This window comes from Lepidochelys olivacea (assembly GCF_965140295.1).
Source record: "Lepidochelys olivacea isolate rLepOli2 genome assembly, chromosome: 1".
Classification (NCBI taxonomy): domain Eukaryota; kingdom Metazoa; phylum Chordata; order Testudines; family Cheloniidae; genus Lepidochelys; species Lepidochelys olivacea.
Window position 1 is genome coordinate 134,484,041 of NC_140411.1, and position 278,708 is coordinate 134,762,748.

Genomic DNA, 278,708 nt, shown 5'->3' on the forward strand with positions numbered 1-278,708 from the left:
CCGGGAGGGGCCGGCCCTGGCGCAGGGAGGGAGGGAAGATGGCCGGGGCAGGCGCCGGGCTGGAGCGGGGGGAGCCGGCGGGGCTGTGAGCGGGGCGGGCGCTGGGCGACGCGGGCTCTCGGGGCCGCTGCCGGGCGGGGTTAGCGGCGGGGCTGGTCCCGGCTCGGAGCGGGGGAGGATGAGCCCGGCGCGGCGCTGCCGGAGCCGCCCGAGTCCCGCTCCCCGCGGGGCCGCTTGGTAGCGCTGGAGGCGGCGACGGCGGCGGGCGGCCGGGGCCCGGCAGCGGGGCCGGACGGGGAGCGGGCGGCGGCCGGGGCCGGGTGGCGGCGGCCGGGGAGCGGCGGGGCCATGCCGTGGGTGAGCGGCCGGCGGCGGCGGCAGCCGCCGCAGCAGGGAGCCGGGCAGCCGGCGGCGGGGGGCGGCCCGCGGGGCCGGGAGAGCTCGGAGCTGCCGCTGCCCGCGGGCTGGGAGGAGGCGAGAGACTTCGATGGGCGCGTCTTCTACATCGACCACAACACCCGGCAGACCTCGTGGATCGACCCCCGGGACAGGTAAGGGGCACCCACGCCGCCTGCACGGAGCCGGGGGGGGGGGGAGCACATGGGGTTGGAGCCTGGCGAGCCCCTGGTCACATCTGGCTGATGCCCCCTTGTTCCCACCTCCTCTTGGGGGGGGGGTCTCCATTGCCCCTTTGTGCTCCCTCCCAGCAGCCCGGGCTAGGGTGGATCGGCTGCCTCGCCTCAGCTTTGCTTTTGGAGGCTAGCGGGCCCGGGTTTCGAATCCAGCCCCTGCCCGCTCGCCCTCTCCGCGCTCACGCAGCCGAGCGGTCGGGAGGTGTGTGCGCGCTGGCTGGGGCCGTCACGCCTTCGCCGGGCTGCCCGCTCTGCTGGAGCCAGGTTCAGCCCGCACGGCACGGACAGAAAGAGACCTTCCAAGTTGCAAAACTGTCGCAGCGTTTCAGCTTGCAATAATGGGCTGAAGCCACCTGAAAGAGCAGCCGGTCGGCGGCACTCGATTTTATTGATCTGGCGATGGTGGTGGTTTGTCCGTTCCATGGTGTAAGTTTACAAGCCAAGGAAATCCAGAAAGGACACTTCCCGCAACAGATTTAAAAGGCTTGATTGGGTTTTTTAAGTCACGGGTTGCTCTAGTAATTTTTAACTCAATTCCCAATATGAAGTCAAAGGAACTCTTCTTGCTCTCATCGAAACTTCTGCAAACTGTTGTTTGTATTTCAGCATAAGCCTTTTAAAGAATTTGTAGTCGGGTGAAATATCACTTTGCTCTGAAGTGTGAAAGTGGAGATATTATTTGGTGCAGGGTGGTGTAGTTTAGAAGTACGGAGTTGTCACTTGTTGAAATCTAATACATTCCTTCTCAGAAGAACAGAAAAATGTTTAGGCCTCCTCCGATTTAAATATTCTTAAAGGGGCCCTGTGTGGAATCTTTGCTTCTCTGCTCTAGAAACCCCAAACAACTCCCACACCCGTTAAACTGCACTATTTTAGATGTAGCTGTGTTTTTAAAAGAAATGGAGCATAAAGTCTCTTACAGTGGATAGACTGACTGAGCTGCATAGCTTTATTCTGATACAGTACTCAGTCCCTGTAAACGCTTGCACATGCTTAACTTTACTTGCATGAATAATCACACTGACTTCTGAAGTGGACCAACTCACTTAAGTTAGGTGTGTGTGTTTGCAGGATCAGGTCCTCAGTCATTTCTGTATAGTATTAAGGTATCTTTTTACTTCCAATTTGTAAATATTATTTGAGCGGTAAAAACTTATTTTAGGAGACAAAGCAGCACTGTCTGTGGTTAGTGCCCATACATAGTTTTGTGAGTGGTGTATAACTAGAAGCCTGGAGTGTTTTCATTTTTCAAGTGCTATTATAGAATCCACTATAACTTTGCAGCATGACCATGCTGATTTATTAGCTGGTTTGAACAAATTGGAAACACAGGCGCTTGAGACATAATTATATAATATGATAGTTTACCTTATCAGAAGATAACATTTAGGGAGAAATTTGGTAAATTAGTGTTTTTCTAATCAATTTGAGGACTATGTGGGCTACTACAGATTTCTTTGGACTACATTGTCACAGAATGACTTCACATCTTTTGGGCTTGGTGGCATGTAATAAATAAGATTAAATGAACTCAATGAGTGAAAAAACATCAATTTTAAAAAATAGGTTTTTAGTATTTTTCATAAACTTGCATCAGCTAAATGAAGAATTTATTACAGTTTAAAGATTATGGAAGTATGTAACATTTATAGATGGTGTGGTCTGGTAAACACAATCTCACTTTGAAGAGTTGCTCTAAAAGTTTCCATGTAGAGTTACCGAACACAAGTGTCAGTATTTTAGATGTTGGTAAAATAAGAACATTTGCTGTATACTTTTCTATATTAAACAATTTTTTATAGTAAGTGAAAGTTAGAAAAGGACAGTTTGAACTTCAGCCAGAGCTACCTTGCCAGAAATATGCATGGAATGTTAAGCAGGCCACAGAAACATTTAAATGGAGTCTGGTTTAAAGACTGTAATAATAATTTGTTCAATTCCTGTTTTCTTGCACAATGGTACACTGCTGTTTTTGTAGGTAAATATTTATACAGTTTATACAGTTAGCTGTTTTATTTGAAAACAAAAGTTTGGCTTTTTCCGTATTCTATTGACTGTGTATATGTGTATCCTTTGTGTTCATGTACTGCAGTTTTGTGTATTCAGTTGGCATATAATTTTCTGCATTGATTGTATACTCTAATGCTGTTCATTTATTCTGAATATGCAGTGGTGTTACAGCCATCTAGGTCCCAGGATATTAGAGAGACAAGGTGGGTGAGGTTTAATGGCCCAATTTTTGGTTTTGAATATGCTACCTTCGGGGTGTTTGAAGGCAAGTATGTTTGTCTCAGTAGTCTGTCTCTCTCTTTGCTTTCACCTGAAATGTAATGGAAGGAGGAAGCCTTTCAATATGGTTCTTCGGAATATATGGAGCAAATATATAGAGTGCAGAGGAAAGAATTAAACAAGTCTTAGCATAACACCATTGAATTTTTTTCAGAGTAACAGCCGTGTTAGTCTGTATTCGCAAAAAGAAAAGGAGTACTTGTGGCACCTTAGAGACTAACCAATTTATTTGAGCATAAGCTTTCGTGAGCTACAGCTCACTGGCATCCGATGAAGTGAGCTGTAGCTCACGAAAGCTTATGCTCAAATAAATTGGTTAGTCTCTAAGGTGCCACAAGTACTCCTTTTCTTTTTACCATTGAATTTATGACTACATTTACTTCACTATGCTTCAAATTATCATATGCCTTAATTCTTTAAAATAATCTGGATGTTGTCTGATACGTGTATAGCTTTGTCCAAATACTAATTTAGATTAATGCTTAATCTTCCCTTGGTTCACCAAGAATGCATGAATATGTGGTACAGTTTATTCAGTGGAGATTGACACATTTAACTTGAAGCAAATACAAAGGTGATTTATATCAGGCCGGTGCCATCAACTGCTGCAGAATTTAAGCTTTCATTCTAGCCCTGTGGTTGCAAAGGTAACCTTTCAAATGCAAACTCAGGATAAACTGCTGCTATGTTATTTTACAGATAGACATCTTCAGAGTATGTTGCTGATTAGATGTTTCTTTGGAAATACTATTGAGTGAAAGCTGACCAGGCTTGTCAGTTTTCATTGCTGCTATTCAAAGTCTTCTGGGTGGCAGTGGAACAAATAAGAACTCAATTTTGCCAATGCTTGGGAAAGCCCTAAGCAGCTAGGAGACATATGTACTGTAGCTATTCATTTTTTGGGGAAAAGGACTTAACACCAAGTTGAGGGAGGGATAGGGTGAAAGTCTCCACAGTATGCATCTGATGAAGTGAGCTGTAGCTCACGAAAGCTTATGCTCAAATAAATTGGTTAGTCTCTAAGGTGCCACAAGTACTCTGAAACCTGTCAGGGTAGCAATAGTACATCTCTCCCCCCCACACCCGATCACATCAACCAGGAGATTGGGGGAGGAGTAAAGTAGCAGAAATTACTCCCCATTCCTGAAGCAGCCAAAAGGTGGTGGTGGGTTGGTTGTTTGTTTTTTTTTTTTTGGGGGGGGGGGTGGAGGAGGACAAACCCAGTATGTTTTTACTATCTAGCAGCCAAAAGGTATTAGGAAAAATTTGAAGCTTGGCCCACAGGCACCTCAAATTATCAGCCATCTACTAACTAGAGAATGATAGGAAAGATGGAGCCCAATTCCCAAGCACACATCAGGGACAGCATTATGTTAGGCATTCCAGCATGCTCCCCATTCCCAGCAGCTTGGGGCGTGGCTCTTCTTTTGGGCATTGCCTCCAGACAGTGTGGCGTGGGGTGTGTGTCTCAATCTTTTGTTTGAGTACAAACTTAAACCTACCACCAGTTGTTTGGTTAACAAATTGATCCCTGTGTCAGGGTGGGCAGGAGGGAGAGGGGCAAAGGTTAATGGGATAAGTTAGGAAAGCAGTATGTATACAGATTTTTTTGGAGGCAGAGGTGAGGACGAGATGCAAGAGAGAGGAGGAGGAGAACACAGTGAAAAGAGAGACGAGATGATGGTAGATGGAAAGAGAAAGAAGAGAACTGGAAACTGAATACAACTCAGGAAAAATACATTAGATCACTTATAGGAAAGAAAGTGGAGTAAAGTTAGGAAGGAAAACAAGGAATAATATGAGAGATGAAGTAAGGAAGGTCAGTGTCACAGGATGGTCTGCTTGCCACTGGGTGGTGCCTCGTGATGATTAGTTCTGCCTAGATTAGCAACCCCTTTCTGGTCTTCCCCCGTACAGTTCTTCTCCTGCTCACCAAGTCACCGTATGTCTACTGCATGACGCGGCCCTCCAGCGAGATCACACTATAATTTCCTCTTCATGGGGAGTCTTTCAAAGTCCTTCTGCACCCACAGCATCAGGCAGTCCTCAGATGACTGCCCTGACTATGTCACTCCTGCAGTGTCTCCAGCAGTCTTCGTATCAACTGCCCTTAACAAAACCACTCTGCAGTGGATGATTGGGAAACCAAGGCATACCTTCTACTCTGGGTTCCTGTTCAGGGCTCTGTGGTAAGCAGTTGGTCTGGGACTTCACCAATCTTATTGCCCTCTTCTTTTTCATCAGCCTTCTTAGTCAGACCCCTTTCTCTTAGCCCCATTAAGTAAACCCTTCCTCATGAGTAGTCCTATCTCCCATTCCTGCTCCCTTCCTGCAGGGAGAGAAGCTGAAGGCTTCATCCCTGTTGCCTCCCACCCTGTTGCAACTGCCAGCCTCCTACCTTTATAGAAGCCCTGCCTGCGCCCTCATAGGAGAGCTTCCCTATAATTAGGCCCTCCACACAGCCTAAATCTCCCCCATTTTGCAGTTTAATTGGTTGATGGGGCCCACCTAGCCTAATCAATTCTTTCAGAGCTGCTGTGGAGAGCACGTCCCAACACAGTCAGCCAAGCAGTTTTAGAGAGTATTTTATCTTTGAGATGGATCACTGCCTTGGTTGACAAAGATAATTGTGTTGTATTTAGACTTCTTAGCACTATATAAAATCAATGTGCTATGTATTAAATGGATTATAAATGATTAGATCTCAAAAATTATTAATGGATAATCATCAATGAATCTGAACTCCCCCATCTGTCTGTCTGTCTCTCCCTCTGTATTTATTATACCTGGGCTCTGTAGCATAGACATGGGCTATGTTGGCCAAAGGTAGATGCAGTGTATCTTGACAGAAGTTCTTCTGCCAGCATAGGAATACCACCTCCCTGAATGACATTAGTTAAGATGACAAAGAAGCATCTGCACTGGTGGTTTTGTCAGCCTAATTATCTTCAGGGTGTGTGTTTTTTTGTTCCACATTCCTAGCCAGCATAGCTCTTCTGACATACCTTTGTGGTGTAGACCAAGGCCATAGATTATAAACTCTTCACTGTGGGTCTTGATCAGTGGCTAGGGCGCTTAGATACTGTGGTAATACAAACGTTTCTTGTGACCGTTTTTTTCTGAGTTTGGCAAGGGGGTGGACTTTGTGTCAGGGATGTGCCTTTTTCTGTCCCTGTGAAAACTGTTGAAATTTGAAAAAGCCTTTGAAAAATTGCAGTTTGCACGTGCTCAGTAGAGATTTTGATTTTAGAAGCTAAATTATCTGAAGATTCTGTCTGCACTGAATGTGCTGCGACTTGGAGCTGAGCTGGACGTGCTCTGCAGTTGCAGATCTGGGCTGCTGCAGGCTGTGTTGGGCATGGGCACCTAAAGTTAAACTGAGAGATGGAGGTTTACCTTTCCTGTGCTCTTAGTGATGCCCTGTTGGCACCCATTCAGGCAGCATGGAGGCGAAGGTTACCTGATTTGAATGCAGAGGGGACAAAAGCTAGATTTGGAGGGGGAATAGTCTGAAGGAAATGGGGAGTGAATCCCAAGACTGAGAATGGAAGCTGGGTAAAGGGGGGTTGGGAAGGGGAAGAGGTGGACGTGAAGGAGACTGGGACCGGGAACCAGAGGGGAGGGGGAAAGAAATGAGGGGGTGGGGAGACATCTGCAGAAGAGCTAGGGTGTGGGGGAGAAATGGGACTAGTTGGACAAGGAGCTGGGATGGGGAAGAAGGGACACTGAGATTGGATTAGGAGCCTATGTGGAGGGAGACTGTGAGCCACTGACAGGGAACATGGATAGGGGAGCAGTGAGTGGAGTCAGGGTGGTGGGGGGGGAGGGGAGAGAAGAGAGAGATTGGGTAAAGAGTGGAGAGATTGGGCCAGGAGACTGGGTAGGAGTGGCAGAGTGAGACTGGGATGAGCAGTTTGGTGGGGTGAGACTAGGGCTTGGTGATCCTGGGATGAAAAGCCTGAGGTGTAGAGACCAGCTAAATAAGGAGAACGGGACTGGGAAGAGACAGGACCAGGACATGTTGGGAGGGATAGAGCAGAAAAGAACGGGATCACACTTGGATGGATGGGCACCAGCCACTCTTTCCACCAGACTCTCGGCCACTGAACCAAAGTGTAGTACAGACTGGCCCACTGAGGTTCCTCCCCCTCCTCAGCAGGCGTGCTAGAACTGTTTTTATAGTGGGGGTGCTGAGAGCCATTGAACCAAACTGTAAACCCTGTGTATAATGGAAACCACTTCAAGCCAGGGGGTGTGGCAGCACCACCTGAACCTCTGGTTCCAACACCTACGCTCCTCAGGTGGCAGCAGATCCCACCACTTGGTGTAGGGGTGGGATGTGAGGGCTAGGGAAGTGTATGGTGTGAAGCATGAGCATGTACAGATGTTCTGCAGAAGTGGTTTGGAGGTTGGAAGGTTTGCAGAGCCTGGGGATTGAAGGAAGAGAAAGGAGGTTCTCATGGTTTTAGGCAGTTGAATGTTGCTCTGGAGAATTGGATTCTATTCTCCCTCTGCCCCAGGTTCTGTCGCTTAAACCAGGCTTTTCACATGTGATCACTGATTGTGTAGTCCTCATTTTTTGGCTGCCTGACTTGAGACTCTGGAGTTTGATTTGCAGAAGTGCTGAGTACTCACAGCTGCAACTGAAGCCAGTGAGAGTTGCTCTTCGAACATTCTAGAGAACAGGTGATTTGCCTGGTGATTTCGACAGTATGGCCTGGGTTTCCTTCCTCCCCCGTCCCTCGTTTTTGCTCTGAATGCAGGAATTATACTTTTTATGACCTGTGTTATGCAAGTGGTCAGTCTAGATAATCACAGCTGTCCCATCTAGCTTTTAAAATATATTAATCTATTTCTTTAAATTGCTGGAGATGTATAGGTGCAAATATTTTTTACTCCAACTTGTTGGCCTGGGCCCTGATTCTCCCAACACACGCATGCTTAACTTGATACTTGTGAGTGACTTAAGTGTTTGAAGGATTGGGGCCAGAGATGTCAGGCTAGTCAGTGTTGGGTACTTTTTTAAACTTGATGTTTACTTAAAAATTGTAGCTTCTTTGTTACTCTTATTTGATAACTGAAATCTAGTTCATGGGTAATAATTTGAACATGATCTTTTTAACCCTCAGTGCATTGTCGTTTAGATACTTTGAAACAAGTGAGATGATTACAGTATTATTTTTGCCCAAATTATATGCCTGTTTTGAGGAAAAGTAGTTACGTGTTAATTCCATGTCCATTTGTTTCCTAATTAATAGCTTTGAAATCCTATGGTTTATCCAGCCTTGTTGAACACTGATGCTGTACCTCTTGTGGCAGAAGATTCTAACTATTACTGGCCTAAAATGTGTTGAGAGTAGTATTCTGGAATCGTAGAAGGTAGAGATGGAAGCTTCTCTCTAGATTATGCAGACCATTTCTCTCCAAAAAGTGAAGGATTGTTCCCTACAGTACAGTACAAATGATAGATTTGTATATTAAAAAGAACATTAGATTTTTAAGTTTAGATTGAGTGACACTAAACTTTGTGGTCAGGTTAGCCAATTTTTGCAGTAGCTTAAGAAGGAAAAAAAAAAATTAGAGTGCTGTGAAACCTTAACAAGCAGAAAGATGATAGGCTGCTAAATGTTTTGTCAGAGTTCACAGAAATGAGATTTTATTTTGTGCGCTTGATAAACTCATGCAGTTGTGCACTTCCAGATGATCTGCTGCTCAAATATATTTATCAGGAAAAATGTTCGTAGAATTCAGGGCTTTGCAGTGTTACGGCAATGATACAGGAATGTATGATAAGTGCTTACTCTTAGAAGGTCCTGGCTGTCTGTGGGGAGGTGGTGAGCACCCTTGAGTTGGACTTGAGGGCATTAGGCAGCTCTCAATATCTAGCCCTGAGCAGCCAAGTTTTGAACAGAAGGAATTTTTGGAAAATATTTGTTCTTGAGAATTTGAGACCTATCGCTGCTGAGTACTGATGGATGAAAGGTAATGCAGTTTAATCTTGGACAAAATGAGGATGCTTTCTTTAATAGCAAATGTGTGTAAGAGTTTTAAGGTAAGGCAAATTCAGAGAAATGTTAAACATGTCCTCAGATGATGGGACTTCAGATGCTGTTAAAAGTGTGAGCTGCAAGGGGTAGGGACTTTGGGCTAGTCTACACTGGCAATGCTGAAGTGCTGCCGCAGCAGCACTTTAACATGCCTTTTGTGGTCACAGTGGCTCTAAAAAAACCCCCACCTCAAGGAGGGGCTTAGCTCCCAGCACAGGGCACTGTTTACACTAGTGCTTTAGAGCGTTGCAACTTGCTGCTCTCAGGGGCGTGTTTTTTCACACCCCTGAGTGAGAAAGTTGCAGCGCTGTTAATTGCCAGTGTAGACAAGCCCTAAGTCTCTTTAATTGCATGTAAAATGCAATGTGCTCCAGAAGCACTTAGAAATAACACGCATGTAGGTGTTACTGAACAGGAACTTAAATATTAGCTTTTTAAAAAACGGTAGCTAGAATGCATATGTCATATAAAAGAACATTTTTACTCTGCTTCTCAGGTTCTATGATTAGCTGATTTAAGAATGAGTGACTTGAGATTTCAGTCCTGAGTATAAAATGTGGATTTAGGTTTCTGTCGTCTTGAGCAAACTTTAGTGTAGATTTAGAGACCATAGATATCAATTTAGTTTGTGTTAGAGCCAAAAATGTAGTTTGTTTAGAGTATGAAGTATAACAGTGTACAAACAGAAGAACAAATCCTTTACAGGCAAGAAAAAAAGTGTAGGAATTTGTCTATAGTGGATAAAACCCCACTATATTTACCCTGTCCTTCATAAACTATTAAATATAATGCTTGATTCATGGGGCTTCTAATATTGTGGTGGGAGTGTATGGGGGAGTACTTTTATAAAGGTATGTATGGGTCTCTACAGAAATACATTTAATTGCTTTTTTGGCAGAACAAAATAAAACTACTATTTTTGCCTACAGTTTAAAAATAGAACTTCCTGAATATCATGTCTGCTAAGATGTGACAACTTGCATTCTTCAGCAGAGCAAGCAAGTGCCACAGATTCTTAACATTGGGTCTTTAGTTTGACTGCAGCATTGACCAATGAAAATAGAAATGTAGGTGTTTTCTCATCTCTCTCAATCTTCCCAATCGAATATAGACTAGGGTAGCATCTGTACTAGTCGAAGCAAGATAAAAAGAGAAACAAAAGTTACAAAAAGGCTGGATTAGGGCTAGCCTACAGGGAATAATGTTTCTCATGTTTCTGCAGTAGGATTCTTGTTTGTTTTTGTTTGCAGTAGCACCTAGGGGCCCCAAACAAAACTGGTGGCCTATTTTGCTAGGTGCAGTGCAAACATCAAAGACATTTCCCGTCTGAGTGCGCTTAAAGTCTAAATGTGGACAAGATGCCACAGAGGTGTGGGGAAACAAAATGAGGTAGAGGGGCAGGGGAAGAGGTTGAAATATTAGGAACGCTAGATATCCTATTTAAGGTCTTTCTACACATGGACTTGCATTGGTTTAACTAAAGGTGTGTTTTAAAAGTGACTTAAAAAACCTGGTGTGAATCCATTTTAAAATGGCTTATATCGATTGAGCTTAAGTTGGTAAGGAATTGACTTCGTTTTAAATTGACTCATCAATTTATCTTAATTTAAGATATCCCTATGTGGATACCAGTCTAACTAAACTGATCTTAAAAAAAAGACAAGTCTTATATTACGTATAATATGGAGGCTTAAGTTTTTGAATAAAAATAAGATGGGTGTATGAGGGATAATAATGAATCACTAAATAGGTCATGTGCTTAGTAATTATCATTAGATAGTTGTATCATGGTAAAGGTGGATCTTTGGAAGGGGTTTTAAGGGCAGGGTACTGCGTGTGTGAATCATTTGGGGGAGGGCATTCCAGTCACTGAGGTTAGCAAGGAAGGAGGCATGAAGGTGTGTGTGGTAAAAGTGGACAAGTGAAGGATGGAGGCGGACATCCTTGGCAGAGTAAAGGGTGTGTGTGATACAGTGAGATAGAAGAAGGGCCTTGATGGTAGGGACCAAAAGTTTGTAAGGGAGAGCCAATGGAAGTAGTTAAAGTTCATGTGAGGAGAGGGAGGTACTGTGATCAAAGTGGTAGGCTAAGGTGATTATTCTGGCAGTAGTAATTTGAATTAGATGCTTGAAATTTTTCAAAATTTTTCGGTGTGGGCTTGTATGGAGCAAGATTGGAATACTCAAGGTCAGAGAGGATGCGATTACAATAATTGAGGCACGAGATGATAGATGAAAGCTTTGATGCACTGAATAGAGAAAAGTGCTGGATGTCTTTGTTTGCTTCATTGCTAGTAATAGGAGTATTTCATGCCAAGGAGAGTACTTCTGATTCTGGAACAATGGGCCATGGATCAGTGAGGAAACTTGAACATGAAAGTAGATCTTGGTTAGCCATGTCTGGAGATTCTGGATAGTTTTCTGACCTGATTTTTGTTGTGTCCTCACCCTTTCTAGGTAGATAATTTTAATCGGTTCTACCAACAAGTTGTAGTACATACCACTTTTAATAGTCCATTGAGTCATTTCTGTCATCCATTGTGTGCTCTTGTCCTGTACTCTTCATGTCACCATTGAGATAGTATATTAAGGTGTGTTTTTTTTTTAAACCTACAATAAAAGGGTGGTTTGTGCATGTAGCAAAGACTAGTGCAATATCTCATAGTTATTTATATAGCACCGACAATGTGTGTGGCACGTTATAGAAAAGGGATTATGGCAGCAGTGTTTTGAACTGGAATTCAATTTTGAAATTTAAGATGCTTATATGAAGGATTGTTTAGATTGTATTTTTTAAAAAAAGCTTTAAAATAAAAAATGAACTAAAAGTTTTATATGAAAGGGAAGATTGTGTAGAGATAAGTCATTTAGTTGATGTTGAGAAAACAATGTAGGCGTTTGTTTAATCAATAATCTCCAGTTGCTCAGCTTTTGTTTCCCCAATAACTAAAGGAATTATGCCTCCCTGACTGAAGGTGAAGTCATATAAACATCAAGATCTGTTCTTGTGGATGTTATATGTGGTTCAAAAAATAGTGAAATAGTAAAATTACTTCTATTAAAATTAGTTGGTTTTAAACATACTATTAAAAGCAATATAGCAATTTAAAATACGTTCAGAATGCAATAATTGTGGGTATTTAATGTTGTAGGGTACTCGGATTTTAAAATACAAAAGAAACCTTTAGTAGTTCAACAGGCTTCCATCACGTGCCGGAGAGAGCTGACATTGACAATTCACTGTTAATATTGTGATAGGTTTTGTAATCCCATAAAGTATCTTGGGGGGGGGGCATTGTAATAAATTTATGAATAATTTTTGTATGGTTGTGTTCTGCTACATGGGGGAGGATTACTACAGCTCATCGAGGAACTAAAACTGTGTGTGTAGGGGTGATTAAAGTGAGTTACTGAGACTAAATAACTTTAGAGAGGTATAGGGTAGCCAGGTGCCCAGTTTTTGACTGGAAAGTCTGATTGAAAAGTGGACCTGACAGTGTCCAGTCAGCTCTACTGACTGGACACCTCAAGTTCGGTTGCTACAAGCGGGGGAGGCAGGGATGCGCTTGGTCATCACCTGCTACAGCCCCTAGTCAGCTGGGGCTGCCTCCTACCTTCGTTGGGCAGCTGTTCCAGCCCAGCCCCTCAGGCAGCTCCGTCCTGGCCCGGAGGGTCAGAGGGGAAAAGCAGCGAGTGATTGGGAAGGGGGGAAGAGGAGTGGACAGGTGGTGGGGCCTCAGGGGAAGAGGCGGGTCAGGGGTGGGAGCTCGGGGGTAGGGGCAGGGCTTTGGGGGTAATAGTTGGGGCAGGGGTGGGGCCTCGGGGGAAGAGGCAGGGCTGGAGTGTCCAGTTTTTAAATATTACCAAGTTGGCAACCCTAGAGAGGTACCACCCCTTGGAATGGCTTGCATGTATTGGTTCAGGCTGGGTTTTCCAGAGACTCAAACAAAGAAAGGGCTTTTGATGTAAAAAAGCTGAGTTTAAAAGACCAAGGGCCTTCTTTCTGATTCCGCAAATGGACAGAATCTTCTATCCATGGGTGGCCCTAGCCCTTGTGGAATGGTTGGAGGACTTCATCTTACTAAGGCCCCGCAAAATTTTGGCCTATGCCCCATAAGACCTCTGGTAAGCTTTAAGCATGCAAATAGAATTTTTAGTGTTTTATATGTTTTTTTCTGTAGTGCTTTTACCTTAAGAATAAATGTCTTTGCTTAGAAAGAGTTGTGTAGTAACTGGGAACTGCTAGTAATACGCTGTTCATTGCTCTTGGAGACAAAACAATTCACGGGTGCTGGCTGTTAGCACCAGCAAGTCTGTCTGCCTGTCACAGTGTATGGGAGGGAGATGTGCAGCCTTAAAACCTGCTGGTCAGAAGGGAGTGGGAGAAAGGTCCTTACCCAGACATAGGTGATGGCAGCAGACCTGAAACCTGACTGGGTTTCCAGTTGAGTGGACCATGCGGGTCAGGGGATGCAGTTATAGTTACCCTGAAGCTTTGATGAATATTACTCAGAATGAATGTAAGGGTTTTACCAGAAGATAATTTGTCTAATTTCTAGCCAAACTTAAAGCCCTGATACTACTTACACATGTGCTTACCTTGAGTAAAGTTAAGTATATGCAGCAGTAGGCTTGGCAGAATTTAATTTTAATTTTTAAAATAATTTCAGTGGATAATATCAGTCTATTTTTAATCATTTTTTCCTTTTTTTATCAATTTAAATTTTCACAGTTGTGGAAAATATTCGAGGGAGTGTCAGACAATAATTATTTAATGACCATAGATGTTGAGATTCAAAAAGTTAAAGCTTTGTCACTGTTAAACATATTGTCAACATCACATGCAAAATATGCAGAGTAATATCCTTAAATCAAGCTATCATTCTCAAGCAACATAGGGTGAAAGGCTAAGCTTAAGTGTTGCCAGTTTTAAAAGTTATGTATTCTTTTTTGTGAAACAGGCATGTTGACAATCATTTTGAATTGCACTCCCTCGTTTTCGCCGTCAGTGCATAATTTATGTAAGAAAAAGTTTGAAAGGCTTATTGCGTGTTTACTGCAGAAGTACAAGTAGTGTCTCCAGGGTTGAGGTTGCCTTGAGATTGGTGCTTAAATAGCATTAAAATTCCTCTGTTTTACATTTAAGTGTTTGAATTTACTCTTTTCTTTTCCTTTTGTGGATACAGTCTGACGCGGCTGCTGCTCTGAAACCTGAATTTACTCTCTGTATTTTGTACAATAACTCCTCATTGGACAATTGAATCTTCAGTGTCATTAGTTTAGAAGGATATTTACCAACTTGCAGGAGAAATCTGGAAATATTCTCCTATGAAATGTTGCCCTGATTTCTTCTTATTTATTTGAGTTCTTCTAGCTAAATAACCAGTCTCCACAAACACCAAACTATCTCTACTTTCTCTCTCTGATGACATGTAGAAGCGATTATACTCGGAGTTTCTGTTTCATTGGCCTCTGTCCTTTGCATACTAGTTTAGACTTCCGTTTTATTTCACATAGGCTACCAAATAGCTCTTAGATTGTATCGACTTTTGGTTACCAGTGACCTGTTCTGGTTTTAGACTAATGACCTAAGTTTTAATCTCATTGCCAAAGCCCTCTCTTATGTATTGCTTCCCCCCATTAGATACTTGATTAGCTTGTCAGTATAAACTAAAGGAGAATACTATGTGTGGTTTTTTTCTAATGTGGCTTGATTTAAAATTTTGGCTAAGAAGTTTCAGCAGTCTGTATTCTGCTTTTATAAAATCTGTGAACCATTCTGTCATTACAACTTTGCCATAATAAATCACTGACATTTTTGCTACATGTATCATGTCTAATACACAAAAATGCCTGTATTTTTTTAGATTTTCCACATTTAACCATTTCCCAGATTTCTTTAAAACAAATACTTTGTTCAGATACTTGGTTTATACTTTCTGAAGTCAACTGGTAAATCTTAGGGAAGTACAGTGAGAGTGTGTGTCTGTCTGTCTATTTATCTAATCACCTTTTAGATGTATGAAAAGGGAATCCTGTGCCTCTGTTTAAGGGAAAGAAGTTATGGAACTTAAGAAACATTTTATTTTATTTAAAAATCTCTGGTGCCATGTAAAAGAACCATGGAAAATATGTCCTTGTCATGGAAAGGTCTCTCCTCTCCCCACCCCCTCCTTTCTGTAGATGGAGTCCTTCAGAATATGCGTTTGTAAATTTGTCAGTCATGTATTTAGCGGATGGTAAGATGATCATGTTTTATATCGGGGAAAAATAATTTCTCTTGTTAGCCTTGTATTTGATCTGTGGTACCTGTTTTGGTATTGTAGTTGGAAAACTCAGTAGCAATGGTAATATCTCAATTTCTATAGTAGGCTGTGTCTTCACTAGGATAAAGGTGTGTGCCTGCGTGAATATGTGCATCCCTCCCCCCTTTGATTGTACCTCAGGTTAGCTAGCTCAAGTTAAGAATATACCTTTTTTCTGTAATCTAAAAGTAGTAAATATGGCATGCATCATTTTTGTAAGACCAAGTTCTTGAAAAAAATTGAGTACCTCTCAGATGTGTGATTCTAACTGGGAAGATTTTGCTCAGATCCTTGACCCCATGTTTTGGTTAGGCTTTATATAAATGTCTATATATTAGCAAGCATGTTTTAAAAAATATATTTGAGTATAAAAATTAGCTCTCTTATTTGAAAAATAAGTCAGACCTGTGCCTCAAGGTCCAAGTGAAACTGCTGCTCAGATGAGACTCTAAGAAGGTATTTATATGGTGAAGAATGAATGGCATGCCTTCTCTAACTCCCACAGGCTGTTTATTTCCAAGGTATCAGACAGGGCTGTATATGTTGCATGCGCTCTCTCTCTCTCTCTCCAGATATGAATGTTTCTCTCTCAGCAAACCCATAAAAAGCCCTTACCCCAATGGGAAAAAAAAAATGACAGAGGTAATTACACATTTCTTTTGTTCTCATTTAATGTGATACATGTATGGGTTCTTTATGCTTTGTAAGTTAAGGGTATTTTAATCATTGTTTTTTGAGTAGCATAGTTTGGAATTTCCTGTTCACATTTTACTACAATGGTTTGTTTAAAATGATAGACCACAGTCTTTTTCCTGACCTAAAACTAGATTAGCCTTGAATATTGAAGAGAAGTATAACAAATAAGAATTGATTGTATTTGCTTATGTTGTGAAGAGAGGGATTTTACTACAATGGACTCAGTAATAGCAAATACCATAAGTTGTTTCTTAAATATTTATGAAAACAAATAAACACAATTACTGTATGAATGTTCAGGTCCCCAAATTTATATTTCTTTGATTCTCCATGGCAGGCCATTTTTAATCAGGACAGCTATTTTTAAAAAGTACTTTACCTGCCTACTGGGGCATGAAATTCAGTGTTACCAGCAATTGTTTTCTTGCCTTCCCTTGTAACTATGTTAAATGCAATAAAACGACTTTAACTTTGTATTAAAGTTGTAAACTGAAGCATTCAGATGTCAGGAAATACCAACATTGTGGATAGAAGGTGCTTTGCTCTCCTGCACCCCTGGTGATTGCCTTGAATAAACATTAGGATGGTCTTTAATTGTGTCAACCTGTTTTAAAATAACAAAGAAAAAAATCTATCTTAGATGTATACATAAGTGTAGCATCTTTTAATGTGTGTAATTCTGGTATGCTTAAATAGATTTCCTTATCGTAACATTACTAATATATGTACATGTGTTCTGGTCCCAAGATATGTGGAAAGTTATGTGATAAATTTATTTTCAGGTAACTTAGGCCTATAGGCACTTGGTATTACATGGGGAGGTAACAAATACAGTTTCAACTTGTTTTAAAATCTAAAAAAATCTTAAAGTAGTTTTTCTATACCATATATGGCATATCCAGAATAAATGATGGTGTATCATCAAGGTTTTTTCTGCATTTTTTTGGACTGACCTACCTAACTTGCTCATAGCTTTGCCATCCATAATGAATAATACGACTATTGCAAACTCATGGTGGCATAAACTTTCTAACACATAATCATGTATATTTGTGTGTGTGTAAATATGTATGTAACAATACCACATGCACTCTAAGTGAATTAAATTTTCAAGCCATGATATTTCAAATGTTTAAAGTTATGGATTCCATAGCTGATATGACACACACAGGTATGTCACTACAAGAGTGTTACCAGTTAAAATACTCAGCTGTTATGGTATTTCTAGCTCAGCATCTAGCTCCGTTCACATAAATAGGACCTGTTGTGGATTTATAAAGGAAATATTTAATGTATTTTTAAAGAAAATAGCTTTGGAAGGGAAAATATTTGGGTAACTTGCATGTGAATGTCTAGGACAGGGTGGGAGGTCCATTGCAGAGTACTGGGTTTGATGTTTGGTTCTATTCAGAGAATTCTGAAAGAATCATGTGGCAGGAGTTACGCAGAAAATGTTACTGTTTTTCACATGTATGTCTGTGTTCTGTACACTTTTTGCCTTTTGCCAGCTTTTAGTACTCAGTCCACTAAATGCAAATTTATCCTTAGTACACATGATTAAAATCTTAACCACTTCCTTGCCTAAAACTGCAATCATAAGAAATTGGCAGTATTATTGACTCTTCAAATTATGCTTCTGATTTAGAACTTTATGGTGGAGACTTTACTCTAAGCATACTGTTTTGCACTTACCAATATTGTCTCCAGAACTGAAAGGAAACATTTGACTTCCTATATAAGCTTCTTGACTGCTCTGTCTTGATTTGAACTTAATTTATGTAATGTTTTTATTTATTGGTAGTTCTATGTAAAATGAATTAGCCTTCTATTTAAATTGCACAACAACTCTCCTTTTTATTGGAGTTCCGGTGTTGCAGAGCAGTGTAAACAAACTTGTTTGTCTTAGCGATTGACTGAAAGAGAAGTGGGACTGAGTGGACTTGTAGGCTCTAATGTTTTACTTTGTTTTGAGTGCAGTTATGTAAACAAAATTCTACATTTGTGAGTTGCTCTTTCACTACAGAGATTGCACTACAGTACTTGTATGAGGTGAGCTGAAAAATACTATTTCTTTGTTTATCTTTTTTACAGTGCAAATATTTGTAATAAAAAAAATATAAAGTGAACACTGTACACTTTGTATTCTGTGTTGTAATTGAAATCTATATACTTGAAAATGTAGACAAACATCCAAAGATATTTATAATTTTCAGTTGGTATTCTATTACTGTTAACCAGTGCGATTAAAACTGGGATTAATCGCGATTAATTTTTTAAATCAAGTTAATTTGTTTTGAGTTAATCATTTGAGTTAACTGTGATTAATTGACAGCCCTACTTTTTTATTTTAATTTTTTAAAAGGTAGGAGATATGGTACTTTATCGTGTGTGTGTGTGTGTGTGTATTTGTACACATTCAGTTTCTACCAGCACTGGTTAAGTGGACGTATCAACAATCTCTAACACACATTCATGAATAAACACCACTACAATGCAAATTAATTCACTGTATAGTGGAGAACAGTCATTAAAGCCCTTGTGAACTAACTTTAAAGCCAGGGGCTTTGAATGTTGTAAGCATGTGAGTTGATGGAACTGATCACCCCAGTCTAATAGTGGGTTTCAAAGAGTTTGGAAAGCTGGAGTCATTTTTCTGATTGACAAACAAAAAACAAAAAAGAGACTGCACTGAAGAAAAGAGATAGAAGACCACATTGGTAAAATCGTATCCTGACAGTTAAAAAAAAAAAAAAATGGTTTGTTTCTAATACACAATCAAAATTTGTGTCAGTGTGAAATCATATGCATCAAAAGAGCAAAGGAATGTAGTTTCATTTGCCATTAATGTGAAAAGATGCAAGAGTATAAATGACCTTGAAGGTGAAGGTGTATGTGTTCGGGAATATTTTTTATGATCTTTTTGTTATGGACATTGAGGTTAGCGGAAATTAAAACAGTATATGTTCAAGATAAGGGAAGAATGTCGTGAGCTTGAGTAGAAAGTGCAACATGCCGTACAGTTTACTAAAGATAGAGTGAATGAGTTTTTATTGTTGAGCATTTTGAGGAGGCCCTGCCCCTCAAAAAACAAAAACAGAACAGAGAGAAAGAAAAGCAGCTGTAAAGGATGCCTGGAACTATTTTATTTTTTCTTCAGAATAAGATTCTGATAGATGCTAAATTCTGCTCGATAATCTTATTCCAGTTTACTATCCTTTTTAATACTTAGGGACCTGATAAACATGAAAGCAATTTCTGCTCAAGAATGGCATTTGTGTAACAATTGTCTCCTTCTAAAATTTAACTATGGGCAATAGCTTTTTGAAATATTTCATAACTGTATACTATTGCTCCTGATTTTGCATAAAATTGTTTTGGCACAGCAAACAACAAATTGTATTTTATCCTTTTTAAGAGTTCTAAATTAACCCTGCTTGGCAGATTTTTCACTGCAAACTCTTCCTAGCTCCTAATTCAGTTGTTGGCATTCCTTTAATTTTCGGAGCCAGAGTAAATGTTGAATAGTACTTCTTTTCTGAGTTGGCAGAGTTTTGAGACATGCAGACAATTTAGTCAATGGGAACTTGGCCTGTTTCATGATTCTTTACATTTCAAGACTGTGTGGCATCACTGTTGCCACCTCAAGAAGTGACATGTTGTGCAGACCGATAGTGACACAATTGCTTGCACATTAGTCTATATTCAAGTGTATTTCTTTGTATTTCTTGGCTGTATATGTGCCAGAAAGGAGTGAAGATCAGTATTACACTCAGGAGTGTGTTGACTGATAGCTATAAAATCAGTGTAATATAATTGCTCCTTACATGGGAGAAAACATTTAATAGCCTCCATAAAAATAATTTAATACAAGACTTGAGACATCTGCACTGCACTGGTGAGTAAGAGGCTTTGTCTGATGAGTGGGGATGGAGAGGAGGGGCTAAGCCATTGATTTCTGCAAATTTCATTTTCCATTAAAAAGTTTGTTACTTTTTCTATAACACTGAAAATGGATACCAGTGGTCACCAACTGGTAGATCATGATCAACTGGTTGATCCTCGAGCCTCTGCCAGTCGATCGCGATCTCCGGCCACTTAAAGTTCAGCAGCACAGCTGGTCTAAGGCAGACTCCCTGCCTGCCTCGGCCCCATGCTGCTCCCGGAAGTGGCTGGCATGTCTCTGCGGCCCCTGAGGGAGGACAGGTGGTGGGAGGCGGCTCTGCGTGCTGCCACTGCCTCCACCCCCCAGCGACGACTCCACAGCTCCCATTGGCCAGGAACTGTGGCCAATGGGAGCTGTGGGGGCATCTCTTGAGGCTGGCTGCGGGCAGCAGGTCTCCGTGTGCTGCCCACACCTGCAAGCACTGCCCTGTAGCTCCCATTGGCTGTAGTTCCCGGCCAATGGAAGCTGTGGAGTTGGCGCTGGGGTGGGGGCAGCGACAGCGTGTGGAGCCGCCTGCCTCCCCCCCCCTGGCCCCCGGGGGCCTAAGAGACATGCCAGCTGCTTCCAGGTATGGCGTGGGGCTAGGGCAGGCAGGGAGCCTACCTTAGCCCCGCTGCACCACTGACCAGCAGCCGCCTGTAGTAAGCACCTCCCAGCTGGAGCCTACACCTCACCCCCCACCCCAGCCCAGAGTGCCTTCCTGCACACAAACTCCCTCCCAGTCCCCACAACCCTCCCGGACCACAACCCCCTGCCCTGAGCCCACACTCTGCACCCCCTCCTGCACTCCAACCCTCTGCCCCAGCCCAGAGCCCCCTCCTGCACCCAAACTTCCTCCCAGACCCTGCACCTCCTCCTGCACCCCAACCCCCTGCTCTGAGTTTGCACCCAAACTCTCTCCCAGAGCTTGCACCCCTCACACCAACCTCCTGCCCCAGCCCGGAGCTGCCTCCTACACTCCAAACCCTTTGGCTCCAGCCCAGAGCCTGCAGCCCGTCCTGCACCCCAACTCACTGCCCCAGCCCAGTGATAGTGAGTGAGAGGGAGAGTGAGCGATGGAGGGGGGATGGAGTGAGCAGGGGCATGGTTAGATCCTGGGTTGGTCTTAAATTCAAAAGTGATCTTGAGTGTAAAAAGATTGGAGACCACTGGTGTATACGGACAGGTGTGAAGTCAAGCTCCTTGACTCAAGGGGTTTATAATCTGTACAGATAACGTATGGAGGAGGATTGGATGCAGTGAAATTCAGTTTTATTGAATGGTGATTAAGGATTGTTAGGTTTCAGAGTAACAGCCGTGTTAGTCTGTATCTGCAAAAAGAACAGGAGTACTTGTGGCACCTTAGAGACTAACCAATTTATTTGAGCATAAGCTTTTGTGGGCTAAAACCCACTTCATCGGATGCATGCAGTGGGAAATACAGTAGGAAGATATATACACAGAAAATATGAAACAATGGGTGTTATCATACACACTATAAGGAGAGTGATCAGTTAAGGTGAGCTATTACCAGCAGGAGAGAGGAAAAAAAGCTTTTGTAGTGATAATCCAGATGGGCCATTTCCAGCAGTTGACAAGAACGTGTGAGGAACAGTGTGTGTGTGTGGGGGGGAATAAACATGGGGAAATAGTTTTACTTTGTGTAATGACACATCCATTCCCAGTCTTTATTCAAACCTAATTTAATGGTGTCCAGTTTGCAAATTAATTCCAATTCAGCAGTCTCTCGTTGGAGTCTGTTTTTGAAGTTTTTTTGTTGAAGAATTGCAACTTTTAGGTGTGTAATCGAGTGACCAGGGAGATTGAAGTGTTCTCCGACTGGTTTTTGAAAGTTATAATTCCTGATGTCTGATTTGTGTATATTTATTCTTTTCTGAAGAGACTGTCCGGTTTGGCCAGTGAACATGACAGAGGGGCATTGCTGGCACATGATGGCATATATCACATTGGTAGATGTGCAGGTGAATGAGCCTCTGATAGTGTGGCTGATGTTGTTAGGTCCTGTGATGATATCCCCTGAACAGATATGTGGACACAGTTGGCAACGGGCTTTGTTTGCAAGGATAGGTTCCTGGGTTAGTGTTTTTGTTGTGTGGTGTGTGGTTGCTGGTGAATATTTGCTTCAGGTTGGGGGGCTGTCTGTAGGCAAGGACTGGCCTGTCTCCCAAGATCTCTGAGAGTGATGGGTCGTCTTTCTGGATAAGTTGTAGATCCTTGATGGTGCGCTGGAGAGGTTTTAGTTGGGGGCTGTAGGTGATGGCTAGTGGTGTTCGGTTATTTTCTTTGTTGGACCTGTCCTGTAGTAGGTAAATTCTGGGTACTCTTCTGGCTCTGTCAGTCTGTTTCTTCACTTCAGCAGGTGGGTACTGTAGTTATGAGAATGCTTGATAGAGATCTTGTAGGTGTTTGTCTCTGTCTGAGGGGTTGGAGCAAATGTGGTTGTATCGTAGAGCTTGGCTGTAAACAATGGATTGTGTGGTGTGGTCTGGATGAAAGCTGCAGGCATGTAGGTAAGTATAATAGGTTTCCGGTATAGGGTGGTGTTTATGTGACCATCGCTTATTAGCACTGTAGTGTCCAGAAAGTGGATCTCTTGTGTGGACTGGTCCAGGCTGAGGATCATGGTGGAATTCCTCAAGGGCGTCTTTTCCATAGGTCCAGGTGATGAAGATGTCATCAATATCACGCAAGTAGAGTAGGGGCGTTAGGGGACGAGAGCTGAGGAAGCGTTGTTCTAAGTCAGCCATAAAAATGTTGGCATACTGTGGGGCCATGCGGGTACCCATGGCAGTGCCACTGATTTGAAGGTATACATTGTCCCCAAATGGGAAATAGTTATGGGTGAGGACAAAGTCCAGCCACCAGGTTTGCCGTGACATTATTGGGGATACTGTTCCTGATGGCTTGTAGTCCATCTTTGTGTGGAATGTTGGTATAGAGGGCTTCTACATCCATAGTAGTTAAGATGGTGTTTTCAGGAATATCACTGATGGATTGTAGTTTCCTCAGGAAGTCAGTGGTGTCTCAAAGATAGCTAGGAGTGCTGGTAGTGTAGGGCGTGAGGAGGGAGTTTACAGAGCCAGACAATCTTGCTGTCAGGGTGCCAATGCCTGAGATGATGGGGTGGCTAGGATTTCCAGGTTTATCCATACATCCGATGAAGTGGGCTTTAGCCCATGAAAGCTTATGCTCTAATAAATTTGTTAGTCGCTAAGGTGCCACAAGTACTCCTGTTCTTTTTGCAGCTACAGACTAACACGACTGCTACTCTGAAACCTGTTTTTAAGGATTGTTTGTTACCCAGTTTCTAATCCTTATGGCTCCAAAGATAACCTTGAATGGGGGGCAGGGAAGGGCAGGGAACAGTCTTCTTGGGGAAGGAGGGAAGAAACTAAATCACACACAGGATTACAATATGATGATTTGTTTTGTCAGCAGTGGCCCTATTCAGCTCTCATTGAACTCAGTAGCAGTCTTTTGCAGAACTCTGATGGACACTAATGATGCAGGATCAGACTTTCAAATACCATCATGAGCTGGGTACACACACACGTACCAATGCACTGCTGTCTTCTTGAGTCTGCAGACACTACTCTAGTGCCTGTGTTACTACTTCAGCTATCTCAAGCAGTGCCAGAGGGAAATTAATAAAATGCTGGTGAGTTTCATTAATTCTATTTAAAACCCTGTGAACAAGAATCCTGTGGATCTAAATCTGCAGGTACCTGGGAAAGCTATAAGCAGCAGCATATGTGGGCAATTTGTGTTTATGGGAAAATAGGACCTGAAAAAGGAGGCAGGGGAAGGGGATAGTAGAGGAGAGCCATCTATTTGGCAGCTGCAAGGCGATGGGAAGCAGTCAGCATAACCGAGAAACCCTCTGCCCCTCAGACAATCATTAGGTTGTGGCGTAGCACAGGGGGAAGAGTGAGAGCTACCCTTTCAACTAGACTTCAAAATTTATTTAATAGGTATCTCAATGTTTGTAAAAATAACAGAACTTAGGCAGTGTATAGGGACAGTAGGTAGGCAAGAATCATAACCCCATTACACTTGGATCTTTCTGGTATGCCCTTTACACCCCCCCCCCCCCCGCTAATTCCACCGCAGTGGAGGAAGATTACTCTCCCCCGCACCCTTCATTTCTCCTTTGAGTTCAGACTCCTTTTGCTGGACTGCTGCAGCGTTGCACATTGACTCCAGTTTACTCTGTGTTCATCTGAGAGAACAACGCACTGCTCTGCATTACAGAGCTTTTAAGCCTGCAGATTTCTTCTCATGAACTGCTGCGAGTTTGACTTAACTGGATTTTAAGTAATCAGGAACTGTTGCCCTACAACTGCCTCTTGTCTCAAATTTTGCTGGACAGTCCCTGAAGACTGGCTCACCTATCTTGCTTAGATCTAAGATGGTCAAAATTCCAGTGAGAGACAGACAGAGAGAGAGGGCTTGTCTACATTGGGGGGTAGGGATGGATCGATCTAAGTTACGCAACTTCAGCTACGTGAATAAAGTAGCTGAAGTCGACTTACTTAGATCTACTTGGTGTCTTCACTGCAGTGTGTCATTGGGAGACGTTCTCCCATCGATTCCCCTTGCGCTTCTCGTTGCGGTGGAGTACCGGAGTCAACGCTAGAGCGATCGGCGGTCAATTTATCACATCTATAGTAGACACGATAAATTGACCCCCGTTGGATCGATCGCTGCCTATCGATCTGGCCGGTAGTGTAGACAAGCCCAGAGGGATAGGCCCACAGAAAATATTTTGTAGCCTAGTAGAAGGTGCATTGAGCTGGGAGCAAGGAGACGAGTTCAATGTTTGACTTCTCTATTGACTATTAAGGGTTGTGAAGTGCACAGAATAGTTATTGAGCAAGGCTTTGTGTCCCTCCCTATGAGTCAGGCAATCATATTATCTACATTGTACAACTGAAAAAAAATCAGGTCTCTTCTAGCAGAGCTGGGAATTGAACTGAGCTCTCTAATATGGCAGTCCCCAGTCTTTTGCACTTAGCCACTATGCCTTTCAGAATAAATCTGTCCAATATATGTGCTTGGCTGTTTTGTTTGTAAGTGCCAGCCTCCTTGAAAACAGAAGTCTGTTTCCTTCCTCCCCCTGCTTTCCCTATTAAGCCTACACACTAACTGTGGGTTATAATACTACTGACATATGCTAGATTGATGACTACCATTTTTTTTAAGTGGGCGTAAGAAAGTTAACCAAACAAAAACAACAACCCCTAAATATGGGCCTGACATCTTTGACTATAATTTTCTTATTTCTTATGCTATATTAAAATTTAGATCTTGTCCCGAATAAGGGGTAAAGTGGGAGATGTAGTCTTTAATTACATGATCATATGCACTTTTTCCACAGAACCCATGCCACAGCAGGATCTGGATCTTTAGACCTAGAATACAGACCTCTACTTCTTGTGTTAGTGGAATAACTAATGGTAGTAGTGAGCTGTTATTCTTTGTGTATCAGTCCCTTGAAAGGGGGAAGAGAGACATACATTTTCAGTGGGTTTCAGAATTATGTGCTGAGAGCTGAGGAATGTGGAGACTGAGGACTCGGGTTCAATTCCAGGTTTTGTAGGGCAGCGTTTTCTAATGCCTATCCCTCTCTCCTGTCCCTCTTCCCAAGGCTTTCTGTCCCTCTCTGTCCTATCCTCATGCTGTGTCCTCCCTTTGCTCTTATCTATCTCCTGCCACTCCTCCCTTTTTGTGCTGATATACCATTCCCCTCCCCCAACCCCTTGGCTCTAACTTACTCCAGGACTGCGTGGTTGAGAGTGGTTGGCTCTCCGCAGGGCCCCATTCTGCTCCGAGTGCTGCTTAGACATCACAGGGAATCAAAGTCTGTGTATCAGTAGTGGAAATGACCTTCACATCTGCTTCCCCTGACCACAAAGGAATGTTTAAATGTAGAAAAATAAGCCCGTGTTGAAGAACACCTAACAGATTTTTGGGGGGTGAGAGTGAAGAGGTGATTTCATAATTAAAATTGCCCCTATGCCAGACCTTCTAAGAGAGCTGCAGAACTTGGAGAGAAATGCTAATAAGATGCCATTTAGTAGTATTGATAATACAGTAATACAAAGCTTATAAAATCAGTTTCTAGAGTTGTTATAGATGGAAGTATGGCTTTAACACTCCTCCTTTTCAAACACAAACATGGGAAGTTGATAAACCAGATAAACTTTCTCAGAGCACTGGAATTAAAGGGAAATAATCTTAGGAAACGGAAATATCTATTTTTAACTTTCTTAATCGTATTTGTTTTTTGAGGGAAGGAGGAGGAGGAGGATCCTTATCTAGTGTTGAAGGATTTGAGTATGTTACCTGTGTACATTTCCTCTTCATTGATAGAAGTGGCAGGATTTGTCTCTTGTCCTGTGGTGAACTGGTTTTTTCACCAGCAGCAGTTGCCTTCTGATCTGTAGCTGCCAGGTGCTGGTTTCGGTACTTGTAGATGTGCAGTAGCATGTAATTTTGTAGTCAAGCTCACAGTGTGTGTCTTCACTGCTGTTTATACTGTAGCCCTTATGACAGGGTCGGGCCAGATGGCTACAGGAGAGTAATAGAAGGCAGATATATTAGCCCCAGGTTAAGTAGGTCTCTTTTCCCTGGGTAAGGTAACAGGGAAGGTTCCACAACAATCAGGAACCTTCTGGAGACAATTAAGACAGACAGGCTGATTGATTCTAGCAGCTTCTTGATTGGCTGCAGGTGTTCTAATGAAGGCAGGCTAATCGGGGCACCTGGGTTTAAAAAAGGAGCTCACTTCAGTTTGTGGAGTGCATGTGAGAAGCTGGGAGCAAGAGGCGCTAGGAGCTGAGAGTGAAAACGTGGACTGTTGAAGGACTGAGGAGTACAAGCATTATCAGACGCCAGGAGGAAGGTCCTATGGTGAGGATAAAGAAGGTGTTGGGAGGAGGCCATGGGGAAGTAGCACGGGGAGTTGTAGCTGTTGCACAGCTGTTCCAGGAGGCACTCTAGACAGCTGCATTCCACAGGGCCCTGGGCTGGAACCCAGAGTAGAGGGCGGGCCCGGGTTCCCCCCAAATCTCCCAACTCTTGGTCAGACACAGGAGGAGTCGACCTGGACTGTGGGTTCAGAAAAATGGCCAAGCTGAGGGCTGCCGTGAAGCTCCAAGACGAGCAAATCTACCAATAAGCACAAGACCCACCAAGGTAGAGGAGGAACTTTGTCACAACTGGTGTGAGAAGTGGGATCTGGTGTACACAGCACGGCGGAAGAAGGAGGGTGTTGGGTGGGAGGGGGAAGGGAGAGGGTCTATTTTCTTTTTTTTTCACCACAATGGAGGAGGTAGTGCAGGCACTGATACAAGCCATGGCTGCCCAGCAGGAAGCTACCCGTGTCCAGGCAGCCGCCCAACAGGAGGCAGCGCGGCTGCAGCAAGAGACTAATTGCCTGCTGATGGACCAGGCTGCTCAAGACCGGGCTATGCTGCAGGAACTGGTAAACCAGGTAAAGGCCCTTACAGAGCTGAACCGTGGCCATGATGGGACACAGATCATTCGGGCCAGCAATTGGCTGCAGAAAATGACGCGGGAGGATGATGTAGAGGCATACCTCCTGGCCTTTGAGAGGACAGCCCTGTGGGGGGCTTGGCCCCCAGAACAGTGGTCTGGCATCCTCGCTCCATTCCTGTGTGGGGAGGCCCAGAAGGCCTACTATGATTTGCCTGAAGACTACCCCCAGCTAAAAGCAGAGATCCTGATCAGATCTGGGGTAATGACAGCAGTGTGGGCCCAGCAATATCATGAGTGGAGGTACCAGGAAAACAAAACCCCACGGTCCCAATTATATGACTTCATCCATCTCGCACGAAAGTGGTTACGAACTGAGTCCCAGAGTCCGGAGGAAATAGAATCATAGAATATCAGGGTTGGAAGGGACCTCAGGAGGTCATCTAGTCCAACCCCCTGCTCAAAACAAGACCAATCCCCAACTAAATCATCCCAGCCAGGGCTTTGTCAAGCTTGACCTTAAAAACCTCAAAGGAAGGAGATTCTACCAGCTCCCTAGGTAACACATTCCAGTGTTTCACCACCGTCCTAGTAAAAAAGGGTTTTCCTAATATCCAACATAAAGCTCCCCCTACTGCAACTTGAGACCATTACTCCTCATTCTGTCATCTGCTACCACTGAGAACAGTCTAGATCCATCCTCTTTGGAACCCCCTTTCAGGTAGTTGAAAGCAGCTATCAAATCCCCCCTAAGTGTACGGGGATAATATGTGTCCATGGGACAGTTCGTTATTACCACACCATCCCAGGAAAAATCAAGATTCAGGGGAACACTACAGAGGTAGCAGAGGGTTAGTCCCTGAACTCCCATACCTGACGCTCATAGGGAGGGACTTCCCAGGGTTTGGAGATTTACTCCCGGTAGGGGAATTGGGGGAAAGGGGTAAGCCCTGAAGTTAGTGAGGCATCCACAGTAGACTGTTAACCCCCAATCTTCTCTGAAATATCCCCAGATTTTTTCTCCACTCCCAGACAGGATAGAAAGACGAAAAGGGAAAGAAGGGCAGCTAAGGCCTTGGGAACTCGAATATTGGCCCATCCGTTCTCCTAGGCAGGTGGACCCGAGCAGCTGAAAAGGAGGCCACCCAAGAGGGAGAAGCACCTGAGTCTGACCCACACCCTAACACCTCTGAACCAGTAGAGGCAACAGATACTGGCCCCCTAGATCTCGGGCAGATTAGCCCCAGGAGAGGAAATTTTGGACGGGACCAGGCTGAAGACCCAAGGTACGACAAAATTAGGAAAGAGGTGACCGAAATAGATGGGGTCCCCATGGAAGGGAAAACCCAGGGACTAGGACCCTACTTCATAATGAAGAAGAATCTCTTATACCGGGTTGCACCAGTACAGGGGCAGAAGGTACAGCAGATCCTAGTACCTCAAAAACACCAGAATGCTGTATTAAGTCTGGCCCATAGTCATCTTTTTGGGGGGCATTTGGGAGTAGAGAAGACCCTGGCATGGGTCCTGTGACTATTCTTCTGGCCCAGAATACATGAAGAAGTGCGTAGGTATTGTGCATCCTGCCCGGAGTGTCAGCTGCACAGTCCCCGTCCCCACTTGAGGGCACCTTTAGTACCCCTTCCCATCATAGAGGTCCCCTTCGAACGAATAGCCATGGATCTAGTGGGACCCCTGGAGAAGACAGCCCGGGGCCACCAATATATACTTGTCGTTCTGGATTATGCTAGTCGCTACCCAGAAGCCGTTGCCCTGTGGAACACGGCCTCTAAAACGATAGCTAAAGAGTTGGTGCGGATCTTTGCCCAAGTGGGGCTACCAAAGGAGATATTAACAATCCCAGTTACCCCATTTATGTCGAAGCTAATGAAGGACCTCTGTATGCTGCTCCATATGCATACCCTGAGAACTTCAGTCTATCATCCGCAGACCGACGGGCTGGTAGAAAGGTTTAACTGAACCCTCAAGGCAATGATAAGGAAAGTCGGGACGGGATGGACTGGGACACCCTACTACCCTACCTTATATTTGCAATGCGGGAGGTAGCTCAGGCCTCAACTGGGTTTTCCCCCTTTGAATTATATGAATGTCACCCCCGTGGCATACTAGATATTGCAAAAAAAATCTGGGAAGAGGAACCCAATGAGGGGAGAAATATAATTGACCATGTGTTGCAGACGCGAGAACGGATAGCCCAGGTCACCTCTGTTGTACGGGAACATTTGGAAAAGGCACAGGAGGCCCAACGAACCCATTACAATCTCCAGGCAAAAGTCCGACAGTTCCAACCAGGGGATTGGGTGATGGTGTTGGTACCCATGGCAGAAAGCAAGCTTTTGGCCCAATGGCAGGGGCCCTATGAGGTGGTTGAACCCGTGGGGGAAGTAACCTACAAGGTGCGGCAGCTAGGATGCCGGAAACAAGAACAAATTTATCACATTAACCTCTTAAAGCCTTGGCACCAATGAGAAGCATGTGTAGTGGGCCGAGAGACCCCGATCCAGGGAAATAACATGCAGGAGCAGATCAGGATATCCACTGATCTGACACCAAACCAGAAGAAGGAGGTAATTGAGATGATCAGCCGATACCAGGATGTGTTTTCAATCAAACCAGGTTGGACCACCTAAGCATATCACCACATTATTACAGACTCTGGGGCAAAGGTAACTTTAAGGCCCTATCTGGTCCCAGCGGCAAAAATGGAGGAGATCAAGGCAGAGGTAAAAAGGAGCTGGGAGTCATCAAAGAGTCCCACAGTTAGTGGTCAAGCCCGATTGTGTTGGTGCCCAAACCCGATGGCACAACTAGGTTTTGTAATGACTTTTGCCGGCTGAATGAGAAATATCCAAATTCGATGCATACCCCATATTGATGAGTTAGTTGACCTCCTGGGCAATGCCCGATTTTTGACCACCCTTGATGTAACAAAGGGATACTAGCAGATTCCCCTTGCCAAAGATGCGAAAGTAAAGACTGCATTCTCCATACCAGAGGGTCTGTTTCAATATACTGTTCTTCCTTTTGGACTGCTTGGGGCACCTACCACCTTCCAGTGTCTTTTGGACAAGCTCCTACAGCCCCATACCAGTTATGCAGCGGCATACCTGGATGATGTGATTATTCACACCCCCGACTGGGAAACCCACTTAGAAAAGGTGGAAGCGGTTCTGGACACACTAAGACGGGCTGGCCTCGCAGCCAATCCAGCCAAGTGTGCTATAGGGCTAGCCGAGGCTAAATACCTTAGCTACATTGTAGGAAGGTGCATGGTCACGCCCCAACTAAACAAACTAGAGGCTATCCAAAATTGGCCCCGGCCGAATTGGAAAAAACAAGTCCGGGTATTCCTGTGTGTGGCGGGGTACTACCGACGATTTATTCCCCATTTTGCTACCAAAACGAGTCCCCTGACAGACCTGATAAAAGCCCGGGGTCCAGACATGGTGAAATGGACAGATGCCGCAGAGAAAGCATTCATGGATCTACGGACAGCCCTCTGCAGTAACTCTGTGCTTATAGCCCCAGACTTCAACAAAGAATTCATTTTACAAACAGATGCATCTGAAGTAGGATTGGGAGCTGTCCTATCGCAGATGGTCGGAGATGAAGAACACCCAATCCTCTACCTGAGCAGGAAACTCCTCCTGAGAGAGCAGAAGTATGCCGTGGTTGAAAGAGAGTGCCTTGCTGTGAAATGGGCCATGGAAACGCTACGTTATTACTTCTGGGACGACGGTTTACCCTTGTGACCGACCATGCACCCCCTCCAGTGGATGCAGCAAAATAAAGAGAAGAATGCAAGGGTCACCAGATGGTTCCTGTCCCTACAACCTTTCCAATTCACCATACATCACCGGGCTGGAAGCCACCATGGTAATGCAGATGGCTTGTCACGAGTACACGGCCTGATGTCCCAAGTTGCCCAACCCCATAGTGTTGAGCAGAGGGGGGGATATGTGACAGGATTGGACCAGATGACTACAGGAGAGTACTAGAAGGCAGATATATTAGCCCCAGGTTAAGTAGGTCTCTTTCCCCTGGGTAAGGTAACAGGGAAGGTTCCACAACAATCAGGAACTTTCTGGAGACAATTAAGACAGACAGGCTGATTAGAACACCTGCAGCCAATCAAGAAGCTGCTAGAATCAATGAAGGCAGGCTAATCGGGGCACCTGGGTTTAAAAAGGAGCTCACTTCAGTTTGTGGTGTGCGTGTGAGGAGCTGGGAGCAAGAGGCGCTAGGAGCTGAGAGTGAAAACGTGGACTGTTGAAGGACTGAGGAGTACAAGCATTATCAGATGCCAGGAGGAAGGTCCTATGGTGAGAATAAAGAAGGTGTTGGGAGGAGGCCATGGGGAAGTAGCCCAGGGAGTTGTAGCGGTCACACAGCTGTTTCAGGAGACACTTTAGACAGCTGCATTCCACAGGGCCCTGGGCTGGAACCCAGAGTAGAGGGCTGGCTCGCGTCCCCTCAAACCTCCCAACTCCTGGTCAGACACAGGAGGAGTCGACCTGGACTGTGGGTTCAGAAAAATGGCCAAGCTGAGGGCTGCCGTGAAGCTCCAAGGTGAGCAAATCCTCCAATAAGCGCAAGACCCACCAAGGTAGAGGAGGAACTTTGTCACATCCTGTTGAATGTCTTGTCGCTCCAGGAATTTACTGTATTTAAAATTTGCACTGCTTTTTGTGGAAACGTATTAAATGATTATTTTTGCAAAATTACTTTATTATTTTTATGGGTCTAATCCTTTCACAATTATTTTAAGAGCACTCTGCTATTTTATCAGATAGAGTTGGCTGCGGTGCAAAGCAAATGTTAAACAGCTCTGTTGTTTTAGCTGATGGTTTTTCTTTTGCTTTTTGAGTGCGCTGGAATTTTATACTCTTAACAAATTTTATAACTTCTGTTAGTACTGTTTTACTCACGTTAAAGGGCTTCATCACTGTGTCACTATTTGTATTTATTTGGTACACAGAAAATGCAATTTTTTTTCTAATAGATCTATTTCTTTAATATACCATATTTATGCAGGTTCCACTTAAGCGTTTCTGTAACCTAAAGCAAGTTCCTATTTTCCCACTGGTCTGTGTTCATTAAAAATGTATTGTTTGGTCAGCATTCCTGAATGGAACATTTTCATAGAACATTGTTAATTCTGTGACTATACGCCACATAAGAGTGAGAGTGAAGTTATGAGCAACTGTTTTATTACTTTCTCTAAAGCACTAAATTGCACTAGCTTTCTTTAAATTTAAATATAAAGTATTGTGAAACTACTGGCTGCCTTTAAGATTATAAGGTTTGATATCATTATTGTTACCTCTGAAAAATATATGATGAATATTAAGCTTGATGACTAAACCTAAAGTAATAATCACTGTAAATTCAGCATAGTTATATGCATTTTTGGCATATAGGAGCATGTAGGAGCTTTATAGGCATATGTACGTAGGGACTACACACATTTATTGGGAGGTACTGAAGAACTGAAAAACAAGCACTATGTTTTCTGAGAACTAGGAGAATGAGTGGAAGAGAACTCTGGCTGATATGATGGGGAAAGCTCCTTTGGGTTTGGGAGAGTTTGGGAGAGGTCCTTGTATCTTTTAAGATTTGCTGGGTTAGCCCACATTTGGGAGACCTGTTTTATGAAGCTTTATAATAATATTTTGTATGTATTTTATAGTGTACCTGGAGATTTTAAATACATAAAATAAAACATAATTTGCAAGTAATATCAACTAATTGAAGTAAAAATTGACATGCCATAAAGAGATAAACACAAATTGGGCAGTTACATGCCCCTCTAACTTTGAGGTTAGGGGAAAGACTCTGGTGATCTGGAAAAGGAAATGTACCCATGCTGCAGAAAATATGTTGAAGTTTTTTTTCTTCTGTTTTTAAATATCTAGATGACTATTGAGTTCTAAAACAAATTATATATTGCTTTTTACATTATTTTTACTTATTGTAATTTCCATTAGAGACTATTACAGTTTTTAAGGTGTAATGGAATAAAACAACTTTTTCTAAGCTTTGCCGTCTTTTCTGAATTTGATTGCGAAGAAAAACAAGAAAATATAGTGTATAACTATCATTGCTCATAGGTTTACTTGATGATAGTAAAGAAAAAGTCAGAGGGTGGAGTCTTCCAATTTTTTTTTGTTTGTTCAACCATAATTTTAGGTATACAGGTTCTCAAGACTGAGACTATGAACTACTGTTAATTATTCTTATTTTGCTAATGTACAGGATTGTTTGTTATGGGTTTTACAGTTCAGCTCAAATTCAACATACAGCTGCTGTTCTGAAGAGATTCTACCCTCTTGGTGTATGCAGACATTGGGGCTATCCTATTCAGATTGGTTATTTGTGGCATGGAAGGAGCTGCATACTAGAGATTTCAGTATTTCATGGTTACCTGTACTCATCTCCTTCCTAAGCATTTGGCTTATGTGAGATATCAGAGGATACACTGAACGTGTTTAATGCATCTCTCAGATTCCAGTGCATGGGTGAGGTTCTTTCCTGTTTGGCTGGTTATCACTGACACTTAAGAAAATGTAAAGGGATTGTACGGCCTGAAAAATTGAAGTCGTCTTGTCTCCGTGATCTCTGAATTGATGCAGTATGCCATATAACACAAGGCTCAAGATCCTATAAAACTGTGTGAATCAAAATCATTCTAGTGAATTTTCAGAAGTCAGAACAGAATATTCCTGACCTATTAATTTAATATAATGACCATTTCAAGAAAAATGGGAATGTTTTTCTTCATTTGTATACCATTATAAGTGATGTTTATCAAATGACTTTCTACTTTTTATGACAGGTTTCAGAGTAACAGCCGTGTTAGTCTGTATTCGCAAAAAGAAAAGGAGTACTTGTGGCACCTTAGAGACTAACCAATTTATTTGAGCATGAGCTTTCGTGAGCTACAGCTCACTTCATCGGATGCATACCGTGGAAACTGCAGCAGACTTTATATACACACAGAGATCATGAAACAATACCTCCTCCCACCCCACTGTCCTGCTGGTAATAGCTTATCTAAAGTGATCATCAAGTTGGGCCATTTCCAGCACAAATCCAGGTTTTCTCACCCTCCACCCCCCCACACACAAATTCACTCTCCTATTACCAGCAGGAGAGTGAATTTGTGTGTGGGGGGGTGAAGGGTGAGAAAACCTGGATTTGTGCTGGAAATGGCCCAACTTGATGATCACTTTAGATAAGCTATTACCAGCAGGACAGTGGGGTGGGAGGAGGTATTGTTTCATATTCTCTGTGTGTATATAAAGTCTGCTGCAGTTTCCACGATATGCATCCGATGAAGTGAGCTGTAGCTCACGAAAGCTCATGCTCAAATAAATTGGTTAGTCTCTAAGGTGCCCCAAGTACTCCTTTTCTTTCTACTTTTTTATGTATTTTGTAACAGTTGCCAAATTAAATAATATGAAATGATTTGCTCATCCTGAGAATACTAGGCACTAAATTCCCAGTCCTGCAGTCTGATCTTTGCATTAATCCTATAATTTTTGTCCTAGGCAAGTGCAAGGGTTTATAAATACAGAACAACTTGCAGTTCATGCTGTTAGAGACCAATAAGAGACTTCGGCTAAAAAAATATTATATACCTGGTAGTCAGTGGAAAAAAGTTCTCTTCCATTGTTTTTTAAGCACAATGAGCCTGATTCATCACTGTGCTACTTCTATTTTATGCTACTGAAATACCTTTGGAATAATGCTACAATGTAACCTGCTTATGTTAAATTTTTTTACGTTTGGGAAAGTGCAGGAAGCACTCTAGAGGACCATAAAAATAACTGACCTTTGAATTGATGCTCTTTTTTTTTTTTTTCTCATTCTGAAGTAATGTTTTATTTCTGAGGGGGAAAAATCCATTGTGAGAGGCTGCTTTTAATGCAAGTTGTAATTTAAAATATGCAATAATTCAAAATATGATAATTCATATATTGATTATATAATTACTATAAGAGTTTATATATAAATAAAAGAACTAAGGCAACTGGCATTGAATGTTGTGTAGTTTGCTGAGCACAGTGCAGGTTCTTGTAGTATGACTCTTTCTGTATTTTCCTCCCAGTGACCTCAAGCTAGGATATATTGCATTCTGAAATTTTCTGTGCTAACACTGTCCTTCTGAGCACTGAGCTTTATTTGTGCCAATTTCTGTGTGGTCATTTATGTTGTGGATTTATGTCCGTGAGGGCCTGAGCTGATGTGTACCAAATTATTTTATTTCAGAAATTAAGGTTATATTTGAGCTGCCGTTCTCCAAGGGTGAAATCCAATTAGCCAGTCAGGCACTTGTACACAAATGTGCACTTTTATTTGAGGGAAGACTTTACCTTAAGGTTTTATCTTTTTTTAAAAAATGTGTATTTATAGCCTATATTACTCTGAGCTACCCATATTTCTAAGTAGTGAATGTGGGCTTTAAAAAAAAGGTTGGAATATTAAAATGCTAACCATCTTCTATGATTTGAACATTACTTTTAGGGAAACTCTGCACCAACAAATTAAAAATTCTGCACATAATATTTTAAAATTCTGCATATTATATTTGTCAAAGTAACACTACATAATCATGCCAGTTTCAGTTATTTTGGTAATTTATTTCAAAATACCTGTCAGCAAGTATATCTGTAAAAATACAGACTAAAAAGATTCACGAAATGTTTTTTTTGACCAATAGATTCCTTACTAGGTATATTAATACAGAACTTTGAGTAATAATTCATTTAAACAGCAATACAGAAACATATTTCCTGTATCCCTCAGAAGCAGTGCAAAGGCTTGGGGGAATCAAGGGTAACGGAGGAGGTGAGGGATAAGGAAGTATTGCTGGGAAGGTGCCTGGGAGAGAATCTTGGAGGGTTGCTGGGTGTGGTGGGAAAAGTATAGAACAGGTTTTTTGTGGGTGTGGGAGGGATTGTTAGGGAATTGGGGAGCCTCCTGCATGCAGACCCTGGCTGCCCCCAACCTCTCCCATTCAGTCAAGCACATTTGCCCCCACAGGTGCTGACTTCACATTTGCCCCCACAGGCTGTGCCCCATGCTGCCCCGCCCTATCCTGCCTCTTCTCCACCCTGCCCTACCTCTTCCTGACCTCTTCCGCTTCCCCTGTCCAGAGCCTGCTGCGTCTTTGCTCCTTCTTCCTTGCCGCCAGCCTCCTGCATGCTGTGAAACAGCTGTCTGCAGTGGGCGGGAGGAGGTGCATGGACGGAGGGGGAGGCACTGATTGGCAGGGCGTGTCGGTGGGAAGGAGGCCCTGGGGGGAGGAGGAGCTGCTGATTGGGGGGCTGCCGGTGGGTGCTCAGCACCCACCATTTTTTCCCTGTGGGTGCTCCAACCCTGGAGTCGGTGCCTATGTCTGTTGCTGTCCCTGTGTGCCCCACACCTCCATTCCTCCTTGTGTCCTTTCACCTTCACTCAGCTAGGCGTAGCTGCCTCTATCTCCACGTATCCTTGAGCCCCCACTCCCCATTCAGCCAGTCATAGCTGCCCCTGTCAATCCCTGCATCCCCCCCCCTCCGTCCTCATGTGGCCCTGCACCCCCACTCCCATTCAGCCCCTGGCTCAATGTTGTCACCTCACTAGCTCCTGTGCCCAACCCCAGTCTGTCCACTACCACTAGCCCTTCTGAACTCGTGTCTCTGTGACACCTCCCAGGAGCCCTGTGTGCCCTGTCTGTCTGTCCCCACATATCCAGTGCCTCCTCACCTAGTCCCGTGGGCAGGGCGTTGTGAGGAAGGCAGCCTCTGCCCCCTTCCTCTCTGTGACTGGCTGCTCCATCCCCTAAGCCACCTGCCTTCTCTTCCAGTGCCATATCAGCCCCTTGTGGGTGAAAGGTGTAATTGCAGCTTCCCTTTGCCTCTCCGTCAGAATCAATTATTGTATGCGGGGAGGGGAATCTGTGGGGGACATTAATTCTGTGCTTGCGCAGTGGCACAGAATTCCCCCAGGAGTAGAATATTTAGCATGTTCTGAATTTTGTTCGTAGAATGGGATGCTTTATGTAAGCTGGACAAATGTGATAATATCCAAAAGTACCATAATATAGGGTTCATTGCTTATGATGTAATTTGTTACAGATTTTCACATACAGAAATGAGTGTCATCTTGTTTGCTGCCACATTGCTAAAGGTGTCCTAGCTTTTTTAAAAAAAGACTATATATTTTTGACAAGAAATATTGCTGAAAAAGCGCATTCCTTCACGGCCAGGGTAGTGCATTCATTATTTGTTCAATACTGTACTGTCCTTCTGGGAGGGAGGTGGCATCTCTAAGGAGAGTGTGTTTGATCTCTTTGGATTAGTCTGTTTGGAGGAGCTGTGAGGGTTAGGGCTGCAGGAGGGATATAGCTGAACAGTTCATTGGTCACAGACTGGCTTTCTTCAAAGAAGTTCCTGCAGGCTTTGGAATGTACTCCTAGCCAGCCTGTAGCTACAAAGGTGAAGGAAGTCATTATAGCTTCTTCAAGATTGGAATGTGACTAAAAAAAGCTGTAAACAGCTTTTCCTGTGAATGGCTTTGTGAAACAACAAAAAAAGCCCTCTTCAGTGTTTCCCTTTCCTAACTGTATATTTTCTGTGAAAAAGAGTTGCTAAAATACCAGGCTAATGTACAAGCGTAAACTTATTAAAGTGGCTAGAAATTACATATAGTATGAAAGGCAAACAAACATTAGGAGAAAAGTCAGACATCTGACAAAAACAGTTTAGATATGTGCTTTCCTCCTCATTTCACCCTCTCCACTTCTCATCCCTTTTCTCCCTAGCAACTGCCAGTATGGTGTTTAAAACAGTGCCTTCAGTTTGTGAGTGGACCAGCATTAGCCCTATCAGAGTGAATAAGGATAAGATAATGAATAGCATTTTCTTGTGTAAAATTGCGCACTCTCGTTCAACATCCTGTGACCTTGTGAAAAATCTGCACCCCGATTGACGGTTATACTCACTTAATCCCCTATGTAGAAAGCACTATGTTGACAAGACATAGCTACTGGCTGTAAAGGGGCCATAGCAGGTATGAAAGTCTCACCCAACATGTTCCAGTCTCTTGTTCTCCCAGTGGTCTAACTCAAGGGTGGTCAAACTGTGGCTCCGGAGCCACATGCGGCTCTTCAGAAGTTAATATGCGTCTCCTTGTATAGGCATCAACTCCGAGACTGGAGCTGCAGGCGCCAACTTTCCAATGTGCTGGGGGGTTCTCACTGTTCAAACCCAGGGTTTGCCCCCACTCCACCCCGTCCCCTGAGTCTGCTATGCCCTCACTCCTCCCCTCGCTCTCCGAGTCTCCTGCACGCCATGAAACACTGATCAGCTGATCAGGAGGTGCAGGGAAGGATGGGGAGGCGCTGATCAGCGGGGCTGCCAGTGGGCAGGAGGCACTGGGAATATTGGGGAGCTAATGGGGGGCTGCTAACGTATTATTGTGGCTCTTTGGCAATGTACATTGGTAAATTCAGGCTCCTTCCTAGGCTTAGGTTGGCCACCCCTGGTCTAGCTCAATTTCTGAGTAGGGTGTTGGAAGTAACTAAAATTGGTTGTATCCAATGGTGAGCTGGAGCTGGTTTGCGCAAGCTGGTTGTTAAATTTTGAATCCGGTTTAGAACTGGTTGTTAAAGGGGTGGGCAAACTCCGGCCTGCGGACCACTTCTGGCCCACGGGACCATCCTGTCCGGCCTGCCTGAGCTCTCTGCTGGGGAGGCTCCCCTGAGAATCCTTTTTAATTTTTACTCACCCGGCGGTGCTCCGGGTCTTCAGCGGCACTTCTTCGGCGGTGGGTCCTTCAGTGCTGCCGAAGACCTGGAGCGACTGAAGGAACTGGTTCTTCAGCTGTTGGCAGCTCATCACTGGTTGTACCGGGTGTCTGTACTAACAACCAAACTGCTTTCAGCCCTCTTGAAAGGAGCAGGGGCAAGAGGGGCATGTAGTTGTCACTTGTTATGCACCCATAAAGGTTTTCTTATTATACAAAGGTCCTTTGAGTTTTTTGTGTTGTGTTGTTTTTATCCCAAGAGGGGATTTCCACCTTTTTAAAACGAAAAAACAGGATTCTATTATAAAGGGTGTTAAAGTTAGGGCTAAAATGTTGCGTATTCACCTAAAATACTGATTCCCCCCCCCCCCCCCCCAAGCTAATACTTTTTTGGGAACTACTTTTGCAAAGATGTTGGACTATATTTAGAAGCATTTACATTATCCAGGGGAGCGTCTCTTATGCATCTACAACAGATGATAATGTAAACTAAACAAATCGAGGATGGGAAGCAATCCATTCTGATTCAATCAGAATCTAATCAGGTGGCAACACTGTCTCATGTTCATGTCAAGCCTCAAATCTTGTAATTGGACTGTTCTTATAATTTGGCTTTTAAATTGGCAGAGTAAATATTTAGTAAAGCTAGGCATTATAGGAATATTTTTATCTGCTTTATTGCACGTGCATACAAGACTGTTTTTTAAAAAGAATGTTTTTACTCAAAACAATTTAGGTGGGGAAAAAATCCCCCAAAACAAAATATCATGGTTCTTAAAGATTTTTTTCTATTTTTAAACCAAGGGGATTCAGATTCCAGAAGCTTTCTAATGTGCTTCAAAATTTAAACCTTTGAAGAGTTACATAGCCAAAAATGGCTGTGATGTCAGAAGATTGGTATTACTTTTGGAAAAGGTAAAGTTAAATCAAAGAGCTGAGGAAACAGCTTAATCTTGATTTGAATCATGGTATGAATAATGGCAAAAATACTGGTAGACTACTGTTATGGCAGTTCATTGACTACTGTGAAGTATGGTCCCTAGATGAGAGACCAAAACCTTTTTATATAAAAATGTACCATTTTAAAATTTACACTTTTAGCTTGTACACCACAGATGATAAGAGAGACAGAAAAAGCCAGTGTGGAGTGATCTCACCGTATCACTGGTTTGAAACTTAATCTGGCGGTCTTTAATAAAAGTTTACATGGAACCTACCAAGTACTTTTTCGTGTGCTCATTGCAGAATGTTAGAGGACTTGAGTCAAGGGGCCACAGTGGAGTCTGTGTCTTTTAGTGAGCACTAAACAGGTCTCAGATTGTGCACAACAGGCGTTATTTAGTTGGCTTTTCCTTGCAACTGGAATGAATTTTGTTCTCATCAACATGAAGGATGAATACCATTGGTCTGATCCAAGTAGAGCAGTCAGGCACTGTACAAGTTCTTTAAACTAGTGGAAAAAAGGGATAACAAGAACCAGTGGCTGGAAGTTGAAGGCAGACAAATTCAAATTAGAAACAAGCCACACATTTTTAACAGTGAGGGTGATTAATCATTGCCAAAAAACTACTAAGGGAAGTGGTGGATTCTCCATCTCTAATCACTATTTAGATGCCTTTCTGGAAGATATGCTGTAGCCAAACAAATTATTTGGCTCAATACGAAGGAAATGGGTGAAATGTAATGGCCTGTGATAAACAGGAATAAATGATCCCTTCTGGCCTTCAACTCTCTGAATGTATGAAAGTTTCATCCAATAGTTCTTTCAGCACATCTCAGTATTTCAGTTACCCCTGTTCTTCAAGTACTAGTGTTTTCATATGCAGAGAGAGTGAATTGTGCTATATTATGTTTTGGTTTTATACTGTGAACAGATGAGGGAATAGAATAAGACCACCAAAGGTTGTTTTCACTTGTGACTTCAGACAAGAACCTATTGAATTCCTTTTTAAGGTAAAAAATGAGTGCTCTTGGTCTGTTGCTGCCTAGCTCCTAATTTTGATGATCTTAAAGTGTTTTTACAGATGTACACATTCCATGTACAATTCCTTATATAGAAACAGGAAAGGAGACCTCTACTATTTTTTTGTAGCCGTTGAATTAATCAGAGAAAGGGGTGTGATACTTCCAGAGGACGTTTAATTTCAGTAGTTTCCTGATATATTTTTTGGCTGACCTGCTGCAGCAGTGTCTGTTTGTATGTTACTGTTCTACAATTTTACATTTTATTATTATGGGGGCCTGTAGTTTGCCTAGCAGAAAAAACATTTTTCTAGACTTCGTCTATATTCAGAATTGTACTAGTTTAGCTAAAGGTGTAACTTTAAACCTGATTAGTTAGACCTGTGCGAACACAGTGTAAACACCTTAATCTGATTTAAACCTTGCTTATTTTGATTTAGCTTAATTAAATAAGGAATCAATAAGATACATTAATATAAATTTGATTTAAATCAAATGGAGAACACCCACTCTGTTTTGTACTGGCTTAAGGAAATCAGTTTTAAACTGAATTAAAATTAAATTTGTACAACTTTGAATAGAGACAATTCTTTAGTAAAAACTTTACTTAAATAACTGAGTTGTTGACTGGGATCATTGATTCTATTTCCATTTTTCTTTTTAGAATGCTGACATGAATTCTTAACAGATCTAAGGTTTCCTTTGGATACACTATCATTCCACAGTTTAAACAGGTTTTGGGAAAATGGTATAAAACCTGTTGCGTCTACTTACTTCCCTTTCTTTACTGTTCACTTTTGCTCTGTCTGTTCCCAGAAAGTTAATATTGTTTATGTTCTAGAAGTTTAAGTGAGAGAGGTGGGATCATTAAGGATGCTGGATTAAGGTTCTTATGGCATGCAAAGGGAGAATACTGCATATGTAGGTTTTGCTTACGAATAAGGGATGTGTATGTGTGATGGGCAAGCATGCCTCACTATCCATTCCAAAGAAAATCTTGTTGATAATGTGGCAGTTTAGGTAGGAACCAATGTCTCGACTATCTTGAGTAATTGCAAACACAGTGGTGTCTAGAACAAAATCATCAGAGGTAAATCAATTGCTATGCCTTCTCTTGTATTTTTAATATTGTAACAGAAGTCCAGAGAAATTAGAACTAATGTGGCAGTATTTTGCCTGCATAACTACTAGACAAAGTCCTGGAAGAACACTTATGCTGTTCTATAATAAAGCTTCTTCTCAATGACTGCAGCTTTTGGTTCAAATGGACAGTTCTATACGAAGTATCATACAAGTTGTCAGTAATGGAAAATTTTAAGGTAGGTGTACTGTATATGTAGTCCTAGAGAAAATTTTACTGTAACAATACTCTAATTGTTAGTGTAACTGTAACAATAGCTCTAATCTGTAAAATTCCTCCCTTATTTTACTAGATTTCAAATCTCAAATCATGTAGCATTAGTAAACTCTAATCACTTAGTCTAAATATATTTCTGTAGCTCCTAAAGTTCATAAACCTTCCTATTTTTATTCCCAATTGTTTGGGTTTCCTGTTGGGTAAGTATTGTGTACAATACCTCGTAATGCTATCATAACGTTCATTTTAGCAGACCGTTGAAAATATTCTTTAATCTGCAAAATTTTATCAAACCTAATTTAACATTTTTATCTTTAAAAACAAAAGGACATGATTGCACTGATCATACGGTTCACTAACTCTTGTACTAGGCACATTCAAAACCGCACGATTGTATGCGATTGTGACTATGAATTACTGTCTTGTACTTCCAAAGTAATTCACAGTTTTAAAGCGCTCTCCAGGCATTTAAAAATGCTTAAAATAATCGTGGGAGATAAGTAAATATCGTTGTTCTGTTTGCGTGCATGTGCCTATGTATGGAATTTTTGTGATCTATCTCAGTGTGGTTTCACCACTGATGCTGTGCCACCTGTGGCAGTGATGATGAAAGTGCTAGCGTGGAAATGGCAGTGGCTTTTCATGCTCTCTTCGCGAGCACTTCCACTAAGGTGAGCACTGACAACACAGATGCACTGCTTCAAGACCAGAGGTGAGAGAAGTGTTAGTATAGACCTTTTAACTTTCAGATGCGCTAATGAGAGTCTTATAAGTATGTAGATAGTTTTGAGGGGCACGCTTTCCATGCCTTCTGCATGTGACGTCGATGAACAAGTCTGAGCAACAGAAAGTGTTCCTCTTGCATCTGTAGTGAAGTTGGGTGTAATTTAAGAACATTCTACATGTGCTTGCTGTGCACCCCTTCTTGGTTAGAAAATGAATCCCCTTCTGAAATCTTTCTTTGCTACTTTATTTTGTGTTCAATAAATTTAAATATGCAGTGGTTTTTTAATTGGATCAGTCAGAATTTTCCTATCTCCTTCAAACCAAAACCTTGTTTGGTACTAAAACAAAACTTTTGGGTTTTTTTGTGTGTGCATATCTTCTACCTGTTGTGCAGAAGAAATAATCAGTGTCTCTGGGAAACATCTAGACCACAAGTAAGTAGGAGAACAAACTAGGATTTTGTTAATATTGTTTTGAATATTGCCCAACTTAGTTTGTTTCCCATCGTGTTTACAAACATGATAATGTATTATATTCCCTGCATTTTGAAAATGAGTGGAACACTTTCACATAGAAGTATTGTATAATGCAGAGTGCTGCTATAAAAGTGTGAAAAATACTTTTTTTTTTTAAGTTGAGAGAGGGTTTGAGGAGAGCAAGACCCAGACACTACTATAGAGTCATTATATTTTCCCATTTGTATTTGTAAAGTTGACATCGGGCCTAAAGGTTTGGGAAATTATGAAAGATTTCACTGTTTTTATGTAAAAAGATAAGCAATGTCTTGCAGGCCACCTTGGGGACAGTTAACAGTCAGTCTAGTTTCTTTATTCTGAAAAGAACATAGGCGGTCATGGTAGATAACGAAACAAACATGAGCTGCCAGTGTGATGTGATGGCTAAAAGGGATAAAGATCACTTTGGATGCTCAAAGGAACATTGAGTAGGAATACTGAATTGATATTACTTTTATATATGGCATTGGTGAAACCACTACTGGAATGCTCTGGCCAATTTTGGTATCAGTACTTCAGAGATGGTCCTGAAAAACTGAAGAGGGTACAAAAAAGAGCTAAGACTGGTTTGAGGTCTGGAGAATACACCTTCCAGTGAGAGACTTAATAAACTAAGTAGATTGTTTCATGAAGCAAAGGTTAAGAGACAAGTTGGTAAGTTTGTATTAACACTGAGAGACTATATCTGATACTTCAGGGCTTTTAAATCCAACGTACAAAGGCTTAAAAAGATTCAGTGTTGGACTTTTGAAAGTTGAAGCTAATTAAATTGAAACGATAACTAAGGCTTACATTTTTTTATCATTGAGGGTAATGAGCCATTGGAACAACTCACCAATGGATGTTTTAGATAATCTGTCAACTGAAGTCTTTAAACTGAGAAGGCTGTCTTTTTTAAAAAGATAGGAGTTTTTGCAGGAACTACTGGAGGAAGTTCAATGATCTGTGTTATATGGAAGGTCAGACTGATGACCATTAGGATTCCTGCTGGCCATAAAATGTATGCATTTATAAATGTTGTCCAAATTCTGATCTTTTATAGGAGACTGTACATCAGATATTGCACATCTGTGCACAAATTTGGAAGCTGATTTTAGGCTGTATGTAGTGATACGGATATCAGGGGAGGGATAGGTCAGTGGTTTGAGCATTGACCTCCTAAACCCAGGGTTGTGAGTTCAATCCTTGAGGGGGCCATTTAAGGATCTGGGGCAAAAAATTGGAGATTGGTCCTGCTTTGAGCAGGGGGTTGGACTAGATGATTTCTTAAGGTCCCTTCCAACCGTGATAGCCTATGATTCTATGGATCACTTATATTATATTGGAATTGTTTATATTTATATTGTTTATATTTAACTAATGTTTGTATTGTGAATATTTAGTTAATGTTTATCTTTATAAAATTAACTTTACTTTTGTGACTGAGTTGATTACATTACATTACATATAACATTGAGTTATATCTTTTTTATTTGAGCCATTTAGAAACTATTAGGGAATACATTGTGTGAGGGTTTCAACAACTGCTGGAATGATGCTGTGGGAAGTCAAACTGGATAAAAATCTACACCCTTGGTTCTGTCTGGGTTACTTTTGCCTTTGTATTGGTTTTCTTAAATTCTTGGTAGTTTTGATGTTCCAGAGCAATACAAATGTTGAATCCATGATGCAGTGGTACTCAACCAAGGGCCATGAAAAGGTTTCAGGGGGTCCACCAAGCATGGCTGGCATTAGAATTGCTAGGGTTACAGGGCAGAAAGCCAGAGCCCCGTCGCACAGGACTGCAGCCCCGAGCCCCACCACCCAGGGCTGAAGCCGGAGCAACTTAGCTTTGTGGTGCCCCCTTTGGCGTGGGGCCCCGGGCAATTGCCCTGCTTGCTGCCCCTTAATGCCATCCCTGGCTTTTATATGTAGAAAAACGGTTGTGGCACAACTGGGCTGTGGAGTTTTATAGCAAATTTTGGGGGTGGGGGTGTTAGAAAGAAAAAGGTCAAGAAGCTCTGGTGCAGTGAATAGTAGGAAGAATGACTATTTACCAGTACTCTATTGAATGTTATCACTTGCGTATTAGTTTGTCGAGCAGTTGCTGCAGAAGTAGTATGATATTCAAAATACTCAGTTAGTAATTTTGCCACTGCTACTTGTGTGTATCCTTCATTCTAGGAATATCAAAATGCTTCACAAACCTATTGTGATTGCCTGTTTCCGGGCAGAGCAGGGTAATTTATGTTGGCCTAAGATAATAGAATTTCGTGAACAGTTGTGCATTGGCAGTTGAAAAAGATACTTTTTCTTTTACATTTGAGCTGCTATGGATAGCAAATTATACTGCTTTGACATTCTAAAAACTTGGATGCTATAAAGTTTCCAATAAATGTGAACAGCAATGAATTCCAGCTCTGTTCTCACATTGTTACTGCAGTACGGGGGGGGGGGGGGGGGGGAAGGGGACTGGCAGGACTGCATGCCATCATAATTAAATAGTTAAACACAGAACTTCAAGGGAGAAGCTGTCTCACCTGTTTTGGGAGTAGCTGTCAGCATACTTTCTAAATTAAATGTTCATTTTCTTTGTACATTTTAGTTTTCATTTACTTAAAATTACTATTGCATACCCAAGTGTTACAACTATTTAATCTTGGTCAAATCAGAGGTTTGATATAGTCAAAGCACATACTAAATAGCATTAATTGCATTGTAAACTATGCATCTTTTGAGTTTATTTTCATTTTTTATATTTTTACAGGATTACAAAGCCATTAACATTTGCTGACTGTGTTGGCGATGAACTTCCTTTAGGATGGGAAACTGTTTATGATCAACAGATTGGAATTTATTACATGGACCATATAAATCGTGAGTAGAAGTGGAATTGGTTTTATGAACATTCACAAGCGGATATCTATAGTTGAACCAAGAGTGATTAAGATGACATTTATTGAACTTCCAGCTACTGTGAGAAGTCCTGGGCAAGTTACTTCTTGCAGTGTTTCATATGTCAAATGGCAATAATGCCCTCCTTTTGTAAGGTGCTTTTAAGATCTATGGATGAAAAATGGTTGTATGTAAAATCATTATTACTGTTGTGATGTAATGTAAAGGGTTATCTAAACAGCCCTTGTTGAAATAAGTCAAGTTTATAATTTCATTTTAATATTTATATTCAGCAAGAATTTCCAATATTCCTAATCAGTACTTCAGGTTCTCGTTTTGACAAAAGAGTATCGAAGGAGCATGTCAAAAAGTGATACAAATGCTAATGCTGGTGAAGTGTCAGCATTTTCAGACTGCATTTTGTGTGTGTTGTATACGTTTCCAGTAGTCCATAGTTTGCTCCCTTACAAAAGAACCCACAATGCCCAAAACAGGCTGAGAGTAAGTGTGTGGTGTTTTTCATCGTAGCAGCTATTTCGCATAATTTTAAGATTATTGATTGATATATTTATCATATCTTTTTTATTTAATTTGGCAATCTCATCCTGTCCTACGCATTGCATATTTTATGCTTCCACATAGTATATTATTGCCACTGGTACTATTGTGCTGCCATCATTAAGCTGCTTATCACTAATGAGCGAATGCTTTCAGAATTGTGCAAATTGGCAGCTAGCTGGTAAGAAAAGAAGAAAGGTACAGTAGCAGCAGTAACATCAGTGATAAATAGCACTCTCTGCAAAACCGATTTCAACCATCTCTTCGGAATCTAGTTAATTTAAACTAATAGTTTCAGGTGTTATACCAGCTTCTGAACTGCTCTGCATATTTTTGTGGTTTTCACAAAAACATTTTTCACCTGATTTTGGTGTGTGAAAGATCCATACACAGACACTTCTTCCCTCTAAGAACAAAAACCTTTAAAGAGATTTTAATGCAGTCACTGGAAGGATAAATAACGTAGTGAGTATTTCAAGATACATTGAAAAATCATAGTGCAGGTGCTTGTGTAATTCTTAAGGTACTTACTGTTAAGAATATTGCTCATATAATTTTTATTTGAGCTGTCAGGACAACTTTTATAGAAGATAGAGCTTTATCTCAGACCGTAATAGAACACCATAGAAACACACACACTGTACATATAAACACAGTGTCAATAATTCTGAATATTGTCACAGGTTTCTTTACTTTGTAAAGGACTTACCGGTATAGTAGATAATGAACTAAACACAACATCCCATTGGGATGCTGTGGCTAAAAAGGCTAATAAAGCATCCAATTAATAGGATTCCTTTGTTAAGAACTAAATTCTCCATGCTATGGTATAAGGATCTGTTATTTTTTTGTTTCAGTTTTTTAAGCTTGATCCTAATGCAGGGGTAGAATTTATGGGGGCATTATTCAGTAACCATTGGGGATGCAATGACAGGTGAATGCATTGATGGTATAAGAATCAAGGAGAGGTTCTAGTGGAAAGAATCTCTTACTCTGGGGGTTCTGAATCTACCTAAAATATTTGCCACAGTAGCTATCAGGTAACAGTATCCAGTAGGAGAACAGGATCACTCCTTGATTAGGCTTTTTTCCATTCTTCTTTCCTGATGGCCTGGTTATATGCCCTCTCCAGCCGCTAGAGCTTAGTGTATCAGTAGACACCGCGGCAGAAATTAATGTAATAGTTACAGAAATGTTGGGAGAAAATGCAAGAGAGGTTTCAAATCAGTGCTTTTTGAAGTCCACACATTGTAGAAACCTCCCAAGCTATGTACACCCAAATCCTTTCTTTCCTTCCACTCTTCAAAATAGAGCAGCTGTGCATATCACTCTTGTAAGCCTCCTTTCTTGATAGCTTTACCCAAGAAAGAGGAACACAAGCTGGGATTCTGGTCAATGACTTTCCATTTACATTAGGAAACCCAAGAGGAAAAGCAGTCCTCTGTAAATCACAGAGCGACCTTCAGAGCCAGCCCTGATCTCCATCTCGTCCTGTTAATTCTGGACGTGGTCGGCACCCTCGGTGGGCTAGTGTTGGAGTCTATCCAACCCTTTCTTAAGAAGCTTCAGTGGCTGCCAACCACAGAATTCCTTTCCCCTCCTCCTCTGAGTTTTCAGAGCCTTTGAAGTCTCCTTTAACCAGCTGCACATTTCCCAGTTTTGGGAATAACATATTCCATGTTCTTGGCCAGCCAGGGCTGTGCTTGAATGACTATAAAAATTTCAGTCAGCTCTAAAGAAACTAAATTAGTAGCTATCCAAATCTAAAACACCTTCAGTTTCAGTTTCTCTATGGTAACTGGTACAGTCGGTGCTCCGTGCACTTATTCCAGGCCAGAGTACAGAGCAGTGTTCCACAGAAGACTGTCAGTGTTGTACTTAATAGGAAGTGTTGCTCTTTCTGCATGGACTACAAGATGATGATGAAGATTTCTGGTCACTTAGCAGGTTTTGCAGTGCCTCAAAATGTACAGACTCCTATTCTCAAGGGTTATGTGTGATGCATTTTAACCTTTCCTGTTACCTGGGATTAGAATTGGAACATTGTGAAGAGCCATTTATTGGGGGATCATAGTTCTAAACCACTTTAAATATTTTCACTTTTTTAATTCCTGAAAATCTTTTTTGTTTAGGCGATTACTTTTCAAATGCTTTGCGAACAACAGAGCTGCTTGTATGCAGTTTTTATTTTTGGGGGCTCAATCACTGTAGTCTCTGATTTCACAGCACAAACAGAAGTATTTAAATAGCTTTAAGTCCTATTATTAGTACCAACAAAAGAGTTGTCTTTCCCCTTTCCTATCATAGCAACAGCAAAATCAGAGTTTTTAGGGGGGAAAATTAACTGAAAACATCTTCTTTGCTTGTACTGAGTATCTGTCTTATGGCTTATTCTACATTCCTCAAAATAGCCTGTGGTGTGATGTTTCAAAAATCACTTTATTAGTACATTTGGAACTCATAACAGAAATACTTCCTATGGTATAGTTAACCTGTGGAATACCCTACTGCGGGGTTTACTGTGGCTAAAGTTTTTTTAAAAAGGACTAAATGATTTTGACAACTATTTACTGCACTTGTGCACATTAAGATAATGATATAACTTGAACCACAGAGATTGATTTATGTGGTGGCAATGGAACAGCAATGCAGATAAGGTATAAGCATTTTTACTACCATACTGACTAACCCTGTTCTGAAGTATGATGGTAAGATGCATGCCCCCTGGCTGTAGTACAGGTTGCACAATTACTACCAACAGTGGAGCTGCAGTAATGGTGATTTATGCATCTGATTTTTGTAAACACAGCCATAGGAGGCTGGCATTCGCATATGCAGCGGACTCTGCACAGGCAGGATGATGTAAAACGTCTCTTCCCGCCCCGCCCCCCCCCCCCGACACCCCAGAAAAATCTGTTTTTTCAGGGTTTTTTGGTTCTATTTTTTGAATTTGTGGGCCACCGAAGTGTTTGCAGGAACATAACATATTGAAAACTTTTTTATACTATAAACATATATTTGAAAGAGTTTCTTGATACTAGAAACAAGCTTTACTTTTCAGTCTGTGACTGTAAACATTAGCTGTTCTCAAACGTTTAAAGGGTAGTGATGGGAACATCAAGGATCTTGTTATGACTGTTAGGATAGAAGAAAGTTAAAATTAAGCATGTGTTAAAGTGATTTCCTGAATCTGGGCCCAAAACACTAATCTTGGTAGCTAACTTCATTGTTCACTGTTTGACCGTGCAGGCATAAAGATAACATAAATAGCCTTTCAGGATGTTTTGTTTCTCTTGCACCTTTCTGGAGGCTAAATGTGAAATCTCTGAACTGTTCCTACCACCCACTGAGTTAAGGCTTGGGATATTGATTTGGCTCTCTTAGTTGGCTGTGGGTTGTATTGTGGTTAGGCCATCAGAATGGTCTAATTTGTCATCTTAAAACAAGTTGACTGAGTAAGATCATTTAGGGCTGAAAAATTAGTTTTCTTTTTAACCTCATCTCTAAGAATAAAAGACTCAAATATAAGTGACAGTGCAGTCACTCTTTTCTCTCTTTGCTGGAGTGATGTTGAACTTCGTGTTGAATTGAGTATACTAGATGGTTTAGAGACAGACTTCACCTGGATTCTTTGAGCACATTTCCTGTGGTTATGAACTATCAGTGTAGGTATTGAGATTTGACATTGAGAAAGTACTTGTAATTAGTGGAGTAACAGGACTTAAGTTTTTCTCCTCAGAGCTCACACAAATTGAGGACCCAAGAGAGCAGTGGCGAAGAGAACAGGAACGCATGTTAAAGGAATATTTAATTGTTGCCCAGGAGGCACTTAATGCCAAGAAAGAGATTTACCAAATTAAACAGCAGCGTTTTGAGCTAGCGCAAGAAGAATACCAGCAGCTGCATAAATTGTGTGAGGATGACAGCCGTTCCTATGCAAGTGGTGAGTTTACTTTCATTCTCTTGCTAATACATTTTTTCCACTATTCAGTTTTTACACACAATCTGAGAGCTTGCTTCCATCATGCTCTTTTTAGTGATGTAAAAGTTTTAACTACTCATGAAATTGCTGAGATTCTTGGAAGAAATTGCAATCTTAAAAGAAAATAACCCTCTCCAAAGACAGTTTCCTGCAATATAATTAGCAGTTTCATTTTAATGAACTTGTAGTTTTGAAAAGTAAGTTCTATCTTTACTTAGAGCAGAAGGCTAATCTTTTTATCCATCTGCAGAATATTGAAAGCATTATTGTAGCAATGAGAGTAGAAATAGGACAACCCTAGTTTCTCCTTCTCAGGCTCTATGAATGTGAAAGTCATGTGTTACATTAATGAAAAGCCCCTACTTCACTGGAATATTTTAAAGTATGTTTGGATTCTGCTTACGTGCATGCACTCCAGTTCTTCTTTGAGTGATTGCTCATGTGTATTCCACAATAGGTATGTGTGCTTGCCACGTGCGCTGGTGCCGGAAATTTTTCCCCTAGCAGTACCCGTAGGGGGAGTGCCCCCTTGCCACCCTGGAGCTGCCGCTGGGAACACTGCAGTCGCCACTGGCCTGGTACCGGTCTTGGTCGGGGGAGCGTTCCCAACACCGCTCACCGTCCAGGGCTCAGTCCATGCGGATCGCCCTTGATGCCAGCCAGACTGTCCGGATGGGTGCCGTCTGACTGGGACTCCTGGCACCGCTCGTCTTCGCGAAGCGAATACTGATGGGACTGTGGCAGACGTCGCCAACGATCCTCGTCTTGCAGGAGATAGCGAAGTCAGTCATGGCATGATTGTCGACGCCATTCCCGCTCGGACTTCCGTTCCAAGTTTCCACCAAGGCACTGTAGCCCAGGGTGTCGATTGCTGGCGTGTGGCCGACATGGGTCTGCCCTTTGAGGCCGTTTGCAGAGCAGCTACTACGGTTGGTGCCGCTCCTCTCTCGAGATCGCGGTCCCGTGGCCAACGTAGATCTTGGCACCACCGATAGTCCCAGTCCAGAGGCACCAGCGGATCATATGCCAGCCAGGCCTCTCCTCACAGCTGCCTGTCTACAGGCCAAGCTAGCCAGCCTGAACAGCCGGCCCCGACGGTTCCTCAGCAAGGCAATGGCACCAAGCATCGTGGCTGGCCCAGTGGTACCAGTGGGCACTGGCCTACGGTGCAGCCCCCAGGTGGAGGCTCGCTCGGTGGCCCGGGCCTTGGAAATACCGTCGGCGTCCACCTTTAGACCACCAGAAAAAAGGTTGGTGGGACCTGTGTCCTCGGTACCGTGCCCGGAGTCTGATCAGGTGGTGGATCCTCCAGTGCCGGACGACACCCAAAGCACTGCACCGGCCTTGCCCTGTCCGAAGGAGCTGATTGCAGCCCCCCCCCCCCCCCCCCACCGTCCCGCAGGAGGATTACTGGGCCCACCAAGACCTCCTACATAGGGTGGCAGCAAGTCTCCACCTCCAGGCTGAGGAGATGGAAGAGCCCTCAGACTCCCTGTTGAATATGCTGTCCCCTTCAGCACCAGGCATGAAGGGGTGGCAAGAATTTCAAATGCCCTGTGACAAACACCAGCCTTGTTGGCTCCCATTTCTAAAAAGGCAGAGCGCAAGTACTTTGTACCCACGAAGGGACATGAGTATCTGTATACCCACCCGGCGCCTAACTCCTTGGTGGTCGAGTCAGTCAACCACAGGAAGCGGCAGGGGCAACCAGCCCCAACCCCCAAGAACAAAGACTCTTGGAGGCTGGATACTTTTGGGGGAAAAGTTTATTCGTCGTCAAGCTTTCAGCTATGAGTAGCAAACCATCGGGCTCTCCTGGGTCGCTGCGAGTTTAACCTCTGGGAATCCCTTCCCAAGTTTGAGGACTCCTTCAGGAGCGCGATAAGAAAGAGTTTAAGACATGCTCCATTCAGGGACAGGGCCCCGTTGTTGGAGCTGGTGTCCGATGCGTCGGACCTGGGTTGGGTGCCGAACTTTCAGACCCAAGGCCTGTGGTCTCTACAAGACCTATCCCTTCATATAAACATCAAGGAACTCAGGGCGGTGTAACTGGCGTGTATGGCCTTCTACTCGCAGCTGGAGGGCTAGGTAGTCAGGGTCCTCATGGACAACATGGCCTCGATGTTCTATATCTACAGGCAAGGTGGGGCCTGATCCTCTGCCCTCTGCCACGAAGCACTCAGTCTGTGGGACTTCTGTATAACCCGTGACATCTACCTAAAAGCCTTCCAACTGCCGGGCGCCCAGAATGTCAGGGTGGATCACTTGAGCAGGAATTTTTCCTCTCAGCACGAGTGGTCTCTACACCTGGAAGTGGCTCACCAGCTTTTCCAAAGGTGGGGCACTCCCCAGGTGGACCTATTTGCGACCAGGCAGAACCGATGATGCCCCTGGTTCTGCCACGGGGGGGCCTAGGGAGGGGTGCTATCTCCAATGTCTTTACCCTGTCCTGGTCAGGTCAGCTCCTCTACGCCTTTCCCCTGTTTCCTCTGATCAGCAAGGCCCTGGAGAAAATAAAGACGGACAAAGCCAGGGTTCTCCTTGTTGCCCTGCTGTGGCCCAGGCAGCACTGGTATGGGACCCTCTTGGGGCTGGTGGTAGCTCCGCCATGGCAGTGCCACTCCACCCAGACCTGCTCTCTCAGGACCAGGGCCGCCTCCTCCATCCCAACCGAGCAATGCTTCACCTCATGGCACGGCTGCTCAGTGGCTAGGTGGCGAGGAAAGGACATGCTCAGAACAGGTTCAGCACGTCCTCCTCGAAAGTAGACGGCCCTCCACTTGCCGCTTCCTATGTGGTGAAGTGGTCTTGGTTTTCAAGGTGGGCAGCAGGCCAGGGTGTTTCCCCGATGGCTGCCCCGATCCAGCTTATCCTTGGTTACCTCCTCCACCTGAGGGCCCAGGGACTGGCTCCCTCGTCAGTCAGGGTACACTTGGCAGCCATATCGGCCTTTCATCCCCTGGTGCAAGGGCACACAGTGTTTTCCCATGCTATGGCCGCTTCCTTAAGGATTTGGACCATCTCTACCTATATTCCAAGCCCCTGGTTCCACAGTGGGACCGAAACCTGGTGCTGGCTCGTCTCACGGGGGGCCCCGTTTGTACCACTGGCCACGTGTTTCTGGTCTCACTTCTCGTGGAAGGTGGCCTTCCTGGTAGCTGTCACGTCGGCCAGGCGGTTCTTGGAGCTCAGGGACCTAACCTGTGAACCACCGTATATGGTTTTTCATAAGGACAAGGTCCAGCTCCGCCCACACCCTGCGTTCCTCCCGAAAGTGGTCTCCGCCTACCACATGGGTTAGGATGTTTTTCTGTCAGTCCTCTGCACCAAGCCTCATGTGACTAGTGAGGAATGCTGTCTCCACACGCTCGACATGAGGCAAGCTCTGGCTTTCTACCTCGAGTGGACCAAGCCATTCAGAAAATCTTCGCAACTGTTTGTCGCCTTGGCTGAGTGCGCAAAGGGTCAGCCGATTGCCGCTCAGCGGCTTTCTAAGTGGATCACTTCATGCATCCGTTCCTGTTATGAGCTGGCGGGGGTTCCCCCGTCGCCCATTGTGAGGGCACACTCAACTTGGGCGCAGGTCTCGTCGGCTGCCTTCGTGGCCCATGTCCCCCATCCAGGACATTTGTAGGGCTGCCACGTGGTCTTTGGTTCACACATTCACCTCGCACTATGCTATCGTCTCTCAGGCCAGGGATGATGCCAGGTTTGGCAGGGCAGTACACTGTCCCGAGAACTTGTGAACTCCTACCCACCTCCAACAGATATAGCTTGGAATCACCTATTGTGGAATACACATGAGCAATCACTCGAAGAAGAAAAGACCATTACCTTTTCCATAACTGGTGTTCTTCGAGATGTGTTGCTCATGTCTATTCCACATTCCGCCTTCCTTCCCCTCTGTCGGAGTTGTCTGGCAAGAAGGAACTGAGGGTGGGGGGAGCGCAGCCCCCCTTATACCGTGCCAGGCAGGCGCCGCTCCAGAGGTCGCGGGGGGGAGGCGCTCCCCCCTACGGGTACTGCTCGGGGAAAAACTTCCGGCACTGCTGCACGTGACGAGCACGCACACCTATTGTGGAATAGACATGAGCAACATCTCAGGATTGTCAGTCCAGAAGGCACTGTCCTTTGCACAATGGCAATCTATTGTGTTAATTTGCAACACTCTGTACCAGCAGGTGACAAATTTACTTGCCTTAAGCTAATTAGAAAATTGAAAAATTTCCTTAACTCCATACACAGTTCTTAATAAATGTATTACCTCAGCTAAGGATTTCTTTGGTCAGTGCTACTTGAAAAAATAGTATCACCTAATAAGAATTGGTTCACTCACTTCTCCCTACACTATAATTCAGTTGTCCTCTGCTGCTCCTTTACTGTCCCACAGGCCTCTAGTTATTTTTCCTCCCTAACTCTGGAGTCTCCAACAGACTCTAACTCCTCACCCCCCCTCAGATCTCTCCATTATGTTATTTAATACTGTTTAAGGTCTGTTGAAGAACCTAGCTGCCTCAACTTTAAAATCTCTTACGTTGTGTCTTACATAGTTCAGTTTGGGTTAAGTCACACCAAGATTTGCCAGACCTTGTGATAGTTAAAAGTACAAGTTCCTGGGGTCCAGCACAGAGGCAACTGTATCCCCGCAACAAATATCTAAAGGAGAGTGAGGGACAAATGGAGGAGTAGGTGGAGGTTCATTGTATGTCGTACATGGAAACAGGAGCATGTTGCAGGGGAAAAAAATGGTATTTAGTGTGGGTTGTGGAGGAATGGGGGCTACCAAAAGGGGAAAGGGCAAAGTGGCTATTAGGAAAGGATGAAATGAGTGAAAGTCCAAAAAAGTTTGGATCACAGTGGATGATTAACTGAACCCATTGAGGTTCATCCATCACTAGTTGAGAGTAGGTTTTGAAGTGGCTTTAGGAGCCAAGCTGGACATTTTATGAGAGATGACTTTATAATGTGAGTACCAGAGAAAGCTTCCTTTCATATGGCCAACCACTGGTTAGTGACTGTGGTGGAATAGACATAAAAGGTTTCTACAGATGACTGCCTTCACAGTCCAACTTACTGTCCAATCCCAGTACAATTTATTCTCTTTTATTAGTGCCTGCTTTTAAATGTAACATTTACTTTGATATTCAGAGCCAGGAACAGAGATGTTTGATGCATGACTTTGGCATTTTGAAGGGCTCGGTGCCAGAGTGTCCAAATAGTTAATATATTTATATAGTACACAACTAGATAATTTGTGTAAAAAAAATCCTTTTAATAATTGTATGTGCCTTTACTAAAAGGCTACTTTGTTTAGCCAGTTCTTAGATGTTGTTCTTGTTTCATGCATAATATCATAAAACTCAATGTCTTTTTACCTTGGAGATCCCTCCACCTCATAATCCTCATTGATTCTTTTTTACATGGTTTTCAAAATTAAACCCAAAAAACCCCAGGTATTTATTTTTAAAATGATCTTTTAAGATATTGTGGCAGAGCTACAGCCCTGCAATGGAAATATTGGGAGTGGGGAACTCTGCTGCCTTGAAAACTAGTGCATGCCTGGTGGACGAGGGGGGGAGAGTGGCTGCTGTGGCGCTCGGGATCGAGCAGGGAGCGGGACCTAGCAGGGCAGCAATGGGAGCAGGTAGGAACACCAGGAACTTTCCTTCTTCATCTGTTGCTGGCTGCACCCTCTCACCCCTGAGTATAGAATCACTCCCTCTCTGATTCTTCTGCCCCCTGTTCTCAGTGATTTTCCATCCCTCCCCCTCTCTCCACCCCCACTCTTGGTGGGCAAAAAATATTACGAAGGGTGTTGAGTATTAGCCATAAATGCTTTAGTTATTTCAGAATGGAACCACACTGTTAGGAAAAAGCAAAGATCTTCTGTCCAAATCACTGTGGTTCTTCTTCATGGCTGAACTTCTTTTGATAACTTTAAGTTGCAATTATAGGACAGAATTTTACATAAGTGCGGAGATGAAGGAACAAGGGGACTTGCATCAGGGCCCTAATTGTGCCCTGTGTGATTGCTGCTTCCCACCACCCGACACAGATGTAATGAGGTTGAGTAGAGCCCATATTTAATTGAGAAATTAAAACTACTAATTATTCCTCAAAAAAGGTTTTTAATGATTTCCGGCTATAAAAGCAACACAGACAAAACAAGAAAAGAAAGATTAAAGTCCAGCACTGAATAAGGATTAATATAAATGGCAAGTTATACTGAAGACAAGCACAAGTACATGTTAAGTTATTCATCAACTAGCTACTACTATTCTTAACAGTATAGTAGCGATAGAAACTTGAGATCAATTCAGCTCGAGCAACCAGGCTTCTTTACTATATAATCTTACCCTGCATTCGTCCGAAAATACGTTACCCTTCAGTCGGCCATTTTTCGCCCTGGCCAGGTACAGACAGTCAAGAAGTACACATCCCTTTGGTTCAGGGGGTATGAGTCAGTTTTCACTATCAGAGGGGTCCTCTTAATCAAACACACACACCTTAGTTTTGTGCCTTTGTACTTTTTATCTCATCTGTCGGCCTTGTTTAAAACAGACCTACCAATCAGGGTGGGCCAAATTCTTAGCGTGGTTACTTTGATGTTATAAACTATGGGCGGGTCCATAGTTTATCTTCATGTAGCCAATTATCTCAAATGTGGTTACTTTAATATTATAAGCTATGCTCGAGTGCATAGTTTATCTTCATACATATGAGCCAGCCTAAAGTGTCATCTGGTTGCAGCGCATCCTGACCTCAAGTTTCAATTTAACTTTGCCGATCTTGCTTTTTGAAGCTTCCAGAAGTTTGAGGCCCAACATTGACAATAACTTTGTTCATTTTTAGTTTACAATACTTTTGTTCATATTAATCACAATAAGGTGACAGATTTACTAACACAAATGTTAAACGTACATTCAATGTATTATATATTTGGTCTGTTGCATCAAAGTATAAATAAAACAGGATACTACAAAAATCTGTGGTACTTTCCTTCAAAGGCCTTCCATATTAGATTAGATTTATATTTCCATCCTTTCAATTTTTGATGAAATCTACTTATCAGAAGTTTAGAGCTTTTCTTTTAAGCCCTAGGGTTTTAGCCCTCCCTGATCTGTAATGGACTCATCCCCCAATTTGAGAGGTGGAGCTGATGACTTTTCTGTCGGGGGGCAGCCACTTGCCGATAACCTGCTCGGTGTATACATCCTCCTCAGTGAGGATGAGCAAGTCAAGGAATGTATGTCTGAAACTGCACTTAATCGCTGCCTCCCCATTTCCTTCCCTCCCACCCCTGACCCCACAGTACCAGCAAGCACCACAACCCAGGATTTGGTAATGAAAGGAAGGAAGTGAAGAAAACTGCACCATTGCATGCACATCGAGTACCCTGGTACTGGGATCATCTACACTAACCATAGCTACCTCAGGACTGAAATTGGGTACAAAATCAGCATGAATACCAACTGACCTCTGGACTAGCTCTTCTGGCATACACAACATCGTGTTTGGAGCCAGCACCCAACATAAGGATGGGAAGGGACAAACTGAGACCAGACATGGCCCCAGGTGTAGGGAGGCATCGCCCTATAGAAAGGAGAAGAGGCATCACTCCTCAAAGGATAAAGAGCCCAAATCTTCTACCATGGAGCGTGGCACTGACTAAGCTGACACCAGTGAAGGCATCAGCCATGCCACAGGACTGATGTATACCCTTGTGGAACTGCCAGGATTCCCTCCAGGGTCATTGTTAGTACTGAAGTGGCACTGAGCCCTGGAGCGAATTGTCCACCATTCGAGGACTACTTTTTCTCATCATTGTTGAGCTATGCCTCCTCCCCAGGATCAAGCAGGGATGCCTCCCTGTTACCATCTGCGAGTGGCCCTGAGGATGTCTTGGGGGGCGGTCCCTGTTGCAGTGCAGCCACAAAGACAACAGGAGTGGCACTGAGTCAACCAGTCGCTCCTGGGCTAGTAACCATATACCAGGCTACTCCGGCCATACTGGGGACCAATCATCTCTGGTATCCCATAGCAGATCCCTCTCCTGTAGGTAGAGGAAGATGAAGAGATCAGGCTCCCCAGCGGTATCGTGACCTGGACCACTGACACCAGAGCCACCCATTTATTTCCAAGAAGTAGGGACACCGGAGAAACAATGGCACCTTGGCCTCCATCTTCATTGTTTCCTGACTAGGTTGTCATACCATCTTTAGCCCTGGTGACCCAGGACTTTAAAGTACTCTAGGATCTTCCAACTCACATAGTGAAGACTCTGGACAGAAAAATGATGGTAATCCAAGAGAAATCACACAAAGTCTTTAATTTCTTGATCACACTGGCTCCATCCAGAATTGTGTTTCTTGTAACTGCAGGCATACTGGAATCAGGACAGGGGCTCTGCATACCCCAGCAACCATCCAGCCCACGCGCAGACTGGTGGAGAAGCATTATCAGGTGCCTCCAAAAACCACTGAGCACTTCTCTTCCCTTCTCCCCTCTCTTCCAGATTAATTGGTAGTTGCAGCAGTGCAGGAAAAATCAAAATTGACAAAAGGCACATCCAAGGACAAAGACCCTGAAAAGCTTTTTGGGTGCCTGTGTGAACCTGTTTGGGTGCAAAGTCTACTCATTTGCCTCACTGCAACTCCATGTGGCACACTATGAATCACTGTTAGCCAAATATAATTTTCTGATATGGGAAAGAGTGACTCTTTCTGACAAATGTGCTATAGGATATTTGGGAGGAATTAAAGGAGGTCATCAGAGAGGACCAGACAGTGGCCAGAACAGCCTCACAAGCTGACATGGGTGCCTCTGGCACAGCCAGAAGGTAGATGGCCATGACCATGAACATGAGATGGGCCTCTTGGCTCTGGCATCAGAAGAGCTACCTAGAGAAGTCCAGGATACCAAACAAGATTTGCTGTTTGTGGCATGGAGCGCTTCAAAAAGAGAATTGGCAAAATAATTCCTTAAAGGACACTGGGGCCACCCTGAGATCACTGGTGACTAGGCTTGCCAACTTTAAATTTCAAAAGTATGGGACAAACCTCAGATGTGCCTAGTCTTCACTTGCATCTCTGGGGGAAAGTCCCTTCTTGTCTCCCATTCTTCCCAGGGGTCCTTTCTCTAGCTCTGGGTGCTGCCACTGTGGCACCTGTTAAGGTTCCATGCAGGTGCTGGGAACAGTCGGAGCCTCTGGCATGACTCTGAGTGGCATTGAGACCCCATGTGCCAAGTTGAAATATGGGATAAAATGCATCCCATACTGACTTAGTATGGGACAGACAATTTTGCGTTTAAATTGGAGATGTCCCATGTAACCCTGCTGGGGATCTACACACCGACCCCCTACAGGAAGCTCTATAAGTACCAGCCCCAACGAAAACTGTGGGCTCATCCATACTCCCAGAGCAGACAGCTGGAGTACCATTCTGAAAATGATCATGATACTCAAAGATGCCACTCTTCTGGATCCTCTGGCATTCGTCCCACCCTGTCATCCAGCTAGCAGATTTGACTGGAGACTGAACAAATACATACACTGCCCCAGATTCAGGATGGTAACATGTGCATCCATCATTCCATCTCTTCAGACTCAAGATTAGTTTGTGGCTCTTGACTTGGGAGATGTGTACTTTCATATAGATATTCACTCAGCCCTCAGGAAGTACTTGAGTTTCACAGTGAAACTTAATCACTACCAATACAAGGTACTCCATTTGGACTCTCCAGGGCATGTAGGCTTTTTGTAAATACTCTAGCAGTGGTGGCTGCCCACCTGGGTAAGGCAAGGCAAGGCAATCACATTCCTCTAGCTCTAGCTCAGGTCAGGCTATTCTCTGCAACATTGACTAGACAGGAAAATCTCTGTGCCTCACATATCAGTCACTGCTGAGCTGGCTTAGTGGTTGGATTCCACAAATGCCCTGTTCAGTCCCTCATGAAGTTGCGCTGATCACGGATGTGTCAGGAGCAATCAGGGAAACTCATTTTGACCACTGCAGACTCAAGGGACCTGGTCCTCAGATGATATGGAGTTATATATGAAAGTCCTGAAGCTGAGAGCCGTTAGACTGGTCAGTGTGATGTTCCTACAGATCCTCCGGAATTGGAAGTGCAAATCTTCATGGACAAGACAGTGTGGCAGAGCTCTGACCTTGTCCCCATGGGTCCCGAGCTTCCAGGCGGTTTATGGTAGCATCAGAGGCTCACTGCGACCCTCAATGTAACCCTTCTCTCTCTAGGGTCAGGGTCACAGTCTACTGAGCCCTTTCCATCATAAGCCAGCAAGGAGGTTGGTGAGAGAACTCCCACGGTCTCTGTTGTCCCTATGGGCTTATTCCCAAACCGTTTAGCCTCCTGTCCTGACAGGGTCCTGTCTTTCTTTCCCAGGAGGTGTTTCTGTAGTGTTGGGTTGTGGGGAACCCGGGCCATCCTCTACTCTGGGTTCTGGCCCAGGGACCCTAATGGCAGCAACTGTTGGCAGCTGACCTTTCACTGCCAGAGTTGCTACATTTCCCTGGGCCACTTCCCCACAGCTCTCCTGTTTCTCTCTTTTAATGCCTTCTTCACCCTTACCTTAGGGCTCCCTTTCCAGTGGCTTGAGGATGTCTTCATTACCCAGCCCTTCAGCTGCACTTCCTCTCCTCTGGCTCCCTGGCTCTCCTTGGCCTGACCGGAGTGAGCCCTTTTATAGTATCAGAGGGGCCTTAATTAGAGTCAGGTGTTTGCATTAGCTTAATGGCCTCACCTGACTCTTTGCAGGCTAATTGGAGTCATGTGTCCACCCTAGCCTGGAGCAGCCCCTGCTCTGGTCAGTCAGGGAACAGAAAACTACTTATCCAGTGGCCAGTATATCTGCCTTCTTCTACTCTGCTGTACGCAACTGGCCTGGGTCTATCATAACAGCTATGCACTGCATAAACAAACAAGTGGACACCTGGTCCTTGTCCATCTTCCTGGAAACCATCAGATTCCGGACTTGATGCTGTCAGAATGGGGTGATTCTGATGACTCTTCACTTCCTAGGAGTCAGCAACAACCTGGCAGACTTCCTGAGCAGGCGATCTGTGACTAACCATAGATGGTCCTTGCATAGATTCATTGCAGAAGAGCTGTTCCATGTTCGGAAATCCCTAGTAGACTTGTCTCACACAAAGGACAACACCACATGTCACTGCTTTTGCTCCAGAGGAGGTCTGAGCCCAGGATCGTTACTGGATGCATTCTTCAATAGACTGTCCCACAGATTTCCCTGATGATCTCCAAGACTGGGAGCGACAAGACCATGGTCATTCTCATTGTTCCTGGATTGGGTGAGATGGTTTTGGCTGACAGGTCTCTTGCTAATGTTCATTCAGTCTTTGATCCAAATCGTGGACCATCCAGACCTGATCTCACAACACCATACTCAGATACTCCATCCAGACCCAGAGTTGCCACCCCTAACAGCGTGGCCATTGACTGGGTTAAGTACCATGGATAGGATCCAGGAAATTCTGGTTCAAAGTAGGAAAATATCTATCAGATGGACCTACTCATCCAAATGGTAGAGGTTCTCCAATATAGGCAGCCCATCATGGTCTGGACATGATCCAGACTTAAGTACTAAGGATCTTCTACTACGGGGTTACCATTGAAGCAGCAGGCTTCCATTTAGCTCTATAAAGGTCTACTTCATAGTGATTTCAGCTTGCCATCTGCCTGTACTGCAGTGCCTGATCTTTTATCATCCCATAGTATCAAAGATTTTCAAGAGACTCATACAAACTGGTCAGAAAACCTGCTCCTGCTTGGGACCTTAGTATGGTCCTCCTGAAACTTGTGAAACCTCCGTGTGAACCTCTCTCAGAATGTTTCCTGGACTAACTCACTTGGAAGATGGTGTCCCTCATGGCTATTTCAACCAAGAGAGTGAACTGGCTTTAGGCACTTATGGCTGTCCCCCATTATATGACCTTCCATAGTGACAAAATGGTGCTGAGACAACACCCAAAGTTTATTCTGAAGGTGGTCTCTGATTTTCATCTAAACCATCTGTTCATCCTACTTGCCCTCTCCCTGAAATCACACTCTGCTCAAGGAGGAAAGAAAATACATATAGTTCACATTTCCAGGACTTTGCTTTATCATACTGACAGGACCAAACTATTCAGACTGTAGCCCGATCATTTGAAAGGTCCATCCTCTTCTTCTCAAAGGATATAAAAATGGATAACACAAAGTACCTCACTTGCCTGTCAGCTTCTCCCACCAAACATCAAGATTCAAACTCTGCCAGAGTGCAAACAATATCCTCTCCCTGCTACAGGATTTTGCCAATATCAGAGATTGATAAGGCAGTGACTTGAAATAACCCTCTGACATTTGTCAAGCACTATTCCTTGAACTTATCTGCTAGGCCAAATACCAACTTTGGGAGAGCAATACTACAATCCCTATTCAACTCATGCAATTGGAACGCCTCATTCCTATCATCCTGAGGGGTTACTGCTTGCCAGCCACCTAAAGTGGGGTCCACACTGACACATGCTCTCCCTGGTCCTTCTTTCTTACCCTACAAATGGTTATGGCTCTTTTGAGATGATGATGTCAGTGTGGATCCCACAACCCGCCCTCAAGCTCTGCTTTTTGGTTTTTCAGCTACCCAAGCTTTCAATTACAAGGGAATTAAGGGAGAGTCATGGCACTCTTCCCTTTATGCCCTCACATGGGAGCATGAGGAAGCAGAGGGCATGTGTGTGGCTCTGACAGACTCTGCGGTTTACAAAACAAACAAACTGATCTTGTGTGTGAGAATCGCATGTGCGCACACAAGTCCACAGCGACTACAGCATCTTGAAGAATTGTAGTTACTGTAAGGTAAATAGTTGTTCTTTGGTTAAAATTTCTTTCTTTCAGCTATATTATATGGCAAGTGATTTATTTAAATAACAATTATTTAAGACAGAGTTCTCCTACGCATTTCCATCCAGGGATGGGGGTTCCACAACGACCGCTCCCAAGAGGAGGAGGTGGGTGGTGGTGGTCGGGGACTCTCTTCTTAGGGGGACTGAGTCATCTATCTGCCGCCCCGACCAGGAAAACCGAGAAGTCTGCTGCTTGCCAGGAGCTAGAATTCACGATGTGACGGAGAGACTGCCGAGACTCATCAAGCCCTCGGATCGCTACCCCTTCCTGCTTCTCCATGTGGGCACCAATGATACTGCCAAGAATGACCTTGAGCGGATCACTGCAGACTACGTGGCTCTGGGAAGAAGGATAAAAGAGTTTGAGGCGCAAGTGGTGGTCTCATCCATCCTCCCCGTGGAAGGAAAAGGCCGTCGAATCGTGGAAGTCAACGAATGGCTACGCAGTTGGTGTCGGAGAGAAGGCTTTGGATTCTTTGACATGGAATGGTGCTCCAAGAAGGAGGAGTGCTAAACAGAGACGGGCTCCACCTAACGAAGAGAGGGAAGAGCTTCTTCGCAAGCAGGCTGGCTAACCTAGTGAGGAGGGCTTTAAACTAGGTTCACTGGGGGAAGGAGACCAAAGCCCTGAGGTAAGTGGGGACATGGGATACCGGGAGGAAGCACGAGCAGGAGAGCACAAGAGGGGAGGGCTCCTGCTTTATACTAAGAAAGCAGGACAAACAACGAGTTATCTCAAGTGCCTATACACAAATGCAAGAAGCCTGGGAAACAATCAGGGAGAACTGGAAATCCTGGCACAGTCAAGGAATTATGATGTGATTGGGATAACAGAGACTTGGTGGGATAACTCACATGACTGGAGTACTGTCATGGATGGATATAAACTGTTCAGAAAGGAAAGGCAGGCCAGAAAAGGTGGGGGAGTTGCAAGAGAGCAGTATGATTGCTCGGAGCTCCAGTATGAAACTGCAGAAAAACCTGAGAGTCTCTGGATTAAGTTTAGAAGTGTGAGCAACCAGGGTGATGTCGTGGTGGGAGTCTGCTATAGACCACCGGACCAGGGGGATGAGGTGGACGAGGCTTTCCTCCAGCAACTAACGGAAGTTACTAGATCGCAAGCCCTGGTTCTCATGGGAGACTTCAATCACCCTGATATCTGCTGGGAGAGCAATACAGTGGTGCACAGACAATCCAGGAAGTTTTTGGAAAGTGTAGGGGACAATTTCCTGGTGCAGGTGCTGGAGGAAGCAACTAGGGCAGAGCTCTTCTTGACCTGCTGCTCACAAACCGGAAAGAATTAGTAGGGGAAGCTAAAGTGGATGGGAACCTGGGAGGCAGTGACCATGAGATGGTCGAGTTCAGGATCCTGACACAGGGAAGAAAGGAGAGCAGCAGAATACAGATCCTGGACTTCAGAAAAGCAGACTTTGACTCCCTCAGGGAACTGATGGGCAGGATCCCCTGGGAGAATAACATGAGGGGGAAAGGAGTCCAGGAGAGCTGGCTGCATTTTAAAGAATCCTTATTGAGGTTACAGGGACAAACCATCCCGATGTGTAGAAAGAATAGTAAATATGGCAGGCAACCAGTTTGGCTTAACAGTGAAATCCTTGCTGATCTTAAACACAAAAAAGAAGCTTACAAGAAGTGGAAGATTGGACAAATGACCAGGGAAGAGTATAAAAATATTGCTCAGGCATGCAGGAGTGAAATCAGGAAGGCCAAGTCACACCTGGAGTTGCAGCTGGCAAGAGATGTTAAGAGGAACAAGAAGGGTTTCTTCAGGTATGTTAGCAACAAGAAGAAAGTCATGGAAAGTGTGGGGCCCTTACTGAATGATGGAGGCAACCTAGTGACAGAGGATGCGGAAAAAGCTAATGTACTCAATGCTTTTTTTGCCTCTGTCTTCACGAACAAGTTCAGCTCCCAGACTAGTGCACTGGGCAGCACAACATGGGGAGGAGGTGACCAGCCCTCTGTGGAGAAAGAAGTGGTGGTTCAGGACTATTTAGAAAAGCTGAACGAGCACAAGTCAATGGGGCCGGATGCGCTGCATCCAAGAGTGCTAAAGGAGTTGGCGGATGTGATTGCAGAGCCACTGGCCATTATCTTTGAAAACTCATGGCGATCGGGGGAGGTCCCGGACGACTGGAAAAAGGCTGATGTAGTGCCCGTCTTTAAAAAAGGGAAGAAGGAGGATCCGGGAACTACAGGCCAGTCAGCCTCACCTTAGTCCCTGGAAAAATCATGGAGCAAGTCCTCAAGGAATCAATTCTGAAGCACTTAGAGGAGAGGAAAGTGATCAGAAACAGTCAGCATGGATTCACCAAGGGCAAGTCATGCCTGACTAATCTAATTGCCTTCTACAACGAGATAACTGACTCTGTGTATGAGGGGAAAGCAGTGGATGTGTTGTTCCTTGACTTTAACAAAGCTTTTGGCATGGTCTCCCACAGTATTCTTGCCAGCAAGTTAAAGTAGTATGGGCTGGATGAATGGACTATAAGGTGGATAGAAAGCTGGCTAGATTGTCGGGCTCAACGGGTAGTGATCAATGGCTCCATGTCTAGTTGGCAGCCGGTATCAAGTGGAGTGCTCCAAGGGTCGGTCCTGGGGCCGGTTTTGTTGACTATCTTCATAAATGATCTGGAGGATGATGTGGATTGCACCCTCAGCAAGTTTGCAGATGACACTAAACTGAGAGGAGAGCTAGATACGCTGGAGGGTAGGGATAGGATACAGAGGGACCTAGACAAATTCGAGGATTGGGCCAAAAGAAATCTTGTGAGGTTCAACAAGGACAAGTGCAGAGTCCTGCACCTAGGACGGAAGAATCCTATGCACTGCTACAGACTAGGGACCAAGCGGCTAAGCAGCAGTTCTGCAGAAAAGGATCTAGGGGTTACAGTGGACGAGAAGCTGGCTATGAGTCAACAGTGTGCCCTTGTTGCCAAGAAGGCCAATGGCATTTTGGGATGTATAAGTAGGGGCATTGCCAGCAGATTGAGGGATGTGATCGTTCCCCTCTATTGGGCATTGGTGAGGTCCCCTCTGGAGTACTGTGTCCAGTTTTGGGCCCCACACTACAAGAAGGATGTGAAAAAATTGGAAAATGTCCATCAGAGGGCAACAAAAATGATTAGGGGTCTGGAACACATGACTTATGAGGAGAGGCTGAGGGAACTGGGATTGTTTAGTCTGTGGAAGAGAAGAATGAGGGGGGATTTGATAGCTGCTTTCAACTACCTGAAAGGGGGTTCCAAAGAGGATGGATCTAGACTGTTCTCAGTGGTAGCAGATGACAGAAGGAGGAGTAATGGTCTCAAGTTGCAGTAGGGGGAGGTTTAGGTTGGATATTAGGAAAAACTTTTCTCTAGGAGGGTGGTGAAACACTGGAATGTGTTACCTAGGGAGGTGGTGGAATCCCCTTCCTTAGAAGTTTTTAAGGTCAGGCTTGACAAAGCCCTGGCTGGGATGATTTAGTTAGGGATTGGTCCTGCTTTGAGCAGGGGGTTGGACTAGATGATCTCCTGAGGTCCCTTCCAACCATGATATTCTATGATCTTCTCTTTCTTAAGTTTTAATTGTAACATTTTGTGACATCATAGTCATATGTTAACATGGTAATAAACATGATATTAACAATAGCAGCATTATAAATTTAAGTGCGGGATCAAGTAGTGAAAATAGACTCGAAACAAAAAATCCTGTTTAAAAAGTATTTATCTTTAATAATTATCTTTAATAATTATCGTGGCAGTAGCAGTTATGACAAATGCAAAGTAAATGAATTCATGTTTGACTGTTTTCTCAAGTGCATATGTCTCTTTTCCTCTAAAGTAAAAGCTATATTTGGCTGTCCTTCTTTCCAGCTTCACTATTTTAGTTCCCTCCTAACACCTATAATTTGTGAATAATTTTTACATGGTATGCCCTGTGGTTTCAGAATATTTTAAAAAATCTATCACTGTAGGATTAATGTTTGTTTAAAAATCAAAAATGTTTTTTCAGAGCTGTGCAAAAACCATCTTACATTTTTCTCTGCTGTTTCCTGCAACAACTACTTGAGAATTTGTTTTTGTTGAAATAATCAGTGAGCTGATAAATAAAACTAAGTTCCTTTAGATATTGGAGTTGTAAGGAACTTTTGAGTCTTTGTCCTTCTCTCCCTGTTGTCCCAGAATAATATTAATAGATTTCAATAACATCCTTATTAAATTTTTATCTATTCTTGGTGTGAATCCAACTCTCTGAAAATTACCCTGATCTAATAATATTTACTCCTGTAACAATGGCCAAAAAAACTTTGTTGGGCCAAGGGATCAGTGGCAAAGTCTATCAAACCACTAGTGGTATGTACTGTTGGAAAGCTGAGAAATAGCTTTTGTTTTTGGCCCTTTTGGTTTCTGAGGTACTGGATACCAAAGTCATACTACTTAGATTGCCATCTTGCTTTCTTCCCAATTATAGTCTAACATAGTTTTAGTTGCTGGTATTGCAAAAACTGTAACAGGCTGAAACTGGTGCTTTATGAAGCATTTATATCTCAGCTCTTTTGGCATGCAAGATTAGCTGCTAAAATAATGTCATAATTGGAATGGGGAAAAAAAGCAAATTAATATAATTTGATGTAATTTTAAAATAGGAAAGTCATCCAATTTATAAATATTTTTCTTTATTTTTCAAGACTTTTAGTAGTTCCACAAGACTTTAGTTCCACTAATTTTGATAACCTATTTCCTATCATTTTGCACAGGGCAGTTTTTATATAAGTGGAGAAAGTATTGGGGAAATAAGGTCTGATTTTTTTATTATTATTATTTTACTGTTTTATGTGATTGGACTGTTGTAGTTCTTCTTCTACCCAGAAAAGGTAAACTGCGTATAACAGCAGCAGAATTGGACACAAACAATTACTCAGACTTTGCTGGGAGAGTATCCATAGGAAAGGTACAAATACTAACTAATTTAAGTTTCTGGAACTACTGAGATGTGTTGCTGGCATTCCCCAGAATCAGAAGCCTAACAAAATACTGGAAAAATATTTGTAATAAACTGTTTCACTTGTGCTTTAAGATCTAGAAACATTTTAGACCAGTAAAAATGTTTTCAGTATCAGTAAACATTTCTAAGTATTGGTCTCTGACCAGTTAGAGCAGTTCTGGATCTGTGGAGAGCTGGTTTGTCGAACGATGATCATATAATCCTTCTTGTTTCCATCTGTCAAATCGGATTAAAAGACAGTTTAAAAATACATAGACCTTTCTATGTATACATATGCTGTAAATTCATCAAGGCTATGTGTTCATGAGCAGGGGAAGGTGAGATCTGTATGTTTGCAGGTGGAAGTGGAGGTGTCCATGAAACTCTTTCACTCTTAAATTGTGATCAACACTATGAAAAAGTTTATGAAATTCTGGATTAGAGAATTTCAGTTCATGTATTGATAGCAATTGCACGACGTCTTTTGGCAAGTTACTGCATGGTTTATTCGGTATTATAAAGTTCTTTCCACAATTGATCAAGACACACAGCAGAATGAAATGCTGAGCTGTCTTATAAAGTGTCAGGCCACAACTTCATTAACAATGGGTAGAGAGGGACTCTCCTGAAATACCAGGCATTTTATTGGGCCCAGTGCTGGGCTAAATGGCTTCACACAATAAAACCAGCAAATTAGATTTTGCAGTCTCCAACCTAACCTCTTGGACTTAGCCCACTTCAGAATCCTTTTACTACCTCAGTCTGCAAGGGCTTCAGGTCTCCCCTTTTCTGTACACTCTAACAGGTCCGCCAGCCATTTTCTGGGACTCTTAACCACATTTACTTCTGGGAGCTGGCCCTTTTAGCCTTTTTATCCACATTAGACACTGGCTGCTAATTGCTACGAATTAGATATTCCTGTATTACTTCTTAACATTAACTATTCCTTTTAACCAACAGGACTTCCATGGCAAAACCCAGACCTCCCTCCCCAGACACCTTGCTAATTTGGCCCCAAAGGAAAAAAAATCCTTTCTAATCTCAAAACAGGCATTCTGGTCAGATCCACATGACGGAATGAATGAGGGGGCATTAAAATTAAACATTTCTTGTTATAATTTAAGGCCATTATTACTCATTTATGCCTGAGATGGTGATGGAAAATAATTTTCCCAACTCTCAATTTTTTTTTAAACAGTTACTTGACATTATGTTCCCCTTCGGTATTGCATTAAACTGCACACATTAAGTTCTCTTTTTCCTAGAGTATGAAGAGACATTGTATGTCACATCCTTGTGTGGGGATAATACCAAAAAATCCCACTGCAGTAACATTTAACTTTAAAAAGGGGAACTACACAAGAATGAGGACGCTTGTTAGACAGAAATTAAAAGGAGCTGTCAGAAGGATTAAATGCCTGCAAGCAGCATAATAGAGGTTCAGATTAAATGTGTGCCCCAATTCAGAAAAGACAAGAAGACCACCAAAAGAATGCCACTATGGCTAAACAGCAGAGTAATGGAGGCTGTAACAGGCAAAAAGGCATCTTTAAAATTTGGAAGTCAAATCCTAATAAGGAAATGAGAAGGTGCATGATCTCTGGAAGGTTAAGTGTGAAAATATAATAAGGCAGGCCATGAAAGAATTTGGGAAGCAACTTGCTAAAGATGCAAAACTAACAGTAAGAATTTAAGTACATCAGAAGCCTGCAAAACCGGGATGGAGGCCAATAGTCCACCAAGGTGTTAAGGGAGCAGTCAAGAAAGACAAGGCTATTGCAAAGAAACTAAATTAATTCTTTGCATCTGTCTTCACTGGAGAGGATGTGGGGGAGATACCCACATCAGAGCAATCCTTTTTGGGCAACAAATCTGAGGAACTGTCCCAAATCTGAGGAACTGTCAATAAAGGGAGGTTTTGGAACAAATTGATACATTGAACAATAATAAACACTGAAACAAGCCCGTGTGGCAAATAACTGGAAGGTAGTTAATGCATTGACAATTTTTAAAAAAGGCTCCGGAGATGATCCTGACAGTTACACTGGAATGGAAGGTAGCAGCTTTTAATCAACAGACAGTGCTGTTATATAGCAATTCAGGATAGATAATGAATAACTTTAGGTACACACAAGATAACTTCCCAGTTAGAATTCAGCCCAGATTGACTTTTGAAATCTTGTACCGTTATAAAAGAAATAATATGTTCGTGTATGAAATGATGTTGCATCTTGGAAAACCTCAGTCTACCAAAAGAGAAAACACAAAGGTGTCTTTAAATAACTGTCTTAAGAGAAGTTGTGATGAGATTATTAAAACACTCACTGTTGAGGGGTTGTAACTCTGAGAGTGAGGACATTTTTGAACTGTAAACTTGATGTGGTTACTGAATGCACTTAGTTGCAAGCAGACAGAATTTCATCAGTCTGGGGTGGTTGAGCTGGAAACTGATGTGGAACAATGTCTCCTAGTTTTCTGTTCTTACAAAGGCTTTGTTAAATTGAAATTTGTGATGATGTGATTTTACTTCCTTTATATGTATTTGGTACCAGATTGATTCACATTCTATTAGATGGTTCAGTCCAAATTTTGTCCAGCTAAATAAATTCTTATATTTATTGCATATAAATACCATACACTTAACTAACAGCCAAAAATGACTTCTATCTGTAATCATGTTGAGGAGGTTGTAAATAAAAACTGTGTTACCATAGGAACATTAAATTTGTTAAATTTTTATTAAAGTTCCTTAACTGCAAGAAAAATAAATGGAAAAATCCATTAAACGTACTGTCAACTACTGTTTAGAAGAAATCATTTTGGCTACAAACATTTTATGTTTATACTCAAAAATAATTTTATGTGTTATACTCAAAAATAATTACACTGAGCAAGTCTTGCCACAAATGATTGTCATATCCTACAAAGACGTCTGGAAGTTGTAGACAAATAAGCTTGTTCCATCTTTGAAATAGAATGACTCAACTTTGGGAACCCTGAATGACGTGTAGCCACACTTTGACAAGTATGTACTTTTTGGCCCTGATCCCACAAAACAGTTAAGCACATGCTTAAGTGATTTGCTCAGTTGGGGATTTGAAGTTTTAGAAACATGTTTGGACTGGGTAGCCTCATGGTACAATTTACATGGCATACAACCCCCACACACGATCATTTAACACATTGGAAACGTGAAAAATTTATTATAAAATACCATTGTTTTCCATTTGTTTAGCATTCTCTGGATTTTCAACTAATACCAAGTATGACCCATATCAGATTAAAGCAGAAATAGCAAGCCGACGTGACAGAGTGAGTAATCTTTTTTTGATGTTATGTGATTAAAACAATGCTGTACCCACGCACCCACCATTAGACTTAGAAGTTGTGTATGTATACTTTTTAAAACTGCACATGTTTAAAGTGCCCTTCTACTCTTGAACAATTATTTAATAAAAATAGCAGTGCGGTTCCATATTTACTATGTCTCAGTGATTCCAAATATTTTTTTTTCTGTTTATAAGTGTAAAGAATTTTTTTTCTGAATGACAGACACACAAACTCAACTTGTATTTTAAAAATAATTTCCTTTCTGTCTCGAGCATTACCACTAGTAGCAAATATGCTGCAAGCCAAATTCTGTCCCCAGCAACACTTGTCAAAACCAATTGTCTTTAGATTTTGCTATTGTGTTCCATAGGGTTCTATAGATGTAACTGAGGTCAGGATGTGGCTCTGTGTTGAGAACTCAATGATCAGTTCAGTTGATGCACAATCCAGAATAGATCGTTTTCCCAGGGCTGCATCTATAAAAGAATAAAAAGTGACAAATAAACCCTCTCCCCCTACTGCCCACCACTCCATCACATACTATGGTAAGCATATATAACTCTGAACACATACGGACCACATCTGTTGTATAAGAAAGTACCATTTTTACTTAACCATTTTTAGGTTAGAACCATATTTTGAATATTGTCTTGTCTGAAGTAGTTACAGTGGTAGAGGGGAAAGTTATACTTTTGTTTCCAAATCTGTCAGTGTTCCTAACGAACAGTAAAATTCTACACATTTAATAGAAGCTAGTTAGAGGTCCACAATTAATAAAACAACTTAGAACTTAAGGCCCACCATATATCTAAATTGCATATTCCTTTTATTAATGGATAAAATGGGACTTAGCATGCCAGATGCTGGATTCATGAAATAAATAAAATACATATCCTTGAAGGGTGGTGGTCCTGTTTATGACTTCATGATTTAGTGACCACTTTTCACAGGAGTAGCTCTGGAAAATAAATTATGTTCACCACCCATCAAAGGCATGTATTCTGTCAGCATGCATTTACAACATAGTGTATGTGATAGACCTAATGTTTAGAAAATGCAGCAAACCAAACAAGAAAATATAGCAAGTTAAAATGTCACTCAATTTGTCTAAACAAGGTTTAAAGAAAATAAGTGACTTTTCTACTTGCATATGGATTACCATCTCTGTCCCCTCCCCCCCCCGTAGTCGAACAATAAAGTGACCATGAAATACACCTTTTTACTTCCCTGCATAGGGTGAACTTCTGTGTTATGCATGCTCATGTAGATGGAATTAATATAAAGAGTGCAATATACTATACACCATTGAATATGTAAACATGGAAGATATTAGTGATATATTTTCTTATTTTAGCTGAGTTTATTTTATAGGGTTGGACTAGATAATCCAAGAAGTCACTATATACTGCCTGTTTTGATATGATGATGATGTGATTTCTGTTTTTGCGGGGCATGAGGAAGACGTCATGTTAATCATTTTGTCACTTACTGATTTATATACATCTTATCAGTGTTTCGGATACATCGTAGAAAATCTGCTAAATCTCTGGGCGACTCAGTTTTTCTGTTTATGAAACTCACATTTTCCCTTTTTTCTGTGGCAGTAGGTTGACGGCATCATGTATTGAAATGCGTATATAAACAAAGGAGAGCCTGTCCCAAAACATATATGTACCTTTTTAACCAAAAATATAACACATTCATACACAGAATTATGTCTGGTTTCATATCTGTTACAATAAGCATCAATTAAGAAGCACCTTTATTAAAATCGTGAAACCTGGTCGTAAATGTCACTGCAGACATGCACCAAATTTTGGTGAGATTATAATGAACAGCTCCTTATTATTACATTACATAAATGATCCACCAGGCAACTTTCACTATTTACTGCTGCCGAAGGGTCACTTTGTACTTCTGTTTTAGAATACAGAAATAAAAGTGGGCAGATGAATCATCACAATCTCTAGTGACTTTAAATGAACATTCTTCCCATGGAAAAAGCCATAGTGCTGAACCTCTTCCCCTTCCCGGCTGCCTGACGTATAGTTTTCAGTATTGTTGGGCAGGTTTTTGGGTGGCTGTCTACTACAGGGTTAGATGGGAAATCACTGTTCCGGGGAAGATGGGAAATGACATGTAGACAGAGACTTGTTGGCTGTCAGAACAAGTGATAGCAGATAGCATAGTAGAAGATTATACAAAGAAGCAGCTGCCTTTTACATTTGGCAGTGTTGTTCCTTTGTGAGCATTGTTGGGTTGGTTTTTATTAATATTTCTATAAAGCATTTGTTGATTTTGTTTTTCTGTAGATTAAAAAAACAAACAGATTATCACTTTTCACTTTGAAAATACTAGTCTTTGAACAATGCACAGTAATTTTAAATTCTTGAAAGAACAATTATTTGAAGAAGAATTATTTGAAAGAATAATAATAGTTACTCAGTGATTTGCTGCCATAATGTATTTTTGCTTAAAAAATATTTTGTTTTAAGCTTTCTAGACTAAAACGAGAGTTGGCACATATGAAGGAAGAACTGCAGTATAAAGAAAAAGGAGTGGAAACACTACAAGAGTGAGTTGGGAGGTTGTGGGAGGGGGGAATTTTTCTTTTTCTTCCTGTTGCCATATTTTCTTGTTTCACCTAACTGGAAGTGTTGCAAAGCTTTATTTAATGCACAGACTCCTGCTGCAAGTTTTTATTTTTGTATAGGAATTGTCGTTTGTTTTTGTTTTGTTTTTTTCTTACTGTCCCTACTTAGACAACCGTGGATGGTGCTAACAATGTGCTCTCATTGATAAGGCAAACGGATGTAAGCAAGATTGGCTGGAATTATTTTGGATGATGAGTCCGTTGATTAATGTGCCAGCAAGTTTCTGAAAAATTGGCAAAATATGCAAAAATTGATCAATTTTTGTGTTTTAGACTATAGTAATTCCCTTTCAAGCTTGCTGTAGAAGTGGTGTTTGCTTACTATTACAAATGAGTGTTGTCCTTAATTTCTGACTTTCAGGCAGCAATCTAAAAACAGGTAGCTGCTTTCTTTTCCATTTTAATTTCCATTTGCTAAACATGGTACTTAGTAAGCAACAACAAAGTTCGTACTTAAAAGTTTGAGACGAAAACTCTCGTCAGGCCAAAGTACTTCACTGGCAAATATTAACTAGACATCCTCATGCACAAATGTCTTCTAAATTGACTACATCAAGTAACTGCGAGGCCTAAAAACAGTCAGAGGTATAAAATAGAAGACCAATTATGAATATACTAAAGTAATGGAAAATATATAGTAACACAAAAAGGAACTGTTTAATATAGTGAAAAGACCTTGGCTGTTTCAAGACAAACAATAATTCAGAATACTGTATTCACATGACAGGTAGCACATACACACATAAAAATTTATGCCTTACACAGTGACTTAATAATGTCTTAGTTTTAAAAGTTTCCCTTCTTTCCCATGACATGAGGTTAACTTAAAATGAAGATGATAGGGTTCCAATTTAACACTCTGTTCTGGTCTGTGAAGGATTAGTCACCTCTCTAGGAAGATCCAAGAACAAAGAAAGTGATTTGAAGGCAATTTCAAACCTTTCTCTTGTATGGTTTTGTGGGGGTGGGGGAAACAACCTGAGAAGTAGTTGTGAACCTAAATATTAATGTCTAAGATTTTAGTCTAAGTTAAATTGCCTACATTAGGGAGAAAAAACCAATAATTACTTTTAAAGTAGGATTTTGTGAATCTGATCAACTAATAGTTCTTTAGGTAACTCTGATGAGAGAGGTTTCAGAGTAGCAGCCATGTTAGTCTGTATCTGCAAAAAGAAAAGAAGTACTTGTGGCACCTTAGAGACTAACAAATTTATTTGAGCATAAGCTTTCGTGAGCTACAGCTCACTTCATTGGATTTAAAAGTTCAGACATAACTGTTCTGTGCTTCAGTGCTTTAATGCTTGTTTATCACTGACACTGAAGCCATGATATTGCTCCTGCTTTGTCTCATTTCTCATCCATTATTGTTTATTGAAGGCAGCCATATGTCTGTTAGTGTATTATCTGAAGCTGTGATGGAATTTTCTTCAAGAATTTCTCTAGAGCACTCTTGCTTTGCTGATCTCTGTATGTTCTCCACAGTGACTTCTTGACTTATGAGCCAGGAGATATGTGGTTTTTTTTTTTTTTTTTTTAAAAGGCTGCTCTGGGAAGGCTTGTTTTTTGGATATATGTTTTGAATCATGTGTGAATCTGACATTTTGTTGTATCAATCCATACAGAGAAACTGCATTGTCACAAAATAGACAGCCAAGTAGATCTTCTCCCCCATTCTTTTAAAATGGAAAACTTAAGTTTTTTGCAGGTGCTTTAAGCTCAGTCACCTTGTTAATTCCTCTTCTGCTGTAGAATTTCTTTAAAAACTTCAGTCTTCACCGCTGCTTTCTGCCTTCTCGCTAGGCTATGTCAAAACTATTTTATTAATTACATTTTCAAGTAATTACCAAGTATAAAATAGCAGGAGTGAAGTCTTAATTGTTTGGTTTGCAATCATGTGTTTCCTTTCATTTTTAAGTCTGATTTTAAGCAGTGGTAGGAATCATTGTGTTTTGAGCTTTGCGTCTGAGTGAATGTTAGGTCTTTAAAACCCTCGCACAGCTTCCAAACAGCAAAATATTATGTGCAGTTAGGGGCCTGAACCTAATACTACTGAAGTCAGTGTTAAAACTCCTGTTGACTTCAATGGTCCTGGACTGAGACCTAGAAGATCAGACAGATTTTATTATAGGTGGGGCAGGTAGTGCTGCCTGTTAAGATTGCCTGACACTTCCCATTATAAGACCCTGTTTTCAATTTATTATAACTTTGCCAGACTTATACTACTTGGGCTGAAATTTTCCATGCTAGATGTCTTTCTCAGTCTGAGCTATATATTTATTTATTTGTTGGTTTCAGCCAAAATGGTTCAGATGTTTTGGATAATGAGGCTAGGGGGACAATACATTATTTTGCCTATATTAAAAAAATTCTGTTGACCTTTTCTTTGAATAGCTCCACTGACCCCGTCCTTCAGAGCAGGGACTTGAAATTTGGCTGGGTGGGAGCAGGATGAAGCAGCGGGGATCCTTTGTGTGAGGGATATGCATTTTGCTATCCCTTTGAAAACCTGGCCAAGTTATAAGCCTTTGAAAAAACACACTTTTTGAATGCTCGGTAGAGATTTTGATTTTAGCAGGTAACTTCTCTGTAGATTCCATGTTTTGGTCCGTCACTGCTCCTTGTGCTGCCCAGATTGCGCATGGCCCATCTCCACAGCGTGACTGATCACACTGCAGCCCAGGGCTACAGTGACAAAGCTTGACTTTCCCTTTAATGGCTGCTCCCAGCTGCTCCAGGCAAGGGTGGGGCCAGATAATGGACCCGAGGGCAGTGAGGCTGTCTCTCCTGTGTGCTCAGTGACCCCCTTCTGGCACCCATGCAGTGTGGAGGAGTAAGCCATCTGATCTGAATGCAGAGGGGACAAAAGCCAGCCAGATCAGTTGGTTGGAGGGAACACTGAGATAGAACAAGGAGCTGGGGGAGCAGGGAGACTGATAATGGCTGGACAAGGAGGCTGAGACTAGAAACTAAGGTAGAAGGGGCAGAGGGAAGGGAGACAGATCTGACAAGGAGCTGAGGTGTGGGAAGAGAATTGGGACTGGTGGGGCAAAGAGATTAGGACCAGGAGCCAAGAAGCGGAGAAACTGGGCTTTGGAGCTAGGAAGGGGGTGAGGATGGACACTGACTATATGAGAACCCCAGGGGAGCCAGTGGTGAATGAGGGGATGGACAGATAGGAGGAAGAGCCAAGAGTGGGGAACTGGGACTGCCTAGGAAAGCAAAAAAAGAAGACTGGAATAGGGTGTGGGGACTGAGACTGGGATTGATCTGATAAGCCTGAGGAGTGGAGAGTGGGAGAATAGGGCAAGGAGCCAGGGGTGGGAAAGATACAGGAAAGAGGCAGGTTGGAGGTGACTGACCAAAAGGGGTCAGTCTTGGAGGGAATGGGACCACTGGCAAAGTGTGTGTGTGTGTATTTCATCCCTCTCTAATCCTGGTTTGCATAGTGGATGACATCCTATGCTTGCTATTATTTACTCCGTTGGCTCAAGTGGAGAGGTCTGTGTGGTAGATCTAAAGGTTCTAACTCTGCTGATGAATCTTGGGGGCATCAATATGTTGTCAATTTCTGTCTTTTCACTATACTTTTTTTTTTTTTCAAATCTGTGAAGTTACGTTCACACAAACTATGCTAAAAGAATATTGCTAAGGTTGTAAATATAAGCACTCAAAAGTTAGGAAATGCCAGAATTAAGGTTGCCTGTGTAACCATAATTCACCCCCCTTATGCATATGATATAGTCTTTAATTATTACTACTACTACTACTTTTCCTTTATGCTGTTTTTCCTTGTGTGGGTTGCGGCAGCAGCATGGAGAGTAGGGAGGACCAGACCCCCTTTTCCTCCACAACAGATTCTGGCTCCTCCTGGGGGATTTTCCAGCGTTCCCAGGCCAGCCAGGAGACAGAATCCTTCCAGCATGTTCTGGGTCAGCCTCGGGGCCTCTGCCCAGTGGGACGTGCTCAGTAGAGTTCCAACGGAAACTTCCCAGGGGGCATCCTTATCACATGCCTGAACCACCTCAACTGGCACCTCTCGATCCGGAGGAATGGTTGTTCTTCTCCCAGGCCCTCCCATATAGCCGAGCTCCTCACTCTGTCTTGGAGAGTAAGCCCAGCCACCCTGCGGAGAAACCTCATTTCCACCACTTGTACCTGTGATTTCGTCTTTTCGGTCACTACCCAAAGTTCATGACCATTGGTGAGGATGGTGATGTAGAGTGACCCGTAAACCAAGGGATTCATCCAAGAGCTCTGCTCCCACTTCACCACCACAGATCAGCACAGAGCCCGCATCACTGTCGCCACCTCACCAATCTGCCAGTCAATCTCCTGCTCCCACTGGCCATCACTCATGAACAAGACCCTTAGATACTTAAACTCTTCCACTAAGGGCAGCTACTCCCCCTTCACCTGGGATAGTGATTACATGATTACATAATACTTCTTCCTCAGGATCTCTGCCTCATTCCGTGCACAGGATGAACCTAGTCTAGGGATCCCTACTCAGGGATTTGTGGAAAAGGAGACTGTTGCATGTAGGACCACTGCCTGATTTTTTGCAGAAGTCAGGTGATGTGTAGTGAATGAGGTAGGAGATTGTGAGAAGACAAAGAATGATCTCATGGTTAAGGCAGTTGAATGCTGTCCTGTAGAATTGGATATTATCCCTGCCTTTGATACAGGGTTTCTTTAGCATGCAAGGCAAATCACATCAACTAAACTTTTCACAGGTGGTTGTTCATTTTCTGGTTGCCTGACTTGAGACCTTGGGGTCTGATTTACAGAAGTGCTGAGCTCTCAAAGCTGCAACTGAAGTCAATGAGAGTTGTGCTTTGAAGTTATAAAGAGCTAAGGACTCTGAAAAATTAGGTCCGAAGTGTTTAAAACTAAGCATTCAAATTTAATGGAAACTTAAGCTTCATTTTTCTATGACTCAGTTCCCCATATATTAAATGAAGATAATACCACCGTGTCACCTCAGAGCAGTGTTGTGAAGGTAAATTAATAAATGTTTGTGAAGTACACAAATCTTATAGTGATGAATGCTGGAGAAAGGCCCATGAGGAAATTAATAATTCAATTTTAAGAAGAGGGTTTGAATAGTATGCGGTAAATAAAGCATTGAACAATGAGGAGAAAACAAAGTAAGTGAGCATCATCCAACCTGCTCAGTAAGGAAAGTCCTGTTGACAAAATAGAGTCTGATTATGTAATTAAAGGCTGCATTGTAATCTGTAGGCACAAGGTGGCCAAATTAAGGTTGCATAGGTAAACGTAATTCCAGCACTTTTCAGTTTTTGAGTGTTTGACCTTGCAACGTCAATCATGTTCTTTTAACGTAGTTTTCTTGTATAATGTAGATATAAAATTACAGCAAATGTGGTCCCTGAGAAAACACCAGATATGACTAGCGCTCTAATAACAGGAAAAAAAAGATATAAAAATAGTGTGAAAATAAAAAAGGTATTGTTTCTGGTAATGGAATGGTTTCTGCAGAAAACCTGTCTTCTTTATCTGCTGTTGACCAAGGACTTGCAGAAAAGTTTCTGTGGTTAACTGAAGGCCTGCTGCCAGGATCAGTGATGTAAAATGCAGATGATGTAACACAACTTTCCATTCTTTTAGGATGTAATCTATTGTGTGATATGGGAAGTCAGCTGGTAGGGTTGGGCAGTGGTTTTTTCAGGGTATGTAGAGTAAAAAGGAGTAATATAGACAGTAAATTGTATTACTGCACATTCAATTTTATCCTATTGGTTGTTGTCTCTTGACAACTTAAAAATCATGTTGAAAGCAAAACATTTTTATAGGGGCCAATTTAATTTTGGAAAAAAAATTCATAAGTTTATTATTTTTAATAAAGATCACACATTTTCTTTCTCTTTTACCTCAGAAATATCATACAAGATAAATTTGCAGCAACAGTTTACTCAAGAGTTGAATTTGATAAGCCCTTTTGCTACCACTAACAATGAATCTCACCATTTACAGCAAATGGTTCTTTAACCTGTGAGGCAGCTCCTCACGTAGGTGAGCCCAAGACATCTCTAGAAGGATACAGCTCTTTCAGGTATATGTGGTCACTGAGGCCACTCAGCCTGCAGTACAGGTAGTAGAACAAAAAAATAAACATGGTGACTGTTAACTGTAACGTCTGTCTCTGCTCCTACCCAACTTTGATGGGCCCGTTTAACTGTGGAGATGGAAGTATGTAGCAGGTGAAAAGATACTGGAGTTGAGGAGCTGTGGTAACTGGGAAGCTCTCAGATTCTTGCGTGCACTGCAGACCTGCTCCCTAGCTTGAAAGTTGAAGCCAAAGAGCAGAAGAGTGGTGGCTGGCTCCTTTTAAGCTTCGTTGTTTAGAGCAGATGTCCATTCTGTTCTGTGCTCCCAAAGGAGAACACATGCATCAAAGGATCCTACCATTATTCCTCTGGTAAGTGGGAGCAAAGGACAGAGAAGGAAAGCCACTAGTGCATGCCTGTCAATAGTCCTGATTTGGTTGTAACATTCCCAGGTTTTGAAAACTTCTTCTGGGAAACTGCAATCCCGGACTGTGGCAAGCAGCTACGCAAAAGCCCATACCTTTTTCCTCGCCAGCTTGCTTCTCTTAGGTGCAGACAGCTAGATCCTAGCTCTGGCTTCCTGCAGCTGCCTGTAGAACTGTGCCCAGCTGAACAAGGAGCTGGAGGCCAGGTTTTTGCACTGAAGAGAGAGACATGCAGTAGGTAGTAGTCGACTGAGCAACAGGGAAAGAAGCCTGCACGCTTTTGGGGGAGCAAAAATAGTCAGCAGGGGATAGATGTCTCAAGTTATGGGGGGAGGTTATGGACAAGAGGAAAAAAATCAGAGCAGTGTTATTATCAGGGTATGCTATTTTAAATCAACTAGTGGTCTGGGAACTACTGGAGTATTCCATGTGCACTCTGGTGAATTTGAGAAGATTTCTCTTTCCTTTTTTTCTCATGTTTTATGAAGAAAATAACCTGCTCAGAGGTTACACAAATATGTCCTTCAGTTGGGGGTCTGGCAGCTCCTGGGTTCCTGCTGGTTTGGAGAATTGTTGCCAACTCCAGGAGAGTGGGGGAGAGAAGAGAAAAAAGTATAGCAACAGCAGGGGTTGTGGGGGAATGTGGAGATGAGAGGGAAGGAAGGAGAAAAGCAGTGGGGAAGGAAATGGGAAAGACTGAATGTGAAGGATCTGGGAGGGGAAAATGCAAGGGGAATAGCATAGAGAAAGGGAGATAAACTGCTAAAGAATGAAAATGTTGGAAAGAACACTGTGAAGCTAAGAGTGGGGGGCTTCACAGAGGGGCAGAGACTGGAAGAAAGAGGCAGAGGAAAATAGGACAGCACTCTGAGAAAGCTAGTGGGAAGAAAAAAATCACCAAAATGCATAAAAAGAAAAACTTGAGGACGGAAGAACAGACCGAAACAAGAGGGGAAAGGGAATGAGAATTTTTTTTGCAGAGTCTAACACAAAAGGACCTGATCTTGTTGTGGCCTCTAGGTGTTACTAAATTATAAATGGTACGTAATAAAGAATGGATAATTAATATATGAGATGTAGAAGTGAGAACAAGGATGGGGGGGTGTATGTGTGTGTGTCCAAGTACAGCTCAAGTTACAGATGAAGGAGGCTTCCATGCAGAATCCTGTCACTTTAAGTCAGTCACTAGCATAATTCTCTGTGCTGTGCATCAAAAGTCAAAATGAAAAGTCTTGCTGCAAAGAAAAGGCAGTTAGGGTGGGATTTTCAAAAGTGCTCAGCATTGGTCCAACTCTGCTTCTGTTGAAGTCAATCCCATTGGTTTAAACGGGAGCAGAATTAGGGAAGTGATGAGTGATTTTAAAAATCCTACCCTTAATTCCCAAATGAGGGCCCATACAATTGAATTCTCTTAGGGACAAATGATTCCCCAAATGCCCAAGGAGCTCTGTAGCTCCTTGGCCCAAAAGAAGGGACAAAGTTTTTATTTAAAGATGCAGTTAGCATTGTAATGTAAGGCCTTGTCTACACTGGCAAGCTTCTGCACAGTAAAGTAGCTTTCTGTGGTGTAGCTTCCGAGGTGAACACACTGCCAAGCCACTTAGTGTGCAGAAACTGCACAGTTGCAGCACTGTAAAAAAAAAAAAAAACCCACCCCGACGAGAGCTGTACAGCTTTCCATGCCAGGACTACCGTGCCGCAGTGCCAGTGTAGACACCCTGGCGATTACAGCACTGCCGTTGACCTCCAGGGAGTGTCCCACAATGCCTGTTCTCGCCTCTCTGGTCATCAGTGTGAACTCTGCTGCTCTGTCCTCAGCGGTTTCCCTTCAGCGCTCTCTGAGCAGTGCTGTAACTCTCGGTGATGTAATTCTGCCAGTGTAGATGTACCTTAAGAAACAGACAATCTATACCATCCCACTCTCTTAAAGAATCCAGGATGTAGACTTCCTGATTTCTTTGCTAAAAGGAATGAATTCACAATCACAGTAAAATAACTTTAAAAAAGTAATTCTGTTTTCAAACTGTATTTTCACTCTCATGTAGCTTTCTCAAAAATGGATCTGGTGGGCAAAAAACTGTCTTACTTGGGCTCACCCAAGTATTGAGGGATTTTTGTTTTATCAAAACTAATGAGTATTGTTGATTGAGGGCCTCATGAAAAATATATCTTTGGGAGGGAGGAAAAATGCCAAGCAAAGAATGGCAAAACATTTTTTATGCTCACATAATTAAATAGTTAAATTTAAAACTTAAAATATGCTATGGGCCTAATGCTCAATGGGGACAAACGTCTTTCAAGTATTTGAAGAAATATGAAGAAAAATTAAGTTAGGATCATAGAAATTGCTAAGAAGGATCAGAATTATGGTCCATCTAGTCCAAAATCTTGTCTCTGACAGTGGTCAATACCAGATATTTCAAAGAAAGACGGAACAATCTCCATAATGGACAATAATGTACTCAAAGGGGCAGTTTATTTCTGTCTCCTGTTATTTAGTGGTTTGATTATGCCTTGATGACAAACAGTTTGTGCCTTACCCATTTTTTATTGTATCTAAGGCAGGGGTGGGCAAACTTTTTGGGCCAAGGGCCACACATCTGGGTGGGGAAATTGTATGCAGGGTCGGGGCAGGGGGTTGGGGTGCCGGAGGGAGTGCAGGGTGTGGAAGGGGATGCGGGAATGGCTCAGGGCAAGGGATTGGGGAAGAGGAGCGTATGAGGGGGCTCAGAGAAGGGGGTTGGGGTGTAGGAGGTATGCAGAGTGCAGGAGGGGGCTCAGGGCAGGGGGACAGGAGGGGTGCGGACTGCGGAAGGGAGCTCAAGGCAGAGGGTTGGATGCAGGAGGGGTGCGGGGTGTGACGGGGCTCAGGGGAGGGAGTTGGGGTACACAGGGGTGCAGGGTGCAGCAGGGGGCTCAGGGCAGGAAGTTGGGGTGAAGGAAGTGTTCGGGTTCCGACCCGGTGGTTCCGGGGTGGCGGCGGCGCGCAGCGGGGCCAGGGCCGGCTCCCTGCATGCCTGTCCTGGCCCCACGCCAGACCGCTCTGGGGAGCAGCCAGCACCACGTCCCTGCGTGGCCGCTGGGGGGGGCCCACAGGGCTCCACATGCTGCCCTTGCCAGCCCTCCAGGTACCTCCCCCAAAGCTCCCATTGGCTGCAGTTCCCTGTTTCCGGCCAATGGGAGCTGCAGAGGGTGGTGCCTGGAGGCAAGGGCAGTGCACGAAGCCCTCTACCCCCCCCCCCCCCCCCCCCCCCCCCCCCGGGACCCCAGGGATGTGGTGCCGGCACGGGGCCTGTGGCACCATGGAGGGCAATCCTGTGGGCAGGAATGCTGCTACTTTTTTTTTAATATATGGATATGTCTTCTTAGTGTTGCCTTCAAAACTAGCAATTTATGAATGGGAATATAACTTGGAAGAATATTAATTAATAGTAACTGTCATAAATATAGAGGGAAGAGTAATCACCTTTAAAATCCCTCCTGGCCAGGGGAAAGCTCCTCTCACCTGTAAAGGGTTAAGAAGCTAAAGGTAACCTCGCTGGCACCTGACCAAAATGACCAATGAGGAGACAAGATACTTTCAAAAGCTGGGGGGGGGAGGGAGAAACAAAGCCTCTCTCTCTGTTTGGGTGATGCTTTTGCTGGGGACAGAACAGGAATGGAGTCTTAGAACTTCATAAGTAATCTAGCTAGATATGCGTTAGATTCTGATTTCTTTAAATGGCTGAGAAAATTAAGCTGAGCTGAATAGAATGAATATCCCTGTCTGTGTGTCTTTTTTGTAACTTAAGGTTTTGCCTAGAGGGATTCTCTGTGTTTTGAATCTAATTACCCTGTAAGGTATTTACCACCCTGATTTTACAGAGGTGATTCTTTTTACTGTTTCTTCTATTAAAATGTTTCTTTTCAAGAACTGAATGCTTTTTTCATTGTTCTAAGATCCAAGGATTTGGGTCTGTGGTCACCTATGCAAATTGGTGAGGATTTTTACCAAACCTTCCCCAGGAAGTGGGGTGCAAGGGTTGGGTGGATTTTGGTGGGAAAGACGTTTCCAAACGACGCTTTCCTAATAAAAATAAACCCAGATAAATGTTTGGTGGTGGCAGTGGAAGTCCAGGGGCAAAGGGTAAAATAGTTTGTACCTTGGGGAAGTTTTAACCTAAGCTGGTAAAAGTAAGCTTAGGAGGTTTTCATGCAGGTCCCCACATCTGTACCCTAGAGTTCAGAGTGGGGAAGGAACCTTGACAGTAACTTTGTGTATTCTTTTGAACAATGTTTCCCAAATAATTGGTAATAAACAAACTGATGTCTTCCAGGAAGGGTCTGGGTGTGTCACCTGTCACCCTTCCAGTCAGGTCCCGCCTCCATGTGTGCCCCGAAGCACTAATCCTGACTTCTCTCTTCTGCTGGGCTGGGGCAGGAGGCAGCGATGTGGGGAGCAAGGTCTGGGCAGTTGCAGCAGCAGCGTGGAGGAAGTGGCCGGAGCTAGTGAATGGACAGTTAGCAGCCTGTTAGTGGTCGCAGCCCAGCCATGGGGGAAGAGGGGCCAGCTGAGGGGTAAGGGGGAGAGCAGGCCTGGGAGACCAAGGGCAAGGGGGCTGGGGAGAGCCAAGCGTTGGCTTGGGGGCGAGGATGGACTGGGGAGGGAGGAGCAGGGAGCTGTAGGACTGAGTGTAGGGGAAGCAGAGGAGCTGAGTAGCTGCAAACAAAATAAAAATGTCTGTTGCACAATTACATGATTTAAAAAAAATAGTATTTTTATTTTTTTACACACACACACCAGGATTGAGGGGGTGATGGATGATTGGCAGATCCCTGGTGGGTCGCCTTAGTAAAAAGTTTGAGACCCACAGCCTTAGAATATTAGGTCAGCTTGGATTGACTGTATGGCTGTCAATCATACTGTTTACAGTATAATTGGCTGTGACCTTTTGTCTGAGAAAATAAAAACTCACTAGTCAGCCTCCAACTCTCCCCCAGAACATGAATTAGCAGATACTTACCTGTAGAATATTCCACTTGAAGTTAAATATCTTTCTTTTCTCTAGATGTCTTCTTGTAGATGTCAAGAAACAGGAGGGTAGAAGGGGGCTTTCTGGCCTAATACTTGAATTGAATCCAAGTTCTTGATATTAACGTGACCTTGGGTTAAAGCCAAATACTTTCTGTATCATATGCAATTCTTAGTGAGTTTAAGTCACTTTTTCTACTGTGGTTTGGTCTAGTCTGGTCAGAATCTTACCTGTGCTGCCAGCTCATATCATTCAAAAATCACGAGTCAGGCCCAAAAAAATAATGAGATTGTTAAAAGTAACACCGTTACGTCCTCTCTGGTGTTTGAAATTTCAGGGTTCATGTTTCCCACCTTTTCTTTGCAACCAGGAGGTTAGTGACATGACTCCAGGAGCTAGGTCTTTCAGTAGATCAAAATATCACAAGACTCTGAATAGAATCACCAGAATTAGCATAATTGCTAAACTCACTGATGGCTTATTTACCTGGTAATAGGTTTCCTTTCCTTTTTTTTTTTCAATTTATTTTTATTTATGTCGATAAGACTCCATTGAAAATGGAGTTTCATCAGATTAGTTAATGGAAAGTGGGTGGTGGTAGGCACATGCTGTATGACGGGGCAAGAGACGTGTCTCTTCAGGCTATCTATAAAGTTATTCTTATACAGTAGTGTATTCAGTGTCATAATTTAGTATTTTCAGTGTATTTGGCAAATTATCATTTTTATTATCATTTTCCTCCTTCCATATTGCAACTCAACAGCCTCTCTCCTTCAATAAAGTTTGAGTTTCTGCTAGTCAGCACTGAGTAGCTCAAGATTGTGTCAGGATTCTGCTAGCTTGGAGTAGCTTAATGACATCTTGCTAGATAGGACATCAAAAGTAAATCTTTGTTAATCGACTCCAGGAACCTAGTTGTCCTCCTTTTGTGGTGGCTGTCACGCTGTCTGGAGTGGCTCATGACCGTGAGTGCCTACCTTAGGGCAGACATCGCAAACTGGCGGTATGTTCTATAATTCGATTTCACCAACGTAGTAACAAATGTGAACTCCCAAAGTACTGTAATAGTCTTATATGGAGTCACAGCCAGGCCTCTTAGACACTCCAGTCTATTTTGCCAGCCAGGCAAACTGGACTATGTGATAAGTGGTCACTTACAACAAAAAAATCATAAAATATTCTGGTTGCACCCAGTCCAAAGAAAGCAGTCACTCACCCAGGTCAATTTGCACCCCAGATCTCACATTAAATACAACGCTGGCAGCCAAGGTGTATTAGTTGAGAGAAAAAAGGAGTTGTTCAGAGGTTAAAGCAGATGAAAATATATGTACGGATGAGTCACAGTCTATAACTTTGAAAGGTAGCAAAGATGTAGTAATCTGCCAGTTCACAAAAATTTTTTAGGGCTACGCAGAGTAACTCTGGGGACCTTAGTCTTTTCTTTCAGTTAGAATCCAAACAGTCCAGAGATGAAGAATTCTTTCTTGTAAACATATTTATAGCCTCTTCTCACACAAACCAAGCTGACAGCAGCAGTTCCCACACAGGCCCCTTCTTCCGGAGGGTGGGGAGGTATGCACTTTACAAAGTCTTTGATCCTTGATCTCACACAATGGCTCATTTTTGTTTAATGAACAGGATTTAAAACATCTTGTAAGAAACCAGCATTTGCATTCTTTCTTGTTCGATGGGTTACTTAGTTATAAGGCTATATACAATACAGATGTTTGCTGTTATGTTCTGACTTGGGGTACAGCTGAGTGAGAACAATATATGCAGCATCCTACAAACATTTTATAAACCACTAACCACATTCTTACAATCTTAACATATACTATTTATTTTGATAATGCTAACACAGATAAGCAAGGCTGGTTCCTAACTATGCACTTGTAAGTGTTCAGTGAGGCCTGGGGCTTTGTCATAAGCTGGCACCTGGTCTGCCAGCCTCACGGTGGCTATAAATCTTCTCTCTCTGTTTATCTTGTATCATTCTGCTAGAATATGAAAGATAATTTCCTGTGGTATGCTTGTTCCCTATCATAAATACTTGTTCGCACTTTGATATTTTTGTCATAATTTTCATTCTATCTAAGCCACAAATCCTTGTTCTTTTTTTTTTTAAAATTTATAATACTTTTGCGGCTTTGACAATACTCTTGTCAGCTTACCAGAAAGAATATTTTTGAGCTCTTAGTATCCATAGTATTGTCAAGTAAATACAGTTTGTGAGTATTCTCACTTTGTATTACTCAATCTTTGTATTGAATTATGAGAGTTCTGCTGACAGATTTCCTTTATTAGCTGTGGCATATAGCCCATAACAGTATTCTTACTAGCTCTCCCCCTATGCGTGCTTTCTCCCCCTATACACACTTTCTTTTACACTACTGTAGGCATAGAAGTTGAGGTTAACATTAACTTTAGTGAGTGGCTGGCTAAATCCCCCTGTCAGCTTTGAAATCTCAATCGGAGTGTTTATTCTAGAAAGATCTGTAGGGACTCTGGTCTTATTTTTAATTGGTATCTCTACGTGAGTTGTGAGGATGAGGTAATGGGAGAGAGTATGTAGGTGTTGGTCTGTCAATGATTACTGATAACAAGTTACCATAATCAGCTAAACTGTTGACAGAATGATTTAATGGTTGAGCAGCAGAACCCACCAGAGGTATCTGGACCTGCACTAGGTCCATCAGCGCCCTAACAGATCTTCCCCCTGAAAGAAGCTGACCTTAACCTTGAGCAAGAAGTGGTCTGGCTTTGATAAAGATGTTATCTTCAGACCCCCAACTCACAGACCAAAGATAAGATCCAGAGTGTGTCCTGCTATGGATTGAGTTGGAAATTTTGTGGGACAGTCCTGTGATTTCAAGCTGACCATGAGATCCCATTTTGATGTGAACACTGAAATTCAGCAGAAAGAATAAGTATTGATTATTCCTAGTTTAGGCTGGATATCAATCAGAACTTCTTGACCCAAGGAAAATTGTGAGAGTCCCATCACTAGAAACTTTTAAAACAAGACTGAACAAAGTCCTAGGAAATATGCTGTAAAGAGCAAGGGTGGTGATTAATTGGAGAGGGTTCAGAGAAGAGCCACAAGAATGATTATAGTACAGTATTAGAAAATATGCCTTATTGTGGTAGACTCAATAATGTCTATCTACTTAACGAAAAGGTTAAGGGGTGACTTGATCTCAGTCTAGAATTACCAACATGGGGAACAGATATTTGATAATGGGCTCTTCAGTCTAGCAGACAAAGGTATAACAAGATCCAGTGATAGAAAGTTAGACAAATTCGTACTGGAAATAAGGTGTAAATTTTTAACAGTGAGGGTAATGAACTATTGGAACCAGTTACCAATGGTTGTGGCGGATTCTCTATCCCTGACAATTTTTAAATCAAGATAGGATGTTTCTTTAAAAGATATGCTCTAGATCAAAAGGAATTATTTTGGGGGAGTTCTATGGATCGTGTTATACAGGAGGTCAGACTAGATGATCACAATGGCCCCTTCTGGCCTCGGAATCTATGAATCAATGCTGCATTGGCAGGGTATTGGAGCAGCTTACACTAAGGGGTCTATTTCAACTTAACCATCTGTAATTCTACTTTGTAAGTTAATTTTATTTTTATTACATAAAACTGCCTTTAGAGTGTATGTTTATGTTGCATGAACTGTGAACTCTGGTTCCGGAGGTTAAAAACAGGAAACTTGTCAGTTCTGGGGAAGCGGAGTTGGGCCAACTGCATTGCCATTTCAGTTTCCTGGTTTATGGTCAGATAACTTCAGAATATTATAAATACTTGGTGTTTGTTAATTCAAAGTAAATATACCATTTTATTCTTATAAATGAAGTGGCATATTAGCAACCAATACTTTTGGAACTTTTGCATAATTAGTTAACTTTTAAATTTCTCTGAATTTTTGCCGACAGGATTGATCGTAAAATGTCAAATGCTCATACAAATTATAAACTGGATGAAGCCCAGGCCATAATGAATGAGCTCCGAACCATAAAGAAAGCTATTTGTATGGGTGAGAAAGAAAGGCAGGACCTTATGCAGGTAAGAAACTTTCTACTGGATGAATAGCTGCAAAAATGTAGCTTCCCCTGGTCTCTGCTGTTTTCCCTTGTTTGTAGGTGCATAGGAATTGCTAAACTGAATCAGATAGTGGTCTGATCTAGTCTGATATTCTGTCTGACATTGATCAGAAGTAGAGGAGAGGTGCAAAACCCACATCGTGGACAGATTATGCAGTAACATGCTTATCTGGAAAGTTTCTTACTCATCCCTATCCATTAGTGGTTGGCCTATGTCCTGAGCCTGAGAGTTCATATCCCTGAATCATTTATACCCTAGATAGTATAACTAAATCTTATTATTCATATAAATGTCTCATCTTTACTTTAATCCATGTAAACTCTTGACTTCACGGATACCTTGAGTTTCACAGAGTAATTACGTTACATAAGAAAATATATTCTTTGATCAGTTTTACATTACTTGTCTTTAATTTCATTTTATGTTCTCTTTTTGTTTGTATAATGAAACAGGGAATGTGCTAACCCACTTATTATTTTATATATCTCTATACCATGTTCCCTCCTATCTTCTTTAAACTATGAAGTGTTTATTTTATTAATTTATCCTCATTTAGAATCTATCCAGGCCTCTAATAACAGTTTTACCCCTCTTGACCATTACAGCTTGTCCTATGGTTTTTAAAAATTCAGTGATCCACCTTTTTGGCTTCAACTTCCAGCGGAGGACTAGTAGTACTATGATGTACTAGTCCAGATAACTGGAATGTAATCACATATGATTGTATGAAGCCTCTTCATCCCTATCTCACTATCATTAGGCATTAACCTCTCCCCTTTCCTTTTTTTAAGTCTCAACTACATACCATATGTTAGCATTATACACCTTATTAAAAAAACCCAGAGAGCCTGTGGGCTCGGAAAGATGACAAGGATAGTTCTGTTAAATCACCTCTGCTGTGCAAGGGAATATCTTGGCTGCTAACTTTTAGGAGCCTAGTAAGTTAACATAGCCTTTCAAATGCATCTTTCATCTCTCTCTGCAGTAGTTTCATCATGTTCTGTTACCTTTTGTTTGATTAATTATCTGGGTATCTTGTAATCTTCTTATATTATGTTTCCATAGTTTAAAAATTATTCAGTCTCTGAAGCATTACCCAAAGGTCAGCTGATGGACTACAAAACATTGTCTAAGTAGGCAGAACAGTGAAGTCACTATTAAAAATTTCAGCCTTGGCAACTTTCAGTATATTTGCTATTTTGTGTTGGCCAACTTTTAAAATGGTTTTCAGCCTTCCACATGCCATGGCTAGTGAGAATAATTAGAAAAGCAATTCTTCCTGGATTCCATAATGCACATTTGGGGAAAGTAACTGGCAGTTTAAAGACTTGTGTGTGAGAAATCTTGGATCAGCTCAACTACTGACCTTGTTTAACTCTCCCACTAGACTATTTTTTTTATTCTTATGTCTTAACCCAGCAACACAGTGTCCACCTGAAAGACTGAGAAGTCTTGAGAATTGGACCTTTAAAACAAACTTTAAGAGTGATAGCAGTGGCCTAAAAAGTACTATTAAGTAATTACAAATCTAGGATCAAGTTAAATATCATGGACTGAAATGGGTCCTCTGGCAAGCCTGGAATAAGAAGTCATACAGAACAAATGAGACATTTAGGATGATATTGGTCGTTGGTTTTAGATCTGTTTTACTGATGAGAATTGAAGTTGTCACAATTGTATATTTCTTCCAGTGCGTATTATGGTGCAATAGTCTTTTAATATTCATTTGTTTCAAAATTAGTAGTTACATATTTTATTCAATTTTGGCATACTTTACAATCCTGACCCAATTTTAAGATTTAACAAAATAAAAATATTTAAATTTCAAAATATGAGTATATCAGTCATGTAGAACCAGAATGAAGTCTGTTTAAAATTTTCCATATTACTCTTACATTTTAAAAACATTGCTTAGCAGGAGAAGGGGAAAAAAATCTCACTCACAATAAACACATTTTGGAAAAAGCAGTGGTTATGGAGGAATTGGGAGTTTTATGTTTAAACACTTCGTAAATTATTCCAGAAAGAGGAAATAGAAAACTTCATAACTACCTCTTAATCTAAATCTGTAAGGTGTAGGCAGTGGACCTAAACATAGCAGAGGTGACTCAGTCTTCTGTAGGTGCTCAGAAAACTGTGGCTGTTGTAGAAATATGATAATTGGACGAGGATATGTGGGAGAGAAGTCTGAGGCAAGGAAGGAAGAGGGGGACAGATTTAAACTGGGTGCTGTGGTTAGAAATAATGCCATATATGTGGTGTCATTGCTCCAAAAAGATGGGGGAATGTTTATAAAAGTTTGTGTGCGTGGTTAGACTTCTGAGAGCTACTCTTCCCCCGTGCCTCCAAAGTGTAGATTTATGTTGATTTTGTCTGCGCCAGTGTGTGTGTTTCTTTTTTAATTTTAACAGCCATTGACAGCCCTGGGGAGATTTTCTTTTTCTTTTACTGGGTTGGGGGATTGAATAGGAAATATTGAAGTTGAAGAGTTGTTTCTATCTAACATGAAGTACAGGTCTCTTGCCCCAAAGTAGTATCTGATAGTGTGTGTATTTGGTATAGTGTCCCCAGGATAGAACTATGAAGTGGGAGAAGTTTCAGGCAGAAGACCCCCATTGCCCTACACCCAGCACAGCTCCATTTTCCCTGTACCTCGTGGAGACGAATGACTTTGAGCCGGGCAGGATAGATGAAAGTGGGACCACACCGTGTGGTAGAGCATGTGTGGAAATCAGAGGGCACAAGGCCCCTCTCCTCTATTAGCTTTCAGGAAGGGCTTTTTTCTTGCTTCTGTAGTTGTCCAATTGTAAGCAAAGGGGAGATGCCAGAAGTACCATGTTGTCTGCAGCTCTTTGTGAACTACGGTTTGAGAATCACTGAGCTATATTATGTCTTTTTTTTCTTAATAAATTGGGTGTGCCTAATAACTAAAGGTCGTTGCAAATTCGCAATCCCCATAGGAACCTAAAATCAGCAAACTGTGTTTCACTGGCACTGAGCCTCTGTAGTTTAGAATCCGATTAGTTCTTTGTAAGGTAACAGTCTTCTACCTGATGCTGGTCAGTATGGTCATAGTAGGTTAACTTAATTTTTGATGGGATTTGTTAGTGTGGCGTATCTCTTTTTGGGAATGTGTGGGAGAAGTTTATTTAAATATTTTATGTTTAATTTTTTCACAGTGGTGGATGCCAGTGGTCTCTCTCATGCATGCCACACTGTATGGTTTTTGTTTGAATTGTGCCAAAAGAAAAAATCTTTTGGAAGTTTGCAGGACCGGGTGAATAATCAAATAGTCAAATCATGAAATTAAAAATTGGCTATTTATCTTGAAGAGAAACTCTGCTTAATGGGAACTTTAAAAACCCCAAATCATGTTGATTAAGCTTATATAAAAATCATATTTGCTTTCTTCTTTTAATTAACATTTAATTTTAACGAATTGAAAACTTGCCTTCCTACTGGCAGTTGCTATTTTGCATGATTGTGTCTTACCTGTCGCTCTCCCTCTATGCTGTTCTGCACCCTTACCGACACAGCTGCTCAGATCCACAGATTTCACAGTGCTGTCCTTCCTGCAATCCAAGTGAAAAACCTCTCTGGCCGCATGGACCTTGCGATTATAGAATCCAGGGATGGAATTAACTGTGATTTAAAATTGAAGCAATGGGTGATATTTTTTCAGGATGGGTGAGGGATCAGTCACTGAGGAGTGTTATGTGTTTGATGCAGGGGCAGGTAAGACATGGCTCTGCTGTCTGTCGTGGAAGATGGCAGCTGCTGTGTATTAAAGTCAGAGCTAATCACACCTCTGAGAACTGGAAAATTTGACAGATATTTCTTAGCTATTTGTTGTTCTTGGATTTAAACTATATTAGTTTTAATAAACACTTACATACAATATACAATCATTGGGGGGTTTTGGAAATGGAGTTTTCAAAACAAAGTTCCCATTTCACAGAATGAAATGATAATTTTGACTTTCTTACAGGTAGCTTTTTTAATAAACCTCCTATTATATCCCAATAATAGAAGAAGTAGTGGGTGGAATAATTCTCCTATTTTTTTTTTTTAAATGGACAACCAAAATTAGATTCTATTAGATCACTTTTTTAATGTTCTTTTTTTAGAGCCTGGCGAAGCTAACGGATGGATTCAGGAATAGCTGTTGTATTACAGACTCTCTGCGAGGTCTCCAGCACAATTCTGGTTCACTCAGTGACTCCTGTTTACCTCAACAACACTGTGATGCTTGTTCTCAAACTGACATCACTGGAGAGGTATGTGTTCCAATGTGAGATGTTTGCTGTGGAAAATAAGCTGCTTTTATGTTAGTCACATGATTATAGTTCGTTTTCCATTTTAATTCAAAGATGTTTTGGCTGTGGTGGAATGGATGCTTGGAAGAAAATACTGTTTGTTTTTTTCTCCATTTTTTTAAAAGAATCCATTTTAGTTTAATAGTATGCAAATAATGTTCACTAGTTATGTGCTTTGTGATTCTAATCCTCAAACATGCAAAAGGCCTTTGTGAAATGTGTTTGCAAAGGAATCTGCTCCTCAGTTCCATCAGTCTGGGCTGAAGTGATCACTTTCTTACCATCGCCATGACTAATGGGCAGATGGCAAAGTAGATTTTGAATAATAGTTCCCCACAGGAGTGTTCACAAGCCTCCCAGTCTATGGTTTTGCCTTTTTATAGTGCAATTGTTGCCAGCTGTTTGCACCAAGCATCAAACTTTTACTAGTATTACAGCCATGCTGGAGGAGAAAAAATAAAGTGTTGTAGGTGCCCAGTTTGACATTTGCTTCAAGGACCTGTTACCCTCTGAGCTGTCATGTTTCTTTACCACAATGGTTTCATCTTTTCATCTGGATTAAAAGATCCAAGATCTAAGTTGATTTCCACTCCTTTCTTCCAAGATAGAGAGAAATTTACAATTTAAATTAGGGCTCTAATATTTTTTCTTAATAAGACTCCACTTCCTTCTAGATCTAGTTGGTCAGGCTTTCGCTGTCATTTCCTTCAAGTCCTTTTTAAAAACATGTTCAAGAGAAGTATAAGAGCACCACACTTAAACAACACAATGTGAATTACACTGTGATGTGCATGCCTGTTAAAGTGGTTACCATGCACTGCTACTTTGGTCATTTGAATTAGGTTTTCATGGGCAAAAAGTAAGCAACTGCATCTGAGGAAATTAGAAGTGTAGTTGAGAGCCCATTCACAGTGAGATAGTATAAGAATTTGAATGTTACTTCAGATACAAAGATTGTTACGATTCAAGATCTTTAAGTTAACCGCTTTTTCTGAGCATTGTATACCATGCATTTTTCTTTGGTCCTTTTTCCCTCTAGTCCCTTTCACCCATGAGTGATGGGTGAGTAGAAAGGGAATTTTTTATAAATACGACGTGTGATTGTGGTCTGTGAAGAGTTTGAAGGAATTTATCTGGCACTAACTTTTTCTCACATGGTCCAAAGTGAGTCATGTGGTACAATTGGAAAGTCATTTGTTGAAACTGGTGGTGGGTCAGACTGCAGGCTCCTAGTTTACCAAAAGGATAATAGCCATATCCTCTGCTTCAGAATGCACACAGAATACCATCCAAGACAAACCAACTATGGTATCTTTTGAAGACTAAGTTTGTATAGTATACATTTGGTTAGAAAATATAAATGTATAACTGCATAAGGATAACCCTTGCACTCCTGAATTTGAAAAATATTCTGGAGTGGGGGAATTAGTATCAGCTGATGGTTGAGTGTGGGAAATTGGTGGATTGTGTTACCTGTGCCTGAAGGTGCATAGAGTAGGATAGGCAACTGACAAGGGACTAGAAGCTCAGTGATCTGGTGTGTATGGGGATCTAGAGAAGTTATAGCTATTAAGCTATATGTGGCTGGCTGGGAGAGGAACTAAAGCTGCACGTGATAGAGCATATTGCCCGAGGAGGGTTTGCAGAAGAGAGCTAGCTTTGCTACAGTAAGAATTGCAGCATGGTGACAATGCTGAAACCTTTTGATTCAAGAAGCAGTTGTAGCACATTGGAATAAAACTGTTTAATCTGTTTATTTCTAGATAAATTTAAGCAAAGAGACATGGATTCCAGGGACTAAAATACTGAGTAATGCTTCAACATATAGGAAACATCTTTCTTTTTGCTTTGGAAGTAAAACCCCAATGACTTTGCACTGAATTTTCCCATAAAATAAGAATACTACTGTGATAAGCAATTAAATATTGCACTCATTTGATATATCCTGTACTTTACATTTTGAACTCTGACTTAGGAAGGTCTTGACAATGCATAATTAAGTGTAACTACCTCGTTTAATTTCCAGAAAGGCTGTTTTTACTGAGAGGGCTAACTTTACACTTACTGCACCTTTAGATAATTTATTAATAACCCAATTTCATATCTTAAGAATCCAAACTATCTCTTGCGGACACATTTTTATTTGAAACATTGACAGTTTTTTGGTAAGCTTGGGTGGGGAGACTACATTTTATTTTTAGTCTTTTTTTGAAATGTTTGTTACTAATGTGTGTTGTGTTTCTCCACCTTTCCTTCTCTTCCTGGTCCTCAACTCCAAAAAAAGTTTTGCTTTGATGATAAAACAAGACTTGTGGACAAAGTAAGACTGAGCTGGCAATATGAAGAGGCCAAAAAGAGGTAAGTAAACTTAAGCCTGTTGTCTGTTCTTTGTGACTACAGCTTTGAAAATAGATTTGAAGCAAAGCAACAATATCACTTTCAGTTTACCTCCTGAAACAATTTTAGAAAGATTAATTAACTGAATTTGCTAGTGCTTAGTCCAGAGGTAGTCGAGGTTTGCTGTAACATAACATTATCAGTAAGATTATGATACTTGTTTTCAGGGGAAAATCCAAGTGTCAGACATATCAGAAGCCCCATATACACTTGCACTAGTTTAAAACTGTGGTTTTAAAGTGGCTTTGTTAAACTGTCGCAAAACCCTGTGTGGACACTCTTAAATTAATTTAAATCCAGTTTATAGCTGTTTAGCTCTTTGGTAAATTTACAGGGCAAGCTAAACCAATATAACCAGTTTTAAGTCAATATAAGTATGACTGCATAAAGGTTTGCACTAGTTTAACTAAATCAGTGTGGATAAGGCTTAAAACTCAAAGCGAGCTAGTGAAAACAAAACTTTCCTAACTGAACAGCAGTGCTTTTAAACTTTTGAGATCTCTAATTAACAAAGGGTGGTTTTTATTTTTAAAAACAAAATGTTTGAAATTTGTTCATCCTTCACTAATTCCTTCAGTCATACCTGCCTACCTAGTGATTTGACTTTTTTTTTTTTTTTTTTTTTGCATTAGTGTATCAATCCTGCAGAACATAACACTGTAAAAGTAAATTGGACACTCTTCTGGTTTATGCATCAAGAAAATTGTTAACTAATTTCTGTTTGCTGTGCTACTTAGCAGCTCTATTCTCCTCAAATTACGTGCTCAGTTACACCTGTGCAATTGAAGGTGATAGGGTAGCACTAGTATAAATGGTAATTTGAGGACAATGAGATTGCATCGCTGTAACTGTGCTTTTTATAGGTAGGGTTGGTAGCACCGTTAAGATTGCCTGACACCTCCCACAACCAAGTGTTCAGTAGCATATAACTTTGCCAAAACTTAACCTTTGGGTCTGACATTTTCCAAGCCAGGTGTCTGCCTTAGCCTAAATTTTTCAACATTTCAAGCAAAGTGGTTCAGGCATTTCTCAGAATGAGGCTAGAAAAAATAGATCCTTTGCTCATGATAAAAAATTCTGGTGACCTTTTCTTTTGGTAGCTATAGCACCCCCATGCTTGGGAGCAGAGTCTTGACATTTGGCAGGGGGTGAGGGTAACACTGTGTCAGGGATTTTCTTTTCTCCATTCCTGTGAAAATCAGAATAATCTTGGCCAAGGTTGAATAATTGCATTTCACACATGCTTGATGGTGACTTGCTAGAACTTCACATCTAAATTCTCTGAAGATTCTGTCCATACTGAGTATAACTCCAGCCCAGGCTAAGCAGGACTTGCCCTGCCACAGCTAAGCACCAGGACTGAAAGCAGGGAGGCTGACTCTCATCCATTCTCAGTGCACTGCTGCTGGACCCAGGAAGCAAGCAGCAGGAAGCGGTCTGATGTGAATGCAGGGGGCACAAGAGCTGGATGAGGGAGGAAATACATTGGGGCAAAGAATTGAGCAGGGGTTACTGGAGTTGACTGGACAAGGAGACTGGGACTGGGAGACATATTGCAAGAAACCTAGGAAGAGAGACTGGGATTGAGAGCCAGTGAGGATGGAGAACATGGGTAGTGGAGGATGGGGGAAAAGGGGAAAAACCGATTAGACAAGGTTCTGAGAGTGGGGGAACTGGGACTGGGTGGGTGAGGAGCAAGGGGGTGAGGAGGAACTGGGAATAGCTGAGCAAGAAGTATGAGAGGAGGAGTCCTGGGGGTGAGACAAGGACTTGTTGGGCAGTGAGACTGTGATTAGGATTAGAAGCCTGAGGAGTGGAGGCTGGGACTGGCTAGGTGGGGAGAATGGCACTGGGACAAAGAGCCAGGGGTGGGAAACAGACAAGCATGTTGCAAGGCACGGAGCAGAAGAAGTCTTGGATGGAATGGACAGAAGAGTCTGTGTCCACCAGAGACAGTCCCTCCAAAGGCTGGAGTGGAACTTAAGATTCCTGAGCTTCCTCTGCTGCCATCAAATATCACTGAAACCTACTGTCAGAGGGTGTGTTTCATCCCCCTCTACTGCCGGACCGCACAGAGCGGTGGTGCCCAAACTTTTCCTGTTGCTTTCCATACCAATAATGGAGGAACTGGGGGCAGAACTGGGTATGGGGGAGGAATTAGGGCAGAGGCGGAGTTGACGTGGGGGCAGAGAGGGAATGAGGGCAGAACTGGGCTAGATGATGAGCAGGGGATGGAGTGGAACTGGGGCTGGGGCCGGAACTGGAGTGGGGCTGGGTGGCGCTCCCTATCCACCCCTCTCCCTTTTGGGGGCTGGCCCTGGCCCCACTGAACTTCCTGAACATTCATAGAATCATAGAATATCAGGGTTGGAAGGGACCCCTGAAGGTCATCTAGTCCAACCCCCTGCTCGAAGCAGGACCAATTCCCAGTTAAATCATCCCAGCCAGGGCTTTGTCAAGCCTGACCTTAAAAACCTCTAAAGAAGGAGATTCTACCACCTCCCTAAGTAACGCATTCCAGTGTTTCACCACCCTCTTAGTGAAAAAGTTTTTCCTAATATCCAATCTAAACCTCCCCCACTGCAACTTGAGACCATTACTCCTCGTTCTGTCATCTGCCACCACTGAGAACAGTCTAGAGCCATCCTCTTTGGAACCCCCTTTCAGGTAGTTGAAAGCAGCTATCAAATCCCCCCTCATTCTTCTCTTCTGCAGACTAAATAATCCCAGTTCCCTCAGCCTCTCCTCATAACTCATGTGTTCCAGACCCCTAATCATTTTTGTTGCCCTTCGCTGGACTCTCTCCAATTTATCCACATCCTTCTTGTAGTGTGGGGCCCAAAACTGGACACAGTACTCCAGATGAGGCCTCACCAATGTCGAATAGAGGGGAACGATCACGTCCCTCGATCTGCTCGCTATGTCCCTACTTATACATCCCATAATGCCATTGGCCTTCTTGGCAACAAGGGCACACTGCTGACTCATATCCAGCTTCTCGTTCACTGTCACCCCTAGGTCCTTTTCCGCAGAACTGCTGCCTAGCCATTCGGTCCCTAGTCTGTAGCGGTGCATTGGATTCTTCCATCCTAAGTGCAGGACCCTGCACTGATCCTTATTGAACCTCATCAGATTTCTTTTGGCCCAATCCTCCAATTTGTCTAGGTCCTTCTGTATCCTATCCCTCCCCTCCAGCGTATCTACCACTCCTCCCAGTTTAGTATCATCCGCAAATTTGCTGAGAGTGCAATCTACACCATCCTCCAGATCATTTATGAAGATATTGAACAAAACCGGCCCCAGGACCGACCCTTGGGGCACTCCACTTGATACCGGCTGCCAACTAGACATGGAGCCATTGATCACTAACCGTTGAGCCCGACAATCTAGCCAGCTTTCTACCCACCTTATAGTGCATTCTTCCAGCCCATACTTCCTTAACTTGCTGACAAGAATACTGTGGGAGACCGTGTCAAAAGCTTTGCTAAAGTCAAGAAACAATACATCCACTGCTTTCCCTTCATCCACAGAACCAGTAATCTCATCATAAAAGGCAATTAGATTAGTCAGGCATGACCTTCCCTTGGTGAATCCATGCTGGCTGTTCCTGATCACTTTCCTCTCATGCAAGTGCTTCAGGATTGATTCTTTGAGGACCTGCTCCATGATTTTTCCAGGGACTGAGGTGAGGCTGACTGGCCTGTAGTTCCCTGGATCCTCCTCCTTCCCTTTTTTAAAGATTGGCACTACATTAGCCTTTTTCCAGTCATCCGGGACTTCCCCCGTTCGCCACGAGTTTTCAAAGATAATGGCCAATGGCTCTGCAATCACAGCCGCCAATTCCTTCAGCACTCTCGGATGCAACTCGTCCGGCCCCATGGACTTGTGCACGTCCAGCTTTTCTAAATAGTCCCTAACCACCTCTATCTCCACAGAGGGCTGTGGTCCTCAGGTCTTCCTGTGGGTGCACACCCCACAGTTTGGAGACCCCTTAGTTCAAATGGCAGAAGTCTGTGTGGGAGATCTAAAGGTTCCAATGCTACTAATCATCCACATAGGTGTCAATATGATGCTATTTGATAGAATTTTTGTTTTTTCAGTTTTTTTTTTAAAGCAAGGAATTTACACAAAAACTGTGTTAAAAGAACACTATTACAGTTACAAAGTCAAGCATTTAGAAGTTAGGAAATGCCAGAATTAAGGCTGTCTGTGCACCCTTTGTGCATACAAGCAATGTGATACAATCTTTAATAACATAATCACACACCTTTTTTCCACAGATCCCCTCCCTCTTTCAGTGCATGGTATGGACCTGATCTGGAAATGAATCAGGGTCCTGTAGTGAAAGGGAGGCTATAGTCTCCAGGACCTGTTTCACGTGTACCAGAAGTTGGGAGGTGTGTAGTGAATTAGGCAGTGGATTGCAGGAAGAGACTGGAGGGTGTCATTGTTAAAGTAGTTAAATGCTGCCCTGGAGAACAGGATTCTGTCCCTGCCTCTGTCACAGAAGTCCTGTGTGATGCTTGTCAAATCACTTGTTTCAGAGCTGGTAGTTGGAAGAACTTCTATTTAATTAAAAAAAAAACAAAACACTGTGTTTTAGTTAGTCTCTAAGGTGCCACAAGGCATCCTTGTTGTTTTTATAAGACCTAATTTAATCTGAAATCTCAAGGGGGTAGGAGCTAGAAATTTAACTCTTTGATCTGGTTAAAAGTTTTTCAAGTTGTTGCTCCTTTTCATTTACTTCAAAGAGTTAAGGAATCCTGTTTTGTTTGTTAGGGCCAACACATATGCCACTTAATTGTCCAACTGTGATTGTGAGTTTGGAGGGAAGAGAAAAACTAATATATTTCACTGGGTCATTACTTTTTATATAATTGGGAAAACATGACTGAGGAATGATTCAAAAGATAGACATTTATAATGTACAGTTTTTTAACACACTGGTTACAAACCTGCTAAAAACACTGGCCTATTGGCACTCTGGATAGTGCAGCTCACTGCGGTCATAAACCTAGAGGGAAGGCCAAAGGAATTAGAAAGGATCTTGGTTTGGGCAGTAGTGAAAGACCATGCTAAAACAGTCAACTTCTTTAAATCACCTTTGTCCGGCTTGTCCTCGTAACTTCACGAACGCAAGTCAACGCCACACCATTCCATTTTGTTGTGAGCACGTTCTTTCCATTTCTGTCCAGAGTTTTGTCATGGGATCTGCCCGCTCGGGTCTGCCCAGCGGTTGCTTGTGGTCTCTGGGGATCCAGTCACTGATGCAGGTTGCCCATCTATTGTCTTGCCTGCGGATTACATGACCCGCCCATCTTCGCTTGGCATCGTAACACTGCCTGCACTGCATAACTTCTGTAAATGCACTCATATATATAGTGCCATGTGACATGGTACAGAGAAATCAGTCAAAGGCCTTGCCCCATATTTACAGTCTAGGAGAGATGTGACGTTGATCAAGGATGAAGGAGGAGAGAAGTGTGGTTTGTGCAATATAATATAATAGGGGTTATTTGTATCTTACTGTATAAATCATGTGGGGCGGGGTGTTAATTAGATTTTCTGAGGTACAATCAGATATTCTACATGTCCTTCACAGAAGTTTTTTTGTTTGATGCCAGGAAAAACATATTGGTTGCTTCTTTTTGTTGTAGCATGTAGCACAAGCATAAATAGAGGGGAAATGCTGAGCATTTCACGAAGTGTGAGGTACTTGTGTTATCTGAACATCAATAAGTGACCTGGTTAAAACCTTTCTCTACGAACTAAATTTAGACTTTTTTTTAATCGAATAAAAAAGGCTCTCTGTTTTAAAAATATTTTTCTAAAATTGCCACAAAGATACAATTTTGCTATCCAGGGATAACAGCTTTGACAATGAACTGTTGTTCAACAGAAGTGTGTTAGTTGCTTTTAAAAAGTCTTTATTTTGCCCAGTATAATGTACAGTAGTAATCGGCATTTTAAGTTTTGAGTGGAACTACACAAAGCTCAATATGCCCCTACCAGTTATCTCTGGTCACATTCTTCATTTATCATGCATTCCTTCCCTTTAGCTTGCTGGCATTTCTGTAGAGCTTTTGTCTCCATTAAATATTTTTGTCTTCAGCCTAGCTTGGCTGATGAAACATCTATTGTAACTGCACAGCGTGGGTGCAGGAATGTGCTATGTTGGATTAAAATCTACAAACTAGAAAATTAAAATGCTTCAGTATCTAATAATTGTAAAACATTTTAACATGACTCCTTGCTTCTTAAATGTAACATGGAATCAATCTGTTATGCTGGTAGCACACAGTGAATCAGTACACTATAAATTCTTCTGTTTATTCGGAGAAAAAAAAGTTAACAGAATATTTAAAATTGACTCACAGTGTAGGGTGGAAACCACCTCCCTTTTCTCTTTCTAAAAAAATGGAAAAAAGTAAGAGTGGTAATATTTGGCATGCCATATCCTATCTGTACTCCTACAGAGTCAGGGAGATAGAGCAGCTTCAGATAGCAGTAACCTTTTGGCTTTGCCATGTGTAAAGAAAAAAAAAATACGATTTTCTATTTGATTTACATGTTGTGTGCGTAGCCTCTTGGCAGAGAAGTGCAAGTGTGAGATTTCAGATTGAGCTCCCTAGGGGGAAAAAGACCCAGTAGTAGAAAAATTTCCCTTGGCTAATTCTACTCCCTCCCTTCCCATTGAAGGTGATCTGAGTTGAAATCCCTCTTTCAAAAATTCTCATCCTGTACCATCCTGCGTGACTTGACATTTACATAAATTAAGACATGCACAGAGATTTTCTACAGTTTCCCATATTGGATAATACGCCTCCTCTTGTGAGCAGCTTCTGCAGGATGGAGTCGGGGATTCTGACCGCCTTTAAGTTCTGGAGAAAACATCCTTTCTCCCACATTGAATCCATTGCTTTGGATACATGAAGCTCATAATTCACGTGTGTTACTGTTCAGTCCAGCTCCCTGGGAAGCTACATCTATTTCCTTCCACCCCTTACTCTGCCCTCCCCACCTTTTAAAAAATATCAGCTGAATGCTACGCCATGGGATTTACTGTTTGTCTGTGAGCCCTGGCAGTCTCGCCCTACAGAACTGTGGTCACATTAATACAATCTCACTTGGAGCAGTGACCCAAGCACCTTCTTGGAGCACTGATATTGGCTTCAGTTGCTATATCAGTGAGAGCCTACCTCTTCAGAAGGTAGTTGGTGGCAGCTGGAAAGGCCACCATAGACCACTGCTCTGACAGAATTGTTGCACAGCAAGAGAAATCAAAAGCAAAATTGCTTCTTTCAAAACTCTGAATGGTGCTAATAGTTTAATGCCTTATATGAGCTTCCATCAGCAAAAGCATTCTGAAATATTCTAGTAACTATGCCACATCTCCCATGAAGTATTTGATTATGCTTCTTAACATAAGAACGGCCATACTGAGTCAGACCAAAGGTCCATCTAGTCCAGTATCCTGTCTTCCGACAGTGGCCAATGCCAGGTGCCCCAGAGGAAATTAATAGAACAGGTGATCATCAAATGATGGGCCTGAGGAGGGAGTCTACCAGCACTCCCAGCTATCTTCGAGACACCACTGACTTCCTGAGGAAACTACAATCCATCTTCCTGAAAACACCATCCTGGCCACTCTGGGTGTAGAAGCCCTCCACACCAACATTCCACACAAAGATGGACTACAAGCCGTCAAGAACACTATCCCCGATAATGTCACGGCTAACCTGGTGGCTGAACTTTGTGACTTTGTCCTCACCCATAACTATTTCACACTGGGGACAATGTATACCTTCAAATCAGCATGGCCCCACAGTATGCCAACATTTTTATGGCTGACTTAGAACAACGCTTCCTCAGCTCTCATCCCCTAATGCCCCTACTCTACTTGCACTACATTGATGACACCTTCATCATCTGGACCCATGGAAAAGAAGTCTTTGAGGAATTCCACCATGATTTCAACAATTTCCATCCCACCATCAACCTCAGCCTGGACCAATCCACAGAAGAGATCCACCTCCTGGACACTACGGTGCTAATAAGCAATGGTCACATAAACACCACCCTATACCGGAAACCTGCTGACTGCTGTGCCTACCTATATGCCTCCAGCTTTCATCCAGACCACACTACACGATCCATTGTTTACAGCAAAGCTCTGGGGTACAACCACATTTGCTCCAACCCCTCAGACATAGGCAAACACCTACAAGATCTCTATCAAGTATTCTTACAACTACAATACCCACCTGCTGAAGTGAAGAAACAGATGGACAGAGCCAGAGGAGTACCCAGAAATCACCTATTACAGGACAGGCCCAACAAAGAAAATAACAATGCCCCTCTGCCATATACCTTGGTCAAACTGGACAGTCTCTATGCAAAAGAATAAATGGACACAAATCAAACGTCAAGAATTATAACATACAAAAACCAGTTGGAGAACACTTCAATCTCTTTGGTCATTCAATTACAGACCTAAAAGTTGCAATTCTTCAACAAAAAAACTTCAAAAACATACTCCAACGAGAGACTGCTGAATTGGAATTAATTTGCAAACTGGATACAATTAACTTAGGCTTGAATAGAGACTGGGAGTGGATGGGTCATTACACAAAGTAAAACTATTTCCCCTTGTTTATTCCCCCCACCCCCACTGTTCCTCAGATGTTCTTGTCAACTGCTGGAAATGGCCCACCTTGATTATCACTACAGAAGGTTTCCTCCCCCTCCCGCCCCCCGCCTCGCTCTCCTGCTGGTAATAACTCATCATAAGTGATCACTCTCCTTACAGTGTGTATGGTAATACCCATTGTTTCATGTTTTCTGTGTACATAAATCTCCCCATTCTATTTTCCACTGAATGCATTCGATGAAGTGAGCTGTAGCTCATGAAAGCTTATGCTCACATAAATTGGTTAGTCTCTAAGGTGCCACAAGTACTCCTTTTCTTTTTGCGAATACAGACTAACATGGCTGCCAGTCTGAAAAAAGGAAGTATATTTTCATAAAAGAAAAGGAGTACTTGTGGCACCTTAGAGATTAACAAATTTATTTGAGCATAAGCTTTCGTGAGCTACAGCTCACTTCATCGGATGCATTCAGTGGAAAATACAGTGGGGAGATTTATATACATAGAGAAAATGAAACAATGGGAGTTACCGTACACACTGTAAGGAGAGTGATCCCTTAAGGTGGGCTATTACCAGCAGGAGAGTGGGTGGGTGGGAGGGGAAGGGAAGGGAATCTTTTGTATCGATAATCAAGGTGGGCCATTTCGAGCAGTTGACAAGAACGTCTGAGGAACAGTGTGTGCGGGGGAGGGGGGGATAGTTTTACTTTGTGTAATGACCCTTCCACTCCCAGTCTCTATTCAAGCCTAAGTTAATTGTATCCAGTTTGCAAATTAATTCCAATTCAGCAGTGTCTTGTGTCATACGTCAAGAATTATAACATTCAAAAACCAGTCGGAGAACACTTCAAACTCTCTGGTCACTCAATCTCAGACCTAAAAGTGGCAATTCTTCAACAAAAAAACTTCAAAAACATACTTCCTTTTGTTAGTTTTAAACCTGCTACCTGTTAATTTCATTTGGTGACTCCTAGTTTGTGTGTTAGGAGAAGGAGTAAATAACACTTTCTTATTTACTTTCTCCCCACCAGTCATGACTTTATAGACTTCTTATCCTATTCTCTCCCCCCCGCCCCTTAAGATCAAAAGTCCCTGTCGTCTTAATCTCTCCTCATATGGAAGCCATTCCATACCCCTAATCATTTTTGTTGCCCTTTTTTGTACCTTTTCCAATTCCAGTATATCTTTTTTGAGATGGGGTGACCACATCTGCACACAGTGTGTGGGCATACCATGGATTTATATAGAGGCAATATGATATTTTCTGTCTTATTATCTATCCCTTTCTTAATTATTCCTGACATTCTGTAAGCTTTTTTTGACTGCTACTTTACATTGAGTGATTGTTTTCAGAGAACTATCCACAATGACTCGAAGAACTTTCTTGAGTGGTAACAGCTAATTTAGACCCCATCATTTTATATGTATAGTTGGGATTATGTTTTCCAATGTGCATTACTTAGCATTTATCAACAATGGATTTCATCCATCATTTTTGTTGCCCAGTCACCCGGTTTTGTGTGCTCCTTTTGTAGCTCTTTGCAGTCTGCCTGGGACTTAACTATCTTGAGTAGTTTTGTATCATCTGCAAATTTTGCCATATAACTGTTTACCTCTCTTTCCAGATCATTTATGAATATGTTGAATAGGACTGGATGCAGTACAGACTTCTGGGGACACCACTATTTATCTCTCTCCATTCTGAAAATTGACAATTTATTCCTACCCTTTGTTTCCTATCTTTTAATCAGTTACTAATCCATGAGAGGACCTTCCTTCTTATCCCATGACAGCTTTCTTTGCTTAAGAGCGTTTGGTGAGGGACCTTGTCAAAGGCTTTCTGAAAATTTAAGTATACTATATCCCCCTTGTCCCAGTATCCCCCTTGTCCGCATGCTTGTTGACCCCCCTCAGAGAATTCTAGTAGCTTGAGGTATGATTTCCCTTTACAAAAACTATGTTGACTCTTCCCCAACAAATTATGTTCATCTATATGTCTGACAATTTTGTTCTATACTATAGTTTCAATCAGTTTATCTGGTACTGAAGTCAGCCTTAGCGCCCTGTAATTGCCAGGATCACCTCTGGAGCCCTTTTTAAAAATTGGTGTCACATTAGCTGTCCTCCAGTCATTTGGTACAGAAGTTGATTTAAATGATAGGCTACAAACTACAGTTAGTAGTTCTGCAATTTCACATTTGAATTCCTTCAGAACTCTTGCGTGAATACCATCTGGTCCTGATGAATTATTACTGTTTAGTTTATCAGTTTGTTCCAAAACCACCTCTAATGACACCTCAATCTGTGACAGTGCCTCAGATTTGTCATCTAAACAGAATGGCTCAGGTTTGGGAATCTCCTTCACATCTTCAGCCATGAAGACTGATGCAAAGAATTCATTTAGTTTCTCCACAATGGCCTTATCTTTGAGTGCTCCTTTAGCATCTCGATTGTCTAGTGTCCCCACTGGTTGTTTAGCAGGCTTCCTGTTTCTGATGTACTTAAAAATTTTTTTGCTATTACTTTTTGAGTCTTTGGCTAGCTGTTCTTCAAATTCTTTTTTGGCCTTTCTAATTATATTTTTGCACGTCATTTGCCAGTGTTTATGCTCCTTTCTATTTTCCTCACTAGGATTTAACTTCCACTTTTTAAAGAATGCCTTTTTGTCTCTCACTGCTTCTTTTAATTTGTTGTTTAGCCATGGTTGCACTTTCTTTGGTTTTCTTACTGTGTTTTTTAATTTAGGGTATACATTTAAGTTGAGCCTCTATTATGGTGTCTTTAAAAAGTTTCCATGCAGCTCACAGGGATTTCACTTTTGGCCCTGTGCCTTTTAATTTCTCTTTTACTAACTTCCTCATTTTTGTGAAATTAAATGCTACTGTGTTGAGCTGCTATGGTGTTTTCCCCACCACAGGGAAGTTAAATTTAATTATATTATGGTCACTATTACCAAGTGGTCCAGTTATATTCACCTCTTGAACCTGATCCTATGCTCCATTTAGGACTAAATCAAGAACTGCCTCTCCTTTTGTGGGTTCCAACACTTGCTGCTCCAAGAAGCAGTCATTTAATGGGTCAAGAAACTTTATCTCTGCATCCTGTCCTGAGATGACATGTACCCAATAAATACGGGTATAGTTGAAATCCCCCATTATTATTATTATCGTGTTTTTTATTTTAATAGGCTCTCTAATCTCCCTGAGCATTTAACAGTCACTATCACCATCCTTGTCAGGTGATCAGTAATAGATCCCTACTGCTATATTCTTATTATTAAGAGTATGGAATCATAGAATTATAGAATATCAGGGTTGGAAGGGACCCCAGACGGTCATCTAGTCCAACCCCCTGCTCAAAGCAGGACCAATTCCCAGTTAAATCATCCCAGCCAGGGCTTTGTCAAGCCTGACCTTAAAAACCTCTAAGGAAGGAGATTCTACCACCTCCCTAGGTAACGCATTCCAGTGTTTCGCCACCCTCATAGTGAAAAAGTTTTTCCAAATATCCAATCTAAACCTCCCCCACTGCAACTTGAGACCATGACTCCTCGTTCTGTCATCTGCTACCATTGAGACCAGTCTAGAGCCATCCTCTTTGGAACCCCCTTTCAGGTAGTTGAAAGCAGCTATCAAACCCCCCCTCATTCTTCTCTTCTGCAGGCTAAACAATCCCAGCTCCCTCAGCCTCTCCTCATAAGTCATGTGTTCCAGTCCCCTAATCATTTTTGTTGCCCTTCGCTGGACTCTCTCCAATTTATCCACATCCTTCTTGTAGTGTGGGGCCCAAAACGGGACACAGTACTCCAGATGAGGCCTCACCAATGTCGAATAGAGGGGAACGATCACGTCCCTCGATCTGCTCGCTATGCCCCTACTTATACATCCCAAAATGCCATTGGCCTTCTTGGCAACAAGGGCACACTGCTGACTCATATCCAGCTTCTCGTCCACTGTCACCCCTAGGTCCTTTTCCGCAGAACTGCTGCCTAGCCATTCGGTCCCTAGTCTGTAGCGGTGCATTGGATTCTTCCGTCCTAAGTGCAGGACCCTGCACTTATCCTTATTGAACCTCATCAGATTTCTTTTGGCCCAATCCTCCAATTTGTCTAGGTCCTTCTGTATCCTATCCCTCCCCTCCAGCGTATCTACCACTCCTCCCAGTTTAGTATCATCCGCAAATTTGCTCAGAGTGCAATCTACACCATCCTCCAGATCATTTATGAATTATGGAATTACTAGGCATTGAGATTCTGTGGTACAGTTTGGTTCATGGAAGATTTTTAAGTCATTTGATTCTATGCTTTTTTTCACATATAGTGCCACTCCCTCACCAGCACGACCTGTTCTGTCCTTCCAATATATTTTGTATCCTGGTATTACTGTGTCCCGTTGAAAGAACAGCAGTACTTGTGGCACCTTAGAGACTAACAAATTTATTTGAGCATAAGCTTTCGTGGGCTACAGTCCACTTCATCGGATGCATGGAGTGGAAAATACAGTAGGATGATTTTATATACACAGAGAACATGAAACATTGGGTGTTATCATACATACTATAAGGAGAGTGATCAGTTAAGGTGAGCTATTACCAGCAGGAGAGAAAAAAAAAACCTTTTGTAGTGATATTCAAGATGGGGCATTTCCAGCAGTCAACAAGAACGTGTGAGGAACAGTAGGAAGGAAAAATAAACATGGGGAAATAGTTTTACTTTGTGTAATGACACATCCATGCCTAGTCTCTATTCAAGCCTAATTTAATGGTGTCCAGTTTCCAAATTAATTCCAATTCAGCAGTCTCTCGTTGGAGTCTGTTTTTGAAGTTTTTTTGTTGTAATATTGTGACTTTTAGGTCTGTAATCGAGTGACCTACTGCATGCATCCGATGAAATGGGCTGTAGCTCACGAAATCTTATGCTCAGATAAGTTTGTTAGGCTCTAAGGTGCCACAAGTACTGTTCTTTTTGCAGATACAGACTAACACGGCTGCTACTCTGAAATGTGTCCCATTGATTATCTTCATTCCACCAAGTTTCTGTGATGCTTATTATATCAATATCCTCATTTAATGTGAGGCACTTTAATTCAGCCATCTTATTATTTAGACTTCTAGCATTTGTATATAAGCACTTTAAAAACTTGTCAGTTTTTAGCTGTCTGCCATTACATGATGTAATTGAATGCGACTCTTTTTAATTTGACTGTTTCTCATCAGATCCTACCCGTATTTTATCATCTTCCATCCTCTCCTCCTTACTAGGACATAGAGAATCTCCATTAATAGATCCTCCCCTAAGGGATGTGTCTCTCCGAACCAGGTGCTCCTCCACACCTGTCGGCTTTCTCCCAGTCCTTAGTTTAAAAACTGCTCTATGAACTTTTTAATTTTAAGTGCCAGCAATCTGGTTCCATTTTGGTTTAGGTGGAGCCCATCCTTCCTGTATAGGCTCCCCCTTTCCCAAAAGTTTCCCCAGTTCCTAATAAATCTAAACCCCTCCTCCCTACACCATTGTCTCATCCACACATTGAGACACTGCAGTTCTGCATGTCTAATTGGTCCTGTGCGTGGAACTGGAAGAATTTCAGAGAATGCTACTATTAGAGGTCCTGGATTTCAATCTTTTACCTAGCAATCTGTATTTGACCTCCAGGACCTGTCTTCTGTCCTTCCCTATGTCCTTGGTACCTACATGTACCATGACCACCAGCTCCTCCCTAGCACTACACATAAGTTTATCTAGATGTCTTGAGACCTTCGCACCAGGCAGGCAAGTCACCATGCAGTTCTTCCAGTCATTGCAGTCATTCCAGTCTATGTTTCTAATGATCAAATCCCCCATAACTATTACCGGTCTCTTCCTAATAACTGGAGTTCCCTCAAGCAGAGAGGTATTCTTAGTGCGAGAGAATACCACATCATCATCTGGAAGGAGGATCCCAACTATGGGATTGTTTCCCTCTGCTCCAGTTGGATGTTGTCCTTCCCTGAGACTTTCATTCCCTCAACTGCACAGAGACTGTCAGATGGGGGTGGAACCATTCAACTGTGTCCCAGAAAGTCTCATCTATGTACCTCTCTGTCTCCTGTCAGATGGGGGTGGAACCATTTAACTGTGTCCCAGAAAGTCTCATCTATGTACCTCTCTGTCTCCCTTAGCTCTTCCAGTTTAGCCACCGTGGTCTCCAAAGCCCATACATGGTCTCTGAGGGCCGGGAACTTCTTGCACCGAATGTACACCTACGCCAGCTGCCCATAGGGCAGGTAATCATACATGCTGCACTGGGTGCAATAAACTGGGTAGCCCTCACTGTGGTGTTGGACTTCTGCCTGAATTCTCTTTTTACTCCTGCAGCTCGGTCCTTTGTTGATGTTTTGTTTTTACAAGGGTGTGTTTTTGGCTTTAAGTTTAAAGAATGGTAAGTGTATGTAGCCTCCCCCCCCCCATACACTCCCTCTCTAAACTCCCTTGCAAAACTCCTGTTCACAAGCTCTTCTGGCTCAGCACACGGCCCCCCAAACAAACAGACCACACGGTATATTTCAGTCAAGCAGCAAGCACACCACAAACACACACTACAGACAACAAACTTACCCTAAGTGTCACGTAATTGCTCCTCCTTCACCTGGAGAACTCCATTGCAAAACTCCCCCGTTAGCCTTTCCTGTTTGCTAGGTCCTCTAGTCACTTTTGAAAGCCCTGGTCTTCCTGAGTAGCCCCACCCCCAGTTAAGGGTTGATGGGTGCTAAAGGGCTTAGGGATCAAAGCCTCGTTAAGAAGCTCTCAGCCTTGCTTAGCAGGCTGCTAGGCTCAGCACACAGTCCCCCAAACAAACACACCACATGGTATATTTCAGTCAAGCAGCAAGCACAACACAAACACACGCATTACAGACAAACTTACCCCAAGGGTCATGTAATTGCTCCTCCTTCACCAGCAGAACTTCTTCGCAAAACTCTCCTGTTTGCTAGCTGTTTCTTCGCTGAAGAAAGTGCACAGTATCTTTCCAAGATGCAGATTAGAAATAATGCATTTTGCCTTTTTTCAGCTAATAATCTAAAAAGTCATAGACCCAAGTGCACATTAAAAGAAAATGATCTCTCAGTGCAGTGCTCATCCGTAGTACCATAACCTGGGCAAATCTGTTTTTTTGGCAGAGAGAATAGAAAAAAGCTATTTGAACTTTTAGAACATGAATAAGAATGCTCCGTTTTCTTATCCTTTGCTGTTGGTCAAATACAATTTGAATAGTAACACAGTTTAACTGTAATGAGATTGGCATGAATCTACAGCTGAACCGATCATAGTATTAGTGAAAGAGTTTCAGTGAAATACTTGATCATGTGGCTAGCTTTAAGGTCAAAAGGTGCAAAAATGATTTAACTGTTGTATGTGTGCCAGAATGAAAAAACAAATCCAAAAGCTGTAGAGAAAGAAAGTATTCATTTTCCACAAAAAGAAATAGTGAGATTTAAAATAGTAACATGGGTAATGCTGAGGAGCTTTACGTGTGAAATCCTGCTCTGTGAAAGCCTAAATTAATGCAAATAAAAATGTGCATCTGAAAAATCTGTTTTTACTACTGCTAGGTATTTGTGTGTGCGCACTTCTGCACTATTGCCTGTAATCAAGATGCCATTAATTTATTATAGATAGATGCCCATAAGTCATTAGATGTGTAATCTGTTACCTTAAATAAAATGGAAAAGAATTTTGCCCAGTGGTTTTAACTTATTCTGATACCAACTGATTTTTGAACTCAGTCTTAATTAACAAATCAAGGCTTCCTTGCCTGGAGGGATCTCATATGAGGGCACAAGCAATAACTTCTCCCTTTCTTCTATAGTCTGAGGTTAGACAGCATCATTTTGCTGAGTCCTTTCTAAGTATGACAGGAAACATTAGACCAAACTCCAAAAATCTTAGATTAGCTGTCAACAGACAATTCAGGATTTGGAGATTGCATTTATGCAAAGGACATGGGTTGCATCCTGCAGGTGGGTTCAGATTGTTCCATTGCCTCAGTCAGGCAATTAAGAGAGCAATCCTGGTATTTTGTAAAGGCTCAGTGTGTTGAAACACTCAGAGCAGCAGTATTAAGGTGGCACAACAGTGACTCCACAGTTGAGGTTGTAAGAAACTTTCCATTAAAGGGCAATTTTGAGCTCTCCTAAATTCCACAGTAAAGATCCTATAGCTTGACATTTCACAAATGTGTTTCTTTCTGCCAAAAGAGTTATTTTGGCAAAGTCTGGGTATATAAAACAGGGTTGTTTGAGACATGTGCCTTGAGAGAGAATATTTCGTTTTTAGTGAAGCCCTCTAATGTATTCTTGCCATCTCAAAAAAGGACTTGGGCACTTGAGATTTTCTGACATTCGTCTGTTTTGAACTATAACCTTCTAGTTTCCTGACATTCAAACATCTGTTCTTTTGTTATAGCTAAAGTAATGAGTGATGTAATTAATAAATCTGTATTTGTAGCCTTAGCTTTATCTTCACCAAGTTTTTCATTTGGTATGTTAGTGTTCGAAATTCATTAATAAAGGTATTTCTGCTTCTAAAAATCACATTATTTTCAAAGCAGCCTATCAAACCAGCATATGCTTTCATTGCACATTGCAATTAAATGTCTCTTTAAACAACAGTCTTTTCATAACGTAGATCAGGAGTGGGGAACGGAACCTAAAAAGGAACATAAGGGAGGCTAAAAATGAATGGAGTGTTTTTTAAAGACTCTGCCCTTTATTGGCAAGGAAACAGCAGCTCCACAGCCAGTGTTAATCACTACATTATAACATTTCTCAGCTTCCTGAGAAAAAACAGTACTAAGTATGGCCAGGAAGGACTTCTCCCAACAGAAACAATACCCAATGTAAAGTTTATTTCATACTGCCATCTGGAAAGAATTTGGTCATCTGCAATGTCAGGTGGGGAAAAAATAAAATCAAGTATCAATGTAAGCCATATTACAAGCCATATACCAATGATATGATAGCATTGCATTTACCTTTTTTAAACCATAATATTTCAGAGTTTTTAGTAATGGAAAATTATTATTTTTTGTAGCTTTCATTTTAATGCAGGTAATAAGTTTCATACTAAAATACTCCATGCACAAATGAAATATGATATTTTACTGAGCCAGTCAATAGTATTTCCTTCTTTTAATGTGAATGCAATATAAATGAAAGCACACTTGTGAATTGGTATTGTATAGTTTAAATACCGTATATACTCGATCATAAGCCTGTTCATTTATAAGTCGACCCTCCGAAGATGGATAAGTAAAAATGGAAAATTGTTATGACCCATTCATAAGCTGACCCTGTAATTCAGGGGTCAGCAAACTTTGGCTCCTGGGCCATCAAGATAAGCTGCTGGTGGACCGAGATGGTTTGTTTACCTCGAGCGTCCACAGGCACGGAGGTAAACCTAAGTGAACAAAGTGTCCCAGCACACCAGCTGCTTACCCTGATGGGCCGGGACAACAACTGCTGTTGAAATTTTTGGGTGGGGAGAAGCTGGGGGTCAGGGGAGCACCCCCTGCATGACGCCACCCCTAGCCCAGGACCCCCATACTCTCCCCATCCCATCCCTTCCCACTTTATCTGGGGAGGGCCAAGGGAGGATGTCTCTGGCCTGGCCGGAGCTGCTCCGGTGGGCCAGACCGGGCGGCGCAGCCGCAGCATGCTCTGGTGGACGGGGCTGAGCGACAGGGCTGCAGCCTGCTCTGGTGGACGGGGCCAAGCGGCGCAGCTGCAGCCTGCCAGCCCCAGAGCAGCAGCTGCTTCGGAGGCTGGGGGAAGAGCAACGTGGCCAGAAGCAGAGAGACTTTGGCCCCGCCTCTTCCCTTGTGGCTCTGCTGGCTGTGCTGGCTCTCCTTGTTCCCTCTGTTGGGGAGAGGGGCTGTGTACCACCTCTCCTGCTCTGTACCTGTTCATAGGCCGACCCCCTTCTCTGCTTCCCTTTTTCACTAAAAAAATTCGGCTTATGCATGAATATATACGGTACTTTGTGCTTCAGCTATTGTGCATGTATTCCAGCTGTGGTTTCCTGAAGAACTTCTAGACCATTAAGTGGAATCTCAGAACCAGGAACAATCAGCAAAATTAGTGTTTATCCACTCCCTGACATCCATTGGTATGTGGTTCCGCACTGAAAAGGCTCAGCAAACATTTCCCATGACACATGCAGCTCAATTTTCAAGCACCAGAAATGCCAAATGAAGCTATATAGGAACTTCAGGGACTCAGCAGCTCTTAGAAACAGGCCCATGATCTTTTAGGATTCGTTCAAATGCACAGATGCATAGAGGTTATACTGCTATAATGTAGGGTGTGAATTTAAATGGCTGTATAGTGTAGTTATATTTAAATGTCTGTAGCGTAACTCCCATGTGAACAGTCTTATTCTAGTATAAGAATGGGTTTTTCAGTGGTAGCTTATAGTGCTTTGGAAGAGGGGAGTTACACTGGCATAACTCTAGTGGTACAACCGAAAAAATGTCTAGTGTAGACAAGCCCCTTTTTTTTTTAGTTTTAACGTGAACAAAGTTCTGCTCATATAAGACCATGTATCACAGTGTCCTGGCCAAATTTCAGTTTGGGTATTTACATTTTGACTACCTCAATTCTCCTAGTTTCAAACTAGCTATTGTTCACTGCCTGCCCACAGTTGTTCCACTGTGTGCTGTGAGCTGATGAACTAGGGCTGCCAGGTGTCTGGTTTTCGACTGCAATGCCCAGTCGAAAAGGGACCATGGCAGCTCCGCTCTGCACCGCTGACCGGGCCGATAAAAGTTCAGTTGACAGGGCTAAGGCAGGCTCCCAGAAGCAGCAGCATGTCCCCCCTCCGGCTTCTAGGCATAGGGGCAGCCAGCGGGCTCCACGTGCTGCCCCCACCCGGAGCACCAGCTCCACAGCTCCCATTGACCGGGAAGGAGGAGCGAAGCCTTGGCGGAGGGGTGGGGCAAGGGTGTTCGGTTTTGTGCGAGTAGAAAGTTGGCAACCCTATGATGAACAGTTGCATTCAGGATCTTGTATCTATCACTGTGGTATCTAAGTACTTTCCACAGTTAGCACACATGGGTGACTTACAAACTCACATTGTTTTGCATCTCATCTCCTAATCACAGCGGTTGTACGTTACATGAGAGGTTTGGGGTTTCTGAGTTGCTGTGAGAGAAAGCTGTCCGATTCCACCACTGATGTAGCTGTGTTTGAGAAGCCCCTAAAAATAAAGATATGCTACAGTTGTGGTTTCAAAACACAAAACAATAGTTGGCTCATATTGGTCTCCAGTTTTGTTAGCTTATGGGCACATTTAACAGCAGAAACAGATAATATATTAAACTACACATAAAAAAAAATTAGGAATAATACTGTGTGCGCCATGGCAGAGTTAATATTGTTGTGCAACCTTAACTTTCTTCTTTGAGTAGATGAAGCCTTGTATTGCATGTGGTGTGGGGGTGCCCCACGCACCAGAGCTGGAGAACTTTGTTTAGCAGTATCCATAGAGGTGACGCTCATGCTCTGTGGCCCCCTTCCCTGCCGCCCCGACCTTCCTTGTCACAGACTAGGCTAGATTCAGAGCTGTGCGTGGTGTCTTCACCTCACACTTTTGCTCTGTTTTCTGAGAATTTTTTGTATATGGTGGTTGTTGTACCATAGATTTAGTTTTGTGTTAGTTTAGTGTTAGAGTAGCTGGTTGCCCTGTGTGATGTTCTCACCAGGGTTCAAGAATTGCCTGCTATGTAGGAGGGCCATCCCCAGCAGTGACCCCCACACAAGGTGATTGTTGTGTCTTAGCAACAGACATATTAAAGAGAGATGCTCCATCTGCGAGTCGTTCACAAAGAGGACTCAGGTGGTGAGAGACTTGTGGTTGAAGCAGCACCTTCTGGAACAGGCCATGAAGCCCGCTTTGGCACCGAGACCCTCATCTGATCAGTTGTCACCTTTGGATCTGGCAGGTGATGCTACTGCACACTCAAGCTCTGGCGTTTCCCCCAAAAGGAAAAGGGGTCATTCAACTTTCTCCAGTGCAGTGCAGAAGATGGCCCATTAAATGTGTTGAGACTGTTCCAGGGCTCGGGGAGACTTCTCTTTGAAGGGGAGTGCTGACTGGCACTTTACTCCCTCCATCACATGGGATGGAGCAGGTCCTTCCAACTGCTCCCTGTATCGTGCTGTGAGCAGCAAGGGCCTGTACTGTCAACTCTGATTCCAGCCGTGGGGTGTCCATTGAGTCCAGTACTGATGATGCTGGCACCAGTGCCAACTGTCTCCAAGCTGATAGCATACTAGGCGGCATCAGACTTACTTTGCCTCTCAGTCCCAGACTCTCAGCTAGTTCAGGTGTTCTCTGGTGCTATGGCTTCCACCGGCTCGTCCTCCAGAGTGCCCTGGACAATATCTGGTTGTGTCACAGAGCTGTCGGGTTCATTGGCACTGCAGCTCGAACCAGCTGAGTTGTAGACTAGGGAGTCTAGGCCAGGTCCAGCACTGAAGACCCTTTTGACACTGCTGCATCCTTCGGCGGTGGTGGCATCGTGGCGGCAGATCCCATCCTGGAATTTGGTACTGGCCTTGGTGCCAACACCTTTCCTGGTAGGGGGGGCAAGTGTGTCCCATTTGATGCCACCAGTGCCGACACTCCACTTCACTTCTCTTCGGCACCAATGCTACCTTCTTATTTGGCTTCATATGAGTCTGATCAGTTGTTTTCCCCCATCAGGGTTGGCTCTCCTGTTGTCATTACAGAACCTCTGGGTTGTCCTCCTGGATAGGCGCCAAAGATTGCTCTCAGACCATTATTGATACCAAGATCAGCATCTGTCCCAAAGTTAGGACAGGGGCTCTTGGACCAGTGCCTACTGGCCACCAACGCCTTCTCCTTCTGCCCAGTAGCCTCCTTGGAATCACTGGAGTGCTCCTTGGTCCCTGAGTTCCTGTTCTTTGACCCACTTCAGAGTGAGGTCATCAGTCCCAATAGGGGGGATGTGAGAAAACCTGGATTTATGCTGGAAATGGCCCACCTTAATTATGCACATTGTAGGGAGAATGGTCACTTTGGATGAGCTATTACCAGCAGGAGATTGAGTTTGTGTGTGTGGTTTTTGGGAGGGGGGTGAGGGGGTGAGAGAACCTGGATTTGTGCAGGAAATGGCCCAACTTGATTATCATGCACATTGTGTAAAGAGTTGTCACTTTGGATGGGCTATCACCAGCAGGAGAGTGAATTTGTGTGGGGGGGTGGAGGGTGAGAAAACCTGGATTTGTGCTGGAAATGGCCCACCTGATAATCACTTTAGATAAGCTATTACCAGCAGGACAGTGGGGTGGGAGGAGGTATTTTTTCATATTCTCTGTGTATAAATAAAGTCTGCTGCAGTTTCCATGGCATGCATCCGATGAAGTGAGCTGTAGCTCACGAAAGCTCATGCTCAAATAAATTGGTTAGTCTCTAAGGTGCCACAAGTACTCCTTTTCTTAGTCCCAATAGTAGCTTCCACTGCTGTACCTCTCAGCTGCAAGCAACTACTTAGTCCATTCCCCGGGACCTACAGGGTTCTTCCAGCTGGATCCTGTGTTGGCGCACCTAAGAACAGGATCCATTGTTGGCGCACCTAACTGCCTCTTTGTCCTCCCTGGATGACTGTGCTGTGCTGGAATCTTCCTCTCCCTCAGTATCCAAGGATTTTAAGTTGCATCAGGGCCTCCTGAGGTGTATGGCTGCTACCTTTGGTATCCAGGCAGAATATTCCTGCAGGAGAATATCCATAAGATGCTGGATATTCTCCAACCATCAGCTCCAGGGGAGAGTAGCTGTCCTGATAAATGAGTCTTTCCTGGCACCTTCGAAGGCCCTCTAGAATACCCCAGCTTTGTTGCCCTCTACAGTGAAATGCTCAGAGAAACAGTGCTTCATTGCCACACAAAGGTTGAAGGTTTCTACTCTCCTGCATCCCACAAGTCATTCTCAGGCTTAAATTGGATTGTGCAAAGCTCATTCTTATTGCTATAGTGTGGCCAAAACAATGCTGGTTCTCTGACCTCCTCATGTTATCGGTTCGGCCTCCCATACCCCTTCCTCCTTATCCTGATCTTCTGGCTCAGTATAACAATCAGGTTTTGCAACCAGTGTTCAGATCCCCGCATCTCACAGTGGGGAGCTGAGAGGATGGAGGGGAGGAGGAGGAGGAATGAGTTGTAGTGTGCACATGGGCAATCAAGTGGCACAGGCAGCTGGATACCCTGAGAGACCAGAATGCACATGAACTTACTAGAATCCAGGGCAGTCCACCAGGCCTGCAATGCTTTTCTCCTACTCATCCAATCCAAATATGTTCAGTTAATGTTGGACAATGTAATAGTAATATATAATAGTAATAATAGTTATATAAGTAAGCAAAGGGGAACAAGAGCCCTTTATTTGTGCATAGAGACAGTCACACTCTGCTACTGGTGAATCAAACATCACATAGCCTTATCAGAGCTTACTTACCTGGGGTTCAAAATTCCCTACTGGACTGCCTGAGCAGACACTTTTCTGTGAATCGCGAATGGGAGAGTCTTGATTCCATTCTCAGTGATGTCTTTGCTTAATGGAGAATGCTAGCTTGTGATCTTTTTGCATCACAGGTAAACAGGAAGCTTCCTCTATACTGTTTTAGAGCAGCTCATTGCCCCCTGATGTCACAGAGGGTCACTTGGGGTATGTCTTCCCTCCAATTCCTTTGATCACACAAGTTCTATGGAAGATCTGCTGAGACAGCTTGAGTCATCCTCCTCATGCTCAACTCCTCAGAACCGAGACAGTTCTGGTTCACAGATCTGTTGAAACTCTCAGTGCAACCACCTGTGAGCATCCCCTTGTTGCTGGAACTGCTAACACAACATGGGCAAGGTCACGCACAGCAATTCAGGAGCGACTGCTACTCAAAGCTGTGTATATTTGGATGGCCATCAGAGAGCGAATGCTCATGTTCCAGGAGGGTGTAATCCAAAGTTTAAAAGATTTCTACACAAAGCTGTTACTCAGCTAAATGGAAACACTTATCTGCTTGGGCTCATCAACGCAATTTGTTTCCAGAGTCCCCCAGAATCCTTGACGTTTTAGAGTGTCTACTTACCCTTAAAAGTCTTCAGGTCTTGCGTTTGGTTCCCTGTGGGTGCATTTAGCAGCAGTCAGCTCTTTCCATCCTCCAGTGGCTAACCGTATAATCTTCATGCACCCTGTCACAACTAGATTTTTGAGGAGGATGCTCAGATCCTTTCTACCAGTGGTGAAGTTCGCACCTCAGTAGGGCCTCAATTTTATTCTATCATCTCTCACTGAGACTCCCTTTGAGCTGCTGGCTACATGATCTATGTCCCATCTGTCCATGAAAGTGGCCTTTCTGATAGCTACAAAGTCAGCCAGAAGAGTTAGTGAACTGGGAGCGCTTATGGTGGGCCCACCATATACTATCTTCTATAAAGAAAAGGTCTTGCTTTGCCAAGGTAGTTTCTCCATTTCCTATGTGTCAGGTCATCTATATATTGTCCTAAACCACATGTCGCAGACGAGGAGAGAGAACTGCATTCTCTGGACGCCCAGAGGGCTTTGGCCTTTTATCTGCAATGAGCAAAGGACATAAGAAAGACACCTTAAACTGTTTATTTCCATAGCAGAGGTATCAGGTCATCAACCTATATCAGTGCAGAGACTTTCAAAATGTATCTCGGGTTGTATTACCTTTTTCTTACCAGCTATTTGGCATCCCTTTCTGTCCCAGGAAGGGGTAAAGGCTCATTCCACCAATGGGCAAGCCACTTCAGCTGCTTCTCTGAGAGACATACCCATATTACAGATATGGAGGGTAGCTACTTGGAGCTGTTCGTGCACCTTCCCAAGCCATTACGGCCTGGTACAGTCGTTAGCTGTGGTTATGGCTTTGGGGACAGCAATACTACAGTCATCACCTGTTTGACTGCTTGTTTATCTTCCACATGTGGAAAAGACATAGGGATCATCACTTGAAGAAGAAATGGAGGATACTTACCGAAACTGGAGGTTCTTTAAGATGCATGGTCCTTATCTGTATTCCGCTACCTACCGTCTGTCCTCTGTGCTGTGAATTGGTTACACTGCAGTAAGAGTGGGAAATTGGAGATGTGTTGGCCCACCCCAGCCTTTATGCCTTGGTTGGGAGCACAAGGAGAGGTACTGTGCATATGTGGGTCAGCAGACACTTGCAAGAAACTCTGGACAGAGTCAAGTGGTACGCATGTGTATCCCACATGTGGAATATAGATAGGGATCACACATCTCGAAGAACCTCCCATTACAGGTAAATAACTACCATTTGCTAAACCTGCCTTGTTGCTCCCTGTTACTGTTTTCAGGGCCCTATTCATGATCTCAGAGCAACAACCATTGGTCTGCCTTCAGCTACAGAGTAAAGGAAAAGGCTGGAAGGCAGAGAATAACATTTTTTTGTAAAAAGCCTCTAAACCCCAAATGAGACCTTTATGATAACAAAAATTACATTAATTAAAATATAGCTTTGGTCATGAGAACTACACTTCTTTTAAAAAAAGGAAAACTTAGAACTTGCATAATATTGCATACTGTTATGAGACTCTAAAAATCACATGCTCAGTAGTTTACATTTTCTCTGGTCTCTGTAGGGTTTTTGGAGCATTTTTGTTTGTATTTCATCGGCATATTTGCATTCTCCCTCAAGCAAATCTGAGAGCAGCTGCGCTTATACATGTGAGGCTGGGCAGTACATTCAGCTCTTCTCAAAGCTGACCCTTATGCTCAGTGTACTGAGCATGCTCAGAAGTGTTTTTGAATTGCCTATAGTATTTCTCTCTCATCCCACACTTCTCAAACCTACTGTTGCTAAGCATATGTTCCCTATTGAATGTGCATATGCTAATTTTCAGCGTCTAAATTCAGCCATTTTTTACTTTTGGCCTGTTCCAAAAAGAGTGGGTATGCTTTGTTTTGTTTTTCAGGGTCAGAGAATACATTTGCTTTCCCTAACCACCTCTTACAAGAGGTTTCCCAACCTTCTTACAATTAATGAATGTATTGACAGAGATGTAACTGACAAAATACACATTTAAAGTCTTGTGTAAAACTTCAGTTTTTCAGAAATAATTTTTTTCTTCCTGCTACAAGCTTTTGAAGATATATGGGTTTTTTTCGGTGACTAAACTTAAAAAGTAATACTTTCATTAGGCTGTATACCAAAAACAGAAGTCTCTGTTGATGTAGTAATTTAACATTTTTCTGAAAAAACTAAATTTCTGAAACATCGAACAGTGTTCTAGGCATTTTGCCCATTCCCATCCATGAATAACAAGTACCGATGGGCTTGCATTCAATACTCCAGTAGGTGGTATCAAATTATTGCTTTCTGGGTCAACAGGCTGACTGCTGCTTATTTGAATATCAAAATGTACTTTGAAAAAATGTAAGTGTTCCTGTAAAGTGCAGAGGAGGGAGGTTCACAGAGGAGAAAACAAACCTTTCACTGTAGTTCATAAGTGAACACAGATTTAAGATGGCAGCATACAGCTTCCAATGAAGTAACTGCTATTCACTGTTATGTATAGAACTACTGCTGTGTTACTCCTTTACATAATATAAGTGTACTGCTGTGTTACAACCTTTATTTGAATTTACTGTACGTCTCAGAATGTTTCTCACATTCAGTAAAGCAAAAAGGAATCTCACCAAAGGTGGATTTAAATACAATTTTCGGCTTTTCTTGAGTAGGGAAATTTGCATCTAAGTAACCTTGGTAATGGGATATAAATACACTGGTGCAATCCCACATAGTATAGACTTACTACATTGGTGCAAAATGGGGCACCAGTAACTGACCATGCACTGGTGTAGCTACATCAGTACAAACAAACTGGAGTATACACCAGATCATTTTATTCCTATATAAAGCCTCCAACAAGAAATCTTCGCAAATAATTGCAAATGCATGGGAAAGGTACCTTGAGCCTGATGCAGATGGAACACCCATTTTCCAACAGTGGGGATTGAAACAGCACTGGATGGAATGCTGCCACTGAGTCAAGAAACGTTCAATTGAGAAAGAAGAGTATCTGTACATTCAAATAGTAATGAAAATTAGGGCTGTCAAGCAATTAAAAAAATTAATCGTGATTAATCACACTGTTAATAATAGAATACCATTTATTTAAATATTTTTGGCTGTTTTTCACATTTTCAAATATATTGATTTCAATTTCAACACAGAATACAAAGTGCACAGTGCTCACTTTATATATTTTTTTATTTTGAATGTTTGCACTGTAAAAACAAAAGAAATAGTATTTTTCAATTCACTTAAAAAAAGTACTGTAGTGCAATCTCTTAATCATCAAAGTTGAACTTAGAAATGTATAATTATGCACAAAAAATAACTGCATTCAAAAATAAAACAATGTCAAATTTTAGAGCCTACAAGTCTACCCGGTCCTACTTCTTGTTCAGCCAATCGCTCAGACAAACAAGTTTATGTACATATGCAGGAGATAATGCTGACTGCTTCTTGTTTACAGTGTCACCTGAAAGTGAGAACAGGCATTTGCACAGCACTGTTGTAGCCGGTGTTGCAAGATATTTATGTGCCAGATGCACTAAAGATTCATATGTACCTTCGTGCTTCAACCACCATTCCAGAGGACATGCGTCCATACTGATGATGGGTTCTGCTCAATAACGATCCAAAGCAGAGCAGACCGACACGTTGATTTTCATCATCTGAGTCAAATGCCACCAGCAGAAGGTTGATTTTCTTTTTTGGTGATTGGGTTCTGTAGTTTCTGCATCAGTGTTGCTCTTTTAAGACTTCTGAAAGCATGCTTCACACCTCGTCCCTCCCAGATTTTGGAAGGCGCTTCAGATTCTTAAACCTTGGGTCGAGTACTGTAACTATCTTTTGTACCAATGTGAGATTTCCTTCTTTGCATTTTGCCAAATCTCCAGTGAAATTTTTCTTAAAACGAACAACATGTGCTGGTTCATCATCCGAGACTGCTATAACATGAAATAAATGGCAGAATACGGTAAAACACAAAGCAGGAGACATACAACTCTCCCCCAAGGAGTACAGTCACAAATTTAATTAACACATTTTTTTAACGAGTGTCATCAGCATGGAAGCATGTCCTGTGGAGTGGTGACTGAAGCACGAAGAGGCATACAAATGTTCAGCATACGTGCAGCGTAAATACCTTGCAATGCCGGCCACAAAAGTGCCATGGGAACGCCTGTTCTCGCTTTCAGGTGACATTGTAAATGAAAAGTGGGTAGCATTATCTCCCAAAAATGTAAACAGACTTGTTTGTCTTAGCGATTGGCTGAACAAGAAGTAAGACTGAGTGTACTTGTAAGTGCTAAAGTTTTACATTGTTTTGTTTTTGAATGCAGTTATGTAACAAAAATCTACATTTATAAGTTTCACTTTCACAATAAAGAGATTGCATTCCAGTACTTCTATGAGGTGAACTGAAAAATACTATTTATTTTATCATTTTTACAGTGGAAATATTTGTAATAAAAATAATATAAAGTGAGCACTGTTCACTTTATATTCTGTCTTGTAATTGAAATCAATATATTTGAAAATGTAGAAAAACAACCAAAAATATTTAATACATTTCAATTGGTATTCTATTGTTTAACAGTGCAATTAAAACTGTGATTAATCGCAATTTTTTCTGTTAATTGCATGAGTTAACTGCAATTAATCGACAGCCCTAATAAGAATGAGACGAAAATTTCTCATCTCACCTCTAAGTGTGTTTTTTTGTCTTTAATGTACTATCGCTTTCAAAAAACTGTTAAAAGAACATTATTTATGTTGCAAGGTCAAGCACTAAGAAACATTGAAAAAATGATCAGGAGGTGCCTGATACTGACTCCATAGTTAGGGTTACGTTTTGAAATGGGTTTGAAGTGGGGCATAAATTCCTGCATTTCCAAATATGTGGCCAATTAGTGTGAAATGCCATACTAGGTTAGTTTTTTATGCCCCTTGAATTTTCTGTACAGTGTGTGTTTGGTTTCTCCTAATATATTTTTAATGGGTAGTTTTGAATTTAGACTCTGGCTTGAATTTGGCTCTTTTTCCAGGGAAGTTCTACTTGTCTTTTTTGACTGGTATCTTTCTTAAAAAAAAAAAAAAAAGAAAAAGAAAAAGAAAAAAAATTTCTGGATACCCCAAACTTGATAGAAAGGTGTGTCCTCAGTAGATGTGATGCAACAAGTAGTTTTCATTATTTAAAAAAAAGGGGGGGGGGTGGGGAGGGGTCATTTTTAGGCTATAATCATGCTGCTAGTTTCTGTGCTGTGTGACTAAATCTAATTGAGCGGGGCCAGGAAAACCTGATAGATTGCACACATTCTTCTGTCAGGAGCTACACATTCTGTTAGATTTTATCCTACACCAGAGAAAGTTTCATACATAGCTGCTGACATGCAAAGGTTCATGCACAGCTGCTGACAGATAAAATTTTCTCCAGCTGCAGCAATACTTCTGCATCTCCTCTGTCCCACGCTTGCCCTGCTTAAGAATTTAAAATAACCCAAAAACCTAGGAAATTAATACCCAAACTTCATTGTGAAGCTGTTAGAGTTTCTACTCCTAACATACTTGAGACAACTCACAGAACTCACAAAGCCAAAGAAATGAAGCGTTAAGTAACTTAACAGTAACTTCTTCTTTATCCACAGGCCACACCTAACCATTACTACAGCTACCATACCCAATATAGGCCATGCATTATAACTTTAACTCTGCTTTCCTAAGGATACTAGCCTTAAAGAAGAATACTTCTCTGAAGACTTCTTTACCAAATTGTAATCAACAGAGTTAAGGCTGTTCTGTGTGGCTTGTAGTGTCTAGTAATGGAAAGGTATGTTCTGCTGGGTGGAGGAATAGAAGTTAAATGTCCTAACTTTTCGTTTCATTGTTTTCATGGATGCCAAGTATATTGGGTGTAACAACCCTAAATGCTTCACAAGAAAGTTTTAGACTCTCAAATAAACATTCTTCAAGTAGTTAGAGGTCCTTTTCAAGACAAGGCACGATTGTCAACATTGAGTAACGCAAGAAGGAGACCACTGGTTTAAACAGTAGCTTAAATCTCTTGCCTTAGGGCTATCAAAACAATGGTTACATGAAAAATCTGATGTAGGAACTTCACATTTTTTGAAATGTGATCTACAGAAAGCAGCACAAAAAGGGAGGAAACATTTTAGCTAGCTCCCATGAAGAGGAACATCCAGCTCAAGGGAAACCTTGTTTTCACTTACATTAAAAATATATATATATATCCTATCGAACGGGATGAATGGAATCCTTTCAAAGAGTGACTGAGATGGATGATAAGTAGTGCTATTACTACCTATTGAAAAACGTTTCCTGGGACTGGTATAACTGTAGTTTGTGATAAGAAGTGATTCTCCTATTTAAAAGATGGGCCTTGCCCCTAATGTGCTGGTCATGATTGTGTTGCAGTGAATACACCTCTTGACACTCGGTACAATGTTTGAAAGTACATGTGGAATGTAGTTGTGTGCATATTAGACTTGAAATATGCAATAATTAGTTATAGGTTTCCATACCATTCTTTTTGCCCCACTTCATTAATGAATTTTTTAAAAATAATAGTTTATTGTAAGTTTACATTTAAAAAAAAAAAATCTCGCTTCAGATCTGATCACTGTCCCAGTCACTACTACTCTTCAGCTGTCTGTCAATAGCCTTTCCGCAAATTCACCTGACAGAATTTAAAATCCTTTGGTAGACCCCGGTATTGCAATTGGATCTTCACTGATGGACTTCTGGGCCTGCGTAGAGTACCATTGAAGTAATCTGGATTTCAGGAGCAGAGTTGATACAATTAATTACTGTATTTGTAAAATTGCATGTAATTTGTTTTATTTTATCAGGAGGAACATAGAATGATCTTTTTTGTTTTTAACTCTGATTAAAATGAATATGTCCCTGTTTGGCTTTATCAGTTTTGAATCTGTTTCATGAATATGACTTACAAACATTTTTAGTTAACATCTTTTTAATAAAATGAAACCACTGAACATTTTTAAGTTAGTCAGCATGGCAGTATTGTTGGTTAATTGCCAAGATTCCTAAGAACTGAGGAAAAATTATGGCAAATTTTATATTGCACCTACAAAACTTTCTTCCTCTTGCATACATCCACTTTACTGAAAGAGCTGTCAGAGTGTTGGTAATTGATTGACAAGAATGTGGTTGTTTACATCAGATCTCCTGCAGACATGTCATTCCAGATTTTCACGAGGGAACACACACACTGAAACAAACGTCTGGACATTTTTTTAATTTGAGTGCATAAAACAAATAGTATCATGTAGCTTTGAAGAATTTTTGTTCACACTCTAAAATAAAAAGGTCTCTTGGGTTTTTGTGTTTCTTAATTATTTTAATAATATGGGCTAGGCTTTTTAGATTGTAACCTTTAGGGTCATATCATAGAAACTCTACTTAGGTAAACAGTCCCACTGAGGTGCACTAACCCTGATTCTGTACTCCTGCTGTCTTCTGTTACATATACATAAACTTAAAACTGACATGTTTTCCAAAGTGATGGACAAACTTCAGCGTCAGGATATTTACTTCTGTTTAGTTGCCTTTCAGAATTGTTTGGCTTTACAAAATTAGGACCAGATTTTGCCACCCTTGGGCTATGCCTACGTTGCAGAGATTATACCTGCATTGTTATGTTGGCATAGCTATGTCGGCACAACCCTTGAACGTAGATGCAGCTTACACTGACAGAAGGGGTAGTATAGGAATGCCACATTCCCAAACCAAGTTAACAATGTTAACAGAAGCATTCTTCTGTTGACATAGCTGCATCTACACTGGAGGTTGGCCAGCATAGCTTACACTGACAGTTTGGTCGACAAACTTAGTGTGGTTGGAAGATTTTGTCCGTTAGGCCTTTGAGATCATGGGAATTTGGGTCTTGCAGGCCTGGGTAGGATGAGGAAGTTCAGAGGCATGTCCGAATGAAAAAGGAAACTGTTCAAACTGAATGTAAGTTTCAAAGAACTTGATTTGATTTGTTAGGAAACTCAAAAGAACTCTGCTCTGAGGGGAGTAGTGTTTATGCAAATAAACTCCATGACTTCTGCATTCCTCAACTCTTAATATTCAAGATAAGTTTGTTCATTTCTACTTCTCTGCCCATCACCATACCACCCTAAGGTTGCAGTACTCTCTTGAATAATTCTTGGTTTGCGGATGGGCTGTTATGGCTTGTGTTTTGTTTTCAAACAAAAGAAATAAGTTGTTGGAGTGGTGTGTATGGGAGGGCTTGGCTTCTTCCCAGTCGTACTTGTATAATGGCTGCTTCTGGCGGCAACTGTTCTGCTCCAGTCCCATATTTTTTGGACTCATGGCTTATTTATTCCTGTCCTTGAATTGTCAGCCATGGAGTGCCAAATATTTTCTGTCCCTTAAAGATTTTTCCCAGCTGAATGATATACAGTCACTTGGAGAATAGCTTGGCTCTAGACATTGTGGAACTTGTTGATGGCTCAAAGCATTCCCAAAATCCTGACTGGGGAGAATAAGAAATAAAGGGGACTATTTCCTTCAGAATAGAAGGCAGCTTCTTAGCACTCAGACTGTTTCCTTAGAACAGCAGTCAACGAGTTTCGTGTTAACTGCATCTAGTCATCTTAAAAATAGTCACTTTATTCACATCTTTATAATATGAATTATAGCAGCTCAAAACTGCTAAAATATCATGGCAGACATTGTCCACTCTAATTAATTATGATAGTTGTGATGATTAGTTTTGTTAATTCTTCATTTGCTATTTAAAAAAATTCAGATATAAATTAGGGTCTAATTTAAAGCCAACAAAGAGAGGAAGCAGAGAGTAAACTCCCCAATTGTATCCTTACATCATCTTTTGAATCTGTCTGCAACATATATGGTACAGTGTGGAAGAAGTCATTAAGTATCTTTTAAATGCCCAACATAACAGGGTGTATGTGTAAGTTAAAGATGTTAAGCTATAGCTCTGAACATATTCACTTATGTGAGACTATAAATGTATGCTTGCAAGTTTTTGTGGTTTATTTCACATATACAAATAGTTTTAAGAATAAAAGTAGCTAAGTGCTAGTGGTCTGGGAGTGATTTTCCTCAACAGTTATTCCACAGTGTTTTCCCCCCGTTACTTATCCATTTCTTATGCGCACTCTCATTTTTCCCCCCAAGAGTTTCCAATGTACAGCAGCAGCTGGCCTTGCTAGATAATGAATCTTGGCCAGGAATGGCTGAGGCGGACAGGGACCGTCTTCAGCTCATCAAGGAGAAAGAGGCTCTCCTTCAGGAACTGCAGCTCATCAGTCAGCAGAGACGATCCCCAGAATACATTGCACGTTTGGAGGAAGAAAAAAGGCGCTTGGAGGATGAAATTCAGCAGGCTCGGGCCAGTTCTGCTCAGGGGGCCACTGAAAGGTTTGAGGACTTAACAAATTATTTTCTTATCTACCATAGGATGCAGCTGCATAGATTCCAAGTGAAGAGCTGGTGCAGTTTACCAGCTTTATATGAGATCAAAGCAGTACAGTGGTTATTTGTGCACTTTGCTTACAAAAGGGACTGGGGTCCCAGTCCGCACTTCCTGACCATGCCACTGTTTAGATCCAATCTTCTGAAAGCTTTCCTCTAAGTGGTATTAGAGTGAAATCGACAAGACTGGTCACTTTCCCTTTTCCTATTCAGACTGGGGGTGCAGCAGAACTGATAAGAATCATGTCAGTTTTTCACTTATCTTTGGAAAAGCTCTGAGCTGCAGAGACATGCCATTGAGCTACTCAGGATGAATGGGGACCCAAACAATGGTGACCTGAGATGATGGGGATAGTTGGTAGGCACCTGGGGTTAAGTTAGAGTGATTGAGGTCACGTCCCCAGAAACAGCAGAGACACCAGAACAGAGATCAGCCCTGCACATAGCAGTAGCCCCAGAACCTAGGAAGTTTTAAAGATGATCTTTATGCTGTAGTTGTACACACATCTTTCCCATTGACCTGTGCAATGTACAGTTTGGCTGGACCCAAATGTGGCCCTAAGATTTTTTGAGATTCTGTATATAATTTTTCTGTATTTAAAACCAATATGAAGCTCTCTGTTATTAGAAATGAAAACATTCTTCACTTGGGGGACGTATTGTTCATTTCAAGATGCCATAAATTGTCATCCGAATTTAAGGAATGGACTATAATTCCAGCCAAATATGTCAATAAACTGTGCATATTATAAAATGCCTTCAATTAGAGGGACAGAGCTTCTGTCTAAAACTCATTTCTCCTAATACTCTAATAACGTTGCCAAGCTTTATGGTGAACTTTTTCTTACATTAGAAGAAATATTTCTGCCCACTTAGTTCTTCCATGCAAGCAGCTAGCATCTGTGAGAGGTTTTCCCAGATTTTCTGTGCATTCTTTTGGTTTTTGTCACAGGTTGAGGCATGAATTAATGGAAAAAAGCCAACTTTGACACTTGAGGACACTACACTGGGCAATGTTAATACAATCTTGTCTAACATTAACACTTATGTGATTAAGTTGATCTTTATACTTACTTGAAAATGGCCCCATATCAGAGTTTGTAGAACTCTTTTTGATTTGAAAAGGCTTACTTCAGGCAGTAAATCCAAATGGTGATTGAGAATTCACAGCTGAATTCACAGTTGATGTTTTGTATGACATTATTTGTGATTTTTGCAATATTGGCACTCCAGCCTAGAAAATGACAGAGAAGGGAGTTCACTTTACACTGCAGTGTAGTAAATTTTATTTGTTGTTTTTGGGATCGCATGTTAGGTAGCACATACTTCTGCTGGCAAAAAGAGCAAGCTCTTTTTCCATGTTGTAGTCTGTGCTGTGGAAACCAACATTCCAGGGTGATATTTGATATTTCAGATTCTAGCAAGAAATTGAGCAAAAGTTAGCACAATATTTAAGGATGCTGTATTTTTTATAATAAAAGAGAGAGATCAACACCAGAGATGAGACTAATTATTCTGTCTGAGACAAAAAACGTTTATCACTGGAGGATCTCCCTCCACATCCCCTCTTCTTCCCCCAGCTTGCAAAAAGGGGTTGATGTTTAAGCACATTTAATAAGAGTTCTGTTGTTACTGATTTTAAAATATAACGTTAAGCACACGAAGAGCTGGCATAACTTAAAACTCATACAGTAAACTACACTGGGGCTTCAAGATTATGCTGTGTAGAGAAGGTAGCTTTTTCTTGTTTCTTAAATAGCTATAATATGAGTGGTTAAGGCTGACATTTAATTTTTAATTTCACTCATCTGAACGATTCCCCTTTACTACCCTCTCTGTCAAACCCCCTGCATCTTATTAACTGTTTTTCCAGTCAAGGAGGGTTTGATGGGACTGTCTGTGGAGCCAGTTAACACTGCCCTTGGCTAAGCCTGAGAGCTCTGGACACCCACCCCTTTGTTCCCCTGCATTCCAAATATCTTGGGAACGTTGAGGACTGAGGAAGTATCAGGTCTGGGCTGCAGCATGGAGACATATTATGCCAAGAAACAAAACAAAATTCCCCCCTTGATTTTAATCGGTGGAGAGAGAGGTTTTAATTTGGAGTTAAAAGAATAAAACTCCAGAAAAAACATAGAGAACTCTATATTTCCGGTAGAGAATAAATGGGGTTGGGAACAAATGCTGCACCTTTTTAAAATAAAGTTTAATAATTTCAAAATGTAATCAGAGTACTTTACAAGCATATAATACAGGCAAAGTTATGACGACTCTGTTTTTGTTCGGGCAGTAATGCTGAGTAATTTGCTTTTGCCTCAGTAAAGAAACAATAATGGTCACTTTTTTTCCTCAAGCAGAAAGAAGTTTTTATCATAGTTTAATGTTTTGAATGCTCTAACTTCTGTTTGAAGGAGAACAATACAAGAAATACATTAACAAACATTTAAAAAATTATAATTACAGTTTACTACAGTAAATTCACTCTTGAGGCATTACTTAAAGGTCAAATCGATACTTATCTGTTTTCCCAGTGCTTCCTCACTCCTCTCCTGCCACAGTATATCTGAATGAAAGCCAGGATCACAGAGTTTGGTGATAAACTGCTTAACAGAACAGAAGTTATCCAAAAAAAAAGTCTTTTCCTTTTGATGTTTGACTTTCAATCTGTATGGGTAATTGGTAAATTTCCATGTACTTTTTCCTGCAACATACAGTTAAGTGACATAGTTTTCTCTGTATTACTTGAGCTATAATATTGACACCAGGAAGAAAAGAAGTCTTACTGTTTTTAATCAGCTGCTCCTGCCTCTTACATGTCACCTTACGGTAGGCCTTGGCAATTTCTGTTATATACCTTCACCACCAGAGCTCTTGTGTTTTCTTTTGGTTCCCTATTCCTCAGTTACTGCAGTTCTGTAAGTGCTCACCGTTCCTATGCTCTCAATGGGAGTTCCGTCATGGATTAAACACTGTGTATTGCCCTAAGTGAACTAATTCTATTTGTTAAAAAAGGATTCACTGAATACTCCTAATACAGCAAGAACGGTCTCTTCTTCTGTGTTTGGAAAGCTCTTAGCACATTTTGAACACTACTGCAATATAAACAAAAGAAGAAAAATAATAATTGCAATTTTTAATTATAGGATACTGTTACAGGAGAAGAGAAATTGTTTGCTTTTGCAGCTGGAAGAAGCTACTCGTTTAGCCTCCTATTTACACTCCCAGTTAAAAAGGTGAGTTCTTTAGAGAAAATAGTATTTTTTTAAAAAAAAAATTGAATTGCACAGAAAAAGGAAAAAGTACAAACAGAACAGACCATTTTACTTTTTCATACTACTTTTGTGTGTTTGTAATATAAGTAAAGGATGGGCATTGGTTTCTACTTTGTTGATCTTTTTCTTTAAGTACAGTTTGGGCACTGAAAGGCATTCACAGCTTGCAGTTTAGCAAAGTATTTGATGTGTCGTAAATTCAGTGGTTTGGATAGAGTGTTATTAAAAAGGAGAAATGTACTTTTCACTTTTAATAATAGCTATCTGGACTGCCTGGTTTGAAAGTTAGTGAGATCTGTCTGTATAATATGTGGAAAGGAGAAATACAGATGAACCCATTTTCTTATTGTTTTTGTTTATAAATAAAAATTTACACACAAACAAGATTAAGCCTTTAAACTACACATAACAAAAGACGGAAAATTCAGTTACATTCAGGGTGCCATTCTTAAGCCCATATTAGTGATTTCTTGTTTCTTAAGCATTGATGGTCTCTGGTGCTGTACCGGAAAACAACACAGAAGACAGGCTAAATAGACAGTACAGATCAGACACACAACTCCTAGGTAACAAGAGGAAGGTAAATGAGGAGTCAATATATAATCAGGGAGGCAGCATTTTACTGACATGGGCTGTGTTTTGTGGGAGAAGTTAATTCTGAGGAGGGATGTGAAAGAAGAAACAATAGGCACTTGATGCACTGGAGTTTGGGCTAAGAAGAAACAGAAAAGGTTGTGATGTGTCTTCCCAGCATCCACTGTCAGAACTGGCTCTTTCCAGACTGCCTGTTTTATGCAAATCTTATAATTTTCAGCTGGAGGAAAAGCATGAGTACAGTGGCAGCAGCAGTAGCAGCAAAAGAGCCACTACTTCCACTACCCACAGTCTGAACAACCTCCCCTCTCCCTCACAAACACTGAAGAGTTGAAGAGAGAAATGAGCTCAGGCTTCACTTCTGGTATGAAAGGATAAACAGCGTAGTCAGAAGTGAGAAAGAGATAAAATGCAAGAGGATAAAATGTGCTCGGAACATTCTGAGAGATTCACTACTCTGACATTCCAAGACAATAGTCACCCAGAGTAGGAGTTTGCATGCTATGGCGGGGACAGAGGATGTCACCCTGTAAACATGAAGATGCCCTGAGGTCTACAGGGAAATCCTACAGGTTTGAGAGTATCTCCGTGAAGGATCAGCCTCTTGAGGACCCCCTTATCTCACCAGCACACCACATGCAGGAGCCTAGCTCCTGCTGGTTCACACTTTAACCACTGCTATACTCTTATCTCCACGTTTGTAGAGTGGCAGAGGAATGGGGTTCGTGCTGAAATTGCAACTTGAAAGCTCCCACAAATGGGAGCTTTCAAATGGGAATTCTGTGAGTTTGCTTGGATATAAAGCTGTATAGCAGGGATCGTCAACCTTTGGCATGCGGCCCACCAGGGTAAGCCCCCTGGCAGGCCGGGCCAGCTTGTTTACCTGCCACATCTGCAGGTTTGGCTGATGGCAGCTCCCACTGGCCATGGTTCGCCACTCCAGGCCAATGCAGGCTGTGGGAAGCGATGCGGCCCAAGGGATGTCCTGGCCGCCGCTTCCCGCAGCCCCGCAGCAAACCTGTGGACACGACAGGTAAAATAATCGTCCCAGCCCGCTGGGGGCTTACCCTGGCAGGCCGCAAGCCAAAGATTGCCGATCCCTGCTGTAAAGAATGACACTTTTCTGGTTCTGCTGATGTCCCACTCCTCTTGAACCAACTTATTGGACTCAAGTCAGAAGCGACTGATTGAAATAAAATGGCTTGTGTTATACAGGAGTTGAGACTAGATAGCTAATGGTCCCTTCTGGCTTTAAACTCCATGAATCTATGACTTTCCTTCACCAGTCCTCTCTCTGGCCACCTTTCCACCAAAACCCACAGAGAGCCATCTGCAGATTTGAGGAAAGGGATGTGGTGATCCTTCTTGCTCCACTTCTCCTTTTTAGGCATGCTGACCTAAGTTGGTTCTCATTTATACTACTTTCATCACCTTTATGCCTAAAGGCAAGGGAGGAGAAGAAAGATGGCTCTTAACCTTAGTATTACAATGCTGAATGCATGTAAAATCCTCTACCTTAACATGGGTTATTTTTCTATCTATGTTGTGTTCCTAGCTATATAATTCATATATTAATGGATCGTTCTCTGTTTTAGTTTGTCTGCTAGCACCCTCACAATGTCTTCTGGCAGCAGTAGGGGATCACTGGCATCCAGCCGAGGATCACTGGCGTCCAGCAGAGGGTCTCTAAGCTCTGTCAGCTTCACGGACATATATGGCCTCCCACAGTATGACAAATCAGACAGTGTTACTGACTATGCACAACATCTACGCTTTGACCTGATCCCATTTGATTCTCTCAGTAAAGATGTGCAGTACTCTGATCCCACTGGGCATTGTAACTTCAATAAACAAAGGAGGTCCTTGGATACTCCTCAATCCCTGGCATCCCTGTCATCACGGTCCTCTTTGTCATCACTGTCCCCTCCAAGTTCCCCTCTGGACACCCCCTTCCTTTCTGCTTCTCGGGATTCTCCACTTGCCCAGATGTCAGAAGGATTTGAGGAGATAGCGGGAGTAGGAGCCCTAGAAATGCGCAGAGCTCAGGCCTCGGTTTTGGGTGACAATGATACCCAAGGAACAACTTCATCACAGACTCCTGCTTACCCCGCGGATGATGAAGGACTGCAAGAAATGGGACCACACCTGGCAAATATCCAAACTGGTGGAGGTGAGTTTGTTTTCTTCATTACCATCTTGTCTCTTTTAATCTTCAAGGGATAGTGAAAAACACAAGAAAAATGTACGCATGGCATTATAATAGAGGATACACATCTGCTATCAGTTTGATTTATTTTTTAATTTAATTAAAAAAAAACAATTCTACAACTGATGTTAACTAAAAAATTTTTTTGTTCAAAGGTGAAGTGCAGAGAATGTGTGTGTGTAGTAATTTTTTTAGACTTCAACATAAATTGATAATGGAAACTTCAGGACTGTTCTGAAAATATGCCAATTTTGTTGATTAAAAAATCCAGGCCTGCGTGTTTACTTCTTAGGAAAATTCCTGAATGAGAGAACCTGAAGAGTCTTAGACTGTGCCCCAGCTGATATCACTTCTCTTTGTGTGCCTGACACACTCAGTAATAGCAGTAAGTTTGATGGAGGAAAATGGGGATACAACCTGAACTGGCTGAACTAGGAACAAACAATGAGAGAACACAAGTAACAGCAGTAACTACCCCTTTGAAATCTACCTGGTTCATGCAGATCAGACCCTTTTGTTTTACAATTGTATGAGGCAGGCAAACACAACTGGCTTGTAAGTCTATGATGTTACTGTATTTCTTGATTTGTGTGGGCAGAGTATGTAATGTCTATGTGTGAGTGTTATCTGGGCCAGAATTGGGGTGGATGGGTGCCACCCAGCACTTATTCTGTTTACATGAACTGACATGCATACAGGAATTTAGGGGGAAAACGAACAAGTGAGCTGGTTGAGACTATTAGGGGTCTCCAGATCTTAAAGTGTAGGAAGGGAAGGGCAGTTATACTCTTACAATAACTCTACTCTAAAATCTGTGGTTACCACAACACACTTTTCAAAAATATATACCATTTGTCCTGAAATAGGTACTATTCCACTTGTATTGCAAATGATCACAACAGGTCATTCATTATGGGTGCTCCCCACATATAAACCATTACCAGTTATCTTTGGGAACTCGTGGAGAATGCGTGAGGTCCCAGAGAATTGGAGAAGGGCATGCATAATACCTGCCTTTAATATGGGGAACAAAGAGAACCTGGGGAATTATAGACCAGTCAGCCTAACTTCAATACCTGGAAAGATACTGGAACAAATTTATTAATCAATTTGTAAATACCTAAAGGGCCCGAGAGTTGGAATAGTCGTCATGGATTTTTCAAGAACAAGTCAGACCAAACCAACCTAATTTCTTTCTTTGACAGAGTTACTGGCTTAGTGGGGGCCACTAATTGAGGGATTAGTGGGGCATTAGGGATTAGAATTGAGGGAACGGGAGACAGGGGGAGAGCTGTAGATATGATCTACCTTGATTTTAATAAGGTTTTTACATAGTCCTACATGATATTCTCGTAAGTAAACTAGGGAAATATGGTATAGATTAAATTGGTTTAAGGTGGGTATAGACCATATTCCAAGAGTAATTATCAATGGTTGCTATCAAACTGGGAGGACATATTTAGTGAGGTCCTGCATGGGTCAGTCCTGGGTCTGGTACCATTCCATATTTTCATTTCTGACTTGGATAATGGAGTGCTTATAAAATTTGAAGATGAAACCAAGCTGGGAGTGGTTGCAAGCACGTTGGAGAACAGAATTAGAATTCAAAACATCCTTGACAAATTAGAGAATTGGTCTGAAATCAACACGATGAAATTCAGTAGAGACAAGCGCAAAGTACTACACTTAGGAAGGAAAAATCAAATGCACAACTACAAAATGGGGAATAACTGGCCCTGGGGTAGCGCTGGTGAAAAGGAGCTGCAGGCTATAGTGGATCACAAATTGAATATGTAGGGGTATATTAAATCTTGGAGAAATCACACATTTTTTTTGTGGGTTGGTCACAGCATAAATGGCAAATTTTGCAGATGTGTTCATACCATGCCACCCTTACTTCTGCATTGCTGCTGGCAGTGATGCTGGCTTCAGAGCTGGGTGCCCAGCTATCAGCCGCCGTGCTCTCCGCGCACAGCTCTGAAGGCATAGGGTAAAAGAATATGGCATAGTATAGGGTAAAAATACACAAAAGACCAGATTTCGCAGAGAAGACCAGATTTCAAGGTCTGTGACGTGTTTTTCACAGCTGTGAATTTGGTAGGGCCCTGCTTAAACTTAGTTCCTAGAAATTAAGACCTGATTTGAGTGCTGAGATAAGGAAGGCTGTAGTGGGGCTGGGATGCTGCTTCAGTTAAGCTCTTTTCCCCACCCCCTATGAACTTTTCTTTCCTGTCTTTTCTTTTTTCTTTCATTTAAACATTGTCTTCTGCTTTTGTCACTAGAGCGCTTTCTGTTCCATTGTGGTCACCTATTTCTTCGCTGTGTATAGCATGCAATGTTTACATTGGAAATAGAAAAACAGTACAAGGCCAAAGAATTATTCTGGTGGTGTTCTCTTGAGCTGCTTTTAATGTGTGAATTTTAAAATTATTATTTAGGAAAAAATGGTTCCCCTTTACATTTCTTGCCAAGGCTCTTGACTCTTTTGCACTCTGTAAATTGATTGACTTGGATAGTTTGTGTTCTGTTTCATAGCAGCTGTTTTCAAGCAGCATTTCTCAAACTTTATTGGTTCACATACCACCTGAAGAACTGTTGTGAAGTGAACTGATGGAACATGATGCTCACGTACCAACAGGGTACATATACCACAGATTGGAACTCTGGGGCTTAAAGCTAGCTTGTTGGTTTTAAGTTCTTGTTCAAAGTGTTTGGTTGCTGCCACCTACTGGTGTTGTAGCATAATGCACAGGGAACAAATCTTAATTCTGACACTTCAAACAACTTTCTTAAATATTCAAATAAAATAAAGTGCGTAGTAATTTTGATGAACTTTATTACTCGTGGAAGTGGGGGAGAAACTAACAGTCCCAGCAAACAGTCCCTTGTTTACTGCATGCAGCCAGCATGCAAGATTTCTTCACAAAATGTCTTGTTTATGCCCCTCAGTGTTGACCGGCACCTCTGCTGCTCCTCCAGTCTGGCATCTCTCCTGAGAATATACTAAGAATTGTGCTAAAATATATGCTGATTTTATGATGTGTACAAAAAGAACCCGACTGAGCCATGGAATTCATCTCACTTGCAGGAAGAGGCTTGCAACGATCACAGGGGGAAAAATCACATCTGAATAGAACATTGTTTTTAAACTTTTACATTTTTCCTGTCTCCTCTTCTGGGAATTTTAATTTAAAGAACTTCCATCATTCATATGATTTTTGTTAGTTTAAATTTTATATTTATTTAAATATAGAGGAATATTTTGCTTTCTTGTAGAGAGGGAACCAAACAGAAAATCCATATCTACAACCCTGAACTTTGGGGAAGTTTGGATTTAGATCCAAATTTCACAGCCAGCCCTTATCTCTACAATGGGCCAAGTTAAACTCCTTGATCCAAACATTACCAAACTTGGGGAAAATTCAGATCCAGATACAATTATTTAGGTATAAAGTTTCCATTTAATGTCTAATCTTTTGTATAAAAAAATGATTTATCACCGTGTGCTTTTCATTTTATATCTTGTTTCTCATGCCACACAGCAGAAAAATTCACTGTAAGTGAACCTGGAATTACTTATTGTGCTGGTTTTGCCTGTAATGCTTAGTGTGTTTTTTTGTGTGTGGTGTGTATGTTCTCTATGATTTGCATGTGGAGAAGAGGGTGGCTGTGCTACATTTGGTTTTAGTTGGTATCACATTGTATATGTTTAATTATTATGGGATACTTACGTTTTTGCTATATCCACTAAACATTATATTCATGGCTGCGGATGACTTCTCAGAAAAACTTTTCTGTAAGCTTCAGCTTTATTATATCTTGCTAATACCCAACAGTACCATTACAGATAAGGGTCTGTTTGTGTCTCCATTATAAGTTTATTTTCTGGAGACTGTTTAACTCTGCTATTAAAATGCATTTTGAGCTGATACACAGCGCTTCAAGTTCATAAAACATGGGTTACAGTCCCCAAAGTAGCTGGTGATTTTGGTGCCTCAGTTATTTAACTGCTAGTTTGAGACACCTTAAAAAGTCCACTTTTTCAGATAGTGGATTCTCAGAACTTTCTGAAACCAGGCCTGTTTAAGGTGTATCAGCTGACCCAAAATCACGAGTCATTTCTGAAAGTGTAGGTCAGTATTTTGTATCCAAATTTCTAAGATATGGAGTTAGATAGTAAAAGATGAAATGCTGCCTCTACAGTAGAAATACCAAATTTTATTTTAAATAAAACTTTCCAGTTTCCAACTTTGACTAAAACTAGTGGTAAATCCCATTACATGAGATCCAAAACCAGAGGTGTTACTTTCTGGTTGTCAAGCTGTTTTTCACGTTGATTTTCTAATCAAAGGCATGTTCTGATATTTGCTACCTATCCCAAATTCTGTGGGATTTTCCTGATATTATCAGGTGTTTCCGTGGCCGCCAGGCAGCAAGCAAAACATTAGTAAGTTGCAACATTGTTGTAACATTACTTATTCATGACTTCACCATGTTGCATTTTGAGATCAATTTTTTGTATCAGACAGATTTCCAAAAGATGACAGCCCAAAACAGAGAGCTTGCAAAGTGCCTATTATGGTTGCAGGGTTTACTTTCGTCTCCTATATCCACACAAACCATCCATGTAGTGAAAAATTGCACCAGTGTAACTTGAGGTGGTGTTTAAACGAATACAGTTACACTGGTGCGAAAGGCTCTCTGGACACTTTGTGATGTAAAAGTGGCTTATATCAATCTAGCTGAAACTGTTCCTAATTGACTTAAACTAATCCAAAGTAAGCTGCTCTTATACTAAAATAAGAGTGCCCATCCAGCCTTTTGTACCGGTTAAAATGTACTACTTTAATTTCACACCTTAAATTATGCTGATGCTACTTTTTCACGTAGACAAGCGAAAAAATGAAATGAGTAGCATAAAAAAATCTCACTGTCACACGCCATCTTGAAGGCCTCATATTGGGGTATTATGCAAACATCATCATAGTTTGAATATCGTTTCTTCAGTCCTTTGCTTCCTCTAATTAACTGGAGATGAGAAGTTTGCTTGTATTTTTGGTAAGGTTGAGATGCACTCTGTTGCATGATGATCTTTACTGGACGATTAAGATGGGAAGCAATGATCCAGGAGAGCTTAATTCTTTCTTCAAGCTCAAAGACACTTCTACTGATTTAGAAAGAGATTGGGATGCTCCTGATTGAAGGTCTAAATTTCCTAAGTAGATATAGATAGCTAGAAACATTAGATTTGGAGGAGGGTAAACATGGCTTGTTATCAGTCCACAAAGGCAAACACTTGGATGCTCTTGCATCTAGTTGTTTGAATTCTGGATTCTGCACAGGTCTTTTCACTTTTTGCAAGTATCAAAATACATTGTTTTCTTAACATTTGAGTTTGTAACGTATATCAGGCTTGCAATGAGGTAAGTCATCTAGCTGAGTGCCTCTCAACCTTTCCAGATTACCGTACCCTTTTCCGGAGTCTGATTTGTCTTTTGTACCAAGTTTCATCTCACTTAAAAACTACTTGCTTATGAAACCAGACATAAAAATACAAAAGTTTCACAGCACACTATTACTGAAAAATTGCTTACTTTCTCATTTTACCATATAATTATAAAATAAATCAATTGGAATATAAATATTGTACTTATATTTCAGTGTACAGTATATTGAGCAGTATAAACAAGTCCTTTTCAATATGAAATTTTAGTTTGTACTCACTAGTGCTTGTTACATAGCCTGTTGTAAAGGTAGGCAAATAGCTTGATGAATTGATGTACCCCCTAGAAGACCACTGCGTACCCGCAGTGGTACATGTACCGTTGGTTGAGACCCATTGATCTAGGTGACAGCTAAACTCCATTGTGAAGTGGTCCAGTAGAAGGTTGAAACACATGATTAATTTAATCCTGACCAAAGTTTTCTGGTGACAGCAGGTACTGATATTTGAAAACCAGCAGCTGCACACATGCAGTAATTTGAAGGCTTTCGTGAGCATGACATAAGTAATTACGCGGTCCTCTTCATATTGCCCTCAAAAGGGGCTGAGATTCACCTTAGTGCAGAGGGTTTGCCCAAGGCCTGCGCATCACGTATGCCCAGCAGTGTGCTGGCCCTTTGCACTGTACGGTGCTTTTCATCCATCGTGAATATTAATGTTTTACTGCCATTCATTAAAATAATTAATCTTTAGGATGCACTTATTAACTAATTGTGCTTTCTGTTTGTCATAGGATATACATTGTGTACTTTCTCCATAGTAATAGGCTGTATGCTTTAGTCATTTTTTTCCAATGTACTGTCCCTTACCATCCATGCATGTGCAAAAACACAGTCATCTGAAAGGGTTGCTTGTTGCAGTTTGATGCACCTCAAAACCACCCCTTGAAATATCACAGCATGGATAGACAGGGGAATTATATGTTTCTGTTTTTACCCCACTTGTGAATGCCACATCTCACTACTCACCTTCCTTAAAACATTTTTAGTTGCTTTCCTGTTTTCTGTTTTAATTCTGCCTTTGAGGGAAGGGAAATTAAATTTGGAAAGATCATGTGCGATACCTGTGCAATGAGGAAACACTTAAGTAAATCTCTCAGAGACTCAAGAGATGGAATTTCAGAACGTACAGGGCCTTTTGAATGTGCATAACTTTGCACTCAGTTCTTGAGCACTGTCACTTGTGCATGCCCATTTGAGGTTCTACACTGCAATACTCACTTGTATATGCAAAACTATTTTGCATACATTCTGTTATGTACCTTATGATATGAAAGTGATTGTCCATACTATTTTTGTTTGAGTTAGCTTGTAAGGGGTGAGGAGAAGGGGAATGTCAATTTTTTTTTAAAAAAAATCATCTTTTTTTTTTTAAATTTTATTTTTTATTTTAAAAAAAGTTCACCCACCTCTGCTTGTCAGGTTCAGGTCCATTTTGACAGTGTGCCTCATACTGCAAGTAGAAGCTGCTACTATGGTCTGACTAAGGCAGTTTGATTTGTGGTTGAGGAATTAATGTTTAAAAACAAATAACATCCCCATACTGCCAACAGCAAATTCCTTCCTAAATCTTTACATTTTAACTAGGTTAAAAGAAATAGGCATTATGGATATTTCCAGTGTGTCACACATTTATAAATGGATGGTTAATAGGTAAATCCTAATATTAGGCTATAGTGTGTGTATACATGCTGGGGTTGAGGCAGTTTAAGGCTTACCCCATTGGTGGTGGTGGTTCTCTCAGGAATACATTGCATAGTGAGGAGATCAGTTTCTATTTTATCTTGTCATGGAGAAATTAGCCATCAACATCCTTCCTAAATTCTCCAGCAAAGTAACTCCAATCCATTTTATATATTGTTCTAAGTTGCAATAATGTTCCAGCATGTGTAATTGTATTTACATCAACTGTATGTTTGTTTGGGCTGTTTAAGAGGGATTAAATTTGCTTTTTATGTAGTGCATTGTGAGGGATTATCGCAACCTGACACTTTCTTTAATTTTTTGCCATCCATTGTAGCCGTAACTCTACGCGAAGACAGTGCAAGAAGGTCGGCGAGGCGAGCCAGGCGAGTCTCAGCATGTCTATCCGATTATTCACTGGCTAGTGACAGTGGCGTGTTTGAAGCTTTAAGCAAAAGGTCAGGTGTATAAATGCACAATAAATTGGAAATGTCCTTTTTCTACCACATAGTCTGCAAAAATAGTTTGTAAATTTCTAAAATAGGTATAATTTTTTCTTACCGGATATGTGATAATGCCTAATATTTAATAATGTAAGAATATTAGGTTAAAACACTTTAGAAAGAATGGAGGCTGACTACATGCCATTCCACTGTCATCTTCACAGGTGTTCTATGTCACTTCCACCTTGTACCTCTCCTAACAACCTATAAGATTTTTTTCCCTTTTACATGTAAAATGCTGCTTTTTCCTCTTGCTGAATTATTTTGGCTGTCTCATCATATCCTAACTCTTTTCTGATTTCAGCATCTGTCATCATGTATTCTATTTGTATTTTATCAACATGAAAACGATATTCTACAAAATACTATTTACAGTTCTGGAAACAGAAGGGAAACAAAAATGATTAAAAGGAAGGAATAATTGATTTTTGTGGAAAATTGTAAAACTAAAATGTATAGCTTGGCCAAATGATGATTAAGGGGAGCGTGTATAACAATATACAAGTGTGTAAACACTGTAAAACAGCAATCAAGGAAAGAATATCTGGAAAAAAATCATTCTAAAAGTGACATCTCTTGGACTGTGAAATAATTTTTCCAGAGAAGCTGTAGAAGGCCCATTCCTTGAATCATTTAACACTGGTCTAGCGTAACCACTGTAGAACATATAGCTGAATGTCCTGTAGTGGCAGGAGCCTAACTATGGGTATGTCTACATCTCAGTAATATAAATGTGGCTGGCCTGTGCCAGCTGACTTAGGCTTGGGCTACAGAGCTATAAAACTGCAGTGTATAAGTTTGGGTTCGGGCTGGATCCCAGGCTTTGGAACCTTTCCCACTCACAGGGTCCCAGGGCCTGGGCTGGAGCCCAAGCTCAAACATACACACGACAGTTTTATAGTCCTGCAGCCTGAAACCTGGAAGCCTAAGTCAGCCGATGCGGGCCGGCTGTGGGTGTTTGATTGCAGTGTAGACATACCCTAGGTTACCTAATGAGCTTTTCCCATGTTTTCTGATTTGCAGTGTTTCAGGTCACAAAACAAGTCACAAAGCTTGTATCCATTTTTTGCATTTTAAATGGATATATCCATTTTAATCATAAAATAAACCCCTCCAAATCAGCGTGTAATTTACAGTTGGCTTTTTTTTTCCATGTAGGAATGAGGATGTTGAAGACCCGGTTTACAGTGATGTTGTTGCTAGTAGTGAAGAACCACAAATACATGTTGGATTCCTGTAAGTAATGCTACTTGGGTTCTTCGGTAGATACTGCCCACCAGGATTCTCCTTCTCGGGTCTTATCTGTTAAGCGTTGAACACTGAGGGCAGTGGTAGCTGGGTGTGGGCATGACCCAGGCCCTTACTGGATATCATGTACCAACCACTGAAGTATATAAATACTACCATCAGGCATTCCATTCAGGTCCCTCTACCTTGGTTGGCAAAGGAGCACCTGGTTTGCCGCACTTTTCCATCCTTCCAGCTATTTCAACAGTATCCTTTTCATTGTTTGGAATTCTTGTGTGAGTAAGATGATGAGGATTTGTCTCAGTACATGAGATCATCACCCTTTCTCTGGCCCCTTAGTGTCACGTAAGGCACAGTGGAAGACCGGTTTAAGGCTGCCTCTCAAGTATCCCCTTGCAAGCCCTGGTACTGGGGGGAGGGCTGGTCACAGCACACCGTGCTGAAGGGATTTCAGGTAGCACTGCCACCTGTATGGCAGCCACAGGCACCTAGACAGGCCACCAAGTCTGTGTTATGCCAGGGGCCTGTTAGCCCGCAGAGCAGTCCTGCACCGAGGCTATGAGTTCTGCTCCGTCTCTCTAAGAGGTGCATCACAGATCCTCAGCTAATAGGTTTAATTTGTTTGTTCAGTTTCCAAATTAATGTTGACATGAAAAAGTTAACTCTTATTTATACAGCGCATGAATTAGCGAAAGAATGTAGACCACGGCAAACTGCAACTGATGTTCAGATGCTTTTATCAATCTAGTTACACTGGTACAACTCTTAGTGTGGATGCAGTTAAATCAGTATAAAGGTGCCTTACAGCTGTGTTAGCTTATTCCCCTTCCCATATGAAAAGAGCTCTAGTGGCATAACGCACCTTCATGCTGATACAACCTCATCTACATGAAGGTGGTTGTACTGCTCTAACTATAGCCGTATAATGAAAGCAATACAATGTTTGTGGATAGGTAAGCCCCAGTTGTAGCTGAGGGGTGGTAGCATGGATGAGATTTTTTTTTTTTAATTTAATAGTACTTGATTCTTATGCTGTTGGTTCTAATAGGTTCTTTAGTGTAGTATTGTAATAATATTGTGTTTCTCTTACCAGAATGTGGTACCCAGAATCACACTGGATGTCAACAGAATTTTGACTAACTTCATTCAACCGCATATACAGAAAATATTTATCTTACTCTGAACATAGTTGTTTTTCTTCCTTGTAACATTTTTATTCTTCCCTCCAAATTTGGCAAGCTAAACACTGAGTTCTGCTAACTTACTCAGGCAATTTATTTTTCCAGGCATGATGGTGGATGTGAATGTCTCCTAGTCCATGTGTTACAGCTGAAGAACTTTATTGGTGTCTTTGTGAAAGAAGGCTGCAAAATGTAAGCTCAAATATCACTAAAGGTCTGATTATTACAGATCATTGCTTATTTTGTGCCCCAACCACAAATGTGCAATAAATCTGGCTACATGCTGTTTGTATAAAATGGTACAATATTTGGGGAAGCGTGAAAATTTTGGTAATTTTATATCCATCTAGTTGGGGGAGTGTGGGGAGGGCAGGTTGCATTGTGTTAATATTCAGGGACATTAACAAGTGACCATTAAGGAAATAGTTGTCTTAGAGGCCCAGTCACGGCAACCTTTACTCGCATAAGTAATGATTTATGACCCTTAGCTAATTGTAATAATCCAGCTGTAAAGCCCAGGAGCACTGTGTACTTCTGTAGGTTTTGCAGCTATAAAGACCATTTGGGATAGAATCCATAAAGATAAACTAATTCTAACAAAGAAATTATCTGACAGAGTCTCAGAATGAGAAATTATAGTCTCTCTACATCTGGTCTAATAGTATGACAATTCATCCCTTCCATTTCTTTGCCACAATATATAGAACATATACCTACATTTCTAATTCGGTGTATTTACAATATTTCTTACCCAAAGTTACAGAAATTATATTTCTGTATTTAAACATCAGATGAAACTTAGCTGACGATATATCTCTAAATTAATGACAAACGATCGGGACCATGAAAATTAGGTGTCTGCTTTTATTTCTGCCCAATGAACTTGCCTGAAAACTTTGGAAAGTTTAAGTACTGTAGAACTGTTATGAGCGTTGTAAAGTAAATCATTCCAATGGGATTCTTAAATTAACATAAGGCCTCTTGATCATAAAGCTTGTTCTTTCCCCTCTCCTCCAAGCTACAGCTAAAAATAATTCAAAATAAGCTGGGTCACTGTCCTAATGTTAGTCTGCTGCCATACATAGAATACAAAGGTTTGGTTTTCTTGGGAATAGAAGGGGATGTAAGGATCATCTTGTATTGTTTAACGCATGCTCCTATGTAATGAGAGAGATTTTCATAGTCTCTGAAGAGAGCCACGTATAGTGACGGTCATCCTAAAAGGTAGTGACTACTAATTTGGGCTTGGAGTTTCATCGGTGAAAGAAGCAGGTAAGGGATTGTCAATCGTAAGGCACCCTCCGTGACCTTTCTTTTCTTCCCCTCCTGCCTCACTTCTCCAGCAAAACTCCAAGAGGGCAGGGAGGGGGGGGGTCAACAGGACACAATAACAAGAGCTATATTGTAATGTCTCCGGGTTAATCAGTAAAGTTGGAAAGTGGAAGAACTGCTCAACCTTGTGTTTTTTTCACTTAACGAATGCAAGACTAAACTCCATTAATGAAGAGTTGCAAGCGTGTGTCGGTAATGTAGAAATTACATTTATTTTTATTGTTCAGTTTAAATTTTAGAAACTTAAAAAATAATTTGAACCTAGCTTTCTTTATTTCAGTTGTGCTGGTTTTTGCTTGTTTTTCTGTTCCCAGACATGTTCGAGTTTACTTACCTCCACTGGAGTCAGGCACACCTACCACTTACTGCTCTAGAGCTTTGGAATTCCAAACCCCGTTAATATTTAATGACGTTTTCCGAATCCCGGTGCATTCAAGTGCATTGAAATTAAAATCGCTGCAGCTGTATATTTGTTCAGTTGACCACCAGCAGCAAGAAGAACTCTTGGTAAATGGTCCATTTTTCCTGGAAAAAAAAATAATGATATTGTGTGCTCTAAGTTCCTTAATAAAAGTCACTTCCGTATCAGCAAAGGACACCAAAAGGACTAATTTTTTTCTGAAGCATAAGAGAAATGTAGCTGGAATCTGAAGGGAGTGTATTGATACAGAGCATCTTTTTGGAGTAGTCATCATCAGGGGTATTTTTCCATGTAGATAACAAGAATAACTGGTATAATTGTCTGTCTGAGGTCTGTCTAACTAACAAGAAATACAGGCAGTCCTTGGACTTACGACACAATTGGTTCCTGAAAATTGTGTCATAAGTTGAAACATCATAACTTGGAACCACAATCCACTTCATTGCAGGGCCCAGCGTTGTAAAGTCAAAACCAGTTGTCATGAGTCAAATCAGGGTGTCAATTCAGAAGTGTCATAAGTGCCGTTCGTCATAAGCTGAACGTCGTAAAGTTGAGGACTGCCTGTAATTTAAATATAATTTAAGGATGGGATTTTCAGAAGCCATTTTCAAAGTCAATGAGCTCGTGCTTCTCATTCACTTAGGAACTTTTGAAAATCCCTCTCTAAATGTTCAAAGAAATTAGCTAAAAATAGAGTATTACAGATCTTGGAGCAGGGGTGGGCAAACTTTTTGGCCCGAGGGCCACAGCTGCGTGAGGAAATTGCATTCAGGGCCATGAATGTGGGGTTGGGATGTAGTGCGCAGGAAAGGGCTCAGGGTAAGGGGTTGGAGCGCAGGAGAGGGTGCGGAGGGGGCTCAGGGCAGGGGTGCAGGGAGGAGTGCGGCAGGGGGTTCGGTGCAGCAGGGATGTGGGCTGCAGCAGGGGGCTCAAGGCAGGCAGTTGGGGTGTAGGAGGGGTGCGGCAGGGGGCTCAGGGCAGGGTGTTAGGGTGCCGGCTGCAGCAGGGGTTCGGGGTGCAGCTCCGACCCAGCGCCGGTTACTTGGAGCAGCTTCGGGGTGGCAGCTGTGCGCACCGGGGCCATGGCAGGCTCCCTGCCTGCCCTGGCCCCGCACTGCTCTGCTCCTGGAAGCGGCTGGCACCATGTCCCTATGGCCCCTGGGGGAGGGAGTAGCAGAGGGCTCCACATGCTGCCCTCACCTGTGCGTACCTCCCCCAAGCTCCTATTGGCCATGGTTCCCTGTTCCTGGCCAATGGGAGCGGCGGTGGGCGGTGCCTGCAGGCAAGGGCAGCGCGCGGAGCGCTCTGGCTCCCCTCCCCCAGGGACTGCAGGGACGTGGTGCCGGCCGATTCCAGGAACAGTGGTGGGGCCCGCGACGCTATGGGGTGGCAATCCCATGGGCCAGATCCAAAGCCCTGATGGGCCAGATCCGGCCCACAGGCTGTAGTTTGGCCCCCCCCTGTCTTGGAGAATGCCAAAATTTTAATATTACCTGCTGTATATTTGTGGTGTTACAGGCAGTCCTTGACTTCACAGCATTCGACTTACGACGAACGGCACTTACAATACTTCTGAATTGACACCCTGATTTGACTTACGACAATACTTTACAACACTTGGTCCCGCAATTGTGTGGATTGCGGTTCCGAGTTACGACGTTTTGACTTACGACGCAATGTTCAGGAACCAATTGTGTCATAAGACCGAGGACTGTCTGTATTTCATCACTTTTTCAATGCAGAGCCTTATTAAAATGAATAGAATGCTGGTCCACAGCTTCCTGTGAGACTTGGTCAATTAAGAATACTAATAATATATTATTACTTAAAAAGTTATTGTGTTGGAAAAAGTAAAAGAATTATAGTTGCTGCTGCCACCAAAGATTGACAAAAGAACAGTTCAAAGTGTTGCATACAAGTCATCCTTTCTTAGTGGCCTGAAAATGGATTTTCTTATATACTCTTTTCGTTGTGAACTGGTCCTTCATACTCATAGTGGTGATCTCCTGTGTTATCATTCCGAAAACTGTTCCAAGAAGAAGATTACAGCCTTCTCCATGCCTTTGATCCATGTATCCTATTCATCTTTCTGTGCCACCATTGATGGCTGCCTTCGCTTCACCTGTACCACCCCAGTTAGTGATTTTCCCACAGAAAAGATTCAAAGCTCAATTGGGCCTTGATTAAGCAAGAGAGAGAATCTAAGAAATGTTCTCCCAAGTAGCCCTATATTTCACGGATATAGGAAAGAGTAAAGATATGAAAGTTATTGTATAGCTTCCATCTTGCAGTCCTTGTTTGACTTAACTAATCTGTCTCTATCAGAGCTTACTCTGGAGGAATGTTTGTGTCTTTAAAAAACAAATACAAACCTCTCTAATAGAACCCTCCACCTTTTGATGTTTAGTGTCAGTATCTGCAAAAGATGTTTCTTTCTCTAATATTGAGCCAAAATAAATATCAGCTGTGGAACAAGACAGTCCTTTTTTTTGGATGATGCAACAAATATACCAAATGAATCGTGTCTTACTTTGTGGTATGCAATATTGACATAAAATTGTTATAGTCTCCATAATTTATTTCCCAATATGTTATTTTATTTTGTTCATTGCAATCATTTGTCCCTTGTCCACTTGTTCAAACAGAGCCTTAGGGAACTTTTGGCATGGAAACAAATAAAATAAATACTTTACACATTTTCTAATTAAGTCTTTTTTTTTAAAATCTGCTTAAAATTAAATTACAATTTCTGAACACATTTACTAACTTACTGTACTGTTAGATACACTTCTTCAGCCAACCTGTATTGTGAGAGATCTAAGCCATACTTTTTACATAACCCATTTCAATGAAAGAGACCCCTGCTGGTAGGTTCATAGAATAGAAATATAAAGTCCCATGGCTAGCTAGATAAAGGCATAAATTGCAGATGGGTGAATTAGGCTAACATTTAATTAGGGTCACTTCATCCCTCATTCTTTGTTGCCCCCTTGAATTTTGGGACTTCTAAAGGTGACTTACAAAGGAAACAAATTTTGTTTATTTCCAATTTGGCTTCTTTATGATGTATAAGGAAAGCTTGAAAGCTTTTACTACTTGTTTTTTACATAGCAATTCTGGTCTTATCTATCTTTTTTTGTTTTTCACCGCTGGAAGACTCGGTGAAAAATCACTGAGAACAGTAGTGATTTTTATTCAGATTAATTTTTTCGTTAATGACAATTTAACTCAAATATATGAATTAACACTTGAGCGAAAAGCTGTCTTTGTAAAAGATAAAGAACTGAGCTTTCTAACACAGTATCCAGTAAACCTCAGGAACATCAAACTTAGCAATTAGATTCTTAATTTAAAAAAAAAAAATTCTTTTTTGTGGGGTTGGGGTGTGGGAAGAAAGGTGTTTTTTGTTTTTGTTTGTTTGTTTTTTGGTATACATCATAAATAAGAAAAACAAGGGAGACTTTATACTTTTTTCCATTGCTGGTCACCCATAACGTGTACTATTTTGATGCAGTATTTCTATTAAATGAGAGAGTTCTGTGAATGGGAAGTATATTCTTTGCTCATTTTGGCCTATCGTTTTTACAGGGCATCGCTCAGATTAGCCTGGCTGATCATGAGAGTTCCACTGAGATGCAGCTTCACTGGTATCCTGTCCAGATATTCACTGGTTCAGACCCACAAAGGGTGAAGGAGAAAAACCAGTGTGAAGAAAGCACTCCACAGAGTTCTGGAAATACAGCTACAGTGAAATCGGTATGGCCAGTGAAATCGGTATTAACTTAAAGTGGAGCCTCATCCTCTACAAGTTTGTTTGTTTGTTCCTGTGTGGAATTTGTATACTATCTGCACACACAGGTGAAATTTTAACTTTGTTTTTGTTGGAGGGGTTACCATCAAAAGAAAAAAAATGAATGTTTCTTCTATTATAATACAATGCTCATCATATGTGCTTAATTGTTCAACTCATCTGCAGCATTTAGGCTGCAGAAAATGGATGGTCATACAAAGTTTCAGAACCACTGAATTTTAGTAGAAAATATAGCTTTCTAATATGGGAGAGTGCTTTGTGTTCTGTTAATTGCAGTATTTGATGATGATTTAAAAAACAGTATTTTGAAAGTATTTTATAAAATAGAAGTATCAAACTTACGTTTTCATTGTAGGGAACACTGCATTGTAATTGGTTAATTCCTTTCTCTGTGAAGGACAACTAATATTAGGCTGTATTTTGTTCCAGTTGTATACACTGATACTCCTCAAGAATCTGAAAATATCTTACATTTTGCAATATCTTTAAAAGAAATCACAAATCTTATCCAGTTTTCCACACTTTGCTAGAATAAAGGCTGAGATCCTGCAAGCACTTATGCTAGTGCTCAACTCTAATCCTATTATTGCTATTTAAAATAAATGTAAAACATTCACCCTTTCCCAATGAAAGGCTGCCACCTCTCTGGAGCGTTCCAGTGACTGAACAGCATTTATGTTTTGGTCACCTGGTGAGTATAAAGTCATGATTCAGGACACACTTCTTTTATTCTGAATACTCCATAAAAGCTAAGTCCTGGTTTAAGCTGTTTCATTTGAAACCCGTTTTCTCTTTCAGGATGCAGTGACAGCCCTATTAGCTAGGACCACAGCTCAGCTGGAAGCAGTGGAGAGAGAGCTGGCAGAAGAGAGAGTGAAACTGGAGTACACAGAGGAGGAAATCCTAGAGATTGAAAGAAAGGAAGATCAGGCAGAAGCTGTATCAGAGAGGTAAAAATATTAGGTTAAACCCTGATCAAAAAGAAATTGTAAGATCTTGGCTGAAGTTTACGCTGTGGTTCTGTCCTCAAATATGACTGTAAAAACAACAGATCTTACTCTGAATTCTGCTCCCTGCCTGTATTCAGTGTATCAGATCATTATAGCCTATCATCACGTGCAGGCAGAAGGGAACCCAACTTATCTCTCAGATCCCAGGTTGAGTTTGCAGGGATGGCAGCTAGGAAGGGGGTGGAAAATGACTTTTTGTTACAAACTGAGTACCTTTTACATGGAGATATTGCGAAACAGAAAGCAGGGAACCCTGCAGTGCCATTGTTGCAGTCACTTTCTAGAATATAATTTGCACTTTAATTAAAATTCTGTTGTATTCATGAAGGAAAGTTGAAATAAAACTGCATGTTGCAGAGGAAACAAAATTGAAATGTAGATAGTTCATGTCTTGACCTTGCAAACACCTATACATGTGTGTTCAGGATTGGGCCATACACATTTATACGTTTAAATTGTTTATGTATGACCTTGTATAAAAATTAGAAATGAATTGTTTATCCTATAAAAGGATGCATTTTCTGGTGGAAGGGAGAGGGAGGGATTGATTTTGTTATACATTAACAATACCACAGTCTTCTATTTTCCTAACTACTCTCACTTACAATAAGAGCAAAAAGATCCAGTTTGGACACTAGAGACAATACAGTGCTATCAACTGGACAGGGTGGGAAATGTGCAAAAATTAAGGACATTCACAACACTGATTCCACGGAGCATTTTAATGAATTTTATAAAACCCCATAACTATCTTGTAAAATGCAGCATGGCTGGATTACAATTCTCAGCAGAGAGTCATCATGCTTTTGAGAGTTTTCTTATTATGGTGATTTCTTTTTGAAGTACTCAACTGATCCTGAATTTATTCATATGTAAGGTAACATTTCGGAAGTGCCTGAGTGACTTGAGGGCTTAAGTTCTTACTGAAGATATGTTGTCCACATGGATTCCACTGTTGACACGCTTATACCCCGTGTACATGAGATTGGATTCTTTTTGCCAGCAGTGTCCAAACAGGCTGTATCAACCCTAGATGTCCTCACACCCTCCATCTGAGGATATAAAGGGCAGAGTGGGCCCAACTATCCCTTAGTTCTTTCTTATCACCTGTGGCAGTGAGATGGAACCCCTTTTCTCTGCACACTGAGCTAGTGTTACTTATCTTAGTTAATTGCCTGTTGGCAATATATATACTACTAAAAGTTAATGACTTCTTAGATAAGATTCACATATGCTAGAAAACTTCAGTTAGGCTAGCGATATGTAATAGAAATGTGGCAGAAGCGAAATCTCTAGGATTCAAGACCTATCCCTTGTACAATATTTTGATGTCTATTGACATGGGCACTCCCAGTGTCTACTGTGCAGAGGAGACGGACACATCCAGTGGCAATGTTCCATTTGTCAGTCTTTCTCCAAGTGCACTCCTCAAGAGATCAATGTGAGCCTCTTCAGACACTGAGTGGAAGACTACTGTAAGGCCTCAGCCATCCGGTCAGTCTCTCTCTGTTAGTGCCTGGAGAGCCAAGATTCCACCCTGAGCTCTCAGGCCAGATCTTCTCAGAGTTTTCATGAGTCTATCGCTATCTTGGCATCCTCTGACAGGCAGAAAGGAGCACCGCCCACCTGTTCCTATCAATCCTATCCTGTACCACCTATCAATTAAAAATGCCTTTTTAATATCCTTTATCTCAGCTCACAGGGTAAGGTGGACTCAGGCCCTCATGTTCTCCTTGTACAGTGTGTTTCATAAGGACAGGGTCACTGCCAGGCCTCATTCCAAGTTACTGCCCAAAGTTGTCTCAGTGTTTCATATAAACCAATCCATTCACCTCCCATTTTCCCCCCCAAGTCTCACTTAGCCCCGGAGGAAGCCAGCCTTTACATACTAGATGTAGTAAGAGCACTGTCTCTTTATATTGACAGGACAAAATCATTCAGGAACATACTTAGACTATTTGTCATCTTTGCAAGTAGAGCTAAAGGATATCCTATATCCTTACAGAGGTTATCTAAGTGGATCTCCAACTGTATAAGGACATGCTAGGAGTTAGCTGGGTTAGATCCACCTGATCATATTAGAGTTTATTCCACTAGTGCTCAGGCACGTTCTGCTGCCTGTTTGAACAATGTCCCTGTACATGAAATTTGTAGAGCACTATATAGAGCTTGGTCCATGCCTCTACAAGACACTATTCTTTGGTAGAAGCCTCCAAATCAGATGCATGTTTTTTGGAAGGGCTGTCTCACAGTCACTGTTAAGTAGGTCTCCAAACGAACAGATAATGACTTGTTAATCACCAAGAATAGAATCTATATGGACAATCACGCAAAGAACAAATAACGGTTACTTACCCTACGATAATTGTGGTTCTTTGAGATTTGTTGTCCACATGGATTCCATGACCCACCCTCTCTCGAAAGAATAGTAAGTATGGCAGGCGACCAGCTTGAACGGTGAAATCCTAGCGGATCTTAAGCATAAAAAAGAAGCTTACAAGAAGTGGAAGGTTGGACATATGACCAGGGAAGAGTATAAAAATATTGCTCGGGCATGTAGGAATGAAATTAGGAGGGCCAAATCGCAACTGGAGCTGCAGCTAGTGAGAGATGTTAAGAGTAACAAGGAGGGTTTCTTCAGGTATGTTGGCAACAAGAAGAAAGCCAAGGAAAGTGTGGGCCCCTTAATGAATGAGGGAGGCAACCTAGTGACAGAGGATGTGGAAAAAGCTAATGTACTCAATGCTTTTTTTGCCTCTGTCTTCACGAACAAGGTCAGCTCCCAAACAGCTGCGCTGGGCATCACAACATGGGGAATAGATGGCCAGCCCTCTGTGGAGAAAGAGGTGGTTAGGGACTATTTAGAAAAGCTGGATGTGCACAAGTCCATGGGGCCGGACGAGTTGCATCCGAGAGTGCTGAAGGAACTGGCGGCTGTGATTGCAGAGCCATTGGCCATTATCTTTGAAAACTCGTGGCGAACGGGGGAAGTCCCGGATGACCGGAAAAAGGCTAATGTAGTGGCAATCTTTAAAAAAGGGAAGAAGGAGGATCCTGGGAACTACAGGTCAGTGAGTCTCACTTCAGTCCCCGGAAAAATCATGGAGCAGGTCCTCAGAGAATCAATCCTGAAGCACTTACACGAGAGGAAAGTGATCAGGAACAGTCAGCATGGATTCACCAAGGGAAGGTCATGCCTGACTAATCTAATCGCCTTCTATGATGAGATTACTGGTTCTGTGGATGAAGGGAAAGCAGTGGATGTATTGTATTCTTGACTTTAGCAAAGCTTTTGACACGGTCTCCCACAGTATTCTTGTCAGCAAGTTACAGAAGTATGGGCTGGACGAATGCACTATAAGGTGGGTAGAAAGTTGGCTAGATTGTCGGGCTCAACGGGTAGTGATCAATGGCTCCATGTCTAGTTGGCAGCCGGTGTCAAGTGGAGTGCCCCAGGAGTCGGTCCTGGGGCCGGTTTTGTTCAATATCTTCATAAATGATCTGGAGGATGGTGTGGATTGCACTCTCAGCAAATTTGCGGATGATACTAAACTGGGAGGAGTGGTAGATACGCTGGAGGGCAGGGATAGGATACAGAAGGACCTAGACAAATTGGAGGATTGGGCCAAAAGAAATCTGATGAGGTTCAATAAGGATAAGTGCAGGGTCCTGCACTTAGGACGGAAGAACCCAATGCACAGCTACAGACTAGGGACCGAATGGCTAGGCAGCAGTTCTGCAGAAAAGGACCTAGGGGTGACAGTGGACGAGAAGCTGGATATGAGTCAGCAGTGTGCCCTTGTTGCCAAGAAGGCCAATGGCATTTTGGGATGTATAAGTAGGGGCATAGCGAGCAGATCAAGGGACGTGATCGTCCCCCTCTATTCGACATTGGTGAGGCCTCATCTGGAGTACTGTGTCCAGTTTTGGGCCCCACACTACAAGAAGATAAATTGGAAAGAGTCCAGCGAAGGGCAACAAAAATGATTAGGGGTCTGGAACACATGACTTATGAGGAGAGGCTGAGGGAACTGGGATTGTTTAGTCTGCAGAAGAGAAGAATGAGGGGGGATTTGATAGCTGTTTTCAACTACCTGAGAGGTGGTTCCAGAGAGGATGGTTCTAGACTATTCTCAGTGGTGGAAGAGGACAGGACAAGTAGTAATGGTCTCAAGTTGCAGTGGGGGAGGTTTAGGTTGGATATTAGGAAAAGCTTTTTCACTAGGAGGGTGGTGAAACACTGGAATGCGTTGCCTAGGGAGGTGGTGGAGTCTCCTTCCTTAGAAGTTTTTAAGGTCAGACTTGACAAAGCCCTGGCTGGGATGATTTAATTGGGGATGGGTTCTACTTTTGAGCAGGGGGTTGGACTAGATGACCTCCTGAGGTCCCTTCCAACCCTGATATTCTATGATTCTATGATTCTCCTTGCTACTATGGAGTCCTACTTCTCTGAGATTCTGTATTGTAACAAAAGGACTACTTTTTTCTTGAATTGTTACCACTTTTCTTGACTGCAGACTTGTTCCAACTTTAATCCTCTGTTTCTTAGACAGCCATTCAGATTTAAGGACCTTCATACCAGAATTGCTACTTCACCTGCTAGTTCTTTTATTTTTCAGCTCCATTCTGCTTTTACATCATTGCAGACTAATCTGTTCAGTTCTTTTGTGGTCCTGATGAGATACCAGCTGCTAGAAAGTGCTAAACCATGACTCTTTTTCCAGGCATATATTACTATAGCAGGATCCTTTCACTCTCTGCCACCCACAACTTTGCTAAATCAGTATACCCAGGAGGTGGAGCCTAGAAATTCCCAGAAAACCCATTTTAGAAATAGATAATCCATCCAGATCTGGTTCTGAGGACTTCTCCCATCTCAAAAATTGTGGTAAGATTTTCTTTGCAGTAGAGGGCAAAATTTACTATGCTGTTTGGGGAACAGGGGAATACCAAGAAGATTGTTATGGAGTAAAGTTAAACTGCATTTAATTGTCCTCAAAATAGAGAGCTAGCTTTTGGATAACCCAAATCATTGCTAAATGAAGGTAAGCAATTTAATAGAATTAAAGTGCAACGTGCAGTCTGATATGTTTTGAGTGACTCATCTGGGCCTGCACTTCAAATGGCAAACTCATGAGATCATGCTTCTGTTTCACAAGCTCACACAGCTTTTTCTGTTGTTAGTACTTGGTACAGTATTTGCTTCTCATTCAGATTTATGGGTCTCAACATTCTGCAGCAGGTGTGCAGAATGGGGCATCATATCCATGGGCAAAGATTTTTGCTATTTTTATTGCTATTATATTATATGAAGATTTTTGCTATTTTTCCCTGGCTTTTGAAAGAAGGGCATTTCAGAAGTTAGCACCTTAAATATGTTGACATGCTTTGACATTTGTCTTTTATATATGAGTGTAGAACATAGCTGATAGGTGGTATGAGTTCCAGGGTTGTCAATTTTTGAAACACATTGTGACAACATTGAAATTCCTCTTGGGAGCAGGAGATATGTGAGTGGTCTGTAAGACCTCTGCCCTTTTAGTTGCTTTAGGGACATATGGGCTGAGAATCCCAGTTAGATCAGCGAAGCTACTTTAAAGCTGAATCTTACTTCTCAAGAGTCAGTAAGTGAACAACTTATTTTAGTATTACTGTTTTCCCATCAAAAAGTTGTGCAGGTTACTAGCTTCGTCTTATAGAAACCTTATATTTTTTTCACCTTTCCTACCAACAAATTAACCATAAAGGTTAGTCTTTAACTTTATTTTCAAAACTAGGACCTCCTTTCATATAGCAAGTACTTTTTCAGTCTCACCTCCTGGAATGACCCACTTTTAAGAAAAGAAAGCTTTTGCCAATGACAAGGATAGTAGAGGCCCTTAAATATTGCTTATCCATTTTTATTTTTGCTTTGGCTTGTATTAAAAAGATATTTTTAGGTTAGGGTTGTATTGTCTTAGATAAAAGTTGCATGAGGGAGGCTGTTTCATTACACAGTGCATGATCAACCTGTATTTATTGATGCAGAAATTCTCAGCAAAAAACATTGTGGCTGGACTTTAAAAAGTGACTGCATAGTTGTAGATCTAGTAACAATACTTGGAGTTATTCAAGGTAAGATAATGACATGTGCAACCAAATCTCATACTATCGGGTGTACATTGCAAGCGTCAAGAATTGTCCAACTTCCAACTGGCTAAGGATCTGCTGCTGGAGGCATTATACCAGATTAACTGTACCAGCAGCCTGATCTGGTATAGCTATATCTATTTAAGAAAAGGGGTAGGTCCCGGAAAGATGGACCTGAACCATTTAAAAAAAAAAGTGTATTCCCCCAAAGCTAGCCACATGGTATGATGAATCCCTCAGAAAACAAACAGCGAGATTTGATACCACCCTCCCACTGCCCACTTTATACAGAGTCTTGATATTGAATATCACATCACAAAATGCCCTCATAAACTGCATAACTAAGGAGTTCTATATTCTTCTTCCTTTTAATTACACAATGTTCCTTTCTTTTCATGTTATAAGAGAGATTTTAAAAAGAGGAACTGGCCGCTTTCTTTATGGTGTTCATAATTTTGAATACCTTCACTTAGTGCTCCTATTGCTCTTCTGTTTTACAAGCTAAATAATCCAACCTTTGCAGTCTTTTATTTTATACATCACTGTTTTTCATGTTGTTAGTTTGTTGTTTGAGAGGCATTTTGTCCTTTTATTTATTTTAATGCTCTTTTCAAGGCTGGGAAGTGACTGGCTGGGATGACTAGAAAAGCTGGTTCTTACATGAAAGATCTGAAATTAATGGCTTGTCTGTGTACCTTAGAGGTCCAAATAGGATAATCACGTCATTCAAGTGGAATGAATCAGAACGGCAGGAACAAAATTTTTTAAAAGGCAACTTATCCTTGAAGATTTGGATGTTGAAATTCATTAACACAGCATATATTTTTGCACAGTTCCATCACATTTCTTGAAAGTTCCTTGAAATGTTCTGTCCTTAGGAGTTGGCAAGCAGAATCTGTTGACAGTGGATGTAATTGCACTCAGACCAGCCCACCTTATCCAGAGGCATGTTGTGGCGATTCGTTACGTGGCCATATGTTTGCAGTTCAGGCAGGTCAATACAGTTCTGGTAAAGTGCAGCCTCCACCCCTAAAGGTAAGAAGAGAAAACACTATACTCTTGAAGACGGGCAAATGCCTAGCACACTGTGCATTACTGGCACTAGCTGAACTTGTGTCATTTGGTCAGAAAATAAAATCAGAGCTGCATCAAGAACCCTGACCTATTGTTGTCTGCAATGCTGAAAATCATACTCTATATTGAGTTGTTAAACTTACTCTTTTTAGTTACTTTTGGGGGAAAACTGCGTGTTGTCTCTTAATTTTACTTCCTATAATGGGATACTTGTCCAGTTTCTTGTTGAACAGAATCACTTTGTCAGCTCGTAAGGTAAAATATTTTTGCTCCTGCATAATGAGTGAGTATAGACTTACACTCAGTAACTGTGTTTCCTAGAAGTGTTTTGGAGAAGGCCATTCCCAAATGCAAATACTCATACCAATGTCGCATTCGTGGAAGATTTTTAAAATGTAAAAACTGAAAGGTTAAGTTTGTTACCTTACTTTCACCGTGTTAAAATAAACGTAGCTGGTTTTCAGACCAAATTTGGTGTGTTGAAGGCTGTATGTCATTTAAATCAGCTTCTGGAAACTCACAGAAAGTCAATGGAACTACATCTATTTACACGTGCTGAGAAACTTGTCCTGTCAGAGTGTGGTGCACCATTCAGTGTCACATTGTGGTTGGGTAATACAGAACAGTTAAGTGAGCCATCTAAAAGTTTGGAGGCTTGGTTCAAAACTTATATGTTCAGAATCTCCAAATGCTTTGATTTTTTCTGTGATATCCTCAAAGTCTCCGGGTTCCTCGTGATTGACTCCTCTCCCTACCTTTGTACTGACTTAGTGGCGGGGCTGCTCCCTTCCCGAGAATCAGCACAGTTTTCTGAAAAGTGATTTAGTTCTCTCCATCCATTGAGGTAAGAGCTTAGGCAGCTGTCCAGTCCAGCAGATTTGGTGATGTGGCTACAGAATGCTACATGTTAATCTCTTTATGGTTTAAGGCCCAGCAGAAAGGCTGTTAGCACTTGCAAACCAGTCCCACTATTTTGAATTGTGTGGTTTTAGAATTATGGTTTCTTAAATGAGAGATGATTCATGCACTGGACATATTAATTACAACTAGATCATAACTAACAAGTTTTTCTGCTTTTGTTGTAGAAGAGGTCAGTGGAGTAAAAGTACTGTTTTTGGCTGTGATTCTAGGTGGATAAAGAAACTAACACAGAAGATCTCTTCCCAGAAGAAGTCGCTATTCTTCCAAAAGAGAGAACCTGCCGAAGGCCCCGTGGTTCTGCTTTTGTTCGTAGTAGCACTATTGTTCGATCACAGACCTTCTCACCTGGAGCACGAAGTCAGTATGTTTGCAGAGTGAGTAGAAATTGTTTGTGGTTTTACGTTCAGAAGCAGAAAGTGTATTAAAGTGTGCTTTTTCAATACTTACATAATATTTACACGATTTAGGATTTATATTTTTTTTTAATGTTCAGCCAAAAATTCTACACTGCATTAAATTATCATCACTGGAAAGAGTTCACTGATAGGAACCTATTTCTCTATAAAATACTAAGAATTAAATGATAGAATAGTCTTTTGGAGTCTTATGCTAGATACTGCTGACTTCCATAACATAACTTTTCTTTGTTTTTTGTCTGTTTGGTGTCTAACATCGTGGAGTTCTGATCCTTGTTCAGAATTCCTTCTTGCTACCATAATACAAATAATAACTCACATAGCAGCCACTTGACACGCCTTGAAAATGCATTGTTATCACATTCTGCAAGAGGCTCAGATAAAATTGCTGCACGTTTCTATCCAAAGTGAAGGACTATGTAATGCTAGATACTATTTTAATATATACTGTTTAAAGCAGACACCTCACTGAATCTGAAAAGCTAGTAATTTAGTGACATTGGTGTAAGTGGGGGAATAGTCCCACTGTTGTGAGGAACTTTCCTGGCTCATACACCACCCTGATGGAATTGGTGAGCAAAAGGTCTGAGTCCTCACTCCCACTCCCTTTATACAGAGGCCTGCCTTATCTCCCCTTCCACTCTCCTGTGCGGCAGAGTCCCATAACCCCAACAAGGCTGGGGCAAGGTTTCCTGGGGGGCTCGACCCCCCCAACCTTGTTGTGCTCACTTAGGACCGGGGATAGAGTGCCCCACACCGGGGTGCTCTCTCTGCACTGGGTGCTTCCCTGACCCTCTGGTCATTGCATATAGTTCAAAGCAAATACGATTTATTAAATAGCAACTAATTAAAAAAAATTAGGGAAAATATGGGAAAGGTTAAAGGAAAACTTATAACCCTACCCTGTGAGTATGGGGGAACCACAAATAGCTGTCCCTGGAATGTCCAGGAAGTTCAGTCTGTTCCTCACATGTCCAAGGCCGCCTTCCCAGGCCGTGGCTGTGCTGTGGTGATACACTCGCTCTGGGGGTGGCCACACGCCCTCAGGCTCTAGGTGGCAGGACCCTTCTTCCCAGCGTTGCCCCCGTCGGGGTTACAATCCCCTCCCAAGTCCAGCCTGCAAGGCCTCTTGGCCACGGGCGTCTCCCTGCGCTGGGCCCCCTGCCCAGGGTCCCCCCTCACTCTCCCCAGCTGCTCACCGCACCCGGCTCCGGGCTGCTCCACTTGCAGCTCCACTCTGCCTCAGCACGGCTGCTGCTCTGCCTCCCAGCTCTGCTCTCCGGGCTGCTTCTCTGGATCTCTCTGGCTCTGGCTGCTGCTCTTTCCTTGCCTCCAACCCACTCTGCTCCTGGAAGCTCACACCGAGGGACAGGACCCTGGACTCCCAACTCCCTCATTGGCTGGCCTGCCCTGTCAATCAGACTGACCTGGAGCATTGGCCCTGGGGATTGTCTGTCTCAGGGTCTTGATTTCTCATTGGCCCTTTCTTTTGATACTGGGAGAGGGCCAAAAAAACCCACTAACTTTCAGTAAGGGGCCAACAGTCCCCTTACATTGGCATGGATCACTGTTCATGTCGCGCTCGCTGTCAGTACCCAGCTTTGGCTGGGAAAGCTAATGATCTAACCAGCTCTCAAGGTTCCTTCCCCACTCTGAACTCTAGGGTACAGATGTGGGGACCTGCATGAAAACCTCCTAAGCTTATCTTTACCAACTTAGGTTAAAACTTCCCCAAGGTACAAACTATTTTACCCTTTGCCCTTGGACTTCCACTGCCACAACCAAACTTTATCTGGGTTCCTGAGAAAACGTAGTTTGGAAACGTCTTCCCCCCCCCCCAAAATCCTCCCAACCTTGCACCCCACTTCCTGGGGAAGGTTTGGTAAAAATCCTCACCAATTTGCATAGGTGACCACAGATCCAAACCCTTGGATCTTAGAACAATGAAAAAGTATTCAGTTTTCTTACAAGAAGACTTTTAATAGAAGTAAAAAAGAATCATCTCTGTAAAATCAGGATGGTAAATACCTTACAAGGTAATTAGATTCAAAACATAGAGAATCCCTCTAGGCAAAACCTTAAGTTACAAAAAAACACACAGAGAGGAATATTCATTCTATTCAGCACAGCTATTTTCTTAGCCATTTAAAGAAATCATCATCTAACACATACCTAGCTAGATTACTTACTAAGTTCTAAGACAACATTCCTGTTCTGTCCCCGGCAAAAGCATCACACAGACAGACACAGACCCTTTGTTTTTCTCCCTCCTCCCAGCTTTTGAAAGTATCTTGTCTCCTCATTGGTCATTTTGGTCAGGTGCCAGCGAGGTTACCTTTAGCTTCTTAACCCTTTACAGGTGAGAGGATTTTTCCTCTGGCCAGGAGGGATTTCAAAGGGGTTTACCCTTCCCTTTATATTTATGACACCAGCGGACCAAATTCAGTGATGAATCCTGGTCACATGCCACCTTCTTGCAAATACGCTAAGGAGATTGGCTTGTTATACACAACAATAAACACTTTTGATGGTAGATCACTGTTGCCAACCACAACAATCTGTTGGCAATTTAAAAAGAAACATAGTGAAGCACGTGCACCATCTTTTAACAAATAAACATTGTTCAGAAACTGCACAACAGAATTTTTTTAAAGTGAAGGCAAGTATGAATTTATGATGCAGTCTGAGAACTTTTGTCCATTAATGTAAGTAAATCCCAAGTGTCCTAGAAAAGTATTCTGTTGTCTAGCATTGTTTCCAATTAAAAGCTTGTAACATTTGTGATTCCAAAGCAACCATGAATAAATGTCCATTTATGTTTAATATCTTTTTTAATCAGCTGTATCGTAGTGACAGTGACAGTTCAACCCTGCCAAGGAAATCACCCTTCATCCGCAATACATTGGAAAGGCGTACTTTGCGCTATAAGCAGGTATACTACAGTATATGAGCATGTGGATTTTTCTCTGCTGAGACCTTTTTTACAAAGTGAAGCAGCAGTACTTTGACCTGGATTTCAAAGGTGTATTTAAGACAATTTTTATGAAGCATCTGATACTGTAATGTAATAAATTAATTGGGTTTTTTTTAGGAGAAGAGACAGATATTTGAGATACAGTCATAAACAACTGCAAAAACTTGCTTGTCACCTAATGACCAATTTAAATCAATTCTGATTATGGATTGGTTTAATTATCCAGTGTGTTAAAATGCTATCGGTAAGACTGTGCTTGGCTGCATACCCACAAAGTGCGGTGAGACCAATTAGAAATCCCGGTCACAACCCTCTGTGGTCCACCTAGACTTTGGTCCTAGGTGTTCAGAAGTAAGCAAGGTTAAGTGCCCCTTTAGTCTCTTACCAGAGTAGGGGGGCAGGGAGTGTGCGGAGCCTTGTTTTCATCCCCCATATTTTCTGGCCAGTGCAGGTGTCGTAACTTATTGCTGGAAGAGATGAGTAGCAAATTGCTACCACCTTCAGAGCAAGGAGGAAGCTTGGAAGGAGTTTTTACTCAGGATGTGTCTCCTGAGTCACAATGCATTTTGAGTTTACTCCTGAGTGGTGTAGTTTGTACATCACCCTTTGCTGAAAGCTATTCCTGAAGTCATCATTTAACAGTAAGAATTTCATGATGGCAGCAGAAGGTATGTAAATAAGAACACTTGGTTCACAACCCTATGCATATTTATGGACTAAGACATCTTACTTGGAAAAGGTGGTTAGTTTTTTGAGACCAAAATTTGGATCTGCCATCAAACACGAATTGAAATAGTATACCTGAAATACAAAATATGTTTAGTCTTGTCACAGTGAGATTGGTACGTTATTTCCAAAACTTCCGTGCCAGAAGAGTTAAAGACATGCATGAAATGTCTGCCTGAATCAGCTAAGAATATATCAATATAACATGTTCTGAATAACATCTCTGTTGTGTGTTTTATTTGAATTATAATAATCCAGCAGTCTTGTAGATCTTCTTTGGCTGAGCTTATGGCAAGGACATCCCTAGACCTGGAGCTGGATCTCCAGGCATCCAGAACTAGACAGAGACAACTGAATGAGGAGATATGTGTTTTGAGAGAGTTGAAGCAACGTCTGGAAGATGCCCAACTCAGAGGGCAAACTGATCTTCCCCACTGGGTCCTTCGGGACGAACGATTCCGAAATTTGTTGAAGGAAGCAGAGAGACAGGTATGGTTTCTTGGGCTCTATGTTGGGCATACTCAGAACCCTTGATTAAAGCCTGCCTGATGGTAAGTATACCTTGGAAGTGCTGAAGTTAAATGAATGGACCTCTATAATGTTACATGATTTCAAATAAACAATTTCACCCCAGATGCCCTTGTTGTTACCCTCATGAAAACATCAGTTCATTGATCATTATTGAATACCACATTGGTGACAATTACTGGAGGATGGAACTGTTTAATGTGTCTGAGACATTAAAACTCTCCATCAAAAGTTTGATTTTTCTGGTATTTTTAAAAGCATTTTCTGATATTTCTGTAAGTTATAGATATTTAGTAGGGGAATCGCAATGCATTTTTCCCCACGTGGCCTCTGGATGAATATCCACTGATTTGATATTTTATCATAAATGAGTGTTCTGCATAATTTCCTCTTACTGTGTATGCATACTGTAATTCCCATTGATGGGAAAGGGAAGTGTACCAAAGCATGCTGGGGCAAACTACAAAAAATTGCCATTGGATTTTCAGTGCCCACATAGAGCACACATAATCTCTAGTTTATGGTCTCATTTGAAAGATCGAAATACAGTAAACTACGTGGAATTTAACACATCTTTCTCAGGAGCATTAGGGACGAAAACAGTCCTGTGGCTCTGGGGAGTCTAGCTATTTCAGACCTTGTGTTTGGCTGGTTTCACTGAGATGAAGTGGGAAAGCATATTATTTAAACAGATGTCTTCATTTCCATATGTTTCCAGCTATTCATTTTTAGTTTGGTTTTAATACTTTTCAGACAAGACAGACCAAATTTGAACATCACCAAGAACAAGTAGCTGAAAAAATGCTAAAGAAAGCATCCAAAGAAGTATACCTACTGCGTGGACAAAACCAGAAAGAGCCTATTCAGGTGCAGACTTTTAGGTAAGCAATAACATCTGTATTGAAAATAGCACATGTTTAATCTTTACCGGTCTCTGTTGGTTGTAATGTACTAATGTATTACTATAGTAGCTCCAAACCACCTAGCTTCACTGTGCAGTGTCCTATGTATCTATAACCTTTACTTATATATTGATGTGGGCCTGTCTTCATTAGAGTGCTTTTCTTTTGAGCAATTCATGGTACAAAGACTAAAAACCGAAGTGAAGAAGCGCTGTCACCCAACGTGCAAATAAAAAAATGCTGTAGTACAAAAAGAGAATGTCCAAATTTATGTACACACATTTTTAGGCTATAATTCTAATTCGGGCAGCTACTAACACCACCATATTCTTTGGGCTCCAAGCTAACATGGTTTAAGTTCTCCAAGGAACCAGTTGCATCCCTATATGCACAGTCGATTAGTTAATGTTCTATATGTACTCTAGTAAACAGCATTGTACCCATAACTGTTTGTTCTTACTATTCAAACCAAAGTCCTGTTTCCCAACTGCTCTTTCCAGAAATCTCTGTGCTTTGTATCCTTCTTCATCCCTTCCTCCTCTGCTTACAGTTCTTATGTCAAATGTTAATTTCATTTTTCATTTGGGAGATGCTGTCAAAAATCCCTTTCTCCTAGGCTGACAGGCAGGACCTCAGGAGAGCAGAAATTGCAGGGTTGGTTTTTGATAGCTCTCTAATTCCTGTAATAATGAAGCCAACTTAAATCCTGCATATTGGGGAACACAAGGCAGGGAGGAAATAAATCAAATATACAGGCTGGTATGCAGAGATGAAACCATGGATAGTTTCTAATCACATTTAATCTGCTGTCTGTGGTGTTTGCTCAATAAAAAAGTGAAAAGAATAAGAATTTCCTTATTTTAGATATGAATGCATCCAGAAATAGTCTGTTACTTTCTGTATGTGTTGTCAGTAAAAACTGAAACAGTGCAGTTTTGTCCAGTGAAGAGGAACTATGCAAGGCTTAGCCGATGTGTAGAGCCTTGTGTGGTTCTGTGTACTCTGGGGCAGCTTTCATCCAAAAAGTAATAGTGTCTGTGGTTTATATTGTCGAGGAATTTGTCTGTATTCCCCATTTAGTTCAATCGTGTATAGCTAGTAGTGGATACTAGTTCTTTTTTTTTCTTCCAAAAGACTGATTCTATGATGCTGACCTCCTTTGCAAAGCACTGAGAGCTACTGATGAAAAGTGCTATATAAAGGGCTAGGTGGTATTTATTATTATTTATTTATTATAGCTATACAATATGAGCCCGGTTTACTATGTTTATAAACACCTCAATAAATATTTGATCTGAAGAATTTAATGAGCTAAATAAAGATTGAAACAAATTCAGTTTCTTGAAGTCTGTATATAAGCATTTGTTTGACTACTTTTTATCTCTATTTTTTCAATGACAGAGAGAAGATAGCATTTTTTACAAGACCAAGGATTAACATACCTCCTCTGCCAGCTGATGATGTGTAACAGGTTGCATTGTAAACATGAAGTATTTATCTGTCTGTTTTATTTTAATGAAATTATTAGACTAGCTAAATTTCTTTTAAAAAGTTTGTGCAAAATACTATTAATATACACCTTTTGTAAAAAATAAAAACGTAAAAAAAGTAAAAGTAAAAAATTATATAAATATATATACACACACACACACACACACACACACATATATATATTTTATAATAGTGACTGCAACAAGGCTTGGTTTTTCCTTGTTGTGAAATTGACATCTCTGAAGACAACTTATTTTATAAAAGATCAGCTATCCTGTTAAGAGTGTGTACAGTTTTTATGCTGTTTTATTTGATTTAAAGGCTGGAAGACAGAAACAAAGTGAGTTCAGGCAAATTCACTGTATTGTAATTTATTTATAGCACATTTTTCCTTGAAGGAAAATACCTACTTTAAGATGTATTTTAAGACTGAAATTTTGTTCTTCAGTATTCGTCATACAGTAGAATGGAACCATTGAGCTGGTTTTGTTTCTGATACCTGAAATGAAAATACTATGTTCTAAATTTGTCACTTTTATCAGCTTTACTATCTGTATCCTATCATGTAAATTGTATTCTTTAGCACTGTCTGTGTTATAGCAAAATATTATCACCTGCAATGTTTTTAATACTGATTAAAAATGCCATTCAACATTGCAGAACTCATTTGCATGTTCTTACTGTGCACTAACAGATTGTTCTCATTTCAGTTGTGTTTAATGTATCTTTATATTTTTAATTAGATTTTCAATTTAAACGGGGGAAAGGAAAAGGGTGGCAGGTCTTTGTTTTGCTATGATTTAATAAAGATGGAAATGGGGGGGGAGGGGACTTCCCATATTAATAAAACCAGTAAAAGAATATAGCATCCGAGTAGTTTTAAAGATTGTGGCCCCATTCAGGAAGTACTTAAGTCCTATATTCTGGAAAGCATCCCTATTCAGAAGTGGGGTTAAACACATGCGCATAGCTTTTTAAGCAGGTGCTTTGAGTTAGGCACATGTGTAAGTTTTTGCTTTCCTGATGCTTTTCAGAAACAGGGCTTATAACTCTGGAAGAAATAGCTCACTTGGTTGGCAGCTGGGCCAACTACAACTTGGCCAGGAATGATTTTATTTGTTACCATTTGCTTTAACATAGGACTGTCACCCTAAATTCCCGACAATGCCAGTTTTGTGTCCTTGCATCTTGCAAGTATGTAAAAATGCTTCTTACTGAGCTACTATAGGCAGTTTCTAATATTTTCTAATGTGCATTACCTAAGGAGAAGGGCACCCCACACAAGACTTATTTAACCTAATGTTGGAACATCCAGTGTGAAAATCAAGGTCTCTCTCGGTTCAAGGGACATCGTCAGGACAGATTTGGCCCCAAATTTAGGTTTTGTAAAAAGCTAACAAAATTGCAAAATCTCTGACCAGTAGCTTGTTTTCATTTATTTTTAGAAACAAGTAAACATTCCCTGCGGTGTTAGGACTCATGTACTGTAGCATTATGTAAGAGTATGAGAACGTAAAAGTTAAACTGACTGGGTCTATTTTCATTGTCCAAGCTGTGGAAAGTAAGCAGAATATAAATAGCAAAAGTATGTTATATTAAAAACCCAAACAGATTAGTAATTGAACATTATTAGTAACACAGACATTTGTGTTTTTAAATTATATTCCTTTTTACCTGACATAGTGTTTGTAAGCTTCCTATTCATCCAGTTTGGCATGAAAAAAGAATATTTGGCTTTATCATACTAACTGCTTTCAAGCCTCTTTTCTTCACAGTGGTATTGGTAGCTGTAGATAAGGGTCTCAAGCCTGAATAAGAGAGATTCAAAAAATGAACAGAATATAAGCCAACAAAAATAAATACTTACTAAAATAAATAACTAAAAACCAATGTTTTAGTCTGTGTTGGGATGAAAGTCTGAGAACACCAACTCTTTAAGTGCTCATTACCTGAATGTCCCAGTGCGTGAGAGGAAATAGATCTGTCTCCTTTACAGTGATTGCCATTAAAAAGGCAGTATTTACCAACAGGTACGCACTGTGATATCTGAGATGTCACAGACTTGTCCTATACCTAGACTAGGAAATAACAGTGCGGTATCTAATGGCGAATGTTCCTGTTGTTGTTTTTTTTAATGGTACAGTATCACCAGAATGTTTTGAGAGTCCAAGATTGACTGCTGTAACGAGTACTCTTTTGATGTGGTAATCAGTTATAATATTCAGTATTCATCTCTCTTGTTTTTGTCACAGTTTTGTACAATTGTGTCATTTGTATTATTTGGAAAGTATTTCTTTTACAGAATAAAATAATTTACTATAAATACAAATAGAGCTTTGTTATGTCCCACAATATAAGATGTTTTTGAAATAATTACATATAAGTCATTATAATACCTTTACAAAGCAATTTCGTGGGCTGTAGAGCATTATTTAGATGACATCACTATAATAAACTTTCATCTAATAGTTAAACCAATCAGTCCAGAAAGGTTACCCTGAAGGCTTGAAATGGATCCAGAGTGCCATGTATGGGAATAAAGTCCTGAAGCCTTAGCACTAATACCTCCCCTTGAAAACAAGCTCTCATCTGCATCAGAGGGTCACGGTTAAGATCTTTTCTGGGCTTATTTGCTACTTTTGTATTATGATGAGCAATTTCTCTGAAGAGAAAAGGCTGTTCAAAATTTCCTTGCTAAGGTTTAATTTGTGCTCTGCAGACAGCGTCATCATACTACTTACTACTACTTTTACTTCTTTAACAACTTATTGAGCATCATAGTTCCTAGATGGAAATCACTTCAAACAGAAGTAAGATTTACAGGATAAGTTAATTTTTGCGTTCCATTCCTAGCTTGACAGACCTATTACTAAGCCACACTAGGACATTTTCTTCGGAAGAATATGCATTCAATTTGAAAATGAATATACAATACACATGGGGATCACTATGCTGCAGAAGCGTGGGGACCTGATTGTATCTGTGTAACCATGGGCAGCATAAGCTCAGAGGGGATTTATAGCACTGGACGTACGCTGTTCTCAGTTCACTGTTTACAAGGCATTATGGGTATAATAGAGCTAGACTATTTTTAACCTGTCTACTGGAAATAGCCTTTGGAAGTTTTAGCCGTCACTCATTGCTGCCATTAAGATCAACAACAAAGTTAAAGGGGATATGTTGGAACTGCAACATGGTATGAGAACAAAGTTTTATGTATCTCTTTTACTCAAACAGTGGTAAATATATTGCAAGATGATCGTTCAAGGTAAGTGTTAAATAACGATGACAAGGTTCTTCTAAGGCTTAGATGATTATGTATGTTGTTAACTATAGGTCCTGTTGAGGATAATAAAATTCCAAATTTTATCCCAGGGAAGAACACTATGTTCCTTACGAATCCAGTATACTTTTTAAGTGTAGAGGAGCCCCACAAGTAGAAGACTGGAGAGATTTTAAAAGGTTCCAGTTACGGGGAGAAGGTTTAAAATACTCAAGAACTTTTGGTCTAGGGAAAACAAAACTATCCCCTACCGCACCCCCAAAAGGAAAAAACATTATGTATACAGTACTACTGCTTTTTCACCATTCAATATCAGACTATAAATTGAGCAGATTATTTAAAGCTTTTACAGGATATTTTAGCTGCATGTGTGTTTGTAACCTACAGAAACATCTAGCTGGTAGAATTTTATTTTTTATGGTGAATTAGTTATTTTGCCCCTTAAATCCTTCAGCATATTAGTAATGAGCCCATCATACTAAAAATACACATCAAGGATGTGATAGGCAGAGAATAAAACTTTGGGATGAGTTCAGTGAGACTAATACAGAAGAAGGGAAGAATCAGACCATTAATGTAGAAGCTTCTCTATACACAGAGAGCCATTTGGTGTATGCTCATTTGATTGGAGCCATCCACTCCCTTGCTTATGGCCAGGGTTATGGTACTAGGATTATTTTGTATGTAATAGGATGTTCCTCAGCTGTGGCCCATAAGGAGCTGATGGGTCACATGGTACCTGCTCTCCTTATTTTGAACTGCTAAACTCCATTAAACGAAACTCCAGGTACCTTAATCATGGGATTTTCAAGAGATGGGACAGCCTAGCTGCTTCCATTGAAATCAATTGGAGTTTTACTCCTGATTCCAGGTAGAGCAGAGTTAGGATAGCACTGAGCTCTTTTGAACGTCCTACCCTAAAAACTTTCCTACTGCTACTTTTCCATGGTCACAATTGTTGTAATTGGCACAGGGCTCTTTCATGATTATAAATGAGGATGGGGGAGAGGTGATCTGCCTGATCATGTGCAGGGAGGTGGATCATAAGCCAGTCTCTCTCTTAAGATGTGGTCCACGCAATGAAAATGTTTGAGAAAACCCAGACATAGGAGACTAAGTGCCAAGCTCTGCTCTTATGCAAAGTCCATGTAAATGGACTTTCGTCAGAGGATCTGCATGAGAAACCAGGGAGACAGGCACTTCCTTCAACCTAGAGCCCAGATTTGGAGCAGCTGTGTAGCCATTCTGAAGTCATTAATCCAGTTTGCTATTTACAGTAACTCCTGCTATGCAGTCCCTACCTAAGGATTTGGCCCAGTTGGGTATACATAGTTATGGACCTGCTGGCTATTTGTTTGGCCTGCCTCAGATGTTCTACATGAATGCAAAGAGAACTGCTGCAGAACTGTTTTGTCAACCCAAAAAGGTATGGGTGGAATCCCCCTGTGTGCCCCCTCTATAGCCTGCTAATGATTCCCTGAGAGCAAACATACTATTCTAGCCTACCTATTGTTAGGTAGCTAACTTTTCATAGGTATCACAATAGAAGTGGATTTTGAGGAAGGCTTTGACCATGAGGAGACTAGTGGACTTGAGGACCAGTTCAAAATGCATATTCCAAGTGAGTGAGAGACTTGTGGAGGATACAAAGAGAATATTGTAATAAAAGTGCAATACTTAAGACAACACCTTAAATGTTGCTGTGTTTACTCTCCTGTTTGGCATTGAAAAAGTCTTCACTGAAGATCATTAAGGCTATATTCAAATAAGGGAGGATGAATAATGTGAGCATAATGCTATAATAAAACAAAAACTTTGGTAACATGCTCCTACACAATTATGTATATACAGTATATTTTGTAAAATTTCATTGGGAACTATGTACTGTGAAAGGTAAATCTAGAGGCGTACACAATTCTTACCAAAAAAAAGTTTATTTAGAACTAGAGAACTGTCAGTGTGCTCAGAATAGTACTGTAATTAGACTAAAACTCAGTCCAAACTTTTCCTTAGAGAATGGTTCTAAATGTGATCTGCTGGATGACCAATGATTTGGAAGTCGGAGCAATGAAGATTGTGGGTTTTGGGTTTTGTTTGTTTTGGGGTTTTTTTAAGCTATTTAATGTATTTTAAGTGAATTGTCAGTAAAAGATTCCATGGAAAATAATTAAACAGAAATTTGACAAACAAGAGGGTAAACATGTGGCACATAGTAAAAGAACAATTTCAAGTACAAGGGGCAGCGTGGAAGAGAGAGGGGAGAAAGATGAGTAGGAGAAGAATACAAAAATGAGAGGTTAGGCATGGGCAAGCAAAATGGGGGAATAAGAGATCAGAACATAGCTGGAGGGAGGTATTGAACTTTGGAGGTAAGGATAGGAAGCTTGAACATGATGCGGAAGATAAAGGGAGTCAGTTAAAGGGTTCAACTCTTATACCAATAAAATAAAAACCAGCAGGATCTTATTAAAGGGGAACAAGGCAAAACAGAAAGAATCATAGTAAGCAGTTAGTTATAGCTATAACATTCTATTCAATTTCATATATATTCACACATTCATTCATACACACACAGGTTCTGCAAGGTTGTTATCATAGTTACCAGCCTTAGAGTCGCTCATGCTGAGCCACTGGCCAGGTGGCCTGGACATGAGGAGGGAGCAGGGCCTTGTCAGATGCACATCTAATGCTCCTGGAAGTTGGTTTGCAGAATCAGACCTCAAAGTTCTCACTTTCTAGAGTCCATTTTTATAGGAATTTCTTCCTATGCCAGTCCATGGGAATTGCTTCATCATGCTGTTGCTGAATCAATCAGCAGATGGCACATTCCTGACGGCTCCGTGCTGCCAGATGTTACCTTGTTCTTTAGTTCTCCCATTCTTGAGGCTGTTGGGTGGATTCCAGTCTGCCCTCCGGGGGTCCTCTGGTTATTTCCACTTGACGCCTTCTTCAGCCGATGGACACTGGATTCTTAGGCTGGCACCTCCCTGATCATTCAGTTATTATCCACACCAAGCATCCATCCACATACATCCTCTATCTCTATTTTAATCACAATTGTTAACAAAGCAAGATGAATACAACAAAAGGGCGGGGAGTCTCTGGGTGCTGTTTCTGTTGTTACAGAGTATTGCTTTGAGTCTCTCTGTGTGAATAGTTGTTGTTACAAAGAATTGCTTTGAGAACAGACTCTGTCTTAGAATGTACTAACACAATTAGCAGCTTGCAAGTTTCACATAGAGAGGGAGAGAAACAGTACCAAAAACCAAGAGACCTCTTAATTAGTAATACCCTGGAATTTAAACTATGGGGAATCAAACTCATTTGTGATTTTAATACAGAACTTCTTTAATATGATCCAACATAATGAGAGTGTGAAATGGTGGGAGAAAAAGATGTTTTTTGCAACTGCATTTTTTGATAGACTTGGTAAGGGGTAAGGTGAGAAGCATGTCAGAGGATAGCAAGAGATTATGAAATTTGTGGTTTGTGCCATTTTCAAACTACTGTGGTTAGTAACTTTTCATCTTTATGAATTATGTAACGAGGCCTTGGGGCACTGCTGTGAAATAAACAGAAATATTGCTCATAACATATGGACACATGAGTTCATAGTTACTTAACTTTTCTTCATTAACAATGATTTATTACTGCTATGACAAAATCATAATCCTTTTTAGAAAAGCAACCTGGGTATGAAATAGCTAGTCATCCATTTTAATTAATAGAGCTTTGTAAATCACAACATATGTGTAGAAAAGGGTGATCGAGCTTTCACTGCCTCAACTGATTCTTGCAGGATTACAAACTGTCTCTCTCTCTCTCCCCCAGCTGATACCCTAGAGTGGGAGGATGCAGTCACATGACTAACTGCTTCCTCCCCATGACATCATTGCTTTTGCAGCCATACCAGTAAGGAAAGGATGCTATCAAAATCTGTGGGACTGGGCTAAATGTTGCTTTGCAGGTAAGAGACAATTCTCCAAAAGCTAATTTGCCAGTCTCTTTCTGTGTTGTCATCCTAGAGCTCAACCTCTATTAGGCAGATCTTACACTAGAAAATGGAGCAGAGCAGTTTCTGTGCAAGCAGAGGATTTGCAGGTACAGGGTCTGCTTCCTTGCACTTTACAGCTCTTCCGGCTGACATCTCTAGCAGCAATGCTGGCAGATGGAGCTTTAAAGCTGAAGAAGGCCCACTGTCCTGAAATGGGCCCTGTATCCTAATATGGGCCCTTCTTGTAAGTGCCAAATTATGTATTTACATTAGCAGCCATCAGCCTGGATCAATACAGAGAGGCATAGCAATATTGTCTTGGTTATGTTCCCTGTTTTCCGCCCACGCACAAAGCAAATTAGTATAGAGATGAAATGTCTCTAGTCTTTTAAAAGAAACGAAAATTGGACTAGCTGTTAGCAGATCTTAATGGAGAGGATTTTTATTTGTTTGCTGACAGTATTTTTAAGGACCTAGTATAGTAGTTTCTTGCATAATTAATTTGCATGATGTCAGATGGTTTTTGTTTGCAAGGATTTTGTCATCCGATAGAGCAAAACTTTAAATTCCACAATGTTTTTCCCTTCTGTTGTAATTGCACACAATGAAAATACGTGAAGAAAAATCATTCAGGGTGGGGGGGAATGCTACTCTGTTATTTTCTAGTTGATTTTAAAAATGTATTTTGTTGGTAGCAAACTAAAAATAATGGCAAATGCTGGGAATTTTAGGAGACAAGACATCAAAATCGCTTACAAGCATGACTGTGAAAGAAGAGAATTTATTCTGCTTTCACTCGTTTGTAAGAACCTTGAGAATAATTGTCTGTCTTTGCCAGAGAATGGATGATGAATCAGCAGCAGCAGCAGGGAGATGGTCAAATTAATTATTAGTCAGATTATGCAGGAAGTTTTCTGATGCTTGAATTCCCTTTCTTCATACATATTTTTCCCACTACTGAAAATGAAAGAAAAGACATGCCATGAAAAATGTGTTTGTGTGTGTGCATTTACATCTGTCCGTCCCAGTGAGCGAAATCTGATTGTGTCATGTTTTTAAATGTATGGTACATCCTAGTGAAGGAAGAACTAATATACCACTAGCACTAATGGTTAAAATACCAGAAAGCATTAAAAGCTATGTGGTCAGATGTGTCTTAAAGAGACTTCAGCTCTATAAGCCTTTTTTAAAAAAACATTTCAGACAAAATCAAATCTGGTAGAGAAAAAGCATCTCCAGAGATCTTTCATTTTTCTGCACGTAGGCACTAAAAGCAATGCAAACACATTTCCAATTGCCATATTAACGAGATTGCACTAAGGGCTGCATTCTGTTGCTTCCAATACTGGGTTTATCTGTCCAAACTCCTTGAAATCTCAGCAAGAGAGTTGTATGAATTTTCTCTCGCACTTAAACTGTGCTAATATGTTCCTGTTTAATATAGACCATAGTGCTTGGCTCCCACTAGCGTGGAGTTTTGCCTGTGTGAAAAATGCACAAGGACTTCATCCCTGATCTTTTAAAGGTGAACTTTAATTTATTTTTCCAGTGGTAACACTGGAATTCATTAACAAAATCTGGTGGAAACAAAAGCTGTCAAGGCTGATCTGAGTCAGGCATTTTCCATCCAGCAAAATGACAAGATACCAGGCTAAGTACATTTTATTCCAATGACCCATGCAGATGTTTTGTGTGCATAACAGAAGCAGAATATTGCCATTAAATTCCACTTTCCATTCACTTAGATTCTCCTTGTGCTGTATTGTTTGGCTATTGTGAAGGGCACCCACGAGTGTAGTGTTGTTCAGAGAAATGAATCATGCCATAGGTTCAGATACCAATTAATTTTTATGTTAAAAATTTTGAGAAAAAAGATTTTCAAATTTGGTGGGTTTTTTTGTTTGTTTAAAATAAAAAAGGATGATTTTCAAATTTGGTGTTTCGGGACAGGGGCGCTGGAACAATTTTTATAGTGGGGGTGCTGAAAGCCATTGAACCAAACTGTAAACCCTGTATATGATGGAAACCACTTCAAGTCAGGGAATGCGGCAGCACCCCCAACCCTCCTAGTTCCAGCACCTATGTTTCTGGACTGCAGACTGGGAAATTCACCCACAGTATTCTTGTCAGCAAGTTAAAGAAGTATGGGCTGGATGAATGCACTATGAATTGTGGGTAGAAAGTTGGCTAGATTGTCGGGCTCAACAGGTAGTGATCAATGGCTCCATGTCTAGTTGGCAGCCGGTGTCAAGTGGAGTGCCCCAGGGGTCGGTCCTGGGGCGGGTTTTGTTCAATATCTTCATAAATGATCTGGAGGATGGTGTGGATTGCACTCTCAGCAAATTTGCGGATGATACTAAACTGGAAGGAGTGGTAGATACGCTGGAGGGCAGGGATAGGATACAGAGGGACCTAGACAAATTGGAGGATTGGGCCAAAAGAAATCTGATGAGGTTCAATAAGGATAAGTGCAGGGTCCTGCACTTAGGACGGAAGAACCCAATGCACCGCTACAGACTAGGGGCTGAATGGCTAGGCAGCAGTTCTGCGGAAAAGGACCTAGGGGTGACAGTGGACGAGAAGCTGGATATGAGTCAGCAGTGTGCCCTTGTTGCCAAGAAGGCCAATGGCATTTTGGGATGTATAAGTAGGGGCATAGCGAGCAGATCGAGGGACGTGATCGTCCCCCTCTATTCGACATTGGTGAGGCCTCATCTGGAGTACTGTGTCCCGTTTTGGGCCCCACACTACAAGAAGGATGTGGATAAATTGGAGAGAGTCCAGCGAAGGGCAACAAAAATGATTAGGGGTCTGGAACACATGACTTATGAGGAGAAGCTGAGGGAACTGGGATTGTTTAGTCTGCAGAAGAGAAGAATGAGGGGGGATCTGATAGCTGCTTTCAACTACCTGAGAGGTGGTTCCAGAGAGGATGGTTCTAGACTATTCTCAGTGGTAGAAGAGGACAGGACAAGGAGTAACGGTCTAAAGTTGCAGTGGGGGAGGTTTAGGTTGGATATTAGGAAAAACTTTTTCACTAGGAGGGTGGTGAAACACTGGAATGCGTTACCTAGGGAGTTGGTAGAATCTCCTTCCTTGGAAGTTTTTAAGGTCAGGCTTGACAAAGCCCTGGCTGGGATGATTTAATTGGGGATTGGTCCTGCTTTGAGCAGGGGGTTGTACTAGATGACCTCCTGAGGTCCCTTCCAACCCTGATATTCTATGATTCTATGAAATGACTCGCGGCGAATGCAAAACTTCCAGATCTTGGCAAAAAATCCATAGAATGATGCTCAGCTCTTATATAGCAGTTCTCACCTCTTAACCTCAAAGTGCTCCACAAAGGAAAGTGCCCTCTGCTTGCAGATAAGGAACAGGTGCAAGAAGAGAAACCTGGAGTGTAAGCTCCCAGAGGCTGTGTGTGGCCAATGACTCGTATGTTTACAGCCCTGATCTGGTGCTCAGTGTTGTCATCCCTAAGCATTCAAAAATCATGAGTCTGAACCCAAAAAGGAGGTGAAGTGACTTGCCTGAGGTCATACAGCAGGTCAGTGAGAGATGCAGCAATAGAAGCCAGGCCCCTGACTCCCACTCTGGTGCCATGCCGCTGGCCCATGTTGTCTCCTCATGACTGAGTAGAAAGGATTTGCTGCACACTCTGTTCATTCCCTGTCTCTGTTTCTGTTCGAATCAGAAGAGCTGAAAGAACAGAACAGTCTAGCAGTGGCCTACCTAGTGCAGGGCTGTCAAACCTGAGGGCTGAAGGGCCCTGTCACTCAGAGCTCCTGGGCCGGGGGTAAAAAGTTCTCTAGCAGGAGGCTACCTGTGCCATCGGCCTGCAGTGACGGTAAATGTTGCATTTAAAGGAGGGCATTTTTAGAAAGCGAATGCATTTATGAAACCTCCTTTCCTCTGTCCATTGATAAGGTAACCTCTCGCCCGAACCTAATAGTGAATTTTTGCTCTTTCCCCAACACTTGGGGAATTTCCCCTACTCCTCCCTTGGCCGCTTCCCTACCACTGTCGTCCTCCCCTCACTTTGGGCATATTCCAAATGCGGGAGGGAGAAGCAGCAGCAGCAAGCATTTAAGGAGAGACCAGGCAGAGCCTGTGGGAGTGGGCCTGAGGGGGAGGCTGGAAAACAACCTCTTCTTGGGACCCCTGGCTTGGGAGCACTGTGGCAGTAGTGGCAGCTGCTCAAAGAGCCACTGCTGAACAGCAGGGGGCGGCAGCTCAGCTGCCTATGCCCAATCAGGCATGATCTTCCTCCTCGGTTCCGCCCACTCCAGCCCCACTCTCTCCAGCCACGTGAGCTGCAAAGCAAGCAGCTGCAAGCTGGGGACCCTAGAAGTGCGCAGGGCGAGCTGCCAACTGGAGAGAAGGTCCTTGGGGCCAGATGTAGCCAGGGGCCCAGATGTTTTACAGTCCTGACCTACCGTTGCTATCCCCAAGCGTGCAACAATCATGAATTTGTTTGAAAATCACAAGCTTTTAAAATAATAAATATTGTGGGGGTGCCTCTGGGTTTTCAAGCCTTCAGGGGCCACATACTGAAGCATTTCTCCACAGCCATGGTGGGGGGGAGGGGGTTGTGGTGGTGGTAAAAATTTACTTTTTAAAAAGTCACAGCGGTGCAATTGTTTTAGCATTAATATGAAGACGAGTATGTTGCCCAGAGACATGTCTCTTGACCAGTGTAGTCCCCCTCCTATTCACTGGCTCACTAGGAGGTTGTTCAAGATAGAGTAAAAGGCCTTGTGCCCTTTTTTACACAACTTTGGGAAACTGGGCCTGAGGCTCCCCCGTGTGCGCTGCGTTGTGTGTCAGTGTGTGTTTTCCTCAGACCAGGCCCACTCAGACAAACCACCAGGAACAAGGCTTTATTCTGTAAAGAAACACAGAACAGCATTCAAGTCCAGCAGCCTCCTCTCTGCTCATCTGCCTTGTGCTCCCAGTTTCAGTCTATCCTGAAACTTCCTGCTGGGAGGGCAGAGAGGACTTCCTGCCAGGAACCAGGAAGCTGTCCAACATGCCAACGTTTGTAGTCCACAACTTGTATTTCCCCCGGCTGCTGCTGCTGAAGCACGCTGGACCTTGGGCTACACCAGAACACGTCTCTGCTAAATTTGAAATACTTCCTTTGTGACTGTATCCATTAGTCCCCTCTCTTTGATAAAAATATTTGCTGCCTAAGTTCAGTTGTACTCTTTATTTTGAAGGGCTTAAGTATGATGATAATTCTTAAAATCCTTGTTTGCTTTCAAATGAGCCTGGCTATTGTGTAGGGCACCCACAAGTGTAGTGCTGTTCAGTGAAATGAATCATGCCATAGGTTCAGATACCAATTTTTTTTTGTTTGTTTAAAATAAAAAAGGATGATTTTCAAATTTGATATTTCTGGACAGGGGCTCTGGAACAATTTTTTTAGGGGGGGTGTTGAGAGCCACTGAACCAAACTGTAAACCCTGTGAATAATGGAAACCACTTCAAGTCAGGGGATGTGGCAGCACCCCCAGCCCTCCTAGTTCCAGTACCTATGTTTCTGGACTGCAGGAGTCCTGGGGTCATTCTACCTCTCATCAGTAGTAATATCCTTGGGCTTCAGCACACTAGTCTGTTGATGGATGACACCAAAATCTGTTTCCATAAAGAGGGTCAACCGGAACTCTTTCCTCTTCAAGCCCCATTTTGATTACTGTATACTGCATGGATTCCAGGCAATTGTCTTGCAGGTGACTCGTGAGAATGTGGACTGCAACCCACTGCTCATTTGGATAAAAGCTTCATGGAAGCAGTGAGCTCCGTCCAAAGAGAGAAGCAGTGGCCTGAGTAGGGCAGAGGTCATCATACATAGCTCAAAAACAATGCTTAGAACTGATTCAATAATGACATTGAATGTACTCTTTGGCTACAGATTGGTGGGTGTTGACACGGGAAATCTATCATAAGAATAAAGAAATACTCATGTGCAATAGACAGAGTACACTCAGAAAGATCCTATAGGGAAGGGAGGAATCAATTTAATTAAAGGTTCCTTGCTAACAATGTTGGAAACAGAGTTTCTCTGCTCATGGTACAGAGATTTGCAGAGGGAGTTTCTCCACTGTGCTCAGCCCATGTGTCTGAATCCTGATGTTGAGGATCCCATGCAAACTGAGGTAGTTTTGCAGAGAGAGCCAACTGGAGTATTAAATTAAAAGCAATATAAATCAATGAGCTCAAAAGCAGACCTTTTCAAACTGATGGTTTCTTCCAAACAGTAATGAATAAAGATCAATTTTAATGAAGAAAGCAAGACTAGAAAATAATATAAGTGAATCGTGTAAGAGTTAATGGTGTGTCAGAAATCCTGGCTTCTGAAAGCTGACTTTTGAGTGTTCATTTCTCGACCACAACATTGCATCATCTCCAGATTTTGTTTAATTAAATTTCCCTGTTTCCTTTAAAAGACAAAAGGGAGGAAGTTAATGCTAAACTACAGAGCTCTCTTCCCTGAATTGAACAAAAGTTAACTGAGAGATCTTCTTTATTAAGAAGCTTGAATAACACAACCTGAAAAACCCAAATAGAATAATTCTAAAATCTGGGTATGAAATTGCTGACTTTGCACATTAAGTTGAGATCTACAGAACCAGTTTTCTTCAGACTTGGGCTGATATTTAAGTCTCACTGGGAACAACAAAACAAACTGAGTTTGGCATTTTTAGCTTGAGCTGATTTTGAGTTATGTGAGTGCAAAAATTCCACGTGGAACATATGGGGAAAGTGGTTTTTTTTTTGGTTTTTTTTTCTTCTGACATAATTCAACAGCTGAACCAATTTTGCTCAAACTTTCCAAGAAAACTCAAGCTGTGACCAAACACAGCATTTCAGACCAAAAGGAATTTGTTTGAAAAAAGACAACCTACAGTTAAACTGAAAGGGGGGAGGTGCAGGGAGAAAGCTTAGGATAAAAGCTAGAAGTCAACCTTAAATATAGTGGGTGCTACCATCGCAGGTGAGGCTGTGTTTTAGCATTAGCAGGGCAAGCCTTATGATTTAAAGGGCGCCTAGCAAGAGGAGTACTATATAGCTAGAAGACAGGAAATCGGGCCATAAATTCTTGCTGCTTCCATTCCCATTGGCAAAGGGGAGTGAAGGCCTGGCAGTGAGAGACCGCCTCCGCATCCATTCATGCTGCCAAAGATGCAGATTGTTTTGGCGGGTGAGTTTCAGAGTGTCCATGGATTCCGAGGTGCCAGGTGGATACTTGCTTCGCTCGTTCTTAAGACCAGCTCTATTACCCTCACTATGCTTTTGTCCGTATGTGGAATACCTGAGTGCTAATGGCTGGAGATCATGATTTAATTTGGAGCAGTTCTTTCCCTTTGTGCCTTAAGTTCCCAGTGATTATCCCATGTGTTTTTCCTTTCTTCCAGAATCTCTCCCATGTGATGCTATGCTCTATGTTTTTTCATTACTGCTTCAGCTTCACATTTTTTTCCATGGAGATTATTCTGGCTAAAACTATACATCAAGGATATACTGCATTTAGCTGACCCACAGCATCATAGCAGGAGACTCCTTTCCATGTGGTAACCGGCCCATATACAAACGTAACACCATATTTTAAAGTAATGTTTCAAACTGCTTCATCCCTCTGTAGAGATGCTGCTGTTTTAAGTGACTGCTGTAGAATATAGCAGTATGTTTTCTCGTTAGGAAAGAGGTCTATCTGATAGTCCCAGACACATAATAATAAAAATACTGTTAGTTTTAATCTCCTATTTTTAACCTGGGTTGTTCCAATCTAACTGGACTCTACTTTCTTATGCTATATCATGCTTCCAAACAGGCTTGTACTGTTTTCTTGGGGGGGGGGGCGCACTTTTCTAATTAAATGACCTTTTAAATTTTTTAAGTTTATACAGAAGGTCAATAGATCAATCAATATGCTCATTTATGACTTTGAAAAGCAACAGCTTTAAATTGCCTGTGAGTATTTTTAAACATGATTAAAATGCAGTTTAACATGCCAGTGGTTCAATCATGCCTTTGCTAAACATATCCTGTAAATCATCACTCACTACCTTTTCTTTAATATTTAGAAGAATGTTCCATCACCTTTTAATTACCTTCAGGTGCACTGACAATGATGCAGCATCATGTAGCTGTTATAATGTCATTTTCCTGTCTGTATATTTGTTGTTGATATGGAAAGATTTTTTTAAAAGGGGAAAGAGAGATTTCTTGTGTCAGGGTTGTGGGCCAATTCATCATCATGATACCTTGAAGGTTAGAGTAGAGTAAGTATCTTTACCTGCAAGTATGAAAGGTGTTCATAAAATATTAGAAATTAAATATAGAAATGACTTTTTCTTTGTCAAGTATATGTCAGCGTGTACTCCAACGTAGGTGCATATGCGCCACATGCATGCAAGGTCTGTTTTTTTGACTAGCTGTGTCTGTCAGGGCTGCACATACACCCTCTGCCTCCTTGTGCACCAGTGTGAGGTTATAAAGGACAGAGTCACCACAATCCCTCCGCCTTCCCCCATGGCAACAAGACAGAACTTGGAAAGTGTTCAACCTCCTACTACTCTTAGAGTCTTTAAAATATTTTTTTCACCAATTTTGTGAAGAAATCTTCCTTCACTCTTCCTTAGGGCATTATCAGCAACTCCGCTGTATAGGGGTCCAGCCACTTCGAGCCCCATGGTGGACTCCAAACCCTGCCTGTCCTATTGTCAACTGATCCCTGTCAAAGATGGGCACAGTGGCTTTTCTGCCCAGTCAGATATGCTTTGTGTGTAAGTTCTTTTGTTCCAGGACCCACAAATCTGGGGAGGCTTGGCTCAAGCTACGCCTGCAGGTGCAGTCCATTTGGATTTCTTCAGACCCAGAGGTGACCATCGCTTCCCGATCAAGGCGAGATAAATCAGCATCAGCCAGTGCTCCTTTGAGTACACATTATTCTCTAGGATTGGACACTGGAAACAAGGCAGAGAGCACTGGCAGAACCAGTGCTGGTGACTTGAACACCAGTCACCTCAACATCAATGAAATCTTCAGCACTGGAAACCTCAGTATGGACGAACCTGGCACCGACATCCCAGAGAGTAAAGCCAGCATCTGTGCTCAGACGTAAAGTTGACGTTCTTTCACAGAGCTGGGCAGAGCCCAGTATAGCATCAAATGTGAAGGAAAATCCCCGAAGGAGGACCCACAAGATCACTTCTCAAAGTACAGAGCCTCTGAGTTCTTGATCAGAGCAGGAATGCCACAGAGAACAAAAGACCAGGCACCGACCTCAGTACCAGTATCTGTGATGGAACCCAGCAAGACTCTGAGATACACCTGGAGAACACTGGATCATGTCCAGAAATGTTTCCTATGCCAAAGAGACGAATGGTGCTGGAGATGGCCTTTGATATTTTATCGCCCTATGGCACCACTGTTTTGTAGAGAAGATATACCCTTCCTCACTGTCACCAGTGTACTCGCTCTCACTGGTGTCAAGCACAAATCTATCTTCTCTGCCCTCAAAGAAAGCACCAGGGAGCAGTTACTTACAGCTGCACCCCAAATGGGATGTGAGTGGCATTGGGTTGGCCAGCCACAACCAAGCCAGTGCCCATATGGCATGCCATCTTGGCCACATCTCATGAATCCAGGAGCAGATCCCCCCCTCTCACATTTCCAGAAAGAGGAGGAGATCCCATTCCCCAGTGGCATCATTAACCAGGCTGTTCGTGCCAAAATCAGATGTGGACCTCCAGGAGCAAGAAGCAACAGAAGAATTGCATCAACCTTGTCTCCACCCAAGGAGTGGTCCTCACTGCCAGATGAGGCAATGACACCATCCCTGACACTGGGATGGACAACTCGAAAGCTTTTCATGACTTCCTGTCCCATATTATGGAGACCCTGGATATTGAGACTACATTTATATGAGAGAAGCCTCACCAACTCTTTGACATTTTGAGTGCTACATGACATCGGCCAGAATTGCCCTCCCTATTAACAGTGTATCCTGGAACTGGGCAAAGGACCATGTAAAACCCTACTCTTCCTCCCACTTGTAAAGGAACAGAAAAGAGAGATCAGGCACCCCCAAAGGGGCACTTTACAACTATCCAAAACCCAAGTTCCCTGACTATTTTGGCAGCTGAGGAAAAATCAGTACCCACACAAGAGACATGTACAGACAGAAATCCCAAAACATTTGACCTTTTTGGATATAAGGCACATTTTGTCGTACTCACTGTAGCTTTGGGTAGGTGAACTACCAGGTTCTGTTTAACAAATAGAATTTCCTCACTTGGAGAGGATCACTCACTTCCTATTTTATATCCTACAAGGGAACAGGGGTAAGTTAAAGGAGATCATGAAGGAGGGTTAGTTGGTCATGAGAACATCTCTACGGGCAGCCATTGATGCATCTGATGTGTTCTCAAGGTTGATGGCTACAGCTGTCACTATGAAACTGGTCTCATGGCACCAGGTATCTGGCATGTGAAATACAGGATATTACAAAGGACCGCCCTTCAGGAGATGGAGCTCTTCAGACAGAAAACAAACAGCACTCTACTCCCTCAAGGACTCAAGAGCCACACTACAGTCCTCAGGGATTTACCCATTGGCCCTCTATAGGAAACCATAGAATTACCAGAGGACACTTTCCTACTCCTGAAGCCGACAGTCACAGTACCCACAAAGAAAGAAGCCCAGGTACTCTAGGGAGTGCCAGTTTTCTGCCTCTTCGTCTAACCCAGCTCCCTCTGAAGCAGCAGATTTGACTGGAGCACTCAAGTCATACTGGAGTCAATCTGGAACCTGCACCCCCATTTGGGAATCACCTTGTTCCTTTCCACCAGGCCTGACTGGCCATTACAGCTAAGTGGTTCATGGCTTTTGATTTGGAGAATGCATATTTCCATAAAGCTATCCACCTGACCCACAGGAAGCACCTAAGGCTCATTGTGGGACCAAATCGTTCCCAATACCAGGTACAGCCATCCAGACTCTCCATGACACGGAAAGTCTTCATGAAGAAGTAGCAGCACAACTCAGGAAGAAAGACATTCCCATCTATCCTTACCTGGACAATTGGCTGATCAAGGGCAGATCCCTGCAGGAGATGGCAACAAGCCTAGAATATACCCTAATCCTGTTCTCTCAGAGCTCCTGGTGAACTATGAAAAATGGTCTCTAATGCTATCACAGACGATAGTTCATAGGAGCCTTGTTTGACTCCATGGTGGCAGGAGCATACCACCCCAAAGACTGGTTCCTGTTGATGCAGTCACTATTACTTGGACAAGAATCAAACCTGATTACGATGGCATGGACATGTCTGTGGCTGGTAGGTCATATGTTGGCGTGCTCATACATAACTCCACTTGCCAGACTTCCAAACACCAAATGAGCAAGAAGATTTTGGTTACACCTTACATCATTGCAGAACTGAAATGGTGGAAGGAACCCAAAAATGTGTGTGGAAGGTGTGCCATTCCCTGCTTTTTTTTCTATTCAATGTCTTTAATCACAGACGCATCTGAGCCCAGCAAGGGACCTGAAGACGTCTGGTCCATATCAGTGTCCTGGAATTCAGAGCCATCAGGCTAGTATGCCTGTTCTTCAAAACTCCATAGTGCAGATCCTGACAGACAACACATCTGCAATGCACTACGTAAACAAGCATGGAAATGTACATTCATCTCCCCTCTCTCTGGAAGCCATCAAGCTCTGGATATGGTGTCACCACACAGGATAGCAGAGATGCTCTTTCCCTCCCAGGAGCTGGCAACAACCTGGCAGACCTCCTGACCTGACAACTGGTAACTGCTTACAAGTGGTCCCTATAGAGATCCATCGTAGAACCAATATCCCATGGCTGTGGGTTCCCAGGACAGACTGTTTATCACTGAGGTTAATGCCAAGTGGCAGAGTTATTGCTCTAAAGGAGGCATGAGCCCAGGCTTATTGCCCAACACCTTCGTTCTGCAGTGGAGCCCACACCTCTTTTATGCCTTGTCACTGTGATTCCCGATCCCCAGGGTGATTTCCAACATCAAAAGAAATTTTTTGTGTAGCTCCATCCTAGGTAAGACAGTTTTGGCTGACAGACATGATGCAGATGTCTGTTCAGCAGCTGATCTAGTTCTCACACTGCACAGGCTTGATCTCACAGCACTATGGTCACATACTCCATAGAGAGCCGAAGTCTCTGCACCTGACATTCTGGGTGTTGGCTCATTAACTACCATGGATAGGAACTGCTATAGGCAAGTCCTAGAGATTCTGCTATAGAGCAGGAAGACATCCACCAGAGGGATTTATTTATCAAAATGGATGAGGTTCTAAATTTGGCTGGCCCAGCAGAGCCACGTATGCTTTGATACCATGGATCTTGCTGCATCTGTAGCACTCTGGCAAATCATTCTGCTCCATCAAGTTCGCAATGATCTTAGGATGCCATCCACCAGTACAGTCATGCTCCATCTTCACTCACTGGCAGTATCAAAGTTCCTCAAGAGTCTGTTATGTACATACCCACTAGTTAGAGAACCATGCTCCTGGGACCTCAGCATCATCCTCTTGAGACTCATAGGCCTCCATTCAAATCCCTTTCAGAATGCTCCTTACTTCTTCTCAGGCTGAACACTGTCTTTCTACTGGATATCACTTCAGCAAGGAGACTGAATGAGCTTTAAGCACTTAAGTGCTGACCCTCCCAACATGACCTTTCACGGAATGAAGTAGTGCTGAAACTTCACCCCAAGTTCATCCCCAGTGTGGTCTCAGAATTCTACCGAAATCAATCCATTATCCTATCTGTTTTTTTTTCCTGGAGCCCTACACTACACTGGGAGAAAAGAAGTTACATACACTGGATGTTTCCAGAATCTTATGTCAACAGACCCAAATAATTGAGGCTGTCTCCTCAATTATTTCTGGCTGTAGTGGCCATTCCAAGGGCCGAGCCATCTCACTTCAAAGAATATCTACTTCGATAATACAATGTACCATACCGTAGAGAAATCCCAGGGCAAACTCTGCATGATAGCCAACTAGTACAGTGCCACATTTGGCACAGGGCACAGATAGGGTTCTGGATGCTTTAGAAAAGAAGATCCATACAAATATAAACAGCAGGAGTTTACAATGCCACCTCAGTCTTCACCAGCCAGGTCCCTTCTCCCCTCAGTCTCATTTCTTTCTTTTGTTAAAGCACAAAATTAACTGAAGATAATAATGACTCAAAATCTGCAAGGGGCACAAATTCCATACCAGATTATTATCTTTAAGACAAATAAGATAACAATTGAAGCAATAAAGCATAAAGGTGACTTTTCTGTAGTTGATAGCAATATTGTAGGTAGAGAAGTAATTGAGTTACTGTGATATGTTGAAAGTAACTTGAAACTTGTTGGAATTTCATTAATAAAACCACTGTCTGCTTCTCTCTGATTTGGCCAATTAAAACAGAAAACAGGATGAAGAGAATGTACCATGGAACTAACATGTCTAGTTGCAATAAGCTACAGCCAAGCATTTTCCTTTGATGGCTTTTCAACTAGTTGTTTCCAGTCAATATGCTTTTCAGTTTGCTTTGGGCTGCAAGACACTAGTCTGTCCTTGCTAGAGCAAATATACTTTGTATCAAATCAGTCACCATCCTACCTAGAACACCATTTCACTGATATGTCCCTTCTAGCTGTGTGTGGTTTCTACATTAGCACATATTGTAACAATGCTACAAAGCTGAGAGTTTGTCAGTATTTTCCACTCTAAACATAATTTTATCACCCATCTGTAAAACTTTGCTCCAGCCAAATGGCAATTTAGTATACAATTGGCTTTTTCTGGAGTACAGAAAGATGAATTCACACACTTAAGAGTGCAGAAAAGCATCTTAAAACTCAAAAATTCCATGTGGTTTTATAAAACAAAATTTTAACAAATGATGAGTACAATACACACAGAATTTGATGTGCTCATTTGCATATCAACACCCAGAATGCACTTTTTAACATTGCTGTGCAGGTGTCTTGAATTCTGTCAGCTTGTTTGCAGGCACTGACCTCTTCTTTGTCAGCTTTACATAATGGAGCCTTCTGACTTTTAATTTTTTTTTTAATTATTAAAAATAGTCTGGTTTATCAGAACATCCCCAGGGAAATGCTGCCAGTCAAATTCACAGTAGGCACTTATTGAGGTCAGAAGTTCATCGGAGCATGCAGATTTCCTTCATGGATTGTTTTTAGAGCTGAATGAAACAAATGATCTACATGAAATTCCGTAAGGTGACTTCACAAGTGGTTGAAAGACTGTACTGAAAGAGTAGTTATCAATGGTTCACTGTCAAACTGGGAGGATGTATCTAGTTGGGTCCCACGGGTTCAGTTCTGGGTCTGGTGCAATTAATATTTTCATTAATGACTTGGATAATGGAGTGAAGAAAATTTGCAAATGACACCAAGCTGTGAGGGTTTGCAAACACTTTAGAGGACAGGATTAGCGTTCAAAATGACCTTTACAAATAGGAGAATTGGTCTGAAATCAGCAAAATGAAATTCAAGAAAAATAAGTGCAAAGTACTTAGGAAGAAAAAACCAAATGCACAACTACAAAATGGAGAGAAAGTGGTGCGGTGGTACTGCTGAAAAGGAGCTGTTAGAGTGGGTCACAAATTGAATCCGAGTCAACAATGTGATACAGTTGTGAAACAGGCTAATATAATTCTGGGGTGTGTTAACAGGAGTGTCATACATAAGAGACAGGAGATAATTTTCCTGCTCAATTTGGCACTGGTGAGGCCTCCGCTGGAGTATTGTGTTCAATTCTGGGTGCCATGCTTTAGGAAAGGTGTGATGCTGAGAATGGGGTGACCACCACTCTTCTCTAAACATCTAAGAGCATTTTGTTGGAGTCTGATGGTCTCGCTCTGATGGAAGTGGAGCTAAGAGGGAGGGATAGCTCAGTGGTTTGAGCATTGGCCTGCTAAACCCAGGGTTGTGAGTTCAATCCTTGAGGGGTCCATTTAGGGATCTGGGGCAAAAATGGGGGATTGGTCCTGGACTAGATGACCTCCAGAGGTCCCTCCCAACCCTGATATTCTGTGATTCTATGCTGTAATAATTTATTACTACAGTATGTTGACGTGATTATTGAGATGTTCAGTGTATAAATATATTGGTTTAGTTTAATAAGAGCTGTAAGGAAAAACAAGCAGGGAGGGAAAAGAATAAGATAAGCCACCCCTAAGCAAACACTGAAGGGTTGTTAAGAGATAATGCCAGGATAAGAAAAGGCCTGAAGATCAGAAGGAGTATATCAATTTAAAAAGGAACACACACTCAAAAGGAGCAGTTGTTTGGAGGTACTATATGGACCCAGCTAGGGTATCTGAAGAAACTAGGCCTACCTCAGTCACCATCACAGGATGGTAGGGCTTTAGGTAAGATACGTGCATGTAGACTATTGTTTTAAAATCCTTTTTGTCTATGCTTTGTTCCTACTGTCAAAATAAACAATACTTTGGTTTAAGGAGGTGGTTGAGTCACTGTGTACACAGACTCCTGAGGGGAAAAGTCACAGGCACTAACTCCAGTCAGACCTGCTGGGCAAGCACAGTTGATACACATTGTAGCTCAGGGTGCAGCCTAAGAGGGAGAGAACTGTGGACTTCTGCCCTCAGATTAGGTAAGAGCACAAAGCCTGCCTCCTGAGGGGATGCATTCACAGAGACCGGGAAGAGACAGAGGTGCAGCTGGACCTGAAACCATGACACTCGCCAGCAATCAGGCAATGCGAATAAACATGCAGGTTAGATGGAGTGCTGATTGTCTATGAATAGATTATATGTGGTGAACTAGCTGAAACAGTGGGCAAAATGTTTTGTTTTTTTTTAATACTTACAGCTGTGTGTTCATTGTGAGAGTGTGATATCGACATACAGCACTGAGAACCTCTAGCAGCCAGGCACACACATTTACAGGTAACAGTAAATAATGGCGTGGAACTATTTGACCATGGCCAACAACGTGATCACAAAACAAAAACACGTTGAAATCTACAACTGGAGTCACATCCAGTTTATCATCCTTACAACTGTGGCAGGTCATGTACATCCAAAATTGTACTCTGCCGTCACCAAGTCACAAAACACATGGTCTTTGGTTATGAAGTGATCAGTGTTGGATGAGGAGTGGAAGGATGGTCCAGTGATTAGGGCACTAGCCTGGGACATTAGAGAACTGGATTCAGTTCCCAGCTCTGCCACAAGGTCCTGTGTGACCTTGGGCAAGTCACTTAGTCTTTGTGCCTCAGGTTGCCAGCTGTAAAATGGGGATAATAGAGTGGTATTACCTAATGGGTGTAGTGAGGCTAAATCCATTAAAAAATGTGAGATGCTCTAATACTATGATGATGGGGGCATATAAGTACCTGAGAGAGATTAAGATGATAAGAGTTAAGTATGTGCAGGAGAGTCTTTGCCATCTGCTGGGTTATCTGCCATTATTCTCAGTGTCACTGTTTAACTGCTACTTTTACTAAAAAAGCCAGTCCAGCAGCAAATTATTCATGCATTGCACTGCTATGTTGGACACCTGGTCTGGGTTTCATGTCCTTCCTAAGCTTTGGACTCCCTAGGTTGATTCATTTTCAGATAAACATGCCATGGTGCTTGGAAGATTATTCAATTACTGCACTTAAAAGACCTTCTATAAATTTGTCATGGTGACCTGCTGCACTCCCTGGAAGATTATGCTTTTTTTTTTTTTTTTTTTCAGTTGTCTGATCAGAGCAGATTGTCAATCTAGTATAAAAGTCCCTAACTGGCAGTGCTCAAAGGAACAGAAACTCAGAAAAGTGAGCTTTGGTACTTATGTCCTGTATGTTCCTAACACAAAAAATTAAAGGGATAGAAAAAGAGGGATTAAAATAATACAGTTTAAAATATAAGCAGGTGGACTGGGAGGAGCTGAGCACAGCACCAGGGACAGGTCTGCCACATTTCTGCCTGTTTTAATAAAAGGAATCAGTAAATTTCCTAAGAAATTCATGGAGGCCAGATTCTGTCTTTACCTGCACATGTGTAGCTCTCATTGACACACATGTGGGATTTGTGTGTTGATGTCTGATGGCAGAATATGATCCAAGCTGTTTAGGATTTTATTAACCTTATCTATCTATAGCAAAAGGACGTTCTTTCTGCTAAGGAATTCTAAATGCTGCAGAACAGCTTTGGTCAGGTTACCTAAGGATCTTTAAAGTCCATATTTATCTCCAATTTTTCTTTGTAAATTGCAATTAGTGTCTACAGCAGTTTATTTAATTGGTACCGCCCCCACCACTTGTCAGACCTCATCAGGAGCAGGGGCAGTCTTTTTTGATCTATCACCTGAGTGGCCACATAGAAACCTGCACTTCTAACAGAGTTTGCATCTTATATGTACTTGGGGAGAGAGATGTGCAGTAGTGCTGTGTGAACCTTATGCTTGGCTTGTGTGGGTTACATGAATCAAATATGGTTTGAGGGCTTGGTAGTAATGAGTATGGCAAAACCCTGCCTTGGAAGGTAACTGAGACCATCAGCCCAGAACTGTGAAAGTTCTGTGGAGCTGGGCTGAAGAAACCACCCACCCTGCTTACAGTCCTCCAGGGCAGCCTCTACCCTGCAGCCTCCTCCCAAGCCCTGTACTTACCATTAAATGTTTTCTTGGGGCTGGGTGAGTCCTGTCACTTATATCCTGGAGTCAGGTGGCCCCTCTGTAATTCCTAGGGCTGCCAACTTTCTACTCACACAAAACCGAACACCCTTGCCCTACCACCTGTCCTACTCCTTCTCTGAGGTCCCACCCCCCGCTCACTCCATTCCCCCCCTCCCTTTGTTGCTCGCTCTCCCCACCCTCACTCACTCACTCATTTTCACCAGGATGGCTCAGGGGGTTGGGGTGTGGGAGAGGTTGAGGGCTCTGGCTGGTGGCGCGGGCTCCGGGGTGGGGCCAGAAATGAGGAGTTCAGGGTGCAGGAGGGGGCTCTGGGATGAGGCAGTGGGTTGGGGTGCAGGAAGGAGTGAGGGCTCTGGCTGGGGGTGTGGGCTCTGGGGTGGGGCCAGGGATGAGGGTTTGGGGTGCAGGAAGGGGCTCTGGGCTGGAAGGTGGAGTCAAGAGGGTTGGAGTATGGGGGGGACCTCTGGGATGAGGCAGAGGGTTGGGGGCTACGGGTTCTGGGCTGGGCATGCGGGTTCAGAGGTGGGGCTAGAAATGAGGGGTTCAGGGTGTGGGAGGGGGCTCTGGGCTGGGGTAGGGGATTGGGCTGCAGGGGGGTGTAGACTCTGGGATGGGGCCGGAGATGAGCGGTTTGGGGTGTAGGAGAGTGCTCCAGGCTGCAACCAAGGGGTTCTGAGGTTGGGAGGGGGATCAGAGCTGGGGCAGAGGCTTGCGGTGCGGGAGGAGATCAGGGGTGCAGGCTCCTTGCGGCACTTACCTCAAGCAGCTCCCGGAAGCAGTGGCATGTTCCCCCTCCAGCTCCTATGCAGAAGCGCAGCCAGGCAGCTCTGTGCACTGCCTGTCCACAGGCACCGCCCCTGCAGCTCCCAATGGGAGCTGCAGAGCCGGCACTTGGGGCTTGAGCCACATGCGGAGCCCGTGGCTGCCTCTACACCTAGGAGCTGGAAAGGGGCATGCTGCTGCTTCCGGGAGCCATGCAGAGCCACGGCAGGTAGGGACCCTGTTTTCGCCCCACTGCACCACGGACCAGACTTTTAACGGCCTGTTCAGTGGTGCTGACCGGAGCCTCCAAGGTCCCTTTTCAACCAGGTGTTCCAGTTGAAAACCAGACACCTGGCAATCCTAGTAAATCCCCTAGATCTTCAGTGATTATCATGTTATGAAGATTTGTATGATGTGCTTTGAGTGTCATTTTGTTTTGCCATTATGGATAGATAGAGCTGGGATTCTAGGTAAGCACCACCACTTATTTTCCAGTGTGGCCCCTTTGACTATAAAGTGTCCTGCAAGCAGCTAGTTTGTAAGGCTATGCTTGCTTTTTCAGACATGGTCTGATGTGCACCATTTCAATTGAATTCTGAAACCATCCTGGTTTAGTGGATTAGGAATTCTATGCAAACATTTTGCTCAGGGTGAATGTATTTTTTCTGTTGATGCAAGCTTTAGAAACCATTACTTTTCATACATACTAAGCTCCTTTAAACAAGAACTGTTGTCTTAGGCTCCCACCATTCTTGCATTGTGTGTGTAGTGGCAGCTTGAGGGTTTTCTGAATAATTTTGTTCTGAAACATCTGGAAATGTTGCATGAATTTTCTAAATTTGTGTTTTTAACTCCTACAGGTACTAATATGGTTAATGCAGGAGACATGAATGGTTCTGGTAATCTGATGGATTTCCTGGATGAGCCTTTCCCTGATGTTGGGACATATGAGGACTTCCACACCATTGATTGGCTGAGAGAGAAATCACGTGACACCGACAGACATAGGAAGGTAAATCAAATCAAGTCGTCAACTATGATCTTTACTTTTAAAAGGTCAGACTTTGGGGAATTATTTAAAAATGTCAGCTGGTCTGAGGAGCTCAAGGGCTTAAATATGGAGGAGGGCTGGAATTTTTTTCAAATCAACTATACAAAAACTATCGGAAATTTGCATCCCAAGTAAGGGGGAGAAACTTGGAGAGAGGTTGTAGACCCACCTGGATAAATAATCCCCTCAAAAAGGTTATTAGGAGTAAGCAGACAGCCTATAAGGAATTGGAAAAGGTGTTAACAAAGAAAACTACACTACGGAGGTTCAAAAATGCCAGAATAAAGAGAGAATTGCTAAAAGTCAAGCTAAATGAGTTCTTTCCAAGGAAATTAAAATAAATAATGAGGTTTTTAAGTTATATAACTAGAAGTAGACTAAGGAAGGTTGAGGTTGGGCCACTATGCAGTGTGGATGGGAAGGAGTTGAAAGATAATTAAGGTATGGCCCCAAAACTAAATGAATACTTTGTCTCGGTTTCAATAATGATGATAATATGGAGCGTGGGTATGAATGCAGTATGGCTGATGGAAATGAGTGTCTAGAAATAGAAACGGCCACATCTGAGGTGGAAGAAAAACAGAAAGAGCTTAATGTGCTCAAATCCAGGCATACCAGACAATTCCCACCTCAGAATACTGAAAGAACCAGCACATGAGATTGCTAGCCCAGTTGCAAGGATTTGTAATAAATCTATCTTTTCAGTGATCTGGGCAATTACAGACCTGTTAGTCTGACCTCAGTAGTATACAAGGTTTCAGAACAAATTATGAAGGAAAGAATAATTAAAGTCATAGAAGTAAAGGGGATGCAGTGTAACAGGGTTTTACCAAGGGTAGATCACGCCAGACTAACCTGATTTCCTCCTTTGACAGAATAACTGACTTTTTAGCTATGGGAAATGCAGTAGATCTAATATACCGGTACTTGGACTTCAGTAAAGCATTTGGCACTGGGTCACATGGGAAATTATTTCTGAAATTAAGGATCGATACAAGCATTGTAAGGTGGATAAGAATTGGCTAAAGGAGAGCAGGCAATGGGTTGTGCTAAAAGATGAATTCTCGGACTGAAAGGAGGTTACTAGTAGAGTTCCTGGAGGATCAGCCTTGGTCCAGTCTTATTCAATATTTTTATTAATGACCTTGGCACAAGAAGTAGGAGTGTGCTAATGAAATTAGCTGATGATACAAAGTTGGGAGGCATTGCCAATACTGAAGAGGATCAGAATATTACATAGAAAGATCTGCATGACCTTGAAGACTGGAGTGATAGAAATGGGATGAAATTCAATAGTACAAAGTGCACTTAGGGTCTAATAATAAGAATGTCTGCTTCAAGTTGATGGCTCATCAGTTGGAAGCAACAGAGGAGGAGAGAGACTTGGGTATGTGGGTCGATCTCGGGATGACTATGACCTACCAATGTGATGAGGCTGTAAAAAAGGCAAATGCGATCCTAGGATGTATCAGGCAATGCATTTCCAGTAGAGATCGAGAGGTATGAATGCCATTATACAAGGCACTGCTAAGACGTCACTTGGAATACTGTATACAATTCTGGTCACCCATGTTAAAGAAAGATTAATTTAAACTGAAAGACGTGCAGAGAAGAGCTACTAGGATGATCAGGGAAATGGAGGGCCTATCTCATGAGAGGAGACTGGAAGAGCTTGGATTGTTTAGTAAAACGAAGGCTAGTAGGGGAAGAGCTATTTAAGCTAAAGGACAATGTTGGTACAAGTACAAATGGATATAAACTGTCCGGGAACAAATTCAGGCTGGAAATTAGAAGGTTTCTAATCATTGGTGGGGTGAGGCTTTGGAACAGCCTCCCAGTAGGAGTTGTGGGGGGCAAACAACTGAACTAGTCTTAAGAGAGAGATGGACAAATTTATGAGTGATGGAAGGGGGGTAGGGCTCAATAGCCCTGAGGCTCACTTCTACTCATGCATCAGGGTTTCAGCAAGCCATTGGCAAGGGTCAGGAAGAGATTCCGCCCTCCCAAAATGTATTTTGGAAGCATTTTTTTTAATCTCCATTCTCTGAAGCATCAGGAGGTGGCCTGGCTGGGGATGGGCCAGGGCTCTGAGATGGTACCAAAAATGCTCTCTCTCATGTACTTAGCTGGCTGGTTCTTGCTCACATGCTGCATGTCTAATTGATTGCCATATGTGATATTAGAAAGGAGTTTCCCTGCAGGCTAGATTGGCAGTGCCTATTGGGTTTTTTTCACCTTCCTCTGCAGCACGGGGGTGCAAGTCAATTGCCAGAATTACCTGGAAATATCTCACTTAATCCATTTCCTGCCATTGCAGAGGCCTTGGGCATTGGTCCATCTCACTCCCTCCTGTTCTTTCATGGTGGCACACAAGAGTCTAGTCTCCTGTGGGCTGTCATCCTTTGGTTTAATTTCAGTTGTTGGGTTTAGCGTGTGGGTGGCGTTGGTGTCCTGTAATATACAGAAGGTCAGACTAGATGATCTAGCTGTGCCTTCTAACCTAAAACTGTATGACTTTATGTAAGGGATGCAGACTCAAGCACAAATGCACTCATCAACAAAAGCCCACGTTATAGCCATCCGTAAAGCAGGAAAATGTTGTTTTCAAAACTGTTGTATCTCAGGTCATTGTGCACTCCCCGGTTCTTGAGCAGGACCTACAAAAAGATGGTCATAATTTGCCTTTCATTGCTCATGATTTCATCTGTCAATATGAGGGGGAAAAAAAAGAAGAAAAACTGTATTGAATCTGGTGGATTAGAGCTGAAATAATAAGTAAAACTGTTAAGGTTGGACAAATTCACTTGATCCCGAGCTCTGTAAAAACAATCAGTCTTTTTAGTGTTCAGTCCATCTGTGTTCAAATAAGAGTCTTGCCTTGTAGATGTGACACAACAAAACCGACTCTTATGAATCAGGGTATGTATTTTTTCAGATTACAAGCAAAAGTAAGGAATCCATATGGGAGTTCATCAAGAGTTTGTTGGATGCCTGGTCAGGATGGGTTGTAATGCTTCTCATAGGACTTCTGGCAGGTATGTGCATAATAGCAGCAGTGCTGCGTCAGGAACTCTCTCTCTCAGTCTTCCTGCAGAGCCAGCTGCTTATGTTTTACTTACTTTGTCTGGTCCCCAACTTTTCGAGATGGATGAGATAAAGAGATAGTTATGCACCCACACAGCTTTAATGCTTCGCTTGGAAAATCTCACACTGAGTGCTGACCTAGAAAAATTGCTATTAACAAGTAATGTGATTTTTGTATTGCTTTTGAAAACATGCCTCTGAGTGAAAGTGCCTTACCCTTGATGAACTGTTTTGACTATCTCAGCCTCTGATTCACATGTTCCTTTCTTGATCTTGTGAATTTAATTCCAGGGATAGATATTTTGATGCAGGAGGAGAGTACTATTAGAGTACAATGAAAATATAGTTCTCTAATGCACTAGATTCATTGTAGACCGGGTTATCTCTTTATACATGCCTAAAAAGGCGGGGCGGGGGGGGAGACCTGACACACAACCAATTTCAGACTGACTTCCAGATCTGCTCACAAGCCAGACAGACATTACATATTTAACAACAAACTCAGATGGGAAATTCATTAATTTCCTGAGTTGCTCCTGTCTCCTGCTCAGTTTAGCATGTCTTCCAGTTTGGAAAGCTGCTCTCATGTTACCAACCTAAAACAGCGGCCTTGAATAGTTTTTATGCTGTCTCGATTATGTCAATGTGATTATGACTGCTAGGAAATAGCATGATGCCAAGTTTTACACACCATGTTCTCACCAAAACTAGTGTGAATCTCCTGGTTTAACAAATGTAAAGTTAGTATATTTAATATCAGTGTTTAGAACTGCGAGTGGAAGCTGTTCTGGAACATTATGGCTAAAGCTATCTGGAGCCTTTTTGCTGAAGTGAAATTTTGACAAAATACGCTGTTTCATGGAGACATATAAATTTACACAAAACTTTTGTTGGGAAGATATGAGCTATGAGACACCCACACCCACCCCCCCTGTGGATTAGAGTACCAGCCTGGGAAATGTTCAAGTCAGTGCTCTGCCTGAGTTGGGATGAAATAGCTCTGCTCTGAATCAGGGACTTGAACCTGTCTCCCCCACATTCCAAGACAGTACCCCAATTACACAGCTATACAGTGAAAACATATGCTCGTTCACTCTCTCATTCCAATGTGGAACCAAAATATTTTGAAACCTCAAAAGTTGATGCCAAATGGAATTGTTGGCCTTCAGGTATGTCGTATGGGTATGCTGAGGTTAGGTTGGAGCTAGTTAACATGTTAACTAACTCTACCCTTTTCCCTAATGTGGAGGAAGGTTAACACCTTTTATCTCAACTGGCTGCATTGAAATAAAATATGTTATTCTGCACCTATGCTAGGGAAAAGGTTGTAGTTAGGTTGGGCTTAGTTAATAGATATGAACTACTCACAGACATACACCTTACCACTTCTTTGACTACCGTACACCACAGACAACACACAACGCGTTTAATTCTGCCCCTCTAGGGAAATGTGCCTTCCAGTATCCCCTTTACCAAACAATCCTGTCCCAACACATCAGACTACCCATCAAGATTGTCTTCTGCACACTTCTTCATCACGGTGGTGGCCTGATGTAGTAGAAAGAAAAGACCAATGGTTAAGGAACTAGCCTGGAGCCCAAGAGGCTCTGCCACAGACTTCCTGTGTGACCTTGGGAGAGCCCTGATTTGTAAAGGTGTTTAGGTGTTGTTTCACTCAGCATTGCAAGGCCTAAGGGATCTAGATGGCTAAGTTCCATTTTCAAAAGCGATTTAGGCACTTAGGAGCCTAAGTCTCACTGAAAGTCATTTAAACTAGCTTGACTTTCTGAGGTTTCCGAGCAGCTGCATCTCCATTGACTTTCTTGGAGTGGTGAGTTTTCAGCACTTATGCTTTTCTGGCTCACAGGGCTCTACCTAACCTATTAGCCCATAGTACTGCCCAGGACGGTCATTCAGTCTTTCCATGTCTGTTTTTTTATCTGAAAAATGGTGCTACATGTGTAGCACTTTCATCTGTTAGCAGATCTCAAAGCACTTGACCCCAGCAGCCTCATTTTACAGCTAGCATAACTATGCAGTTTCCTCAGAGGCACCATAGTGTAATGGATGAAATGAGCCTATCACGTCAGAGGCCTGGACATGTGTCCCCAGCTGTGCCACAAACTTTCTTGACCTTGGGCAAGTCACTTTATAAGGTTAAAAACAATCTTATAGTCCATGGGTGGCCAAACTGAGGCTCACAAACCACACGCATCTCTTTTACCATTTAAGTGAGGCTTGCGGAGCCCTCTTCCTCCCATTCTTCACCTACCAGACTGGGGCAGGGAAGCTCAGAGCCTCTGCCTTGCAGCGGGGTGGTGGGGTAGGGGCTTTTGCCCGGCAGGGAGGAGGGTCTTGGGGCTTCAGCCCTGCAGGATGCACCTGCTGGGGGTCATCAAGTACCTCCTGAGGCAGGTGTGCCCTGGCTCTTGAACTTCTGAAGCTTGTCGTATGCGGCTTGGAGGGCCAGTAAGTTTGGCCACCCCGATATAGTCCTTATTTACTTCACCTGTGAAGTGACATGAGTATTGATTTACCTGACAGGGCATGGTGGAAGGCTTCACTAAGGATCTGTCTATACTGCACATCACAGGCAGCAGCATGTAGGGTACGTGTAACTACATGCCTCAGTGAAAAAGCAGGCTGCATCCACACTGAGATGTGTAGCTACATGTATCAGTGAAAGGCTCTGGGGGGCGGGGGGAGGCAGCGGTGCCTTAGTCTACACTGCTGTTTATACCCATGCTGGGGTGTGTGCATAGTGTATGTACTCGACATGCTGCCAAAAGCAGGGTGCAGGGTAGATGTACCTTAAGCGAAGCTTGGGAAGTGTCGATAAATATGGAGGTCCATCAGAGGATGAGAGAGGGACTGAACTCTGCACATTTTGGACAAGGCAGAGGTTTCCTTGGGCCAATCCCAGGTCTTGTGTTTCCTTGAACCAGTTAGAGATTCTGATCAGTAGGAGGTTTTTCAGAAAATCATAGAGCTTACAGAGAAACTCACTTAGCTAGGCACATTGAGGTCAGTAGCGTTATGGTGATTTACACCAACTCAGAATATGGCCCACTGTTTCTATAGAAACTTGAGCAACTAGAAATGACAAGCCACAAAAAAAACCAAAACAAACAAACAAACAAACAAAACCTAACTCTTTACAAAAGCAAAAACTTGGATTGCTACACCAGCTTTCCCCTTTGCTTCCCTAATGATCTCACATACCTCTCATTGGCATATCTGTGTTCCCCTTCAGTTTGGAGACAGATTCTTCCCATATCACATGAAATCCTTCATTGTTGTCATATGCCTTATAGTGGTGACAAGTATTATCCCTCTTGCCGATGTGACAATAAATGTGATGTACTTATGAAGTTATTGCAGAACCTTTCAGTTGTCTTTAAAGAGTTTGTTTCTAATTTAACTTTTGAATACAATTTTAATAGTTTGTCAATGACAGCATCTGGAGACATCAGTGTAGAATAAGTCCAAAATAGACCTTCAGAGATATGAACAGCTCGGGAATGGAGGTTGTTCATAACTCTGAATAAAACATTATGGTTCTTCTCTCAAAAAGTTTACAACTAAATATTGACTTAATACAGCTTTGAAACTTTACTATGCAGAAGAAAAATGCTGCTTTGAACCATCTTAATTTAAATGAAACATACATGGAAACAGTTTCCTTACCTTGTCAAATCTTTTTTTAAACTTTCCCTTTATTTTTTTAGTATGTTTAACACTGTACTGTAATGTGTTTGCTTCCCCCCCACACCTCCGTCTCTGCTGTTGCTTGATTGAATCCTTCCGGCTCCAAATGAGGGGTGTGGTTGACCAGGCAGTTCGTAACTCTGGTGTTCGTAACTTTGAGCTTCTACTGTACACCAGTGGACAGGCTTTCACAGTCTTATGCACAGTCAAATGCACAGGTGCTAAGGTGACTTCTCTGTTTTCACAATACTAGAGCTATGGCAGATTATGATATTTGATTAGGAATTGTACAGGAAGGTCAAGATCTTCTCTGGGAATCCACAGCATAGGGCATATACTCAAGCATTGTTTGGCCACTGGATGTCACTGTTGCTCTGTATAATTATTTGAAAAAGCTGGCTCTGGCAATGAAGGATGAAGTTCATAAAGAAAGTATTTTAAGGACATTTTTATTCTCAGGCTTGAATTACTATTAGGTATCTACATCAATGTTTAAATGGTAGTCCCATTGATCTTAATGACTAAACTATCATAAAATTCAGTAAATCAGGATTGGGCCTTACATTATTTGTATTACTTAAATTGCTCATTTAAAGATCTGTGTACTGGGACCAACAGAAATGCGTGTGTCTGTGCGTGCACACATATGCCCCTCCTCTCATCTACCATGTGGAACAATTTCCCTGATCCTGCAGTCTGATATGTATACATTGATTTCTCTGCATGTGTGAAGTCCCATTAACTTCACTGGTATGCCAGCAGTCAAATGGCATGCTGACATGGATCAGCTTGCAGGATTGCGGCTTGTGTCTGTATTTGGAATGTGATGTCCCATTTTATCAGGGGCAGAGCCAAGATGAGAATTATGGTGTTCAAAAGAAGCATTGCACAGTAAAATGTAGAAGAAGAGAGGACATTTTTGGAGAAGCTCAGTTCCTCCCTACTAACTCACAGCTGTTCAGTCTAATTATTTGGCCCATTTTTATGCTCCGATTGTAACTGGTCCTTCAGATCATGTGTTTTGTTTCAATATAATTAGATGAATATGTGTTCCACTTAACTTTATTTTTTATTTCCTGATCTTTTTTTAAGGCACGTTAGCTGGAGTTATAGATTTAGCTGTAGACTGGATGACAGATCTGAAAGAGGGTGTCTGCTTATCTGCATTCTGGTACAGCCATGAGCAGTGCTGCTGGACATCTAATGAAACCACATTTGATGACCGGGACAAATGTCCCCTGTGGCAGAAATGGTCCGAGCTTCTGGTAAACCGGTCTGAGGTATGCAAGACCTGCTTAGGCTGTAGACTGGGAAATACTAACCATTCCCAGATTATTCTTTCCCCCCCACCCACTACTCTGTGATATTCTCTTCAAACAGTCTGTCCCCCAACCCCCGAGGTAGAGTTATGAACTGCCAATATTGTTACCAGGGGTTCCCACAAACATTTTCTGCTTAGCCTGTTATAAGCCCCAGGTCTCGTGTGTGTGCTGCAGAGACAAAGTCTGCGAGAATGGGGAAATCTCTTATTTGTATCCTTACTAGAATAAAAGAATTACCTCATAACTAGATCTGGGTGAAAATTTTCAGACAAGTTATTTATTTGCTAAAAAATGCGGTTGTGGTCAACCTGAAACTATTAACAAATTTGACCTGATTAGTTTCGGCTCAAAAAACTTTCTCCAATCTCTCTCTTTCTCTGTGGAGAACAGAGTATGGGAGTATCTTCCACCAGCCATTTTTAAAAAAACATCTGATGCTTGCTGCAATCTCATCCATTCAGGAAAAAAGTGTTTTGGATGTGCTGTTACGGGCTTCTGGATAAGTCATCTTTGGTTTAAGGGATTTAGCGGAATAAACAGAAGGTTTGACTCCACTAGGGAGAACGCCACAACCTTCACTTTAATTTGGCAGTGCAATTTTAACCTGGAACTCCATACAGTCTCTAAGAACCCTGTCGTTGCTGTACAACAACAGGTTGGTCATTCTTAACAGTAACCCCAAAGCTGCTGTTTTAGTTTTAGCTGGACTGCACTGTCTGTGGACACGCATGGCCTAATTTTCCAGAGGGGATGTCTCATTGACTTCACTGGCACTTGTGTGTACATGCCGCGCTGTTTGATACCAAGCAAGAATCTCTCCTGTACAGTGGGTGATACACAATGCAATGCAATTTGCATGGCATTTCAACTGTCTTAGTCAGTATTTATAGACTGATAGTTGTTTCTTAGGTTTCAGAGTAGCAGCCGTGTTGGTCTGTATTCGCAAAAAGAAAAGGAGGACTTGTGGCACCTTAGGGACTAAATAAATAACTAAATAAATTTGTTAGTCTCTGAGGTGCCACAAGTACTAGTTGTTTCTTAGTAACATTAAATAAACATTGTCCCAGGATAAATTGCTGAACTGGAGTGAAGTTGTAGATTATTAGAAATCCCTGGATGGAGAAGAGGTGGGGAGGAAGGAGCGTTGCATTAAGCATAACAGCTGGATGGGTGTTTTAGTTCACACGTAGTTAATATTTTCACCATATTCAAGCTAGGTTTCTGATCCTTAAGGATTACAGTGAAAATAACTATTAGTTTGACTTGATTCTGGCGACTCCCCCAGACCAACAGAGCTTCTAAGATCTGCAGTCTTCCCCTGTCTCACTGACTTCTACAGTCAGTAGATCTAACTGTATTAATATTGTTATATTATGGTAGCATCTAGAGACCCCAATCAGGCACCAGGGCCCCACAGGAAATGTACACACATACATCAGAAAGTCAGTCCTACCGCTGTACAAACTCTGCAGGCTTCTCAAAGCCTTGTAGAATTTCTAAGAACAATCAAGATTGATTTAATTACAGTCAGTACACAGAGAGATTTTTGTTCCCATTCATAAATTACTACACCTTGCAGAAGACATCCAAACAACAGACACAAGCACAGTGAAAAGAACTGGTTGCCTTGAGTGTGCAGAGGGAACAGTTCACAGAACATTTTACATAAAAAGTTCTTGGAGGATTTTTCCCAGATGTAATATGTTCAGACTCTTCTATTTTATGCACAGCTGTGGCTCTGCTTATCATGTCTAACTGAATTTGACATTTTGGAGCCCTAGATGTACATAGATATTGTTTGCAAAATCATTTCTTCCCTGTGGTTTTGGGCATCATGGCTCCTTTCAGCCCCTTAAATATGTTGCCACTATGAATTCTGACACATCCTATGGGATCTGTCAGTATTCTTTTAATTATAGTATTTCTATGAAACCTCCCCCCCAAAAAGCAGATTTGATTTAGAGAAAACATGAAAATAAATCAGTCTATGCATCAGATCATGTTTTCTTCCCGACTCCTCATTATACAGGTTACCTGTGTTGGCCATCCATTCAACCCTGTGCTCTTTCCTTCTTCTATTCCAGTGGCTTTCAACCTTTCCAGATTACTGTACCCCTTTCAGGAGTCTGATTTGTATTGCGTACCCCCAAGTTCACTTAAAAACCGCACTTAAAAACTGCTTGCTTACAAAATCAGACATAAAAATACAAAAGTGTCACAGCACACTATTACTGAAAGATTGCTTACTTCCTTATTTTTATCATATTATTATAAATCAATTGGAATATAAATATTGTATATACATTTCAGTGTACAGTAAATAGAGCAGTATAAACAAGTCACTGTATGAAATTTTAGTTTGTACTGACTTTGCTAGTGTTTTTTATGTAGCCTGTTGTAAAACTAGGCAAATATTTAGATTAGTTGATGTACCCCTTGGAAGACCTCTGCATACCCCAAAGATACACATACCCCAGGTTGAGAACCACTATCCTATTCCAGTGCCATTCCTTAAAACAGCCAGCAGAGGATGCTGTAAAAGTAGGATACGCGCCATCTTCCTTGTGGAGACTAAACTTGCCTCAGGTAATACACTGGAGCCATCTGTTTTGGCCTAGAGTGTTGACTCCAACAGTAGACCCGTAGGCTTATATGTAAGCATGTGAGTAAGTGCCTTCCTGAATCAGGGTCTTGGTGATGGCAGCTAAAGTGTGGCTGAGTCACTAGTACTTCCCTTCTGAAAGACTATTAATCTTTAGAAACTGTTATTTAAAGTTCCAAAAGTTTATGACTATAAGTGTTCAAAAAAGAACTCAATCTTGCCTGTGACCACGTGTCTAGTTCATGGAGGATAGGTCCATCAATGGCTATTAGCCAGGATGGACAGGAATGGTGTCCCTAGTCTCTGTTTGCCAGAAGCTGGGAATGGGCGACAGGGGATGGATCACTAGATGATTACCTGTTCTGTTCATTCCCTCTGGGGCACCAGGCATTGGCCACTGTCGGAAGACAGGATACTGGGCTAGATGGACCTTTGGCCTGACCCCGTATGGCCGTTCTTATGTTCATATGTCAAATGTTTGGAGAATGTGAGGATGAATGTTATCCCTAGGGACGTAGTTGTGCAAAAAAAGTGGGATCCCAGTAGTCTGACCCAGTATGATGTAGTATGTGTGTCTGTAGCAAATACCTAAAACAGATCTGCAGTCTTTACATCTGAGATTTGAAAAAGGAGTCTGTCAAAAGAAATGAATATGGTGCAGCTTAATTGAATTAAGAAGCAAAATAGCTGCTTTAGCTCAATGTTTTAGAGCCAAATTCTCACCAGATGAGCTGGAACTGCTGCAGATTCACACTAGTGTAGCTGAGATCAGAGTGTAGCCCTGGGACTGCAAACTCAGACTGTCCTCTAAGGCAGGGGTTAACATTTTTCTTTCTGAGGCCCCCCACTGTCCTATTAAAAATCTCCATGGCCTCCTTGTGTCCCAACAACTGTTTTTCTGTATATAAAAGCAAGGACAAGCATTAGGGGGTAGCAATCAGGGCAACTCCCCGGAGCCCCACGCCACAGGGGGCCTCATGAAGCTAAGTTACTCAGGCTTCAGCTCCAGCCCAGGGTGGAGGGGCTTGGGCCTCTGGGCTTCAGCTTTCTGCCCTGGGCCCCAGCAAATCTAATGCCAGCCCTGCTTAGCAGACCCCCTGAAACCTGTTTGCAGCTGCCTTTGTGGTCCCGGATGGCTGGTTGAGAACCACTGCTCTAAGGGAATAGCGAATATTACCATTGAGTCTCTAGTTGAAAGCACTAGGGAGAAGACATTCATGGGGAAATGAAATAAACATTCTTCAGTTGGAACAATAAAACTCCACTATGACTATGGATGGGTGTCCTTGATAAGTATGGAATTTATTACTTAAGTCTTGGGTCATGGGGGTTGATAACACTCTGCTCTTCTGCTGTTATCAGTAAGGCCACTCATTGATATCGTATTCGGATAGAAATATCTAGGGATATGCTAGACTTAGTTATTGTTATGGCATGTTTGGCAAACGGGGACCATCACATTGACCTTGCCTGCTTTGTCATTCATAAGATTGGAAAATAGGGTTTTTAGCATTGAGAACTGGAACAGAATAGGAGTAGTTGACACAGACTTCCTTGATGGTCACACATACAGCATGGTGTCCTCTTAATTCTCTGCCATCTGAAAAAGCACTCTCAGTACTTCAAATACAGGTTATGGACACTACTAGTCTTCACTGAGGCTTCCCTTGTCTCTGTTCTGGACCATCAGGCAGTGGAGGGAGAACCTTCAAAGGTGTGCATCATATTGTCATCTTTAGACTGATAAATCACAGCTCCATGCCTCTGATTGGATCAGTCCATTATGAGCTCTTTTTTGGCTATTGGACTGTCTAAGTGGCTTTATTATTTGGAGGGGACACATCCAATGGTAACTCAACCCCAAAAAGGTCAAGGTCATGCTTGTGGGTAGGGAAGAGTGTCTTGAGGAAAACTTGGGCAGTTTTTGTATGTCCATTCCAGGGAGAATGGCATCACTAGAGATGGGTGTGGAACTTGGAGGTAACCACTGACTGCTCACTCCGTAGTTACAACAGTGATTTAGAGTGGCTATTACCATTACCATCTGCATCCTGTCGGGAAAGCCCATCTCTTTATCTTGAGTACAGGCCTCAGCATGATTGCTTATGCTTTTGTCATATCCAGGGTAAACGACTGTAATACATTCATAACTGGGCATCCTTTCAAATTGCTTTGGAGGCCGCAACCACTGCAGAATGTGTCCTGTACCTTATACCTTCAGATAGGAGTGAGGAATTCAGTTATACCCATCTTCTGTGAAGTGCACTGGCTGTTAATACACCAAAGAATATAATGTAAGGTATCAGAGTTAGTATGGAGAGCCTCTTCATAATCTAAACCCTCAGAACTGGACTGATCACTTCGCATCCTATGTTCCTGCCTGATCATTACAATTAGCCGGGGTGATACTGGTCTTGCCCCTTCTATTAAAATTAATGGAGAAGTGTTGCTAAATCCCCGGCTTTGAAAATCTCAGCCACCGTCCCCAGAGAGACCCACCGCCGTCTCTCGTTGGCTGACTTTAAAGTACATTGCAAATCCCTCCTTTGGGGTATTTTTTCTCTGGCTGTAACTGGGTTTGCCCCGGTGCTAGGTTTGCTTGATGTTGTTTGGACTGTGTATATGTGCTCAGCTTTTCTTTCAACTGTTTAAGTGTTTAGTTTGGTATTTTGTATAGTGCGTGAGAAGCTTCCAAAAGACACCATGTAGATTGGTTTAAATAAACTAAGATGCTGCATCTATGTATCTTTGCGGAGCACAAAAATGTGCAAACATTCACACTTACTGAGGCAGAAGCAGCTTCAATCATACCACTAGTGTTGCAGTAATTGAACAGAACCTGCTCCACCCCACTCCAAATCCTAATAAGAACATAAGGTTATTTCATTGCATTTGTCTAACAGTGTTTTTGCTGTTGTTTTTCCAGGGTGCAAGTGCTTACATTCTAAACTATTTTCTGTACATTATGTGGGCTCTATCTTTTGCTTTCCTGGCAGTCTCCCTGGTCAGGGTGTTTGCTCCTTACGCCTGTGGTTCTGGGATTCCAGAGGTGAGTTTCTTCCAGATGGATGCATATTTAAAACCTGAAAAGTCATTTCATGTTCTAGACCTGTGCCATTATATAGCTATGCCTTTGGCATATGAACAAGCAGAAGCAAGGCATTTTAATATTTTTTTTCACCTGACAAGTCTTTATATTATGCCTTTTGCCTAAGCTGTGTTCATGTTTCCTGTCTAAATTCTTCATCTTAGACTCCACTCAAAGGCATACGTAATGGCTGCTGTTTTGGTCAACAACCCAAGGACTGAACTGGACACTTCCAGAGCTAAAAGCATGAACTGCTAGAACCTGAGTTAAAGATCCAAGGCTCCCTAACTGGGCTGTAACAATTCATATTCTCTGTGGATTGGACACAGAGGGGGAGCCATAGTGCATACTCATCAGTGGGTTACACATGAATATTTGCCTGGAAGTCCACCAGATACAATTACATGTTCCAGTTATAAGGGAGAAGATAAAAGTTTAGGCCAAGATTTAAGGGGTGGGGCGCAAAAAAAAGGGAAGGGAGGAAGATTCAAGACCAAGCTTTCCAAAGTAACCAGTGAGTTTGAGCTCCTCAATTTTTGGGGGCCCACCATTTGGAATTCCTTTAAAGGATCTGATTTTCTGAAAACCAGGTGTGTCAAGCTGGGTGCCCAAAATTCAGGCAACCAAAGTCACCAGTCACTTTTGAAAATTTGGCCCTAAATCCATCTTTGGGTTCTTAAATTAGTGACCTTGAAATCAAGAAGAGCTACAGGTTACTTAATACTTTAATAAAACATGTCAGACGCTAAAAGAAAAAAAAATGGGGGGGGGAGGCTAAATAACAGCTGGGTATTATTAAGAGCCTCCATATGGATTGTGGAGTCTAAATTTAAGCTTCAGTCTTTGAAAGTCTGATCCTTGTCCTTCAAATTTAATTCATTGTACAGATCTGTTTGCTCCTTTCGTCACCCCTAGGAGAGCAACCCAAGAAATCTAAAACTGATTAACCAAAAATCTGGAACTGGTTGGAAAAAATAATTGCAAAACCCTCCTGAAATATTGACATTGTTTCCGTTGCTCAGGTGTCAATATGAAGCTATTTTTTATTTTATTTTTTCAATTTTTGTTGTAACTTTTTAATTTTTTAAATAAAAATATTATCAAACATTTTCACTTACAGAAAACCTGGATTTTAATAAATGAAAATGTCTACTGGTTTTGATAACATTTTGGATAAAAATTCTGATAATGAAGTCAGAAGTCAAAAAAGGCCACTTTTGGATGAAAAACTTTGAATTTGCAAAATTTTGAGACGTTTAAAAATCAACAAACACCAAAGCCAAAAACCTTATTTCAAGACTGGTTTGAGTGTACTTTTAGAAAACTTGCTTAGAGATTGATTTATTGCTTTATATCTTTGGGGAAGAATACAAAGGAAAAAAGGAAGCGGGGGAGTATCAATCCGTGTAAACTGGAGCTTGGCATAGTGTATACTTAAACTGACACAGCTTAGTTGATCTCACTTTTAAAATCATGATGGTCTCAACTCGTGCTATAATTTTGTAAAGGATTTTCTATTATTATTTTACATGTATATTGCTTTAATGCCTATAAGCTAACCAGGTCATGCGTTCTTGCGATGTAGGCACTGTACAAACATATAGTAAATCATAGTTCCTTCCCTCTCAAAGGGCTACAAGACACATTAAATTGGCTGTTGCTTGCACACACTCAGTCAATTCCTTTTACAGTGCAGTCACTAAAGGAACTCAGATGCCATGTCTAGTCCCCCTGGACTGGATTGCTGGAACAGGATGTAGAAAAATAAAAATCACTGCTAAGAATGGTGACAAGTGATGGGTGTATGCTAGAGTTACCTTCAGTTTAGACATGTTTTAGAGGCAAATTCCAAATCAGATTTCTGCCTGTTGACTTTGTCTGTTTAAATATGGCAAGATTTGATCCATATTTAAAAAAAATTGAGAGAAACTTGTTAAAACCAAGACCTCTGCAAGGTTCAGTCTCATGGCACTGTAATATTTTTCTGTGATGGGATTTTTGGAAATAACAAAAAATATAATGTTTATGGAATCTGCCCCACACTATAATTATTTTGTTTTTTTGGTCACACTCATTTGCATCTCATTTCAGCCCTGATCCTGCAAGCCAATCCACATGGGCAGCGTCCCGTTGACTTCACACAGGCAGGGTCCACCCACATTAACTAGCTTGTAAAATTGTTGCCATGTCTACCCACTACTCATGTTAACCACTAGTACGATATCACTGTAGAAGAGTTGTCTTAATCTTTCGCTGAGTGCATCAGTGGCTTCTTTCAAGCAATGATTTGTCTACTATAGTTGTTAAGTCATTTTTGCAAAATTGAAGTTGCAGAAGTTTATTTAGTTCTTCAACCTATTCTTCCTGCCTTCCAGATAAAAACCATCCTGAGTGGTTTCATTATTAGGGGCTACCTGGGGAAGTGGACACTCTTAATCAAAACAGTTACCTTGGTTCTCGTGGTGTCTTCGGGCCTCAGCCTCGGCAAAGAAGGTCCTTTAGTGCATGTGGCTTGTTGCTGTGGTAACTTCTTCAGCAGCCTCTTCTCAAAGTACAGCAAGAATGAAGGAAAGAGGAGAGAGGTGAGCTTGGACTCAGATTGACTATATTTAAGGGGAACGAAATGACAACAACTCAAAGGGCTCATGCCTTGTATGCAAATCTTTGTGTTGCAGGTGCTTTCAGCTGCAGCTGCTGCAGGAGTCTCTGTGGCTTTTGGTGCTCCAATTGGTGGTGTACTTTTTAGCCTGGAAGAGGTAAGAGCTACCAGTGAATCAGCTGTGTTTCACTTTCATGATATATGTTTGCAGAATTCATTTGCATCAGTAACAATACTTTCCCTTGATTCCTTCCTTACGAATCCAGAATTCATTTGCATCAGTAACAATACTTTCTCTTGATTCCTTCCTTACGAATCCTTTTTATTTTCCCAATATTGTTATGCCATATATAAGCATATATAATCTGTAATTGTTACCAATGAGAAGTTACCCTGTAGATTAGCATAATGTTGGCAGAAGAGGAGTAATAGTCTCCTGGAGATAACCAAAGGTGTGATTGTGCTGTGTGTGTGTTCAGCATTTGACCCCATACAGAAAAGGTGTATGCCTTGAGCATTCTAACAAAAGATTACAGAAACTTACTACAGCATGTCTAGAGATCATAACTCCAGTGTGTCCATTTAAAACATCACAGTTCAACAGCTTCCTTTATGATTCATCTGATGTTCATTTTCCATTGTTCGCAATTTCCTCCTCAAGTCTGAAAATGCCTTTCCTTACAGATGTGTGACCATGTTCTGGTCACAGACACACCCATGTATGTAAAGTCACAATTACCAACAGAGGGAATGCAGTAGGGCAGGGGTAGGCAAACTTTTTGGCCTGAGGGCCACAGCAAAGTTCCGAAACTGTAGGAAGGGCCAGGTAAGGAAGGCTGTGCCTCCCCAAACAGCCTGGCCCTCACCCCCTATCCACCCCCTCCCACTTCCTGCCCCCTGACTGCCCCCCTCAGAACCCCTATCCAAGCCCCCCCCGTTCCCTGTCCCCTGACCGCCCCCCCCCCCCGAACCTCTACCCCATCTAACTGCCCCCTGCTCCTTGTCCCCTGACTGCCCCCCGGGACCTCCTGCCCCTTATCCAACCCCCCACTCCCCGCCCCCTTACTATGCCACTCCGAGCAGCAAGACTGGCAGCTGTGCCGCATGGCCGGAGCCAGCCACACTGCAGTGCTGCCCGGCAGGAGCTCGCAGCATGGCAAGCTGAGGCTGCAGGGGAAGGGGGACAACAGGGGAGGGACTGGGAGCTCAAGGGCTGGGCAGGATGGTTCCGCAGGCCAGATGTGGCCTGTGGGCTGTACTTTGCCCACCTCTGCAGTAGGGCCTGTGGTGCAACAAAAAAGAGAGTAACTAAATCAAAACACCTTACCTCCCACTCAGTTAAGCATTCACTGTTTCTGTTTGTTTTAGGTTAGTTATTATTTTCCCCTGAAAACCCTCTGGAGGTCATTTTTTGCTGCTCTTGTGGCTGCCTTTACTCTGAGGTCCATCAATCCGTTTGGAAACAGCCGACTGGTTCTTTTTTATGTGGAGTACCACACCCCCTGGTATATGGCTGAACTTTTCCCATTCATTCTGCTTGGGGTCTTTGGAGGTCTGTGGGGGACGCTCTTTATCCGTTGCAACATTGCATGGTGCCGGAGGCGCAAAACAACCAGGCTTGGGAAGTATCCGGTCCTAGAGGTCATTGTGGTAACTGCTATCACTGCCATCATCGCCTATCCTAATCCATACACTCGGAGGAGCACCAGTGAGCTGATCTCTGAGCTCTTCAATGACTGTGGCGCTCTGGAGTCTTCACAACTCTGTGACTATATTAATGACCCAAACATGACCAGGCCCGTAGATGACATCCCTGACAGACCTGCTGGCTTTGGAGTCTACACTGCAATGTGGCAGCTGGCCCTGGCTCTGATTTTTAAAATTATTATCACAATATTTACTTTTGGCATGAAGGTAAGTTGGAGGGTGTGTAAAGTTCATTGCTGCAATCCATATTGTGTGTTGAAGCTAGACTTTTGCATGACAAGACCAGGTTAATATCAGAGCTTAGAGTGTCATGTTCAGGTTACATACGTCTGGCATAATACCAGGGATGTGTGTGAGAACATGCAAATTCTGAAGCACAAGGCAATAGAAAATTAGGGCTTAATTAGGATTCTGCTTTGATGGCAACAGATTCATCTAAAGATTCAGAAATTAGCAAGAGTTCCACAGACACTCCTGGTATCAGGGTGAATTGTAAGATGCTATCACAGAACCTTCTCATGGTCTTTCATTCAGCGTTTGTATTTTGTAGTAATATACAGAGTAACTCAATTTAGCTGTAGCATGCTATCTGTTTTTGTATGTCTCACTTCCCCTGCTTCTCATCAACTTGCATTGGATACAAAGAAGACCGTATTGGATTGAGCCCCCTTGTTGTATCTGCTAGGTTTCTTTGATTTTTCTTGGTTTAAAAAAAAAGATACAGTATTGTTATTGAGCATTTACATTCACTATTGCCAGTAAGTCAATAAAGCATGATTCCCACTTCAAATGAAATTCAGCTCCCTTGGAAATATGGAGTATTTTATATTGCTGTATATTCTTGTCTTAATACAGTGCAGTGTAGCCAAGTTGCACTGATTGTGGGAACCATACGTTTGAATTTACTGACTATTTATTAATTTAAAAGATCACAAGATTATGCAAATATGCAACATTTGAAATAAAAGCTCAGCTGTAAGATTCCATCCGTGCAGGTTTTATTGATTTGTTTTATTTTTTCCCCTCATTGTGTTTGTCAAGTTTTGCTTTTTAGAAAGAAAGGGGAAATAGAGTTCAGTACATCAGACCAAATGGCTAAAAGAAAAAAAGTGCTGTCTGAAGGTGAACCTACATCAAGCAAGGGTTATTTTGGTTTAACACCCCTCCACCCCAAACAAATAGGGGTTTTGTGGTCCAGATTCCATTTTATCCAAGCCCAAACTACACAAAGTGGGAAGAGGCAAGTTGTAGCTATATGGTTGTTGGTGGAGTCCATTTGTAAACATACATTTGTCTGTACAAACTAGTAGCTCGCATTCACATAAATAAATTCATGGTTTTATTCCAAAAAGTGAAACTATTGAAATAAACCCAACAGTTTGATTATTTTGCTAACCTAACCAACTGCTATTTTCTCAACGTCTAATTTAGGACCTGTCCATAGCAGAATGAATCAAGTTCTAATGAGCCACTGACTTTAATATGGTATTAGTGCTATATGCTAAGCAACAACCGTTTAAGTCTATCTTGCAAAATAAGCTTGAACTGAAGATCCAGCTTTGGAGCGGAGCCTGGAGCTGGAGCGCGGAGCAGCTCCAGGGCAGTGGAGCTGCAGGTTTTGCCTGGAGCTGGAGTGGAGCCAGAGCACAGCTCCAAAGCCCTGCTTATGACACACACAAAAGCTACGCCTTCAGAAGAGGAGAAATTAAAACTATGCAATGTGCAAATTTTGAATTTAAAAAAGAAGATTGCTCAGACCAATATTGAGAAATAAAGTTGGTGTGAATTCAGGAACTAGGATTAGGTAAAATAGATATGCATGTATTTAAATTATATATCACTTTTTAAGTTCCTGTATAGTTCCAGTATTTGCAGAGGACCATCTCAGACCAAGGAGAAGATCCACTGAGACTTCCAGAGAGTTGTGGGGTCTGGCACTGGCTCCGATAAGGGATGTTGGTACTCTGGTACCATATTTCTTACATGCATAGTGGAGACCTTTTGGTCAAAACAGTCACTTGTCTGTTTTCATTTAAGATCCCTTCAGGCCTCTTTATTCCCAGCATGGCTGTGGGAGCCATGGCTGGTAGAATGGTTGGAATTGGAGTAGAGCAGCTGGCCTACCATCATCATGACTGGATCATCTTCAGGAACTGGTGTAGACCAGGAGCAGACTGTGTCACTCCAGGGCTTTATGCTATGGTGGGAGCTGCAGCATGTCTCGGTACAGTAAGCGGCGGTCTTTATTGTTTGTGTGTGTGTGTGCTACAAGATGTTTTCCAGACATACTGTGGGGTTTTTTAAATTGTTAAGAGAATTTCAGGCTCGTGGAAGCAGGTGAGATTGCCGCTCTGACAATCCTGGGAACAAATTGTTCCACCGGGCACAGCACAGGCAGTAACACTAAACTCTTCCTTACGTTGCTCCACCGTAAACATGGTCTAGAGGAGAGGGGTAGCTAGTTGTCCCTGCCCAGTTAAACTTGGTCCTCTCTGTCGAATCTGCCAAAAAGGATGTCAATTGCAAACCATAGAGGGGTGGGTGGGGGGAGAGTTATAAAAAGAACATGAGGGTTTTTTTTATAAAGAGCAGGAAAATGGTATCCCTCCCAAGAGGCTTGCTCATTTGTGATGGCTGTGATTTCCACCCTAATTGAACTGGAATTACCCACTGATTTAAAATATTCTACTGTTAAGCCAAGGAAAACAATCTTTGATCACTACCAATTTTGCCCAAATTGAAATCATTGATCTGGACGTGAAAGGTCTGTATCCCATTACCAGTCACACAGGCTATATTCAGTCTTTCATCCCTGAGTATAGGTCAAAGCCTGGTTCCTTTGAATTCAACGTGAATTTTGCTATTGACTTCAATTGGACTGCCATTCAGTCCTAAATGCTAATTGTTAAAGCAAGGCCATTGATATAAACTAAATCTCATACATCAAATGCCAAGTTGTACATGGAAATGAAATGTGAAAACATCAACTCCAAGCATGTTATTTCTTCTTTCATTTTTTATTTGACCTGTATCTTACATAATTTCCAGTGCTGCTTGGTATTTGGACTATGCAGTAATGGACATATCTCACAAAATTAGGCCTTGTCTACAACGAAACCTTCTCATGTAGCTGTATCTTGTACAAGCAAAAGAGTGCTTTTGCCGATATAGCTTATACCAGCGCTCCGAACGAAATAAGCTATTCTGGCAAAAGGACTCCTGTGTCAGTATAACTGCGTCTAGCACTCAGGCTTTTGCTGGCATGGATATGTTAGTTAGGGTATGATTTTTCACACCCCTATGTTCATAGCTATGCCCACAAATTTTAAGTGTAGACCAGGCCTTAGTGTAATTGACTAGGCTTCCAATGAAAGCTGCATCCAGAGGAGCACTGGCAGATAAGTAGGATGATTTGTGAGACCAGTCATGGTAGGAACCTAATGTCAGAAATAGTAAACCAGCCTCAGTTGTCCTTTTTTATGCTTTTCTTTAGCATTCCAAAACAGAATTTATCAGTGCAGATATTTTTCCTTTATATTAAAGAAAAGTTCTTTACTGTGCATCCATTAGCAGGCAATCCTATTCTGTTTTTACAGCCACAGTTAGCTATGTAATAATTGTAACTGCATAGCATTACCCATGCCATTACATAAAAACAAATTTTTAATAACCTATTTTCTTATTTCTCTAATCTAAACAATGGCACTGTATTTGGAGATCTAAGAATATCAAATTCTCACAATTATTTTTCGGACATATTACCTGGAGAAACACATACAATCGTTATACTGTGATTATATGATTCTTTATATCCTGTAATGTAAACTGCAGCAGTAAACTGATTATAAAATGGCACAAAGAAACTACAGTGGAGAATGTTGATGCTAGAACTGATTTATGCACAGAAGGCATCACAACCAAGCTAGAAGAACACATTTCATGGAAGCTGCTTACATTATGACAAGCAATTTCCAGGGGTTGATCAAGGAGCGGGCTACATTTAATACAGTTCCCTTAATGCTTCTTTTTCTTTAAGAGTGTAATCCTTAATCAAGTATGTTTTCAAATTAAACCTTCAATATGATCAATTTTATATAAATGAAGAAGTCAATAATGAAATTAAACATGTCTGCAGTAGTTATGCCTACACTTTAGCACTGATTTTCCCAGAAATATGGGCCTAGGCATTTAGATTGACCCCAATCCATTGAGTTTTGGTATGTCATGTATCAAATATAGTTCAGACGTGTGTGTGCTTTACTGTTGTGCCAGATTATTTAATTAAGGTAATCTCCAAGCATGCAGGTACCAGAGTCCGTAATTATCTGCTTTTCACATGCTAATAAACTTGGGTTGAGCGTGTCACTGTTACCTTTTCTGTTCAAAATTACAGCAGATGAAATGGAAACCTGTAATTTCAGTGAACGACAGACAGTGAGGGGTTTGAATAATTTCATGCCTTTATGCATATAAGATACTAGAAAGTCCAAAGAGTTGGTACATTTATAGATTTTTGTTGTTGTTTTTTTTTTAGGGGGGAACCTGAATGATCTTTTTCTTGGCAGGTGGAGTTACCAGAATGACTGTCTCCCTGGTGGTTATTATGTTTGAGTTAACCGGAGGCTTGGAGTATATTGTACCTCTAATGGCTGCAGCTGTGACCAGCAAGTGGGTAGCAGATGCCTTTGGGAAAGAAGGGATCTACGAGGCACACATCCACTTGAATGGTTACCCATTTCTGGATGCTAAGGACGAGTTCACACACCGAACACTAGCAACAGATGTCATGAGGCCTAGGCGTGGTGAGCCTCCACTCTCTGTTCTAACACAGGATAGTATGACAGTGGAAGATGTGGAGACATTAATCAAAGAGACCGATTACAACGGTTTTCCGGTGGTGGTTTCCAAAGACTCGGAGCGTCTCATTGGTTTTGCACAGAGACGGGAACTGATTCTTGCAATAAGTGAGTAAAGAGTACAATATAGATTTTAATGGGAACGTAAAGGGTATTAGAGTGATACTGTGAAGCATGTACGAATAGGTAAATAAGAACAAAACTGAATGTTTACTCCAAAGGATGTGGAAGGCTGTTTCTACCCTTTCTGAGAACCAAGCAACCTCCCCACTACAACATACCTTCGGCCAACCTCTGGGGTTTAATTCCTCACTCAGTTATGCTGAGGTAAATCTGAAGTAACTCTGTTAAAGCCGTTGGAGTTAAACCAGTTTCAAATTGGTGAAAGTCATATCAGACCATGGTCAGTAGCATTTCTAGTCTCCAACCAAATCTCTTGTCACTCTCAGCAGTAAAAGTCCAGAGATATCTGTGAACCCCAACCACTACACAACAACGTGCAAAGTGCTGGTGCCACACTGAGTTAGTTTCTGTTATCGCATCATAGTTGTTCTAATTTGTAAGCATTTAAATCTTGCAGACCTTGGTGACCTGAAAGATCAGTGGTATGATTTTTCAGATGATTGGAGGAGGAGAAGCTCCTGAGTTCTTTGGAAAATAAAATTTATAAATAAAAAATAACAGTTATTTTGGTGACAGCCTCTCCTGCTTACAGGGACTTTTTCATGAAGCAAAAATTGCTCTGTAAACCATGTACTCTTTACATTTTAAGCTGCTCTACTTAAAAGGATACTACCTAAAGCCTAGATTTACAAAGGGAAGTAAGTGCTGCAATGCTGAACTTTGTAATACCTAATTTCTCAGAGCCTTGCCTCTCAATTTATCCTTTTGTGGATCTATCCCTAAGTAAAATTAGACCTAAAATTAAATTACTTGTTCCCATCAGGTGTCAGTCTATAATTTAATTTCCCATCTCCCCTTCTCCAAAACTGATAGTTGGCGTCATGTTATATATGTTAAGCAGAAGGGATGGAAAAACTCTTTGTGCCTACTTTGGAATCCACTTCATCATTGTAGGTTTAACAGAGTGCCATAGACTCAAAAGTTATCGGATTCATGGTCTGCATAGGGAGGGGGTGTTGAGGAGCAGATGAGAGAATAATTCTAGAGCCCGGTTTTCTAGCTATAATACATATTGCAGCCTTCCCTTAAGTTACAAGTATGTTTGTTTTTAACTGCATGACTGAGAGGTGGGTGGTTTAAATGGTTTGTGAATAGGATTGCCAACTTTCTAATCACACAAAGCCGAACACCCCTGCCCCGCTCCTTCCCCAAGGCCCCGCGCCTTCTCTGAAGGCCTGCCGCCACTCGCTCCATTTCCCCTCCCTCCGTCGCTCGCTCTCTGCCCCACTCACTTTCACCAGGCTGGGGCAGGGAGTTGGGGTGTGGGAGATGAGTGAGGACTGTGGCTGCGGGTGTGGGCTCTGGGGTGGGGCTGGGGATGAGGGGTTTGGGGTGCGGGAGGGGGCTCTGGGCTGGGGCAGTAGGCTGGAGTGCAGGGCGAGGGATGGACTCTGGGATGGGTGTACAGGCTCCAGGCGGGGCCAGAAATAAGAGGTTTGGGAGGGGGCTCCCGGCTGGGGCCAAGGGGTTCGGAGTGCTGGAGAGGGTTCAGACTCTGGCTGGCGGTGCAGGCTCTAGGGTGGGGCTGGGGATGAGGGGTTTGGGTGCAGGATGGGGTTCTGGGCTGGGGCATGGTGTTGGGGTGTGTCTGCAGGCTCCAGGAGGGAGTTAGGGTGTAGGAGGGGACTCTGGGCTGGGGCAAGGGGTTGGGGTATGGGAGGTGCGGGGTCCTGGTAGCACTTACAATGGCTCCCAGGAAGTGGCTGCCAGGTCCCTGCAGCCTGGAGGCGCATGGGTGGCCAGGGTGGCTCTGCGCTGCCTCGTGCCTGCAGGCACCACCCCCGCAGCTCCCATTGGTCACAGCTCCTGGCCAATGGGAGCTGTGAAGTTGGCACTGGCAGTGGGGGCATTGCGCAGAGCCTCCCTAGGCACCCATGCATCTAGTTGTCGCAAGGATTTAGCAGCCACTTCTGGGAGCTGTGCAGAGCTAGGACAGGCAGGGAGCCTGCCTTAGCTCCGGGCCCCCGCTGTGCTACCGACCAGAGCCGCCAGCGTCTCTTTTCGACTGGGTGTTCCTGTCGAAAACCAGATGCCTGGGAACCCTATTTGTGAATTCAGACTAGTTTTGTAATGATCAAAAATAGGCAAGTGCACATACCTCAAACTATAAGGTACCTGGCTCATCTAACTGTAAAAGACGATCAAGTAGTTCAAGGGAATCTGCTTTTTTGTATAGCATCAACTCAATAGCCCCCCCACTACTCCTTCTCTTCCCTACCCCTTAAAAAATCAGGAGGAAGGAATCCTCAAAGTAATAACTTCAATATGAGACAATGGTTAAGTCATTTACAGGATAATTAAGCCAACAACTGTGACAGTGTCCCTTTAAATCTTCGTTTTACCTCCAGCCTGTCACTTCCTCCGGCAGATACAAAAGATACACTATATGGTAGGGTCAGAAGGGCAAAATACACCAGCTGTTAGAGAGTTGACAAAAGATATAAAGGCCAAGAGTTGGAACTTTTTAGAAAATGTACGAAGTTTGCAGTTTATATAATTTTCTTTCTAACTATTTTTAAGGTGCCGTCCATCCCCAACTCCCTAAATTCCCTTGTGAGAACTTGAAAATACAAATTAGATACACTGGGCCAGACCCTTGTCTGTCTTGTACCTTATGTTGTCATGCAGTGAGTGTACAGCAAGTTACAATGCTGGATTTCAGGCCTGTTGCACTAATGTGACCCCAACATCAGTGACCAGCAAGCTGCAAACAGGAAAGGATCAGACCCGTTAATTTAAAGGTAGAGACATCAGACACCATCTGAAATTGGTATAAAAAGCTGAGAATTATACTTTTTGATGCTGCTGCTAAACAGCAACAAGGCTGGTTTGTTCACAGGGAGGCACATGGATGTGTGGTCCTGTCTCTAAGCTTTTTATTACTAGTGCAGAGTTAATTAAGAATTAAAGCTGGTCCACATTTTTCAACTGAAATATTTTCCTCTTATAAAATGGTTTCTGTGAAATCCAAATTTTCCACAGGAAAAAATGTGTGGTTTCCGGGGAGCTCTAATTAAAATCTCTTCTCGTAGGCCTGGGGCGAGTCAAGAATTAAAAATCAGCCAGGACTCGTTGGCTATATAGGACTCTGCTTCCCCCCATTTCCGCTGAGAGTGGGCTGCAATCGGGAGTAATGGCAACTGTTTGGAAACCATATGACTGATTCTGATCTCATATTACACCAGTTTTGCAATAAACTGTCTCTCTTGTTAATTTTCATGGTACATGGTGATTCTATATGATTTAATGTGTGTCTTTTATAAATCAAAATCCTGATTTAAATTTTATAGCTCAATAGGATTCTGTTCTATTCTATTCAGGCCCTGCACCATGGTATAGGAGAGCCTTCCAGAGGGCATGAAGTGCTATAACAAACATCATGTGTGTCTTTTCTCCTTCTTTATCTCTTCTTCCCCACAGGGAAAAAATTGCATGTTTTCTGGCATTTTTTATTAATTTTATTTTATTTTTCCATATTTTTATGTATATACGCATATACACTGTGCCATGTCTGCCTATTAGTGAAGGCAAGGCTGAAGAATTGCACCTTGCACTTGGAAGGGAAGGTGATGAGGTTTGCGGTGGTTCACGTTCTGGAGCTACAGACAGATTGGGGTTTTTTGTTGTTTTTTTTAAGTAAGCTGAGCCCATGAGCGCATTGAGGGTAAGACTAGAGATTGTGAACATAAATCAGTATTCAATGGGAATGTAGTGTAGTGAGCAGAGGACTGGTTGGATGAGTTCATGGTGGCCCATGATACTGAAGAGATGTTTTGCTGTGTTCTATACTGAGCACTTATGGTTGTGTGCGAGGAATATTGCATTGCTGAAATCCATTTGGAAGTAACAAAAGTAGATATTACTGAGGCCAGGTCTTCAGCCAGCAGGATTGGATGGAGTCTTCTAGCCAGCTGTAGAAGACAATTGTGAACACTACTATGTGAAAGCTTAATGTCAGTAAGGAATCCAAGAGCACTCCTAAACTCCAAGAGCTTAACCCTTGTTGGATGTGTTTTGTCAACCACAGGAGACTTCACTGTGGCTGTAAACTCCTCTGCCAACCAACATAACCTCCATCTTCTTCATTGATTTAACTTCAACCAGATGTTCTTTGTCCATGAACTGATCTCAGCCAAGTACTGAGCTAACTTAATGACAGTACAAAGGATAGATAGAGTTGTATGTCATCTGCATACTGTTGACATTTGAGCATGTAATGTCTTACTAATTCTGCTAGGCTGCATGTGAATAAGGATGGCAAGAGAACTGAGCCTCCAAGTGAGGATACTGGTGGCAGAGGGTGTTGGTGCTTATCACTGCACTTTGAGAGTGTTCCTGCAGAAAGGACTAAAGCCATGTTAGTGCAGTCCCCTGGACTTCCCTCAGGCAATATCTCATTATCCGCGTCAGTGGCCGCCTTCTAATACACGTTTAAATACGACTGACCTTGTCCACACCTAGGGCAACAGTTGTGTTTCACATCATGTTAGTTAAAACAGTTAACTTATTTTATCGTGGGATGCATTTCTCCAGTGTAGCTATACCCTGAAGAAATAATGCTTCTCTTCTGGTAGCAAAAGATGAAGGAGAGGCAAATTAGTCTGTCTAGCTAAGGAGACAAATGCACACTTTTAATGTAAAAATGGTATAATCAGATTGATTTTGCATTACCTAAGGCTAGCCGTGACTAGCTAACAAGTTTTTAAACCATTCTTGTGGACCAGGGCAAACAATGTTGAACACCATATTAGTTCAAACAAGATAACTAACAGGTTGGCTAACTCAGTGCACTTTTCCACTACAGCGAAATCCTCAGTATGGGATTTAAGCGCCACCTAGGTTAGACAAGCTGGGATTTGAAGCTCATGTGCATAACTTGGATCTGAGAGGCCATGTCCATATCTGGAGGGACTAATTCACCTTTAAATCTGACAGGAGTCGTCTTCTGTGGATTACTCTGGTTCAGGGGAGTCAGCAAATATAGTCACCCTTCCTTTGGGGCTGCTTTGCTCCTTGGACTAAGTTTTGTACACTCACTGACTGAAATATATCTGTGCAATTACTATATTTTATCATCTCTCAAACTTCCCAACCCATTTATACCCTATGTATAAATTTCACCCTATTTATGGTACTACTGAATTTAGATCAATATTAATGTACCGTTTGCAAAAGTACTGTCTCTAGAGACACAAATTTTACATCCAGGAGTAAAATAACAGCATGGGCTTACCAGTGTTGTCCAGTGTCATTGTCATTTTGGGGTGAGTAGTACTTTTGGAAAAATAGTAACCAAAATGTCATTGCCTGTTGCTTCCTGTGTAGATAAAGGAGGGAAAATAAAGAACCATGAATAAATCAGCTAGTTATGTGAGGAACATTTCTTGACCTGGGTCAGACTAAATGAACCACCTTCAGCTAGATGATGTAAACCCATAGCATAATATATCAAAGACCTGTGCACGCACATTCACTTTTGAAAGTCAGATGTATAAATCAAGACAAGAAAAGACAAGATTAGCATAATTCCTGTAAATTGCAGGAGGATGTGTAATATATGGGGTGAGATGGTTGAAAGTCACATGACAAGGTAATATTAGGTGTGAACTGGAGCGTTCTGATTTCAGTGATATTACAACAAAATGATCTTTAAGAGAAAAGTAATGTGGTGGGAATGTGTTGGAAATCATTACTGTATGCACATTACAAGTCACAGAGCAGGTTTTTGCGATTTGATTGATGGAAATGAGCTCCAAGAATATATATATTTGCACTGACTGTCTCCAATTTCCTGTGCCTCTCAAGAACAGAAACAACCTGAATCAATCAAAAAGGAAAATGGCTAGAATTAGCTATGATTTCTTTAAAAAAACAAAAAACAAAACAAAACCCACAAAAACCCAAGATGTGTTTGTACTAGGGAGAAGGGAGGTGTCTATCATCATTCTTGAGATTTCACCTCATCTGTTGTTAGCACCATACACTGCAGAGTACAAACGAACAGCCAGTGAAGAGAAAAGTGCAAAGGAAACCAGCCATTTCCACTTTAACAATAACTGTAAAGCAAATGGCTAGGGGTACACGTTAAGTGACAGGCTTGTAATAATAGTCATAAAAGCAAGGAGTAAACTTCACTTCGCAGCTTGATCAAGGTGCCAGTGAGAGGTTTTGATTTGGAACATGGGCAAATATGCACAGTTGAGAAAACTGAGGTGATCAAATTCATTTAGCTCAGCACTTTTCCCCCGCTATAGCTCCTTTTCCTTAAAGACAGAACCACACCTCCTTCCAACATGAAGCCTAGGTAAACAAGCTTTATATGAAGAAGTATCCAGAGGCTCAGGAGACAGAATCTGCCCCCCCACCCACCTCTGGGCAGGGCATGTGGTGGCTCAGCAATCCTGAAATAATGGCTATGTCTCCTACACACACCCTGAATGGGAGTTTGTCACTGGATCAGAGCACCGACCGAGTAACCATGCCCATAGACTGCCCCTCTGTGGTGGTGTAGAAGTCACAATGTCCAAATCCAGGTGCACATGTACTGCAGAAGTTCCACATTTCCATTATCTTGGAGGTCTTCCATACCTCGATGCCCTGGGTGAATTTCATACAGAGACTGCATTGTGCTACCTGCTAAAACCAATAGTGTAAAACATTTGAATTTAAGGAGAATGACGACAATGAACATCCCAATACAAGAAATAACATGTTCGTAAAGATATGTTAAGCAAAATAAAAGGGACTGGGACTGTCTTTATATTTGATTTGGGATAGGATTCTTTGAATGACTGTGGTGGCCCTGTGAAATGCAAATGATTTGCTCTGTAATCCCATGTTCTGATATCTTGGCATATTAAAAGCAAATGTAACCGTTCATTTCCAAGTAGGGATGTACATGAGTTTGGTCTACCATTTGTCTGATCTCCTTGTCCTCCAGAGAACGCAAGGCAGCGTCAGGATGGGGTGGTGAGCAATTCTATCATGTATTTCACTGAAGATCCACCAGAGCTCCCAGCCAACAGCCCTCACCCACTGAAGCTACGGCGCATTCTCAATTTGAGCCCTTTCACAGTAACTGACCACACACCAATGGAGACGGTGGTAGACATCTTTCGGAAACTTGGACTCAGACAATGTCTTGTCACACGCAGTGGGTAGGTATATATAGATGAACCAATGCGATTACGTACTTAAAGGGAAGGAAAGTGCCACACCAGCTTTGCTGTGGCTGTAATATATATAGCACTTTTGCTATTCAAACGAATTTATAAACAGTAGCTAACTCTCAACAGCCTATGAAGTCAGCTGGATAAGTATTATTATTTTCTCTAAAACTAAGATAGACAGGTCAAGTGGCTGCCCAAGGCAACAGAAAAAATCAGTGGCAGAGCTTGAATTAGAAGCAAAGATGTATTGGCTGCCATTGAGTTCATGCTCAGACCATGTTCCCTTCTCTGTAGTGTATTGTAATTTAGGTGCCATATCTAGGATAGGGGACAATAAAATACAGATACTATCAGGCTGATGTCCCAATATATTTTGTTTTTAAGCAAGCGCAAATGCAGAGTTGGCAAAATATCACTGTTTGTAAAGGGTTTGCTTGTTCCTAGGCTTCCAGCCAGACTGAAGTGCTCATGAAAAGCATGATATGGCTGACAACTGAGGAAAATAAATCTGCTCAGTTTTGTCTGAAAGCAAGGAAAAGTGAGTTAAAACTCTATGAGAGCCAGATGACAAAAAATGATCAGGAACAGAAACTGAATCAAAAGTGTGAAACAACAGTTTTGTCTGCACTGGGGAAATTTTCCTAACAGCTCAAACTGATTTTAAAACCTTTTGGAAACACAGTCTAGCCTGGGCTTTAGTGACCGGAATAAACAGAATAATATAGTGGCCCAATTCCTGATAAATCTGGGTGCCTAAAGTTTTGGCACCTAAATAAAACCTGCTTGCTTTTTCACAGGTGCTGAGTATCCACAGTCAATTTCAGTTCTGGGTGCTCAACATCTGTGAAAATAAAGCCTCTGATTTGAAATATGGATTTAGGTGCCTCCTATTAGGCACTCTGGCTTGGAACCTTTTGGTTTTGGTTTCTACCTCTAGCAGTTCTTGAAGCATCAGCCACAAATATCATTTTACAACTGAATCGAAAGGCAAATGGTTCTAAGAATGATGGGGTTCCAAAGTCCAGTATCTAACTATTTTCAAGAGTTGGAAAGGGAAGTATTCTGGCCCCTGAGGAGTCGTGAGATATTGGATATTAAAAATGTCTCACAACCAGCACTTGCATTGCTAGTTATAGCTTAATAAGGGGCAGATTCCAAAACTCTCACTCCCGTTGGATGGTAACTTCTTGTTTAGTTCCATTAAAGTCAATGGGAGTAAGGCGCTGTGCGGTGATGAATAAGGGCATCAGAATTTTTAAAAAGAACACACTCCCTGAAATTCAGCCTTGTGCAGAATGCCAGGACAAGTCATAGGCCCCACTTAGCCCCTGATTAGATGGTTTAAATGGTTTTGTGTTGCCTAGATCTTATGCTGGTAGCCCTCTGCTTGGGAGTGAATTTTATTCTGATAGAATTTAATTATTTTCTCAAACAAAATGATGTATTAATTACAGTTCTCACTTGAACACAGAGTGGAATAGATTCTCCACAAAAGGGGAGAGAGAACCAAAGCACTTCATTTTTATAATGGACATGATTTTTATTGTCTTGGTGGTGGTCATGAGGTGGGAATAGTTTTTTTTGTTTTGCTTAGTTTCCAAAATGATGATTAAAAACAAACTGGAGATCTACAGCTGCATATGGAAGCTTTCGAAACAGGACCCTGCAGCAGAACAGGAAAAATAGATGAGAGATAAGATGATTCACCTTTGCTTTCTTTTTCTCTTCTAGAAGGCTGCTGGGCATCATAACTAAAAAGGATGTGTTAAGACATATGGCTCAAATGGCAAATCAGGACCCTGAATCTATCATGTTTAACTAGACTGGTAACAGAAGATGGGAAGAAATAACCTTGAAGGAATCTCTCCTAGATTAACACAAAGGCTGCATACAGTATTTTGTTTTGTTTAAAGAGAAAAATACAGTGATGAGTGGCCCAAAACTAAGCTACAACAGAGAGGATTGGATGCAGGATGAGACTTATTTAATCAGGTAGTCAGGTTAGACGCTGTCTATAGCTGCAAACATCAAGCTATATTTCTTCAGTGAGTTTCCTAACAGCTCTGCTGGTATATGTGATATGGTTTGAAGTGATATAGGTTTAAATGATATGGTTTGAAGACAAGGAGCCAGGAGTACTGGAGAACACACCAACATTCACACTAACTTATTAGACAGGTGCGAAGACTAGCAGATATTTATAAATAAGTTAGTACCAACTGTAAACCTTTGTGTTCCAAACTAGATAACCGAGCATGTATGATTCACATTGATTTACTTGTTACTGATGTCATGGTTATTTATTTGCTACTGAATTATACTAAAATATTTTCATGGAAAAAAATCGTCCTATTTACTGAGAAGTTTGTCATCTTCATTTATTTTTGTAAAAGTTAATTGAGACTGGAGTGGAACTAAAGCTGTAGAATACACTTTTGTTCACTTTAAACATCCTGTCCTTTGTTTCCTGCTTTAAGCCATTCAGGTTTACTCAGTTTAGCAGTTTTGTCAATCAGCTCTCTTCTGTTATTTTTAAAATGAAGAGACTGATTTGTAAGGATTCTTTATTTCTCTGTGCAAAAATTGGCAAATTGGTACTGTAATATTTAGTATGATGTAGTTTGCTATAACTATGGAAAAACCGTAAAAAGCTCGGGGAAGATTTTCAAAGGCACAAAGGACAATTAGGTGCCCAACTCTCACTGAAAATCAATGGGCACCAATCTCCCACCATGTAAATAGAAAAACAGACAAATGAAGCTCTGCAGTGATTTCTTCCCTGCTCCAGTTTATTCCTTATTCCTCCCTGGCAATGGTTTGCACTTTCTAAGAAATCACTTAAATTAACATAGTGTAACACTGACAGACCCCAGTCAGCGGCAGGCAGGATTGAACCTGGGACCTCTGGAGCTTAATGCCTGAGCCAAAAGTCACATGGCCTTTAGCTAAGGCTGTAGGGCAGACTCATGAATCTCTCCGTAATGGTCTTGGTGCCATTAGATGGGAAAGAGCACCACACCCAGGGGTTGTGTGGGTTACATACTTCCCCTAGCTGAGGAAGCACATTCTGAGCTTCAGAGACTTCCCAGTTGAAATCCTGGATGATCCCTCACTTGTAACACTGACAGACCCTGGCCCAGGAGGCAGGATCGAACCTGGGATCTCTGGAGCTAAATGCATGAGCCTCTAGTGCATGAGCTAAAAGCCACATGGCTATTAGCTATGGCTGTGACAGACTTATTAATCTCTAAGTGGTCTCGGTGCCATTAAATGAGACAGAACACCACACCCAGGAGGTATGTGGGCTACAATAGAATGGCTGAAATATTTATTTTCTAGCAGAGCTTCTCATTCTTTAAGCTGCTTGTACCATGTACAGGATTCATGCTGCAACCCTCCATAGCACCAAGCTTGGACAAGGGTGCAAGAAAGCAATTGTTGTTGTTACCTTGTGTCACTTATGTCCCCAGAATGTGAAGTTTAAAAGGAAACAACTCCAGGTATGTTGGGTTAATGATGCTAACCTGGTCCTAAAGCCTTCCTATTCAGGTGCTCTGTGGGATGCAGAATGTAGGTATTTTTTGTTTTAGTAGACTGTAATAGTCTGAATGCAGAAGGCCAAATGCTGTCATCAGTTACACCCTCTATCTCTGAAAGAGAGGAGGCTATTTTTAGTCTTATTAGAATTTCAGTCCATGGCAAGGACTGCCTCTGAAGACTGTCACCGATAACACTAGGCACCCAGTGTGATTATCACAGCTATAAAATATGTCTTACGTAATGCCCATAGCACAAGCACTTTATGGTATCATCAGTGTTTTATATCCATACAGTATTCCCAAAAGGCATAAGAACGGCCATACTTGGACAGACCAAAGGTCCATCTAGCCCAGTATCCTGTCTTCCAACTGTGGCCAATGCCAGGTGCCCCTGAGGGAATGAACAGAACCGGTAATCATCAAATGATCCATTCCCTGTCACCCATTCCTAGCTTCTGGCAAACAGAGACTAGGGATACCATTCCTGCCCATCCTGGCTAATATCCATTGATGGACCTATCCTCCATGAACTTATCTGGTTCTTTTTTGAATGCTGTTATAGTCTGGGCCTTCCCAACATCCTCTAGCAAGGAGTTCCACCGACTGACTGTGTGCTGTGTGAAAAAATACTTCCATTTGTTTGTTTTAAACCTGCTGCCTATTAATTTCATTTGGTGACCCCTAGTTCTTGTGTTATGAGAAGGAGTAAATAACACTTCCTTATTTACTTTCTCCACACCACTCATGATTTTATAGCCCTCAGTCATATCCGCCATCAGTTGTCGCTTTTCCAATCTGAAAAGTCCCAGTCTCATTAATCTCTCCTCATATGGAAGCCGTTCCATACCCCTAATAATTTTTGTTTCCCTTTTCTGAATCTTTCCCAATTCCAATATATCTTTTTTGAGATGGGGTGACCACATCTGCACGCAGTATTCAAGATGTGGGCAAACCCTGGATTTATATAGAGGCAATAGGATATTTTTTGTCTTCTTATCTATCCCTTTCTTAATGATGCCCAACATTCTGTTTGCTTTTTTGACTGCCACTGCACATTGAGTGGATGATTTCAGAGAACTATCCACAATGACTCCAAGATCTCTTTCTTGAGTGGTAACAGCTAATTTAGACCCCATCATTTTATAGATATAGTTGGGATTATGACAGGTTTCAGAGTAACAGCCATGTTAGTCTGTATTCGCAAAAAGAAAAGGAGTCCTTGTGGCACCTTAGAGACTAACCAATTTATCTGAGCATAAGCTTTCGTGAGCTACAGCTCACTTCATCGGATGCAGACAGTATGCATCCGATGAAGTGAGCTGTAGCTCACGAAAGCTTATGCTCAAATAAATTGGTTAGTCTCTAAGGTGCCACAAGTACTCCTTTTCTAGTTGGGATTATGTTTTCCAATGTGCATTACTTTGCATTTATCAACATGGATCTCAGAAGTTACTGGACAAACCCTGAAGTATAGATCCCAACCTTAATTAATTTGGCAGAACCTAAAAAGTTTCACAGAGCTTGGTTAATTTAAGAGTGAGGAAGTTACTGTAGTATATAACTCAATGTATGCAACTACAGTTCAATACTTGCTTTCAAGCTGTTGGACTGAGGCTGATGTCAAACCAAATGGGTGAATAAAACCTTTGATGATGAATGATGCAAGTTCAGTATTACAAATTTGTTATGCATGGACTGTGTTGAGTTAGGCTTAGCTTCTGACATGTATGTGAAGTGTTCTGCACCAGGAGGCCTTCTGTTAAAGAACAGGACAAAGCTAACATGCCCCAGTCCCTTATTTGACTGTCACTGTAATAATAACTGCTTTTTGTTTTCGTGAAGCAGAAAATAAGACCATTCAAGCATTGTAGAAGATCCCATTTAATTCCATGTTGGAATGACTACATACTAATGAATATTGTTTTGCTTTGTTTTTTAATTGTAGAAAGCAGTCTATATGTTGCACCTTATTAAAAAGTTATGTTGGAGTTTATTTTTAAATAAAACAAGCTTACAGTTCTACCCACAAAGATGAACATATTGTTAAGTAAGAGAAGAAGCATTTATATCATGTGTACCAGTATGACTTTAGATTTCACCACATACGACCACTCAAGTTTGTTGGATGAGTTGGGATATCTCTGATTCAGTTTCGTGATTGCTAAAGTTACATATTGAGTTAGTCAACCCCAAACAATGAACTTCAGACAAATAGTCTTATACTGTATTTGGAGATCAACATTGCAGTACATTGTCTTGATAACATGAACTCTTAATTTATTTTTAAAAAAACAATTAAAGAAAGAAGATAATTTGTTCTCCCTCAAGTCTGTTCTGTTTGCTGTCTTCCTTAAGCTAGTTTAAGGCTGCTCATTCAAATTTCTGGGCAAGTTCAGTTTTTGGTTGTGGATCATGATTACTTTTTTGGATTGGAGCTAGCTCAATGAATGAAAATGGTAGACTTAATCCTGCATATGTAACTCAGGCAAAAACTCCCATTAATTCTGTGCCTGAGAATTGATTTCAGTGAGGAGAAAGAATGTAGGATTGGGCTCTTCCTGGTTAATATCCCACACAGTGGTAGATATTTCACTATGTTTTTATGCTGATGTGACACTAAATCAAGGGGTTGACCACAAAAGGCTTTAAAGATACCATGGCACTTTTCCAGAAAGTAAGTGTGTTAACCCTGACATCTTGGCAATATTCCAATTAAACTAATTGCTGTGTGCCTGGCCTAAGTGTTTCCCTGCAGTCTCCATTGGATACAGTATTCTTCATTTCCTCCTCCTTTTTTGTGCAGCTGAGCTGTGTATTGTTAAACACCTTTGAGAGATGGTTGTATTTCAGAAGCAGACGACGAAGTCCCTGGAGACTTTGTAAGTGGACCATAAATTGCTGCCAACCCATTTGGTGTTGCTGGCTCTTCCCATGCTTACACTGGTGTCCAGAAGCTGAGAGGAAGAATCATCATGGCGGAAGACTCCAGGAGACTATAAAAAATTAGAGCAGGACCCGTAAACGGAAACTGGCCATCATAGAGCCTTGGAGCTACCTCCAGGTATGGTGGCAGTCTTAGTGCCAGAAGCTGTCAGTCACCACTTGTGAGAGCAGAGCCTTTCTTGAAAGGTAATGCACAAGGTATGTGTGAGAGATCTGGTACTCTCCTCTCACACCTGTGCGTCACCAGCCCTGGGCCAGGTTCTCTCCTCCTTCCCTGAACCTTGCCTGCCCTGGTTCAAGGCCCAGATGAGCCAGCTGCCACATGGCCTGGTGACAGCCCCATTCCCTATTGTTCACCCTTTCAACCTCTTCTTTAATCTCCAGACACCACTACTTCCCTCTCCTGCCCAGATTTCTTGGCTTAGCTCCAAACAGAGAACGGGGGTGGTATCTTCCCAGGTCTGCTCTACCCATGCTGGGGCAGGTTCCATCCAAGCACAGTCTTAAAGCCAGGATATCCTGCCTAAGGAAAATTATTCCAGGGTAATGAAGAGCCTTTGGGGGGCTATAGATTCTTGCATCATTTCCTGCTGCTGGCACAGCAAGGGGAGGGGGACTTGGCTAAAAGAAAGGGGGTGTGCCTGAGCATTCTTACATTGCACTGATTCCTAGCTCTGCTTTGGCCTTTTGGGGCCATTAGCAGCTAGCATAAGTTAGGCAGCTTTCAGTGCAGGGGCAGTAGCCTGAGCTGCAGCTGTTGGTCATCTTTGCCTGCCTCGTCCAATCCAGCTTGTACGATGTACAGTTTAGCCAAGACAGAGGATCTGGACCAAAGTATATATCGCCAAGAACAAAGAAAATAGAGAATTCATGCTGTTACAATTCTTTCCCAGTCCAGAGGTGGTTAACTGGCTGGAAAGACACTGCCATATGTGAAGGCAGATTGGGGATAGCCAGTTTTTGGCATCTCTTCAATGTTAGGTTTCATTAGAGAAATAATTCTGCAGAAGAAACAATAAGCGCGCAGCACCTTGTGGGGATTTCCAAAAGCCCCAGGAGTCAGTTCCAGGCTTGCACAGTGAGATGAACAATTTATGCACAATCCAGACTTTGTTATGGAACACATATTTTAGTGATTAAACAGCTTTTCTTAATCCAAACAGATTCAGTAAGGAGAGAAAAAAATCTAACTAAATTCACTTTTCTCAGATTGCTTAGTGGGCTAGGCAGAGTCAACTGCTTTATATAGTGAACAATGTTTTGTTGTGTCAAGTGCATTTATTTATACAGAAATGCACGTAAAGCCCAACAGGAATGTCACCTGTTCAATGCTGGCTACCTTCATTCCTAAGAATGAGTCCCGTATTGCTCCCCTAAGGAAATCTGAAATTCTTTTGTGGGGAGTGGCAGGTAACATAGCCACTGTTGTTTTCCTTTCCTGCTGTTTCCTAAATGACAACATATTTCCATCAAGAATGAATCCTTTCCCTAAACAGTTAGTAGGCTGGATTGGGTTATGGACTGGCTCATTAACAAAGTGCTGACGTGCAGTACTGTAGGATGCTAGAGTCAACTGATTAAGTGGTAAGGAATTCTTTTTGAGAAAGACTAGAAATTAGTGGACTGACTGGAGTAACTGTACCATGGAATGAGACCATCCCAAATAATTAGGGGGATGAAGGCTTTTGGCTGAATATGGCTGTAATTTTATATTTTTGAGGTCAGCCACAGAAAGTTTTCCAGGCACTGGATAAGGCATTTCCGGATGGTACTTGGATTATGTGATGAAGCCTTGTGCTTTAGAAAACCAAGTACAAACTTCCCATTTTTGTATATTTTTAGATAATTTGTCATGCTTCTAAAATAAGAGGAGGCTAACACAGCACAGGCAATTATACATTGCACTTCCATAGCGACTTCCATCAGAAGGAGCATGCTAATAAATTAAGCTTCAGATATACAGTAGTACTACGAACTCACATATAGTACTAGGGATACTAAGTATTATCAATCTTATGTTATAAACAGCATAGAAAGGCTGTGTGTGGCAGAGGTGGCATAGAACCTGGACGACTAGTTGTTCCAGCTTCACAGCCCTCAGTATCTCACAAAGTTCATCGCTATTTATCTGAAGCCATTAGGAGAGCAGACTGAAAAAACCAGAGGCTACATTTGCCTCCTCTATACCATTCCCCACTATAAGGGGCATTTAGATCCAGCTTGCTAAGTAGGTCTGCAGCCTTGGGAATCTCAAGGCATCTCTCTGACACTGAATGCTCAAATAGTCATAGCAGGAAAAAACACCGGCTGTTATTGACTATACTATTGCATCGTCTCTCATCTGACTCAGACCTGATCATGTTAATCCATGATTTGTGTCTCTCTCCCAGGAGTGCACAATGGAGCTGCTAAGCAACCATTTAGTTACATTCTCTCTCTCTCTCTCTCTCTCTCCCCCCCACCCTTCAAGTGAAATTGTAATTAGAGGTAGACACAAAGTCAAGAGACGTGGTTGCAGATTTTGAATGCCCCACATATTTGAGGGTCTGGGTTATGGTTTAGACACATATCAACTTTTAAGTAATGCCATCACAAATCACTAGTTACAAGGGCCTGGGAAGTAAGTCAGTGCCATGCAATCCTGGCCTATGCCTCTCCATTCCAAACCCAGAGGAATCTGCCTAGGACATCAGGCCCCAAAGCCTCCCTTTCTTCTCTGCCTGGAAGAGGTTTCAGGGGTTGGACTATAGCAGTCCCTAGAGTCTTAGGGCACCAGCAGATAAGTCACAGCAGTCATGTGCCCCCTTTCCAGACTCAGAAAGGCCAGTTCAGGACATGCCATCCTTCTTCCACATGAACTGCAGCAATAGCCCAATTACCTGCCTACCTCTCCCTTTGTCCACTCCCCTGCCTTAAACCAGCAGGCTTTTCCTTTTGCTGACTTTAACCGCGTGTACCCCACAGAAATACCCATCCAAGTTTTTGTAACAGAAATAAAACTAATATATTATCATCTGTAACTAAAAAAAAGCCCTGTGCTTGGTACCACTCTGGTCATGTTTTGTCTTGTGTGTTGTATCTTTTTCTGCTGTCCTGTCACCCCCTTTGTTTTGCATTTTTAGAGTATAAATCCACAAAAAGACTGACTTAGGCACCTAACTCCCACATTGGGAGTTTGAGATTGTCAAAACCCCTGTTCAGCTGCTGCCAATTCTGGAGGTGCCTAAAATCCCTCACTGCCTAACTTTCCCTTATAAAAGTCCCCTAAAGTTTCTGCTGCTGGACATGTGTACAATGCCTCATGTTAGGTGCCACTCTCATAGCTCAGCCCAGCATGAGCCTCAAACCAGGTAAAGATAGGCCTTCCCCCACAGGGCTTTATCCAATAAAGGCTCAAAGCATACCTAACACCACAGACAATGGCTGGGCAAGGAGTAACAGCAACCTCACTTCTAGCCCAATAGTTAGAGCACTCACCCTAGATGTGGGAGACTGTGATTTAATTCTCTGCTTTGCCTGATGAGGACAAGGGATTCCTTAACCCATGAGCTAAAGGTTTTAACTGAGATCTCATCCTCCTCCCCACATTGGGCGATGGGATATGCTGATGTGGGGCACCCTCAGGATCTCCTGTTAAGCTGTTCCACTGTGGAGAAATAATTAAAGAAGTCATTGGAGCAGGAAGACTGGCTCCTGGCCACCTCCCAAGGGAGTGCTCGAACCCCAAGGCTATATCCTTATTTTAATGCTTTTTCTCTTTTTCATATACCTAATATGAGCCTTTCATTATTTAGCCACAGTGGAACAGCATCAGCAGGTGAGCATGAGGGAACTCCACATCATAATTGCCCATCCCCTAGTGGGTAGGGCACACACCTGAGAGGTGGCAGATCCCTGTTTAAATCCCATTGCCTCCCACCACCAGGCAGAAGGGGACTTGAACTGGGGGATCTCCCATATCCCAGGGGAAATGCCCTAACCAGTAGGCTAAAATTGATGAGGGTGGTGGTCATCATCCTCAGTTTCTTTTGGCATCTAGCCTGAGGTGCCTAAATACCTTGAGAATCTGGGCTTAGGGACTGTGATGTCATATATTTTTAAGGTCTCAAGGGACGTCTATGACCCTGTAGTCCAACCTCATGGATACCACAGACATTGTAGAGGGCCACCATAATACAAATAATTATAAGACGGCAAGCCAGTGACAAATCCAGGAATGTCCCTTAGGGCTCTTGCCTCCCAGGCTACTCTGCCTTTCTAGCGCACATCTCAAAATGCAAGCGGTCTAAATAATTCTGAAAGTATTTATTTTTAGTAAGAATTAGAGTTAACACACAGGGGCCTGTGCAGTGGCAGCTGCTGCCCAAATAAGCGGTCACAAGCTGCCTAACTCCATTTCTACTACCTCCCTAACCCTCCCCCCTCTGCAATGGGGGGTTGATCATATGTTCCAAAGAGACAAGCTGGGCCAACGCTGGAGATCCTGAGGGAAAGTGAAGGGGGAGAAAACATCAAAGGAATGCATTGTGGGGCGGGCAGAGTATGACTGTAAGGTGGTGGGGATGTGCCAACCCCTCTGCTCCTCCTAGATCCAGTTGCTCATCCATGAATGAAATACTGCAATACTATATAGGAAAGGGCAGGATGGACAAAAATAGTAATTATCCCTCTGTAACCCCTTTACCCTTCTCCTCTAATCTCAGCCTCTCAATGCACTGCTTTCCTAACATCATCCTTGGCCTCCCTCCCACACCCCAGTCCCTCAAGACATTCACCAAGTGACTCCATTCCTCCTTCTATTACCTTAGGTTTTTCTGAAGCTTCATGTGACCAGATGTGCCAAGAGAAAAAGGTGAGGAACAGTGATATTTGGCTGCAAATCCTCCCTTTGGGGACTGACCTTTTAAAAGGTCCTCAGGTGAACTGATTGGCCAAGTGCCATTTCCTTCCTGCCATTTCATCCTGTACCCTTTATGACATGCCAGGGGAGGAGTATGGACTTAGTGAGTCATCACTAAATTGCCATATACGCATCTGTAGTAGGAATTGCCATCAGTTTATTTTCCCACATATAAACACAATCTGGCTTACAATGGAAACCAAATCTGTTATTGCAGCTAGTACTGCTCTGTCTGTATAAAGCACGGCAAACTACAACTTGTCAGAGCAGTCAGCATTAATCTGTTCTTATTTCTGTACAGCAGCCCAAAGAAGGCCGAGTGTTTGACCTCATAGTTAGATATTCTGTGAGCTTCAAAGAGAGATCTAATCTTTCCCTGTTACGTTCTCATAAGAGCATTCAAGTACTGTACCAGAAAGGGTATCCTGGCCAATGTCCTCTTCTGCATTTAAGCATATAGGACTTACATCAGTGCAATATTCTTAGCTAGTACTGAGTTAGCAAATGACTTATTAGCAACACACTGGGGTGCATTCTTCTTGTGTAACTCCAATTAACATTAATGGAGCTTGCTAGGGATGCAGAATATACCTTGTTACGTATACACTATTGCACATACTATGGCACTCCTCGTGGCGCAGCATATAAAATGCCACAGGCACGGTAGGATGCAATGGTGTCAATTTAGGGAGCATGAGTTAACTTCTTTGTTCCACTGGCTATAAGTTACATAGGCCCACTAGGTGGCATTCAAATACCCACTATAGCAAAGTCTCCAGCCTCAGAATGCCTGCAAGTCATGCCTGTACTGTTTTTTTTCCCTTTTAACATTTGTAAGGGATTTTGTTTTATTTTTTTAACTCTGAAATTGTATCCTTGATTTGCCTTAGATACACTCAATATTTGTCATTTTCATTTATTTATTTATTTATTTCTAAAGACTGAGGTTTGCCAAAGATCTTTGTGGAGGGGGGTGGCGGGAAATCTCTGCATTGTTTGGACTATTGGGGCAGGAGCAAAGCATGTCTGTTGGCTTTGGCTTGTTCATCCACACGTCACAGCTGTGAAAACACAGTGGCAAAAAAGAGGAAAAAATAATCTGCAACCTCCTTCCTGGTGGTGTTTCTGAGACGGTTCACGCAACCAATGCATTTCCATTAGTCGTGCATTCAGTTCACAGAGATGATGGAATTCATAAATCCCCTTGCTCAGCCCCTGCCTAAGCCTGTAGGAACCTAACCTCTCTCCGTGCCTGTGTTTCCACTTTTAAAGTCTCTGAAGCATCTAAAGTTCAGTAGCTGAGCATGTGCACAGACACCTAAGTCTGACCCTATCCAGAAGCTGAGCACCTGTGTAACACCTAAGCTTCAGCAGGATTAACAAATGAGGCATTCCCCGCCTATCTTGCTTTCAAGGTGTGCTGAGAGCGCATCAAAATCCACACAAAAGATGGTTGCGTTCCCCCAGTCAAAGATGGTTACTTACCTTTACTAACAAATTTATTTGAGCATAAGTGAGCTGTAGCTCACGAAAGCTCATGCTCAAATAAATTTGTTAGTCTCTAAGGTGCCACAAGTACTCCTTTTCTTTTTGCGAATACAGACTAACACGGCTGCTACTCTGAAACTTGTCATTACCTTTACTGTAACTGTTGTTCTCCAAGATGTAGGCGCAGATGCGTATTCCACTCAGGGGCATGTGTGTGTATGTCCCCGTGCGTGCGTGTGTGCACCCAGCATAAGGAAGCTGGAGAACTTTGCCTAGCAGTACCCACAGGCATGGTGCTCATGCTCTATGGCTCTGGCCTCTCCCATGGCTACATAAGGGTGATGCCACCCTGGCCCTTCTCCCCAGTTCCTTCACAACAAGGCTCAGGACTCCAATGCAGAAGGTGTGGTGGGTGGGTGGTGGAATCCATGGCTGTACCCACCTCTCAAAGAACAGTTACAGTAGCAGGAAAGTATCCAACTTTTCTTCTTCAGGTGGGGGCAGATGTATTCCACTCAGGCGACCCCCAGGCAGCTTTGCTAGGCAGTAGGGCTTGGAGTCCATTTCAACAGTGACTGCAGAACAATCTTCCCAAATTTTGCATCTGATCTAGACGCCATGGTAACAGCATATTGTCTAGCAAAAATGCATACAGAAGGCCAGGTAGCAGCCCTGCAAATGTCCAACATCAAGACATCACTGAGAAATGTGATTGATATTGCTTGAGCTCTTGTGGAATGGGCCCATAATGCCTGCAGAGGCATAGTCTAAGCTACCGTATATAAGCTGTGGTATCCACCTGGAGACCATCTGTGTGGTGATTGGCTGAGTTTTCATCCAATCTGCATAGGAGACAGAATGTCAAGATGATGAAAAGTTGTGTTTTGAGAGAGGAGAGAGAGTGAGCAGATTGCTCTGGGCTCAAACAGAGGACTCACAAGGACAGCCAGCATAGTATTAAGATCAATGTACAAGTCTGGCTGAAGGTGGAAGGGAAATGGGCTGGCTGAGTGAAAGTAGATCCAGAAGACCTCCTCCTATGGGACTTATTCCTCTTTCTGAAGTAGTCTGGTGCCTCAAATGGTATGGTACCTGTCTAAAATACCATTGGGGCCAGTATTGCTGCTGTTGTTGCTGACCTGTGAAGGGACCCCTTTTCATGGCTGGGGTATAAATCCCCAAAGAGTGCAGGGTTGCTTGTGAGTTTTCAACGAAAATAAAGTCTTATCCATTTTATCAGGTCTCCCACACTCTTTGGATGCCTTGTGCTATTCCAGAGTTTTGCAACCATGATGCCCTTCTCATGATAACCACTGATGCCATAACTCTGGCAGCTGTATCAGTTATGCCCAGTGCTTATTGTAATGATGCCTTGGCAACCAGATGGACTCCCACGATAAATGCCCTGAACTCTTCCCTAAAGGATTCAGGCAACTTGTCAGTGAATTTGGCTACAGAGTCTCAATTCACAAAATTATATTTGGATGGCAGCACCTGCTGGTTTGGAATGCGCATCCTGTGGCCTAGAGGTATAGGAATTTGCTAGGTAAGCCATAGGCATAAGTTAAGGGAGTAGAGCAATGAGCCTACAGGCCTGTGTCCTGTAAGACATTGACGTAAGCAGTTAGCATAAGGCTTTGAGGCCTGCAAACTTTGACACAGATAAATGGCCTGACAGTCACCCTGAATTTTGGGAAAGAGTAGAAGTTGTGTTTAAGGGGGAAGTTTATATGACTTAACCACAAAAACCTTGAACTGATACCAGGTTTTGCATATTTTTAGGATAGGAACATCCACATACATGTGACCACAAGAGTGCCTTGGCAACGAATTGACATATATGATAAGTTGAGGTCAGTAATATACTAACCTATAGGATAAAGACACCCCAATGTTAGTAGGGTGAAGAAATACAAATAAGGAAGAAGGGAGAGACTTCTACTGAATATGCATTAGGCATAGTGGTGTCAGCATAACATATTATAAAAGTTGTATCTCAGTCTGTGTACTTGGGAAGAGAGAAATGTAGCCCTTGAGAGGTACCAGGACAATGGTCACTGGCGGTGGTGATGAGGAAGATCATGGCTAACATTTCAGGTTGCTATAAGTGGGATGGTGTGAGTATATGACTGTTCGACTGTGCATTCTGCATTCTAGCTACCTTGCTGAGTTACAGTGTTGGTGATTTTGCTAACTGTATTAATAAAACTATTCCAAATACAGAAGGATTTTTCGAAGTGTGAGTGTTGCAACAGTGCACACTGGGGCATGGGTAGCCGCGGTGCCTAACTCAGGGCTGTACATTCCACTTGGCTTCTGGGCACCTAAAAGTTAGGTGCTGCAACTCTCAGCATTGCAGTGCCTAAGCCCCCTTTAGAATCCCACCCCAAGAGTCTGAAGAAAGCATTTCTTTGCCATTTCAAAGTGGCTATCAGAAGGAAACACCCCCAGCTGATGAAGTTAGAAAAAATGGAGTTATATTTTCAACATTTGGAGACTTGTTTCTATTTTTCTCTTTATGTTCTTCAACTTAACTTCTTTCTCAGTGCTTCATTTTCCCTAGAGCTTCAAAATCTATGTGATAAATGCATCATGATCCTAGAAGATCCTGCTATTTTGCAGCATCAACATGGTCAGAGAGCGTTGAATTAAAAGCCTTGTATTGTAATACGCTAAATAACTCTGAGAAAAGGGTAAAGAGGAGTGGACCATACCATACAAATCTGTAACAATTTTTATTCAATAGCTTTTGTATTGAAGTGGAAGAGCCGATAACATCTTCAAAGTTTAAGGTTAGGGAATCTCTACAGTACACCATGCATGCTACTGTTTACAATAGAGAGTCTTTGGGATCTCTAGATTCCAATACAGCTGAAGCAAAGGATTCTTAGGTGAAAAGAAGAAGAGAGAGAAGTTCTGCTTTAATTTAATTCTAGATTAAAACTCCAAGAAATGTCTTATGTTTGCAAAAGGAAGTTCCTCCTCTGATGTTAAATCAAATTTAAAGGAGGACAGAAGCTGGATTGTTCTTTCTATACTGCTGCCATCACAAATAATGATACTTTAGCAAGCCTGATCCATACATGAGTGGGAAACATTCAGGGAAAAACCATCAGGCTACTTGATATTAGAGGCTCAGCAGTTGATACATTTCCATCTATATGTCAGTACTAAACCAATGTCCCTGCGTCATGTTATGGGAACTGTGTTGCTGGCAAGCTCTCTCTTGAATAAGATACAAACCAGGAGGTCTTAACTACTTGTGGTTAATTAGAGTCAGATCTTACAAGTTCTCTGAGTATAAATCCCATTGAATTCTGGTGATGAAATCTGGACCCCATTGAAGTAAATGGGCAAATCTTCCATTGTCTCCAATAGGATGAGGATTTCCATCCTGGAAGTTGAGGGCCTGCAAAATTGGTCCGTAGAAGTCCTATAGCATATTTTTCAACAGCAGCAATATTAACTCTGGTGTCGTCGCCAAAATCATTATTCTCTGCTCTGAACAGTTTTGCAGCATTGCAATAGGCTAGCAGCTACCTTTCACCCTAGAACAATCTATTTTTTCCAGTGTTGTGCAAAGTATTCATTGGTATGCATATGCTGAGTGCTTTTGGATCTTTGGTTGAAAGGTTCTATGTAAACATTAATCATTGATACGATTGCTGAAAGCAGTAGGCTCAATTTAAAACATTAAGCAAAACACCTAATTTTCAAATCCATTTCAGTCAATGCATCGGGTAAAATCCTTCCCACAAAGCCAGCTTTGAGACTACTCTACTAAACAGAATGAGGATGGTTTAATCCATGTTGAACACCCACATTTACAGTCACAGTTGATTTGGTTTCAAATGCCTACCTTGAACACCTGGTTCTGGGTGCATATAAACTAAGTGTTTCAAGATCAGGAAGTCAGAATGTCATCTTAGCTACTATTCAGCGCTCTTTTTTTGTTTAACATGACACTATAAAGCACCCTGAAATGTTCAGCCAAGGCGGGGGCAGGGAAATCAATCCGACACATCTGCATGGGAAGAAGACAATATAGCATGTATCAGAATGTCTGTTCATAGGACCATTCCTTTGTCACTGTTCAGCAGCCAGCAAGGTTTAAAAAACTATTGAAAAGAAAAGCAAGTTCAGCCAAATCTCAAAGAGGACAGGTGCTGTATAATGTATGCTTGAGTGTTCCTTCCTGACTGAGATGCTTTTCCCATTAGAGTTTTGACCCATTTTCAGTTTGCCTCCTGGTCTTTTTCATTTCACTTGACCTGCTCACACAAAGGTACTCAACTAGAAAGAGACAGTCATTGCCATGGTTTGAGCTCTAACTCTGAATGTCCTGGCTTTTATGAGTTTTAAAACATCCCATCATGTCCTGTTGTTTCTCTATAGGAGTAGAAGTAAGTAGAAAAAAAGGAGGGGTTTACTTTGTCCATAGTCAGACAGAAGCCAACTTTCACACATTAAGTGTAACAACTAATCACCCATAACATTTCCTAAAGGTTTATGGTGCTGGCAGACAGCTGTTTTCATTCTGATATGATTGTCTCCTAGTAGGCTCCTGCTGCCAATAGTCCGTCAGCCTCTTTACTGGTGTTCTGTAACACTTCCTCACTAACTGCCTTTGTAACCTCTTTCTGACTTACTGATAAAACCAGCACTAGACGGCTGTTGAACACAAGAGCTGAGAAATAACCATCAGATTATTTCTCATTTGAGAAGTTTATTAATGTATAAAAGTAAATCTTGGTTCCTGATCCGTAAGAGCTGAGTGAATAATTATTTTTTTGGTGGCTGACATGAAAAATCTGAAAAAAAAAAATCCCAAACGTGCTTTGTTTCAAACCAAAAATGAATGATTTTTTTCTTGCTGAAACAAAAAACAAAACAAAACACGTTTCTGTTTGGGTCAATTCAAATTTACATTTTTGAAATGAAACTGTTCATGGTGAAAGTATCAAAATGAACCCTTTTGACTTTTTTGAAATTATTTTCCTCATTTTTTATTTGGCTCAAACTATCTGCCAAATTTGACGTGAATTTGGGGATAGTTTTGATTGCTCCAAATCTACATTTTCTGAAAAATGTATTATTTGACAAAAATTTTCACTCAGTTCTATCCAGAACATTAAAGGTCAAGGTGAAACTGAAAACTAAGGCTTATGCATGTGCTTAACTTTCAAATACAGCCACTTAACGTTAGGTTCCCAAATCCATATTTAGACAATTTGGGGATTTTTGGGTCACCAGCAATTTTGGAAATCAGGCAGGTGCCTAAACGGATATAGGAGCCTAACACTGGGCTCCTTTTTTTTGGACAAACATGGCCCTATGCAGGAAAGGGATGCATACACTATCTTTCTATGGCTGATTTTGAAAAATGAGACTTATATTCTCAAGACACACTGACAAATTATTTAGCCTGTCTGCTTTTCACGGCAGGGACTATGCCTCTGATGTGCAGTAACGTGTCTAGAGAAGTTTTGGCATTATGTAAATAAATAATGATAATAAATAATAGTATGTGCCTTCTAAATATTTAATAATTCTATCACACTAGACTTGGTTAGGGTGGAGTTTAAGAGGCACTGGTGAAGGCTTGTTCACTCATTTTATCTGCACCAGTTTACCTCTTGCAAATCACATATCCCGTCTCAGTGGTCTATTATTCCACCTGTAGTCTTGATTCAATGCTTTTCAGCTTCTTGTCCTGAATGGCCATTGCGATTGAGATTATGTCAAAATCTTGGTGGGCAGCCAGAGGAGAATTTGTTTTTAAACAGACCTAGCACTGTTAGAAGACTTGTATCTAGACCTAGACTGTTAGAAGACTGGATAGCATGACACTGAATTCACAAAAACTAAGCTCCCAGCTGATGCCAGGTGCCTGAGATTATAGGGCTACCTTTTTGACAACCTTTGATAGTCATCCTGAGGAGGTAATCTTCTCCCACTGATAGACAGAAAAAGCTGCAAATTGCTGAACAACCACCAGTTACAAAATGGGGGAGAAGAAACTGGCAGATTGGAGTGGAAAGTTTTCTTAATATATCCGTTGATTTGATAATTAGCTGTGTAATGAGATATTTTAAATTGAACATTTAATTTACATTCCCGCCCCCCCCCCCACCGCGCCGTGTGCTTTTTTTTTCCCTATGGGAAGTAAACAAATGATCATTACTACATTTCAGGCTCCTCTCCTTTTGACTGATCAATACCCTGGAGTGGTAGTACAGCCTTTAACATGTATCCAATTATCATTATTTACATTTGTACAGTGCCTACCTGCTCAAGTCAAGGACCAGGACCTCATTGTGCTAGATGCTGTACAAACGGAACAAAGATATGGTCCCTGCCCCAAAGATCCTATAATGATCTCACTGGTGGTTTGTCCAATGAGATTGTTTTGTTTGTTCATCTTATTGAGTCTCTAATTATCTACAATTTACAAAGACAGTAACAAACATCATTTGTTAAAGGTAAATGCTAACAGAATTTAAGCATAGCAAGGATGCTAAAATATCTAAAGCTACATACCTCTTTATTAATGTAGCATAAAAGATAATTATGATTAAAATATGCAGTAGAAATGTTTAAGATTTTGTGGATACAGTTTATGCTTCGGTAAATATTATACTTTCATGGATGGCATACAACTTTAATGCATGCAATTGCACTTGTGTAAAACAGAAGGCATATACCCCACCATTATAGAATTACTGGGTGATATTCTATAGCCTGTGTTATGCAGGAGGGTTGGTGATATAAATCTAATCTATAGCTACAGATACATGCAGATTTAAAAATAACAGAAATAAGTAAATAAATAATGCTTCTTTCTGTAAGTATATTATGCATACAGGAAAAAAGTCTACAAGGATTAGATTATTCAGTGCTCTAAGGCTGCTTTGCACTGCTCTGCTGATATAAAACAGTGCCAATGCTGCCTACCTGGCCGCCAGAGGATTCACTTTGTTCAGGGGAATCCTTAAATGTAATAAGCTCCTACACTGCCCCCTTCCCAGATGCTGGTGCAGTGGGGTGTGGCCATTGAAAAGCTAGGGTGGTTGGATTGTATCTGTACATTCACTATGAGAACAGCTCCTTGGTACCATGAGTATCTGGTGTAAATTAATTTATTGTGGGGACAGGCCTCACAAACTGACCAGCTTGGTGGTGGTGCTGGTTTATAGCCATACTTACACCATTCTCTCTCTTTCCTCCCTATCTTGAGCTACGCTGAGCACAGCTCAAGATCTGAGCCTCCATATTGTAAGCAACTTGTTATGGAATAGATTTATCTTGAGATCAGTTAGCTCCTTGGTTGTATTTATATTGCAGTAGTACCTAGAAGCTCCATTCAGGATGTGGACCACTTTGCACTAGGCCCTGTTCAGACACACAGGAAGACACAGTCCCCACCCCAAGGATTTGATCATCTACTTTGAAACAAGACACAAATGAGCGAGTATAACTATAGGAGAAAAGAGGGAAGGAGAAGAAGGGTAACAGCAGTAAGTTCACATGGTAAGTTGACTTGGTGGTGTAAGTTAATTTGATTGTTTTGAACATGTAAATTGTCTCACTCAGTCCATGTTCTCTTCTTGAGAAAGAGAAGATAGAGCTGTACAGAGAATTTCTATATTTTGAAATTTGGTTTCATTCTGATTCAAATTTTTGAAATTCTCCATAGAAGGGAAAGTTCTAGAACCTCCCAACTCATAGAATCATAGAATCATAGAATATCAGGGTTGGAAGGGACCTCTGGAGGCCATCTAGTCCAACCCCCTGCCCAGAGCAGGACCAATCCCAACTAAATCATCCCAGCCAGGGCTTTGTCAAGCCTGACCTTAAAAACTTCTAAGGAAGGGGATTCCACCACCTCCCTAGGTAACGCATTCCAGTGTTTCACCACCCTCCTAGTGAAAAAGTTTTTCCTAATATCCAACCTAAATCTCCCCCACTGCAACTTGAGACCATTACTCCTTGTCCTGTCATCTGCTATCACTGAGAATAGTCTAGATCCATCCTCTTTGGATCCACCTTTCAGGTAGTTAAAAGCAGCTATCAAATCCGCCCTCATTCTTCTCTTCTGTAGACTAAGCAATCCCAGTTCCCTCAGCCTCTCCTCATAAGTCATGTGTTCCAGACCCCTAATCATTTTTGTTGCCCTTCGCTGGACTCTCTCCAATTTATCCACATCCTTCTTGTAGTGTGGGGCCCAAAACTGGACACAGTACTCCAGATGAGGCCTCACCAGTGTCAAATAGAGGGGAACGATCACGTCCCTCGATCTGCTGGCAATGCCCCTACTTATACACCCCAAAATGCCATTGGCCTTCTTGGCAACAAGGGCACACTGTTGACTCATATCCAGGTTCTTGTCCACTGTCACCCCTAGGTCCTTCTCTGCAGAACTGCTGCCTAGCCATTCGGTCCCTAGTCTGTAGCCATTCGGTCCTTAGTCTGTAGAGAAACTCAGAGAAACAGTCAGTCCGGTGGGCTGCCCCTGACTGGTGGACTCTGGAAGTCTAGGCTACTTGGTAGCCTTTCTGGCAGGAAACGTGCTCTGGGAGTTAGGTTTCAAAAGCTGCCTGGTTTCCAGCAGAACTTGATTGAATCAAACCTGCCACAGAATGTTTTGATTTGCATGAACAGGCAAATTCTGCTGAAAAACTGTTCAGTTGGAATGTGTCTGACCAGCTGTAGTCATAAGATTTAAAAACCCATGACACACATCCTTATAGAATACTAAAGGAACAGACATACATGTTGGTATGAGCTGGGTTAAATCTTGCTATGGATTGAGTTAAAACCCTATTGAGATTGACAGATGTGAACTCACCTTTCAGTTAACATGACTGTAAGCATAAGATGCCCACCGAAGACAAGAGGAATGAACCTGCCGAGGAGTGAGCATGCATGCGTGTGTGCATACACATGCACATGCAGAAGAGACAAAAGACTAAAAAAGACAAGAAAGTAAAAAGCAAGAAAGCCAAGCAGTAGCCCTGGGAAAAGCGAGGGTAAGAATTTTTGAGTCTGTTAGCTAAAGGCGCTTGGAACTGTAAGCTAAGAAACGGGTCATTTTGTTGTTAATTCCTCCTGCATTCAGAGAAGCAGGACTTTGAACATTCCTTGTAAATAAACAAGATTGCATCAAAGAAAATACCAGACTCCATCAATTTCTACTTGCAACTGGAGCATTCCCATGGCCCCTAACTTTGACTAGCCGCTCAGGTCAAAAAGGGGCGACAATATCTACATTATGGGTTCAGACGTCTCAAAGTATCCTAAGCATCAAATGGAGCGGTGACAGCTGCCCTCTTGGCCAATATACCAGGGATTGAACCTAAGGCCTCCAGAGCTAAACTCATGAGCTGCTACAGCCAAGCCTCCAGACCTGGAGATGTAATCAAATCACATCGTCTGTGGACAGGCACAGATGGGGACCTGTAGCCCGTGCAGACACATATGCACACGTGTGTGCCCGGTAGGGCAAAGACAAAAGGAATCACCTTTACCTCTGAGTGAGAAAAGAATGTGTTATTTAAACAGGATTACCAATGCATACATTCATGGTAGCTGGCTTTTAATCTGTCAAGAAATAATGACCCATTATTTTTTACTTATGGGAAATGACACTTCCTAGTACCTGGTATTTGCAGCTGTCAAATTATGTGTCAGCATCTGTCACTCTTCAGCAGTGCTTAATGAATGTGCTTCGCATATCCCAGTGAGCTTTTACTAGAACGGAAGAAATGTTAACACCTCCTCCCTCAGCTGACTTTGCTCTTCAAGCAGGAGCCTCACATGGATTCGCTTCCATTCCACACAGGCTTAACATATACTGTCTTGATTGTATTCTGAGCACCCCAAAATACTGTACATTCAAATCACTCCTCTTTTATAGCAGAGCTCTGTAAATAAACTGAAGACTGTAACCCACTTCTCCCCAGACCCAATCCATCTGTAACCAAAAATAGAAGGATTGGATCACTGCCAGCTTGAGTTTCACCAGCTAGCAAAAATTTAGAACCCTAAAGGCTCTTTTTTCTACACAAGGCTCCATAACCTCTTAAATGGCCCCCAAACTGTGACAGGTTGGACCCCCCCCCTTCTGGGATGCCACCTGATGTACTGGGGTTTCACTGAGTCCCTCCTGTTCCACCATATGGATTCCCTCTCCCTGTTTTGCTGAATCTGGCTCTCTTGCCTCTTGCAGCACACACACACACACACACACACACAGGTAGGGCCACACCCAGCTGCAGACACAGACTGAAGTCAACTCTGTGTGAGAGGACTCCTCCAGCATTCACATGCACGCCCCTTTGGGGAATAAACCCCAAATGATACTGTATTGCACTGCATAGAAAGATCCACACAGTGCAAGCTCATACAAATTTGCCCTCTCCCCCAGTGTGAAGAGAGATATGCACAACTTATTGTCCCCCCAGTTAGAAATTGCACAAACTGGATTTAATAATAAACAAAACAAATTTATTAACTATAAAAGGCAGATTTTAAGTGATTATAAGGGATAGCAAACAGAACAAAGCAGATTACTGAGCAAATAAAACAAAACACACATACTAAGCTTAAGATCTTAAAGAGACTAGTTTCAAGAAGTAATTTCTCACCCTAAATGTTATTTTAGGCAAGTTACAGAGTTTCTGTAGCTTAGAGTTCCAGTTATTTCTTCTTACAGACTGGACCCCTGTCTCAGTCTGGATTCACTCCTGCCTTTCCCCTCAGGTTAGTTCCTTTGTCCCTCCTCATACTTTCAGCGGTCTTTCTTCTTGGGTAAGCAATGGAGGAGAGTCCAGATTAACCCCCTCTGCAGCCTTAAAAAGGATTTACCTAAGGTGGGAAACCTTTGTTTGATCTCCCTCCCCCTACAGAGGAAAAGTACCAGCAGTGTCCAAGATGGTATTTTGTATCAGGTGATCTTATCACCTGACCTTGCAGTGTCAAAGCAACTATGAAACCAGGTTTATTTGCTATGTCCAAAGGCAGGAACTCCAGGCAGATGAGAGATCCACATCTTCAAAGATTCATTGTCTTTTTCTAATGGCCCATTAAGGCTCATTGCTTAGTGTTTGGTGGGCGTTTCCCAAGTACACACACAGCTGTAATTATTACATAGTCAATATTCCTAATTTTAGGAATCACATTCAGTAAATCAGAACCTTTACAGTGGAACCTTACATGAGCCATCTTGCATAAAATATCTTAGTTATTCCATATTCATATCATAACCATATTTCTATGAAGACTATGGGGTGTAATATCACAAACCCTAAAGGCTCTTTTTTCTACACTGGGCTCCACAGCCCCTTAAATTACCCTCAAACTATGGTCCATGGACTACCAATGGTTTATAGAGGTGCTTTTAGTGATTTATGCTCTGAACCACTTTGGATAAGTAAGCAGTGAGGGATTTTGCTGGGGGGCGGGATGAGGGGAGATTCTTCTTATCCCCAAAAAGGGTCTTCATAATGGAAAAAAAATTAGATAGCCACATACTATACACCCCAGAGACATGGAAAAAACCTGCTAAACACAGTACAGAACCCCACCCCAGATATTATTAATCCTAGCCAGTGGTGTATTGAAAACTGTAAACTATCACTTCAAATGCTAAGGAGTTTTTCCTGCTCCTGCTTGCAGCCTAGGAAACAGCATAAGGAAACATTAATTTGAGTCTAGCAGAGTCAGTCTGCAGAGAGATAGCCTAGAGCAGGGGTGGGCAAACTTTTTGACCTGAGGGCTACATCGGGGTTGCGCAACTGCATGGAGGGCCACGTAGGGAAGGCTGTTCCTCCCCAGTCTGGCTCCCATCCCCTATCTGCCCCCTCCCACTTCCCACCACTTGACTGCTCCACTCAGAACCCCTGACCCATCCAAACCCTCCCCCTCCACACTCCTTGTCCCCTGATCTCCCACTCCCAGAACCCCCCACCCCTAACTGCCCCCTGGGACTCCACCCCCTATCCAATCCCCCCTGTCCCTTGAGTGCCCCCTGACCCCTACCCCCATCCCCACCCCCTGAGAGGCCCCCCTAGACTCCCACGCCTATCCAACCAGCCCCCCTTCTCCTTGTCCCCTGACTACCCCGAACTTCCTCTCCAGCCAACCACCTTCTGCTCCCTGCTCCCTGGGAACCACTGCCCCTTATCCAACCCCCCCGCCCCCACTCCCTGCCCCCTTACCATGCCGCTCAGAGCAGCAGGAGCTCGCAGCCCCACCGGCCAGAGCCAGCCAGGCTGCCCGTGCGGTGGCATGGCTGAGGGGGCAGGGGGACAGCAGGGGAGGGGCCGGGGGCTAGCCTCCCCAGCTGGGAGCTCAAGAGCCAGGCAGAACGGTCCCACGGGCCGGATGTGGCCCAGGGGCCATAGTTTGCCCACCTCTGGCCTAGAGTAAGGTAGGATGAGTTGTTCTTCTCTGCTTTACGGAGCAGCCTGCTTTGTCTATCTTTTGTTTTGGTGCTTACGTGTGTTAGGGTTCTGAATTCTAAGAGTTTTTCATTTTTAAAGTAGTTTTTAATCTGGCAAGGAATAATGACTAAGGCCCTACCTTATTTGCAATATTGTGGAAATTGTGTTTCCCACAATATTAGGCTTCCACTGCCATTTTGATGCTGTGTATGTATGTTACATTTTAACAGTTGGCTTTGGCTAACAGCCCCACGTGTGGCTGGGACGCCGGCCAACAGCCCCTCACGCAGCCAGCATTTCCAAATTACTGCAGTTAATAACGGTCCATTATTACTTTTCCATAATTTTCCATGTCTTGTCCGCAACTCTGCTGCAATTATTTGACAGTCATCCCATGATTCGAGTAGGACCTTAATAATGACCCATTATTTATTTACTTATGGTAAACAACACTTTCTAGTACTGGGTATTTGCATTGCATCTTCCCAGCAAGAGTATTTTATGCGTTTATCTAACCTTTCTGTGGATTCCCTGAGCATAACATAGCCAAATGTGACAACAGAACAGCCATATCACCAAATGAATCATGCGGCCTTGCAGGCCACTTTGAATAGGTCACCCTCAGTAAAGAATTCTATTCCTTTGGAGGTACACCATTTTCACCTGATCAAAATGCAGTACCAACTATGTAACTGATACCAGGAGATAAGATACTTTTTATCTAAGCTCACAAAAAAGTTGCAGTCACTCATTGTCACTTGTTTTAAGGTTGGTTGTTACTGATTGTTCTTGATGATCAATTGATACATATTTTGTAATAAATCTCTGGCAAAACCATTTTTATTCTTTGTGATTAATTTTTAATTGATTTTCGTGAAGAAATAAGATAATGAAAGTACAAAAAGGTAAATAACTTACAACCTGAATATACTTCCAAAAACTGCATGTTTCATAGGCTATCCATAGAATTACGCAGTTTTACAACTTGTGAAAGCTGAAAGACCAGACAATACAAAACCAGACGATACAACACAAATATATCATTCGGGTGGTGGTAACAGTAATAAAATAGGAGAAGACATGAATAGGCAGAACAGGGAAGGAGGGCACTAGGGAAGGACGGGAGGGAAAAAAGATGAGGGGTTAGGCGGAATTGAGGCCTGCCATTCTTTGAGCCATCACAACATATTTTATTCAACTGTATCTAGAAATGGGGGGCCACATTTCTTTGAATTCATGTACTTGGTCTCAATATCAATAAGCTATTTTTTCTTTGGCTGCTAACTCAGACAGGTCTGAATATCACTGCTCAGTTCTGGGCATAAGCCTGCTCTTCCATTTTTGTTAAATCATGCATTTGGAGATCACTACAGTCCTCAAGAACCAGTCTTTGTGGGGGACTTAAACCAAACGGAGCAGGTAAATAACCTGGGATATAATTTTGGACACGAAAGTGGTTGCACAAAATGAAGGCTTTATCCTCTGTAGTTGGTTGGCACTAGGACAAAGAAAAAAGAACCCCGATACATATGCTATGGGACTATCCAACAGTCTGGCAGCTGGGTAAAGAGGTGGACACACGTGAAAATAGTGCTTAGCTTCAGCAAAATAAGTTTTATATATAATTTCTTATGACATCTTCCAGTTCAAGAGCCCAGTCTGCAAATTAATGTAAAGGAGTAACTTCACGCGTGACTTTTCCAGTGCGCCAGATTGTGCATAAATCTGGGCAGCACTACCTGTGTGGCTGAGATCCACGCAGAGGAAGGGACAAGGATTGGACAGGCTGGAGAGCGAGGAATGGGCAGTCCTACCCTGGGTGGGAGCAAGCATATTGTCCTCATGTCCACTGCAGTATCTTCTCTCCCCTTTTAAAAGTAGCTGTGGCAAGTGGCAATTGACTAGTGGGGTTTCTAGAGCTGCTGGTGCACATGGTCACTTCCTGAGGTTTGTGGACAGAGCCTGTTCCATCCAAGGATGGAACCATCTGGGAGGAATTCTGTGAGGTGGGGAGTCTCATGGAATTGTCCTCCCTTGTTAGTCTGTACTTCAGGATGAGGCACAATCTGGCCCATTGACTTCAAAGAGAGTCCTCTTGGTATACAGATGTAACAAGGATCAGCAGTATCAGGCCCTAAGGCCCAGATCCACAAAAGGACTTATGCATTGAAACACTGAGAGGCAAAATGCCTAACTTTTAGGCACCTAGAACATCATTGGAATAACAATGGGATCCACAAAGCCTGAGCTAGGCACCTACATAGTGATTTGAGAGAGAAAGGTGCCTAAGACTGGGCGTCCCAAAAGCCAGCAGGAAGTTGCCTAACCTAGCAATGGGGGATGCTGACATAAGGGGTATGTTCTAAGCCCCAACCCCCCAGAGTTAGGCACTTAACTCTGAGCTGCAGTGATGTGCCTATTGCTGCTTGCTCTCCACAAACTAGGAGTCCCGCTTCTGGAGTCAGGCAACTAACATGCCTAAGGGTATCTATACATTGCAATTAAATACCTGCAGCTGGCAAGTGTCAGCTGATTCAGGTTTGTGGGGCTCTGGCTACAGGGGTGTTTAATTGTGGTTTAGATCAGGGGGTTCTCAACCTTTTTCTTTCTGAAGCTTGCCCAACATGCTATCAAAACGCCATGGCCCAGCTGTGCTACAATAACTGGTTTTCTGCACATAACCAGCATTAGGGAGTAGCATGCAGGGCAATTGCCTGGGGCCCCAGGCCAGAGGGGGCCCAACAAAACTACTTTGCTCAGGCTTTGGCTTCAGCCTTGGATGTGGTGGGGCTTTGGGCTCTGGGTTTCAGCCTCATGCGGTAGAGGTTTGGCTTTCTCTTCTGGGCCCCAGTAAGGCTAATGCTGCCCCTGCTTCTGGCCCCCAGGTGACCCCAGATACCTGGTTGAGAACCACTAGTTTAGACATTCGGGCTCGCGCTGGAGCCCACGCTCTGGGATCCTCCCCCATACTAGGGTCCCAGACTCTAAGCTCTAGCCCGAGCCCAAACATCTACCCCGTAGTTAAACAGATCCATAGCCTGAGCCCCACGAGCCTGAGCCTTGCAAGCCAAGTAAGCTGACATGGGCTAGCCGTGTGTGTTTAATTATAATATAGATGGACTCTAAGCTGTTTCTTGCAAGAATGAGTTAGGCACCTGCCTCACTCGACACAACATGGCTGGAGGAGATGGTGCCTCCTTTGTAGATGGAAGATGTGGTGGTATTCCTCCCTCATAGCTGGAATGCCTATCTTTCCTTGGTTTGTGAATTGCTCTGGGGCTCAGGTGTGACATAAACACCTGGCTGTCTGGAATTAGGCATCTACCCAGAGGCAGAAACATAGGTGCCTAGACAACTTTTACAACAGCAATTTAAGCATTAAAGAAGCAAAGAGTCCTGTGGCACCTTGTAGATGAACAGACGTATTGGAGCATGCGCTTTAGTGGATGAATACCCACTTCATCAGATGCATGTAGTGGAAATTTCCAGAGGCAGGTATAAATATGCAAGCAAAAATCGGGCTAGGGATAACGAGGTTAGTTCAGTCAGGGAGGATGAGGCCCTCTTTTAGCAGTTGAAGTGTGAACACCAAGGGAGGAGAAACTGCTTTTGTAGTTGGCTAGCCATTCACAGTCTTTGTTTAATCCTGAGCTGATAGTGTGAAATTTGCAAATGAACTGAAGCTCAGCAGTTTCTCTTTGAAGTCTGGTCCTGAAGTGTTTTTGCTGCAGGATGGCTACTTTTAAATCTGCTATTGTGTGTCCCGTGAGGTTGAAGTGTTCTCCTACAGGTTTTTGTATATTGCCATTCTTAATATCTGATTTGTGTTCATTTATCTCTTTATGTAGGATACATGCATCTGATGAAGTGGGTATTCACCCATGAAAGCTCATGCTCCAATACATCTGTTAATCTATAAGGTGCCACAGGACTCTTTGCCGCTTTTACAGATCCAGACTAACATGGCTACCCTTCTGGAATTTAAGCATTGAGTGAGTTTAGGTGCCTACAGGATTTGGTATCAGCCAACTGGGGGTTCTGTGGATTGCAGTGGTGTCTAAAGCAGAGACTTATTTGTGGATCTGGGCCTCAGTGTTTTAAATTATTGTGTTTTTTTCTCTGATTGAAAATTCAGTGAGAGAAGTGATATTCCCCCAAGTGACCCATGCAAAGGAACACTGGTGTAGAGGTGTAAAGATAGAAAAGAGGTAGCTGTTCCTCACATGTAAAAGTTTACTCATCCAGAATCAGAGGCTTGGCATTTGAAAGGAGAATCACTTTCCTGAGTGGAATCAGACAACTGAGTTGTTGAACTATTCACTGTCTCAGCTCTAATGAGCGGCAGGTACCTTATCAGTGAATCTTGCAGGGAGTGCCTCTACACTTCCTAATGCTGAACCATCTGGATGCAACAAGTAGACAGGTTCAACTCTAGACCAAATGGCACCCGAGGTGAGGAGCATCTTTGGTGCCACCCCTCCACTCCACTGTTAAACTTTTGAACACCTGACAACTCCCTGAGCCTGGTGCCCCCTAAGCCTGAGTTGCCTGCCCCTAAATCTGGCCCTGCAAGTAGAAAAGATCTGACAAAAACCTCACATTATTTCCACCTCAGGCTTGCATTATTACAGTTCAAATAGGGGTTGGGGAGGCATCCAAACTACTGCATCTTTTGATAGTTACTTATCCCCAACAGAAACTGATATTGGCAGAGCTGAATCCTGGAAACTCATTGAAGCATGCTGTTGCTAAACTGTCAGGTTCCATCACTTGAGCAGACAAATCCATTCGTTGCACTGGACTGCAGAAGCCATTGAAACTCAGCAATGGCTCAGAAATCAAGGGTCTGTGCAGTGAGAACCATAAAATTCCTTCCCAACCCCACATATGGTAATCAGTTAGACCCTGAGCATGTGAGCAAGAAGCAGCCAGATTAATATTTACATGTAAAACTATATACCCACACTGTAAGTTTACTTAGACTGTAAACTCTTTGGGGGCAGGGACCATCTCTGTTATGTTTGTACAGTGCCTAGTACAATGGGTCTGGTACCTCTTGGTACTACCACAATACAGATAAAGAACAAAAAAAGAAAAGATAGAAAGTGAAGAGAGGGGCGATATTAACTCTGTTCCTGCAAGCTGCTTTGTGTGACCCATTTGACTTCAAAGAGGCCCCGCTTAACCACAGAGGTCTGACCATGTGCAGCCCATTGCTGCCCTGGGGCCCAACTCTAAAGTTTTCCTCAGAGTCATCGACAAAAACATATGAAATGCAATTTTACTCTTAGGAAATTAGACCCACCTACTTGAAGTACAGGACAGATGATGGAAATCAAAGCATTTCTACAGTTATGATGTTTGAAAGTAGTAGTTTTAAATATTAGGAACATGAAATAACCTAATGTTAGTGCATCTAGAAAGTCACTTTTATTCCACCGGGCAACTTAGTAAAATAAAATAAAAAACAGCAGAAGTAATAATTTGGTTTGTGCGGCATTAAAGAGTATAGATGATAATTTTGGGCTTTAAATACAATAAATCAGTCATTTAAATTTAATATAAACTGTATAATTTCATTCTGCTTCATTAGTCCATATAAACACAATAAAATCTGTCCAATGCAAACAAAGGGCATCCTTGGGGTGATATTTAATTGTAATAAAACTGTCATCTAGATTAAGTGGCCAGCTGAACAATTCATTTCTTCATAGGCTCTAGTGCTATTCTAGAAAATGAAAACTGGGTTTAATTTGTCGTGTTATGCCACTACTGAGGAAACAAGAATTCTGCTTGTGTTTCTTACCACAAAGTCCACCCGTCAATCTGTTCTGAAAGTGGCCTGTTCCTATGAAAAGAGCTGGTAACACTGAGCCTGATCTCCAGTGTCTTATTTGGGCAAAACTCCCATTGGGCATCAGCACTGAGCCCTTTAGGTTGGGCCGCATGTTATCCAACAGCTAAATAGAAATGCTTCAAACAGATGTGAAAAAGGAAAAATTTCCCCCCTATTCTCCCTGCATGGTCAAAGCTCATAGCAAAGACAATTGGTTCAACTCATCCCTTGTGTTACTCTTGACTTCAGTGGAACTACCCCAGGGATGAATTTAGCTTATTCTCTCCTGAACAAATTCTTTGAAATGACATTTCTAAGCAGCCATAGTTCCTGGAGAAGTTCTGCATTTTTCTTCTGGCTTTGTGCCTCTGTCCAAATTTAGACTGGATGTGAACTCTTTTCTTCTGAGCTTCTGCTGCTCACAAGATATCAAAAGGATGTCAAAGCCCTCCAGATAAATAAGAGATGGAGGCATCACCATTTTCTTCTCTATCTTAAAAACAGATGGAAACTGAAAAGGAAAGCAAAATCCTTGTGCTGTGTATTAGGGATACTCTTCAAAGAAAGGATGAAAAATGAGTTGGGAGAACCCTCTGCAATTACCACTCAGCAAAACACAATTGTTGACAAAATGATAGCAGAATTTCCTTCCTTCCTTCAATAGAAAGAAGAACATTGCTTTTTCTTAGAATATTAGTATATAGGGTAACCAGATAGTAAGTGTGAAAAATCAGGACAGGGAGTGGGAGGTAATATAGGCACCTATATAAGACAAAGACCCAAACAGCAGGGCTGTCCCTATAAAATTTGGACATCTGGTCACCCTGTTAGTATATCTCTTTGCATTCAATATGGTTGGCTGGAAAGAAACACACAACTCTCCTTCTGTTTGTCCCTTGTTGCCTTGCTAAATTTCTCTCAGCCAACAGCAGCTGAGTATTAGCAAGTGACCTAGTCAACTATCCCAATTGAAATCAGAGTACCAAAAGCAAGTTGTGCCTGTTGTACATTCCCCTTCTCTTCCCTCCTCCAGTGCAAAGAGTGGCTATGCTGTTGTCCCATACCTTCAATTTCCTCTCATGAGATCCTGCGCAGCCTGCATAATAAAAGATTGCTCAGGGCGCTTTTCATCAATCTAGTGTGACTTGGCACTAACCTGAACTGAGGGGAAAGTAGCCATTCACAATAGACAATGCAGTGCAATCCTTTACATTTCACTCTGAATTTTAATCCATAAAACCATTTCCATTGTAAAAAAATACAATCAAAGTGGTTCTAAAATAGCTGTTTTTCACCCATGCAAACAACCAGCCAAACTATTTTTTTGGTGTTTACTATTATCTAAACCAAAATTGTCAATAAATAAATTAAATGGGTGTCTACATCTTGACTCTAATTTCTTAAAGATCACTTTTTTTTTAAAGGTCATTTTAATAGGTGCCTTAAGTGACAAGGAAAATGTAGAGCTAAGAGAGGAGGGGGAAAGTCTTCATTTTTTCACTGAGGAAGAAAATAAATTAGATTTGCAAGAAATGTTTAAGGTCTCTAGAATTAGGTAAGAATTAGGGAACAGACATTTTAAATGTTTAGCTCTTAGATTTTTGTTTGTTTGTTTTTTTGTTATTTTTACCTGTAACTCTTAAGATATATCTATTGAATCCTGGGGACAACGTGTGTTCCCTTCTTTGGGTAACGGAACCTCTATATGTGACTAAACCTGCTCAAGACCAACTTGGTAGCCTACCAGTGGCAGTTGCTGCCTTAATTTCTGAAGATAGTAACTACAGATGCTGAATGAATTGTATCATTTATTCAGAGTTCTTCATAGTGCTTTCTTTCAATAATATTTGTCAATACTTGGACATTTTACAGTAGAGAATTTGAGCAAAAAAATCCTGCCCTGTGCTAACCCTGGTAGCTCAGTGTGCATAAGGTTCCCATAGCAGCCAGCGTTTTTACTACTGTGTCAATTAAACCCAAATCCTTGGCTGTCCCCAAACCTCTCCCTCAATGGTGGTGGTGGTAGGGTCTTGTACAACCGAAGTAAATCCTAAGAAAATGCTGATGGGGTATTATGCTGTTATCCTTTAACATTCCAGCTATTAGAGAGGAAAGAGATGCTTCTCCAGTATGTTACACACACAGCATTGCCTAAACTAACCTTAATTAATACTAACTCGGTTCCCCTTCTGCAAACATCAAACTCTGCATTAAGCAGGTGAAATGGCGAATCAAATGAGACTTAATTATGTCCCTTTCACAAGGTATTTAATGAATCCATGCTAAACACATTTTAAGTCCCTTTGAATTTCACTGTTAAGGTTCTTTTGCCCCCAGAGGAATCCATAATCTTCAGCAGTGAAAGGCCAGTATATTAAAATAAATACCCTGAGGGAATTACCAGATGCCTAGATATCAGCCTTGTTTTGTAGATGAATGGCAGGTAAACACAGTTTATTTATGCAAAAAAAGGTACAACAGGAGGGCATTTTTAACAAGCTCAAGATGATGTTTCAAATGCTTACCCTCATTCTAAAGAACACAATTAGCTTGAGCACAGCACACCACAGGGTAGGCAAAGAATGAAAGCTTCTCACTTAGGCATGCAATTACACTCCTGGCTGATATAGCCCTCCAGGGGGGTTGTCTTTTGATATGACTCATTTGTGTAAATTTTTAAACTCAATAGGCTCAACTCCAACTGGGCCAATGGAGGACACATGCCCAGCATATCCTTCACCCCCTGGTGGTTCCATTAAAAGGTTATTGATTCCAGATTTTGACCAGAGGGACAGTAACAACGGTGACTAACAGAAATGTAGAGGGAGCAATTTGGTGCTCATCCACTCTCATTTTTGTTTATACAGAAAAGGACGATGAGAGCGCAGTGCCCTGAGGATCTATTTAGCTATAAGTGAAGCCTTTTGGGAACTAGGAGAGGTCAGCCTTGTCTTTACACTGCTGCAAGTCAAGACCAAGTGAAAATTCACTCTTCTCTTAACCACAACAGGCTTTCTAGTACTTCTGTCTCCTTCCTATTGATGCCATTCAACCCTTGTATTACATTTTCCAGTAATAAAACTTACCTGAATGTCCAGCCAAAGCATTTTTGTTTTGTTTTGTACACCATGGGTAGGCAGATATTTATCTTTGTAGGAGCTGAATGACTAAAGGAAGGTTAGAAGACATATCTACATTTTCCATGGCTCATTGTGGCCTTGATTCCGCAAACATACATGCTTAACATGAAACTCATGAGTAGTCCTGTTGAAATCAATGGAATTATGCTCACATGCTTAAAGCTAAGCATGTACTTAAGTGTTTACAGGATCAGGGTCTTTACCTGGTCACCAAGAACTGATAATTGAATTCTATATATCTGCCACTAAATCTGAGGATTTATAGTCCTGTGAAAATACTTAAGCTATTATAGGGCAAAGGATTTGTATGGTTTTATTCTGCCTCATAGTGAAAGAGCCTCAGAGCAAACATTGATGTATGGCTGCGTGGAGCATAATGTCACTTTCCAGTTTGATTCAACTGTAATACATTTATTAGCAAGACAAGCTACACAATTATTGGTAAGGATCAGCCTCAAAAGAGTTGGATTATAAATGTGTCACCATAGATAATAACATGTGGTGGTGTATTTCTTTTTATGGTGGTTATAGTGACCTATAACAGAATAAGCAGAGTTCAATGCAATCACCTAAAGGTCATTGGACTTGATTTAAAAGGGACACCATCAACTTAAAAAAGATTATCTTCTTTCTGAACTTTTTTAAACTTACCATTGTAAGTTACTCTTAAGAGTATAACTGAGGAAACAGAAAACTATTTTTTCTCTCATCTTTCACTTTGTGTATATTATTATATATAATAATAATTATTATTATTAATAATTATAATAATTATAATAATAATTATAATTACAATTATAATAATAATATAATAATAATATATTGTATATATTATTATAGTATATTATTACTGGACTCTCTGTTGAGTCAGCTTACCTTTTTTGTGTGGATCTTGCATCAGGCACATAAAGAATTTCTAGTCCTTTTCATTGCAGCAGTAAACTGAGAATGTCAACTAGTATAAAAAAAAAGTTTGTCTCTGTGATTCTTCCTAATATACATGCACTGTTCATGCATCTCTTACAATACCACAGAGTTGGCCTTTGGGGCCCTTGAAATCCTCAGCCACAGAGGTCTTGATTTTATTATGTGCTTCAAACCAAGATGCTAGATGTGTGCCAGATCCCTTGCAGCTGTTAAAGCAGATTGCAACCAAGAATGCTCCTCTGCTGATCACCCAGTGTAGTCTCTAGCCATTAGGAGAGGCACCTCAATAATGGGAAGACAGGGTGGTGTAGTGGACTAAGTATGGAATTGACAGCAAGGGATTCTTGCATTTCAGTCCTACCTACAATGTTGACTCCCTCTGGCTTTAGGGAAGTCACAACCTCTACTATAGGTGTGATAAAATTCACAAGAATGCACTCAAGCTCTACAATACCCGGGGCCCAGTAGCATCCAGCATCCCCAGATTTATTTGGAGAATTGGCATTTGAAATTTTGTTCTAGTTGGCAACTATGCATGGCCCAGTACATTGGCTGTTGCATATTTGCAATGCAGTTTGTTCCTGAGCGGTACCAACATGAACAGTGTATGCCGCGACCCACCATAGGATGGACCGTCCCATCTAATACTGGGTAGTGGAGAATTAGCTTCCCGAACAGACTCAGTATGTGTGTAGGCAATGGATGAAATACCAACCGCATTGAACTCATTGGAGTTTTGCCATTGACTTCAGTGGAGCCAGAATTTCACCGAGTTTCCCTCAAATATATATGTTAGTAATAGAGCTGGGAAGTTGTCCTGTGAGAACTTGATATTTCAAAAGTTTTTCCTGTCCTGAATTGGGACAAAAAGTTGAAATCTGAAAAGTTTTTGTAAACAGATAATAATAGTAAGAAGAAAATTCAGATCAGGTTAAAACATTTTGTTTCTGTAACTTCAAAATGTCACATTAAAATGGACATATTAAATTATTTTTTATTTTTAGTACAAATTAAATTCTTGAAATGAAAAGTAATATCAAAATGAAAACCAAAACTTTTCAGCCACAAAAATGTCTAAAAATGGACGATTTCAACAATGTCAAAAAAAATTCATTGTTTTTAATTGGGAGATTTGGCAAAACTGACCCTTCCCCACAATAGTTTTGGTTTCATCAAACCTGAATTTTCCAGCAAAAAACATTTTGTCTGAAATTTTCTGACCAGCTGTAGTTAGCAATTGCCTATGCAATGGTAGCACCAGTTTAGAAGATCACTTTGAAAGGATGGACGGAAAGGGAGATGGAAAACTTTAACCACAGTGAAATAGTTTCAACGGGTTCATGGAGATGGGCATGATGTGACATTGCACTACATCGTCCTCACAGTGATATTATTATGATATGAGTATGGCATCATTATGATGCGTTTTATGCAAGATAAGTCATGTGAGGTATCATTGGAAAAGTTATGATTTGCTGCATATGATTATCCTATTTGTGTGCATGTATCATTTTTGTATCTGAAATTATGAATATTGACTATGTATCTGTATTTCAAATGTAGTTACACCTGGGTAACACCCACTAGACAAGTTGCTTTCAGTCTAGACATTGGGTGCTATCAGTCTATTTAGGGCAATGGGCCATTAGGAAAAAACAATAGGCCTTAGGAGAAGCTTATCCCCCACCTGATGAGCCTTTCTGAGAACGCTACAGACAGGCTCCAAATAGTGGTTGCTATGACTCTAAAAGGACATGTGATAAGACCACATGTCTCTAGACTCCATCTTGGGATGTCAGTATTTTTCCACAGAGTGGTCTGGGAACCAAGCTTTGGGAACAAAGGGTTCCCTCCATATGTAAAAGTTATATAAGGTGGGGAGTGACATCATCTGGCATTCTTAGCTCCCCACAGAAGAAGACTCCTAGAAACACCTGAGGAACAAAGACTGAACTGGGGTAAGAGCTGGACCCAGGCTAAAGGGATTTCTAGCCTGTGAATGAGACACCTGGGGAGTCCAAGCTGTAAAGCAAGTGCAGTTTGCCCCTTAAGAATCTGCAACCTGCTTGTATAATCTCTTAGGGTGAAAATCTGCTATTCATATCTAATTTATTTAGTATCTTAAGCTTAGTTTGTATTTTTTGTTTATTTGCTAGGTAATCTGCTTTGATCTGTTTGCTATCCCTTATAATCACTTAAAGTCTATCTTTTGTAGATAATAAACTTGTTTTTGCTTTATCGAAATCAGTGAGTTGGAGTGAAGTGTATGGGAATCTTAGCTCAGGGGTCAAAAGGCTGTTGCATATTCCTTCCACATTGAGGGAGAGGGTGAATTTTATGAGCTTACGCTGTACAGTTTCTGTGCAGCACAAGACAGTATAATTTTGGGTTTATACTCTGGAGAAGGTACATGCCTGAGGAGCTGGGAGTTGCCTTGGCTGTAGCCTTCCTATGCAGGGGCTGGTCAGAGAGCCTGCATATAACTGTAGCTGGGTGTGTCCCTACCTGTATGTATGCTGGTGAAGGTGCAGGCTTGAGGGCTTTTCAGGTTGTCACAGCAGTACAGTGTGAGAGGGAGCCCAGGCTGGTGACTCAGGGGGATCAGTGGTACCCCAGTTCCAGGTGGCACCCCAGGGGTCACACCCGACTCCTAGAGTTAGGCAGCAGTGCACATGCTCAGAGGCAGAAACATAGCTGCCGCAGGAACTTTTATGTTGAAAAGACTTAGGCACTGAGTGAATTTAGGTGCTTACAGAGTTCAGTGAAAGTTTTGTGAATTGCAGTGGAGCCAGAACTGGAATTTAAGTGCCTAAAACAGGAATGTAGGCTCTTAAATCACTTTGTGGATCCCATCCTTAGAGGAAAATTCTACCTTTGCTTATATCTGTGTCAACCCTTTGGTTTCAGCTAACTTCAGGTGGATTGGTTGACTGTATGTAAGAGCAGAATTTTGTCCTTAATCTAAGACTGTAAATTTGTCAATGGTGGAAAAATCCCCCAAAGACATATTGCGTTATCTCTGATGTTGCTTTATTCCTCAATCCTGCAGTGTATAGTGCACCGATGGACTATTGGGTCTGGTCTACACTGGGAGAGGGGATCGATCTAAGTTACGCAACTTCAGCTATGTGAATAACGTAGCTGAAGTTGACGTACTTAGATCTACTCACCATGGCATCTTCACTGCAGTGAATCGACTGCTGATGCTCCCCCATCGACTCCACCTGCGCCTCTCGCTCCAGTGGAGTACAGGAGTCAATGGGAGAGCACTTGGCGGTCGATTTATCATGTCTAGACTAGACGCGATAAATCGATCCCCACTGGATCGATTGCTGTCCATCAATCCAGCAGGTAATGTAGACAAGCCCTTGGTCTCACACTGAGCCTCACTGAAGTCCACCTGCATGCTACAAGAGGCAGGATTGGAACCTTAGTGGGAACATTTAAAAAAAATAAATCAAGCGTAGGTTGTTCAGTTATGTTTGAATTTAGCAGCAGCTGCATTCACACAAAATGGGATTTTTCTCTCATATACTCGTGAAAGAAAAACAAACAGAGAAGATTTTTAGACTGATATATTGTGAAAAATAATCGGCGATAATAGCTATATCAAATATTGGGTGCCTTAACTCCAAGCAGTAATATAATTGATCAGTTTAAGAGATGGGAATTTCGTTTGTTTCTTCCATAGAAACCAGTCAGACCAAAACTAAAATTACTTTTCAATCAAGTCATCCAATTTCTCATAAAAAGCTTCCTAAAGTTACAAGAAATCACACCCCAAATCCACAACAAATAACTGTACTGTTAACACTATGCAAAGATGGATTGAAGATGGGCTGGTGTCTATTGTCCTAGCTACAGAAGCTAAACTATCTACCTTAAGAAAAAGAATCCATTCTGTGAGGTAAAATTGCCTTCATACTAAACAACATGAATGTTGATGTCACTGGAGGAGACTAGGGCTGTACTTGATTACAGGCTTTTCCCTAGAACCTACCAGCAAAGAATATCGGCTTCTTTCTCATCCCACAAAGAGGTTTGTTGTATATATTCATGCAGAAGGATACAATTTTAGATGAGGAAATTAACTGCTTAAGTGATTCAGAAACAAAGGTCCGCTGATTTGGTAATACTAAGCACTTTAGTTCTTTTCCCTTCATTCCTTTTTGGCAGAGTCACTGACAGGCAACATGGAGCATGTGTAGAGAATAACTAGAGCTATGTGACAAAATTTGTGCAGCTCAAGGAAAACCATATTTTTTGTTGGGGTTTTTGTTGGGGGTGGGAGAAGACAAAAATAAAACACACTCTGTGGCTTTGCTTTCCACTCTTTTTGGCATTTTTTCACAAGAAACAAAAAGGGATTTTTTTTGCAGGCGAAACTATTTTTCTGCAAAAATGAAACATATTTTGCTTGGAATAAAAGACGTGTGATTTGTTCTAGGGTAAAATAGCACTCTTTTTATAATGAATAAAGGGTACTCCAACAGAAACAACAATGTTGTGTCTGATGCATACAAGTGGATACATAATTTACTTTTTCCAGATATAGCACAAATCTACTTGAGCTATAGAATAAAATACATTTTATGCCTTTTTCTTTCAGCTCTTCAGCTTCTCCTCCCACCATTTTTGTCTTCCTTCTCCACATCTGTTTTTTTCTGTGTCCCCCTGAGTTCTTTGGATTTCTCATACCTAAGAATATAGTAATTGCCATAGCAGATCAGCCCATTGATCCACCTAGTCAGTTTCAAGTATCAAATGCTTCATATGATGTCAAAGAGCTCTTCTTAACTCTTAACACTTAGTGAAGACGCTACTACACCAACAGGAGAGCTTCTCCCATCAACATAGATACTCCACCTCCCTGAAAGGCAGTTGCTAAGTTGATGGGAGAAGCCCTCCTGTCAACACAGCACTGTCTACACCCAGGGTCAGGTCAATATGACTGTCACTCAGGGGTGTGGATTTTCAGACCCCTGAGTGATGTAGTTGTACGCACATAAGTTCCTACTGTTAAACAAACCTGAGTGTCTGGCTTATGCCCTGAAGCATAAGGATATATAACCCTTCCTCTCTAAGTCTCTAAGGTGCCACAAGTACTCCTTTTCTTTTTATAACCCTTCCTGTTTTTCTTATTCCCCTACCTAATGTAACAATGGATGTTCTCATTATCCAGGCAAACATCAGATCCTTTGTGCATGGCCCTGAGAGGGAACTCCTTCGCAGTTCATGTAAACAAGGACAGCTCAAAGAGCAAACTGCCCTACCTGACATTTTCTCAGAGATCGGAGGGGAAGCTTGCAGGAGGAAGTGAATGCCACCCAACACTCCTAATTCATGCTGGAGCCCTGAACAGTTTAAGAATTGCATATCAGGGAAGCCATCTGGCATACTTGAGCCCTGCTGGAGTGGAGTTCTGTTCCTGTGCAGTCTAGGATTGCTGGATGGTGAATGCTTCTTACTGTTAACTCATATTCAGCACCTCATGTAACTCCATGTCTTTCACTCCCTGAGCCAGCCACGCAGGGAACGGACTGCTGCTGTGCTCTCTGTTACAGTGCGAACAGATAACGTGCACTGATTATGTCTTGTCCCCTTGTGATGCTTTTTTTTTTGGATTAGCTCTCTCACACTCTCTGGAGTGGCTCACAACTGTGAGTGCCCACCCCAGGGCAGACTGTCATAAAACTTGGCAGACACCCCAAACTGGTGGTATGTTCTATAATTAGATTTCACCAATCCAGTAACAAATGTGAACTCCTGGATCACTGTAACAGTCTTACCAGGCTGTCACAGACAGTCCCGTTAGCCCCACACAAACTGGACTTTGTGACAAGAGGTTATTAAAACAAAAAATCACACCACATCAAATGTCCCCCAGTCCCAAAGACCAGTCACTTACCCCAGATGAATTGATACTCCAGATCTTACACCAAAGACAATACTGGCAGCCAATTGTATAGTAAACTAATCAAAGATTTATTAGCTAAGAAAAAAGAATGAGCGTTATTGAGAGGTTAAAGCCGGTAAAACATTAATAACAGGCAAATCAGTTTATAACTCCAAATGGTGGCAGTAGTATAATAAATTGCCAGTTTCCCAAAGCTCTTCAGGGCTACCCAGAATAACTCTGGAGATCTCCATCTTCCCCTTCAGTTTTGTCTTTGACCTCCGACATCAAACACATTGACCACTCACTTTGAAATTAGAACTGCTCTGTTAAAGTCCTTAAGTCCTTCATTAGCATTTCACAAGATTTCTTTTATGTGTAATTCAGTTACAAGGGTATTTACTATGTAAATGTTTGCTATTACATTATGACAGGAACAGATAAGTGAAAACAAGGCATGTAACATCTCATAGTTTTATGAAATGTAAACACCCAAAACACTTACATATTTACAATTGCTTTGATCTAATACACAAGTGAATGTATTGGAGACAATTTTTTATTTCAAAAGGTGGAAAAAGCCACTAGGGGAGAGGCTGTTCTAGATTTGATTTAGATGAATTGGAAGAACTGGTTGAGAATTTGAAAGTGGAAGGCATCATGGGCAGTGGGTGAACCCCTACTTTGGAGAGGCTAGCCTGCCAGCCACGCCCCTTCTGCCGAAGGCCCCGCCCCCACACGGCAGAGCCCTGAACCCCATCCCAACAGAAGAAGCCCTGAGGGCCTCCCCGGAGCCAGAGGAGCCCCACCCTGCCTGCCCCAGCCACACTTGGGCTGAGCTGCCAGACCCCGCTACCCCCGCAACCCCTGAGCACCGGCTCAGCCCCAGTGCCAGGTCGTGTCGCCAGCCTCTCCCCCCTTGCGAAAGCCAGCCCCTGGTCGAGTGGCTGGCCCCCACTGCCAGTGCTGGGCCAGCCCCAGCACCCAGGCGAGCTGTCGGGCCATCCCCAGTGCCAGGCCAGCTGGGCAAAGCTGCCGGCCCCCGCCCTGCCCCTGAAGGCCCTCCCTTGGCTGAGCCACTGATGCCCCACCCCCAGCACTGGACTGAGCCACCATCCCCCCGAGTGCCTGGCCAGCCCTCCAAGCACCGAACCCACCTGGCCGAACCTCCTCACGCCCCCGTCCCTGAGGAAGGGGGATGCGGTGAGCAATGGGGACCGCCAGAAGGATGGTGGAGTGGAGGAGACATGGCAGGCAGGCAGCAGGAGCAGCAGCAGGTGGTGGGGGAGTTGGGGAAGGGGTGGGGCCACCGTGGCCCAGGTGTCCGGCGGCGGGTGGGTGGAAGCACCAGGAAAGGTTCAGCCTTCCCTGGCCTATTATATCTGCCTCCCATGGAAGGCAGGTTGGGTGAAAGTAATCATGAAATAGTAGAGTTCATGATGATAAGGAATGGTAGGTGGGAAAAATAGCATGATAAAGATAATGGATGTCAAGAAGGCAGATTTTAGCAAACTCAGGGAGTTGGTATGTATGCAGGGCCGGCTCCAGGCACCAGCTTTCCAAGAAGGTGCTTGGGGTGGCAATTAGAATGGGGCGGCAGTCCGCGTCCCACGGTGACAACTCAGCGGCAGCTCCGCTGCTTTTCCCACTGCAGCAGCAATTCGGCAGCAGCTGCTTGGGGCGGCAAAATTGCTAGAGCTGGCCCTGTATGTAAGATCCCATGGGAAGCAAGTTTAAGGGAAAAAACAGTTCAAGATACTTGGCAGTTTTTCAAGGAGACATTATTAAAGGCGCAAGAGCAAACTATCCCACTGAGTAGGAAAGACAGGAAGTATGACAAGAGACCACCCTGTCTTAAGCAGGAGTTCCTCAAGGATCTGAAACTCAAAAAAAAGTCCTACAAAAAGTTGAAACTAGGTCAAATTACAAAGGATGAATACAAACAAACAATGCAAGCACATAGGGACAAAATTAGAAAGGCCAAGGCACAAACTAGCTAGAGATATAGAGGGTAATAAGAAAACATTCTACTAATACATTAGAAGCAAGAGGAAAACCAAGGACAGAGTAGGTCCATTACTCAACTGGGTGGGGGAAAACAATAACAGAAAATGTGGAAATGGCAGAAATGCTGCATGACTTTCTTGTTTCAGTTTTCACCAAAACGTTTAGTAGCAATTGGACATCTAACTTAATGAATGTCAGTGAAAATGAGATAGAATCAGAGACTAAAATAGGGAAAGAACAAGTTAGAATACTCAAGGAGCTGACTGAGAAAATATCTGAGCCATTAGTGATTATTTTTGAAAAGTCATGGAAGACGAGAGATTCCAGAGGACTGGAAAAGGGCAATTATAGTGCCAATCTATAAAAATAGGAATAAGGACAACCTGATGAATTACAGACCAGTCATCTTAACTTCAGTATCCAAAAAGATAATGGAGCAAATAATTAAGCAATCAAGTTGCGAACACCTAAAAGATAATAAAGTACTAAGTAACAATCAGCATGGATTTGTCAAGAACAAATTGTATCAAACCTACCGAATAGCTTTCTTTCACAGGGTAACAAGCCTTGTGGAGAGGGGGGGAAGCAGTAGATGTGATATATCTTGACTTTAGTAAGGCTTTTGATACTGTCTTGCATGACCTCATAAACAAACTATGGAAATACAACCTAGATGGAGCTACTGTAAGGTGGGTGCATAACTGGTTTGAAAACCATTCCCAGAGAGTAGTTATCAGTGGTTCACAGTCAAGCTGGAAGGGCATATCAAGTGGGGTCCCACAAGGATAAGTTCTGGATCTGGTACTGTTCAATCTCTTCATCGATAATTTAGGGAATGGCATAGAGAGTACACTTATAAAGTTTGTGAATGATACCAAGCTGGGAGGGTTGCAAGTGCTTTGGAGGATAGGATTAAAATACAAAATGATCTGGACAAACTGGAGACATGGTCTGAAGTAAATAGGATGAAATTCAATAAGGACAAATGCAAAGTTCTCCATTTAGGAAGGAACAATCAGTTGCACACATACAAAATGGGAAATGACTGCCTAGGAAGCAGTGCTGCGGGAAGGGATCAGGGGGCCGGGGTCATTGTGTAACACAAGCTGAATATGACTCAAGAGTGTAACACTGTTGCAAAAAAAGCAAACCTCATTCTGGGATGTTGTGACGGGGTGGACTAGGTCTGGAGGCCTCATGGCCTGGCCTGACCCCCTCCCTGCCCAAAAAAAAACACAGAGGAGAATTCCTCAAGGTAGCCTAGAGGGGAGGAGAAGTCCTCCAGGGAGCAGCTAATCAGATGGGCTGCTGGAGTGACCAATCAGGGCCATAGAAAAGCAAGCAGAAAAGGCAGAACAATCAGTTGCTCCCTGGAGCTCAAAGAGGGAGAACTGTGTGCCTGGCTGGCTGGAAGAGCAGCAGGACCATGGACAGGTCAGTGCAGGCAGGCTGAGCCCAGGGGACTGAACCCAGAACCTAGCCAGACCGGGTGAGGGTACCATGATGGGCCGTGCTGGTGTAGGTGAAGACTGCACCCAGGGAGGGCTGCTGAAAGGACACCGACCAAGGGTACTGAGATGGGCCTCTGTTGGGCTGTTAAAGTAGGTAGTGCCTCCAGGGAGGAAGCCTTGGTGCTATGGCCCCATACCAGGACTATGAGAAGGAACTAGAGACTGTATATCTGGAATGGGGGACAGCATGTGCGACTTGGCCAGAGGGTTGAGTCGCTGAAGACCCACCAAACAACCATTGGCCAGGGGATCACTTGCAAGAGGTGGGTGCCACCCCAGTGTAAGAACTGAAAGAAAAACAAACTCACACCTGACCAGAAAGGAGGTGCCTACAAGAGGTGGATGTCACTCTGTTCAAAACTGAGTGATTGCAGGCACATATCGGCAGACTGGGGGAACACTTGCAAGAGGTTGGTGCTGACCCCATTACAGATGTATTAGCAAGTGTGTTGTAAGCAAGACACCAGAAGTAATTCTTCCGTTCTACTTGAGGCTGATTAGGCCTGAATTGGAGTATTGTGTCCAGTTCTGGGCACCACATTTCAGGAAAGACGTGGACAAATTTGAGAAAGTCCAGAGAAGAGCAACAAAAATGATTAAAGGTCTAGAAAAAGTGATCTACTGGGTTTGTTTAGTCTGGAGAAGAGAAGGCTGAACGGAGACATGATAACAGTTTTCAAATACATAAAAGATTGTTACAAGGAGGACAGAGGAAAAATGGTTCTCTTTAACCTCTGAGGGTAGGACAAGAATGGGCTTAAATTGCAGCATAGGAGGGTTAGGTTGGACATTAGGAAAAACTTCCTGTCAGGGTAGTTAAGCACTGGAATAAATAGCCTAGGGAGATTGTGAAATCTGTCACTGGATTTTTAAGAGCAGGTTAGACAAACACTTGTCAGGATGGTCTAGTAATACTTGGTCCTGCCTTGAATGCATGGAACTGGGCTAGAAGACATCTCGAGGTCCCTTCCAGTTCTATGATTCTATGAATTGACCTGAATACACTGTAGCATGACCTGATCAGCCAGCATCACAAGCTCGTTAAAACTGAGGGTTATCATATGACGTCCAGTCATGTTCCAATAATTTCCAGCATGCTGCAGAATTCAGGGCAGCTCATGAGTAAGTGTGGTGAGGGGGAATAGGGAACCTTGTTGCAGTTTTTAGGTCTGATATGTTGCATAGTGCATGGTGCTTTGAGTCATGACCGAGTTCATGCACACTCTTATTTTTGTATCAGCTAAGTGAAAATGTATAGTTTTCAGAGCTCTCTCTGGGCCCTTGTCACTCAGTCAGTATATTCCCAGAATTGTTGTTCATGTTTAAAAACAATTTCTTTTCCAAACCACTTTTCAACATATTCCTAACGAAGAGAAGATGGAAAAATGAATTTTGGTAAAGACTCTTCCTGTATCATCTAGGGATTATTAGTTTACAAACCCTCAACCTCTGACCTGAATTTTTGCTGAAGTCTAGGCAAGGAAGAAGCTCCTTTTGAAGTTTTCAAACTTAGCATACCTTGGAATATAGGATTCCTAGCACTTTGACTGGTGACAGCCTGGATGAATGATTGTAGTAGTTTTTCTGGTTAAACAGTGGTTTCTGATCCCGCTACTGACCACACAGTATCTAAGCAAAGGCTCCAGTTCATAACCGGTTTACAGCCATTAGTCTAAACAGGGCCAAGAGTGTCCTTTATCTCCTCTTGTCTTCTGAAACCCTGTACTCCAACACAGAAATACTCACTCAATCAGCAAGACACAAACACAAGGAATAAGAAACCCACCAAAACATTACAGAGAATAGGTCAAGACAACACAATGCACAGGACAAGCCACTAAAATAAAGTCCATTCTAGCAAACCAAAAAAATCCAGCTTAACCTTTTTCTCATCCCAACTGAAACCAAGAGACAGAGGGAGTCCTCTATGTCTGATGCTAGTGCAGGTTTCACTAGCAATTTTTTTTATCACCTGTAAATCTAGATTATCAGGGATGTCAAGATGTCACCTAGTCCAACCCGCTGCTCAAAGCAGGACCAATCCCCAATTTTTGCCCCATACTCCTAAATAGCCCCCTCAAGGGTTGAACTCACAACCCTGGGTTTAGCAAGCCAAAGCTCAAACCACTGAGCTATCCCTCCCAATAGTAGTGCTATCTCCCACAATTTTATAGTGAGGCTTGTGATGTTTGTTTTTTCTTAAAGACCCAGCTCTTGGGGACCATGTGATTATGGGAAAAAACTCAGCTTTCATTTAAAAAAAAGTTTTTCACCCTCATGGTTGCAGAGAGAAAAAAAATCTGAAGGTATGACTGAACTGCGCTTGAAAGGCTCAGAAACTAGAAGGCAAATAAAAAGAACACCAGACCTATTATTTTTGGGAAAAAATATTTAAACATTTAAGCCAATATTGTGGTATTTTGAGACCTGCATAATTATTTTGGTACCCTTCAGATTAGAAAAACTATTATTCCCATTTAAAATAGAGCTAAACAAAAAATGAAGAAAATTATTATGGTAGTGGTTTAGTAAATAGCCATGGTAGACCCTCTGGAAAGAGCTTAATTTTTATTAAATTTAGAATGTTAAAAAATTGCATTTGGATTATTTTATCCATACTTGATAAAAGAGCAAAAATCAATGAAATTGCTAAACCCTGACTCAGAATTAAATGTGATTTAAATGTGATATGTATTAAGCATCCATATCAACTGACTGTGTTCAAAGGACAATCCCTATTTTTAAATAAACAATATATTTACCATTTCCCCCTCATCCCCACCCTCTAAAATAAGTTTTAGTTCAATGTATTTTATATGGTGGCTGTTTTCTCCAAACTCTCCCATATTGTCTCTTCACCATAGCTTTACTTGACACATGTCCCCTTATCTTCTTCTCCCCTGTTCTGTGCCTCTCACCCCTTTCCCTTCCCTTTTCTTTCCATTTAGCTGAACCCACAAAAATGCAAAATGTAAGAATGGCCATACTGGGTCAGACCAGTGCTCTATTTAGCCCAGTTTCTTGTCTTCCAGCGGAAGGGAATGAACAGAACAATCCTTGGAGATCCATCCCCTATCATCCACTCCCAGCTTTTGGCAATCAGAAACTAGGAACACCCATGGGGTTGCATCCTGACCATCTAGGTTAATAAACATTGATGGACCTAGCATCCGTGAACTTATCTAATTCTTTTTTGAACCCACTTATACTTTTGGCCTTCACAACATCCCGTGGCAATGAGTTCCACAGATTGACTGTGTGGTGTGTGAAGTACTGCCTTATGTTTGTATTGAACCTGCTGCCTATTGATTTCATGTGGTGGCCCTTGGTTCTTTTGTTATGTGAAGGAATAAATAACACTTCTTTATTCACGTTTTCCACATCACTCATGATTTTATAGACCTCTATCATGTGCCCTCTTAGTCATCTCTTTTCCAGGATGAAAACTCCAAATCTTTTTAATCTCTCCTCATATGGAAGCTGTTCCATATACTTAATCATTTTGTTGCCCCTTTATCTTTTCCAATTCCAATATTTTTTTTTTGAAATGGGGCTCCCAGACCCACATGCAGTATTCAAGATGTGGACATACCACAGATTTATAGAGTGGTCTTATGATATTTTCTGTCTCATCTATTCCTTTCCTAATGGGTCCTAACATTCTGTTACCCTTTTTGACTGCCACTGCATATTGAGCAGATGTTTTCAGAGAACTATCCAGAATGACTCCAAGATCTCTTTCTTGAGCGATAACACTTATTTATGATCCCATCATTTTGTATGTACAGCTGGGATTCTGTTTTCCAATGTTCATTACCTGGCATTTTTCAACATTGAATTTCATCTGCCATTTTGTTGCCCAGTTACCTAGTTTTGTGAGATCCCTTTGTAACTTTTTGCAGTCAGCTTTAGACTTAACTATCTTGAGTAATTTTGTATTATCTGAAAATTTTGCCACCTCAGTTTACCCCTTTTTCTGGATCATTTATGACTATGTTGAACAGCATTGGTTCCAATACAGATCCCTGGGGGATACCACCTCTCTCAATTCTGAAAATTAACCATTTATTCCTACCCTTTTTTCCTGTCTCTTAACCAGTTACTGATCCATGTGAGAACCTTCCGTCTTACCCATAACCGCTTACTTTGCTTAAGAGCCTTGTCGAACACTTTGCGTGGTAAGCTAGTGCAAGGTAGATTTACACCTCAGCTTGCTATGAACTAAGTGTTCATGTGGACAAGCCCTTAGGAGCACGTCATGTTGAAATCAAGTCTTATGCCCCTAAGCATGAGGTTAATATCCTTTCTTATTTTCTTTTACCCTAACTGTGAGCATTCTCATTATCCAGGTGAACATCTAATCCTTTGTGGGAGGCCCTGAGAGGAAAATCCTTTTCAGCTCAAATAAGCTAGAAACACTAAATCAATAGGACTTGTGCTCCCAAGTCACAGTAGGCACCTATCAAAATCCCACCTAATGTCTGTTATGTTCCTGCAGTTCTATGCCATTCTGTGCTTGCTCTTTGATGATCTAAACTGCCATTTCTATTAAATCTAATTTTAAAGCCCTGCATTTGAATATGGTAGGGGAATGTCTGGTGTAAAAGAAAGTCACTTGCTAGATACATTAGACACCATTTTGGGCATGGAATATTTCTTTTTACATTTAGAATACAGCTTTGTATTCTAAAGCTACATTGATTGCCCTTATACTGCTAGGGGACATTCCTAAGGGCCTTACACAGACTATGGGTGTATAATGATCACTAAAACAGCATCCTGTATTGTTGTTGAGATACACTGCTTTAGTAACATAGTAATTGTTATTAAACAATGTGTGCTAACATCTTTAAAGCAGATTCTAAGGCCCTGTCTACACTGGTAAGTTTCTGCACAGTAAAGTAGCTCTCTGCGCTGTAACTCCCGAGGTGTACACACTGCCAAGCCACTTCGTGCGCAGAAACTGCACAGTGGCAGCACTTAAAAAACCCACCCCAACGGGAGGCGTAGAGCTTTCTGCGCCGGGGCTTCAGTGCTGCAGTGCCAGTGTAGACACTCTGGTCGATTACAGCGCTGCCATTGGCCTCCGGGCGGTGTCCCACAATGCCTGTTCTCACCTCTCTGGTCATCAGTGTGAACTCTACTGCCCTGCCCTCAGATGACCAACCGTCATCCCCATATCTTATTTTCCTTCAGTGTTCTGTGTGTTGCAAACAACACTGCTTCTGTAAAATGTTGCATTTAAACTTCACAGAGATTACCTTGGGAGCCCAGCCTCCCTCTTTCTTACTGGCAGATGAACAGTTGCACAGAATTAGAAAGCAGCCAAGAAGAACTAAGGACTTTCTGTGTGATATTATGATGCACTGCGCCGCCGAGAAACAGGAATTGAAGGAGTGGCAGGACAGCAAGAAGAGGGAGCAAAAGGAGAATGCAGCATGCCAGAGTGAAGCCATGAAGTGGCTCTTAAAGGTTATGGGGCGCCAAGCAGACATGCTCCAGGAGATACTAGCTCTGCAAACTGAGCAACTCCACACCTGCTCTCCCCTGCAGCCACTGTCACAAAACTCTTTCCCATGCTCCCCCAGACACTGCCAACACACTCTTATCAACCTCCTGGCTCCAGTCTGTATCCACTGCATTCCACTCCTGCCCCATCACAGTCCAGCCCTGCAGACTCCCATTACCCACTGCACTCAACACCTGTCCTTCTGCAGTTTAGCCTTGCTGAAGTACAGTACCCACTGCATTGTACTCCAAAGGAGAAGGCTAGATATGATTCCAGGACATACACAAATCTTTAGCCATCCTGGGACTCCACCTCCTCCTGGGAGTTTCCCTTCCCCCATCCCCCTCACTGCTGATGGGTTTTTTTGTTTGACTCTCTGCTGCAGTTGTTGTTTTTTAATAAAAGAATTGTGTGGGTTTGGAAGCAATCTTTATTCACTTAATTGAAAGCAAACAGAGCCCTGCAAAGCAACAGATAATTAAGTTAAACCTTCATATTGCATCATCTGCACCAATCACAATCACCTTCTAGCATTACAAGTACTGCAGTCCCAAGCATAGCAACAAATATTCGTGGCTTTCAGCTTCAAATTGCTGCCTAGAGGCATCCCTGATCCTTAGGGAACCCATGCTGTGCCCCTCTAATAGCCCTGGTCTCTGGCTGTTCAAACTCAGCCTCCAAGCACTGAGCCTCTGTGGTACATCCCTGAGTGAAACTTTCACCCTTCCCTTTACAAATATTATGGAGAGTACAATATAAGCATAGGGAATATTGTCATTGGCCAGGTCCAGCTTCTCATAGAGGCAGCGCCAGTGGGCCTTTAAATGGCCAAAAGCACACTCAACAGTCATTCTGCACTTGCTCAGCCTGTTGTTGAACTGCTCCTTTCCGCTGTCAAGTTGCCCCATGTATGGCTTCATAAGCCACAGCATTAAGGGGTAGGCAGGGTCTCCCAGGATCACAATGGGTATTTTGACTTCCCCTATGGTGATCTTCTGCTTCGAGAAGATCTTGCAGCTTTCAGCTTCCTGAACAGGGCAGTGTTCCGAAACGTGCATCATGCACCTTTCTGGACCAGCCTGCACTAATGTCTGTGAAATGCCCATGGTCATCCACAAGCACCTGGAGAACCATTGAGAAATACCCCTTGCGATTAATGTACTCGGTGGCTAGGTGGTCTGGTGCCAGAATTGGAATGTGTGTGCCACCTATCGCCCCTCTGCAGTTAGGGAAGCCTATTTGTGCAAAGCCATCCACAATGTCACACATGTTGCCCAGAGTCACGGTCTTTCGGAGGAGGATGCGGTTAATGGCCCTGCACACTTCCATCAACATGAGTCCAATGGTCAACTTTCCCACTCTGAACTGGTTAGCGACCCATTGGTAGCAGTCTGGAGTAGCCAGCTTCCACGGTGCAATCGCCACGCGCTTCTTCAAAGGCAGGACAGCTCTCATTCTCATGACCTTGCACCGCAGGGATGGGGTGACCTCATCACATAGTCCCATGAATGTAGCTTTTCTCATCCGAAAGTTCTGCAGCCACTCATAGGCGCCGACTCCACGTGGAAAAACTAATGGGTGCTCTGCACCCACCGGCAGCCAAGCTCCCCGCCACACCCCACCTCACCCCCGCCTCCGTCTCCTCTCCTGAGCATGCCACGTCCCTGCTCCTCCACCTACCTCCCAGCGCTTGCTGCTGCCAAACAGCTGTAGCAAGCTCCAGGAGGAAGAGGTAGGAGCAGGAACGTGGCACGCTCAGGGGAGGAGGCGGGGAAGAGGCAGGGCTGGGGTGGGGATTTGGGGAAGGAGTCAGAAGAGGAGCAGGGAGGGAGTGGAGCTGGGGTGGGCACTTCAGGGAAGGGATTGGAGGGGAAGGGGCAGAATCACGGTGGGGTCGGGGGCAGAGGGGGTCAAGCACCCACTGGCGCCATTAGAAGTCATCGCCTATGCAGCCACTGCTCATGATCCCAGACGTGCATGACGATGTGATCCCACCACTCAGTGCTTGTTCTCCCAAGCCCAAAAGGCATTCCACTGTAGTCAGCACCTCCATGAATGCCACAAGCAATCTCGTGTCATAGCTACTACGCGTGGTGAGATCAATGTCACACTCACCTTACCTTTGTAGTTTAAGGAATAACTCCACTGCCACTTGTGACCTGTTGGTCAGGGCGAGCAGCATACTGGTCAACAGTTTGGGATCCGTTCCTGCAGCCCAAAGAGGCAGGGTGCGCAGTACACGAACTGTTGAAAGATGGCACAAAATGTGGATGGAAGCACAAGGATTTCTGGGATGCAAAGCAATGCATCACGGGGCATTGGGCCAGTACCCATGATGCCCTGCGACCCCCCTCCATCTTCCCACAACTCTTAGTGGCAGAAGAGGAAGAAATGCTCTGTGGGACAGCTCCTCAGAATGCACCACTCTGAATAATGCTGCAAATGCCGCAAGTGTGAACACGCTATTACTCAGGCAGCTGACAGTATGAACACACAACAGCATTTTCCCTTGAGTGCTCTCTGAGCGGCGCTGTAACTCCCGGTGCTGTAACTCTGCCAGTGTAGACATGCCCTAAGGCTTATACCCATTGCTCTCCTCCTCATCCCCAACTCAACAGACAATAGCAATAAATATTCCAAACTTCTCTGTTTTGTGCCCCTATCTACCAAGTTTTGGATTTAATTTCTTGCATTTGATAAGACAAGAGAAGCAAGGCATGAAAGAAATTGTTGGCTGCAAAACATTTCAAGATGACCAGAATAAAGTTATCCACGAGTTAAATAAAAACTATTGTCTAAAGGGAGAAAGAGTTGAAGGAAAATGACCAGGTGAAAAAGAAATACAATGCATCATACACAGAGAATGT

The 278,708-nt window shown here is 42.0% G+C and overlaps 2 protein-coding genes across 5 annotated transcripts; both read left to right on the forward strand.

Annotated features, from left to right (window-relative positions):
• Positions 1-333: 333 nt before the first annotated feature.
• Positions 334-169,869, forward strand: WWC3 (WWC family member 3). Of its 4 annotated transcripts, none has more exons than XM_084641561.1 (23): positions 334-551; positions 46,526-46,635; positions 50,951-51,154; positions 72,335-72,411; positions 74,925-75,004; positions 90,529-90,658; positions 94,825-94,974; positions 97,298-97,371; positions 130,354-130,596; positions 133,794-133,883; positions 136,112-136,686; positions 144,245-144,365; positions 145,569-145,646; positions 146,945-147,031; positions 148,486-148,678; positions 152,181-152,348; positions 153,202-153,353; positions 160,421-160,577; positions 161,747-161,911; positions 164,793-164,885; positions 165,912-166,142; positions 166,935-167,062; positions 168,485-169,869. In XM_084641561.1, the coding sequence occupies exons 1-23, from the start codon at positions 349-351 to the stop codon at positions 168,549-168,551; spliced, it is 3,576 nt and encodes a 1,191-aa protein (XP_084497687.1). In that variant the 5' UTR covers positions 334-348; the 3' UTR covers positions 168,552-169,869. The 4 variants fall into 4 exon arrangements, with proteins under 4 accessions (XP_084497687.1, XP_084497688.1, XP_084497689.1 ...); XM_084641562.1 differs by having other exon boundaries at positions 165,915-166,142; XM_084641563.1 differs by having other exon boundaries at positions 144,245-144,293.
• A 5,852-nt stretch (positions 169,870-175,721) lies between these two features.
• On the forward strand, positions 175,722-228,035 carry CLCN4 (chloride voltage-gated channel 4). The gene is made up of 12 exons (XM_084625672.1): positions 175,722-175,824; positions 195,194-195,345; positions 198,320-198,419; positions 203,269-203,456; positions 209,027-209,149; positions 211,564-211,770; positions 211,864-211,944; positions 213,156-213,701; positions 215,532-215,718; positions 218,060-218,458; positions 225,474-225,690; positions 227,434-228,035. Exons 2-12 carry the CDS (start codon positions 195,202-195,204, stop codon positions 227,522-227,524), a joined length of 2,283 nt encoding a protein of 760 aa, XP_084481798.1. The 5' UTR covers positions 175,722-175,824; positions 195,194-195,201; the 3' UTR covers positions 227,525-228,035.
• The last annotated feature ends 50,673 nt before the right edge of the window (positions 228,036-278,708 follow it).

What these genes read in the sequence shown, in the direction of transcription:
- WWC3 (XM_084641561.1), top strand. Translation starts at nt 349, where the DNA reads ATGCCGTGGGTGAGCGGCCGGCGGCGGCGGCAGCCGCCGCAGCAGGGA. An exon ending in AAACTGACATCACTGGAGAG is followed by an intron (nt 94,975 to 97,297) that starts GTATGTGTTCCA and finishes CTCCAAAAAAAG; the next exon opens with TTTTGCTTTGATGATAAAAC. An exon ending in TATGAAGAGGCCAAAAAGAG is followed by an intron (nt 97,372 to 130,353) that starts GTAAGTAAACTT and finishes TTTCCCCCCAAG; the next exon opens with AGTTTCCAATGTACAGCAGC.
- CLCN4 (XM_084625672.1), top strand. Translation starts at nt 195,202, where the DNA reads ATGGTTAATGCAGGAGACATGAATGGTTCTGGTAATCTGATGGATTTC. An exon ending in TTCTGGTAAACCGGTCTGAG is followed by an intron (nt 203,457 to 209,026) that starts GTATGCAAGACC and finishes TTGTTTTTCCAG; the next exon opens with GGTGCAAGTGCTTACATTCT. An exon ending in TGTCTTGTCACACGCAGTGG is followed by an intron (nt 225,691 to 227,433) that starts GTAGGTATATAT and finishes TTTCTCTTCTAG; the next exon opens with AAGGCTGCTGGGCATCATAA.